A 288,358-nucleotide genomic window follows, 5' to 3' on the forward strand; every position below is an offset into this window, starting at 1 on the left:
GAAAATGCAGGTAGGTTGTTGATGGATAGTGTGAGTTTTTTATTTGTAAATTTGCCACCCTATCTTCTGCTATATCAGACTCAGAGGGTGGAAAAACTAGAATGCTTAACCATAGAAAGCTTACATGTAAATGTGTAGGGTACTAGTCCATGAAAACCTATGGCATGTGTGTCTTGCTCTAATTTTACAACTATCCCAAGAAAAAAGTAAGCCTAAGAGTATTTGAGCCTATCAACTTAGAACATGGTGTTTCCACTAGTACTTAAAAAATAAAACAGCATTTTTCTTTTATTAACTGATATAAAATTAGTTATATTCAAGTTTTTTCAAAGCATACATTACAGCAAACCACTAATATAAGTGGAAACGTGCACATATATTTCTCATGTGATATTTATGGTTATCTGGATTTGAATACTTAAATACATTTTTGAGGAAATTTGCTAATATTTTATTCCAAAACCATTTTTGAATGCATAAAAATTTCCACACCAAGTAAAAATTTTACATTACTATTATTACGTTTACATGGAATCAAAAGTCTAGAACCAATCAGATGAGAATTTATAGCTTACTATCTATTGTATGTTGCATGACATGTGTAATCTACCCAAGAATGAGTACCGATATATTATTTTCTGTGAAAGAAAGAATTTCTATGGTTGACTCTCAAACTTCGATATACATAAGAAACACGTGCGCCTTGCTTCTGGGGGTGTGGCCCTGGAACTACCATTTATATCAATCACCTGGGTATTCAGACAATACTTAGAAAACTATGACTTTCTTAACACCTGAATTCATTCTAAAATCGTGTTGAAGAACGTAGTCTTTGTGCAATTTTTTCTTTGGTCACATATGCAGTTTCATTCTGTCTGTTTAGAGAAAGTTAGAGAATTCCTGAAACAGGAAACAGAGAATAACAACCCAATAACTTTTGGGGTACAATGTGGAATTGCAATTTTTTTTGAGTGTGCCCAGATAAACAGAGGTCACTATAAAATGTGCGGAAGGGGCAGCTCTTGACCGCTTGGTGGCAAGAACGCATCAGAAATGTAGTAAGTGGAGGGAGCAAAAATACATTTTGGTTTTTCCTTTGTGTTGAATGAGAGATTTTATCTCCAGTCGATTAATCATTCCCACCTACATATGAAACATTCTGATCTTAGGGAAGCATCATCTATTTCCTATTTTCTAGTTGGTATCCAAACATTTACTTAATTGCAACTTGCTTCAGTTTTCCAATGGAAAAAAAGTTAATAATTTATTTTTAGAGGATTTGTAGTTAGACTACAAGAAGCATAACGTAAGATAATAATAGACACCTTTTCTCCTTTTGCATCGTGCCTTCTTACCTGTTGTCTTTAGCATTCGACATCTCTCTGTGACCTATGCATTTAGATTTCATTGAGTACTTTGCTGGGAACAGTGCTTGCTACTTCTCAGCAAATTGGAATGAAATCAGGAGGAAGAAAACTCAAAGCTCATGGGAGGTGGCCTCTTCCTTCTTAGTATTAGTGTCACCTTCTATTTTTGGGGCAGGCCGGAAATGGATAACACTGGGATATTGATATATTTTTTAATATCTAAAGACAATTCAGAAAATTTTAACTCCAAACATTTATTCAGATGTAGATCCTTTTCCAAAATGCTAACTCTTTTATCAAGGTCATGGCATTTTGACCAAGAAAAAAGAAACCTGCATAAAAATCTCCTTTTCTTCTTTTGAGATCAGGTTTTGAAATTCAGAATAAGTGAAGAGTCATATCTCAGGTTTGAAATAATATTTAAACTTATAAATGATGTCTCTTTTCCCTCTAAGAACTGCAAAAGCCCATGAATCCTTGGAATATTTTTGTCTAATAAGAAGCAAATATTACTAATCTTCATTTTCTATGGTTGTAGAAACAGAGGTTAAGGATACTTGTCTGAGGTCATTTCACAGCTGAAGAGAACTGGGAATAAAATTTATGACTTCTGCTAAACTCATTTGGCATTAGATTTGTGCTTTTCAAATTATCTACAAGCCTAATACTAACTAAAGAAATAGTTCAAAACTTTATGAAATTTTAGATTCATTGTCTTATTGATTATTTATATAAATTTCCCTGCTACTTATATAGATTTAGGGATACATTTTTAAAAACATTTCAGAGATAACAAATAACTATTATACATTCTCAGTATTCTTGAATAGATTAATTGGCACTAAGGACACAAAACTTGATTTCTTTATCTTGGATTAATGATTTTCTATTTTTGTTTCAGTTTTCAGCATCACCTTACTTTTGCACATAAAGTAGATAAAAAAGTTAAATATACTTTTATCTCTTGCTAATGAGATATAATCATGTTTATCATTATAAGTAAAAATAAGTAAAAAATGCATATTGAACATTTTCTCACCCACTAATAGCATGTTAATTAGTGAGTAAAATTCATTTTTATTACTATTTTCTTTTGAATTGAACTTTTAAACAGAATTTTGTCTAATTTTCATACCTTTGAGGAAATGGCTAGATACTGTTTTGGTTTGCTAATGCTGCTGGAAAACCAACTCACAAATGGGTTGGCTTTCATAAGGGGAATTTATTAAGTTACAAGTCTACAGTTCTAAGGCCATAAAAATGTCCAAACAAAGGCATCCAGGGAAAGATACATTGACTCAAGAGAGGCTGATGTCTGTCGCATGGAAAAGCACGTGGCTGGTGTCTGCTGATCTTTCTTCCAGATCCCGCTGCTTCCAGTTTCGGATGCCAGTGGTTTCCTCTCTCTTCATCTGTGAGGCTTCACTTCGCTCCTCTAGGACAGAACTCTGGGTTCTGGCTTGCTTAGCACCTCATGGGAAGGCACATGGTGATGCCTGCTGGGCTCCCACATGTTCATGTCTAAGGGTCTACTCTCTCTGTGGGCATTCCAAGCATCTACAAATATGTGCATCTGTTGGCTCTGAAGTTTCTCAAAAATGTTTCCCCTTTTAAAGAACTCCAGTAGCCTATTCAAGCCCCACCTTGAATGGGCAGAGTCACATCTCCTCCTAATCAAAAGGTCACAACTGGATGGGCCAACCTCCATGGCAGCAATCCAATCAAAATGTCCCACCTTAAACAACAGGTCTGCCCCCACAAGACTGGATTAGGAAAGAAAACATGGTTTTTCTGGGTATATAACAATTTCAAACCAGCACAGATACCTATAAAGAAACTTGTGTTTCATTTTAACTTCCAGCGATACATGTGTATTATATTTGTGTGTGAATTTAATTACTTAAGAATACTTATATTCTCTCTCTCAAATGACTGTCTTTAAACATGTATAACCTATGATATAGAAGTTCCTATTTTACAATTAAGAAATCTGCATGAATTTTAGACTAATGCCAGAGAGTTTTCTGTCTCCAACTGAGATATTTATATAACATTAATTTATATCATGTTAATAAAATGAGCTCACCATAAAGTAAGTTTAATCATAATACACCACTGATTTAGAGTGAGATGGGGGGGTCAGTAATATTTTAGTTGTCAATGACCACTTAAATTATTTTATTTAATTATCTTATATGCTAAAGGTATTAAAACATGAAAGCATTTTTATTTTAAAAGTATATCATATTTCTATTATTCATATTTGTGTTACTGTTATGTACTCATTACAAAGATACTACAGCCTTCTCATTTTAAGGTTCAAAGGGCATCAAAGGGCAGTCAGTTGCACTCTTGAATTTACCATTGCTATTTTTATAATGCCAAAAGTACCTATGTCAAATTCTGTAACCTTGATATTACAATCAGTGTCATATCATCTTGCATTAAAGTACCAGATGTCGTCGATTTGCAGTTTACATATTTAAATAATATACTAATCTAAAATACCTCCTCATTAGAATTATAAAGAAAATATGTTTCCCTAGCTTATCTCAGTGGAATGATAAAAAGGAACTGGCAAGTTATTACAAAGATTATGAAAGCATTTTAACTAAAATTGGCCATTATTAAAATATTCCTAGATTTTATAGTTAAAATATTGGAAAGCCAACATTAATATTTTGTACTAATTGCACAAACTTGGAAAAAAAATATGCCTTGTAAATTTGCTCTCCAAATTCCAAAAGGACATGCTGTAAGAGAAGCATGCTATAAGCAAAAATAAAATGTTTTCAGTTGCCAAACTAAAATCAAGGTGACAAACACCCTTGCAACTTGTTCACATTGTTTCACTCTTTTATCGTTTGCCCATTTGGATTCCCTTGGTTGATGGATCTCTCTGTGTTTATTAAGACCATAATGAAGAACAAGCTATTATGCAAGGTATTCTGCAAATAAAGAGTTGAGAAAGATGCATTTGGGGAAAGGATTGGGTATATGCTATCTTCAGCCAGGATGTGTCACCTCCTAATTTAGACATGGATTTCCCTTTTGTAGTATCAATAGTCCTTGTTAATTTTAGATTGAATTACTGCTGAAAAGTAAATTATGGAAAGCTGACATATATTTTTGTTGCACTCTTTCCCAACTATAACACATAATGTGCACGCACACATTCAAAACTATGGACCGCCCCACTACGAAATATGGCCACACATATTCATATATATATATATATATATATATATATATATATATATATATATATATATATATATGCACGTACATGCCCACACACAGACCACCGCTGAGCTATGCAAATCTCAAAAGGTTAACCTTTTGTTAACCTGCTTTCTTTTAGCTTGTCAGAGCTACTGAACAGACTCAACACTGTGGAGCCAGCTGCTTTCCAGAATGGACGACGTTGTCCATCGCTTAGTGACAGAACTGGTTTGCTGAGGAGGCTTGGGGCCAGGTGATTGTCCTAGTCTCTGTGGGATGGGTGATCCGACCGGAGGGCGTTACCTCTGAGAACAGCTTCTTAGTTGGCTGCACTGCAGAACTGCCTCAGCTAGCCTGTCATTTTCTGCAGATTGCCTGAGCAATTTAGAGGGGCCTGAAAGTTTTTTATTGGCCATCCCCGAAAGCCTGGTAAATGTGAGGTCTGGAGTAGCAGCATGTCATCACTAACAAAGAGTAAACTTTCCAGTGATAGTGGAATGATTTTCAGTGCCTTCTTATCACTCCTTTCCATTTCATTGTCAAGAAATTGCGGACTGTAAAGCGCCAATAGAATGTTATAGTCTGACAGTGTTCCATTTCCCCCAGGAATTTAGAGCCATAAATTTAAGTGGGTGACAGGCTGTGGTGGTTTGGAACTATGTACCTCAGAAAAATATGTTCTTAAACTTAGTCCATCCCTGTAGGGGTGAAATCTCATAAATAGGACCTTTGGATATGGTTACTTCAGTCAAGGGTCACCCAACTGAATCAGGATGAGTCAATCTCATCTTTGGCATTCTTTATAAGCATAATGAAATTCACACTGAGGAAGAAAGCCAGAAGCTGTACATTAGCAGAACCAAGAAGAGAAGGGAAAAGCCAGGAGATGCTGCCATGTGCCATGCGATAGAAAACCTGGGGACCAGGGATCCCCCACATCCAGCCTCAGAAATGCCATGGTTGGCTGGGAGAGAGCCTCACCTGGAGCTGTCTTAATTTCAGACTTCTCTTAGTCCCCAAATCATGAGCCAATAAGTTCCCATTGCTTAAGCCCAGCCACTACAGGGTAGTTGCTTTAGCAACAAGAAAACTAAAATGCAGAGCAGCTCAGTTTGCTAAACAGTAACCTCACAAGATATAACTGATACCTTTCTCTTTGTAAAGATCTAAGATTCAAGTCCTGCTCTATTTTTTCCTTCCCAAAATGATGCGTGAGATTCTAAAGTGCCAACCCCTTTATGGATGCTGGGCTTGCTAAATTGTTGGAGCTAGTAACTAATGTGCTGCTTAGTTGTCTATAGCGTTTCTTTCTCAATATTTGGTACTACAAGTAATTGCCTTGGGGAGATTCAGGCATACTGGATTTATTACTATATGGAAAAGAGCAAAATACTAACTGGCTATGATGTTGAAGAGATATGTTGCTGGAAAGCTGGAGCTGTAGGCAGATCCCTGTGTCCATAACCATTTTAAAAGGAGTCCATCAGTATGAGGAAAATAATTGTATGGGGTAAAGAGATATATTTTTTATTTTTAATGAAATTTTGAATTCATATGAAGAATTACTTTTAAGTTTGCACAACTACAATATTTTTCTTTAGTAGCTCTCTAAAGTACTCTAATACTACTGTGTCATTTCTCTACCCTTATTTTTACCTAGTTATGAACTCTGGCGCACTTATTAGTTGGTGACAAAATCTGTTCCTTTGAGCTAAATGATGGTATCTTCATTTTAGAGGTATACAATAATTTGTACACAGCCACTGAAGAGAAAATTTAAAAATGGTACTGTGCATAAGGAGATGTTTTCCTAAAGAAGAAAAATGGAGTAAAGGAATTTAATACAAAAATTTAAAAAATATTATGAAATGCCGAATAGTTTCCTTGATCATGGTCCAAAAAGAGCATTCTTGAAAGTAATAGAGCAGGGTACACACAAATTAAATCTGTGACAAATTTCAACTAAAATTACTAATTAAACTATGTCTCAGCTCATAAAAATAGTTTCGAAAGTTTGGGTCAAAAATAAAGAAATTAAGGAAGATTAAAGTAATAAATCAAAATTAAAGAGCTGCCCTCAAAAAAGAAGTTACATAGTAATTATCTTTGTTCATTTGGTAATTATCATTCTATTCTATGCCTTCTCCTTCTACATTGTTAGGATGGAGATTCATTTCTCTTGAATCTACATTCATGGCTGTATTTATAGCCAACTGTTAAGGCTCCATGCTTCTGAGGTTTTATATTTTTATTGATGCCTAATTAATCCATATCCATTGGCACGAACACGGTTTTGCAATGCAGTTGTTTTATTACTTGTTTTATTAAGAGAACCAGAGAGAATTCAGAGTTCATAAGCCTTCCTTCTATTCTCCATTATGGGGAAAATATATTTGTATCCCTTGATTGTAATAATCTAGTATTTTTAATTCTGGATTTTTTTCCTTTTTTATTAGCTCTCAAAATGTGTTACCCCTATACAGTGCATGCGTGTCTTTTTGTTGCACAGATAGAAGGGTTTTGAAGCAAATTAACTCCTTTCTCCATTAGAAGAACTAAACCCAGTAGAACAGTTTTTGGTGAGCAGGCAGAAAAATTATGTTTTAAGGAGTAACTCTTTGACATATGTTAATACTGGCATCGCAGATGACTGACACCTTCCATAATTTGGTACAGTTAATTAAAATTAAAAATTGATGATTGCATTGGTCAGCAAGTATATGTCTTTACACCTAAAGAACAATAAATACTTGAGGTGTGAGTCACACCTCCTCATACCCCAAAACACGCACTACAAAAATTCATATTTAACTTTGCCTTAAGTGTATTAGCAATTCATAGGATTTGTAGACTTCATTAACTTCTCATAGCACTTTAGGCAAATCAGGAAGCTCCTTTTAGGATATAAAATAAATTTTTATAAGTGAAACACAAAAAACTCTGCATCATGCTTATAATCCACCTCCTTCTCTGCTTCATTTTGCTTCAATGGCTCTACCACCAGCTCATGTACTACTTATTTTCTATTACATTTTGTTTATCATCTCTCTTTTTGAACTGGAATATGTACTCATTGAGGGTTTTGTCTGTTTTATTCACTACTCTAACTTCAGTACATAAGACAGTACCTGGCACACAGTAGAATCTTAGTAAAATTTAAATGAGAATGAGTAAATGAATGGTTCTGTTCCTCTTTTCCTTCTACTTGGATATTGTAGCAAGTGTTATGACTACTTTCAATTAGTGCTCTGGTAAATGATTCAATTAGTATTTAATTGCATTAATTCTGCAAAACTAACAGATGTTTTATGTGATTAAAAGTTTCGTAAAAGTAGAGTCCCTTTCTCAAGGGACTATGACATATTTTATCAAGGTACCTCAGATACACGACAGGAAATGACATGGGCCACATGTGATTGTAGAAAATAATTTAAAAAAAAAGAATTGAGAAGATACCAAAAGGCACCTAAGGCACAGAATACCAATCCCTACTAATATTTTTGCTTTTAAGTAAATAGTAATTTATATAGGGCCTTACATTGACCAAGGGGAAATATTCAATACCCCTATTTCCTATTTCTCCTGTTTTTCCTCGGCTGATTATGCAGTGAGTCGCTCACTAATCCTCTCACATTGTTAAACATAAATTTTTCTCTCAGTGGTCTGTTACTTTCTCACCAATATGTAAGAGTGGACTTGTGTACAATCCCTACATTGTTTTTTGGAAACACAGTCTCCATGCTCAAATTGCTGGAAAAGCTCCTTTTTCTTTTGGGGATGTTGTTTATAAGTTGATATCCTTTAATTCTATGTAGCTGCTGGAGGGTGCAGCAGTGAAATTACACAGAGAGTCATAGAGTATCGTCATAACTGAAAATAGGACACATGAGGTTCCGGTTTGGGGCCTGAAAGTGAGTCATTGTAGTGTGTTGGCAACACTATGAAGGGATATTGTACTAGCGTTAGAGTTGCACTGGGTACCAGAGCTCAGTGGGCTAATATTCAACCCCATCCTGTCAGCATTTTTCTTTTTTTTTCTATTTATTTGTCATTGATTTGTAAGGGTTATATACAAATGGGTGATATTATCTATTTTTTGTTTTTATAAGTGTTTAGCATTTATATAAAGTTGAAAAATGCCAAGTTTTAAGTTTTATTTAAATGTTACTTTTTCTTCTCTTTACCAACTAAATTAACTTAGAGAATTTGCTGAGCAACAACAATATGCCAGGCACCGGGTACTGCATTCCACCTGGATGGTCTCAGATAGAAAAGATAAAACTGAAACTAGTAATGCAAATGCTGATGTGAAGTTTAAACTGAGTATGTGAGTTGGAATGACTGGAGAACTAGTCTCGATATGCGTATTCTGTCAGAAAATGCCTTTTGGTGGGTGACTTATTTATGGCAAGACCTGAATCCAAGGACCAGTCAGCCTTGTGAGGATGTAGGAATGGCTTTCTGGCCAGGAAAAATGCTATGAGCATGGAGCTATCGAGTGGAAGTGGTCGGAGATTATTTAGGGAGAGAGACAAAGTCTACGTCATCTAGAGCATTGTGGTTTCGGATTTTTTTCCAAGTGTGAGACTAGAGAATTTTACAGTCTCTTCTTGCTATAGGTCTATGATATTGTGGCCACAGTTGGAGTTTATCAATTAATCTAATCTCAAAGTCTTCTTTATTTGGGGCAAGGAGTTGGTTCTGAATAAAGTCTTGTATGTCAATATACCTTGAGATGTCAACCTAGAAGAGAACTTTAATTTACAAGTTATCCATGCCCTTAAGATCGCAGAATGAAAAACCTAAAAAAAAATTAACTCCTGAATAGAGAATGAGTTCAAATATCACAAGGTCAGGTAGGCTTCACTGGTCTTATCTGATATTACTCCAAAAGATGTTACAGTGAGAAGGGTAGTTTAGTTTACATACTATCTGGTGACACATTCGTGGAGCTGGGCATTTAGGCATCACTTAATCATCTTCTGAGACTCCTAAGAAGATTCATGCTAGACCAGCCTCTCGTGAATACATTACCTTGGGAAGTCTTGGGCAGCAATCCCTATTATTACTGTCCATAAAATTACTGGCGGGACTGTAGCAGCTTGAGCTCAGTAGGAACACTCATCTAATTTCTAAAATGCCTAATTTAGAATTAAAAAATAAAAACGACAACAGATAATGAAAAACCCACCTCTACTACACGCAGAATGCAGTAATTTTCCAATGACTGAATCACAGATCAGAGTTTTCGTAATTTGGAGGTGATGGTTTCTGTGAATTTTATTCATAATCACAACATTTATTTCTCATTTCACATATCAGTCTGACAAAAAGTGTTTCACTGTGAACTTGTAACATATCAATTTCTTTTGTTTTCTTTTCACAAATTTTTATAAAATTTTCAGATATTATAATAGCAATCTAAGTCCCATCTATCTTTTTGTAACAAAGGAAGATGTTACAGAAAATGAAACTGACAAGTTTTAAGAAAACTTCATATTGGCAAGGTAAACGAACCAGAGAGGTAAATAAGGAAAGATGGAGGGGATAGCAGTAACCACTAACCAGGGTGAATGAATGATATATGAAGGCTGACGTGTTGGTCCACATATACTTTACTTTAGACTCCACCAAATTTTAGGCTGGAGTGAAATGAAATGACGCCTGTAAAAAATATTAATGTGGTAGCTATCATAATAGTAAAGTATCAAAAACTGATGTTTATTAGGCTTTTCAGCATTCAGACCTCTATCATGCCTGAAGTGTAACGTGTTTGCACATTGTAATGTGAACTTCAATTAATAAATTATGGAAAAGGAGATTACAAAGCATTAATGCGTAGCCATCTCCACATTGTTCACTGTTATTTAAAATGCGTTGCTCTAAGGATCTAAAGTCCCACTTCAAGTACTTTGTTTTTATTTGAGATATGGATTTCTCCTTCATAATCTTGTTCTTGAAGTCCATATCAAATTTTTTTTTGTTTTTTTAAATGTATATTACTTTAGGTATAGATTTGCATATAAATGGAAAGAAAAACAGAACTTCTCTGAAAGAGAAATCTCCAGCCATAATTTAATGTTTATCTTCCTGTATTCTTTTTAAGCCCAGACAAATTGAAACAACAATTCTTTCTTAATAGTACATTATAAAACCTCTTAAAGGGATTCATGACAAGAGCTTAGCTAATCTAAATTCATTTGTATTTGAGCAAATGAAACATAATCAGATGGTCTGCTCTGCTCTTTGTAAATTATGGGAATCAAACGTGTGTTTTCAGATATAAAGTATATTTTTGACCTAAATATGACTATTCTAGTTCTCCTTTAAATACAGGTCCTTAGGTGAAAAGTAATAAATTTAGATGTGTTTTCTGTCCTTTTAATTAGTAAATTCTTATATTCCAAGGTAGGGAATCTAATTTTTTCTAATCATTTTGATTTACAAGTGAAGACACTTAACTCTAAAATACAATTATCTTTCAAATTGAAGTATATGCAACCCCTGACTCCTCTTTTGCTCTAGAAAAATGCATTTGAATAACTATATTTGCATGATTGACAGAAACTGGTAAAGGAAAAGAGAATTCGTTTGAGAGACATGATTAAGCCTCCCTGAGAGATTGCCATATGATTTCAAAGCAAATCTGTAAATCACATCTGCCTGCCTAGTTTAGATGCGTTCCAGCCACAATTAACAATGCTTCAAGTCCTGCCTCCTGTTATAGTCGAAAGAAAAAAATGTTTTGCTGCCAGAATTAACTGGGGATGATTCCTGTTTTTTTTTTTTTTTTTTTAACTTTCTGCTTGTGTAATTGGGTTAGATTAGTTCTCCTGTTACAATTCAGTTTTACTTACAAGTGAAAATGGAGATGATAACTTAAGGTTGCAGCATCCTTAAAAGACTCAGGACAATCTAGCATGTATCCATGTACAATAAAAGTTTTTCTCATTTTGATTCCTTTATTTCCTGACTTTTTCCCATGCTTAAGTCTACTTTCTGTACTTTTGTCTCAATACTGGGATAATACTGCACCTACACATTAAGTATTTTTCCTTCTCAATCCTGAACCTATTTTCATATTCTTGACTTCGGAATATAAAGCTTTCTTCAACCCCATTGCCTAAGTAAGAGCTAAGAGTTCTCTCTGATGCCATTTTGGCTCCCTAATGCTACCCTCCCACCCCAATATCTGTCACTCAGGGGTTCCAAAAATTGTGTCAGTTCAACAATTTTAATACCTTTCAAATCTTTTTCTTCTTGCCATCTTGTCTGCTCCCTTTCCTTTCTAGCATCATTCTCTTCCTTCCACCCTTCCTTCCTTTCTTCCTTCCTCCTTCCTTCCCTTCCTATTTCTTCCTCTTTTTCTTTCTTTCTCTCTTTCATTTGGCCTCTATATATCCAATCTTGGCAACTTCACTTTGAATTCCTCCCCTGTCACAAAAGTAATTTTTGAAGTACAGTATTGATTATCAAATTAAAATCAAGTTCACAGTGAAAAACTTTTTGTCATGTTGATTCACAAAATGAGAAATAATCTTTTAATTATGATTTAAATTCACAGAAACCATCACCTCCAAATTATGAAAACTCTGATCTCTGATTTAGTCATAGGAAAATAACTGCATTCTGCTATGTAGTAGTGTTTGTGTTTATTGTTGTTTATTTTTAAAATTCTGCTAAGCATTTTAGATATTGATGAGTCTTCCTATTGAGCTCAAGGATTTCCAATCTCCGAGTAGTTTTAGGAATAGTAGTAGAATCGCTGTCCAAAATTCCCTAGAAAATATATTCAAGAGAGAGACTACATGGTGAAATGGTTGTATCAGTGTTGGAGGTTTAATATATACACTGACATTTTCTTTCAAACTGTAATATTAATTTACTTTAAATGACAAGAGATTAAAGAAGCATGTTTGCTATAGAAATAGCATGCACTATAACTGTGGCCCTACTTTTGTTGAATTATAATAGCATTGCCCATTCTGATTTAATTTGCAAGTAACTTGTTGTGCTATCCCTCTCTAGAGAGTGGGCTTAAAAAGGGGAGGGGGGAATTGGGTGCAATTTATGAGATAAGATAATTAAGGAAAATTTCCAGTGAGTATGATGTGTTAAACATAAGAAACGTGAGTAAGGTAAGAGAACATATTTTGACAGTTGGAATAGATTTTACAGAGTATCCATTTCATTCCCCCAACATTATGAATCTGGACCTTAAAGTTCAAAGGAGACAAGGTTTCTGTCTCAAGGGACATCAAGTTTTAGCCACAAGCTTATGTTACGATTCCCCAGTTTTTGAAATCCTTGTCATCTGCTTAAAAATGTTGTTCTCTCATTGACAGCATTTCACATAAGAGATGAAGATGAATACTTTCAGAATATTTATTTTAAAGCATTTTCTCAACTGACATATTTTCAGCATGTAGAACATAAAATGTTAGAACTTTTTAAAAACTCTGTTATGGATAAAACTGTGCCCCTCCTCTCCCCACCCAGAAAAAAAACAAAAGATAGGTTCTAATTCCAAATACCTATGAAAGTGATCATATTTGGAAAGATGATCTTTCCAGAGCTATTCAAATTAGGATGAGGTCTCATTGAATTGGAGTGGGTCATAATCCAACACAACTGGTGTCCTTATGAGAAGAGGAGGAGGCTACCCCATGACACTGGAGCTTGAGACTGAAGGGTTATAGTCATAAGTCAAAGAATTCCAAAGATTACTAGAGACCACCAGAATCTAGGAAGAGAAAAGTAAGGTTCTTCCTCAGAGCCTTCCACGGGAGCATGTCCTGCCAACATCTTGATGTTGGACCTGTAGCCTCCATAAATGTGAGGTAATAAATTTCTGTTTGCAAGCAATCATGTTTTTGATGCTTTGTTATGGCAGCCCTATATAGTCCCATGGGCACTTCTACTATCAAAGATTATATGAAGAGAAAGAGAAAAGTAGGTAGATGCATTGGAAATGGATTTCTTCTTCTTAAAAAGGCTAAACACACTAAAAAATGTGTTCCTTCTCCTATGTTCTAAGTACAAATTAATTATGATTTTCATTACTATTCAACTAAAAGTAAATATGTAATACATTTTATATTAGTTTTATCATTGTTTTAGATCATCATGGATTTATTTAGTTTTATTTTATTGTGTGTTTAGCTATAAACTAGGGGAAAAATACATAGTTAGGCCATACAATGTTGGCTGTTTATATCATTAGCTTTGTATTAGCTTTTTTATTGTGGTTGTTATTTCAATTGAACTGTAATGTTTCCTGAAAGTTCCCCGATAACCCCATAAAAAAATAATCACTGAAATTCATAATTATTCATTCTAAAAAAATAAATCAGGAAGAAGAAAAGCTACTGAAGTTGCTGTATATTCAATCAATTTCAGAACTTCTGTGCATGAGCACAATTACAACGAAACGACACTCATTTGTTTAACTCTCTCATTATCTCCTTTTCCTTGTCTTAGATGTAGATGAGAAAAGAAATGTGCTACTTAATTAATAAAGACTTCATAAATGATTTTATTAATTTCTTTTAATAATTAAAAATTTTAAATGTTATCTAATATTTATTCATATGCACATAAAATGTTATAAAACTCATAACAAATTTGAAATTTGTAAAAGAAATAACATAAAATTTGTTTAATCTGATCCATCTTGATCATGACATTTTATTAAGGCATTGAATTGGGGGAACTTCCACTCAGTTGGGACAAAGCAAAAGGTATATGCTTGTTCCTGGGAGAATATAGTATGAAATTTAAGGACGATAGCAACTTTCTAAGTCCTGGAATATCGGGGAAACCCTTTTGGGCTGCAATGCGTGAACAGTGAAGAGCCATCAAAATGTTTAGGTAGGAATAGCAAAAGTAACATTTGTGGTGCAAGAAGATACATCCGGCTCTTCTGTTGACTATGGATTGGCAGAGGTGAATCTGGGAGTAGGAATTCTAGTAGGAGAAGACTGTCGTATTCCTGGATGGAAGAAACATGGACTCAGATGAGAATCGTACCATTTGGATTGACACTTATAATAATGTGAAGGGAGATTGGGATGGCAATCATTTACATTTTTGATATGTTCTCATTAATAATTTTAGTAATTTATCAAGCACATGCATTTAGGGAACTTATTTAATCTTGTTATACGTTAGTTCCCTTATCTGTAAAACAATGACAATAAAAGCATCTATTTCATAGGTTTGTTATGAATATCAAATGAACTAAGGCATATATAGTAATTTTAAGTGTTTCTTAGCATACATTAAGTGCAAATGCATACTGGAGATGATATAATTGATGGCAGTGATGATGACAGTGATAAGAAATCATAGGCAAGATTTGCAAACACTAACTAGAAATGGAAAATTGATGAAAAAGAAGATTCAAATATGACTTTAAGGTTTAAAATGATATATGTCTTTTGTGTATATATGCAGAGAGAGAGAAGGAAGAAAAATGATTAAGGGAAATGACTGTTTTTTATGAATTGCATGATGCAGGTACTTGAAATTCTCCAATGTAAAATAGAAAGTAATATTTAAAAATTAGTAGGTAGAAAATGAAAAACGAAAAAAAAATTAGTGGGTCGAGTTAGTATCAATGGTAATAAGTGTTATTTGAATATGACTGAGTGGGTATCAGATCAGTAGTTTAGGGTTGTAGACACAGATTTAAGAGACATGTAGCTGTTCATATGAATGAAATAGTGAAATTGCGAGGAGAAATATAATCATGAAGTTTAACATATATATGGGGATAGGTGAACAGTAATACAATGTCAGGACATTGCAGTGGAGGAAATGAGTGAAAGAAGAAAGTCTTCCAAAGGAGATGGCGATGCAGCAATCAGAAGACTAAAAACTCCTAGGATAGCAAAGGGATATGAAGGCCAAAAGAATAAGTCTTTTAAGGCTTTAATCAATATTTTACAGCATACTAAAGGATGTGCATTATTCAGTGGAAATTACCACAAAACTATTGACATCAAAATATCTCTAAATGAGTAATTTACTTCTATATACTTACAAACAATGGAAACCAGAAGCTCAGCAGCTAGACTAGCATTGGTATTTGCTACTCAAGAACTGTGGTAGTTTGAAGCATGTACCCCAGAAAAAAACCCATTGTATTAGTTAGGGTTCTCTAGAGAAACAGAATCAACAGGGAACACTTGCAAATATAAAATTTATAAAAGTGTCTCACGTGACCGCAGGAACACAGAGTCCAAAATCCAAGGGCAGGCTGTGAAGCCGACGACTCCGATGGATGGCCTGGATGAACTCCACAGGAGAGGCTCACCAGCCAAAGCAGGAATGAAACCTGTCTCCTCTGAGTCCTCCTTAAAAGGCTTCCCATGATTAGATTTAGCATCACTAATTGCAGAAGACACTCCCCTTTGGCTGATTACAAATGGAATCAGCTGTGGATGCAGCTGACGTGATCATGACCTAATCCCATGAAATGTCCTCATTGCAACAGGCCAGCGCTTGCCCAATCAGATAAACAAGTACCACAAATTGGCCAAGTTGACATGTGTCCCTAACCATAACACCCATGTTCTGAATTTTAATTCCATTCCTACGAGCATGAACCCAAGGTAAATAGGACCCTGTGAAAATGTTACTTTTAGTTTTGGTGTGGCCAACTGAATCAGGATGGGTCTTCATCCTACTACTGATGAATATTCATTTTATTCATCCGAATAAAATGAAACCCACAAGAAGGAGCCAGAACTGTGGGGAAAGTCATTAATTCACCCAGAAGCCATCTCCCAACCCTTAGCTACCTGTCTCCTTTTCCATGCCATGCAGCTGTTTTAATATGTTTCCATTCTGCAGCCCAGTGTAGATGGTGGGTCTAATGGAAAGACCTGATCACAGCTTCAACATGAAATCCAGGAACAAGATGCCACAGCTGCTTATCAGAGCAGGAACTCTCAGGGGCAGTGCACCATCACCCCCCTGGGTTGTATAGATACCCCATCCTCAGGCAGATTTTTCTCTCATCTCCATTGCAAAGAGGGGTATGTTGAGCTGCCACTCACTAACCTTATCCAGAACAACTGGGTTCCCTGGGACACCAGTCCCGATTGGTCCTCTTTCCCTGCTCCTTTGGACTCTCCGTGCTCTGTAAGTAATAAAGCAGTCATTTGCTGAAAGTTTCTATTGTGTCTGAGCCTATGTTGCCATGATGTGCCATACAGACCATAGAGTAACTCACTCCGCACAAGCTGGAAATCAAGGCAAGCTAAAAGAAGAAGGAGAGACTATGCGATGGGAAAGCCAAGGAACGCAAGGATTTCCCGCCAGCCAGATCACTACCAACATCATTAAGAAGCAAACCTTCCAGTCTCCAAAAATGTGAAATTATAAATTCCCACCTTTAAGCCAACTAAATGCATAGTATTCGATTTAACAGCCTGGAAACTAAGAAAAGTTTTATTAGTGAATTTGAAATTTTAACTTATTATCAAGACCATATGCAAACCATTTTAACTAAAATTGCAAGTACCAGAAGTCAAAATCAAACCATCTTATATTGCAGTTACTAAAACCCCAATTAAATCATTGAGTCAAATCATACTTAAGTAAATGGCCTGGGTATCCCTTCAGGACAGCTAAGATTCTATATGTTCACTTAATCTCCATTTAACAACTCCAGCAGAAAGACATCATCTTACTTCAAATATCCATATTTCATACCTAATATGACAACTGCCATAAAACATTGTGGCTTAAAACAACAGGGAATTTATTCTATTTTACAATTTTGTAGGTTGTAAATTTGGACAGAGATTGCCTGGACAATTCTACTAACCCAAGTGGTTTTAGTGGGGATTAGTTGGTAATATTCAATTAACTTTTGGGTTGGTCTGGATAACTAAAGATCTGCTGCTTTTATTTAAGTAGCTAGACAACTCAGTTCAGATGAAACTGGAGGGCTTATACATGACATATCTATATAGTTTCGACTGCCTCAAAGAATGGCAGTCCCATCCTTACTTGTATGGGGAACAGGTGATTCGGCAACAGAGCCGAAAGAAAGGGGAAAGAAAAGATGTGCAGAATAAGAAAAAATAAATACATTTATGTTTTATAAGCATTTAAAAAATAAAAATAAATATAAATCTGTGCAGCCTGAGGATGGGGGTATCTATACAAGCCAGGAGGAGGGGGCAGCGCCACTGAAAGTTCCTTCTCTGATAAGCAGCTGTGGCAACTAGTTCCTGGATTTCAGGTTTGAGCTGTGATCAAATGTATCATCTATAAATAGATTTTCTAAAAATCAATCTTCTCCTTAAATTATTTGGCAAGTATATACCACAGTCTTTGCTTACCAACCTTGTCAAAGAAATATGCTATTTTTTTTTACTTCTGATAGTCCATGTAATAATGTTACCTAAAATTGGAAAAAAAAAGAAATAAAGTTTCCCCTCTACTTTAAAAGATAATGGGATTACATTTAGCTATGTGACAATAACAACCAAAAAAACCCACAACAGTTCTAGCAACTTTTTGTAAAAATGCTTTTAAAGTAAAGGCAATACTAACCTATTTGATTACAAGTTTCACTGTTGCACATGACTGACCATCCAATGAAAACTATTTCACAAGAACTAAGAATTAATGAGAATGAAATGGAAATACAGTAGTTATGAAGAAAGTGGCACTGTGGAATTGACATTTATAACGGATTAGCAGCTAATTTTTCCGCTTCTATATGTTACTCTAATAAGATTTGTCAGACTACTGTTCAATTTATCTTTCTGCACATTTTTCTTACAGAGGATGGATCGCTGCATATTTGAGAATCAAATTCTCAAATAACATGAAGAAGAGACTTGCTGCCTGCAATAGATGCATATAACATAATGGCATCTGTGTGATTATTACTGTGGTATCTATACCCTACTTTTCTTTTATTAAAAGTTTTTTTTACAATCAGGTCTAGACTACCAGTTAAATTGCCATAGTCTTTTTGTTGGTAGTTCATGTGTAAAGCACAAAGTGTTTCCTCTGCTTTCTCTTCTTTTCTCACCGTTTTCCTTCTTTCTCTTCTTTTTTCATCTTTATTTGTCACCGCTACACTTCTCCCTCTTCCTCTCGCATAAGACTTTGTGCCACCCCTCCTTCTATTTCTGTATCACTTGCTTTGTTTTCATCCATTTTGTATCTCTTGTTTATACTGCTCCATTTATTCCAAAACAGAAAAGAGCCTAACACTTTATTTAATAGAAAATAATAGCTGTTTATCGATTCAATGTCCATATAAGAGGCAGGCCAAGTAAGTCAAGTTTACTGGGTCTGCACCTAAAGCCTAGATGATTCAGAAACATTTCAGGCATTCAGGTTTCAGACTTCAAGAGCAATAAGTCTTCCGCCCTGGGCCAATTGATTATTGTTGGTCAATTTTCACCAAGGTTTATGATTTGACGTGCCACTGTATCTAGGTTTTGGTTTAAATATCTAGTCCTCTCAATTTCTGTACCCCCCCAAATAAACAGGCCACGCTGACCATCTATCAGGAAACACCACACTCTCTCTGCTAGTGAAATAATCCCTGCCTATCATTCTGCAACAAACAGATATGGGCACAAGATGTCAAATTTTCAGCTAGTGCAAACACATTAATTCTAGGTTCCTATAAATAGTACTTGAATGTATAATGTTAACTGAAACTTGCTCTCTGGACTTAGCCTTTGTGCCCTGGGATAGAAATTCATCAGGCAAAACCCCACAATGATAGGAACAAATGGAGAAAAACTTGTGTTATCAATTTCATGTTTTCACTAATTTTATTTATAATTTTAGTGCACATATATTGAATAAAAATTGTATGGGTCTATGTAAATTAAAATAAAATAAAATTTATATTTATAAATAAATACACATATATAAATATAGTCCTACTGTAAACTAAAATCATGTTTCTATTTTATAAAATAGAAACCAATCATTGTTCATGATTTATGAAATTTATTTGGCACTGATAAGTAGGCTTTCATATTAAGCAATTCACTTAGCAAAATTATTTATTTTAAAATGCTCATTCTCACTAGATGTGTAACATTTTTTAAAAAGCTAAATTTATTATACGTTTAGCATATTTATACTGCATCTTATTCCAGGCAAGTTTTAAGTTGTATTACATTTACTAAAATGAGATAAAATAAAGTGGACAGTATGTGGATGACATAGTTAAGAAAAAAGACAAATGACTCTAGGAATAAGTAAAGTCTTTCCAACATATTTGCTAGCTGTGAGTTGTATTAAAGGAAATGTAAAAGAGAGAGAGAGAGAGACAGAGAGATGGAGAGAGATTGAGAGAAGAGAGGGTATTTTACAGTGCTTTAATAGAAAACAAGCCTAGTATATCAAATAACTCATCTATTTTTGATACTAAGTCCAAATGTTATTATAGTGAGGTGTTTTTTAAAAATATGCCTGTAACTTATTAAAGAAATGAAGGTAATGGGTTTTGTTTGTAACCATATCCCTCTATGCAGACCAACATCTCACAGTTTAGTATACAGTTCATACAGAAGATCAAATTCAAACCTCCCAAATTTGTCACTCTCTCTTTCAAGGTGTGGAGTCAGTGAGTTTAGAATATCATCTTAACATTTTTGATGACAAAACTGGATAAGCCCTTTCCCCAGGAAAACGCACAAATTCCAACCACGCAGAATTTTGCAAACACTTTTTCTTAGTTCCCCTGAATCCCAGGCTGAATACTCATGATTAAGAGCAATGGGTTCCGATGATTGCAATTATCATAATCAACTGGGAACACTTTTTAAAAAATACAAATTTTCCATCTGTTGTCCAAGACATCCTGAATCAGAGTAATCTTGAATATGTAGAGTGATGGGGGAATGACAAGAGAGACTGGGAATTTCTATTTTTAACAGTGCTAGGTGAATATCATGCTTAACCAGAATTGGAAATTACTAGGAGAGAAGGGGCTGTTATTCTTCAGACCGTACTTCCTATAAAAGTAATTAGGTCTAGAACAAAAGATAAAAACAAGAAAACCAAATATAATTTGTGAAACAAGAAAGAAAACAATAGGTCAATTTTATTCAGCTTTTAATATATGCTACATAATGTCCTATGTCTAGATGTAGGTTATTTCATTCATTTCTCAATCAAAAATACACAACTAAACATATTACCACATCCTTTAACTGTTACATATAAGAAAACTAATGTTTAGAGAGGCCACGTGTTCACAGTCTCATAGAAAGTAACTTGGAGACATAATTCAACTTCAGAAGGTCTAACTCTAGAGCTTCTACTCTTTACCACTGAGCTGGATGAAGCTGTAAGTAAAAGTTATCACCGTGATGCAGAAGATAATTAAACATTTGTGGTGAATCACATTTCTCTGGAATGGAAATCCCTACCGGAACAAGGCAGTCCCTTGAAGACTTGGAGGATTGTTTTTCACTGGTAATGCCAATTACCTTTAAAGACAAGTTTCAGACAACCTTCTGGAAAACAGACATCTGAGTGTCTTTGGATCTGCATAAGCTTTTATTTTCCTGACTCTGAGAATCTTTCCTGACAAAGCCTTACAATGTGGCCAGTGCTTTTCAATAGCTCAAATAGCATGAAAGATTTTCTTTTTTTTTTTTGGCATGGGCAGGCACCAAGATTCAAACTCAGGTCTCTGGCATGGCAGACATGAACTCTGCCTGCTGAGCCACCGTGGACCTCCTGTAATACTTTTATTAGAGAATAAAAACTATGATTATATTTCATAGCCAACTGTGTTGTCAGATTCTTTACCTTGATTCTCTGTTGGATAAAGGAATTTAAGTCTACATTTATTGTGTTCTTAAGGTCACTAGACAGAAGGAGATAAGTAGAAAAAAAATCACAAAGATGTCTTTATGTAAGTTTTTATAAAGGTCACCTGAAATAGAAATTTGTCAATTAATTTTCTGCCACTACTCTTCTTTTCTTTTCATTCCTGAGAAATACTTAATATAGGATTACATCCCCAATCATAGTAGGTAAAATCGTCATAAGGCAGCTTTACGTTACTGAGTAGAACGCTCTGATTGTCAGGGTAATGGAGAAGGTCTATACATGAATTATTCAAAAGCTTGTATAATCAGTACAGCATTCAAATTAAGCCCCAGAATGTGCAAATTAGGTAATTATTCATAAAAATTACTAACATTTTAATTTTTCAGAGCTCAATGTGACATTTTGCATAGCTTAGCTTAAATATAGCATAGAACACTGCAATTAGAGTCACAGTTCCATACATAAGTATTGGAAGTTTGGATGAGTGCTTGTAAGTCTATAAGTAATATAGTACAAATTTTTATAAGGTATTAATACAATTACTGTCAATTCTATAAATGTAATCATGTGTCTGATCACTCAAACTTGTCAATCATAATGAAAAGATATCTTGAATCCTGAACTTAAAACATTTGAGATTCTCAGTCACGGGAAATTTACTCCTTTGAAGAATACAGCGGGTTTCCAACAAGATACCATCTCATCTACCACACCGATAAAAGACTCACACACAAACATCCTTGTATACAGCGTATGCTAAGTAGTCAATTTTTTTAAATGACCGGTTTTATTCACCTTAAAAATATCATTATATACTGTTTTCAGGGGTTTAGTAAATAAGTAATGAGGGGTTAAATGAGTTCAGTAATAATAAAAATGGTAAGGAGGAGTCATAGTTGGATGATAAAAATAACTACCTGGGTGTGATTTTATGGGAGAGGGATATATTAACAGTAATAACAGAATTGGCCTAGGCTGATTATAATGCAACTGAATAGCTTAAGGAAGTCAAAAAATTGACCAAATTGTGGGTAGAAGTGTAGTCCTTGCAAAAGAAAACATGTTCAATTTTGCACAAAGCTCGAGATATATGTGGGAATTTCCCATGGAGGTGATCCCCTGCAAGCTTTTGGTATGCTATATCATGATTAGGCATAGATAACCAAAAGTTGTAGCAGATGATGTGTGGCACTGGATGGGAGATCCCATAGAGAAGTAGGGTATAAGAAAACAATCACAACAAAAATCCTCTAAGGTAATCACCATGCAAGGGTGAACAAAGAAGAGACTGTGATATAGAGGGAAACAAGTATTTGAAACAGGAGAAAAAGAAAGAAGTTATTATACTGATAAAAAAGAGGGAAGGATGAAAATTCTGGTTTTCTTTTGTTGCTATTACAAATTATCAGAAACATGGTAGCTTAAAACAACAGAAATTGATCATCTTACACTTCCATAGGTCAAAAGCCCAAAAGGTCTCACTGGGTTAAAATTAAGCTGTTGGCAGGGTGGTGTCCCTTTCTGCCGTAAATATGTTTGCTTGCATTTTCCAGCTTCTAGAATCTACCCACATCCTTTGGTTCATGGCTCCTTTCCTCCATCTTAAAAGCCAACAAATATGGTGTCTTTTCTAACATTCTCCCATAACCATATCTCCCTTTGTCCACAACTGGAAAAGATTCTCAATTTTAGGAATCAAGTGATTAGATTGGACCCACCAGGATAGTTTAGGATAATCTCCCAATCTCAGTGACCTTAGCTTAATCACACATACAAAGACCCTTTTGCCATTTAAGTCACCACATTCCAAGATTCAGGGATTAGGATGTCTTTGGAGTGGTCATTTTTCTGCCTACCACAGTGAGATTCAAGAAGTATGTTCAAAAATGCAAATTTACAACAGGCAGGTTTCATGGGCAATATTATCAAATGTTACACAGAAGTCAGATATTGAAATGTCTGCGATTTTTTAAAATTTTTCAAAAATGCCATATTTGGTGGTTTGAAGCTACATGTACCCCAGAAAAACATGTTTTTAAAGCTTATCCTTTTGTGTGTGTGTGGGTGTAGGTAGGATCTTTTGATGAGAACACTTCAGTTAAGGTGTGTCCCACCTAAATCAAGATGGGTCATATTTCTATTAATAGAGTTCTTTATGAGGGACTGAAAAGGCAGAGAAAAGGAAAACATAGGAAGAAAGAAACTGAAAGACAACCTGAAAGAGAAGAAAGTGACCAGGACACGTCACTATGTGGTTTGCTATCTGAGAAAGGAACCAAAGGTCCCCGGCAGCCAGACCCAAAAAGGGGAGAAAGCACATGCTGATACTGCCTTGATTTGGCCCTCTTCTTGGTCTCAAAGCCGTGAGTAAATATATTCCCATTGTTTATCCTGACCCATTTTATGATATTTGCTTATACAGTCTAAGAAATTAAAACACTGTATTAGTCAATTCCCCATGTCCTCCAATCATGAGGGAGATTGAATTAAGTACGGAGTTCAGGATATCTAAGTAAATCAGGGGTCATTAGCATAGTAAAGAGATTATTTTCCAAACATAGAACTTGCTCTCTTGGTTAAGGATAGTTAAAAAAAAAATCCCAAAGCCAATCAGTAAGGGGAAAAGAAGCAAAACAAAAAATATATAAATATTGAAAGTAAAATTTAAATTATGCAATATTTAAAATTATTCCTGAAATTCCAGAATCCTACCAGCTGCTGCCACCCTGACATTAAATTTCAGTGGGGACTCAAGCCCAGTACTGCTTCACATCGGAGCTCTAGCTGCAGAAAGGGGCACAGATTTCACAGATGAAATGGACTAGACATTCTTGTGGATTTGTGGTCTCAAGCACCAAGAAATAGCTCAGAATGCAAACTCTGATACTGACCAACAATAGGCAAATCACTGGGCATGAGAAGAGACTAATTACCCTTTCAAGAACTAACATGACACATAGGTAGTTAAATGCTGAGAAACCAAATCTTCAAAATTATCTTCTTCAACGATCCTTAGGAACCCAAACAATGTATTAACCATTCGTTGTTCTCTCAAAGTTTTATTTTTCGTTTTCCTTTTTCTTTACTTACTTTTAAAATAAATATGACTGGGAGAAGTAAGGCAATAGGCTATTTAAGCTGAAAGACAATGGACATTTCATTCTTGGGTCCAGTTCAGGCATGGTCATCCAAAGGGACCATGAAAAACACACCAAGTAGAAAATTATTACAAGGTGGAGGATCACATTCGATTATGGCAATTTCACAATTTGTTCTGGAACCACACTATAGAGGAAAAGGATTAAATTTTGATACAAATAAGCCCAGAAATGAATCTCCAATCATACAGTATTGTTCTGTGTAATCTTAGCCAAGATTAAATTTCAGTCTCTATTGGTCATCTATAAATGGATATAATAGTACCAATCTTGAAACAGTGATGAGAAATTAGAGAAAATGAATGAGCATGCATGTGGCAGTGCCTGTTGCGTAGCAGATATTCTAAGACAGCATGTGGTGTTAACAGTGGTAGAAGTATTAGAATATTTTGACTTATTCTTAATTGTTGGCTGAAGAAATATGCTCATTATAAGTATGTCTATTGCTTATTCACCTAAACAATGAAATTCAATTTATTTTATGGGATATGAGAAAATTGAAACAGTGTAGGTATAAAATAAGATTCTTTTAGTTTATGAATCTTGTATATTAATTCACAGTATGTTTTCTTTGGGACTATTCATGCCATATAAGTATATAGTAGATGGAAAGTCTCCTGTAATTCTAATTAGGTACTCTCAGACAAATACTTCAATTTCTTTTATTTAAAATTAAGATACTGCAATGGGTTAAATTCTTGAAAGAACTTACATAATAAATGTTGATGATTTCATTAATGCTCGTGTAATATAAAAATATAATTATATTTCGTTTTCTTCTGAAGATTTAACTTGGCAGTGGAAAAGATTTCCCAGCTAAAATGTGAGATTAAAATAATTAAAACAGCCCATAAAATCTAATGATTTTTTTAAAGTCTATTTTTAAAGTATATGACTTAAACTATAATTTTCCTTTAAAAGTCATTGCCATCATAGCTAATTTGAATTTTCTGACAACATCTAACAGTTGGCAAGACGTTTTTTCAGAAAAGTTAAAGATGTGAGTAAACCATGATTACATTCCAGATGCAACTAAAATAGGCAGTGTTCATAAATGCCTGTACATTTTAAAATTTGTTGATGTATAAATGACTAAGCCTACTTTCCCAATCCCACTTAAGCAAAATGTTAATATACCAATCTAAGAAAAGCTTAACACACGAAAGATGATATTTGGTGCCAAGGCCAGGCTGAATGTTTAATAATTAAAAGAGCTGTAAATGAAATATTTGTGCAGCGTGATGAAGAAGAAATGTCTGGATGTAGAATGGCGTGCAATGCGGCAGTCATCGGCAGACCCTGACTTACTGAGAGACCTGGAGCAAGGTAAACTTGCCTTTCTCAATTTCCTTAGCAGCAAAATAAATGCTAAAAAATCTGCTTGCCATGATTTCTGAACTAACTTTTGTGAAAGTAGTTTTTAGATCTGGTTATCGGGCAAATGCAAAATATAACATTTTTAAAATTCTTTCTTGTTCAGGAAATAAGGGAAGGAACTTTTACATAAAAAGAAACTTTTAAAATATGACTTACATTCAGATAGACTTGATATTATTCTATGCTGTACCACTTATTAGATGAGTGACCTTGGGCAAGTCTCTTACACTCTTAGAATCTCATTCATATGATTTGTACAATGAATATAATCCTATCTGTTTCATAAGTTTTTGGGAGCACTTGAAATATTTGTTTATGAGGCAAGAATCATAACACATTGTAAAGGGTAGGTATCTCATGAACCTTAATCTTCATTCCCTTGCTATGTCCAATTTGTGAACGAAATGCATTCTCTTTTATGCATATTAACAATCTTCATTATCAAAATTCAAATAACAGTTTGAAACTGTAAGAAAAAATATTGCTCTGAGAAAAGCAGGACAAGACTAATGAAACTTTACTCTCTCATGGTGTGTTTGAAAATTCTTCCTCACACTTTTTTTTCTTCCTTGATTTCGTCTTTTATGAGAGAAAGATAACCATAAATACAGCAATAAGAAGTGACCATTTTATCTGAGGACAAAGGGAAAGATTCCTTCCTTCTTTGATTTTTTCTAGATGTTCTCCAATATAAAGCGAAGGAGAAAAGAAAATCTATATTGAATTTCAAAGGCAGTTTTGATTCGTTTAATTACTTATTTAAGTCCTGGGTGGTACACATACAAATTACCCATTGGATAATTTCAAAGTCAGATACAAGGCAGATATATACACAAACATAAGGTATGTATTATACAACTCATTTCATGCACAATAGTCCTAATAATTCCTAATAAGATCATGCCTCGTAATCAGCTCTGCATAGCTCTCTTACCAGCTTAAAGTCCCTTGTATCTTGTTAAAAATAATTCTATCAAATTCTCTTTATTTTCACATTGTGAGTGCTGCTAATGCCAGCCTACTTCTGTGATATCATGGAATCTTTTCTTATCAATAGACATGTTAAAAATCTTAACATACAATAGTAAATAACTCTCCTAGGCTTTACAAAATTCTGTACTCATAATGAAACATGACCCAGATATGACTGTATAAAAAAAGAACTCCTAATGGGCGATTTATGAAACCTCAATGAAACAAATTTCATGAAATAACTCAGTATTTCCTATTAATCACAAGTTAACCTATGACAGAAATGTCTCTACAAAACCTTCTCAATCAGTGCACCTGGGCACTCTAAGAATAGCTTGTCTTCTTAGAAGGTGGGATAAACTAGGTCAGTTGGGAGGGGCACTTTAGAGGCAGGTAATACCATTACTGGGCTAGGTTTGCTATCATGCATTGACATCTGTGACTGTCTGGGAAGCACTAGGAGAGGCAGTGCAATTTTCTGTGAAAAAAGTAAAATGAGAAGTCACTGAAACTCTAGGGCACTGTCTTATTTTATATGGACAAAAGCTTATATTCCCTTAACATTTATATTACTTCTGAAGTTTGAGGCATTTCATATTTGCCTTGAGAAAATATCAAAATAAGTCTGTGACTGATACAATAATAGATAAAATCCGACTCTACTAATCTGACTCTATGAAATAAAAATATTTGGAGAATAAATTAACATGGTCATTATGAAATACTTCTTAGGTACTATCTTCAGTTAGTGCATGCATAGTTTTAGAGCCACTGCTGCAGAATTAGAAATCACAGTACTAAAATGTCACTCCCCTGGACTTTATACAATCTATTATTGGAAGGATCATGCCACAAGTATAAGCAGAATATTTAAAATACCCATGGTCTTAATAGACTGATGGAAGAAGACATGACATAGAAAAGTTAAGGACATTTTGAGGGGAAGGAGTGCCAAAATGAGAAATGGGAGTGAAATAATATATGGGAAAGCCATTCATTCATTAACCCAACAAACATTTATAGTTTATTAGGTACAGAAGATACTATGAATTTCAATTTAAATATAGTTCTCTCTGTGTAATTTAGAGAAAAAAAGACAAATAATAAATCTCAAGAATGTATGATGGTGATGAATGCTAAGATAATGAAATAGAGGGCATCATAGGAACAAGGTCAGGAGAACCTGCATTTGGTAAGGAAGGGCTTCTCAGAAGCAGTGACAACTAGTAACTAAATGGATAAATGAATAGTAGTCATATATGGAGAGTGTGAATGTAGAGGACGTTTCCAGGAACAGTGAGAAAATGCAATATTGAAAGAAATGATTTCCAAAGACTTTCAGCACGGCAAAGACAGGAATGCAAATGGAGTGTGGTGAAAGAAGCCAGAGAGGAAGGTAGGGCCTAGATCGTGAAAGATCCCATATGCCAAGTCAGGGAAAGTTTATGAGCTCATTATACCCGTAGTAAACCATTGTCCAGTTTCAAGTATGGATACGTCATTTCCTCATTTGTGTTTTGAAGAACTACACTAATGGCAGCTTTCAGAATGCATTGAAAGGTGCCAAGACAGGTTAAAAAAGAAACCAGTTAGTGGGGGATGATTGTTTATTAGATGAGAAAGAGGAAATAGTAAGGGAGATAATTTTTCAAAAAATAATACTACAGAGGTGGATGCAGCAGGACTGGTGGTGAATTGGGTGGGGATGGAGCCATTGCTGAATCCTTCTGTCTGCCCTGGACACCTGAGAGCAAGATGTCTCTTACATAACTGGGGAATTAATAATGGAACAACTAGTTTCAGGGAAAAGCTAATGAGCTCACTTGTGGACAGGATGAGTTGAACCATATGTGAGATACCCAAGTGTGGGCATAGGTAGTTAGCTATGTAAGGAAAGAGTATAGAGCTGGAAGTCATCAGCTTATGAATCTACTTAATTACTTGGGAATGAATTCAATCCACAAGAGTAATTGTGTAATTGTGAAGAGAATGGTGTCTAAGAAATAATCTTAAAGTAAACTAAGGTTTACTGGAAAGGAATAAAAATGCAAAGGTGGAATGAAAACCAAAAGCATGTGATGTCATGTCTGCCATTGTGCATTTTAATAAGAGGAAGGACTTAGCTGTTCTGTCTGCTTGCAAACGATCTAGATAATGCCTGAAAGTCATTGGTATTGATAACTAATGATGCTGATAACTTTCCTGAAAGGAAGTTTTAATAGGGTGATAAAAGTTGAGGCCACTGCAGAGGGTAACAGTTTGTGTTGAATTAACTAAAGCTAAAAAGTTTGGTTGTGAGATATGGGTTATGGGCATAATTCCCTGGGAGACAGACTTGGAGGAAGCATTTAACAGGATGTTTATTAGGGAATGCTCTCGTATCAACACCTGTGGAATGAAGGAGGGACACAGAATTGAGCAAAAACAGAAGTGAAGCTTTGATGCAGTATTGATTATATCTTTGGCAAACCACATGAGAAACTCTGGAGCATAAATGATCCATTATCATGACAAAATACTGGACCTTCATGCCCCTGCTAAATAACTCATTGGTTGTCACTTGTGTCAGGAAGAGAGCGCCCTTTCCCAATCTTTGAATGGTGGCCAGCAGCTACTCCAGCAACTGTGTGGTCTTTCTTTGAAGGGGGCTCTGTGTAGCAAATCATTGTATCATCAGAACCCAGCCATCTGGGCTATTTCGATCCACTTCTAAGGGGTCAACTCATTCAGGATTCTGGTGGGCCTCTTGACCTTGGAGAAACGTCAAAATCGAGGTTTAGTGAGACAAACTACAATCTCTACTGCATCAGCTGATATTTCAAACACAGCTAAATTTCATCTTCATTTCTATTACTCATTCCAGATTCTTCCAGTCTTTGACTGATATCTCTACCAGTCTTCATGACTTATGGTGGTAGTATGACCCAGAACCTTATATATCTAGGCACTGATCCCCATGCTCTTCCTCGGACAAGGCTTCTGCACCTATCAATTTGCAATGAAAGTGGACAGGAATACCAGGAGCTGTCCAAATGAATCACGTATTCTTTCCCCCTCTAATTGTGAATTAGTGGTCCTATCCCCACAAAGATGATGAATTATTTTCTTGCCTACTGGTAACTGGTCACAAGGGCCCAAGTGGCAGTCATGGCTTATAACTTAATGGGTCATTTGCTATGTTCCCTGGAGGAAGTGTTCACCCTTTTAGGACCAAAACATCTTACCCTGCAGAGCTCAGCATTGCAGATATGGTAAACATAAATTAAATTTTCCCAGAAGCTGATTGAGGATGAAAGTTAATAAAAACATTCCCATTTCCCCCATTTGTTCCTTGGGACGGAATCATACGAAGTTCAGGGATTCAATGTACATATTGAATTATGTGTATAAAGCCTCATCTTCATAAAATATTTCTTCAAAGATCATCATTTAACTGTACTTCAGAAGCCATGTCCAGACCTCTATCAGCCTGGAAATTTGGGGACCATGTTCCTATTTTCACAGATCTTTTGCAATAAGGTGGTTTTTTGCTCTGATGCAATGCTGTCTGAGAACCTATGCCAGTAGGCTAAATATTGGGGAAATTTTCAGATGGTGGTGTTAACTACACCTGGAGAGGAAAGACAAACCACTTCCCAGAATATGTATTTACTCCTAGCAGAAGGAATTACTGGCCCTTCCAGGGTAGAAGGAGTACAATGTAGTCAACAAGCCACCAAATGGTGGAATGGTCTTCTAGGAGGATTAAGCCAAATGACGGGCTCAGCCTTGTTCTCTGTTTCTGGTAGGTTGGACATTCAGATTTTTGAAAGAAAGTCTCACAAGAAATAAAATTCTTAGTTGGTAGTTATTTTTCTCTCAGTAATTTAAATATTTCAACCCACTGCCTTCTGGCACCCATGGTTTCTGATGAGAAGTCACCACTTACTTTTATTGGGACTCCCTGGTACATAACACATTGATTTTCCCTTGTATCTTTCAGAATTTTCTCCTTATCCTTGGCATTCAACAGTTTGACTACTGTGTGCCCAGGTGTGGTTTTCTTTCAGCTTATCCTGTTTGGGGTTTGTTGGACTTCTTGAATGTGCATATTAATGGCTTTCATTAGATTTGGGAAATTGTATGTCATTATTTTTATGATTATTCCATCTTTCTCTATCTCTTTCTTGTCTTGGGGCACCCGTAATCTGTATATTAGCATGCTTGATGGTATTCCATGGGTCGTGTACAGTATGCTCACTTTTTAAAATTCTTTTTCCTTTCTGATTCCCAACCCGAGTAATTCTAATGGTCTTCTTTCTTTGAGTTTACTCATTTTTTTCTTCTTCCAACTACAATTTGCTGTTGAAATCCTCTAGATAATTTTTATTTCAGTTATTGTGGTCTTCAATCTGAATATTTCCTTTTAATTCCTTTTTAAAATTTCTATCACTTCATTGAGTTCTTGTACTTAGTGTCCCTTCATTGTTTTCCTGATATGTTTTATTTCCCTCTCCATGTTTTCCTTTATCTCCTTGAGTATATTGAAGATCATTCTAAAAAATATTTTTCTGGCATGTCCAAGTCTGATTCATCATTTATGATTTCTGGATTTTTATCTTCTTCCTTTACATGACCATCATTCCTTGTATCTTTGTCTTGTAATCTTTTGTTGAAAGCTGCATATTTTAATATTTTAAATACTATCTCTGGTATTTGTCCCTAAGCCATTTGTTCCTTAAGTTTGTATGCAACTTGTGATTTGAGAGAAATTTCTTAGAGTGCCAGGTGCTCACAAAAACAAATAAACCAATGCCAAAAAAAAAAAAAAAAAAAAAAAACTCCTTCATGGTCTTTGCAAATTGGCTTTTAGTTGGCTTGCTTCTTCATACTATCAAAACAATTAGCCTTATGTGAAGTTGAAGTTCTGGGTCTTCTCCATCTTCCTTGAGCCTGTGTCTTCTCCTGGGATTTGGTCACACTCGGTCTTTGGGACTCTTCTATTTAAAGGAATCTGAATGTCCCCTCTACTCACGAAGAAAAAGAGTCCCCTTATCTCAAATTCTCTATTATATGTCTTAAAGCTAGTAACCCTTTGCTGCAGGCTGCTTTGACTTTCTTACACTGCTTTGACTCTTCTCAAGCTGCTTCTACCTGTAGCCTAAGTACTTGAGAGGGTGAGCCAGTGATGAGTTTCCTAGTTCAGTCTTTCAAGATACCATCCAGTTGATTGATAACAAATACAGGAACCCCAGTATACAGGTAGGGGTTACTCTGCTTGCTCTGGGATAGGTAAGGACCCAAAATGAAAGTGCAGTCTGGCTCCACATTGTGCCAAGCAAGAGTAAGACAAGGCCTGTCATGGTCAGGGACACGTGTCAACTCGGCCAAGTTGTGGTACCTGTTTATCTGGTTGGGCAAGTGCTGGCCTGTCTGTTGCAATGAGGACATTTCATAGAATTAGATCATGATCACGTCAGCTGCATTCACAGCTGATTCCATTTGTAATCAGCCAAAGGGAGTGTCTTCTATAATGAGTGATGCTTAATCTAATCACGGAATGCCTTTTAAGGAGGATTCAGAGGAGACAGGGTCCATTCCTGCTTCAGCTGGTGAGCCTCTCCTGTGGAGTTCATTCAGACACCCTCCATAGAAGTCGTCAGCTTCACAGCCTGCCCTGCAGATTTTGGACTCTGCATTTCCACGGTCACGTGAGACAATTTTATGAATTTTATATTTGCAAGTGTTCCCTGTTGATTCTGTTTCTCTAGAGAACCCTAATACAGGGCTCAATGTCAATAAGTGTCTACCATTCTTAAAGCTGTGTTTTCTTGATTTGGCCCTCACCCAGTTACTGCAACCCTTTAAATATTTTCCAGAGTTTTGAGAAAGATGTCTCTGCCATTTTTTGATACTTATTAAAAAATTCTGTGGGGAAGCATTTCCCTGGAGCATCTTACTCTGCCATCTTGGTTAACCAGAAGCCACTTCTCATCAAAGTTTATTTTTTAAATGAAGAAACATGTATAGAGTACTCATACTTTTGTAAATGCAAGGCGTTCTTATCCAATGACTCATTTTCTTTCAGAAGAAAAGGCAAGATTGTAAACAGAGTGAAAGGATTCAAAGTATTGATGGAAGGGAAGATGTTTTGAAACAGAACCTGTAGAGACTAGGAAATATAAAACTAAGGAAACAGCAACAAGGATTCTGTTAAGACTGGCAAAAATGAACTCACTTTGGCACCAATTATCTGACTGTGTGATTATATTCAACAGTACTCAACATCTGGAAACAAGTATGGAGAGTTTGGATAACTGACTGTACATTGAAGTAAGGAAGTTTAGGGCACTACTAAGAGAGCAATTAATTCATTTATTAGTAAAAAAGTGTATGTAGTAATTATCTGAATTTTTGGGATTTAAAATAATTAGATTTTCTTTGTGTGTAGTTAATATAATCTCAAACCATCTAAGGAATGAAAATCATATCACTCAGTTAGTAATTTTGGTTTATGTATTCAAAAGCAAAATAGGTATATTATTAGTTCTGAAGCAAAACTGATCTTCTGTTTTTATTCTCAAGAAATGGCCCAATAGACTGAAAATCCTGTTTGCCACGGCAAGCTAGAATTTGAATATTGAAAGGAAAATCAATGAACATTAACTAAGTATCTTCAATATGTGAAGTGTATGTGAATTTTTTTCATATATATATATATATATGAAATATATATATATACATACATGATGAAACAGTAGTCTAAGGACATAGGATATAGAATAAATAAAAATTTTATTGCATTTTTTGCAACATGGATTTTAGTTTGTTTTCTTTTTGGATACTTTCAGATTTACCAATAGAGATAAAACAGTCATTTTAAACACCTGATTTCTTCCTAAAACTTAAAATATTCCTCTTCAAAGAAAAATCCCCTTCCTTTTTTAGATATATATTGTATATACACTGTGTTGGCAAGACCAGCATATTTTAGGATGTGTTGTTCATAAAAAGAGATAGGCTCTAATATATATTGGAAAATTAAATGCAGTAAGTTGCTGGCTAATAGTAAAGATCAATCCACTGATTATTTTATTCATTAAAAATTATAACCGCTAATAATATCTGAGATTTAAAATAAAAGTATTATGAATAAATAACAGACAGAAAATGAAAAAAATATTGCAAGTGTTTTCACTAATTTCAAAGCATATTGTGCAATAGAAATTAAATTTGAAATGACAGCTAGCTATGAATTGTAACAGATCTGTTGATGATGTGATTAGGCAATGATTTGCAAAAAAAACCATTAGGACATAAAATACTGTTGAAAAAATCACTTTTTCTAAATATTTGATATATTTTAAATACATACAAATAGGTGCACTCCATGTTCATTTTCAGGTTTTAGTTTACACTATCTTAAATGGGCTTGTTTTTGTTGCTTTTTTAATATTTTAAAATTTTGCTTATTTACTTCTAATTCTATAACCTGCAAAAGAATATTATGCCAGCCACCAACTAAAAAATTATATAATACTAAACTCCGTTATTCTGCAAAGCAATTATTATATGGCTGAAAATTGGAACATTTTATACTTTGTGTCATCTCTTTATTTTGGCCATTAGAAAATTTTAGTAGTTCTATACAGGAGAAAATTGCTTCATTTAAAAGAATATAAATTAGACTGCTGAATAAAGAAATCAAGGCAGGTATTCTGAACTTACTAACTTGTCTTCTAAAAGCTACCAGTGGTTCTTTGGATACAGTGGAACATACTTTAACTTCTTTTAACTTTTTTTCCTGGCTATAAATTAGTCAAGAAAATTATGAATTCTGTGAAAGCAGGATAAGTATTTGGTTATTTTTCTAAAGTATCTCCCACATCTACTAGTGCATATGACAGATAGTGGGTGGCAAATAGTTTTTAAATGAAATAATAAATGGATAGAAAGTTACACTATTGATGGTAATTAAAGGGAAGGACATTTAAGCAAGGCTTACAGCAGGAAAATATGCAAGGAAGTGGAGTGCTTGGGATGTGTATTGAGATGATAAAGTGACTCTTGATAAGAAACTAATGGATTCTATTAAAGGAAAAATGGGAAATTAACTTCATTCATTCATTTAGCCTTGAAGGACTTTGAGTCTTAGAGAAATTAAACATTGTGCCCAAGGGCATAGAATGATTAAGTGGTAAAATAAGGATTGTCACATTCTGAGCTCTTGATATAACCGGCCAGTGGGGAGAAATGGTAATCAGGAAAACTAGTTGCTCTCTCTGATTCTCTCACTAGTTATTTATGGCTTCAGGCAGGTTAGTCATTTCCTCTTGCCTTTCTTTCTTCCTATCACCAACGGGGTAAAAGGGATCTGACTTGTCTCCTGCCCAGGATTGAGTGAAACCTAAGAATCACAGCAGTTTATAAGGACTATATTATACCTGTTGATATCATTGCTATTACTGTCATTGCTGAAATCCACTCCCAAATAATAGTTTAGTGGTATTTTAAATACTGTAAGGGTTATATGACTCCCCCTGGCTCTTGGGGATTGAATCATTCCCCCCCAGAAAAGGAATGTTCAGCTTACAATCCCTGTTCCTGGGTCTGCAACCATTTGTCAATAGGTCTTTTGAAGATGTTATTAGTAAAATAGTGCCATAATTGAGTCTTCAAATAGTCCGTTCTATTTTTCTAGAAGGCCAATTTTTCAAGGATGTGTTGGTTACAATGCAATGTTTGTTAATATTTGATATGCATGATGCTATTGCTTCAGTTTTTCTATGTCATATGAGATCTTTACTCACAGACAATATTGTTTGGGATTATTGTAGAGGTAAATTGGAATTTCTTAGTCTTCAGATCACATGTTTCTGGGAGAAGAACATAAACAGTGAAGGCAAATATGCATCAGGAATAAGTGATTATTTTAGTGAGGACAAATTGCTCTCTCCTACATAGGGAAAATGTGTCAATGAAATCAGATCTGTCGTTAGATTATTGATGAATATCCCTGGTAAAATGGTGTTATGTTGGAAGTCAGCTTACTTCTGTTATTGGCTTATGAGGTAAAGCATTAAGGGAAAGTATATTAGCTCTGGATTGAAGAGTCCACATTTTTATCCCGTATTTAACTTTCATTCTTGTCAAAGCAGCTCCTTAGTATATGAATTCTTTAATAAGCACTGGCGTGATTGGAGAAGGAGGATAACTGGCAATAACAGGAGGGTTTGCTTTTTACTACTTAATTATTTAGACCCCTCTATAAAGCGTGCTGCTTGGTAAGAATTTACATGTAACATAATTATTCTGAGTCTGGCCTTTTATGAAATGTTAGTCCACACATAGCTTGCTTATGACTCCTTTTCACCAGACTTCTAACTTCATCCTTTAAAATTTCTGATCATTTAGTCAAACTGTTAGTTACCGACAAAGAGTCAACTCACTTCTATATCTCAGAATTTCTATCCCAACTTAAAGTGGACCACCAGATATTCTGTCTATTGGAAGTGCTTTTCTTCTAGACAGAACCTCTCTTATATGAGATTATAATTTTAAGCCATCGTGTTTCCCCTAGCACATGTATATTTTTGGAACCATTTGTAAAGCAGTTTCAAGCTGTACCTTCCTTATTCAACTAGGTTTGAGGAACCACCCAGGAGCTTATTTCTATGAGCTTAAGGAGAAGAGTCAGTGTAGCAGGAGGAGATGTTGGATAGTATCAGACAAATGCTTATGTAACTTACTTGTTCCTTCACGGATATCCCAAGATCAGTCTCTTCATTTCTACAGTTATGCTTTGTACCCACTTGATTGGAGAATACTGATATCTAACCTTCTTCTTATTGATACAGTATGAAAGGCACATCACTTTGTTTTTCATTGGGGAGGAGAAATCATAGCGATCACTTTACTCCTACTATTTCATCAGTGTTGCAGGACCCTGGAATTTTATAGGTATATGTCCCACCTTCTAGGATACATTTGCTTAAAAAGCATGTAGTATCCTTCTTTTCCCTGACTGTAGTATCCCATTCATGGTTGCAATGCCCATTAGCATGTTGGCATCTCAAGAAATAGCCCAACAGAAGGTGAGTGTTCCTACTGGGAAATAAAAATGAAAATCCAAGAAGTTGATGTAAATCTGGCATAAGATCCTGAACCTGCCCTGCTGTCCCTGCCAGGTGAAAGCTGTTACTAGTATTTTCTGTTTTCTCTGTTTTGATTTTTTAATTTGGTGAAGTAGATTTAAAAAAAAAACAAAACACTTTTTTTTTATCTCTCCAAAGTAATTGCTTCATATTAAGTGCCAGGATCTATGTTAATTTGCTCGAACATCTGGAAATACAATTGCATTTGGAGTTATATTTTAAAGTGTTTTATCAAATTTGCCAGGATGTGGCATCATATGCTATATCCTAAATGACTTTTTCACTGTTCGATCAATTATGTAAATAGGAATGTGATCATTATTGCCACTCCTGTACCTTTCAATTATTTTATAGCATTTTCCTCTAAGATTGGGAATAAGGCAAGGAAGACTTCTCTCACCACATTTCATTGGAAGTCCTAAGTTAGACCTCTACTCCCCCACCCCACATAAAAAGAAGGAAAAATCAAACATACAGAATGTGAGGTAAGACATCAGCATGTATTTTTCCTCAGATTACTTGATTGTTTCTGTGAAAAATCCAGTGACTCAAAGGGAAAAGATAATTTTAGAACTTGTAAGTGAGCATAGCAAATTTGCAGCATAAATCAATTTCTTTTTCTTTGGATAGACAGTGAAAAATTGAAATTAATAGACTATTTGTAAATATCACCAAACACACTAAAGAAATACTAAGGTATATATAAAACAAAATATGTACAGAAATTTTATGCTGAAAATTACAAAGCTCTAATGAAAGAACTCAAAGAAGATTCAAGCAACGATGGATATTCCATGATTAAGGATTGAAAGACTCAGTGTTTTAGACAGAATAATGATCCCCAAACTTAATAGATCTTAATTTCTAGAATCTATGAAATTTATCTCTTGTGGAAAAAGGGCCTTTAAAGATATGATTAAGGGCGGGCCGCGGTGGCTCAGCGGGCAAAGTGCTTGCCTGCTATGCCGGAGGACCTCGGTTCGATTCCCGGCCCCAGCCCATGTAACAAAAACGGAGAAACAGAATACAATAAAACAAGAAAATGTTTAAAAATGTTTCCCTTCCTTCCTTCCTTCCTTCCTTCTATCCTTCCTTCCTTCTCTCTGTCTTTCCTTTAAAAAAAAAAAAAAAAAAAAAAGATATGATTAAGTTAAGACTCTTGAAATGAGATCTGGGTGGGTTGGAATGCAATCACGAGTATCTTTACACGGGGGACATAAAGGGAGATTTGACTACGAAGAGAAGAGATGAAGACTATGTGACAGAGCAGATGGAAGCAGTCAGAAGATGCTACTCTTCTGGTTTTGAAGATGGATGAAGGGTTTCTGAGGCAATAAACGAAAAGAATACAGTTAAAGAGCTGGGAAAAAACCAAAGAGATTCCTCCCTAGAGCATCCATAGTGCTCATGACCCTTACAAAATATTGATTTGGGCCCCATAAGACTCATTCTTTCCTTCTCTCCTGTAGAACTGTAAGGGAATAAATTTCTGTTTTCAGCTACTAAATTTGTGGTAATTTATTAGAGTAGCCAAAAGAAATTCATATGTTCAACACGGTTATGATTGCAATTTTTCCCAAATTGACCCATATTTTTAATGCAATTCAAACCAAAATCCCCCATAATTCTTTCTTGTGTATCAACAAACTGACTGCAAAGCTTTTATGGAAAGGAAAAAGACCCAAAATAGCTTAATTAATGCTGAAGAAAAAGAATAATGTTGAAGAACTTTTGTACAATTTTAAGGATTAGTATAAAGCTACCGTCATCAAGAAAGTGTGGTATTGGTTAAATAATAGGTACAAAGATCCACGGAAAAGATTCACGAACCCAGAAATACACCCACCCACACATATAGTCAAGTAATCTTAGACAAAGAATAGACAATTAAGTGGAGCAAAGAGACTCTTCCTACAAATTGTGCCGGAACAGTTGGACTTCCATACTGAAAAAAAAAAATAATAACCTGGACACACACTTTATACCTTTCACAAAAATTAAAGCATAAAGTAAAACTGTAAAAATTGTAGAAGAAAATCTGAGTATCTTGAGTTTGGCAGATAGTTTTTATATACAATACGAAAACACAGTTCATGAAATAAACAATAATAATAAGTGAAATATTATTAAAATTAAAAACCTCTGCCCAGTAAAAATCATTATTAAGAGAATAGAAAGACAATTCATAAAGTGGGAGAAATGTAAAACACATATATCCAAAACATACAAAGCTGTTCTTAAATACAACATAAGGAAACAACCATCACAATTAATAAATGGGGCAAAATATATGATCAGAGATGTCACCAAAGAAAATATACAGATGACAAGCACATGGAAAAAAGTTTCAATGTCATTCATCACTAAATTGATTTAACATTAATTATATTATCATTAAATTAATTAAAATAAGAATTTGATACCATACATATTAGAATGGCTAAAATAAAAAAAATTGAAAAATTAGCTAGCAAGAGCTTGGAGCAGTAGGAACTGTCCTTCACTGCTCTTGGGAATGCAAAATGATGGTATGTGGAATACAGTTGGACATTTTCTTACAGAGCCAAACTTAGGTTTGCCATATGACCCAGCCATCATATTCTTATACATTTACCCAAAGATATTGAAAACCTGTGTCCTTGCAGAAATCTACAAACCAATGTTTACACTTTATTCATGATTCCCAAATTAAGAAGCTATCAAGATGTACTTCAATAGGTGAATGGATAAACAAAAAGTGTACATACATATGATGGAATATTTTTCAGCCATTAAAGAAAGGTTTTCAAGTTACAAAAAGATATGCATGAATGCACATGCTAAGGAGTCAGTTTGAAAATGACAAATACTGTTTGAATCCAATTACATGATATTCTGGAAAAAGTGAAATGATGGAGACAGTAAAAATATCAGCCGTTACTGAGGATTTGGGGGGAAAGTGGAGAGAGGTTGAACTAGGCAAACATCAAGGAATTCTTAGGGCAGTAGGACTATTCTGAATGATTCTATAATTTTGGATAGTGACACTAGGTATTTGTCAAACACATTAAATTTTATAGAATAAACACTGAAGCTTAATTTATATTAGTTAGGAAAAAAGCCCCCTTAAGAGGTACAGGGAGATTGAAACAATCTCACTGAAAAGAGTAAGGGAAAAAACTACTGACTTAAGGAACTTCAAAGATGAGCATAAATTTTACATTTATACACCAAAAAAACTGTGCACAGACATCGTACTCTAGCTGAGAAAACTGTATATCATGGATATGTGGACTGACAATTTTGATAATACTATACATATAGACTGGAATTGAACAATTAAGTAAGTGGAGAACAGATGTTGGAAGCCAAGTGTCTCGCTGTTGGAGTGGGAAATACAGATAAGCAAAGGGAAGAGACAAGAATGAGCCCTGTGTTAATGGATTAAAGTTGAAGGCATCAGTATTAACTCATGATTAGCTTAATACATGAACAGATGGTTATTTAGAAATATTTATGGATATGTGTATATATAGGGCAAACATCCAGGTATAAACATCTTTGCTCTGTCAGCTGACAGCCTAAAAGCATCAACCCCTAGTAACAACAAATATATCTAGTACTCAGATACTCATTTCTAATGTTGTTTTCCATTATGAGAAAGAGGGTTTCTTGATGAAATGTATGGTTCTAAAATGAATATGAATGAACCTGGAGCATCTGCAATTTAAGATATTAAGGAAGTAATTAAGGGAAAATATAAACAAAAAGTCATATTGATGGGGGCATGCCATAGGGGCACACGAGCCAAATGAAAAAGTTCCAATGGCCAATGTTAGAACATTTTGAGTAACAAAATAAATAAAATAGGTTCGTATTATAGCTCAAAGTGTAAAATATATATCTATGAAGTAATACCGATATAAATAAATAAATAAATAATTGGGGGAGAGAGGCAGATCTCCTATGTGAAAGAAATCCAAATAATTTATGTATATATTCTTCCCTAATGTCTCAAATATTTTATTCAAAAAATTGTTTTTCTTAGAACGTGCTGATGCAGGGGTATATGCCTGTGCAGTCCCTAACAAAATTATGCCTGGTGTATGAAGTAATTTCTGGTAGTCAGAAATTATTCCATTGATATATTTGACAGAATAGTATGGACCTCGTGGTACTTATTCTGACTGAGGAGTAATTGTCATTTTATAAACAATTTATTCTCATTTATGATTGCAAGGTAATATGTAATATATAAAATAGAAATATCTGGGAGATTTAGACATTATTATAGAACTATAGTAGCTAATTATTTCCTATGGAGAACATTCTTTTCAGAACAATTCAGTTAATAGCAGTAGTGGAACCAAAATAGAATACGCTTATAAGCTTGCCTTCCAAAATTTTGACACCACTATTAAAAGGGCTTCAGTAGATTGCAGTAAAACTTAATGATCTGAAGTGCTTGCATTTAATAACAATGAAAGTGATTGAAATATGGAGAAATAAGCTCCAATTTTATTTGGGACTGGGACCTACTATGTTCTTCTGAAAATAAGTAGAATAAAAGAATCTGTGAATAAATAAAATGGCAAACTTCAAATATCAGTTATTTCTTTACTTTTAGAAACAGTTATGTACGTAACTACATTAGGAATGCAAATATGAGAGGGTGGGATTCTTTCCAAGCATTTGATAACCGTGAAAAGATTAGCTAAAGAGCAATAAAAATAATAATTACTATTAATGAATAATTTAGTTAGGATAAATGAAGCCTATTTTACCATATTTTATAGAACATGGCAATCATGAAATAACTATTTGATAGAGAAAAAAAATTAAAAAGTATACAAAGTGACACGAACTAATCAAAATAATTTGTCTGCCATTAGTCTCATCAGATTTCTCTTCATCCTACTTAAATAACCTAAAAATATTTAGGATCATGGTGAATCCATTCTATTGAATAATATAAACCCCTCATTCCAAAAGAGATCACAAACATATTTCAAATGTATAAGGAAATATAAATAGTGTGTAGTTATCAAAATATGATGTTTTCTCTCTGTTCACAAAACTGTTGTATTCAATTTTTAAATTTCATACCAGCTTCTTTTATAGCTTCCTTGGCACTCAAAGCCAAAGATATTATTTGATGGAGAACTATAATAATTCTCCCATTTGTTATGCGCATAGAAGGGGGTTTCCACGGCCTCAGTGTGACACCTAAAGTGCTGATTACGGCTGTGAGATCCCACAGAGGAGGAACCAGATGACCTATCTGAAGTAACCTCTGCAATTAGGAAATCTACAGAGATCAATTAAGGTCTGATTATAAATGAGAAAAGAGATACTCGCATAGCTCTTCTCTCTTGGCTGCCCAGAATTGAACTTGAGAAAGATTACTTTAGATAGGAACCAATGACCTGCAAAAATGTACTTGAGGCTAAAACTGCCTTGACTGGTCATGATAATCTTTTAAGCAATAACCTCTTTAATTTAGCCCCCTATCGAGAATCGCATTGGCTCACATATCTGAAACACTGCTAGGAAAATGATTCAGTATATTAAAAATCAATTCCTTCTGAAAAGAAAAGAGGAGCAAAGAAAAAGTGACATGTAAAAGAGGTGGACATAATGGTGTTTTGATTTTGTTAATAAACGAAAAATGAGCTGGATACTTCTAAAATTGTTATAATGATTTATCATAGCTACAGAACAACATTTTTTTGCTTGTTATTTTCTTTATTTAAGAAAATAAGATGCATTCAAAACAGTCTATCTGTGAACAATTTTAGACACTAGTTAGTGCCTTTACAGATTAGAACATAGTTCTGTAGTGGCTCATGATTTAATGCTATATTCATAAGTGAATTATTTACATCTTCAAAGTATCTTGATTACTGGGAGAATTTAATTCATGACTAGAGAAAGTTTACCTGCACAAAGCCTGCTGTGCTATTGCATTGTTTTCTTTCTCATTCCAATTTATATTTTCATGACTTCAGAAATATGATATGTATCCTGGCACATGGGAAAGAAGGAGAATATTTTCATCAGCTACAATTGGCAAACTCATTTCATACTGAATAGAAAGGAATGGGGTGCTCCACCTTTCAAACCTGTGGTGAAAATTTCATGGGTAGATTGTATTGAACTACTACATCAGCATATACCTAGGGGTGATCCAAGCAATGCAGAGACAAGGGCATTAACCCATTCCTGACAAATCTCTCACTTGACAAATCCTTTCTTGACAGATCACAAAACCTTGTCTTGATTGACTTTACTCGGTTGTATGCATTTGTCACATTCATTGTGTCTATATGGTAATTTAGCTTTGTGGAAGAAAAAAAAACTGCCCACATTTTTTCCTAGTATATCTATCATCTATCTATCTATCTATCTATCTATCTATCTATCTATCTATCTATCTATCTATCCATCTATCTATCCATCTATCTATCCATCTATCTATCTATCTATCTATCTCCTTAGGATTATATATATGTATGTATGTATAAGGATACATTTATATATTTAGGATTTTAGCTAAAAAAAATCATCTGGCTGATATGGGAGTTAGGTAGATAAAGGGCAGTGGACTTTATCAATTGAATGTGAACAACTTACCTTTTAGGAATAAACCAAAATAGATGCTACCACCTTCTGGAAGTTAATAGAACATCTTTTCTTCCTTAGAATGGCTGAAATTGTTGATAAATATGTTGGAACATTTCATGATCACACCCTAATGCTACCATACATTCATTCCTTAACTCCCTCCCTCTTCAACAGTATTTTCCAGTACTAACAGAAATGGATCACTTTTATCACAGAATACACATTTAAATAAATCTAAATTTTTAAATGTATGAGTTTCTACCTCTGATATTTATATGTCATGGGTAAAGATAAATGCTAACCAATGTCTGACTTAGGGAAGAAAAGAGAATAAAATTATTAGCTATATATACTTTGTATGTCCCTTCCAAATTTTTCAAAATTTTAATTGATCAGCTCTGACTTTAAGTGTACAATGATCATATTAATTCCATATTAAGAATAAGGTGAAACAAAGTTTAATAGTATAACTTGTATCGGAGATATCAGAAAACAATTACAGAATTGAAAGCAAAGTTTAAACCAAATTAAAAATAAATTAAATATTTATCAGTCTAAAATGTAACCCACTTAGGTGCCTTGTTATCTAATTATTTTTATCAAAACTAGTGATAGCTATCTTCATTATTTTTTATTATATAAACATTATGAAGAGTTGGGTTCCATGAATACTGAATGTGATTAAAAAGAAGTTTCTCTCTCTGTGCTATTCATTATAAATCACTTAGCACATATGAAAGTGAAACATATCACTTTCACTATATTGTTAATCATCCTTGCCATAACTTTGGAAAATTTACAAGTACCCATAATTAATTAACCCCACCTTCTCAGTTAATACATGGCTATAAAATTGCAGAAAATATAAGGAAAGGACAATACAAAAAAATAAAACACCTTGCATATAATACTAGTAGTGTGGCTATATCTATTCATTCATCTAATGAACTACATAAGAAAAAGTCACTGGCATCCATTAATACGTAGGTTTTCAAGTGCATGGAATATGAAAATTGAGGAACCAGTATTGTACACTAGATTGCGTTTTGAAATTATATTTTACAATATTGTAAAATTTCATCACTATCAAAGTTGTGATAAAAATCTGCCAATTAAGATAGCTCTATCAAGAATTTTGAAATTAATAGTAAAAGCATATTATATTTAAGCTGATTCTTAAGAAAATAAAATACTCCACTGTGTGTGCTTTATATGGTTAATGATCATGAAGAACACATTCCAGAGAGATGGAGATGCCAGATGGAGTAAGCATAGTAGGCAAAAGATGAACGAGCACTTTATAACTATGGTAGTGGTCTCTAAAAGCCCTCCTCTCTTAAAACTAGAAGCACTATGCTTACCTTTGTACCTATCTCTGTCGATCACATTTTTTTTAAATTAATTGGATTAATATCTTTGGCACACAGATATTTTGTCAGTTTATTTAAAAAAAATAAATTTGAAGAACTTGTGTCACCTTGGGGAAAGGAGTAGTCATTTATTGAGTGCCTCCTTGTATCAACACTGCATTAGTTGTTTTATATATGATATTTCATGTGATTTTACCAAGTTGTCATTTAGTAAAATTGCCTTGGAGATTGACTCATGTCCCCCACAAAAGGCTTGTTCAAGTCCCAGTACCTGGTCTTGTGGGTTTGAACCCATTGGTGAACAGGAACTTTGAAGATATTACTAGAGTTAAGGTGTGCTCAAACTGAATGACGATGACCTTTAATCCAGTGCAGCTGAAGTCCTGATAGGGAAAGGAAATTGGACAAGTAGAAGCCGTGGGCAGCAGCCAGAAGTAGGAAGTCAACAAAATCCAAAAGCCAGAAGGAAAAGGGGGAGATATGGTAGAAAAGTCACAAAGCCACAAAGATTGCCAGTCAGCCAGAAGATAAGGAAACAAACCTTCTAGACTTTGAAGCCCTGAGCCAGTAAGTTCATGTTTTAAAGCGAACCCACTGTGTAGTATTTAACAGCTGGAAACTAAATCAAATTGCATCAGTTTACTATGTTTTAAGAAAGAAAACAGTTACAGAAATTCCATAATTTACTAAAATAAGCATAGCTAGTTAGTGCGAACTCAAATATATCTGACACCAAAATATTCTCTTTAATTTTATATAATTACTAATATATAATAGTAATATAGAACAATAACATCGTATTTCTTCAGTTCACTTTAGGTTGTGAGCACTGAATCTATATATGATCTTGCTTGCTTCATACTTGCAAAATATTCTGGCAAGAAATTAACATTTTTAGAGTTGATTCTAGCCAGTAGTATTTATTGAATGCTTATTGTGGTCAGGCACTGTTTGTATGACTTTACAAGCACCAGTTTATTTGATTGGCATAAAACCCTTATGAAATAAATAATTGAATTTGGATTTGGACCTAAGCAACATGAAGTCTTCAGAGCAGAACTCCTGGCCAACGAAATGTGCTACAAAGCTTCTGGCATGAGAGCGTGCGCCACTATTGCAGAGTTCTTGTGGGAGGTGCTAATGGTGTATGTAGCTGCCCTCACCCACCCCTTTCCAGCCATATGACAGCTGATATCGAAACCTTGTGTGAAAGCAGGTGATTAGGCAGTGGCAGTAGAGGCAGAAATTTCTTTGAACAAAGGACAAGGCCTGGAGAACCAGTGAATTAGGGTATGGATGCATTACAGAGTTAATTCAGTAATCTTATAGGAAGTATGATTTTTATAAGCAAAAATAAATGTTGGGTACAAAAAGAAAAGTGTATTTTATATACACACGCACATGAACATAAAGGTTTTCAAGAAATACAGAGCAACATTTTCATGCTGAGGGACTCAATTTAATCAGAGTAAGAATTCAGTAAAGAAACAGGTTTAGTGACATATTTTACTGAAGAAAGAATTAGGGATCTGGAAGAAATGACATTCAAGTAAAACCAAAAGACAATAAAATAGTATTGTCACAATGGTGAGAGCTGAGTAGAGGGTAAACAAAATTTAAATGCTTTAAGACTTCTGCATTATTTGGAAAGTCCTAATTTATTTTAGACTTTAATAAGTTAAGAATCATGTCATCACCTCTAGAGTCACAAATAAGTTATACTATAAAATGCATCTAGCAAGCTATAAAGGGAAATAATTAGATAATTATTTAATTAATGAGAAAATAAAGAGAAAGGACATTATAACAAGTGGAACATAAAGGAAGCAAATAGTAAAGATGGTAAATTACAAACCAAATATATCAATAGTTTAATTACATGCGGTGGAATAAAATCTTCAATTACAAGGCAAAAATGATCAGAATGAATATTAAACAAAAATCATAAACTACATACAAGAAAGATACCTAAAATACAAAGCTATAGAAAGGTTGAAAGCATAGAATAGGCACATTCATCCTATAACTTTGCATGCCATTAGCATGTTAAATGTTTCACAATCTCTTATCTGAAATTCAGATATCCAAAATTATTAGGGTACCAGAAGTTCAATCGTCAGTTTTCTTTACACCCCTAGAAGTGAGTATTCATATTGCACTATGGAGACATAAATGTATTTGTTTATTCAATGCTGACTCCCTCCCTAAAGGAAAGGTTACATAATATACAAGATGAAACAAATTGCATTTTCATTCACAAGTAGTTACTCTGTCTTCCCCCTCTTAAAGTGGTGCAAATTTCTGCAGGATTGTTGTAGAGCCTGGCCATGTGAGCAGAGGACACATAACCAATCTCTGAACAGTTGTGTTAAATACAACTATCGGTTTGGGTCAGTCTCAATCTCCTTTGTACTTCCACTCCAGAAAAGAGAACCAGATGGGCTAGATACGCTGTTCTTTCAGCCTGGATCCTGAAATAAAAAGACCTGTAAGCTCTTTCAGCTGACACCTACCACCTTCCTGTGATGTGAGGGAGAAATAAATGCTTATTGCTGATAAATTCTGTGTTCTTTGGGTTGTTCGTTAATGCAAACGTGGGCTAACAAAAAGTATACATACTGCGGTTTATTCTAAAACCTGTAATATTCTCAGTTTGTCAAACACTAGCTCCAAATGTTTTAGGTAAGACACTATGTTTCGTCATGTCAATCAACTTAGCCTTGATACTTAAAGAGCCCCTACAACTAGGTCTCAGGGTTCCCATCTTTGATGACAGGAACACTGTGCTAATGTTTGTAAAAGTCCCTATAATTAAGTTCCCTAGACCCAGCTGAGGTAATATCGGTACCGTTATTTTTAACCACTCAGAGCTGTGCAGATCTTTCTGCAAAAGGGAGGATTGGTCAACTTGAACAGTAAACAGATTTCCAGGCCTTGATCAAAGGCTCCCTGACCAAATGTCTACCCCTATGTATCTTAGTTGCATTTACCAAACCAAATAGGAAACTAGATTGCACCCCTACATTTTTTATTGCCACTGCTAAAATTGAATTGCACTCCTTAACTTTTCTCATTTCCTGAAGAATCCATAAATGCCATCTCCCTGATTTTCCTTAGTTCCTCCCCAATTCTCTTCAGAGAGAGAAACCTCCATTTTAATGCCATCATAGTAAATAATATATAGAAACCTAGTTCTAGTCCTTGGAGTTGTTCAGGGAAGCAAGTCTTAGAACTCGAGGTCCCTGTCTCCACTGGTTATGACATTACTTTCTTTCGTGGATAAATCAGTGGGCCAAGTCATTTTCACTGCATCAGGCAAGAACCCAAAGACATGTAGGGACGTCTTCAGTACAAGTATCTAAGCTGTGTGATGAAACATTGGGGAAGGTCTTGGGTTTCAATATATAGGCTTAGATACATCCATTTTGGAAGTTTACATAAGAGATGTGAAAAAATATGGGAAGGAATTACATTTTCCATATACAGAAGAAATTTCTTTCCTACTTTTCATTTATAAACAGCTTCCTTTGCTTGCCTTTCTGCCCAGACTTTCCCCAGCTATCTGTCCCAATACTCCCAGGCAAAAGGAATAACTTATCTAATTTGCCATAATCAGACATCAATTTTGCTGTTAGCTGGTAAGAGGAATTATTGTTTTAAAAGACATGAGCTCATGGTTTATGCTCGCTTCCTTTTCTTCCTCTTCTATTAAATTTTTAAATACATTGACTTACAGTCAATTTCAAATAAATCGACTTACTGTTCTTAGAACAGGTCCAATCCTGCATCTCTCCATCTGTTTCTTATTCATGCCTGAAAACTGCTTATTGTAATAGGTTTCTGAGCAGAGAAGAAGGTGGTAAGATTCCAGCTTTAACACCTGGGAGTAGAAGGAAGCCCATTTAGGCCATAAGTATCCATTTTCCCACTGAGTTTATCATTACCGTTTCAATTGGGATACTTAATACTCATATAGCTAAATAATAAATTGTTATTTATTCCACAATTGATGAACCCTGCAAAGAGAAAGACAATGGCCAGGCATCATTCAGGCACTTCTCGATATATATGCAAAATATCACCAAATATATTAAATCTCCATTTCAATACCATCCAAGCAAGACAGACATTAATAAGATGCACCACACAACATGAGGAACAATGAAGGAAATATTAGGTCCTGTAGAGCTAGAAAACAGGAAGGAATCAACAGTTTATAAATTAACTTGATGTTGTCAATAATAAATTATGTGAGTAAGTTCATAAGATATTTGGAAGGATAGGATGTTATGGTCAGGAAATGGGTTTTTTTATTAGATATTTTGCACTGTTAGCTTTTGATGGTGTACACAGTATGGCAAACGGCATGAATGGTTGAATCACAGAACTATCAAAGACACTATCAAAGACAGTAGAATATAGAAGTTCCTCAGTTTAAAAGCAAAAACTGGGATGGAGTGAAAAAGATTCAAATGTGCTTGCTGAATACGAAAAGAGAAAACAAACTTTTTTGTTACCAGATATAGGGATTTAGAAGAAAGCAACCACAGATAGTTTTGGAACATGATAGAATCAGAGTCCTTCATTTGAGATTCTTAGGGAGATCTAGGTTTTAATAAAGGCAAATGTTTGGATTGCAGGTTTAGAAAAGGGGTTAATAGCATATGATAATTTGCTTATAAAGGATAATTAGCCCTAAAGGCTTTTGTGCAATAATTTCAGAGGTAATTTGACAGTAGAAGAGTAAGTTAAGGGAGAATTTAGCTTGAATGATATTCTGTGTATATATACATCATTTTATACTATATAAACTTCAAAAATGTCTTCTTAAACATATACTTATAGAAGTTTTATTTTAAAGTGTATGTTTAAAGATGTCATTAAACATGCACTTAAGCTACTTTTCTAATAATGTATTTGAAATCCTGACATATTAGAATATTACCCAACATTACCCAACATTACCCTACAAGCACCTAGACTTAGGTTTTGCATTAATTTTTTGCTTATTTTTTAGGAAGGCAAACTATATTTGTTTTTGTCGAACCAATTCTGTTCTCCAATATTCTTCAATGTTCTCTGATTGAACTCATCAATAACATTTGCAAGATCCTATATTATCCCTTTCTCTCATAATGCCTCTGTTTATCTTGGGCATCATTTATATCATACACATATTTGCTCTAATTTTTCTCTTTCACTGATCAGTTTCATTAAAGATGGACAGCAGACCTAGGTTGGATTCCTGGAGCCTGTCCATGCCAAAAAAAAAGATGGAAAGCAAAGTAAGTGCTGGTTGCCCAATTCTCTGTATATTGTGCATTATACTCCAAACGGCTTTAAAAATACTTTTTAAAAATTATTTTTATTGAAATATTTCATAGTTTTTACTTTGTTTTGGCTTCTGTCATTCTTTCAGACTATTATTAAGATTTTACATGCTCTCTTGTCTTCATTCTTTATTATGCATTGATTCTTTCACCTTTCAGGCTGGAAAGTGGAACGCAAGGAAGGGAATGCCAGTGGCGAGTCCCTGCTCGAAGCCCTGGACACCATACTTTCCTGTGATTTTACAGAGCCTTTAAAATAGTGAAGTGGTCAAGGTTTCCTATACTATTAAAACCAGTGCCTTGCTGACAACAGTGCCAGCTGAGTCAGGTTCCAGGTTTGGGGATCTTACTGCTAAAAGAATTTAGGGAAACAAAAGGGCTGGTAGGAATAAGTAGTAAAGTTTATCAAAGAGAAAGAGACAGAGTACACATTAAATAAGTTAATGTGGACATGCCAAATAGAGGGACACACATTGAGTGGAGTGGGTTAGCTTGTTTTATAGGAAAGTTTTACTGGTGGCAGGTTTCCATAGTAAACTTTGAGTACCAGGTGTCTTCTCTGAGCAGATTTCCATACTGACCTTTGGACATTAGGGACTTACATGGTTTGTATTAACTATGTGCTTCCAGGGCTAGATTTGTTTTAGGAACAGATAACTTTTGATGCTTCTGGCATTCCCATCATGTATCCAAAGTTTGTCTTTGGGTGATGCTTAACAATCTTGACAACCCCAGGCTTTTTGTATCAACTAAGAGTTTACTTTGGGTCCATGATTTTACCAGCTTTTATGGTTTGGAAGAGTTTCAATGGCTTTCGGAGGTTTAGAGGCTTTAGGGGACATTTTTGCCCCATGAAGTTTGCAGCTGAAGTTTGCAGTTTGCATGAATTTCTTTGGAGCAAGATAAGAAACAAGGGACTTGGAGTTGTCCATTAACTCTTAAGAGGTCCATAGAAAACCAGGCACCTGCAATTGTCCTATTCTATTCTGTTTTACATTTTTCCCCTTTTTTGGAGGATATCTCATCACGATCATATATGAAAAGGGTAAAATTATTTCTCATTTAAAAAAAATTAAGACAACAGGTCCATGCCTCCCTGCATTCTAAAATCTGACAACATCCTTTCTAAAAGACTGTACTTGGCTGGTATAATGTCTTACAATAGTAAGTATTTTAGTGTGGTATTTCAGAATGAAGACTCTGGAGCCTGAATTTGATCTCTTCTATTGATTGCTGGGGTTTTCATTTAGTGTGAAAGCAGTTAATTTTTATTAAGTTCCAGAAACTATTTTATCCTTGATAAAATGGGGATAACAATGTATACCTCACTGACTGTTGGAAACGAGTTTCTGAAAAAAAGATTAACCATAATATGCCTGGCTTATCACAAGTGTGTAATTAATCTCTGATGTTATTTTAATATAAATAAATGTTTTCTCTTTTAAAAACACATATGTAGGGGTGGTGCAATGGTGGCTCAGTGGCAGAATTCTTGTCTATGATGCTGGTGATCTGGGTTCAATTCCCAGTGCCTGCACATGCAAAAAAATAAAAATAAAAAAATAACCACGTGCAGGTGCAAGGGTAGTTCATTGGTAGAATTCTTACCTGCCATGTGGGAGACCCAGCTTCAATTCCTGGCCCATGCACTACCCAAAAACAAGAAAACAAAGGAACAAAAATTCAACAAACGGTGCTGCAATAATGGGATACTTATATGGAAAAAAAATGAAATGTGATCCCCCTCATACAGCATACAAAAAAGAAAAAGTGCAAGTATAATTTTTCTTCATGTAATTATAGAGTGCTTTAGTTTAATGATTTTTATTTTATTTGTTAATAATCTCTCAGCACTTAGTAGTTTAGATAAAATTGTTTTATTTTTAACATCCTCATATTAGAATTTGTCGATGGTTGCTTTTTATTTCTATTTCTGTTTCTTAGTGCATTCCCTACTCCTTCATTCCTTCCTTCTTTCTTTCCTTCCTTTTCCCCTTATCTTTATGTCGATGCTTAATGTTCTTAGTTTTCTTAACCCTCCAGCCTTATTTTGTTGAGCTACAGATATTTTCTTTTCTCCTTTTCACATCATTCACATAATTCCAGAGGCACTTCCACTATTTTTGTCCTAATAGCGTCTTTATTCATTTTAAGAGTTTACTGTATATGGGACAAATCTCTTAAAATATTATGCCTGGAAGGCAAATTTCAGTTGAATGGGGCTAGCAATGTTTTAGTGGAATGACACATAACCGGAGGTCACAATCACAGGCTGTGCTGATTAATCCACAGACAACCTCAAAGATTCATCTGTGAACATGATTCTATACAGTTAGGACAGAAAGTTGTCACTATGAAGCTAATATCTTCATTGTCCTATTTTTCCAACTTTCTATTCTTTGTAAATATTTCTGGAATTTTCTTCATTTTTGTTGAGTAATAAAACAATTCTATTTTTGTCTTTTCTTTATGCAATAGAAATGTTTATTTGAAGTAAATTTTTAAAATGTAAATAAACAAAATGCAACCCTTATTAAAATCAGAAATCAGAGTGGATGAGAAAATATGAATTATTCTAGGTTATATTATTCTACTAAACATTTATAAATGTTTAGTAGATCAGCAGGAGCCTTGTCCATTTTAGAATTTTTGTATCATACTATAAATTTGGTGGGTTTGCCATTGTGAGGAACAGAAGACTGGAGAATAATGGGCAGCTTATAAATGCTTCTCTCACAGGCTTTTGGCCAGAAATCATTGCCTGGCTCACCCACATGACCATAAGAAGCTGGGAATTTATGAAAACCCTTTGATATTTGATGACCGGGAAATATCTGGGCCAGGAACATCTTTATCAGAGTGAGAAGACTTCCTATTAATGTTTGCTAAAAGATATTTTTCAAGGTAAGTGCTGAATGGTATTATAAGGTGTTCATCCACCCTTGAATTCTATTTAGATGATCATATTAGTATTTATCCATTTTTTTTCTGTTAATGTGGTGAACTGAATTAACTGATTTAACAGTGATAAGCCCTCCTTTCATCCCTTGGTTATAACAGATTATTTATTTATTTTTTATTTTTGTATGCTCTATGGTGGGGTTCCATTTCATTCTTTTTCCATGTGATTATCCCATTGTTGCAGCATCATTTGTTCAACCATTTGTTGAACTTTTGGTTTGCTTGTTTTTGTTGGTTTCTTTGTTTGTTTGTTTGAGAAGTGCATGGGCCGGGAATTGAACCTGGGTCTCCCGTATGGCAGGTGAGAATTCTACCACTGAACTAACCCCATTATTTTTTAATATATCAATGGATACGATTTTATAATATTTTGTTCAGGATGTTTGCATTGATCTGGATGAGAGATAAATCTGTAATTTCAAATCTTTTTTACACCCTTGTTAAATTTTAAAATCAAATTTATGTTGACTCACTATAAGATGTGCAATATTTCTTCTTTTTTCTAGTCTCTGGAAGAGTTTATATAACATCAGTGTTACTCCTTCTTTAAATATGAAGGAACTAACTGATTAAGTTACATGGGCTTGGATTTCTTTGTTCAATGTCAAATGTATTTTTAAAAATAAATAGAAGATCATTATTTCTATTTTTTGTTTTAAAAATGTGACTTAATAAAAGTAGTTACCAATTTCTTCTAAATGTAAGCTTGTTGCAGTAAAGTTGTACTCAATATGCTTTTTACCATTTTTGAAATGTCTGTAGAGCTTAGTGCTCCATTTGTTGTTCTTGATTTTGGTATCATGTATATTTTCACTCATTTTGTTATTGATTAATCCTTTTATGTGTTTTCCCCATATATTTTATTAATCTTTTTCATCAGTGATTTCCCTTATTGTACATTAATTTTCTAGCTAATTAATTTTTGTCTTGTACTTATTTGCTTTCTTCTCATTCATTAGGTTTATCTACTTTTCCCTAGTAGATCATTGTTTCTTAGCCATTGTTTTGAACTAATATTAGCATTTAACTCAATATTTATTAATTTAGAAATTTCCCCTGTAACCTACAAGGATTCAAACAGCGTAAATCCATTTTCAAACAGTTCAAAATTCTGTCCAATTACTCTTTTGATTATTTTCTGTCATTTCTTGGATTAAATATGAATGGTAAAATTTTGAAGTAATAAATATTTAACAACAAATTTAAAAATCAAATGAAACTAATCATCCACAATTATGTCTAACAATAATTTTAAAATATATTTATAATTTTGCATCTAAGAATACCTAATATTGCTTAATCTTTCTTATAAAATTTTGCATAAAGATAGCTGACATTTTATATGCCTATTTTTTTGTGATTATTATACAAATGCAAAGCAAGTTTGAAAGATAATTTCTTTATGAGGAAATTAAAATCCAAACTTATTCTTGGATTATTTTGCATTCAGTTATAAGAATTCATTAAAGAATAAAATTTGAAATAAACATAATGAAAAATAGAATTAAAAAATTATAATAAGCAAAGCTAACAGTTAAGTAAGTCACACCCCTCCCTGTTGTATATAAGATCCCTTCTGCTTTAGGTAAATTAACACTTTAATGTATAATTATTTATTCTGTTTTTGTCTATTTCTCTAGCAAACTATGTACTTAGACACAAAATTTACATTATAATTGAGAGAATAAAGATTATTTGTGATTCAAATCACTTGGTGATTCACATGATTCTTTAGGTGAAACATTGAAAAATCAATAACTTTACCAAAGTCATGACCCAGAGACTTAGGAAAGAATGCTTCTCTCATCCCAGGACTTTCTAGACTTTCAAACTTATCTAATGGAACTCAAGGGAGCTATTTATGAAAAAAAAACTATTGTAAAGTTCACCAGAGACATTGGCAACCCAAAATGACTGAGGGTGGGCCACAGTGGCTAAGCCGGCAAAGTTCTCACCTACCATGATGGAGACCTGGGTTCAATTCCTGATGCCTCCCCATGTAAAAAAAAAACAAAACAAAAAAAATCCATAATTTAGAATTATTACAAGATTATAGAACATTCACTTTTCCATAAACCCTAACAACACACCAGCAGGGCTACAGTTTAATAATCATGGAGCTATAAGACACAGACTCTCTCTAAGAAGGATTATTTGGGGAAGACCAAAGTCAATAGAGCAGATAAAAACAAGGACACTAGGAGAATTTGAGCTCCTGATTCCCATAAAAACAGCAAATATTAAGTAAAGTCCAATTCCTAGCCAGATTAACATGTCACACACTAGAGTCCTATAATTCAGTAGCTATCACAACATAACATACCCCCTTCAAGATATAACAAAAATCAAATAAAAATATTTGATGAGACAAAGGTTAAGACAAGAAACAGACTTTGATTTGATAGAGTTTTGGTGTTATCAGACATGGAATTTAAATAAACTATCATTAGTATGTTAAAGACTCCAGCACAAAAACAGATGGTTAATCTAAGCCATAAAATGGAAATTCTAAGAAAAATCAATAAGAAATACTAGAAATAAAAACACTGTAAAATACATGAAAAATGGCTGGGATGATTTCAGAGGTAGATATGACACTGCTGAGAAAAGAGTGAGCTTGAATATAGATCAACAAAAACTTTCCAAACTGAAATGACTAGAGGAAAAAAAGAATAAAAAATCCAGAGCATTGCATCCAAGACCTGTAGAACAATTTCTAAACATGTGAAATATGTGTAATTAGAACACCAGAAGGAGATGAGAATACAGCAGCAAATATTTGAAATATAAATGCTTGAGAATTTTTTAAAACTAGAAACAAAACCACAGATCCAGGAAGCTCAGAGAACACTGAGTAAGATAAATATCAAATAATCTACACCTATGCATCTTGTATTCAAAATGCAGAAAAACAAATACAAGGAGAAAATCTTGGTGATGAACTTTAAAATAAAACATCAAAAGCATAATTCATGAAAGAAAAAGAAGTGACATTTCATTTGTTAAAATTAAATGCTGGGGAAAGGAGGGGCAAAATGCCAGTGTAGGGAGGAATGAAATGTATTTTGTCATCTAGAGCAACCAGTAAGTAGCCAGAAATTTTCTGGAACACCTAGTTGAGGGACATCTGTGACTAAATACATATGTCCACTGGTCTGGAACAGGTGGAAGGGCCGAGAACACACCACAGAACTAAGAACCCCCCCCCCCAAATCTGAAGGCTGGCAATTCTCCCCCACTGGCACATCAGGCTCAGTCAGGAGCACTTTCCAGTGGGAAAAAGGAAAGGTCTCTGCTGGAAGTAAAGGAAGGCAGCACAGTCAAGCTCCAGTTGTGCTTTTAATTAAAAATTTGGTCAGCTGAATACAGCTCCAAGCAAAGATAAACAGAGGAAGGAGGGAAGAAATCCTGAGGTTTCTTTTGATAAAACATGAGGTAGGGCTGGTGGGAAAAAAAAAAACAAAAAAAACCACAAAGACTTTTGGAGTTGACTCAGCTCAGAGTACTGGAAAAGATGGTGCCCAAAGCCTATAGTGTGAGGTACTAACTATAGCTCTTGGCAGGGAAACTTGTGGGCGACTGGCTTTGGAAAGGGATTTTTTTTATAAACTATTCTATGTAGCTCATTAGAGAAAGCCTCAGCATTTTCATTTGCCAGTGCTGTTCTAGGGGAAGGAAGATTTATGATAGCTCTGAGAGTCAAATTAACAAATTAAGTGAAGGAGATAATTTCCTAAATGGCTTGTTTTTCCCAGGAAAAGTGGATGGAGATCTCAGACCTCAGAGGCTAATTATTAAGTCTATCTTCTATCTTAGCCTCTGATTCCACCCATGACCATAGCAGCTAAAGGGTAAACTCAGAATTAAAGGCAGCATTTCAGTTTATACCAGTGGAGAGCTACCAACTGACAAGTACCACCTGGGAAGGAAAGAAAATGCACAGAGTCTAGAGGCTTCACAAGAATCTCTAAGAACTTGTTGGATCACATCCCCAGAGAAATTTGATATGGCTTACACCCCTCTCCTGAGACCTGATCCCATCTTGTCCAGAAAAATATGAATGGGGTTGATAAAATCTGAGAATAGAATCCTAAAAAAAAAAAAAAAAACAAGCGTAGCATCTAGGCAGGGCAAGTACCAGGAAAACAAGATTTGAAAAACTCTGAACAGTTAACAAGAAGTTATGCTAGAGGTCTAGAATAAGTTGAACACCAAATAAATAAATAAATAAATAAATACAGCACAAAGCCAACCAATAAGAAAACCCTAGGTAAAAGTGTGAAAATGACCTCCAGAATAAACTAATCAAGAAAATCAGATGCTGAGACAGCAGAAAACAAAACAAAGCAAACAAAAAACAAACCATGAATCATACTAGGAAAAATGAAGATATGGTCCTGTCAAAGGAGCAACAATTCAAATGAGATATAAGAGTTTAAACAACTATTGAATTTTCATCAAACATGCTAAATCAAGTCAAAAATCAAATCAACTTGTTGAGGGAAGAGATGGCAAAAGAGAAGACAATATAAAGGAGACACTGGGTAACCATAAAGAAGAGCTCAAAAGCTTGTAAAAAAAAAAAACAATTGCAGAACTTATGGGAATGAAAGGTATAATAGAAGAGATGAAAAACACAATGAAGACCTACAGCAGCTAATTTGAATAGGCAGAAGAAAGGATTGGTGAGCTAGAGGGCAGGACATCTAACATCCTTCACCCAAAAGAACAAATAGAGAGGAGAATTGAAAAATATGAGCAAAGTCTCAGGGATTTAAATGACATCATAAAGCACTTGAACAGTCATGTTCTGGCTGTCTCAGAAGGAGCAGAGAAGGAAAAAGAGAAGAAAGAATCATGGAGGAAATAATCACTGAAAATTTCCCAACTCTATTGAAGGACATAAAGGTATAGGTCCAAGAGTTGCAGGGTACACCAAACAGAAAAGATACACCTAGATCTACTCCAAGATACTTACTAATCATATTGTTAAATGCCAAAGATGAAGAGAGAATTTTGCTATCACCTACAGATATATTATATTTACCTACCAGATAATCATCCAAATTGTACATTCGGGTTCAGAGAATCATCATATACCTTTGTATTCATCATCACAGTCAGGTTTTGAACATTTTAACTACTCCCCCCAAAATAAGAATAGAGTATATAAAATAACCTCTCTGAAGAGGCACACAGAAAATGGTGTAAGCTTAACAAACTTTGGATATGAGTGGAGTCTGTAGGCCTAAATGCAAAAGACACTGTACATAAGCACTATACTGTAGTTGATGAAATTGCTACACATGATATTATTGGTTAACCTCTCCCAAACTATTGAAATTGAAGATATAAAATATGATTAAATATGGGACTCATGTTTCCCATTGTTGAAGTGAAACATTACATGCTTGCAAGGGAAGGAGGTTAGAATGAGCCATGTGGTACTTTATTAGAGTTGGAGATTTCAGTATGCTTTGCTTTTATAGGTACAGATGTTTACCTATGGACAAATTTATAGATTATTTTATGTGTAAAGGTTGATATACATGCATATATTTCTTTGCTCCATCAGTTTAGAATGCTTAGCAACATTGTAACTCCAGTATAGTGAGTATTTCTAATATCACTCTCCAAAAAAGGAATCAGAAAGGAGATTTTTGGAGAAATTGCTGATTCTAGTTCAGAGCAGGAGATATGCAGGATGAGTCTGGAACAACTAAGGAAAGTGGTAAAATAATTGATGAGGGTAATTAAAGGGATACAAGGGCCAAATGAAGGAGTTTCCAATGGTCAGAGCTGGAAGTATTTGAGCAAAAAGAAAAAAATTTTTTTAAAAATTGTATTTTAACACAAAGTTTAAAATAAGTACCCATGAACCCATACTGACATAAATAATTATTACGTAAATAAATTGGGGACTCACTTCTTAATACAGAAGAATTCCAAATATATATGTAGATGCATTGTATGGAAGGATGTGGGGCATAGCTCCTCACTCTTAGATTGTACTATGTGCATAGCGATTTCCTTCCAAAAAATACAATACGGAAATGGAGGAAAATAAATAGGAAACTTTCAGTGGATAAACCTGACTGCACTCTCTAAAATAAGTGATAAAGGTTAATATCAATATCCATGAGCACATGCCCCTGATGTGTTGAGAATGGCACTGTATATCTATGGCTTTCCTCCCCAAAACACATACCCCACTCTAATCATTAAAAAAATCACCAGACAATTGGGCGGGCCGCGGTGGCTCAGCGGGCAAGAGTGCTTGCCTGCCGTGCCGGAGGACCCCGGTTCGATTCCCGGCCCCAGGCCATGTAAAAAACAAACAAACAAACAAAATATAATAAAAACAAGAAAATGTTTCCCTTCCTTCCTTCCATCTTTCCTTCCTTTCCTCCCTCTCTCTTTAAAAAAAAAAAAAAAAAAAAAAATCACCAGACAAATTCCAATTGAGGGGCATTTAACAAAAACTTGCCATGTAATTGCTAAAACTGTCAAGATCATCTAAATCAGGGAAAGTCTGAGAAACTAAGAAGAACCAAAAGAAACAAGGTGATTAAAAGCAATGCTTTATTTTGTATGGGATCCTGGAACAGAAAAAGGATATTAGAGGAAAATGAAAAAATCTGTATAAAGTATAGGCTTTTATTAATAATAATGTGTCAACATTGGTTCATTATTTGCGGCAATATACCATACTACTATAAGAAATTAATAATACGGGAAACTGGATGTGGGTATACGGGAACTTTTTTTTACTTTCTTTGCAATAATTCTGTAAATTTAAAACCAATCTAAAGTAAAAGGTCTACTATAACACTTTTTAAATATACTGATGGAAAAAGTGATGTTTAAGTGACATTACTAGCAATAAGTACGCTTTTTTCAAAACTGTTAATTTTTTATCGTAACATAGTATAACCTTTTCAGTGAAAAATTTAAGAAATAGAAAAAATAGTTTATATATATATGTAAAACCATATTTCTATGAACAGCAGTAAGACTACTTTTTCTAATAAATGTTTATAACTCAGATTTTAGTATCTTCGTGTTCCTCAATTTCTGAGGTATGCTGCACTACACTTTCCTGCTACATTTTAAGTCCATTTTTTTCCAAAATTGCACTAGAATTATTCTGGGAACTGCAGCTTCGATTTCATTTTCCCCAAGGATTCATGGGGAGGAGGTATTCTGGTTGCAATTTTTTTTTTTAATGGATACTTCTCTAAGTCCTGTTTTGCCTTGCACATATACTTTTCCCATATTGTTTCAGTGTTAGGAACACTATCCCAATTTTTCCTTTTCCCAAAATACAACTCATGTATGAACCCACAGGTAGAAGTACATCACTATAAATCATAACTACCAACTTAAAATTAAATACTTTATATTCCTATTTATATAAGTTCACTGTTTTCTCATTAATACAATTTGGACTCTCTTAATTTCTCTCCTCTGGGTCTTCCTTTCTCTGCCTTATTACATTTACTCTAACCTCTTTAATTCATGCTACATTCTCATGCAGAACAATTTAGCTATAGTTAATCAAACCACAGTCATTACATCCAAACACAGAGGTCTTTGCCTTCATAATTGAACCCACTCTGGAGAAGGTGATATCCTAACTGAAAACCAATGTAAAAGTGGGTTGTCAGGGACGAGAAAGAGGGTCCCAGGAAGAGAGATTTCCACTATTTTTATGATGATTTATCTAAAATAGAATGAGAAAAAAATGGTTCTGTTTAAGTGTAGAATAGAAGGAAACTGGATTAGAGTGTTGAGAAATAACTAGATCTGGAATGGCCTTGGAAGACTAGTTAAGAATTGTGAACTTGATCCTTGTGTCAATAAGAAGACACTGGGGGTATTCACTCAAGAGTGTGATGTGACAGTATTTGCTCTTTAAAAATACTCTTTGGCTCTGATGAAGAGAATATTTTAGAGTGCGTTAAGATTAGCTATCCAGGAAACAGAAGGTAATTCAAACAATTCAAACTAGAAATGATGATGGCCTCAATAAAGAGAGTGATAGAGGGACTGAGAGAAGTGGACATTTAAAGAACGTCTAAGAAGATAATCCACAGATAACATCCTGATTAGTTGACTATGTGCTATAAAGTAGTTCAGAATTGATCCTTATTGAGTTTTTACTAGAGAGAACAATTTTGTGCTCAGAGACAGACAAATTTGTTTGTCTTCTGTTTTGTTAAATGAACTTCACAATGTAATGAGCAAAGGTAAAGAATCAGTTTAAAGATAGAAAAGAAATCCCATTTAGGACACGTTGAATTTGAAGTTGTATATATACGGGCCTGGAGTTTATGAGAGATATGTAGATTAGAGATGCATATTTTGGATTCTTTAGTAAACACAAACAAACTCACAACAATAGATCACTTACAAGTATAGACAAAAGAGAGTGTAAGGCAATACACTAAGGTACCAAAGCAGGTAGAGATAGAAATCAAGAAAGCTTATATACTGAAAAAAAATAAGCCCTAGATTGTTACTTCACCGAAGATAATGGCATTTTTTCTTGTTAAGAAATATTTGTGGGAATTTGAGTCAAAGAGACTTTATTAAGAATTGATAATGATGTGAACAATGGATGTAATTTAAACATGTATTAGGTGCTAATGGGAGAAGTGTAATAGAGATAATGGTAATTAACAAAAATACCTTGTTGTGGTGGCGTCGTGATTTTGATCTAGTAGTTTGCTCTAAGATTTTTTTTTCTATTTTCTTTAATTTTATAAGGACAGAAGATGAGATCATATTCAATGTTGAACAGTGGAGTCAGTAGAGTGGAAAAAGGCAGAAAGAATGAAGCAAGTGAAGTCCCTGGAGGATTAGGAGGTGGTGAAATGCAGAGCACATGGGCAGGTGTAGCCTTAGATGAATAACAAAAGATAAAATGAGAGAAAAATTGCAGATTCAAGTATCTTGAACATTTTTTTCAGAAGACATTGAGGATATTTATATGTTAGCTTTTAATTTTAATATGAACTAGGAGGTATGATACCTCAGATAAGAACGAAAACGGAGGCTGTGAAGTAGTCAGTTTGAGAAGAAATAAAATTTGAAATTGTTTCTATAGAGAATATGAGGATTACTAGCAAAACAGTGTCCTAGTTTGAAAATGTTGAACACCAAAGAAATGCCATGTCTTTAATCCTGATTCAATATTGAAGGGTGGAAACCTTTGATTAGATTTTTCCATGGAGATTGACCCACTTGATTATGAGTGTGACCTTTAGGTTACGCCACAGAGATGTGACTCACCCAACTGTGGGTGTGGACTTTTGATTAGATGGAGGTATGACTGCCCTCAAGATGGGTCTTGATTAGTTTATCAGAGTCCTTTAAAGGGGGAGATATTTTGGAGAAGACACAGTTACTTCAGAGCCAACAGAGAGAGATGCACACATTTGGAGATGCTTGGAGTGCTGACAGACAGAGCAGATGCTTAGACTTGGACATTTGGAGATGCAGAGCCCAGCAGACATCACCATGTGCCTTTCCATGAGATGCTAAGCAAGCCAGAAGCCAGAGTTGTGTCCTGGAGGAAGTAAGTGAAGGCCCACAGACACTTAGAGAGGAAACCACTGGCATCAGAAGCTGGTAGCAGTGGAACTTGCAACAAAGACCAGCAGATGCCAGCCATGTGCCTTCCCATGTGACAGACATTGGCTGTCTTGAGTCAAGGTATCTTTTCCTGGAAGCCTTAGTTTGAATATCTTTATGGAGTTAGAACTGTGAACTTACAGCATGAATTCCCTTTATAAAAGCCAGCCCATTTCTGATATGTTGCATTCTGTAGCATTTAACAAACTAATGCAAAGAGCATAGAGTTTTTATTTTGAAATTTGTGTCTGAATGCAAAAACCAACATCTTTGAGCCTGATGTCATTCTGAAAATACTAGGGTTAATATTTTCTATTTTCTAACCCTATTATTCTAAGGAAGAAAGGTGAATGATATTAGATAGGCAGCAAACAGAACTTCTCACAGTTCTTTTATCATATATTAAATTACTCTATTTAAATTTCTATATCTAGGATTTTATATTGATTGCCTTAAGTTTAATTCTGCATTTTGTATGATGTCCAGTTTTATAGTAAATTAATTGATATAGGTTTACCTTGTTACAGAAATAATAATAGTAGCTTACTTAAATATAATAATGATACTAAAATCAAATATAGTTAAAAACAAGGGAATGAGGAAAAGAGAATTTTAAATGAGCATAAAAAAGACACCATGAAACAAGAAGCGTATTTAATCACTAGTTTGTATGTCAATTTCCTGTAAGCCAGTGTTCTGTGGTGCCCTGTCTCCAGGGACAAGTGGAAATGGAGCTCATCCCTAGTCTTGTGGGCCAGGAGGACAGTGAGAAGGTGGATCTTGAGTAGGCACAGTACGCATGCTCCCTGCCACCTGCACTGTTTGTCCTCCCCAAAACTCAAGAACAGAAAAAGTACTACCCATTTCAGTGCCTTCTCAAATCCTCGATGGTTCTTACTAAATTTCCTCAGGGTCCAGAAAGCACTGTGTTCTAAGTTCTTCCTTCATGGCCCCTAAACTTTCTCTCTTCTCATTTATTTACATTTTAATAAATTGCACCATTTTCTACTCCATTAACAATGCTGGAATCCTGATTGTTTTCATAGACTCCAGGTTCTTTTTTTTCTCAATTTCTTAACCACACTTTCTCATGGTCCAAGTGGCTACTATTCTTGTTGATTTTTCTATTAAGAAAAATGTAAAAACTCTCCCTTAACATCAATCTGTACATTTATTACCACAGTTCTGCCATTCTTTTCTTCTCCAGTCTTGCACATATAGTTTCCTTCTCTCTAGTCTTTTGTCATCGCTGATCAATTCTTTGTAAAGGGAAATATTACTAGTACACGAAATCACAAATAGAGAAACCTAAAACAAAAAAGAGTGGCAACCAAAATCCCTCCAGTAAAAGACCCCTCTTAAGATGCACACATTTACTGTTTTTGCATTAATACACCTCTCATCCCAAACATCTATATAGCCACTATAGATACAAATATTGCATTATTTCTGTTTTAGTTGAATTGAAAATAAATGTTATTTAAATAATGTAATACCTCATCAGATCATGTATTTGGGTACCCATTATTTTTATGCAAAACTCTATTTTGGTCCCACAATACCAGGAACTCTCACATTTCTGTAAAACAAACAAACAAAACTCTATTTTAGTAAGCAGTCTCCTAATTAATTATCATCATATTTATTTCATCCACTTCATATATGCCTTACATTAAAATGCTTTATATAATGAAATTTCAGTGGACATTCAAACTTTTATCAATATCACACTTTTTTTTAATAAGAGGGATTTAGAGTGATGAAAATCTCCATGATGTGAGCTGGAATGACCTATGACTTCTACTCAAGTCATTACTTCTCTTAGCTAAGTATTTCCTTTATTCCTATCAGTGTAGCACTGGTTCATTTTTCTATCCAGGTTATTTTTATTTAGTGCTTAAATTGGGAAGAAAAATACATTTGGTCCTCTTCCACAATAGAATGAAAAATAATGTGAAAAACATTTATAAAATGAGTCATACAAATAAATTTAAGACAACTTATGTTTCTACTTACACTGGTTTAAAATGTATAATTTTAAATGTTAATGTTTCTACAATCATCCTTTTTGCCAGAAGATATAAAATGGTAGATAGATGATAGTATAATATTTTAGGATATGATATTTTTATCTTTAAACATTGTGTGATTTTTCCCCATTTTCAATAATGAGTTTATCATTATCATCTGATAATGATTATCATCTGATACCATTTATCATCTGAAATTAATGATTAAATTGCTCCAAAAACAAAAAAAATAACTGTTCATGGATAACTACAGACCATCTTTTTCTTCTTTTTAACGGAGAGGTACCATAAAATCTACTACAATCCACCATTATCTACCAATTGCTTTACATATTAAAATTTGCGTAAAATAAATAAATGAAATAAATTGTATTGAGCATATTTTATATAATTGCCAATGAGGAATGTCATGGGCAATAGAAAGCATGCAGTTGTAGTAGTTACTTCTTTGTGTGTATATGTATGTCTGATTATAAATGCCTATCTCTTTGAAGCATTAAGATCTTTCAGTTTTTGGTGCTTCATTATAACAGATTTTCTTTTCTGTAGAGTTGTTTGTTAAACTTTCAATTAATTGTTTTACTCTCCAAAATGGATCGTATGTTACTTCTACAATTTGAGTTCATAGAAGGCTTTTATAGACAACACAGATTATACACTTAAAGTAAAAAACAGTGGTAGCAACATTGACAACATCAATTCTCTATTCTAAATTGTTCATTTATACTGACAACACTGGTTTACTTTTGAATGTAAATCATGTCTTATAGAGTACATAGTAAAACGAGCACAGGAATATGTACATTAGACCATGTTTATAAAAGACAATTTTATATTTGAAATTGCTAATACAAACATGCATGAGGTTTTTATATTCCTCACATTCTAATATGGTTGATATTTACAGTGACTCATGTATGTTGATACCGATCAGATCAGTAATTGATAAAGATCCTTTTTATAGAAATAGAGACTTTATTCAATTGGTTGAATAGAATATCATGATTGTGGATTTTGTTTGTTTTTACATTATTTTAAAATAAACTTAGCAAAAGTGGAATAATAACTTCTGGAAAATGATCACTTACTGTCAATTTATTTTGTGGTGTGTAGCAAGTTTATTTCTATTTTGCCATGCTCTCTAGGTATTAAATAGCACATCTGCTACCTAAATATTTTCGTTGAAGTGCTTCAGAAATTGAAATTGTTTCTACTTGTGGACATTAAAATATCACCTGCTTTTGGTTAGTTAATTGAACTAGTAATTATTCTTGAACATGTGGGTTGGTTGTTTTCTGCCTGAAATAATTATCCAATGACGTTTACACTAGGGCTATCAGTAGGAAGCTAACAATTGGGGTGTTGGTAAAAAGAATGCACACAGCACTTCTATCTCTGCTGCCAGATGGAGAAGCAGATGGGTGTGTAATACATGCAAAACTAACTACATGAACTCAAATCTTCTTAGAACCCATTATCAACAAGGTCAAGTTTTTGAAAATCAAATCTTTCCAACCAACAGATTACTAAAAAACAGCTGCGGACAAATTTCTGTTTAAAATTCTATATTGTTTTCTGCAAATCATCTTTTGAACCAAATAGTACATGTTGCCTGTTAAAAAAATGTGTGGTAATGGTAACCTTTATAAATGTATATGAATAAACAGTTTGTTATGGGAAAACAGGCTACTTCTTGATGTTTCATCTCTACATCTTTCCCAGAAGTAAAGACCTAATTTAATTTTGGTAACATTTTCTCTCTATAGTGTGGTTGAAAGAGATTTTAATTTGATGCCAGGCTTACATTTATTCTGTGTCTATGTGTTTGTGTATGTACATATTTATCTGTCTGTTTATCTAGTATCTGTTTATATAAATGTATATTTTGTTGTAATTTTTGTGCAATGTTGCCCTACACATAGAGCTTCTAATTCTCCAATACATTTAATGTATGCATAGAGACTTAATCTTCATTATATAAAGGAAATACTATTTTTATAAAAAAGATTTAATGCTAACATTACTCAAACCACAGCATACTTATTTTGCATAAAACCTAATTATCTTCAGATTTTCCACAGCTGTTATATAGTTTCTAAGGAAAATAAAATTAAGAAATTACTATAGAAGAACATGTTCACTAACCTAAGAAGAAAATAATCATGCGACTCTGAAAATAGTTATTTATATTTATAGTAATACCTGCTAACATATTTTCTATAGTTGTTACATTATTGCTTTATTTAAGTGTTACTATTATGCAGTTTTTTGTCTTTTAAGCATATAAAGGATTTAGTTGTTTAAAACTTAATTTACTAAATTGTAAAGGGGTTAGGGAAATAATGGAAAGCAATTGAAGTTGCTACAATAAATTCATATAACGAACATAAAACAATAAATCAAATAGTAAGTGAATACGTGCTTGCTAGAAAAAGTTATGTGAAAAAGTGATTTTACACACTTGCGCATAATGAAATTATCAAATAAATCAATAAAGCTTATGAAATATCTTGGCTTTATTTTTGCATCTGTGACCCATTGACTCTACTGCCAAATAGAAGCCACTTTACTGTAAAGAGCCTTAATGAATACCTTCAAAATCATTGAGAGTTATACTCAAGGAAAATTTACAACAGATTTGTGGAATTATTTGTTAATCAAATCACACTATTTCAAAATGACACTAAATGTATAAGCAGTACATTATAACTTGGGCATGCAAGCAGAAATCTTATTTTATATTTAGACAAAATCTTAATGTTAAAAAATTAATGAGCTCTGGCATGTGTTGTACACATACAAGTGAAAAATGCTTAATAAATTTTTATTCTGTTTATCATTAAAAATTCAAAGCTCAGGGTTTCTGTTTCTGTTCTAATATATGAAGAGTTTGGAAGTCATCACACACATCCTATAGGACAAATTGTCATTCAGCGACTTTACTTCGACCCACCAAAGAAATACGTTTACAAGGCCAGGCTCTTCTTACAATCTTGAAGGCCACTGGAGCTATAATCTGGTAGGAACACCATAAGGGTAATTTTGATTAATTGCTGGATGATGTGTGTGATCTAGCATGAATGTGGGAAATTCTTGGACACTGCAGTCTTGGGGAAGTCCCCCACATTTCATGGGTTTTACACCCTCCATGAGTTTCTCAAAATGAAGATCTGGGAAGCAGCACTCATTGCTTTAGCAATAGGAGGGGGAGAATTATGCTGGTGAAATATGCCCAGAATCTTTGACAAGAAAGACAGACTCTTTATGGGAAAATATTTTACCACAAGCTTATTCCAGCTGCCAAAGTGTATTCCTCCCACAACAGGCTTCTACAGCCATCTTTTCTCACCAACTGGGGTTGAGAAGGGAAGCGACATGAGAAAAATATTTGTGAAGGTCACAGTTTATAGAAAGAGGCCCACTAAAGACAATAAGATTGAACCATAAGAGTATATATTCCTCAGGCCATACTTACACATCACATGAGTAAAGAACCAGCATGATAACAGGGGTAAGACCTGGAAGAACCAGACCCCATCTGAAGAAAGAGTATGGAGGGCAAGTCCAAAATCAAGAGTAGAAAGCAAACCAGACATTAGAGGAATCTGAGATCCAAGGCACCTATAAGGTACGGCAATCAAAGAACTAAGCCCAGCCCTTAGCCAGATTCACAGAAATCACACTAGAGATCTAGTTACCTGAATTCCTACTAACCAATACAATAAGCCTGGCTGACAGCAAAAAAAAATAAATAAATAAAAAAATAATAATAATAATGCAATGCATGCCAAAAGGCAAGGAAAAATACAGTCTGAAGAGACAAGGTATGCATCAGAACCAGACTTGGATGACATAGACATTAGAATTATCATACTGGGAACTAAAAGCAAATATTATTTTATCAAGGACTCTAATAATAAAAAGTGGATAACAGGCAAAGACAGGTCAAGAATAGTCAAAGAAAGGTGGAAATTCTAAGATACAAAAGGAACATTAGAAATAAAACACATTGCAACAAAAATGAAGGATGCCTTTGATGAACTCACAAGCAAATGTGACACTGCAGAGGTGATAATATTGAGTTTGATGATTGGTTAATAGAAATTTTCCAATCTGGAATACAAATACTAAAACAAAAACAGAAAGTGATTAGTAGTAATTAAGATAGTGTGGTAATGGAAAAAGCATAGGCAAATAAATTAATGGGACAAAATAGAAAGCATGTTTGCACAAATATGGGTCTTTCACAAAGGAGCACAGGTAATTCAATCAAGAAAGGATAGACTTTTCAACATATGATGCTGGAAAAATTGTGTATCCAGATGCAAAAACTTTAAAAAGTGGGTTTAGAAACAGACTTCACATAAGGATAAGCCAAAAATATACTATAAACATAATGTAAAGTGCAAAGCTGCAAAATATTATAAAGAAAATATAGGCAGAAACTATATGATATTGGATTTATAAATCCATTTTCAAATATAACAACAACCTGATCCATGAATAAAAAAATAGAAATGTTAAACATTATTAAAATTTAAAATAATAATTTTGAAAAAACACTGATGAGAGAATGAAAAGTTCAGTCATAGATTGGGATAAAATATTTTCAAACATATATCTGATAAAATATTTAAAGCTAAAATAGGCCAACATGCCAACATGCTTAAACTGAACAATAAGAAAACAAACAGCCTAATTAAGAAAAAAAAAAAAAACAGGAAAAGTTTTAACCAGATATCACAAGGAAGATATACCAACAGCAAATAAGTATTTGAAAATACGCTCAATATCATTTGTCATTAGGAAATTTTTAATTAAAACTTCATTGTCATATGGCAATATATGTATTTGAATGGCTAATATCTCCATACTCATACCAACTTTTCAAGAGTTGTGGAGCAACTGGTGTAAATGCAAAATTATACAGTCACTTTAGAACACAGTTTCTTCAGATTCTTACAAATCTGAACATTGTCTAAATCATACAATCCAGCAATGATAGCCCTAGATATTTATTCTACTAATACGAAACTTATGTCTCTGCAAAAACCTCTTATAAATGTTTAAAGCAGCTTTATTCATAACACCCAAAACTGAAAGCAACCAACATAGTCTTCGATATGTAATTGAATAAACAAACTGTGTTAAACCTATTCATGGAATAGTATTCTGAGTTAAAAAGAAAAGAGCATCAAACCAGGAAAATCCATAGATGAATTTAAATTTATATTGCCAAATGAAAGAAACCAGTATGAAAGAAGTATATTACTGCACGTCTCCAATCATACAACAATTAACAAAATTATAGAGATGGTAAACAGATAAGTGGTGGCCAGAATTTCAGTGAAGATGGGCAGGTTGAATAGATACAGAACAAGGAAATTTTGGGGGGCTGGGGGATTGAAAATAGGTCTGTGATACTGAATGATTAATAAAATACATTAAACATTTTTCAAAACCTATAGAATTTTACTTCACAAATAGCAAACTTTAGAATGTGCAAATCATTTAAAACTAATTTAAAAGGTCAAGGATCATGGGATGAAATGCATAAAATTACAAAATAATCTAATTATATCAAAAATGGATTAAAACAAATCTCACCTAAAGGGATCAGGCCATAAAGTGCAGTAAGAGGCAGATCAAAGTAACTTTGGCTGTGAAAGGACCCTCAATGAAAAAGGACCTGCAAATGAACACTATAATCTAGCTTAGACTGTTAACTCCCATGAAGGTGTACAGTAACAATTCTGAAGCCACATTCTGGATTTTAACATTAATTAAATGGATGACAGATGTTGGGAGAGAGATTTCTCATTGTTGGAACTGGAGGTAACAGAGAAGGCAGGTGAAAATTTTAAATGACGCATGTGGTGTTTGGATTAGAGCTGGAGACATTGGGATGAACTCATGCTTTATTTCTTATAGATGTTATTTTATTGAGGTATATTCACACACCATATATTCTATCTAAAGTACACAATCAATGGCCCACAGTATCATCATATAGTTGTACATTTATAATGACAATGAATTTTGGAATATTGTAATTTACTCCGAATAAAAAGAAACAAAAATACAAAAGAAAGCCAAAATATCATACACCTTATCCGTCCCTCCATTTTTTAATAGTTTTATTCACACACTAAGCAATCCATCCTAAGTGTACAATGTCTCTTGGTATGAGCATATAGTTATGCATTCACCATAGTCAGTATGAGAACATTCTCATTTCTTCCAAAGAAAAACTCCCATAACCCTTATATCCCTTTATTATTGACATTTAGCTTTGGTATAGGGATTTTGTTACCATTAATGCAAGAATATTGCAATGTTGCTGTTAACTATAGACCTTAGTTTACATTAATAGAGATGTACATTTGTTCTAGTTTTCTAATATTTTTACAATTAACCACCTTTGTTGTCCATTCTAGATTTCACTAAGCTATACAATCCCAGGTTTTATCCTCTAGCTTTCCTTCTGGTGACATATATGACTCTAGCCTTCTTCTTTCTACATACTCATACATGGTTTTGTTAATTACACTTAACAGTGATGTGCTACCAACACACAGTATTGTGCTATCCATTTCAGAACCTTTACAATCAACCTGATTGAACATTCTGTACTCCTTTAGCATTGATTGCTCTATCTCTGTCTCTTTCTATCTCCTTATAACATATGCTTACAATTATCTCAGAGTTTTCTCATTAAAATTTGTTCATATAAATGTGTTATACTAATATTTATCCTTTCATTTCTGGCTTATTTTGTTCAACGTAATGTCTTCAAGTTTCTTCCACATCATTGCATGCCTCATGATTTCATTCCATTCTGCAGCCATGCAATATTCCATCCTATGTACACAGCACAGCTCATCCTTCCACTCTTCAGTGAGGACCCTTGAGCCCATCCATCCATCAGCAATTTGTGAATAATGTCACCATATATAGTGGTGTCTATTTGTCTCTCTGTCTTTGATTCTTCTGAGTACATACTTAGTAATGGGATTGCTAGATAATATGGCAATTGTATACTTAGCTTCCTGAGGAACTGCCATGTTGCCCACCAGAAGAACTGCCCAATTTTTCTTCCTTAGCATCAGGGAATAGTCATAGCTCTTTCCCCACATCTCCTCCAGTTGTAGGTTTCTATTTATTTTTAACAGTTTTATTAACATGCCATACAATGCATCCTAAGGGTGCAATCAATGGCCCTTGGTATAATCACATAGTTATGCATTCACCACTACATTCTTATTTCTTCCAAAAAGAAAGAAGAAAAAAACCCATTTCTCTCCATTATATCCCCCTCTTATTTGTATTTAGCTTTGGTATATTGGCCGTGTTACAATTAATGAAGACTATTACACTATTACTGTTAACTATAGACCTTATTTTGCTTTAATTGTACTTTCCTGGACACCATCCCTTTTATAAACACCTTGTGAAAGTGACACACATTTGTTCTCACTCATATAAAAACTTTTTTATATTTGTACAATTAACCACCATCATTGCCCACTCTTGGTCTCACTAAGCTATACTGTCCCAGTTTTTACCTTCTAAGCATGATTTCTTAATATAGATGCAAATAGTTACTTATAGAAATACTTAGAGATACATCCAAATATGTGATGTAATAGGTATGCATATGATTCCTTGCTTTGTTAGCTGAGAGGGCATAGAAGGAAAGCCTTACCAACTAGCAATGATCATGCCCAGCACTCAGATCTTGGTTTCTAATACCACTCAACAATAGAATGAACCAAGACTCCTTGGAAAAAAGACTGATTCTAGGGCTGAGCAATATGTAAACCTGATAAGCCTGGAGCATCTAATAGAGTCAGGAATTAAAATATGCTATTAATAAAAAATGCAGACACCTGTTTGACCAAGATGACAGGAAAAGATGCTCCACAGTGCTGACCCTCAAAAAAGAAAAACTTTGAACAACAAGCAACAAGTGGCAGAGTTATCTTGCTCAAAACTCTGTAAAGAGTTAAAGAGTTTCAGGACTTAGCCAAGGCCAAATCAAGAAAAAGCAGCTTGAAAAATGGTAGGTAAACCTCCTGGTACATTTGCAAGTCCCACCACCTTTCTTTGGTGCAGTTGGAGCCAGTCTGAGCTCCCGTTTTGGATCTCTTTCCCTGTTTTGGAGAGAATAGAGTAATCCATATACGCATATGTTGGTGCCTGTATACCAGTATAAATCCATGGGGAAGAGGCTTTAGAGACTAAACCAGGAAACACGTCTCTGGCTTGCCCTCCCAGTATTTTTCCTGAAAGTAGAGAAGTGGCCTGCAGACAGTTAAATCGGTGTAATAAATTATTAAGTCAAACTGGCCTGATGCATACACTAACTGTATTAAGTCAAAGAGAAGAGCACAGAAGAACTCATAGATGGAGGTGACACTCAATTTCAAAGGGAGAAGAGGAGGCATTTAAATTCTTGTAAACAAGGAAATTCTTAAGACACGAGCCCAGAGAAATTAGCTGACTCCATGCAGGCTCAAATAAGACAGCGATGACACTGCACTTCAGATTTATCTCAAGCTGATCTTCTCTATTAAGCTATAAGAGATATCACCAGCCTAAGCACAGCCTATTTGCAAAGACTGTAAAAAGTGATTTTTTTTTTTTTTTGCTTTGGTGTGTTTGTTCTTGTTAACTACTGGCAGTCAAATTTCTGTAATATTTCTATCTGGATACAAACTTAAGGAATAGACTTCTCAGGGACTAAATTGCAGAGGTAATATTTAACAATATTAAAATGAACAGTGTGCAACAAAAAAATACACGACAAGCAAAGAAACAGGAAATGATGATCCACCCAAAGAAACAAGAAAAACATCCAGAAACCATCAATGAAGGGGACCAGATTTTGGACTTATAAAAAAATAACCTAAAAACTGACCCTTAATATGCTTAAAAAGACACAGAAAAATGCAGAAAAATAACTAAAGAATATGAGTAAAAGGATGAATGTGCAATATGGAAATCTCAATAAAAAGATAGAAAATTAAAAAAGAAACCAAAGAGAAATGATGGAATTGAAGGCCACAGTAACTGTAATAAAAAAAACAAAAAAACAAGAAGCAACTTATGTAAAGGGAGCCTTATGATGATTTAAGTGCTAAATTCTCAAAAGAATCCATGGAGGGAGTGGGATGAAATAGTTAAAGAGCTGAAGGGAAAAAAAAATTGTCAATGATGACTTACAACTGATGAAACTATCTCAAAGCCGAGGGAGAGATTAAGGTATTCTCAGATAGAACATAGCTGACAGAGTTCATTAACACTATATCAGCCCTACAAGCAATGCTTGTAGGTTCTTCAGATTGAAAGAAAAGGGGACCTGACAGTGCATCAAAGCAGCATTAATAGTTAAGGACGAGTTCTCCTAGTAAGTAAGTAGCCAGGAATGATACAGAAGAACTGCGGGGGTATTTCAGTGACCAAAAGACACAGTGCACACCAGTTTGGGCCAGGTGGAACGGCTGAGATGCTACACAGAATTGTAAGTTCCCAAGCTTTAGAGGCTGGCACCACTGCACCATGGGCATGGTAGGCTGGTTCCCTGAGGGGAGAGGAAAAGACTTTACTAGCAGCAAGAGTTTAGCTCAACCAAGTTCCAATTGTGGAATTAATTAGGTAATTAATTCATCGAGCACAGATAAACCAGGAGTAAGCACTAAAGGAACTAAGAGCTTTTTCTCCAGCAGAGTTGGGGGGGGGGCGGGCGGGGACTGCTGGAGCCTTTCTAATGAGACAGCACAAAATACTGGAAAAGGGCTGGCCCCCAAGAAAAGGGAGCAGCAATACAGCCTGGAAATACGTAGAGCCACATACCAACTCAAGCTTTTGATTGACAAACCCAAGAAGCTGGGGTCTGGTTCTGGTTTTTGCTTTTTATTTACTCCTTAAACAGTTTGCTAGATAGAATTGGAAGCACTCTCAGATTTCAGCACTGCCCTAGGCAAAGGCGGAATTAAGCTTGTCTAAGAGACAAAGTAACTAGTCAGATGAAAGAGGTTAAACACCGAAAGGGTGTAAATTGGGCAGTGTCAGTATCCTGTATTCTGTTTTTCAGTACTGTGTTAGTTATTCTGGATCTTTTGCCATTTCATATAAACCATAGAATTATTTTGTCAACAGCCACAAAAACATATGCTGAAATTTTATTTGGGATTGCATTAAATCTATAGATCATATTTGAATAATCGACATCTTAAAATATTGATTTTTCCTATCCATGAATGTGGACTATCTCTCCATTTATTTTGACCCTCTTTTATCAGTCTTATAGTTTTCCTCATATAGATACTGCACAATTTTTTTTCAGATTTATATATATATTTCTCTTTTTTTGGTGCTAATGTAAATGGTGTATTTTAAATTTCAAATTCCAATTGTTCATTGCTGATAAATAGATAAGTAACTGATTTTTGTATATGAACCTTATATTTTGCAACCTGGCTATAACAGTCTGTACATCCAGAGTATTTGTTGACATATTTTAAAAACATTGTTGAGATATATTTCACATATATCAAAATTCATTATTTTAAAATATGCAGTTAAGTGGTATACATAGCATACAGAATTGTGAAAGCATCACCTCTATTAATTGTAGAATGCTCTCTTTACCCCACGATAAACCCCATAGCAATTATCCATCCCTCTCCATTTCACCCCAGCTTTCCTCACTCATGGAAACTATAGTCTTCCTTAGGTCTCTATGAATATATCTGTACTGAACATGTCATGTAAATAGACTCATACAATATGTGAAATTGCTGGGTATTAGGGTAAGTCTATGTTTAACATTTTGAGGAACTGACAAAATGTTTTCCAATGCGGCTTTACCGTTTTATAATCCCACTTATAACATAGGGTGATTCCAATTCCGCTGTTATCTCCACCCCTGTTTTTGTTGGTCTTTTCTCATTATAATCCTTCTGTTGTGCATGCAGTGGTACCACACTGTGATTTTGATTTGCACTTTCTTAACGACTAATTAAGTTGCACGTCTTTTCATGTACTTATTGCCAATTTGGATATCTTTTCTGAAGAAAAGGCTATTCAACTATTTTTGTCTGTTTTAACTGTGCTATTTGTCTTTTAAATGTTGAGTTGTGATTTTTGTATTTCTAGATACATGCTCCTTAGATTTGCTACTTTAGTCTCCTGTGTGTATTGTTTGTTCACTTTCTTAATGGTGTTCTTTGAAAGCACAAAAGTTTTTAATTTTTAATGCATTAATTTTAATCCATTTTAACTGATGAAATCCAATTAATCCATTTCTCCTTTTGTCATTCAAGCTTCTGGTGATTTATCTGGAAACTAATGCCTAATCCAAAGTTACAAATATTTATTCATATGTTTTCTTTTAAGAGTATTGTAGTTTTAGCTCTTGCAGTTATGTTACAGTCTATTTTGATTTAATTTTTGTATTTAGTGTTAGGGAAGAATTAAACTCAGCTTTGCATGTGAGTCCCTAGTTTTCTGATCACCATTTGTTGAAGACTATTCTTTCCTCAGTTGAAGTGTTTTTGCATCTGTCTTAGTTTTTCAGGCTGCCATGAAAAGTACCACAAAATAGATTGGTTTAAAAGATGGGATTTATTTTCTCATGCTTTCAAAAGGTAGAAGGCTTGCTTCGTCCTGAGGTCAGCATTATTCTGATGTTAGCGTGCCATAATCTTTGAGATTCCTTGGCTTCCTTACAACAAATTGATGTCCTATCCTTTTTCTTTCTAATTTCCATTGATGTCTTGGTTCTCCCCATAGCTTTCTCCAAGTATATTTGAATGTCTTCTGTTTATAAAGGACTTAAGCAATCTGGACTAACTTATTCAGTTGGGTCACACCTTAACTAAAAATATCATCTTCAGAAGCTCTTATTTATAAGATGGTCACACCCACAGGATCATAGATTTAGATTAAGAACATACCTAAATTGGAGTATGTAATTCTATCTACCACAGAAACCTTGCCAAAAATCAATTAACCAAAAATGTAAGTGACTATTTCTACACTCTCAGCTTTATTCCATTGATCTATATGTCTTTTTTTTAGGCCAGTGCTATATTGTTGTGATTGTGGTTACTTTGCAATAAGTTATGAGGTCAAGAATTGTGATTCTTCCAAATTTGTTGTTCTCTTCCCAGATTGTTTCTGCTATTCTGGGCACCCTGCCTTTTCTTATGAATTTTAGAATGATGTCAATTTCTTTAAAAAGTGAACTAAATTTTTATAGGGATTGCTTTGAATCTACGGATTAATATGGGGAGTACCACATGTTAATATCAATTTTTCCAATCTATGAAAAAAATTGATTTTTTTTACTTATTTGTCTTCTTTAATTTCTTTTCATGAAATTTTATAATTTTCAGAGTACATTTCTTGAGCATTTCTGTTAAATTTATTCCTCAGTATTTTATTCTTTCTGATGCTATTATATGTGGAATTATTTTCTTACTTTTATTTTGTGTCTGTTCTTTCTACTGTGTGGAAATTCAATTGATTTTTGTATATTGATCTTGTACCCTGCAGAATTGCTAAACTTGTTTATTGTCTCTAAAATTGTGTGTGTGTGTGTGTGTGTGTGTGTGTGTGTGTATGTATATTCCTTAGAATTATCTATATACAAGATCATGTCATCTGTCCTAGTTTGCTAGCTGCTGGAATGCAATATACCAGAAACTGAATGGCTTTTTAAAAAGGGGAATTTAATAAGTTGCTAATTTATAGTTCTAAGGCCAAGAAAATGTCCCAATTAAAACAAGTCTATAGAAGTGTCCAATTTAAGGCATCCGGGGAAAGATACCTTAGTTCAGGAAGGCCGATGAAGTTCAGGGTTTCTCTCTCAGCTGCAAGGACACATGGCAAACATGGCGGCATCTGCCGACTTTCTCGTGGCTCTACCAAAAGGGACTCTCTCCAAAATGTTTCCTCTTTTAAAGGATTCCAGCAAGCAACTCCACCTTCAGTGGGTGGAGACACACCTCCATGGAAATGATATAATCAAAAGTTACCACCCACAATTGGGTGGGTCACATCTTCATGGAAATAATCAAAATGCTCCCACCCAGCAATACTGAATGATGATTAAAGGGCATGGCTTTTCTGGGGTCCACCACTGATTCAAACTGGCACATCATCCATTATTAGAGATAGTTTTACTTGTTCCTTTCTAATTCAGATGTTTTAAATATCTTTTTCTTCCTCAAATGTCCCAGCTAGAGCCTCCAGTACATTATCAAGTAGAAGAGAACAGTGTATTTTAGCAAATGGATTACATTTTACTTGTATATATGACAAAACCTACATTTTATTAACTGGGAAGGAGAAATGCCCATTAATCCTAATTTAGTTTGAGAAATTCATAAAAACCACCACTGAGTTTTCATCCTTTGATTATTCTATGAGACACAACAGAAAGCAATACAATACTGGCTTTGCACAGTGAAGTGTATGATAAAAAGGAAATATCATGTTAAAACAAGTTTTTAAATTAAGTTGAGGATAAAATAAAAATATTTATGATAATGCTCATGTAAGTAATGAGTGTATGCATTACTTCAAGTAGCCTTGCTCATGTACCTTATAAGTGAATTAAGTACCTTCTATAGCTTTAAATTTACTTCATTATGGCCAATATATCACAACTTTAAATACCAAGAATAATATATCAGGATTTTGTAGAAAGGCTGACAGGTATTAGATGGAGGTAAATTCCCAAAAGTTTGATACTTTCTCTATAATGGATGATTTTCTTAAGTAATGGATAAAGTTGTTATTTTTCCTCCACTTGCCCATCCATATTCCACTTGTTATGATAACCAAACCTGGATTTATCCACTTACTCTAAATCAATGCATGTGTTTGGAATGGAGTTGATTCAGCCTGGAAATGCGCATATGATCCGGGCCCAGCTACAGTAGTATATCCCCTTACTCTCAAATTGCAATGATTTTGGAGTTTTTGGTAGTCACCATAAAACAAATTCTTTTTATTTCTATACTTAGAGGCAGGAATACACAAATCAGTAAACAATAACAGATTTCTGGCAACTCTGGGAAAGAGTTGACCTGAGAATGCAATCAAATATTTATTAAGAATTGAATACCTGGTCATTCTCAAGTGAAATCTTGCTATGGACCCAAAACTGTAAGTTTTAGCTTCTTTTTTTTACAAAAAATGAAGTATGAGTTAACATTTTTCATAAATGAAGATATCAAATATAAAACTGAAATGTGCTGATGAAAGATTATTTTATTCATTTTTTAAATTTATTGAACTCCTATTTTATGTCAGCTAGTCTTTTAAACGCTGTAGATATAAGAACAAATAAGATAAAGGCCTTAATATCATGGAATTTCTTTCTCATAGGGAAGTTAGACAAAAAAATCACATATAAATATGTCAGACTTTTAAGTGGTAAATGCAGCAGAGAATAAATAGAGTAAGGGGCTAGAAGATGAAGGAGGATGCTATTTAGAATAAAATTGTTTGGAATATTTTCTCTGAAAAGGTAACACTTGAGTAGTGATTTGAAAGAGTAAGGAAAAGCCATGCAAATACCATGGGGAAGCAAATCACAGGCAGAGAAAAGAGCAAATGTAACAAACTAATTATAAATACCAGTGTCCATCTCATTAATAAGAAACAATAAAGCATTTGGAATATTATTTAACAATTTTAAATGTATTTTTGTTAAAATTGTAATGAATATTTTAAAGTACCTAGAAGAATGGCTCATATGTGTGACAGAAAAACACTAACTCAGAAAGTACAAGTTGAAATTTTAGACCCTGCGATATCTTCTGCACCACTGGTATTCATCTCCTATTCAGAAGAAAACGGAAGTTACATCGCTCCTGGAAGTGTGGGGGGGTTTGGTTGAGGGAGGGTGAGTTGGAACATCACCTATTAGCTAGTTTACATTTTCTTGTAATTGTATCATTATTATATATTTGATTTAGAATCTGATGTATATGTTTTCTTTACTCAATACTTTATTATTTAATGCATTTCATACTATTATAATCAATATAGTTACACAAATATACAAGCTTTATATATTTTTCCAATTTAAAATATAACTTTGCATTTCACTGACATAATTTACTAAAAATGCTTCATAATAAATCTTGAGTGAAATAAAAAATACATATTTATGCTTGAATTAATACATAGACAGATATCTTCTATAGATGCACCATTAAACCTAAGGTTCAATCTTACTCTTCTTCCCAGATGTAGCTGCTGTACTGCTATAGAGGGTAAGTATACATACAGACTACTTTCTATGCATTTAAAAGCAGATAGCATATTATGCATATTTTTGCATTAATGTTTACTTAAATATCCTTGATGTCTTTCTATGTCAATATATTTTTCCACATCACTCATTTTAAAAATTGCATGTTTCCAATACTTCAAATTTTTTTTATCGAAATTTATGGGCAGAAACACCCCTTTTATCATATAATTGCATATCTTTGCATTCTTTATTTAAGAAAGATATTTTCTATTTTTTTTTCCAGTATGGCCTAAGTGATTCTTTAACATTTAATCAGACCTTACACTCATCTGCTCAAAATAATTCATTGCTTCTTACTTCACACAGAGTAAAATCCAATACACTGAATGTAGCTTCCAGAATCCTGTGTGGTCTGCTGCCACTTTGCTTTCTCTCCTCTTTCTCTACCTTTCTGCAACACTGAGCTCTTCCCAGTTCAAGCTCAGTCTGCTCTACATGTTCTGATGTTCTTGGAGCTCCTTCATCACACCAGGCACCCTGGGGTGTGCCCCTTGGGGAATATGTTCTGGCTGAACTTCTGTCTGGAGATATCTTCCTTTTAGAAAATATTCTCCCAGATAGCACATAACACATTCTGCTAATTCCTTCCCTGACGGTCTGCTGTGTGATATTACTGTAGCGTTTCTTGCCATCTTCTTTATCTGCCTCATTTTTCTAGATGGAACTTATCTTCACGTGGCATATTATAAATTTCCTTGTAAATGCTTTTATTTTCTTCTTGACACTCAGGGGAGAATGTAAGCTCCTTGAGAGCAGGCTGCTTGTGTGTTTTCTCCTCGCTGTATCTCTAGCAATGATAAACTATTAGGATCAGAAGACATTTTTCTTGAATGAATAACATTATAGCAATTTTTCACTTGCTGATTTCCCTTTGCACATTTTATTGTGGCATTTCATAAGTATGGCATCGCTCTATATTTCAAAATGTCCTGAGTAAGGCCAAGTTTTCACTATTTACTTAATTTATTTACTCAAAGGAAAAAATGTAATCATTAAAGTTAGAAATCCTTATGAATGACATTGATGCTGGTTCAGATCTAGTATGTATTTCTAAGCTGTTGTATATTGGAAACAACTACAGGAGATAATAAAGCAAATCCTTGGGACAAATGGAAGAGGAACGATTAACATAAATTACAATTCCCGACTCTAAAGGTCCTTAACCTTTCATCTCCAGTGTATAGAGAAAAGGAAGCACTAAGATATAAGGCCAGAAATGCCTCCTGGAATTAGAGAAGCTGAGGAGACATTTAACAGCTCTTTCTATATTTGGCCAAAATGTTATTGGTTTAGAGGTCTCATGAGTGCACGTTTGATATAAATTCAATTACTGTTTAACTTAATTTATGATGGTGACTTTCTGTAACATTGTCTACATTGAAAAAAATTCTAAATTAAGGAATGGAAGCTTAAAATTTATAAAGTATCATGTCATTTGGAAACATTGAGTGCCCTTATTTCTCAATACCTCATATATCAAATGATAGATTTAAGAAGATATATGTTTGTTTGCTTGCCAAGATTTAAAATATATTTTGACTACTCTGACACTCTAAATTTTCTATTAAGACAACTCATGAAGTTTATTTCAGAACTGCCACTGGTCACTAATTTTTAGACAATACAACATTTTATCAATTTTGGCATACACATATTTTTTTTACATCTTTAACCTCTGTGAAATTAAGATAAGTCTAAAAATGGATGGCATGTCATTATTTAATAGGCAATGTGTTTTTCTTTCTCATGGTATACGTAAAATGATACATATTAAAAATCCAGGAAATGCATTTGTGGCTTATTAGACTTTGCTTTATATTTTATATGAAATATGCTCATTTTCCCAATATAATTAAAGAAATAATAGAAGAGGATATAAAAATTAAAATATAGTGATTAATATAACTTCATATTTATTGTTTTAAATATATTTAAGGAGATTATTAATTTTATAATGCATTTTATGATAATCCTAGGGAAAACAACTTAGAACAATGCTTGAAATTAGATGTAAATTTTGAGAACGTATATACTGAGTAGTCTGAAAATACATGAAAGTTATGCACATATTGTATATTTTCATATTAAAATGGTATTAATTGACATTAGGGATACATATATCATTATCATCACCTAATGCACCTGAATGCATAATAGGAAGTCCAAGATTGCCCAAATTCTGCTTGCATTAATCATACTGTTGGGTAAGCTCTATAAAGGAAATGTATGTAACAAAGAATGTAGAGTAAAGGCAACTGTACTGGTTTGAAACTTTTATGTATCCCAGATAAGCAATGTTCTGCTAATCCAGTTTTGTGGGTGCAGACCTATTGTGGGCAAGGCATTCTGATTAGGTTGTTTCTATGGAGACATGACTCAGCCTGTTTAAGATGGATTTTAATTAGCTTACTGCAGTCCTTTAAGAGGGGAACATTTTGGAGAAGGCTTAGACACAGACATGTGGAAATGCTTGGAGAGCCAAAATAGTAACCCACTTGAATCAGAAACTGAAAGCAACCCGACACAGGAGCAAAGGCCCAGGAGATGCCTTCCCTGCTCACAGAGAAACCCTAGACATAATTGGCTTTCTTGAGTGAAGGATCCCTCTTATTGATGCCTTAATTTGGACATTTTTATGACCTTTGAACTGTAAACTTGTAACTTAATAAAACCTCTTTGAAAAAGTCGATATATTTCTGGTATTCTGCATTCTGGCAGCATTAGCAAATGTAACACCAAGTACACTTCATTGTTTCTAGTGTGGTTTGAGCATCCACTTTAGGAAACAATTTAAATAATTAGGCTGTATTTCTTAAATGCTTAGGGCCAAGGAGCTTCAAATGAAGAGTCAATGTGGCTTTTATAATACATGAAACCTCTGAAAGTCCAAAAGTGAGTACCAGAATTTATCAGTCTTAAATAGAAGCGCCATCCAGATGGTGCCACCCGAAGCATCATACCAGGCGGGGATGCATCCTGGGAGGCAGGGACACTTTTGGCCAGAAATGAGAGAGTGTAGAAACACATAAGAGCTGTTTTAGAATCTAAAATAAATGAATAAGCAATTAATTTTTAAAAAATCACACCCATTTTAGGTTTGCTAATCTCTTTAAGTTCATCCCATGAATAGGCCTAATTGAATCAATTTTAGTAGTAGCTTTTCTTTGAAAACGAACCAAGAAAGAGTAAATCTTTAATCTTAAACCCACTGAGAGGCAGTGAGTAAAGAGATGTTTTTGGAAAGTATCATGTATAGGCCAACATAAGGAAAAGTTTTTAACTCCAGTTTTTACATTATATTTTCCTTTAAAAGTCAATGCACATAGACTGTAGGGAATTTAGAATATAGATAAAAAGTAATGTATAATTATCCTTAAATTAACCAGTCATAAAACAGTTTTATTAAGATTTTAAAATATGCTCTGCTCAATTTAAAGTATTAAATTGGAGGCTTTCACTGAGGCACTGATGTGAAACAGATAAAAAATTCCAAAAGCCCATACCAAAATGCATATTTTCAAAGGACATTTCTGCAAATCACTGACAGAACTCTTAAAAATCTCTCATTTACGCTGAGAATAAGAAAACCTTTTCAACATAGTATATGCAAGCAAATGTTCCCAGTATATAAAAAAAAAATAAATGCCACTATATTACCAGCCAAATTAATTCATTCTTGCATCATGTAACTTGCTTCTATCCCCTCTTAAAAAGAGCAAGGAGGAGGACAAAGAAAAAAAAAAAAAGGAAGATCGTTTTACTTCCTTTCTCTACTGAAAGTTCTTGTAGGCAGGAGGCTCCATTTAGAGAAAGAAAAGCGTTTGCAATTTTTAAGGGAGTTGGATTTTGGCAACATATTATTAAATGGTACTGAAAATCCAAATTCTGAATTAAAACTACTTTGTCACTTAAAATAACCTAAGATAATTTTTAGTATTATCTTATATTCTCCACAGACAATTGATTTCTATTATCATCACTTTTAATGTTTTCTTATTTTATAGTTTTAAATATATTTTTAAAAGTAAATTGTACTATATATTTAAATATATTTTCTCAAATTATTAAATAAACATTGCTTTTGTATGGTTTTGACATAGGTATCTTTTGATCTTGAATTTATTCTGAGATGAGGAATAAATGGGTCCTGACTCTGCTTTCTCTACAGGTATAGTAAGCGATATTTCTAATATTAAGTTTAGCTTCAACTACCATGATAGCTTTATTTTTTTAAACTGCCCCATAAGTGGAAGGAGATTAAATATTAGTATGTTTTGCAGAATGTTTGTGCCAACACCAAGTGTATTAGTCATGGTTATCTGGGAAACAGAATGGACAGAAGATTTCTGTAATTATGAGAATTTTATAAGGAGTGTCTCATGTGACTGTGAGGAGGCAAAAGACCAAATTCCTTAGGGCAGGCCAAAAGCTGAAAACTCTCATAAAGGATTTTGATTAATTCTCCAGGAAAAGCTGACTGGCTGAAATAGAGATGGAAATTCTGTCTTCTGATTGCTGAAATCATCACTCTTTTAAAGCTTTCAACTGATTGGATGAGACTTCTCTCATTGTTGAAGGCAATTTCTTCAGTTGATTGTAGATGTAATCAGCCATGGTTGTAATCAACTTACTGATTATTTAAGTCCACAAAATATCCTCACAGTAACAATCAGGGCAGTGCTTCCTTGAACAAACACTTGATACCAAAACCTGGCCAAGTTGACACATGAAATTAATCATCACACCAAATATTTCTCACCTCTTCAGGACTGTACTTGTGTCCAGAGCAACAAGAAGTTGCTTGCTTTGTAGGGCAATATGTTTTTAGGAATTGTCTTAGATTTCCAAGCTGCTGTAACAAAGCACCACAGAGTTTTTGAGTTAAAGCAACCTGAATTTATTATCCCACCATTTTGGATGCCACAAGTCTGAAATCAAGGTTTCAGCAAAGTCTTGCATACTCCTCTGAATTTTGCATCATTCTGGTGATAGCTTCCTGGCAGTCAATCTCTACCTCTGTCACATTCGGCATGTCTCTTTCTCTGAATCAACTGTGTCTTTTATTTATTGTGTCCAAATTTTATCTGCTTCTGAAGACTGCAGTTATATTGGATTAGATCACACCATAATCCAGTCTGGCCTTATCTTAATTGTAACATCTTCAAAGATCCTATTAACCAATGAGTTCACATTCACAGGGCTGGGGGTTATGATTTAAACATGTGTTTTATGGGAAATAATTCCATCTCTGACAGGGACTATATATGCTGTGCAAAAGAGCTAACCTGATCACAAGCTTTTTAGGTCCAAGCATGGTTCTAATCACTTAAAAATACTACTTGTTTCATCTAAAGCAAACTTCTTGTTGACCAATATGATAGTATAATATGCTTCAGGGTTCTATACTCCCACAAAATCTTTGAAGAACCAGCAACTACTGGCAAAAGCATCTTGCTCAGGTCTGGGAAACAATTAAAGGGTTGCAATAACTGGAAAAGTTACAAATTAAAAAAATAGTGCTTGGGGGTTACACAGGTGATTCGGTGGTAGAATGTTTGCCTTCCATGTGGGAGACCAGTGTTCAATTCCTGAAACATGCAACAACAACAACAAAAATACTGCTTAAAAATGGAAAGAGAAGCTCATGCCACCATTACTGGCCCCTCATTTACCACTGGCACATGTGGTGGAAACCTGTGCACTCACTGTGGCTACCAGGCCCTGCGCCCCAGAGCAAGAAGAGTACACAACACACATCCTATGGTGCCTGCTTGTCAGTGCCAGTCTTTGGGTGGCATATTGAAGAACTGAACAAGGACACTCCTCTTTATTTCACCCATCCAGAACTTGCCCTGCAGGCAGCAGGAATGTGCAGACAGCTAAAGCAGTGTAAGAAACAATCATATCAAAGTGGCTTTGGGCAAAAGGTCACTGAAGTGAAGATATAAGAGAGCACCCAGTAAGGGAATCTCTATTTAGTGTGGAATAGAGGAAGCATCTGTACTGCTGTCAATAATGGGCTCTTAAACAAAGAGACCATGAAGATAGCAAAAGGAAAACTTAGATAATATCTTGAGGCAAAAAAATACACAACATACCTATACATCTAATACAGAAAAAGAATGAGAAGGAAATTTGTAGTTTTACATACTTACATTATAAAAAATAGAAGAAAGATCAAATGAGACCTAACCTCACAAAAAAGAAGAAAGATAAAACAAGAAACTTGACTTCACACATGGAAAAACTAGAAAAAGATTATAAAACTAATCCCAGTGTGAACAGAGGAAGGAAACAATAAAGATTAGAACAGAAATAAGTGAAATAGAGAACAAAAAGCAATAGAGAGGGTCAATGAAATCAAAAGCAGATTCTTTGAGAAGCTAAAAAAAATCAGCAGACATTTAGCTAGACCGACAAAGAAGGAAAAAAGAATACAAAAAATAACTAAAATCAGAAATAGAAGGTGGGGACGGGGGCATTGCTACAAAACCCACAGAAATAAAAAGGACTGTGAGAGGATACCAAGAACAATTGCATGCCAATAAAATTAGATAACTAGGCAGTAATTACCTAATAAATATCTAATTTATCTAATAAAATTTAATAACAGTGTACCGCAGGAACACTGGGTCCTCGACAGAACAGAAACATTCAACAAATGACTTTTTTACTACTTAAGTAGCATGTCCTGAAGGGCTAATGAGCTCTCTGTAACTTACACAACACAAAGAGTCTAAAAGAGCAGGAGAAGTGGTTTCATCGTGGCCAGTCTCCTGTGGTGGCTGAAAACTGCTTCGGGTCGGGGTCAGCGCTTGGCAGGTCTGCACGCCCCAGTTCATGCCAGAGAAGAGAGATAAATCTATACTGTTGAATGCGGCTTCTGTAGCAGGAGGGTCCCTTGGAAGGAGACCTACCATCTTCTCTCAGTTGTGGAATGGAAACAGCACAACAGGAGAGGAGACAGGTGGCGGGCAAAGACTGGGGAAGGGGGGGCATTTAGCATGTTTCCATGTCGACAGCAAATGACCTAGATATAATGAACGAATTCTTAGAAATAAACAAACCATCTACACTGACTCAAGAAGAAATACAAGATTTCAACAGACCAAAAGCAATTAAGAGATTGAATCAGTATTCAAAAACCGCTTTAAAAAGAAAAGTCTAGGGTGGGCCATGGTGGCTCAGCAGGCACAGTTCTCGCCTGCCATGCCAGAGACTCAGGTTTGATTCCCAGTGTCTGCACATGAAAATAAATAAATAAATAAAAGTCAAGCTTTTCCATAAAATTGAAGAGGAAGAACGCATCCTAAATCATTCTATGAGGCCAGAATCACCCTGGAACCAAAGACTCATAAAGATGTCACAAGAAAAGGAAATTACTATCAAATATCTCTTATGAATATATATGCAAAACTCCTCAAGAAAACCAGTAAACTGAATCCAAAAGTACAATTAAAAATTATACACCCTGATAAAGTGAAATTTATCCTAAATGTTCAGAGGTGATTCAACATAAGAAAATAAATTAATGTAACACACCCCATTAGTAGAAGGAATAAGAAATTGACACAACGATCTCAATTGACATAGAAAACCATTTTAAATTTTTGAAATTTTTTTTCTTTATTAGAGAAGTTGTGGGTTTACAGAACAATCACGCATAAAATGTAGGACTCCCCTATAACGCACCCTTGTTAACAACCTGCATTGAGTGAAACATTTGTTATAATCAATGAAAGCACACTTTTACAATTGTATGATTAGCTACAGTCCATGATTTAACTTAAGGTTCACTGTTTGTGAAAAGCAGTTCAATGGATTAATTCAAGGAGATATTTGATAAATATAGAAACCCTTCTTGATAAAGATACTCTGAATACTCAAAAATAGAAGGAAATGTCTTCATTATCATAGAGTTTTTTAAAAAAAGCCCACAGCTAATATCATACCCAATGGGGAAAGGCCGGGCGCTTTCCCCCTAAGATCAGGAACAAGAACATGATACCCCATCACCAACCTTATTTACTAGTGTACTCAAGGTTTTAGCCTGAGTAATTACACAAGAAAAAGAAATAAAGAGCATCCAAATTGGCAAGGAAATAGTAAAACGTTCCTTATTTCTTGATGATATGATCTATATATAGGAAGAAAATCCTGCAAAATCCACGAGCAAGCTATTAGAGTTAATAAACAAACTCAGCAAAGTGATGGAGCACAAACTAGCATGCAAAAACAAGAACTGTTTCTATATCCCAGAATCTGAAGTGGAAATCAAGAGAAAAATTGATTTGGAAAAGATGTGAAAAAACAGGAACACTCACTGTTGGTGGGAATGTAAAATGGTTCGACCAATGTTAAAAAATAAAAAAAAAAAACAGTTTTGTGATTATTCAGGAGATTGAATACAGACTTTTTGACCCAGCATCCTACTTCTGGGTATATATCCAAAAGAACTGGAAGTTGGGGCTCAAACAAATATTTATGCATCAATGATCTTAGCAGCATCAGTTAAAATTGACAAAATATGAAGGCAATCCAAGTATCCACCAACAGATGAATGGATAAACAAAATGTAGTATATACACAAATGAAATATTATTTAGTCTTTAGAACGAGTGAGGTCTGATACATGCCATAACATGGATAGACCTTTAAGACATCAAGTCGAATGGAATAAGCCAGACACAAAAAGATAATCGCTGTATGAACTCACTGATAAGACATAGCAATACATGCGAAGTTATAGTCAAGAATTAGAATACAGGTTACCAGGGGCCGGAGTTGGGATAAAGAATGGGGAGTTAATGCTTAATTGGTTCGCAGTTTCTGTTTGGGGTGATGGAAAGGTTTTAGTAATGGGTGGAGGCAATGGTAACAGGACATTGTGAATGCAATTAACAACACTGAATTGTTTATTCGAAACTGGTTAAAATGGGAAATTTTAGATTGTATGTATGTTTCACAAATGAAGATTTTTTAAAAAAACAAACTGAAAGTGTACAATACAGTGGACCCAACTATAAACTATGGACTGCAGTTAATAGTATAATTGTAATAATATTGTTTCATCCGTTATAGCAAAGTTACCATGTATTTTTGCGATAGTTTCCATCATCCTATCTACTGCCCTGTCTTATAGCAGAATGTTTTGAAAGATCAGAAGCATGAAAAATTTTTGCTTTCATAAAGCTCAGTTGGCAACTTTCAAAGGATGTAGGTGGGTTTGTGCCAATAGGAAGGAAAGCTGATAAATGGACAAGTGTAAACATGAAGAAACAAAGAGTTCAGTGAAGACAGAAAAGACGGTGGCTTTGCAATCAAGAAAAAGTGATGGAGATGAAACATCATGAAGGAACAGAACAGAGAGTGAATGGAGCCTGAGGAAGGGGTCTGTGATAATTTTGATGTTCTGGCTTTCAAAAAATCACTTTATCTCTAACTTTGTTTAATTGACAAAAATAATTGTAGATGGAATAAATTAGGAAAATTATATATATATTCCCCAATATGTCAGTATATCAACTCAGAAGGTAAAGGCAGGCCCCGGGCGCGCGCATGTGCCCTCGCGTGAGTCGCCCGCGTGAGCCGCCCGCGTGTTTTCCCTTGGGGTTCGGATGGCCATGAAAATTCAGGATCCGTTTCTCGGAAAACACAAAAATGAAAAAAAGTACAAAACAAACAAACAAGAAACATAAAATCACCTGATTCTGGGTGTGAGATACTGGGACAAGAAACTTATTATTTTATAGTCAAGCACCAGCGACTTTGTTCAACCAGGGGAATCCTGAAAAGCCAGTTGTCTCATGGGTCTTAAAGAGCCGACAAATAACCCTCACAGCTATCAACTCTCATTTTCCAAACTGCCACGGAATTTTGTAGGTTCAACATTCTGTCATTTCTGAGAACGGATCACCTTCCAAAACATTCCACTTGCCCTTTGAATAGTAGCAGCAAGGCAAACCATTTCTCCAGAACAAGTTTCCTCAGCGCCTAGTGCAAGGTATCTGGCAGAAAGAGAGGAGTCCAAGTCCAGGAATTAGAACAAGACCATTTCAGAGCTTTAAACTGGACTCCTCCTCTGCTGGTAGCAGCCGGCAGCTTTACCCGATTCTCTTGAACCTTAAGAGACACCAAGGAGTTTCTACCAGACCCTGGGTTCCCAGTGCCGATTCCGACACTGTGAAGAGGCCCTTGGCAGTGACACTGTGTGCTCATTATGGAGAGAGGGGAAATGTTTAGATCCACTTTGCAGATTTAGACACATGGAAATGCAGGTAGAATTACTCAGCATCATCATTTTTCTTAAAAGTACCACCCTTCAATAATATTGAACTATGCTTTTACAGCACTATAGAGAAATGATTATTTCCCCGTATTTAATTTCTGGTTGAACTTAAATTCTTAGAAGAATGGCAAATATTTGATTTCTGGCTAAACTTGAATTCTTAGAATTTGGGGAAATGTGTTTCAGGAACATACATTGCATCTTTCAAAGAACTGTGCCAAGAAACACGGTGAGCCAGGATGCAGACATTATCTTAAGTCAGTAATTACAATTGTTTTGTCATAGTATTTTCTTCTGTTGAGGCACATTGTGTTTATTGTAAACATGATATCTCATCATTACATTTCTCCCACCCCCTTTGTCTAGCAAAACTGCAGCATTTCATGTTTCTGGGAAACTCAACCTCTTGGTTGTGTGAAGATCAGTTGTATCTTTTATCACAGCAAACCTCGAAATATCAATGGACTATTTTTGCCACCAAGTAGCAGTGAGTATATTTTTTGAATAACATGGATATAGCATATTATAATCTGGTTCCAGAGTAGCAGCACAGACTGACATAATAAATAAAATAAAGCAAGGCGAGTATTGCAGTTTTGTAGCCGGTAGATTATTGGGGATGATTCCATAATCATGAGAATGGACCATTAAAGAGTGAATATTGATGTAAACAAGAGGAAGTTAAAAAAAAAAAGAGGGTAAAGGCAGCTCCAAAGCTAGAATTTGGTAAGAAACAAACAACTTCATATGTGTCACAAAGCCTGTACCAAACAGTTACTTTGCTCCAAAAGTCACTATTCATATCCGAGCATCTGAGAATTTCCTCTGTGGATGGGCTCAAAGAGATCTGAGGCTCTTGAAAATGAAAAAGAATTGTACCTATCTTTGCATCTATGTACTTCTCTGGGAAGAGGTTCCATAGTTTGTGTTAGAGTTTCAAAGGGAGCTCAGGCACAATAAAGATTGTAAACCTCAGAACTAGTGTTGGAGACTCATGGACAAGATGAGCAGCCACCTCTCAGCCCTGGCCTACCACTCTCTTTCTCCCTTCTTGCATGATTGCTTGCAGATGTCTCAATATATGTCTATTTCACATTCCAAAGGAGATGTTGGGTTTAATGGAATGGCTTGGCTGTACCTTAAACACAAACCTGTGAACAAGCTGCTCCAGCTGCTTCCCAGGGTAGAAACTCTACACAAAGTTCACTTGACCATGTGGTTTTGGTTTGTAAGAATGTCCTACACTCTGCAGCACATTCGTCCCTTTTCTTCAATGTGAAGTGGGGCATGTGGAGCACTCAAACACCAGCTGACCCAACCATGGCCTGGGCAGTTGATCTCCTCAGTGGGCCAGCCATGATGGTAGCGCTTCCTCAGCACTTTTGGACACTTTGTGCTGTGTGAGTAATAAAGAATTGATTTGTCCCAAGTGTTTGTTGTGCCTGAACCTGTGCTTCTACAATAAAACTCACACTACACCTAGACTCTCAATGTAAGTGTGTTACTCTTATAAACCATGACACAGCAGTCAGACTGCAGATTCTATGGAGAGACCCCCACAGTTGAATGCACAACTGTGCCACCTGCTTTCTTTTCAACCTGGAGCTAGTTCTTTATTGTCTGTGTCCCCTGAATAGAAAGAGGCAACACTGATCACCAAACTTCACACACACACAAACAAACAAACAAATAAAACCACACTAGAATCACAAGAGTGCATATTGATAGGTCTCATCCTAAAATAATTTTGATTCTTTACAACTGTGCTTGGGTCACAGAATTGTTTACCTAATTAGGGGCTCTAGGTATGAACCATGCGGGTGGCCTATGGATCACTATAAGAAGCACTGCCCTCAATTGCTCTACTTTTCCCCTCTGGTTCATACAGGCTTCCTGGTTATCTCTGTTATGTGTGCTTGGATTTTTTTTTCCTGTGTGGAAAGTTTTCCTAATTTTAATGAGTTCTCAGATTTTTCGTGACCGGAGATTATTCTCTGGCTGCGATTATGATTTATTCTTATTTTTATTTTTAAAATATTTTTATTGAGAAATATCCATATGTACATTCCGTATGGTAAGCAATCAGTGGCTCCCAATATAATCACATATTTGTGTATTCATCACCATGGTCATTTTAAGAACATTTTCATCATCCCAGAAAAAGAAATAAAAAGGAAAAAAACCTCATGCATCTCATACCTCTTACCCCTCCCTCTCATTGACCACTAGTATTTCAATCTACCATTTTGTTACCCTTTACCTCCCAATTATTTATTTATTTTTATCCTTATTTTTTACTCATCCGCCCATACCTTGGATAAAAAGAGCATCATCAGACACAAGGTTTTCACAATCACACATTGTAAAAGCTGTACAGCTATATTATTATGTTTAACATCAAGGCTACTGGGACACAGCTCAACAATTTCAGATCCTTCCCCCCAACGATTCAAATACACCATAAATTAAAAAGGGATATTTATATGTTATATTTAAGAATAACCTCCAGGATAACTTCTCAATTCTGTTTGAAATCTCTCAACCTCAGAAACTTTATTTTGCCTCATTTCTCTCTTCTCCCCTTTATTAAGAAGCCTTTCTCAATCTCATGATGCCTGGTCCCAGCTCATCCCATGAGTCCTGACTCACATTGCCAGGAAGATTTATACCCCTGGGAGTCATGTCCTATGTAGGGGAGAGGGCAGTGAGTTCACCTGCTGAGTCATCTTAGAGAGAGAGGCCACATCTGAGCAACAAAAGAGGTTCTCTGGGGGTGATTCTTAGGCATAATTATAAGTAGAGTCAACCCCCAAGATTGAGGATTCAGCTTATTTAATTGGTTGTCCCCACTGCAAGAATATCAGGAATTCCCCAAATAGGAAGGTTTAATATTACCTCCTTTCTCCCCAATCCCCCAAGGGGACTTTGCAAATACCTTTATTCTCTGCCCAAATTACTCTGGGGCATATTTAGGCATCACACTAAACTGTACAAACCATCAAGATCTCGTGCTCTATTCAAGATTGCATGTAATTATGGGTTCAAGTAAACTGACAACACAATTAAATTAGATAATGTGTTATGCAAAATATAAATTTTGCACCAAATAAAGATCTTTCCCTTTAGTCTCACACAGAAGTCGAAGTTTTAAAATATGGGCCATATCACCCTTACCTCGTATTCTGATTCATCTTAGCTGTATCCAGATCAGCTTCATATTTCTAGTCAAAATCTGGTCATTTTTTCAACTTTTTAAATAGTAGATGTATGGGGCTCTAACTCTGAATTGCAGGTGTCACATAAATACCCAAAGTTTCAAGGACCAACAGGGTTATATACAAATAGCTCAGTATCTCAGAATTTAGAAATAACAGTTACAACTCCTGCATATATATGTGACTGCTACGACCTAGGACCCTTTACAATAGACCCTTATCTGATAACTGATGTTCTCACCTTCAGTTCTCCGAGTTGGTATATTACAGTTAATTAATATGAGTGAGGCATAATAGTTGTCTTTTTGCTTCTGACATATTATGCAACACACTCTCCTTAAAGTTCATTCACCTCATTGTATGCCTCATATCTTCATCCCTTCTTGCAGTTGCCCAATAGTCCATTGCATGTAAACACCACAGCTCCCCCTTGCTTTCCTCAGTCTTTGTACACTTAGACCACCTCCACCCATTGTGAATCATGAACACTACCACCAGCAACACCAGTGTGCAAATGTCTATGCATGTCTACACTCTCAGCACCTCCAGGAATATACTTGTAATGGGGTTGCAGGATCATATGGCTACTCCTAGCCTCCTGTGGAACCACCACACTGCTCTCCGGAGTAACTGCACCTCAGTTTCCCAACCAACAGTGAATAGGTACATCTCTTTGTCCACATTCTCTCTAGCACTTGTTTCTCTCTGTTCATTTTACAACTGTTTTATTTGTTGTGCTTGGATTTATGAATCCAACAGATCATGCACAAATTACCTGTAGGCTGTACAATAGAGAAGTAGAGAAAATGATTCCTTTCTTTCAAGAGGGCTAGTTTGTCAACCCTGCCCTGAAAGGAAAAAAAAGTTCATCTTTCTATCAATAACTGACCAATAAAACCAGTCTAAATAAAATCACTTCTGCTATAATTTGGAGGTCCTCATTTTCCCACTTGGCTTTATCTTCAACCCACATCATAGGACATTTGCCCCACGGTATCCAAGAGAAGACCGTGTCATACAAAGTCACATGGTACAACATTTCCTGCTTCCCAAGGACATATCTCAGAAGGTACCAAAAACTATAGATAAATAAGGAACAACTCTAGTAAGGGCCAAGAAACAACTTTGTAAAGATACTGCATCACCCTAAAATAGTAAATTTTATTTGTCATCTTGAAGCTACAGCATTGGAGAAATGTATAAACACTTAAGAAAAGCATTATAAAATATTTTTGTGTGTTTGTTGTACATTTTATTGATTTATAACATCAATTCATGAAGAAAACTTCCCATATGTTGTGATTATAATATTATTAGTACATTCAAATTCACCAAAAGTGTTGTTCCATCATAGGAAAAAGTGAAAACTCCAATATTACTTTAACTATTTCAGTGTCATAATAAACATATTTGCATATTTAATGGATTATGAATAAAAAGATATCTAAGATGCTTTGATGTTTCAATATAATGTGGATTCTTTAAAAATTAAATTCCCATCTTCTGTGTAGGTAAATATTTTGACGCTGTGTAATTTTTCCATCATAAAGAAAGGAATTCAGAAACATATTGCTTGGCATCTCATTCCAATGAGAAATTCATGCAAAAGTAATATTTTAACAGCAGGCTGGAAGGAAGACTCATTGCCTTGTCAAGTGCCAGTTACAAAATTAGACACAGCCTTAAAGGGAATAAATGGGGGATTAAAATGTTTTTGAAGCTGCTCATTTGTCTAAACTTTATTAAAATTTCCACAAAAGGGTAATGATGTTGATATATATATTGTCATATAAATAGAACAAAAACAAATTGAACTGAAGAATGACACATTACTTCTGCTTAAAAATTAACAATACTGATGACCAGTGCTAACTGAACAGTATTTAGATAAATGCAGCAAATAATGTACCCCTATTTGGTTTACTTCAAACCAAAACGTAGGGTGGTAAGTCTTAGAAAAACACATGAAAATTTAAAACTCTACCAATGTGAGTTGTCATGAGCAAATTACTACTTCATCTTAAATCAAATTTAAAATATTGCTTTACTTATTTTCAACATGCATTTTAATGTATCTTTACCTCAGTGATTAAATTAGACTATGCTTTATGAATGATTGCATCATTTTGTTTCTAGTTATTTTGATGTCACAATCCATTCTTCTTACAGAAATATGCATTCATAGGGTCTTATATAGTCCGTGGGCTGTTAATTATCTACAGACACATGGATATAGCTAGCTAAACTTGCTTTAGTCAACTTTGTAAATTGAATAATGCTCACTTTTCATTTCTCTTTATAATTCATGTTTTCTAGTCTGAATATGTTTTCTTCTATAAGTATATCCTTTTAGTCATGAACAAATGACCAGACAGTGCATACAGACTGCTAGACTGGCTAGGGCACCACCTGTTTGACAGGCTTCTGGACAGAGGAGTGGTAAGTGGCTCTGCAGGCCTCCAGGTGCCCATTGCCTTCCTAGCCCACAAAGAATCATCTGAGGGACATTTAAGCATCATCTTTATGGAAGCACAATCCTCTTCTTGGATGATCAGGAGTTGCGCCATCCCAATATCACACGGCAATGCCTTGGCACAAGCATTAATTTACAAACCAAAGGTTCATTGTTGGAATAAAGCCATCACCTATCCTGCTCCTGTCTGGGTTTGAGGACCAAGTCTAACAATTGCATCTGCACTATATGAGTTGGCTGCTTGGTTTGCTACTTCAGCACTCACAGTAGAGGATCCAGCTTCACCGCTGACATGCCCAATCTTGTGTCTGAGGTTAAAACACTGGGAGTAATTTTTTGACGTTGGTCAGTTTTCAGGGAACTTGGTGGGTGACCAAATCCATTTTGGGGGGATTCAACCTATGAGGATCAGATTTAGACTAATTAAATTTTACCTCCATGATTGAAAAATTATTTGCATTAAAAGGATGAAAAATAAATTAACTAAAGAGCAAAGAAAATATGACCATCTTCAAATTTTAAAGTTTTTAAAAATTATAACAACTATAATTTAATATGTCTGATTTTAAATTAAATTAGGGTGTAAACTATATATAAATATTCATCATATATTTGAGAGGGAAAAAACTCGGAAATTATTATAACTATGGAAATGGAGTACTATTATAAAAATTACAGGTTGAACAAATAAACTTTCCAAAACACCCACAATCAAATACCACCCTCAGAGTTTCAGTTTTGCTTTGTTTAAATAAAGAGAAAAAATTAATTGTACAAAAATAAATACATGGATTGTAATATTCTTCAACCACAGTCTCCAAACGATACCCCTAAGTTAGAAACCATCAAGCCATCACTCCTTAAGATTTCTAGTTTTGTTTAATTTGAATATTGCCTCTATAATTCTGTTTTTGTTTCTTTGGGTGCATGGTCCGGGAATCAAACCTGTGTCTTCCACATGAAAGGCAGGCATTCTAACCATTGAACTACCTGTGAACCCACTACCTCTATAATTCTATCAAATAGAATTAAAATGCAATATATCAATTTTAGAGTACACATCCCATTTTTCTATTCAAGAGTAAATCCAGAGACACAGGCTCTGAAGGTCTACACTCTCTGTGCGTACACATCTTATTTTTTTTCACCCCTTAATTTTTAAGTAAAATAACAATAGTTCATACCTTATAAGTTTGCTGTGAGGGTTAGTTAAATTAATATGCATAAAGTATTCAGAATTGTGTATAATATATAATAGTCATATAATGTTGCCATTGTGTGAATTGAAAAATATAAATCACTTACTCAATTCCTATCTCTCTTATCTCCCTCCTAGTCTAAATTTTTGTTAATTTGTGGTTATTCTTTGAATTATCTTTAGCCTTTAAAATAGAAAAAATCAATTTTTGTTCCATCAGATCTAGATTGATTTGATTATCTTTGTTGCTTCTTCAATCCCAAATATAAGGATATTAGCGTAGCTCTATTTCCTACCACCCTTGATTTATTTATGCTCTATCATTATCAAGGTTTATAACATTTGTAATCTATATTGCATGTATAATAATGTATAATGCTTTGTCTAAAGGTTGATTTGACTCTATATATTGAAAAACATTAAATTATATTTAAGAGAAGGTAAAAATTATTGAATGTTTACTTTGCATGAGATAAATTATCTCGATTTATGGTCAACCAACTCTGTAAGGAAAGTTTTATGCTTAAAACCTTAGATTATAACTGAAGTTTTTCTTTAAAATCTTACTGCATAAATAAGAAAACAGGTATTAAACAATTTTAGAAACTTCCTATGGTTTAACCACAAATAAATAGAGGAAATTCATATTTAGCAAATTGTTGCCAGAGCCTGTGTTTTAACAGTCTGTTACGATGTCTATAAAATATAGTTATAAATCAATATTATGACAATGTAATTATCATTTAGGGTATTATGATGGACTCTTAAATAAGAAACGATAAACCTTTATCTTTAAACCACCTGAAGGTGAACATACAATCAGATTCAATGCATTCTTTTTCTTACAATTCATCAATTGCTCAAAACCATATCATATATGAGATTTCCGTATAATAACACATTAACATACTTGTACATTATTGTGCTCTTCCTGGAGTCCCTAGTTAATAGTTTTTGTACATAGAAGAGTCCTATGAAAATATTACAGTTGCTTTATTGTGTTTTGTTCATTGGAAACTACTTTCTATTTGATCAAAGGGATAAATTGAACTTTCAGTCTTCGAAATGGTATAAATTGAATTATATTAACTTTGTTAATGAGACATTCTCTCATGGACCTCTTTTGCCTTCCTTTTACTTAGAATATTTTTTTACATTATGTAAATTTGGATATTGTTATTGTCTAAATTAAAGTGACCTCAAATAAGAGTGACTTGAAAAATATAGGAGTTTATTTCTCACCTAAATGTAGGGCGGTCCTTGGTTGAAAAGGCAACCTCTGTCATCCTTCTCAACTCATGACTTCTCTCTCATGGTTCAATAAAGCCACTCCAACTCTCTCTATCACATCTATACTTCTGCAGCAAGAAGGAAGAAATGGGAAAGGCAGGAGATTGGGAAAGAAGTGGGGAAGAATGGGGTTCCCTTTATTTTAATAAAAGAACCTAGACAACTCTTACATTTATGTTGTTATGGTCAGAACCTTGATACAAAACCATACCTAAGTCAAGAGAGACAGGGAAATCTTGTCTTTAGTTGGGCGACCAATGATCAACTAAGCACTCTTTTTTCATTGTAAAATGAGAGATTAGGGCACAGCTAGTTTTCTCTGGTACAGTTTCTTCTCTTATAAAGCCAAAAATAGCATTCATATCTTTCTATTCAGATGAAGTATCCACAAAGTCCTAACACATTGCATCATCTGCCTCAAGGTCCAGGGTTTCTGACTGATGTGTGTCCTTCTCTTTCAGCATTGCTGTAGTTCCCTGTAGTCTGGCCACATATAAAATAAGATTGAAAAAAAGAAAGAAGCAGCAGCAGATTATTGCATACCCACTTTCCACCTACGCAAGTTTGGTTTGGTTGGAATGGGATAATTACAAATACAACTTATTTGAAGATGGGAAAAATGAGAGAAAACAAAAAAGCAAATGAATGCTGAAACAGCTGGTCTACAGCTATTATCATGTCTTACTTGGTTAGAATTATGAAGACTGCCCAGGCAATGAGGTAAATTCCCTGGTGAACGCATTTGTCAGCCCTATTTGTTCTGTGGGAGGAATTCCTTTTTCTATTATTTTCTGTTGACCTTGCTTTGTTCCCTAAGAGATCCTTCCTTTTCTCTTACCCTCTCTACCCTTTCTGTGATACACAGAGAATTTGTGGCTAAACTTTAGCTGGTACGGTTTGGGGTAGAACAGTCACAGGTTTCTTCAGGCGAACGTTGGTCTCTAACAATATATTTCTGGAAAAAAAAAAGCATAGGTTTACAATCTATTTACTTTTTGTCAATTTCCCTTGTAAAGGACTGGTCAAAGAGTCCATCTGGGATAGAGATTAAACCTAAGTATTGTTTCCTGCTATTTACTTTTTATTACGTCCATCAATATCTTTCTCACAGGAAACAAAAAATACAATCAACAAGTGGCAAGTTAGGTAGTTGTTTTGGTCTCATTCCTTGTAGATGATCTATTTTTATTGGAATTTTGAAAATTTTTGTCTATTTGCCTAGATCAGAAGAATCGGTATATATTTTCATTAAAAGATGATTCCTTCTGCAATAATAGTAAATTATTCTAAATGGACAATGTGTAATGGATGGAGCTTATTGGTTTTGTTCTCAGTCTTTTAGTTTTCATAGGTTATTTACACCTTCCTAGTCTTTGTCAATATATTTATATTCAAAAAACAAATGATATCACAGATGTATTATGTATTTTTACATTTTTATTGTACTATATTGGGATTTTGAGGAGAAAAATATGTTCTCAATCCATCCCCATTAATTCCTCAACACATACACAAATATAATGAAAAATTAGAGCTTTTCAAATGAGAACATTTACCAGGATTATTTCCCAACTCCCAAATTATTTAGGGAGACATACATATTTTGATAATATAAATATCGCTTTCTTTTCAGATATAATAAATAAAAATATAATTGAGTTATAAACCACTTTTTAATTTTCTGCCCCTTCTCAAATATTTAATACTGCAATAACATATTTCCTATCCCAAAGTTATCCAGTATTAGTGCTCTGTGTCAAAATTGTTGTGTACCACAGAAAAGCCATGTTCATTAATCCTGATTCAATATTGTTGGGTGGGATTTTTTGATTAAGTTATTTCCATGGAGGTGTGAATCACCCAATTGTCGGTGGGAACTTATGGGTTTTCATGAAGACAGGTCTCCACTCATTCAAGGTGGGTTGGTTACTGGAGGTCTTTAAGAAGGAATCATTTTGGAAAAAGCTTCAGAGCTGACACAGACACAGACATTTGGAGGTACAGAAAGAAAATGCCCTGGAGAAGCTGTTTGAAATGAGAAACCAGGAGAGAAAGCTAGCAGATGTCACCATGTGCCTTTGTAGTTGACAAACCCTGAACCTCATCTGCCTTTTCTTGAGTCAAGTTATCTCTCTCTGGATGCCCTAGTTTGGACATTTTTTAAGGCCTTAAAACTGCAAACTTGTAACTTAATAAATTCTATTTATAAAAACCAACCCAGGACTTCCGGAGAAGATGGCGGCTTAGTAAGACGCGCGGGTCTTAGTTCCTCCTCCAGAAAAGCAACTAAAGAAACAGAAACAATACAAAACAGCTCCCGGAGTCACGACAGAGACCAAAAAAGACAGCGTACCCCATTCTGGAACGGCTGAACGGGTAGGGAGAATCCACTGCTGTGAGATACCCGAGGGGTGCACGTTTTCCCGGCTGGGGTGGCTGGCGTCTGGGGTCCCCTCCACGCACATGGCTCCCCGGTCTGACTGGGAACATTGGATAGCGGGGCCCTCCCGTCACGCTTGGCGTCTCGGGCCAGCTGGGCAATTTGGACCGGCACTCCCCCAAGCCACGGCCAGCGACCCCCGCCTCCACGCGCGCGGTTTCCTGGGCCGACTGCCCCGCAGACAAACGACCGCCACGAGCGCCACCTACTGGGCAGGAAAAGAAAAACAGAGCCCAGAGATTCCACAGAAAAACCTTTCAACCAGCTGGGTCCCACACCCAGGGAGATCTGATCAAATGCCCAGACACCAGCAGAAAATAATGGATGACGCTCGGAAAATTGAAGATATGGCCCAATCAAAGGAACAAACCAATAGTTCAAATGAGATACAGGAGCTGAGACAACTAATGCTGAATATACGAACAGAAATGGAAAAACTCTTCAAAAACCAAATCAATAAATTGAGGGAGGACATGAAGAAGATATGGGCTGAACAAAAAGAAGAAATAGAAAATCTGAAAAAACAAATCACAGAACTTGTGGGAGTGAAGGACAAAGAAGAAAAAATGGAAAAAACAGTGGATACCTACAATGGTAGATCTAAAGAGACAGAAGCTACAATTAGTGAACTGGAGGATGGAACAACTGAATTCCAAAAAGAAACAGAAACTATAGGGAAAAGAATGGAAAAACTTGAGCAGGGAATCAGGGAACTGAATGACAATATGAAGCGCACAAATATACGTGTTGTGGGTGTCCCAGAAGGAGAAGAGAAGGGAAAAGGAGGAGAAAAACTAATGGAAGAAATTATCACTGAAAATTTCCCAACTCTTATGAAAGACCTAAATATACAGATCCAAGAAGTGCAGCGCACCCCAAAGAGAATAGACCCAAATAGGCGTTCTCCAAGACATTTACTAGTTAGAATGTCAGAGGTCAAAGAGAAAGAGAGGATCTTGAAAGCAGCAAGAGAAAAACAATCTGTCACATACAAGGGAAACCCAATAAGACTATGTGTAGATTTCTCAGCAGAAACCATGGAAGCTAGAAGACAGTGGGATGATATATTTAAATCACTAAAAGAGAAAAACTGCCAACCAAGACTCCTATATCCAGCAAAATTGTCCTTCAAAAATGAAGGAGAAATTAAAACATTTATAGACAAAAAGTCACTGAGAGAATTTGTGACCAAGAGACCAGCTCTGCAAGAAATACTAAAGGGAGCACTAGAGTCAGATACGAAAAGACAGAAGAGAGAGGTATGGAGTAAAGTGTAGAAAGAAGGAAAATCAGATATGATATATATAATACAAAAGCCAAAATGGTAGAGGAAAATATTATCCAAACAGTAATAACACTAAAAGTTAATGGACTGAATTTCCCAATCAAAAGACATAGAATGGCAGAATGGATTCAGCTTTAAGACAAGATAAACTTATGAACCATGTAATAACATGGATGGACCTAGAGAATATTATGCTGAGTGAATCCAGCCAAAAACTAAAGGACAAATACTGTATGGTCCCACTGATGTGAACGGACATTCGAGAATAAACTTGAAATATGTCATTGGTAACAGAGTTCAGCAGGAGTTAGAAACAGGGTAAGACAATGGGTAATTGAAGCTGAAGGGATACAGACTGTGCAACAGGACTAGATACAAAAACTCAAAAATGGACAGCACAATAATACCTAATTGTAAAGTAATCATGTTAAAACACTGAATGAAGCTGCATCTGAGCTATAGGTTTTTGTTTTGTTTTGTGTTGTTTTGTTTTGATTTTACTATTATTACTTTTATTTTTTTCTCTATATTAACATTCTATATCTTTTTCGGTTATGTTGCTAGTTCTTCTAAACCAATGCAAATGTACTAAGAAATGATGATCATGCATCTGTGTGATGATGTTAAGAATTAATGATTGCATGTGTAGAATGGTATGATCTCTAAATGTTGGGTTAATTTCTTTTTTTCCGTTAATTAAAAAAAAAAAAAAAAAGAGAAGGGATAATTGGAGATGAAGGGATACAGACTGTACAACGGGACTGGATATAAAAACTCAGAAATGGACAGCACAATACTACCCAATTGTAATGCAATTATATTAAAACACTGAATGAAGCTGCATGTGAGGTATAGGTTTTTTGTTTTTGTTTTTTTTGTTTTTTTTTCTTTCTATTATTGTTTTAATTCTTATTCTGTTGTCTTTTTATTTCTTTTTCTAAATTGATGCAAATGTACTAAGAAATGATGAATATGCAACTATGTGATGTTATTAAGAATTACTGATTGTACATGTAGATTGGAATGATTTCTAATTGTTTTGTTAATTCTTTTTTTTAATTAATAAAAAAAAAAAAAAAAAAAAAACCAACCCATTTCTGGTGTATTGCATTTCCAGCAGCATTAACAAACTAAAACAGATCCTCTCTGAGAATTTTTTAAAATGCAGCAAAGTTACGTGATTGGCTAGATATATCAGAGTGCCTTTCATGAGTATAAAAGTATGAGAAGCAGGGTGTGCTTTATATTTAAGTAACCATTGTTTGGAGCCATGTTTTTCAGTTTTAACAGATACTAGAATCTTCTAGCTGATGGATTTATGTTAATAAACTGCTGGACTTTGGGATTGCTGCTTTGGCTGTTTAAAACTACAGAACAACTAAGCTGTGGAGCAGTGGAGAAGACAATATGTGTGCCTTGAAAATGTGATTAACTGTTTATATTAAAATATCACTTGCCACATTTTTAATAATCAATCTATTATATAATTTTATTGATGAATGCTTAAAATATCTTTTGTGTATTTCCTTATAACACACACATATATACTATGTGTGTGTTATAATGTAATTAGATAAAATCATGTAATTTTTAGTTTATCTTGATGATGTACTCATAGTTTTCTTCAAAGATCTTTAAGAATGGTGGAAAATATAGGAGAAACTCAAATGATATTCTTCTTTGGTTTGATATTTGACATAAATCAAATCATGTATTTCCCTAAAATACTAGACATGGCTGATGAATGGGACAGATTGATTTAAATGCTGAAGCTTCTTCCAAGTATATATTACCCCATTAAACTTTTAATTTATTGTGCAATTATCAGTTCAGAATTTATCTGAAAATTTTATCATTTTATACTTTATATAATCCATTTGGGATAAAAATTCTATATCTTTCTTACAAGTTTGTATAATTATATAGTAGTATCTCATTAACATTTTATTTCAATAAAAAATGCTGAACAATATAAATGAACATATGAGATAACCTAAGAGTTTTCTAAAATATATCTCATCTTTATCTCTTTAGCAAACAAATATTATTATAGGATACATTTTACAATGACTCAAAGTTCTGATTATAAATGTCAATTATTCATATTTTATATATTTAAAGTCTTAGTAAGATATGTAGAATTATTTGCCAAAGTGTTCACTTCTATACATTCAGAAAGATTCTATTGAAGAAGAATTTTAAAGGTCACTAATTGTTTTCCAGGGTCATTATGTGTTTTCCACTTTTCCTTTCCAGGGTTAGTCACAATCTATGAATAAGACTGCTCCATTAGGAAATAATCATCATTCCTGTCATATACTATGCCTGTCTACCCCAAGCCTGCCTGTTTTTAAATGCAATGGTCCATCTAACCAATTTGGACTTACAAATATCACCTTTTTTATTGGGCCTATTTTTTTTGTTTGTTTTTTATGCACTTTTAAGTTAAACTTTTTGTATGTGGCCTTTTTTTTTCTCTGGCTTGGCATATTTAGGCATAGGAGCTTCAAAGAAATTAATAAGACTTCCAACTTCAAAGAAATTAATAAGACTTCAGATGTAGAAATCTGAACAGGTACAATACCCTCTCTAACAACAATAAAATCACAAATTTTATCAACTATGGAATCATAAATTTGAACTTATAATTATATCAACTATGAAATCAATTATAAGAGCATGGGAGAAAAAATTGCCAGCTACCGTACAAGTGAATAGGAAAATATCATTATTTTTTCCAATAATTATTAAAGGCTAAGTGACAACTAACAGAGGCATCTAGTATCACTGACAGCTGCAGACAGAAGATGAGTTTTTTGCACGCACTGTCTGTACTCCAGTGGGTCCTCATGAGAAAGACGTTGAGCATGGCAGGGAGCTGGAGAAAGGCTCACTTGGTTATGCAGGCTTGGAAGAGGGCAAAGCCTGATACAGAGAAAAAGCACAAAACCCTATCCGCGATATCTTCCTGATAGAAAAAAAAGTATTACTCTAGGGAGGAAAGCTGCAAAACATACTCTTTTCATGTAATAAAAACAAATAACTGAAAGTGGATTGAACAGCTATATGTAAAAGTTATAATGATAAAACTTCTAAAGAAGACATTAGAAAAGAGCTTTGTGACCTTAGAGGATGCAGAGATTTCTTAGATGTGATACTAAAAGCATTCACACACACACACACAAAATAAATATCAGATTTTATCAAAATTAAAACCTCTGGCTTCTCAATAAATCATCATTAAGGGAAAGAAAGGATACACCACAAAAAGGGAGAAAATATCAGCAAATCACATGCGTGATAAAAGATATGTTTGGAATGTATACAGAACTTTTACAAATAAATAAAAGAAGACAAGTCAACTTAAAATACGCAAACTATTTGAAAAGAAAATTCACTAAAGAAGATATATGGATGGCAAATACTCATGCAAATATGTTTAACATCATTAGTCCTTAGCAAAATGCAAATAAAACCCACAATCAGCACTACATAGCTATTCGAGTGGCTTAAGAGCAGCGAGGATGAGAAGTAAATGGCACTGAAACAGTGCAAACAGTTACTTAATGCAAACAGGCTGTTACTTAAAAATTCAAAGACATACTTAACTTTGCCCCACCAATTTGACTCCTGGGTACTTACCTAAGAGAATTTAAAATCATGTTGACACCAAAATTTACAAACGAGTTTTTGTGGCTCTGCTAACGATTGTCAAAATCTAGAAACTACTCAAATACTCTTGAGCTGATGAATGGATAAGCGCTGCGGAACTTCCATGCAATGAAATACTACTTAGTGGCGTAAAGAACAAACTACTAATATATGCAACAACATGAATGAAACTCAAGTGCTTCAGTCTATTTGAAATTACATATTGAATCCATATAGAAATAAGTATAGGTACTTTTTTTATTGTCAGAAAACTGACCTGTTTTAACAGGTACTGGTGGCAGGTGAGAGTGGTTGATATGAAGGGATACAAACGAATTTTGATGGAATTATGATTGTGGTTTTGATTATAGAACTCAGAGACAAGACAAGGTGAGGCAAGAAATTTTAAGGAGACATTCATTTTTTGAGAATAGCAAGAAAAAAAAACAGATAAAAAATGAAATTGTAACTTGCCTTAATTCAGTGATATAAGTGAAGTAAAGGATAATCCAGTAAACTGAAATCTAAAGGAACACCTACTCAAACTTTGCTCCTTATGTGCCTCCCTTGCCTCATCCTACTCCTGGTCCTTAGAAGACCCATGTTTTTGTTAAAATTCATAGAAACATAAACTAAAAAGCATAAATCCTACTATCAATTACGCCACTATAAAAAATAGAAAAAAAAACATTTGAGGCAAGCATACTCCTCCCTGAATGGCAATTTATCATCATGGGTCTATGCAATTCCTCTTTTTGTAATATTTAAAAAATAATTATGGGGTGCACGGGTAGTTCAGTGGTAGAATTCTCACCTGGCACACAGGAGACCTGGGTTCAATTCCTGGTCCATGGACTTCCCCTAAAACAAATCAAACAAGCAAAACAATCAGAAAACAAGAAAAATTAGACAAATGCTGCAATAATGGAGTAGTCACATGAAAAAATAATTTAAATTGACCCTGTCATACAGCATAAAAATAAAAAATTAATTAAGAAATTATTATCAGTAAAATTGACTATATTTTCCATTTACAATTTTATGGATTTTAGGACACATATATCTCACGGAACTACCACAACAGTGGAGCAGAACAAAAAAGTCTCTCGTGGAACCAATTATTTATTCTCAATTCTATAGTTGATTTTTCAGGAATACTACGTAAATGGAACTATAAAAAATGTAACTTTTTAGGACTGGCTTATTTCCAAATGCTTTTGATATTCATCCTAAATTGTTATTTACTGCTTAGTGGTATTCCATTGTTTAACAGTACCATAGTGTATTGATTCACCAATTGAAGGAAACTGCCACTCCCAATATTTATTTAGCAATTATGAATAAAATTGCTATAAACATTGCATACAATTTTTTGTGGGAACATAACTTTTCATTTCTTTGGGGTAAATTCCCACGACTGGAATTTCTGGACCTTATGGTAAATATATGTTTACATTTCTAAGAAACAGCTCAACACTTCTCTACAGTGCTTGTAAAAATTTGCATTCCTTTTAAATGTTTTCAGGCTCCAGTTTTCTAGATTTCTTTCTAGCACTTGGTATTATCAATTCTTTTTATTTTAGCTGTTTAATAAGTGTGTAATGGTATCACATTGTGGTTTAAATTTGCATTCCTTGAATACAAATTTATTCAATGATGTGGAACACTTTTCATATGCTTATTTGCCCTCATTTGGTGAAGGGCATGTTCAAGTCTTTTTGCATTTTGACTCTTTATATTCTTATTTATGAATTGTAACAATTCTTTTGATTCACTGCATGCAAGCTGTTTATCAGATATATGATTTTCAGATACTTTTTCTTATTCTGCAGTTTATCTTTTCATGCTGTTAACAATGCTTTTCGCAGATCAAACACTTCTAAATTCACCTTATCAATTTCTTCTCTTATGAGTCATACAATTGATGTCATGCCTAAATACTCTTCACCTACTCCATGTCATGAAGATTTTTCTTCTAAAACTTTTAGAATTTTACATTTGAAATTTAGATCAATAATCCATTTTAATGTTGAGTTTCATTTTCATTTTGCATATACCTTTAATGTTCCATTAACATTTTCTGAGTGGGCAATAATTTTTACCTTGACTTGCCTATGCACATTTCTAAAAATTAATTGAACTTGTTTGTGTGGTTCTATTTCTGGCTTGCTATGTTGTCCCATTGATCTATGTGCCTATTCTGTTCTTAATTAAGGTAAGTTTATAGTAATTCTTAAAATCTGGAATTGTGATTCCTTAATTTTTTCTCCTTTCCCCTAACTTTGTTTTCTTTTTCAAAATTGGTTTGACTATACTAGTTCCTGTGCATTTACATATAACTACTGGAATTTCTTTGTCTATGTCTGTTTAAAAATCCTGCTAGGAACTTGAATGTAACTGGATTAGAATATAGACACTTTGAAAAATAAAGATATGCAGACCAAGCAGGGATTGTACAGAACCAAACTAGGAATATCAGAAATGAAGAAAGAAAGCAAATGAATGAATAGATGGGTAAATGTAATAGATATTTTTGTCCTTTTGAGTTTTTAAAAATAGATTTGATATTTGAAGCAAAAAAATGTTCTATTGTTTGATGAGGGTCTCAATATATGTAGCTGTAATAATGTCTATGGTAGATCAAGTATGAAGAAGGTTGTAGCACAAAAGGATATTCAATGTAAGAAATTTTCTGAATATCAACACAGTGCTAAATATTTATTTTAAATAGATAATGAAAAGTTAACTAAATATATTTTATTTCATAAAGAATCACTAAAAATAAACAAAACTCTTTGGTATAAATAGATAAGATAGAACTGAATACTAAGAAAAATAGTGCAAACACAAAGGAAGACAGGAAAGAGGAAAGAGAAATTTTATGCAAGGTGGAAAGTTTTATGTATATCAGTAAAAGTGATACAATATTTTAAGTTGATTACAAAAAAGTTGAGTATTTTTATTTCATAGATAAATCACTGAAAAATATAGTAAAGATACATAAAACTGAATGCTAAAAAGTAGTACAAATACAAAAGAGGAAAAAGAAATTATAAACAGAGGAAATAAAGAAAATAAATTAAAAACATGACAAATCAAAATTCAAATATATCAATATTTACATTAAATATTTATGCTCTATCTACAACATTTACAAAATGTAGATTACATAATGGATTAAAAAGAAACATGACCAACTCCACGATGTCTACAAGAATTTCACTTCATGTATGTCATACATATTGGTCAAAATTAAAGGACAGAAAAGGTAAACATGCAAGCATTAATCAAAAGAAAATGAGTATCTACATTACCCCCTTTTAGTTCTCTCATTTTTGTTTTGTTTTGTTTTGCTTCATGTATTTTCAAGCCTCTTTTTCAATGCTGCACATTTAGGATTGTTACATCTTCTTAGGAGTTGACTTTTTTATGATTATGTGTATTGATTCTGACCGCTACATAGTGTGTATTTGATTTACTTAATCTTAAGTGATAGGCACAGTGGTTGTCCTGAGACCTGTTACCACAAACAGTATTGTAATGAAATCAATAGTGTATACTGAACCAGAAAATACTAAATACACAATGCATGGCTTAAGCATATATCCATACTGCATTTAATATTAACTGTGCTCTTAGGAACAGCCATATAGTTCATATTTCTATTAGCAGAGCATCAGAGTTCCTTTTTTCCTATGCCTTCACTAACATTTAGATCATTATGCATAGTTGCTGTGATTTGCATGTTTATGGTAATTACTGAGTTTCATCATCTATTCATGCTCTCATAAGATATTAGGGTTTATCCTCTGGGAACTATCTATTCATGCCTTTTTTTGTCTATCGCATTTCCTGTTTTTCTTTGATTGCAAAATATCTTTTTGCTCTATGAAACTGTTGGTTTTTGCATTGCAAATATTCATATTCTCTAACTTACATATTAATTTCTAGAGTGTCCTTCTTTGAACGGAATTCTATCATTTGAAGCCACAGGTATCATTTTGTAAGCTTATAATTTGTATTTTTAAAATTGTATTTAAAGGTTTGATTCCCAGGGCCTGCCCAGGCAAAAAAAAAAAAAAAAAAATCATATTTAAGAATCCTTTCTTCTACCTAGCAAAATGGAAAAGAGCTGGAATTCAGTATGGTTACTCACAAAGCCAGAATGCTTTTGGTAACTGGGATAGGTAGAAATATTGCATTCAGGGGTAGTGTTAGACTGAATTTATAATAATATGCAAAACAATATGTGGCATAACAATATGTTTTTCATCCAGATGATGATCAACAAGGTTATTGCAAGAGGGTTTTTATGAGCATGATTTTAGAACAAGTCTTCAATTTAACCAAAGAAATTGATTTGGGAACTTGTGGTTATTCTGCTTTGCCCAACTTTGACTGCTATGAGTCACTAAAACCACAGGAATAAAAAAAAAGTAGAAGGGAATAAAACAAAAATAGTGGCATGGAGAATGGAAGCAATGACTAAAACCAATGCAAATATTCTGGCAGCTAGAAGAGAAAAACAAGTAAATAGCTTTACATATTTTGGGTGGATCAATATTAATTAAGACTTAAAGTTAATAAATCAAAGTAACTAATAGTCCACATGAACTTGACTATTTTCATAGATGTTGTCTAATGCTGATGAATTCAGGGAGGAGGTAGAGGATATATCTTGGAACTATTTCCTAAGGAAGGAAAGGCATTTTGAGTTCATCCAGCATTAATTTATTTATTAGTAATTGCTGGAGGTTGGAATGAAGAATTATATCGATATGCAGGGAAGGATTTCTTTAGCATGTAAGGGGACCTTAAGTTGAGATCAAGTCACAAATTCTTGGAATTCTAACTTCTGGAGAACAATTCACATTAATTCTGGATATGGGACAAGGGATTCATGGAAACAGTGAAGTGTTGAGAAATATGTTGTCAAAAGGCAATAGCTGAAGGTCAATATAAAAATTTCCCACATCGGTTCTATTTTCAGGCATTTTGTATTTTTATTCTACCAGCTAAACGTGTGGTTGGTGTATTAGGAGTAAATTGGTAGTCAGGTATGTAAAACTCCATAAAAGCTAGAGTTGTATCCACTTGATATCCTCTTGATTTAGATATGTATTGATTGAAAATCATAAAGAATATCTAAAAAATAAGGACTTCAATTTTTTAAAAAATATGCAAAAGATGTACTGATTCTCTTTGGCTTTTTGCTTAGTACTCCTAAATGTTTCTATAGTGCCTAACATTGTAACTGGGGTTAAGGAAGTTAGTCACCTGGGGGAGCAGGTTGTAATGAACTTGATCTTCATTTCCATCCCCTTGGAGAAGAAAGTCAGGGCATTCGTGGTTATATTGCAAGAAACATAGTGTAATTTCATGAGCCACCACACAGCTGTGTGGATTTTCCTTTTATATAACTTAATAAAGAGGTCTGGCTATCATAACAGACACCTGTACTGGCACTCATTATATTAACAATTTAATGTTAGTAGGTCTAGAAGGAGATGTTACAGAGGGAGCACATTCTCCTTTGAGAATATAGTGCAACAAATGACATGCCAAGTTTGACTGATCACCTCAGACAAAAGATAGGGAATAGTTCAACAAGTGAAATCCCAGGAATATTTTAGATTAGAACTAAGTAGAATATGACACTTATGGTAAAATATTGGCTGCTTTTCCTAAAATTACCCAGGGTGAATAGAAAGAAAACATAGACACTAAAGTAATTGTTTGGCTTTCAGTAGGACTTTATTTAATATTTTAGTGCACTTTTGGGGTCCTATTATGTACACAACATTGTGCCTTAAAAGGCAGATTTGCAACAGCAGTTGATGACCAAGATGCAAAAGATCAATGAAAATTTACGAAATATGATTTTGGGAACTCTCATTACACACTACAATCCGTTTGCTGATATATGTAATCCAACCCAGCTGAGCATATCTCGCAATAGTCTATGTTTCAGGTTATTCTGTATAAATGAACTCCATGCTGTCAGTGCATGGTGATCTAAAAATGCATAGTATTATAATAGCACTGGTTTATAAATTCTAAGCATGAACTTGGGCCAAGTTTACTGATTTAGCAATTTGTACTCGGAAGACATGGCTTTGTATTAATCAGAGAGGTAATTAAAAATTAACAGCTGAGTGAAACAGTAGCCTTTGAAGTATTTTTTTTCTTCAGGGCTCTGGTATAATGTTGGGAAATTGTATTACATGATGCAGAGGCTTTGTAAATTGGACAGACAACAGAAGCTGTTTAGCCAATGGGCTTGTATACAATGTCATAATTGATTTTTGAATAGTCAAGGGAAAATTGTGGTGATGAATCCACAACTCTGTGATTATACTGAGAGCCATTGCTTGTATACTTTGGATGGATTGTATGGTATGAGAATATATCTCAATAAAATTACTTTAAAAAATAGTTACTGTCCCCAGAGCATTGACCACTTTGGAAAAGTATTTATTTCTTTTTTTCTAGTTGGACTCAAAGCAACTGGACACAGCTGCAGTAATGCCTCCTGGGAGGTAGATCCTCCTGCAGGGCTGTTATGCCTCTCTAAGAAATTAGAAAGGAAACTTGACTCATTTCTGCCTGAACAAATGATCTTATCCAAATTCTCCTTAATTTGTTGTTGACACTCTAAGAAAGACATGGTATCACCCCAGGCAATATATTCTAAGGCAACTTTCCAGAATATTCAGGTATTCCAAGTACATCAGCCTGGGTTGCCAGTGAAGACAGCATTCTTTCAAAAATTTGGGAATGATAAGAGCTCACAAGTGCAGACACCACAGATATTTTTGAGCAAGGATTTGCCGGCCCCATCTTTCTCATCAGTTGAAATACTGAAACAGGAAATGGTTCAAGTTCCAAATTGATATCTGTTCCCATCAGCTGGTCTTGTCCTACGAACACTTAATTAACCTTTGAATTCAGTAAAAGAAAATGTTTCCCAAACTATAAATTCATTTAAAACATAAATGCACATGAATAAGCATGGCCAAATAATAAGCCTGTCACTGCCAATTGGGCTCATTAGCCCAAAGCACACAGAAGTCAGTGCTATGACACCAGGATTTTGAGAAGAGAAAGTGTGTGTGTGTGGTCCATCAGTGAGGAGACTGGAAGTAAAGCCTCAGATCAGTCTCCCCAAACAGAAAGGAGCCTGGGGTTTTACACTGCCTGGGGAAGGTGGGCTAAAAGGCATAGCTAAGTATGGGGTGAGAAAATGTGAGGGCTGAGATATTATTTTTGAAAAGGTATGGTTCTCCAGTTTGATTCATCTTGGGTCAACTTATTGTTCCACTGTTGAGGAATAGTTTTCTGTTGAAAATCACTGGGAACATATTTCAGTGAGTCGAGTATGCCGTTATCATTAATTACCATGTTTATTTCTGGGTGGTGATGGTTATACCTCAGTCAGGATTCACAGAACATAATATGGCAACAAACTAAACCATATTTCTTTGACATTAAATATTTTTGAATACAAGTTTAAAACATGTTTGGCAAGTTTGGAAATTCTATTGGCAATCTCAATAAAATGTCCTTAAGGTCTTCTCCTAAATTGTAGGCTTTATGAGTTAGGTTTGCTGCTTAACAAATCATGCCAGAACATAACTGCCTAAAACAACCAACCAAAACAAAAACATTTTTTCTTCCATGAATCTAAAATTTTCACAAGGCTTGAGGTGCACAATTTGTTTTTACACAAAGCGATGTGCTATGATGCTGCAGTTGAGGGTACGAGGATTCACTATCACGAGAACTCAATCACAAAACTGCCAAGTTAATGTTTAATGTCAGCTGGAAACTTAGCTGGGTCTTTGAGCTGATGGACTTAGTTCTTCATGGTTTCTCTCTATGGATGCTTGGGCTTCCTTCCGTCTTGGAGTTGGGCTCCAAGAGCAAACATCCCAAAAGAAGAAAGAGGAAGTTGCATCCTCTAGCCTAGGAAGTCACATAGTGTCACATTTTTTGTTATCACAAACCCACCAAGAGTCAAGAAGAGGGAGCACAGACCACATCCCTAAATAAGAAAACTGTGAAGGTAGCTTTCTTCAACAGCATGTGGGATAGGAGTGTCACTGTGGTCATTTTAGTAGAATACAATGTATCACATTAGCTCTCTCTTTTTTTCCACCTGAGTCAGATGGACTGTGGTGCCAGCAGACATCTGGGTACAATTGAAAATGTGGGCTCTGGTCACTGCTGAGAGAACTGGTGAGTGGCTCTCTCCCCAGGGCTTAGTGTGCATGTATAAATCAGAATTAGTAATGCCCAGAGAGAGTATTAGAAGATGACTTGGGGAAAGCGACTGATCACAGGTCTGTAAATCCCCTGGAGCAAGGTCCACAAAGTTATTTCATGAATGTGATTCTCATAATTTTAGCCACATACAAGATGAAAAAACAAAACAAAACTGGATGAGTGGGCTCAGGTTTACTTGTCCCTGAGGTTGAGAAAATAAAAGAAGACCTGAAAATCAGGAGTCTTCTTTAGTTGCCTGAACAGAGAACTTTTAGCTATTTCTGTACCACCAACCCATGGAGAGTATGAGTGTCTACTTTGCTTTCTGCTGCATGAAAGATGTTCTTATAGCTATGCCTGAGACCCCAATAAGCTGACAAAGAAAAAAAATCATATAAATCTCAGCAGGCAGAGAGAGATCACTCACGCTCCATGAATAGAGCTTCCAGAAAAGCTAGAAGACAAGCTACATGAAATAAACTAGAATACACAGACACACGTACATAAACATACACTGCATAAACATATGCACATGTATGTATATAAATGTATATACACATACACACACATATATATTTATCTATCAATGCATATGTTTATATGAACATGGAAAAATATGTTATGAAAGACAACTGTTCGAGAAGTCACCACTTCCTAGTGACCATCTCCCAGCCCAGCACAGCCTACCTGCCTCCTTTCCTTTGAGTACAGATATTTAGATAAGTTTCCATTTCACAGCCCTGGGAGAGACATTAAGTTTAATGGAATGCCCTGGCCTTATTTTGAACCCCAAATGCAGACCAAGGAGCCAGAGATGCTTCTCAGGGTGGGAAATCTGCACAAAGGGTGCTTGACACATGGGATTTGCAATGGCAGGACCCCTCCCCCTGTGGTGCACATAACGGCTCTCAGGCTTTACAGGTGTCCTATCCTCTCTGGCCTGAAGTGGGGCATGGGGAGATTCCACACCCCCACTGACCAGAGGAGTTGACATCCCCAAGGGTCTGGCCACAATGGAATTTCTTCCTCTGCTTTTTTTGGTCCTTGTGTGTTAATATAAATAATAAGGTGGCCATTTTCTAAAAAGTATCTGCTGTGCCTGAGCCTGTGTTCCCATTATGCTTCCTATAGCACCTTGTTCCGCAGAGGCTTGGGGTGGGAAAAAAGGTTGAAGTAAGTTGACAGAAGAGCTAAAGAAAGAAGAAAAAATATTGCACTTAAATGCAATATGATATCTCTATGGATAAGGCCAATTTTAAGAAATTAAAACAAACATATTAAAATTATTTAAGGAAACAAATATTAGACTCCAAGATAATATTACAAAGATAGACCTAAATCTGGCATTACTTGACAGTATCTTTAATAGATAGGCTACTACAATAAGTATTGAAAAAGGAAGTGCACAAATTGTTAAAGGTTCTCAACGATATGGCTAATCTTGGAACAAGTAAGAAAGCATTAAGCTCTACATTAGATAACAATGAGATGTAAAGTGAACACAATTGCAAAAAAAGTATTCCTGGTCATCCTTTGGCAGGTATGGTGTATGTTTAAATTTAAAGATGAATTACACATAATTTACTATACTGCAAAAAAATCTTCCTATTTTGTTGAACTTTTCTGTGATGAGTAGTGACTATCAATAATATACTACCTAGGGGATGAAAAATGATACATACACTAAATCTATCCCTTTAACGTAAAGGGGTATATTGAGAAAGGGAACAAGGTCAGCTTCTCAAAATTAAATCATGCTATGGAACAAATTTGAAAGACATGGAATATTTCTATTATTGATTAATGTGTAGCTGAAAACTATGTTTTAGAGGATTAGTGGAAACAAGAAACAAATGTGAATGAATTTAAGAGAAAATGAGAAGAGAGGTTTTTTGCAAAGGGGAGAAAAATAGGGTGGTAGCTGTTGGAAGAAATGGTGCCAAGTAGATTTTTGTTATTTTTTTGTTTTGTTTGTTGATTTTGCAAAAGGAAACTAAGTTTGCTTATGATAAGCAAGCAATACAAAATGTAAAATCAGTAACAGAGAGTGGAAAACGTATAGAACAATATACTTTAACAGAAAGAGGATGGGATCTAGACCATAAGTAATGGTTGGCTTAGTGTAAGAACTTTGGGATTTCATTAAAATTACAGTTAGGAAGGCAAAGAATGTGGATGCAGATTTTGGTAGGTGGGTAGAAATGGTGGTGGGAGTGTAGAGAGGTTCTTCCCTAATGTTTCCATCACTTCAGCAAACAGGCAATCAAGGACATCCCTTGTGACCAGGGAGACAGAAGGAGATTTAGAGGTTGGGAGAGAGAAGAAGTAAAAGAGTAATCTACAGAAGAGGAGAGTGAATGGGCAAGAAAAATATGCTGGACAGCCAAAAAAACCACTTGAGATTTGTCAACATGAGAGAGGCCAAGCCGATGTACCCATGCAGGTGGAATGGTAGACAGTTGGGTTTAATAAAGACAAACAAACAAACAAAATGATGTCGTATGCAGGTGAATTTAAACAATAAGAGAAAAGCAGAAGAGCCAAAAGGATGCATAAAATAAGGACAAGAGAGAGGATTTAAAATAAGTGAGGAGCAGTGAAAACATAGGAATCTTTGACGCTTCTATGGAGAAGAAGGATTGTTGGAGCCTGAGTTCTAGAGGAGGTGATTTCAAATGATAGGAGGTAGTGGTCAGACAACAGGACGCACAAAATTGAGACAATGAAGAATTTGCAAGTATTGCAAAGACAAGGTCTGTGTGGCTTGTTTAGGGTGGATGAAGAATAAGAAAATAAGAAGAGGACTCAAGGAAGTGAGAAGCTCAGGTATTGGAAGGATCATATATATGCATACCAAAACCACAAGGAACTAAGACAAGGTTACTTATAAAGATAGAGACAATGAACTAGGAATTGAAGTCCTCCAAAAATAAGGTGAAAGACACAAGTATTGGGAAATAACAGCAATAAAGTTTCATAGTTGATAATATAAAGAGTTGATAAGAATTTTAAGGCTGGGAATTGGGGGGAAGTGGGAGAGAGAATGATCTCAAATTCATAAAGAGGAGCAAGAAAGAACACTGTCCTATATCTAGAGCTGTGGTTCAAGTTCATTGTAGGAGGAGAGTGGGAGGACGTCACCACCTGGGAAGACTGTGAAGAAACATTAACCTTCCCGGGAGCGCCCAGGTTATCTGAATGATGGAGATGAGGTAATATTGAGAGAAAAAGATAGATTTCACAGATGGTGGGCCACACGTTTTAGAAGACATCGTAGAAAGAATGGAGGAATGGGGAAGAAAGGCCAAAGTGATGAGCATAAGAAAGGAAAGATTAGATCTTTTTTTTTTTTTTTAGATTAGAATACAGGAATGGGGTGTAATGAAAGTCTTAGCATCCTGTGCTGATCTAGATACTCAGGATGAGAGGGTATAATGTAATCAGTCCCAGTGTATTTGAAGCAAATAATAATGACAAACCTGAGAATATTGGAAGGCAGGAAGTGTGTATGTCTGGGACTCATATGCAACTCATGCTGGTGGAAGCCAAGAAGCAAGTAAAGTGGATTTGGGGCAGAAAGAAAACAGCAAGTACTGCAAGGTCTAGGACCCTTGATGTTTTAGTTTGCTAGCTGCTGGAATGCAAGATACCAGAAACAGAATGGCTTTTAAGAGGGAAATTCATTAAGTTGCAAGTCCACAGTTCTAAGGCCGTGAAAATATCCCAACTAACACAAGGCTATAGAAATGTCCAATCTAAGGCAGCCTGGGAAAGACACCTTGGTTTAAGAAGGCCAGTGATGTTCAGGGTTTCTATCTCAACTGGAAAGGCACATGGCTTCTTGTTTCATAAAGCTCCCCTAGGGTGTTTTCCTTCTTCATCTCCAAAAGCCTCTGGCTGCATGAACTCTGTTGCTGTTTCCAAAATGGTTCTCTCTTAAAGGGCTCCAGTAAGCAACCCCACCTTGAATGGATGGAGACACACATCCATGGAAATGATTTAATTAAAAGTTACCTCCCTAATTGGGTGGGGCACATCTCCCTGGGAACAATAAAATAACTCCCAGGAAACAATATTGAAGGAGGATTAAAGGACGTGGCTTTTCTGGGGTCCACCAGAGATTCAAACCAGAACACTTGACATGTTCAAGATAAAACAAGAATGCTAGGAAGGATGGATATAAGTAAGAAAAGCTCAAAAAAGTGACTGAAGTCTAAATGATGTGGAAACCAGGATGCCCTAGAATGACTTGGATTTAATTCAGAATGAGATGAAGTACCTTTGGGGAGTTGAGCAGAGGAAAAATTTTATCTTACTTCTACTTCGAAAGACTAATGTAAGATTTGTATACAGAGATCAGTTAGATAAATATCCAAGTATGCAAAGAGAATAGCTTAGGAAAGGGTATAAGTGGTGAAGGTATTGAGAATTATAAGATTTAACATATATTTTGAAATGAGAGTCAAATAGATTTACTGTTGGAATGGATATGCACTTGAGGGACCAAAAGAGTCAGAAAATTTAAGATCTTTGGGCTTAGCAACCGGTAACTGAATTTCTATTTATTGAGATGGGAAAAAACAGGTGGAGAAGTTTTTTTCTCTGTGGGGAGCAGTCAGGTTTCTGTATTCATATTGTAATTTAGATGTCTGTTAGATAAGCAGAGGTAGGATTGAATGGGAAGGTGAGTTTTCATGAGTCTGGAGTTCAAGGAATAGTCAGAATTTGTGATTTAAATTAAATTAATATTTTATTTCTTCCTTTAACATTTTTCTTTAAAATAACAAAGCTATATGACCAGTGTAACTTAATTAAATTCCCAACTTTTTTCTTTTTATTAAAGATATGAATAACACATTTTTCAACTGTCTCCCAGTTGCTTTCAACTTCATATTTGATAGAAATTTTACCTTTTCGTTTATATCTATTAATTTTTCTTTCATAGTTTCTCTATCTCTGAACATCTGCAGTTTTCCCTTGGGAAAACTGTCCCATTTCATTTTCCCACATCAAACTTCTGAATTTTAAACCTTTACTGTGCTATCTTATTGTACTGCCCTCTCATATCACTCTGAAGTTAAAATTTATATCCATGTTAATTACTTGATCTGTTGTTTTCTACACTAAGCTTCTTTTTATTTTTTATTTTGTTTGTTGAGTTGGATCTCTCACTTCTATTGGATTGCCTTTTTTAAAAGTTTTGCTGATTCTCGGTTTGCTCTCATATTTTTAGTTAAAAGTTTCCATTGGCCTGCTTTATGAATACAATTGCAACTTACTATACCATGCCTAGGGTGATGGTGAGGAGAGATGGAATATAGTACCGAAAATGTATGCCTGTGACTGGCCTTCTGAGTGATACTTTTCTTTGAGCCTAGTGTCTCCTGCACGGGGTTCTTTGTCTTCTGTCCAGTGGGCTCACACTCTGCTCATTTCTTCTGCAAATGCTTCTATTGCTTATTGTTTGGTATAAAGAGGTGAGGGGTTAGCGAGCTGATTTAGCTTGGCTGTTCCTCCAAACAGTCATTCCAGGGCTTTTTCCTTGTCTCCAAATTTGTGAGATATTAGCTCAGAGCAGCTTTCACAGCAAATAGGGCTACTCCAAAAGAAGGGAACTCATCCAGAGTTTAGCACCAATCTTCTTAATATGTGCTGGCTATTCTTCCGAGCATTTTTTTATGGAATAAACATTTCCTACCCACATGAGCTCTATGAAATACATCATATTATTATCCTCAGTTTGCAGATGAGGATAATATTAAAGGGAGTTAAGTAATTTTACCAAGGTCATGGTATAAAGGAGTTGAGCAGGGCTCAAATCCCAAACATCCTAGCTTTAGGGCCCATACAATAATCTACCATGTTTTATTGCTGAGGCTCAATAAGCGAATGTTTTCTTTTTCTTTTCTAATCTGAATGTTATTCATTTGCCGCTTTGGGTCTTCCATCTGAGAATGAATCCTCTTTTCCCCAACTATCTTATCCTAATGACGTTCTAGGTTGTTTGGGCTCTTGGGAATTTTTAGAGAAGAATCATGGTTAAAATATATCTACGATTACCATCTGCTTTCATCATTTAAAGTCTAGATGCAACACTGAAGCATTTAAAACCTTCAACACTGCTCATTATAGCTGTTTTCATTGTTATTTTTTGTTTGAATATGAAAATATTCCAGAGCAAATCCGAATTCCCTTAAATTATATAGAATGTTGTATTTGTGTCGACATTGTGTGTTTTTCCTGTGGAACTAGTCCATAGATTTCACTAGATTTTAAAAATGACTGTACACTCAAAAAAAGTTGTGTGGGATAAAACATGCCCCTACATATACATATCTCATTACACTTTTATTTCCTAAACAAAATTATGAGAATAAACAATGCATATAGGCCTACCTAAGTAAATGAAAAGTAAATATTTCCGATTGAGTTAACACTTAAGAAATACACCATTGGAAATGGTGACAAAAAGAGATCAGAGAAGGCACAAAAATACTAAAGCATAAATCTTTTTTTATGCAAATACATAGGAGTACGAAAAAAAATTCTCATTTCTCATGAAATAGAGCATTATTTACAAACTACATAAAACACACACAACAGCTCTAACAGTAGTAAATATGCATTATTAGTCTAAATCAAACCATAACTAATGAAACTCTGGGAAGGATTTCGTTTATACTGAGGCTAGGTGTCTTGCAAATGAAAAGCTATTTAAGTGCTAAAATCAATCGACTATATAATAGCATGTTTTCTGATGGGAATAATGCACAAAAGATGCCTGGAAGTTGTTTTTTACAATGGCTAAATGAGATTCCACCTCTGGTTATTATCAACCCATACACTTATTATTATAAACCACTTCAGTTTTATTTTATTATATTGATTTGCCTTAGCACCCAAGACAGTTTATACTCCTACAAAATTCAGAAAACATTGATTTACTTAAATTATTCAATGCTTTACTGTATGGCTATTATGTCATTTAACATTTTAGTTAAATCAATACAACTTTTTTTAATTGCATGTAACATACCTAATGTATTTAGCTGGAATCATTAATTTGCACTATGTTGATGACATTTTCATATATCAAGTAGTTTAAAACAATAAAGTAGCATATGTGGGGAAAAAGTACTAGGATATGAAGTAAGTAATTTAAACTGGTTGGAATATACAACATTGAAGAATATTAACTTTATAGTAATTCTATTTCTCAAACAGCTGAAAAGTATTCTGCTCTCTTCTTTGGGCATTATAAATGTATTTTTCTCTTTTGTACACTAGACAATTATAATACATGGGATGTTAAATAAGCTCAGTGTAGTGTTTTCTAATTTGAGAAATCTGTTGTAGAAAATTTTGACTAAAAGGTAAAGGAACCATTGTAAATGTGAGGAAATACATCTTTCAGAAGATAATTTACTATGATTGCATATGAGAAGAGATTGGGAAATTTACTTCTTGAAAAGATGTAAATGAAGTTATACAGCAACAACATGATTAAAAATGCTACATCAATTTGCTAATATTGTCTTCTTTTTGATCATTCTGAAAAGAGTTATTGTGAATATGGGGTTCATTCTCCCACCTAGAAAATAGGCCTCAGCTGGGCAGCGATTTATGCTTGTTTTAATAATTTTTCTATATATATGACATGCAAAATATTTATGATATAAAATGGGTGCTCAGTATATATTTGTTGAATGGCTAAGCAATAAAAATAATCATTTTTCTTCTCTCTTTGATATAATTAGGCTACCGGAACAAGCTATTTCATGTCTCTATATTTTTGTTTCCTGCTACATTACATAATACTGAATGAACAAAACAGATGCAACGTAAATAAAAAAAGTCAAGTTTAGCTGGACACAGTGACTGAATTATATTGAAGCTGAATTTGGATCCAGAATAACTACTGTCAACGTATTGCCTATACATTATGGAATAAAAGGAAATATAGTAGAACTCTATGAAGAGAATAACAGTCACACAAAGCTATGACAACCAGAAGGCAGCAAGGGAACACCATCACTATTTTGGAGAATTACTTTGCATAAACATATGAATTATTGTGTTCCATTCGACTTTTTTTTTTATCAATTCTGTCTGATGCTATCAAGAATTAGAAAATTTTACGCGCGGCCCCCCGGACCAATTGAGAGAATTGGATTGGAAATCCCCAGGCTGCGGAGAACGGTGACGGGTGGGGGAGGCCCCTTCCAAACCTGTGACTCCCCGGGAACGTGCACTCTCCCGGGCGGGCCGCTTACGCTGGCGCCCTCCCGCCACGCTTGTCGCCCCGGGCCAACTAGGAAATTCGGATGGGCGCTTTCCCGGGCTGCTGTGGCCAGCAACCCTCCCTGCGTTCGGACCCCGGGCCGGCTCGCACTCTTCCAAGCCGCTTCGGCTAGCGAACCTCCCGGAAGGAGAGAGTTTTCCAAAGTTAAAGGTCCCACAGCACCTTTTACTGGTGGGACCCGCAGACAAACGTGTGCCACAAGCGCCACCTACTGGGCAGGTTAAGAAAAACAGAACCCAGAGATTTCACAGAAAAATCTTCCAAACTTTTGGATCCAATACCCAGGGAAATCTGTCCAAATGCGCAGACACCAACAGAAGATAACGGATCACACTCAAATAATTGAAAACATGGCCCAGTCAAAGGAACAAACCAATAGTTCAAATGAGATACAGGAGCTGAGACAACTAATGCTGAATATACGAACAGAAATGGAAAACCTCTTCAAAATCGAAATCGATAAATTGAGGGAGGACATGAAGAAGGCATGGGCTGAACATAAAGAAGAAATAGAAAAACTGAAAAAACAAATCACAGAACTTATGGAAGTGAAGGACAAAGTAGAAAAGATAGAAAAAACAATGGATACCTACAATGATAGATTCAAAGAGACAGAAGATAGAATTAGTGATTTGGAGGATGGAACATCTGAATTCCAAAAACAAACAGAAACTATCGGGAAAAGAATGGAAAAATTTGAACAGGGTATCAGGGAACTCAAGGACAATATGAACCGCACAAATATACGTGTTGTGGGTGTCCCAGAAGGAGAAGAGAAGGGAAAAGGAGGAGAAAAACTAATGGAAGAAATTTTCACTGAAAATTTCCCAACTCTTATGAAAGACCTAAAACTACAGATCCAAGAAGTTCAGCGCACCCCAAGAGATTAGACCCAAATAGGCGTTCTCCAAGACACTTACTAGTTAGAACGTCAGAGGTCAAAGAGAAAGAGAGGATCTTGAAAGCAGCAAGAGAAAAACAATCCATCACATACAAGGGAAACCCAATAAGACTATGTGTAGATTTCTCAGCAGAAACCATGGAGGCTAGAAGACAGTGGGATGATATATTTAAATTACTAAAAGAGAAAAACTGCCAACCAATACTCCTATATCCAGCAAAATTGTCCTTCAAAAATGAGGGAGAAATTAAAACATTCTCAGACAAAAAGTCACTGAGAGAATTTGTGACCAAGAGACCAGCTCTGCAAGAAATACTAAAGGGAGCACTAGAGTCAGAACCGAAAAGACAGAAGAGAGAGGTATGGAGAAGAGTGTAGAAAGAGGGAAAGTCAGATATGATATATATAATACAAAATGCAAAATGGTAGAGGAAAATATTATCCAAACAGTAATAACACTAAATGTTAGTGGAATGAATTCCCTAATCAAAAAACATAGAATGGCAGAATGGATTAAAAAACAGGATCCTTCTATATGCTGTCTACAGGAAACACACCTTAGACCCAAAGATAAACATAGGTTGAAAGTGAAAGGTTGGGAAAAGATATTTCATGCAAACAACAACCAGAAAAGAGCAGGAGTGGCTATACTAATATCCAACAAGTTAGACTTCAAATGTAAAACAGTTAAAAGAGACAAAGAAGGACACTATATACTAATAAAAGGAACAATTAAACAAGAAGACATAACAATCATAAATATTTACGCACCGAACCAGAATGCCCCAAAATACGTGAGGAATACACTGCAAACACTGAAAAGGGAAATAGACACAAATACCATAATAGTTGGAGACTTCAATTTCCCACTCTCATCAATGGACAGAACATCTAGACAGAGGATCAATAAAGAAATAGAGAATCTGAATATTACTATAAAGGAGCTAGACTTAACAGACATTTATAGGACATTACATCCCACAACAGCAGGATACACCTTTTTCTCAAGTGCTCATGGATCATTCTCAAAGATAGACCATATGCTGGGTCACAAAGCAAGTCTTAACAAATTTAAAAAGATTGAAATCATACACAACACTTTCTCAGATCATAAAGGAATGAAGTTGGAAATCAATAATAGGCGGAATGCCAGAAAATTCACAAATACGTGGAGGCTCAACAACACACTCTTAAACAACGAGTGGGTCAAAGAAGAAATTGCAAGAGAAATTAGTAAATACCTCGAGGCAAATGAAAATGAAAACACAACATATCAAAACTGATGGGATGCAGCAAAGGCAGTGCTAAGAGGGAAATTTATTGCCCTAAATGCCTATATCAGAAAAGAAGAAAAGGCAAAAATGCAGGAATTAACTGTTCACTTGGAAGAACTGGAGAAAGAACAGCAAACTAATCCCAAAGCAAGCAAAAGGAAAGAAATAACAAAGATTAGAGCACAAATAAATGAAATTGAAAACATGAAAACAATAGAGAAAATCAATAAGACCAGAAGTTGGTTCTATGAGAAAATCAATAAGATTGATGGGCCCTTGTCAAGATTGAGAAAAAGAAGAAGAGAGAGGATGCAAATAAATAAGATCAGAAATGAAAGAGGAGACATAACTACTGACCTCACAGAAATAAAGGAGGTAATAACAGGATACTATGAACAACTTTACGCTAATAAATACAACAATTTAGATGAAATGGACGGGTTCCTGGAAAGACATGAACAACCAACTTTGACGCAAGAAGACATAGATGACCTCAACAAACCAATCACAAGTAAAGAAATTGAATTAGTCATTCAAAAGCTTCCTAAAAAGAAAAGTCCAGGACCAGATGGCTTCACATGTGAATTCTACCAAACTTTCCAGAAAGAATTAGTACCAATTCTCCTAAAACTCTTCAAAAAAATCGAATTGGAGGGAAAACTACCTAATTCATTCTATGAAGCCAACATCACCCTCATACCAAAACCAGGCAAAGATATTACAAAAAAAGAAAACTACAGACCAATCTCTCTAATGAATATAGATGCAAAAATCCTTAATAAAATTCTAGCAAATCGTATCCAACAACACATTAAAAGAATTATACATCATGACCAAGTAGGATTCATCCCAGGTATGCAAGGATGGTTCAACATAAGAAAATCAATTAATGTAATACACCATATCAACAAATCAAAGCAGAAAAATCACATGATCATCTCAATTGATGCAGAGAAGGCATTTGACAAGATTCAACATCCTTTCCTGTTGAAAACACTTCAAAAGATAGGAATACAAGGGAACTTCCTTAAAATGATAGAGGGAATATATGAAAAACCCACAGCTAATATCATCCTCAATGGGGAAAAATTGAAAACTTTCCCCCTAAGATCAGGAACAAGACAAGGATGTCCACTATCACCACTATTATTCAACATTGTGTTGGAGGTTCTAGCCAGAGCAATTAGACAAGAAAAAGAAATACAAGGCATCAAAATTGGAAAGGAAGAAGTAAAACTATCACTGTTTGCAGACGATATGATACTATACGTCGAAAACCCGGAAAAATCCACAACAAAACTACTAGAGTAATAAATGAGTACAGCAAAGTAGCAGGTTACAAGATCAACATTCAAAAATCTGTAGCATTTCTATACACTAGTAATGAACAAGCTGAGGGGGAAATCAAGAAATGAATCCCATTTACAATTGCAACTAAAAGAATAAAATACCTAGGAATAAATTTAACTAAAGAGACAAAAAACCTATACAAAGAAAACTACAAAAAACTGTTAAAAGAAATCACAGAAGACCTAAATAGATGGAAGGGCATACCGTGTTCATGGATTGGAAGACTAAATATAGTTAAGATGTCAATCCTACCTAAATTGATTTACAGATTCAATGCAATACCAATTAAAATCCCAACAACTTATTTTTCAGAAATAGAAAAACCAATAAGCAAATTTATCTGGAAGGGCAGGGTGCCCCGAATTGCTAAAAACATCTTGAGGAAAAAAAACGAAGCTGGAGGTCTCGCGCTGCCTGACTTTAAGGCATATTATGAAGCCACAGTGGTCAAAACAGCATGGTATTGGCATAAAGATAGATATATCGACCAATGGAATCAAATAGAGTGCTCAGATATAGACCCTCTCATCTATGGACATTTGATCTTTGATAAGGCAGTCAAGCCAACTCACCTGGGACAGAGCAGTCTCTTCAATAAATGGTGCCTAGAGAACTGGATATCCATATGCAAAAGAATGAAAGAAGACCCATCTCTCACACCCTATACAAAAGTTAACTAAAATGGATCAAAGATCTAAACATTAGGTCTAAGACCATAAAACAGTTAGAGGAAAATGTTGGGAGATATCTTATGGATCTTACAACTGGAGGCGGTTTTATGGACCTTAAACCTAAAGCAGGAACACTGAAGAAGGAAATAAATAAATGGGAGCTCCTCAAAATTAAACACTTTTGTGCATCAAAGAACTTCATCAAGAAAGTAGAAAGACAGCCTACACAATGGGAGACAATATTTGGAAATGATATATCAGATAAAGGTCTAGTATCCAGAATTTATAAAGAGATTGTTCATCTCAACAACAAAAAGACAGCCAACCCAATTACAAAATGGGAAAAAGACTTGAACAGACACCTATCAGAAGAGGAAATACAAATGGCTAAAAAGCACATGAAGAGATGCTCAATGTCCCTGGCCATTAGAGAAATGCAAATCAAAACCACAATGAGATATCATTTCACACCCACCAGAATGGCCATTATCAACAAAACAGAAAATGACAAGTGCTGGAGAGGATGCGGAGAAAGAGGCACACTTATCCACTGTTGGTGGGAATGTCAAATGGTGCAACCACTGTGGAAGGCAGTTTGGCGGTTCCTCAAAAAGCTGAATATAGAATTGCCATACGACCCAGCAATACCATTGCTGGGTATCTACTCAAAGGACTTAAGGGCAAAGACACAAACGGACATTTGCACACCAATGTTTATAGCAGCATTATTTGCAATTGCAAAGAGATGGAAACAGCCGAAATCTCCATCAACAGAAGAGTGGCTAAACAAACTGTGGTATATACATACGATGGAATACTATGCAGCTTTAAGACAGGATAAACTTATGAAGCATGTAATAACATGGATGGATCTAGAGAACATTATGCTGAGTGAGTCTAGCCAAAAACTAAAGGACAAATACTGTATGGTCCCACTGATGTGAACAGACATTCGAGAATAAATTTGGAATATGTCCTTGGTAACAGAGTCCAGCAGGAGGTAGAAACAGGGTAAGATAATAGGCAATTGGAGTTGAAGGGATACAGACGGTGTAACAGGACTAGATACAAAAACTCAAAAATGGACAGCACAATAATACCTAATTGTAAAGTAATCATGTTAAAACACTGAATGAAGCTGCATCTGAGCTATAGGTTTTTGTTTTGTTTTGTTTTGTTTTGTTTTGATTTTACTATTATTATTTTTATTTTTTTCTCTATATTAACATTCTATATCTTTTTTGGTTATGTTGCTAGTTCTTCTAAACCGATGCAAATGTACTAAGAAATGATGATCATGCATCTATGTGACGATGTTAAGAATTACTGATTGCATATGTAGAATGGTATGATTTCTAAATGTTGGGTTAATTTCTTTTTTTCCGTTAATTAAAAAAAAAAAGAGAAGGGGTAATTGGAGCTGAAGGGATACAGACTGTACAACGGGACTGGATATAAAAACTCAGAAATGAACAGCACAATACTACCCAATTGTAATGCAATTATGTTAAAACACTGAATGAAGCTGCATGTGAGGTATAGGGTTTTTTTTCTTTCTATTATTGTTTTAATTCTTCTTCTGTTGTCTTTTTATTTCTTTTTCTAAATAGATGCAAATGTACTAAGAAATGATGAATATGCAACTATGTGATGTTATTAAGAATTACTGATTGTACATGTAGAATGGAATGATTTCTAATTGTTTTGTTAATTCTTTTTTTAATTAATAAAAAAAAAAGAATTAGAAAATTTTTACTATTACCTAGTTTAGATACAGAAATATTGTACCTGCAATGGATTTAAGTTTGATGTATGAGTGTGTTGTTTTAAATAACATAATTATTCTTCACTGATATATAAACCACTATATATGAGGTATCTATGATGAACCAGAAACAGTTTCAGGAAATTTTTTGCAGCTGAAGATCTTTAAATCTGGTAGGGAAACTAAACAATTCAGTAAGAACCTCTTTTCACAAAACCATGTGAAAGGGATAGGTCACAGAAAAAATGTGGTATGGGAGTAAGGCTGCACCAGTTTTCAAAATCTTATGTTAATGAAGAAACACTTTTCTCTCAATCTGTTGTGAAGCAATATTTTTGAAAAATCTAACAGATAAAGGTGAAATTCCAGAAAAAATAAATAAATTTAAAACATATGAAATGTAACAATGTAGCAAATTGTAAAATTCATAAAATTTTACACAAAAGTGCACTAAAATAAAACAAACAGAAAAGTTTACATGTCAAGAGAATTACTATTGCACGTTTTACATTGTGTCATCACACATCATAAGTAAATGAAAATTAATGAATTAAATAAAAATTCCCACAGAACATCTTAAGTATGTTTTAAACACATCTACCCATATTTGAAATTTTTTTATTTGGTAAATGTGCTTTCTAACTGCTTAATTTATCAAATCTAGCCTGGATCATGATGTCATCAATTCCAGGAGCTAATGTGGGTGTTTTGGTTTGCAAGTTGCTGGAATGAGATACACCAGAACTGAAATGGCTTTTAAAAAAGGGAATTTAATATGTTACAAGTTTACAGCTCTTAGCCTATAAAAATGTCCAAGCTAAGGAATCCAAGGAAAGATACCTTAAGTCAGGGAAGGTCAACGATCAGGACCACTTCTGTCAGCTGGGTAGTCACGTCACCAGCATCTGCTGGTATCTTAAATCCTGAGCTCCATTGCTTTCAGCCTCTGTTCCGGTGGCCTCTGGGGCTGGTTTTCATCTCTTGGGCTGGTTTTCAACTCTTGGCTTCCCGTGGCTCTCTCCAGGTTCTGGCTTGCTTAACATCTCATAGCAACATCTGCTGGGCCCCAAGCATTTCCAAACATCCGTGTCTCTGTTCTCCACTGTCTGCATTTATGTCAGCTCTGCTCTGAAGTTTCTGTCAGCTCTGAGGCTCTGCTGTTTCTGACTCTCTGCAAAATGTTTCCTCTTTTCAAGGATTCCAGTAAACTAATCAAAACCCACCTAGAAGGATGGAGTCACATCTCCATCTAATCAAAGTGTCACATCCACGATTGATCATGTCACACCTCCATGGAGATATTTGAATCAAATTTTCTGACCCACAGTATTGCATTAGAGTTAAAAGGAACAACTGCCCCTACAAGATTGAGACAGGAGTAAAACATTGCTCTCTGGGTGTGGGGCCTGAGAAATTGTTTATTATAAACAGCCTGCTAACATGGCTGTCATGAGTACATCCGGGTCTGAAGTTCCAGGGAAATATGCTGCAGCATAAATTACGTACCAATGATGAAACATATGTGTATCCAATCATAGATCCCATGAATGATGTTACCTGTTGGTAAAGTGCCACTTTTGTGTAATTTAGCCTATGAAGGGACTATTGCCCTGTAAGCATCAGAGCAGAACAGAGGGAATGATTAAAGATGACCACTCTACCAGCAGCTCCTCATGTTTTCTAGCACTTTGCCACAGGACCAGAGCAACCGCTGCATGAAAGGAGACCTGACAATCGGCCTTGTTAGCAGGATGAACGGTGAGTGGCCCCTCTGCCCTGGAGGAAGCTGGGCCAGATGGGATGTGGTCCTCCACAAGTTTGTGGCATCTCATAGTGGCTGGTTGCTACTGGGGTCTCCTCCTGAGTCTTGGGATCATGTGAATTCCACCTCACAGGAGACTGCCAAGGCTTTCAGGGACTTTGACGCTGGTATCCAGGTTTCCCAGCATGGTGTAGTTCGGAAAGTGTCTTGGTTTTTCTCGACTGTTTTGTGAGAGCAACGTAGGGAGGATTTAGCAGCACAAGCACAGCTCCAGAGACTGCAAGAGAAGCAAGATGAACTGAAAGGAAGAGGAAGTGGCAGTTTGGGGGACACCTGAAGCAGAGGGAGTTGGGAGTGAGTTGGCATCTTCATAAGGCAGCTGCTCTCCCGTTGTTTCATGCCCTCCCCACTGTAAAACAGTAGGTTCAGTGTGACCAGCCCTTGGCTCCATGGGGTGGCCTAGTAGGCCCCCCTCAGGTCTGCGGACAGATGGCATACATGGTATATACCCCAGAGGAACTCCGAAATCTTACCCAACCGGTAGAGTAGAAGCCTGGTGAAATACTCCCGGCATGGCTGTGGTGCCTGTGAGGTGATGGGACTGACAGCCTGGAACTCTGAGAAAACGAAATGGCACAGTTAGGGAAAGTAAAGGTGTGCAAACAGGAGAAGGAAATGCACCAGTCAAGCAAGGGGTAGAGCTGCCATCTGAATAAAAGCTGCCCTGTGAGTGGAAAAGGGCTGGCAAAGCTGGGGGTCCACCAAGGTATCGAGGTTGCAAATGTAGGTGATTTAATAACCACAGGGGTGAATCCAGAGACAATTGATCAACAGCCTGATGAAGTGTTACTGGCTTTGTGGAGACATTTGTCCCAGGAATGATGATTCACTAAGCTAAAAGGGAAAAAGCAGACTGAACCCTCATGTGGCATTTTCCACTCACGTGGCTGGGATGATGTGGACTTGATTGACTGATGCACTGTCCGAAAAGCCTGGTGGGTGCGAGAACAGAGGAACTGAAAGCTTGTGGCCAGGACCAGTTTGCAAATGGACATTTGTGGTACTGCCACAGAGCAACTGCAAGTGATAGAGGCAACCCCACCTCCACAAGATGGCAGGGGGTTTGGGGTCCAGAATTGGGCCAAAGACCTGGCCAGGATTGGACAAAGGTCTACCCAAGATTGGGCCAAAGGTGTGGCCAGGATTGAGTCAAAGTTGTAGATATGCAATGCACACAGCATGCCCCATGTAGACTGCAAGCTGCAGAAATGATTCAAAAGTAAATGGCCTCCTAAAAGAGAAGCTCTGGCTTTTAGCCCTGGGGGAGCCAACATTGAAGGAGTAGGCTACCTTGATTGGATACTGATGTTCACTTATTAAATGACCAGCTTCAGTGTACAAGCTACTTCCCTATAGGCTTGGTAAAAAGGGGATAAGACTTGCCCTTGCACATACAAATGGAAGGAAATGATGTGTTGAAAAAACCCAGTGGTGGGAAAGAGAGTTACTATAGCCAGCCCTCCGCATGTTGTACAACCAGGAATCTCAGATGAATGGATATAGCCGTGGAAAATACCAACAAAAGTCCCTTCCTGAGCAGTATGGTTTTTGCCCTGGGGAGATGGTGTCATCAAAGGTTTGCAGGTGCAAACTTGGGTTAAGGGGTGGAGAGCTCCTGTACATGTGTCCCTTCCTGAGAACAGAGAAGGTTCTTTTCTTTGAGGAACTTATGCCTTGCATCCTGATTATGCTGGCATGGGCCAAAGGGCTCCCATGGCAGCTCACTTCATTCTTATTGTGGCTTATGAGCCCAAGACTGTCTGTGGGATAAAACATCCCCCTAAAATGCAGGTCATTTAAAGGATGGAGTTTGGGGCCTAAAAAATTGCTTATTATAAAAGGCTTGCTAAGATGGCCACCATAAGTGCATCCAGGACTGAAGTTCTAGGGGAGCATGATGGAGCATAACTTTTGCAAACAATGATGTAACATAGATGTATCCCATCGATGATGTCACCTATTGGTAAAGTTCCACCTTTATGTTATTTAGCATATAAGGGACTACTGCTCTGTAAGCATCAGAGCAGAGCTGAGCAGAGGGAATGATTGAAGATGATCACTCTACTAGCAGCTCCTTGTGCTTTCTTTCAACTTGCTACCAGACCAGAGTGACTGTTCCTTGAACCAGGACCTGACACTGGGGTACATAATATCTTCAAATCAGCACAGCATGTCTAAATCAATTCTTTTAGTGTTTTAAAATCACTCAAGATGGAGTCTCAGAGATGCGTGTTGACAAGAGTGGAAAAGAGATTATAAAGCAAGTTCAACAAGTTCAATATATTAATTTTTAATTTGTTTCCAAATGAACAAATTATTGCTATAGTTTTGAAATACGTACATCCAAAACATTATACTCTGAAGATGCTGTATTTCAATGATCTCTTTTGATAAAATAAATTAATTCAGATCTATGAATCTTCTATGCATGAATATATTTTAATGGGAAATAAAAATTAAAATATAATATCAAATTTATAGGGGATTGGTGATAATTTTCAACTATGTGCATTATCATGACCTAGTTTACTAATTGTTGGAACATAAGTCACTGTAAATTATGGGTCATGTCATAACAATCCTTAGAAATTATTTTTCCAAACCTCTAAATTTCTTTTTGTTCCCTTCAATCTCATTTGACACGGAGACGTGTTTTATTCTCTCTCTTAATTTTCATGATTAAGATAATTAAAAATACCATATGTATGAGGCATATCATCAAATTTATCCAATTCACATCTTTAAAGATGTTGGATCAAACTGGTTTCTCATCTTGTAGGAAAGGAGTTTGTTCTATAGTTCAGCCATTATCAAGTAAACTTTTATCCTTGAAAAACATCATACTTTATCATGATAGAGCTTCTGTTTGCAATCAGTTATATTATTGCTTAATAGAGCATGTCATGGTTAGGTTCATGTGTGAACTTGGCCAAGTGGTGGTACCTGTTTTTCTGGTTGGGCAAATGTTGACCTGTCTGTTGCTATGAGGACATTTCATAGAATTAAACCATGATCACATCAGCTGCATCCACAGCTGATTCGATTTGTAATCAGCCAAGGGGCGTGTCTTCTGTAATGAGTGATGCTTAATCTAATCACTGGAATCCTTTTAAGGATTCAGAAGAGACAGGCTGTCTCCCTGCTTCGACCAGCCAGCCAGTCCTGTGGAGTTTGTCCAGATCCACCATAGGAATAGTCGGCTTCACAGACTGCCCTGCGGATTTTGGACTCTGCATTCCCAAATTCATGTGAGATACTTTTATAAATTTTGTATTTGTGAGTGTTTCTTGTTGATTCTGTTTCTCTAGAGAACCCTAACTGATACAGAGCATAATTCAAATTTGGTATGTGAGATGTAATATATTTATAATTTTAATATATCACTAAACAGTTCTTTAGCTTATATGGCTTTTGTTTTATAGCAAACTTCTCAATAAGAAAGTGGTTTGTTGATTTACATTCTGATCCAACAGGCTTAATTTGGTGGAAGCTTCTGCCTTAAAACACATTCCTAAAAATGCCTTAAATTCCAATTCACATCTAATCCCTTAAAGTTTTATATACTTTAGAGCTAGTTATGTTTTTTTGGCAATGACTCTAAAAAATATTCCTTATTTCTTATTGCCATTGATGAAATAATATCTATACTGGATGATCCCATAACAATATCTTGCATTTGTCAAGTTATAATAAAATTAATCTGATCATTTTGTCTTTTCAATGTGTTGGTCTTTTACGACATTAACCAATTCCTGTCAAAATTGAGTGTGGTGTCATTGGAAAGTGTAATGTGAGCTTCTTTCTTAACAACAGATTTACCTCACATTTCTATGAACATCTTTGATGCTGTTTTTCATTAATATCATGGCAAATGTATATGCTCTATATTGGTTTGTCTTGGGGAAGCAAAATGCTACTTAATAGAAGACCCAAAAGCACAAATGTTTATATGTAAATTATTATACATTAGCTTCTGTCAACTTTTTCATTCAGTAGTCTTTCAAATAATTATTTTGCCTTGAATTTATGTTTTTAATATTTTGCTGTAAATGCTGCTTGGGCTCTAATTGTTTCATTGCTTCATTAGACAGTAAATCTCTACAAATAGCACACTGGAATTCATACTTCAACAGCAGCTTTGAATTCAAATTGAACTCAATACTCAAAGGGAATATGGACAATTTTTTTACCCTTCTTCTTCAGAATTCTTTCCATCATTATTATTTGATGTAGTACTACCGTCATATTGAGAAAAGTTATGTCTTCTCTTCAGAAAAACAAATTCTAGTGAAATTCCACCATCTCTTAATTGGGGTTAAAATATATATTTAATTGTCCTAATTTAGTTAATAATATTAACTGATTAATTTTTAAAGATTTGATTAAAAATAAACAATTTAAAAATAGTATTTATTGAAAAGCAAAATGATTTAAGAGAATAACACCCATTCTTTTAATTCTATCCTAGCATTATATCAGAAAGTGTGAAACTCCAGCTTAGTAGTTTGCTAAACCTGCTAGAATGCAACACACCAGAGATGGAAATGGCTTTCAATAAGAGTATTTATTTAGTTAAAAATTTATAATTCTTCAGAAGAAAGGCAGCTTTCATCTGACGTTCTGTTACATGGGAAGGCACGGGGCGATGTCTGCTCACCTTCTCTCCTATCTTTTGAGTTCCAACAGTTTTCTCTGAGGTGATTCCTTTCTGTATCTCCAAATGTCTTGGCACAAGTGCTGAGATGAGGTATGTTGAGCTGCTTGGGCTGTGCTCTGTTGTGCTCTCTTCTAACCACTCTCTTTTAAGCCTCCAGGTAATTAAAGTAAAGATCACTCGTTGCGGAAGGCACTCCCCTTAGCTGACTGTAGATGCAATCTGCCATAGATGAATTTCATGTACTAATAATTCAAGTCCTCAGCGACAGAACTAGGCACCTCATCTGGCCAAGTTGACATCTGAACCTAACTACCATGCCAGCGAAATTTGTTTATTTTGATGGATTTGAATAGGGCTATGGTTCTCATTCTGAGGGGGAAAATACAAACATAAAGTTTTCAAAGATATCTATTCAAAATGTTGTCTTCACGACTTAAGATGGGTGTCCTAGCTAGAGACATATTCTACAGGCAATATTTGAACATTAAGCTCAATCTAAGTTGTTGAAATATATGAACACTAGAATTATCATTGTAACTTTTTGCAATATTAGCTCCTTACAATTTATGCAACATTAGCTCCTTACAATTTATGCAACATAAAAGCAATTTCATTCCTCCATTCATTCAGTCAAGTTATTCCCACTTCACATCTTTCGTTTATGCCTGTACCCAGGTTTCACACAATCTACCCCTATTCCTACTCCTTCCCAGGGTAATAGCCACTTATATTTTATATATTAGTTTGCACAATTTGTAAGTGAGGCATAATCAAAATTTAGTAAACCCCATTTTCTCTCAAAGCACCAGATCACATATTTACTGCAATTTTTCCAATGTCAAATTATGTACCCATTGTGTGATTTTTTTTTTTTTTCCGCACGGGCAGGCACCGGGAATTGAACCTGGGTCTCCGGCATGGTGGGCGAGAACTCTGCCTGAGGAGCCACCATGGCCCGCCCCATTGTGTGTTATTTATAGTCTCCAATACAGTCAGGGACTATGTCTCATTCAACATTATATATCCAGTTTTTAACAAGCGCAGTGGGCGCATAAGAGGTCTTTAAAGATTACTTGTTGAATGAATAGCTTGATAGCATTATCTATGTTTTCATGGATTAAAATATAACTAAATGTTTTTTGTACTCTCCATTGATTCCATTCTACTCAGTCTCTCACTTGGATTATTTAAATAGCTTAATTACTGGTATTTGCTTGTAGTTGACCCATTAGAATCAATTTCATTTACAAGAATCAAAGTGGTCCTTTTAAAAAGGAAGTCCAATTAAATCACTCCTCTGAAAACTTTCCATTGCGTGTAATCAAAATGAAATGATTAACAAGATTTACAAGGCCATCCATAAATAGACCAGCGCCTCATTCTCAGAAATCAGTGGCTGTCACGTTCTTACTAGCTCACTATATGGCATGCACATAGGTTTTCTACAGCAAGTCAAGGTTATTTCTGCAATAGGGCCAGCACTGGTTAATGTGAAGGCTGAACTTCCAGAATTCAGAGTATAAAATAACTCAGTGGCTTATACCAGACAGAAATTCATTTCTCTCCCATGTAACAGATTGAAGAAGGCCAAAGCTCCTCCCATCTTGCTGCTTTGACAGCTTCTAGGGTTTGGTCCTGGTTTGCATAGCTTAAGATGAGCACCATATGTGCATTCTTACCCTCTGGAAGAAGAAAACAGAAAATCAGTGAAAAATAACTCTCTTTTTAAGGGATAAACAATAAATTATACTTATCCCATCGGTTGCTCAATTCACAGGAACATGCCTAGTGGTCTAGGAATGTAGTCTGTGGCAGGGTAGACATGAGTCCAGCCTAATCTTAGAGTAGGAGGTTTAGTTTTTATGAAAAGAAAAAAAAGGACAAAAAAATGGAAAGTAGGAGAAAATAGCTGGCTCTGTTACAGGGATTTCCATTCGCTGTTTTCTTTGTCCGCAATGCTTGGTCCCTAGATCTTAAACACTGGTTCCTACTTGTCATTCAGGTTTTAAGTCAAATTTCATCCCCTCAGACATGCTTACTCTAATGACTGAATGCATGTGGCTTCCACCATTACCCTCTATCCCATTATCTCATCTTTGTTTCATAGCATTAATCTTTACATGAAGATACCTTGTCGATTAGTTTCCTTTTTCCTATACTATGTCTGGAGGTCCGGCTCTCTTTTGCATCCCACCAAAATGAATGCAAGGAACACTCATAAAAGCAGGACTTGTGCCTATGCAATGCTTCTTAGAGCTATAAAAATGGTATATAGAATTTTTTTTTAAGTATGGAATGAGTAGATACTGTGATTCTGAAACAATTTTGTATCCTGATATGAAGAAAATAGTCTATTTTATCTTTCTCTTCCATTGTTCTGTTGGCATGAGTCATAGAAGAACATCATGGTAACTAAATGCATAAAATAATATACTGATGCAACACTTTGAATCAGAAATAATCAAGTCTTTTGCTTTAAAGACATTTTCACTTTTGTACACATATATGACCGAACCAACTCTTTAGTAAAGAACTATGATTCATGGCAATACATTATCCTAGTTTTCTCAACACATTTCTGTACAGTAAGACTAATTATCTAAGGAAATGCTACTTAAAAGAAATCTCCCAAAATGAACTCGGGATTTTTGTGAGATTCACGCTGCTTTTAGCAATAGAACAGCCATTGTGATAAACATATGCAATGATATCTGTAATAGTACAGCTATATTTGGAGATTGATGGCTGCAGTAAGAACTGAAGCTTAGACCAATAGAAAATTAGAAGAGCACTTCAGATAACAGAGTAGTCCATGAAATTTCTAGAAGTAGAATTGCCTTGCCTAATGTAGCCTCAGATGATCAAGGAGAATCAGTCGTTGACATGTTTGAGATCATTTTTCTTTCAAATGTCTTTTTCAAACATACAGCTGCTTATGTTCTGTCAACTTCCCAATTTGCAAATTTTAGATTTAATCTTAAAATATAGTATCTCAACAGCACTATCTTCCTTGTTTCTGGTTAGCTTTTTATACTTCTATTTGTGAAGGTCAAAATGAACATTAATTAATTTAATTTGTGTTACCATTATCTCTAAATAATTGGATTTGTTATGATCCTATTACAAGATCTCCTTACATAAGATAATCTCATTAACAGGGCCTTGAGATGTCACTTTAGATCCATTCGGAAACAGAGACAGACATAAACTCATTATGTAATGCACTCTTCATTCCTAAACTGATGAGGTTTTGCATAAAGCTAATGTTTGAAAGCACTATGCCTTTTATGTAATATTTTTAGAAAGGATAAACAAAAGTCTTTTCTAAGAGAAAAAGTATGAAAAGAGAGAAGGAAGGAAGAGATAAGGAAGAAACGAAGGGGAAAGCAAAGAAAGACTGGAAAAGTGAAAAGGTGTGAATTTATTCCTTAGTCACATTATATAATTAAAGCAGTATGTTTCAAAAGTTATAGAAACATTTGTACATGCTTTCCTTAACCTCATACAGTTAGTGATGATGACACAATGCTTTTAAATATTTCAAGACAGAGAAATATAAATGCATACTTTTATTTCTTTCAAGCCTAGTTACATACCTTCAAGGGACATTATGTGAAATTTGCATTTGTTATTTGGACGTCAGATAGAAATTATCAATGGGTTACATCTATTGAACATATTGGGTGGGGAAATGTAAGGTCCTGTCTCACTTTCATGACCTCTTCTAACTAAACTTTTGGAATAAATTTATTATTTGAGTGTATCTGAGAGTGAGCAGGGCTCAGAGAACCAGAAAGCAAAGCTTCCTTAATTTCTTAATATCAGACTAATGTTGACCCAAACTGAGATGCTAGAAGTTATACTATAATGATATGAAAGGAAAATTTCTTGAAATCAATATCCGGCTTCTCCTTCCAAATGGATGAAGAAACTGTTTAAATTGACTTGTCTTGGGAAATTCGTGAAACTGAAAACAGGAACTGAAAGGATATGGGCACTTTATATTTTATTTTCATTTAATATATAAGGTGGTTTTTAAATAAAAATGACAGTTCTATAAGGCATAATTTAAGAATAGCAGTTTCTGCCCTACTTATCCACATCTCTGATTTCCACTTCTCAGAGGCAAACAAATGCAACTCAAGCTGCTTCTTCTGGCATAAACCAGCATATTCCTAAATATTTGTATAGCCTTCACTACCATGTCTATGAGTTTCCATTTTAAGAAGCAATTGACTGCCTGTGATGGAAGATGAGAATGTCGTCTTCTTAATGAATATCTTATCACAGACTCAACTCAATACCACTGCATCTCTGTTCCCAATTCAATATTCAATGGTTACCTTATTATGATTATAAATATTATTTAGAGCTGACTTCCATTGTTTATTATGATTGTATTCCCTATTTGTAATGACATTTTCTTTTTTCTGGAGTCAATAATTATTTAATTTGCGTGTATATATTTTCCTTCTCCTTGTCTTCAGTTTGCCAGAGTTGTTGTGTCAAATACCAAACAATGAGTTGCCTTAAACAAAAAATTTAATAGCTTCACAGTTTTAGAAGTCCGGACTCCTAAATCAGGCTTCAGGAAAGATCAAACTTTCTCTAGGAATGTGTAGCATTTAATTGCGGGTTCATAGCCTTCTTTGGGGTTCCTTGACCTGCATCTTTGCCTCCATCACATGACATTATCCTTAATCTCTTGTGGCAAATTTCCTCTCTTTATAAAGCCTCCATAATATGGATTAAGACCCACCCTGATTCAATTTGGCCTTGCTTTAACTAACAAAAACATCCCCAAAAGGCCTTGTCCACAGCTAGGTTCACACTCACAGTGACGCAGATTATGATCATGTCTCTTTCTGGGGTTCATGTTATCATGTACCACATTGCCTATCAGGGATTAACCCCAAACTTTCTGAGAAAGCTGTGGAATTCCTCTCAATATGCCCAAATACTTTATTGGGTAAGCTATCAATTCTATTAATAAATTTGACTTGTTTTTCCTGAAACACTGTGTCTTCATCTTTTAAGTTGGATTGGTTTCATTCTAGACCTACTATATAGCTGTTGTCATGGAATTTGTTTTCATTGTGGTGCTGAAAAGTTTTGGTGTCCCTTTCCCACATCAAATGCTGTTTCCTGACTCCTATGTATCTTTTTTTTTCATAATTAATCGTTACCATTTTTTGAAATACCTTCTCCAGTAGCATTCTAAAAAACAATGAATGAGAGGTGAACATCTTGAGACTTTGTTATTCTTAAGTGGTCTTCCCTATAACTTTAAAATTGATTGATAGTTTAGATAGCCATGAGACTCTAGGTTGTAATTTATTCCTTTCCAAAATCAACTCATTTATTTGCCATTAGTTCTGCAACAGTGACTACTATTTGCTTCTAATATATATCTGCATCATTTCCCTTTTTTTCCATTGCCGTGGTAGTGTGTTTATCAAAAAGACACCAACAATGTGTCATTATTAGATTAGGATGCTATAGTGATACCCTAAATAACTGTGGGTTTTATTAGATAGCAATATTTCCCAAAGGTATCTGTCTAAATATAACAGTCTATGTCTGACATGATAGCTCTATAGTAGAAGAATTGCAGGTAGTCCTGTCTTATATATCTGCCATTTTCAACATATAGCTTCCATGCTGTTATCCATGATAGGATGCTTCAGCCACTTGTGTGCATGTCAACCAGCAGGAAAAACAGAAGAGAAAGTGGGGGTTGGGTTTCCTTCCCTTTAGCATTGGTTACACATATGAGGAGGTTACACATGACCGTTTAGCAATGGTTATACATATGAGGGACTACATATATCTATGTAATAAAATCCTTCCTATCTCATTGTCCAAAATACCTTCATTTGGCTCTGCTGCTTTCTGAATGCCCCTTTTGCATAGTGTCCTATTATTATCTTTCAAAAATTAATTTACATTTTATGCTTCTTGATTTTATAGATTTACTTCATTTTTTTTATTGGTTGCCTTTTTCTTCTAGGTTCTTTTTGCTGTTGTTGGTTTTGGCAGATGTTTGGTGATCTTTGGCTAGCCATTTACAAGTAATCTCTAGGCACTAAAGTGGCAAATGGAAGCACTTTGTGACTGGGTCTCACAGACTAAAGAACATCATCAATAGGTGACGAGTGAGGGACCCTCTAAGGCATTGGGGAACTCCTGAAACCTCATCTGTAAGTCTATTTTTTGTCTGCCCAGAAAAAATAAATCCCAGAAAATTTGTCTAAGGAAGAGAACACCAAGTTGTTATCACGCCTTTTGCAGACTTACATTAATCCTTAGTTTCTCTCCTGTGTTTAGTTCTTTGAATCTAAAGTCTTATTGATTCAGCCTTCTTAGAGAGCATATCACCTCTCTTCTCTTGGAGAGGGAGAGAGACGTATTTCTCGGACCAAAAGCTAGGGGAAGAAATCAGAAGACTTCAATCCCATGTTCTCATTCTTGTCATTCCTACTGAGCCTTCGTAAGTACTTGTCGCCTCCAAGACTCAGCTAATTATTATTGGTTTTCTGTGGAGTGAATTAGCAAGCTTATTATTGACTTTATATCATTGAAGATTATCTTTCTCTGCTGTGCTCAGCGAGTTGCGACTTTCGATCCACTTTCCATATTTCAAATTTGTTGAAATGCTGTATCTGGACTTGTCACTTTTTTCAATTTTTTCTGTCTTTGTTGATGTACAATTAAGATTTTTTATTTCCTTGAATGTTTTATTAGTGGATTTAGACACAGGATAAAAGACGTGGTCAATGCTGTATCTGCAAGGGATAGTTCTTTAAGCTACTTCTCGAGAGCCCTAGAGGGTAAACAAAAGGAATATTTTCCCCATTAAGTAGCAACAGAAAGGAATAGAGATGCATGATTTCCAAAGAGGACCCTTGCCTGTGGTCTACTTTCCAGTGAGCTGACAAAACTGCTGAGATGAGATCTGAGTAGGTGCGTGGTGAAGCTGAATGCTGGGTACTCGAACTCTCATCCTCAGCAAGAATCCTTCAGGCAGGGAACAAAACAAAGGAGGCTGAGGACTTAGACAATGAAGGCATTTGCAGTGAAGGTGATAGCAAAACAAAGGAGGCCAACCTCTGATTTAAAGACTCCTAGGTGGAGGGAGGAGCCACCTGAAACAGTGATCATGTTCTATGTCTTTGCTGAGAAAGTTAAACTGGACATTACTTAGACAAACAAATATTTCATAAAGGACTAGCTATTGTCAAAGCTGCCAAAGATCTTACCTTTAATAAGTGACAAGACTAATAACACTTCCCATTTTTTTAAGTTACCAAGTTTGTCCTAAAAATGCTTTACTTGTCACTTTACTTGAAACAGCATTAATCTGAAATTAATATGGTGACAAAGACTCATGAGAATTTGTTTACTCTTTCTAAATTGTCTTAATCTATTTTTAAGAAATAGTCTCTTTTTAAAATTATGTTAATGGGAAAATTGTAATTATTATTAAAATTTATAATTATATTAATAGGAAAAAAGCATTACGCTAAATATACTGCCCTAAATGGCAGGTTACATAAGAATATATTTGATATGTTATTTTCGTATCACTGCTGTGACAAATTACCAAAGACTTGGTGATTTAAAATGATGCAAATTTATAAATCTTACAATTCTGGAGATCAGATATCAAAAATGAGTCAGCAGGCCTGCGTATTTCTGAATGAGAATCCGTTCCTTTGATCTTTCCAGCTTTTAGAGGCCACCCCTTCCTTGCCTTACTCTGACCTCTCCTTACTCTGACCTCTCCTTACCCTGACCTCCCCTTACTCTGAACTCTCCTTACTCTGACTTCTCCTTCAGAACTCACATATCCTTCTTTGACCCTTACCCTTCCTTCATATTTTAAAACCCTTGTGATTATATATTGGGCCTACCTAAATAATCCAGAATAATCTTCTCATTTTGAGATTCTCGATATAATCTGCAAAATCCCTTCTGTCACGGAAGGTAAGATATTCAAATTCCCTTTTGCCACAGAAGGTTCCAGAGGTTAAAATATGATCATCTTTAGGGCTGTTTTCTGTCTACCACACTTGGAATCAAGAAATTACCTCTAATGTTTAGGACGACTTCATAAGATAATGTAATTACTTGATAGATTCCAATATTTAGCATGTTCTAATATACACATGTGTAGCTATCTGTACTTCACTCTAAATAGTAAAAATATAATTTACATCACACATTTCTGCTTTAATGACAATTGATTGAAATGCATTATTCCTCAGAATATATGGTTTAATACTACTATAGAAAAACAGTATTCAGAAAGGTCTTTTAAGATTTTTAAAATCTATGTGTTAGTAGAAATGACACTGCTTGGAGAAGATTTGCACTTCCTTTAAGATAAAATACCAAACATGCTCTTTTTATATGTTTTGTCTTAAAGTAGTTTATAGATTGAGAATGAATTCTAATGTTAGCTGTATTCTTACAACAAGAAATACATTTGGATTTATTCAGCTGATTTTCTGCATCTTTTATCAATCAGTTACAAATAACTGGAACACAGTTATTTGAGGAAAGCAACCATTGAAATATTAGATATTTGTGGAATTTGAGCAGTCAAGATAGCAGAAAAGATTTAACATTGAACGTGTGTCGATTAATTGCTCAAGGTTTGATAGTTCAATCCTATACTCAATGAGACTTCTAAATCAACTGAATATGCCAACCACGTATCTAACTATTTTTTGAGTGTGGAATTTCAAATATTTGGTCACCTTTTTAGACCGTTTTGTTTAGGAAAATATGCTCAGAATGCAATTAAGACACACTTTGAGGTACTGCAAGGCGCATACCAGGAGCAATGTTAAAACAGAAAATGCCAGAGTTGCTTACTTTTGTGTTGTTAAACAAGTACTTTGTGTAAGTAAAAAAAAAAAAAAAAAAACTCATGTTAGTCTTGCAACATCTCACTCCTGTGGTTCGTTAACTTCTCAAACTTTTATATACAGGGTTCCTCTCAAAACTAAAACACAGGCATCTTCCTCATCCTTGAGCTTCTGAGTTTCTGCTCTTTCCTACTTATCTCTGCCAAGCTGCCCAAAAGAGCAATCTGCTGTTTCAGTCCCCAATCAGACTACAATAACTACCTTCAAATTCTAACTTCGTTATTCCCCTGAAGTTTGTCACTAAAGTGAACTCTATTCTTTTCAGAACAAATGGATACTTTAAGTCTATGTTGATTATAAACAGTTTTGTTAAAATATCTCTTCAAGCTATCCTCCATTTTCCTTTTTCTCCTTTGCCTTTCTGTTTCCTTCATTTTAGGCTTTTAGGGTCCCTTGTAGATAGCAGAATTTCAAGATGTCCTCCCAAAGATGTGTAAGCCTAAACCTGTGAATAGGATGAGATACCAGTCTCGCGATTATATCCTGTTAGATGCCAAATTGACCTAAATATAGGTAGAGAATTTGGAAAGTCTGAACTAATCATATGAGCTCTTTGAAAACCAAAGTTTTTCCTCTGGCTTTGGCAGAGGGAAAGTCAGAGGATTTGACTTGTTGGTTGCACGAAGCTGGAGGCGGCCTTGGGATGCAGAATGCAGGTGGCCTCTAGAGAAAGGGACGGTAGCTCCCAGTTAAGCCAGTGAAGAAATGGGACTTCAGTCCTATAACCTCAAGGAACTGAGTTTTTGCAAGAACTGGATTGAGCTTGAAAGAGGATCCCAAATTCCAGAAGAGAACATAGTCAATGACACCTTCATTTCAACCTAAAAAAAGAGAATCCAGTGGTACCATGTTGGACCATGCTGAACTTTTGACCTATAGCTATGAGCTAAAAATGTGTGCTGTTTTAAGCCACTAAATTTGTGGTAACTTATCATGCAGCAATTGAAAACTAATGTACACCCTTTAAATGTAGATATTCTTGTCTACTTATATTTTTTTAATATATTCAGTTCATAGATAATCTTATATGTTTCATTCCTTAAAAAAATCCTGAATATTCATAGCATCAAATCTATACCTCTAGGTTTTGAACACCAGGTTTTATACTGATTTCCCATTATATGTCTACATTTGGCTATCCCAGAGATGACACATTCTCAACTTAAACTCAATTGTCTTAAACTATTCACAGGATGAGATAAACCAAAGTATAAAATAATATCCTGGAGTCCATATGATATCAAAGAATGATTGGATTAATAAACAGGAGAGACGAGACAACTCTGTGCAGAAGTCCAAATATTTTATGCAGTTTCTCCGACCTCAGGGAGGTGGTGCATAATTCCTCCACTCTCTAGAAACATTCTTTTTTTCACTGTTATCAGTGTTCTTTGTCAACATCGGTTTAAGCAGACCTCCAGGAGATGATAGAATAGGGATACTGTATATTGAAACTTATGCTGGCTGAAATTTTCCAAAGTTTATAAAAGCCATGAAATTTCATATTCAAGCATTCCAAACTTATATTATCTAATGACACTGTAGAACAATCAAGTCAACAAAAACCTTAAAAGTGTCTGGAAAGAAAAGACATATCTACAGAAGAATGGTAGGCACTTTCATAAGCATAGGGCACTCTTGAGAACAGAAACAAAAAAGATAGGAATTTACAAAAAATGCTAACTTCTAGAATTGTTAGCTACTTATAGAAATGTCATGGAAATTTTCTAAGACAGAGGAAAATATTTTTTTTAGATCTCATTCTTGTAGTAATAGATTTGAATATTGGTAAACCTCAATGATGAAAGCTTAAAAGTTTACACTGTTCCTTAGATTTTTCTCCTGCATCCTGGCGAAGACATTATGTCAAAACAGACATACCAAAGCATGCATGCATGCATACTCCACATATTTGAGTTTTTGATGCTTATCTCTGTGAAGGTATGTATTTGAATCTTTTTACATGTGAATGCGTTTGTACATATCTAAGAAATTGAAATGACTAACACCGTGAAAAGTCAAGCAATTTGCCAAGTTGCTTGATTTATTCCCAGAGTACCTTAATGCCCTGGAAGAAGACATCCTAACTGGGTAATTACAAAATCTGTGATGCTCTAGGAGATACTATTAAATTACCTTATCTATGTTTAATATTAGCAATCATCTAATCTCTCATATACATATATTGATATATTTTATTTAATGTATGTGAATTAAATCATATTCACTCTGATTTAAATAAAATATCTGATAGGATTTTATATTTCTAGGAAATAATTCATGATATATCAATTAAAAAAATCTCTTAGTACCAATTGAAGTTGAATTTTGTTCTATTTGCATCTGCACCAATTTCTGATTATTTAGAAAATCATATTAATTTTATCATTTTTTAAAACATGTAAAATACAATTGTTTATAAAAGCTTATTTTTACAAATTTCAGACATTTTGAATATCACTAAATTGAAATTTGATATGCAGACATATATACACCTGTCACCTACATTATTAACAATATATTTGTTTTTATTACAGAGATTCATTGTCAACAGCCAAAAAAAAAATAGATCCTGATACTCGCAACATTATGATTTACATAAAGAAAATATAAAAATACTCAAATTTATGTGTACATTGCCTTTAGTTCTTTTCACCCGATGGGGTGGTTAGCAATACAAAAAAATGTTCTCTCAGACACATTATGTTTGTAATTTCAGGATTTTATGTACTCAGAACTTTCCAAATAATATAATCTTGTTCAAAACATCTCTTAGAAACCCATTTGCTCTCATGAGAGACTTTTAAATTAACAGTCACATCTGTGCTATTACACTAAATTTTTGCTAAGCTAGCAACAATTTAAAACACATTATTGCATTACGGAAAATAATTAATAAATCTCAGTGAACTTTTTTGGTGTTTCCAGTCCTGTACCTCTAGGATTGAGGCTTAAAATACTTAATTTTTTTGGTAATGATGTTGTTACACATTTAATAGTATAATATTGTGAGCACCTTTCAATTGTAAATGACCTCTTTAAATTATTGAAGGTTACCTGAGTAAATTTAATTAGAAGTCTGTTTCAAATCTATGTAAAGTAATAGTGATACTAGAGGAAGCAATTTCCCAAATAACCAATCAATCAATAGCTTAATATTAAAATAAAACATTAAATTAAACGAGGAAAGCCTAAAATAACTTGGGAGGGATGGGGGTTACTTGTAAATTGAGATATATTATTTGTTATCACTATATTAACCTTATCTCACTTCTCTATGCAACATCTGTGCTGATTTGAAATGCCATGTACCCTAGAAAAGCCATATCATTTTTCCTAATCCAATCTCATTGAGGCAACCCTATTGCTTAGGGTTGGACCTTTTGATTAGGTGATTTTCACGATGATTCCTCTCTGCCCATTCAAGGTAGGTCTTATTCTCTTACTGAAGTCTTTTAAGAGGGAACCATTCAGAAAAAGCTCAGAGCTGATACAGACAAAGACATTTGGAGATACAGAAAGAAAACGCCCCAAGGAAGCTGTTTGAAATTGGAAGCCAGGAGAGAAAAGTAACAGATGTCACCATGTGCCTTCCCAGCTGACAGAGAAACCCTGAATGTCATCATCCTTTCCTTGAGTTAGGGTAACTTTCTCAGATGCCTTAGTTTGGACATTTTAATGACCATAGAACTGTAAATTTGTATCTTAATAAATTCATTTTATAAAAGTCAAACTAAAACAGATTTTGGTACCAGAAAAATGGGGTGTGGCAATGTGCAAATACCAAAAATGCCAGGACAGCTTTTTAAATGGATAAAGGGAAGATTATGAAAATATAGTGTGGAGCATTAAAGAAAAGGCCTATAAGGCTTTGAAGAGACTGTTAGTAAAAATATGGATGCTAAAGGTGCTTAGAAATGATAAAATAGTGTTATTGCAAACTGGAAGGAAGGCTATCTTGTTTTAAAATGGCAGAGAATTTTGCAAAATCAAATGCTGATATTGAATGGAACACAGAATTCGAGAGTGATGAACTTGGATATTTAGCAGAAGAGATATACAAACTGAATGTGGAAAATGTAGCATAGTTTATCTTTGCATACTATAGTAAAATGTGACAGGAAAGAGATAAGCTCAGAACTGAACTATTGGTTCCACAGAAAACAGAAATTGATGGTTTGGAACATCCTGGGCTTCCAGAAAGAGACACCCAGAGAATAGTGTCACACATGACGATTTAATCAAACATGGAATCAGTGAGTCATTTCAGAAAAAGCCATTATTGGAAAAAAAGTGTGCTGGTTTGGAACTGCTGTGTACCTCAGAAAATTTAAGCTCTTTAATCCTCATTCAGTATTATTGGATGGGTTCTGTTTGATTGCTTTTTTGCAGACATGACCCTCTCAAGTATGGGTGATAAGTTTTGATTAGATGGTTTCCATGGAGGTGTGTTTCCAGCCATTCAAGGTGGGGTTGTTTACTGCAGGCCTTTAAGAGGGAACGATTTTGAAAAAAAAAAAAAAGGTTGGTGCTGACAGATCCCACACAGCCAAAGAGCTTTGAAGATACAAAAGGAAAATGTCCGCAGGGCAACCTTATGAAATGAGGAGAGAAAGCTAACAGAAGTCGCCTGTGACTTCTTAGCTGAGTTAGGTGTTCAGAAGCCAGAGACCCCAACAGACACTATCCACATGCCTTCGCAGCTGACAAAAATGTTCTGGACAGCATCAACTTTTCTTGTTGGTGCCTTAATTTGGACATTTTCACAGCCTTAGAAATGTAAACTTGCAACTTAATCAATTCCCTTTTTAAAGGCCATTCTATTTAGTGTATATGGCATTCTGGTAGTTTTACCAAACTAAAATGTGGAGTTATCCAGAAAGAATTTATGGAAGGACCTATTGTCTCATGTGAATGACCCATGTACACTGCATGGAAAACCGACAAGTTTCTTGAGAGACTTATATGAATGGAACCACTGCTTGTCTTGACTAAAAAGGACAGAAAAGGGACAAATTGAAGAAAAAAAATGTTTCAAAAGCAGAACCATGAGGTTAATGTCTGAAGCCCAGAAATCTTGGACCGGGAGAGTGGACTCACCTATCTATAAGGAAAACGTGAGTTCACCTTGAAGACAGAGAGCAGGGAGAACAGTGCTGCCACCTGGGACCTCAGAGAAGGTGGAGCACATTGCCTGGTGATTGGGAAGAGACTTAGTGCCAACCAGTTGTTCTGAGGGGGTTGTGCCTCAGAGATGGCTGAGAGCCCAGGTGCTGTTCTGATACCTGTAAAGGGTGGAGACAATAAAAAGGTGGTCTCATCCAAGCCCCTCAATGTTCTAATCCTCATCTCAGTGTTTGGAGAGAACAGAGACACCATGTAAGTCCTTAGAATGTAACTACCATTCTATCAAGTCCCAAGAAAAAGCGACTCTCAGATTTTTAAATTAATGGAGTTTGCCCTGTTGGTTTTAGGAACTGTTTGGGTTCAGTAACTCTGGTGTTCCTTCTAGTTTTGCCCTGTGGAAATGGGAATATTTATCCTATGACTGTCTCTCCTTTGTATAGTGGCAGCAGATAAACTTATTATGAGTTTTAAAGGTCCAAAGCCAGAGGAGAATTTTTCCCTTGGACAGACCATGCCTGCAATTGACTTTGGTGAGATTTTGTACTTTTTCTAACTTTGTATTGCATGTGATTTATCACTGAATGGTTTAACTTTTAAGATATTGTAACGAAATGAATGTATTTCATATACAGAAAGAACATGTCTTCTTGGGTGCCAGGGGGTGGAATTTGATGGTTTAAAACTGTTATGTAGCACAGAGAAGCCAGCTTCTTTTTCCTAATCCAATCTTATGGAGGCAGACCTATTGTTTAGGGTGGGAATTTTTGATTAGGTGGTTTTCTTGAAGATTTTTCTCCATCTGTTCAAGATGAGTCTTTTTTATTTCTTTTCTTTTTTTTTTTTTTAATGTTTTTAGCATGGGCAGACACTGAGAAACGAACCTGGTTCTCCAGCATGGCAGGCAAGAACTCTGCCTGCTGAGCCACCATGGCCCTCAGGGTGATTCTTATTCCATTTACTAATGTCCTTTAAAAGGGAAACCTTTTGCAAAAAAAAACAGCGATGTCAAAGATAGTGATGTTTGGAGGTGCAGAAAGAAATAACCCTCCGGAAAACATCTGAAACAAGAACTGGAAGAGAAAGCTAGCAGAGGTCACAATGTGCATTCCCAGCTGACAGAGAAACTCCAAATATCATTTGACCTATCTTGAGTCAAGGTGGCTTTCTCTGGATGTCTTAGTTTGGACATTTTTATGGTCTTAGAATTAGAAACTTGTAATTTAGTAAATTTCCTTTATAAAAGCTAATCCATTTCTGGTATATTGTATTTCCAGCAATATTAACAAACTAAAACACATCTTTCTTTAAAAAAAATCATCACTAGCCTAAATATGTGCAGCTTTAACTGGTAACATAAGATCAAATGTCTGCTGTACCTTCTTCATTCTCCAGTTTTCCCTATTCTTAATTTTGCTTCCATCTTAATAAATGATTTTCTAACCATCAATGGTTAGAAATAATGACTGAAATTTTTGCATATTGTTATTTCATCTTTAAATTGGAGTTCAAAAGCAAACTCATGGATTAATACCTAATATCTATAATAAAATATTTTTGAAATAAGGCAAATATGGACTCAGTATTTATCCATTAATTTTTTTATTTATACTTTTTATAAATAGGTATATTTTGTAGTTATCAAATATGATACATCAGAAATATAATGTGCTTCCTAAGGAACAAATTAATATTAGCTCATAGAAGAAGAAATGGAATCATTTGTACAAAGTAGAAAACAGTTTAATGTAATGTTAAATATTTAAAAAAACATTTCATGGCAAAATGTTGAAGCTAATTCTGACACTGAACTTTAAATTACATGCAAATCCAAGAATTAATTACAATTGATTTTATGGAACAGTAAAGCAAAACTTTTTAAACTGTTTTTTTCAGTATATTTTGAATAATACAATTTAATTTTCTTTGATAACAATGGAGGCCAGGAAAAGCTGATTTAACTCTGTAATTAAGCCACTTAACCTCTTTTGTATTAAATATTTAAAATGTCAGCCATCTCTGACAGCTTAATGATTTACATGAAAATTTGATGCATGATCTGAAGATGTTATATCTACCCAAGAAAGAAAAGGGATCCTTGATGGTGGTTGTACCATTTAAAAGGAAGAATATTTGAACATTTGTTGTTTTTAATGAAAGATATGATTTTTTTTTGTTTTTGCTTGGGCAGGGATATGTAATAGAACCAGGGTTTCTGGCATGGCAGGTGAGAACTCTGCCTGCTGAGCCACCATGGCCCGCCGGTTTGATATTTCTAGCTGATACCATTTAATTCATTCTATAGAAAGAAAATTAACATTTTACCAAAGAGCATGAGTTCATTGATTTAGGCTTGTGACTTCCTTTTTTATTTGTGGAATAACTCCTTTTAAATTACCCTTTCTCTTTATGCATTCATTCAATGAACCTAAACAATGTTTTATTGTGTCTAGACATACATTACAAATTTTCATTGGGATGAATTATGCAAAATCATGTCTCTCCTCTTACAGAATTGCAAATATTCATATGGATCATATAATTGAGGTTGGAACTATGAATGCATCTTATTTTTAAAATGAAACAGATAAGAGTGACCCAAGCCAGAAAAGATGGGATTAGCCTTAAATTTAAAAGGCAAAAGTAAAAAACCAAAAACAGGAAAATAGGAACAGCACATCTCCCCAAGTTAGCAAAGAAATAAGAAAGTTCTTTTCAAAGCAGATAATGACTTGAGCAAGTGTGAAAGGCATAGAAAACTGAAGCTATCAATACACTTTTTACAAAGCTGACGAAGGAACTGGAAAATTGCAGAATGATTACTGATGATGGAGTCCCTGAATCTTCAGTGACACCCATTGGCAAAGCTGTGTGTTATATCAGAATAGAACTCAGCAATATGGGTAAGAGAGAAGTGAACGAGTATATAGGACTAAGGATATAAGGGATTGGGGTATAAGGCATTGTACACTGTAGTTTTATAATCAAGAATGAGACTGGAATGATAAACTCTATCGTCCAGATTGGGCAAAGAAAAAAAAAACATCAAACAATAAATGGTGTTGTCAAATGAGAAGAAAATAATTATTTTACATTTTTTTTTCCTTTTTTTTTTCACATGGGCAGGCATTGGGAATCAAACCCGTGTCTCCAGCATGGCAGTTGAGAATGCTGCCACTGAGCCACTGTAGACTGCCCAGAAAACAATTATTTTAAAGTCATGGGTATAACAATATGGCTCAGAAGTACAACTGGTGAAAATAAAGGCTTTAATGAAATGGGGTGATAAAAATTAGAGAACAGGACTATGACATTTAAAAATCTAAAGAACACTTTTAGGTACAACTGTGAGAGTGGTTAGATGTGAAGGTCATTATAGTTTAACTCAGATGGAGACAAACTATAAACCTCCCTCAGTTTCCCTATCTAACAGACAATTAAATAATATGACTGGTGGAAGTATCATCGGGAGTAAATGATAACAAATAAGCAATAGATACTGTGCACATTTGTATAAAATATTTTCCAAAACAACAGTCCCTTTCCAATACCTACTGTGCATTGAATTTCTACATATGTTTGCTGAGTTAGCTTTGTTCTCCTTTTACAAATGCAAATCAATAACAATCCTGCCTCACATTTTGTATTCGTGGCCAAACAAGATATCATAAAGCTTAAAAGATTTTCTGAAAGCTGTCTTTTGGTCTCTGGGGACCCGACCCATAGTCGTATTTTTAAATGATTTTACTTATGCAGTACACCTTCTCTAGGCACGTCAGATTGCCTCTTTACATTAGGCTCACATTCCTTGTTTCATTTCTTTAGTTTCTAGCAAGCATGTAAGAAGGGGCTTCTTCCCAGCGTTCTTTGCGAAGACTGCCTGCATTGCAAACAATCTATCAAGAAAAGAAAAAGTAACGTTTAAGAGTTTCCCTTTATCTGCATCAGTAATTTCACATCTAGAAGCGAAGTTTTTATTTTCTTTTAGCTTGCTCAAGTGTTCCTTTTTTTCCGATTACATTTTTCATTAAAACGACCTCTGTTTCTCCACGTGGAGTCAAACTAGAACTAATTATTGACTGATTTCTCCATCATTAACTTTGAGTCTCTTGTTTGTTGCTCAGCCATTTGTAGATATATTAATTACAGAATCTTTTATTTCACATACTTTTTCTGGTCGTTGTTTTAGCAGCCCTTACGTCTTCCTGAAAAACACAGGACCTGCGTATGGGAAAGTTACCAACCAGATGCATAAAACTGCTTCTGTAAAAATAAGACGGAAAGGCAAATGCATGCTTAAATTATAATAGAACCTTGATCTGCTGTTGTTTAACCCTTCTACAATAGGTGTTTCGGTGTCAAATCAAGCCTCTCTCCATTCTGAAACAGCATGAGAGTTTCAAAACATTATGAGGCTCTTTAACTCTTTCAGCTCACTGGGGTTCAGTTAAAGTTTGTGCTTTAATGTATAAGAACTAAGGAATAAGAAATAATATGAACTTCTGATGGCTCTTTGATATTAATTACATTTGCATTCCTGCAGTGTGCTCTGTGTTGTAATTAAGTTGCAACTAAGCGTACTGAACAGTACCCCGGGGATATAAAAGTGTTACCTTTGGAAGACACCTCATTGGTGGTCAGAAAGCAACTATGACCCTGTGAAAATTGGATCATTATATTGACCCCTGCTTTGCCAATTCTTTCTCTCACTGATTTTCTATTAGATAACTACATTTACTGCTAAGTACTATGGGTATATAAATATATACTAGCTTTTTAATTCTGTTGGATAGTATTAGACATATCAGATGTTCCTGTGGTAATTTCTTTGACTCACCAGGCACCCAATTAGCTCTGTAGGACGCAGGACTATAATATTACAAACAAGGCATTTGTGTATTTCAGTATTAAGTTATTTTTCTCATAATTCAATGAAAGGGATGTTGATGATAAGTTATAATAAGGGAACTTTCCTTCTGCAGCATTTCCTTTTCAACTCTAATTCGTTTTATTTTTCTTCCTTTGATTTAACATTGAAGGTGACTCATTAGGGAAAGCACAAAGATATTAATGTCAAGTTTTAAGTGATGTAAAGAACACTGTCAAAGATACATATCAAATAACTCTAATTAAAATCATGGACCTAGGGAGGCATTTTAGAAGATGGTAATCTTTAAGCTTGAAATACTAGAAGGGATCCATAAGTAGAGCCAAATATTATTTCTTCTCAGCATACATGTCATGAAGCAAATGGAAAATACTTTATATTGTATTAAAATATTTATGTTCAAAAATTTTTATTTTAACACTGAGGTTGCCTTAATTTATGTTCTTTAATAATTATTTCTAAAGAAACAAAATCTTCATTTAAGTACTATGGGATTTTGATAGCATTTATTTGTTGACTCCAGCATGAAGGGAAAACCATTCATTAAAGTATATGCACTAATTTTGATTTCTAGGGGAAATTCCTGAAATTTTAGGTCCATTTTGAGTTATTTTTGTATTTAAAAGTATATTTTGAGTTAAGGTTCACTCTTTATACTTATGAATATTCTGAATTTTCCAGAGTCATTTATTGAAAAGAATATCCTCTCTACACTGAAATGCTTTCACAACTTTGTCAAAAGTCAGTTGGCCAAACTTATGTGTATCTATTTCTGTATTCTCTATTGTGTTTTATTGATTTAGATGCCTGCCCCTTCACACCGGCTTGACGATTATTTTTATGTAATTCTTAAAATCAAATTGTGTGACTCTTACAAACATATTATTCTTGTACATAATCATTTTTAGTATGAAAATTACTTCATCTTTCCAAATAAGTTTTTGAAGCAGTTTGACTAAACTACAAAAATACTTGGCCAAAAATTTTTAAAGGAGTCTCATCTTGGAAAAATTGATATTTTGTCTATGTTATGACTTTCAATCCATAGCATAGTTTTGTTTTCCAGAATTATTATTATTATTTTTTCTCGGGTAGGCACCAGGAATCGAACCTGGGTCTCCGGCATGGCTGGCAGGCGAGAACTCTGCCTGCTAAGCCACCGCGGCCAGCTCGTCAGACTTGTTTTTAATTAACAATTTTTAATATTCACCATGCAGTTTATGTAAATGTTTCATTAGATTTACACATGCTCATTTAATTTGTTGTACTAACTGTAAGTGGTGTTCTGCTTTTAATTTTTGTTGTAATTGTTCCTTGTTAGTACACAGAAATAAACTTGGCTTTATTCTCCTCATATCCTTGGACAAACTTGCTAAATTCACTTATTTGTTCTAGAAGTGTTTTCATTTTAGGTTTCTTTTTTTAGTTCAAGAGTCCTTGAGGCTTTCTACATAGAAAATCATGTCACCTGCTACTAAAAACAATGTTGTTTCTTCCTTTCTAATTGCATGACTTTTATTTCATTTTTTGCTGTTGCTAGGTCTTCCAGTACTACATTAAATAGCAGTGCTGAGAGCATTGACTTTGTTTCCAACTTGGGGGAAAGCACTCATTGTTTCAAATTAAATACGATGTTCAATCTTTCCTTTTCCTTTAATTTTCTGTCTATTTTGTTATAAACCACTTGGAAAGAATCATCATGGGTTTGTCTGTTTGTCTTTTAGTTCTATAAGTGTTTCCTTCATGTATTTTGAAGCAAAGTTATTAGGTTCATAAACATTTAGCTTTGCTCTGTTCTGATGAATTGAATCTTCATCAATATTAAATAATCCTCTTAATTTCTGAAATATATTTTCTCTAACATTTTCATCATCTTACATCAAGATAGACACTCCACCTTCTTTTTGATTAGTGTTAGCATGGCGTATTTTTCATTCTTTTTAAACTTACTTCTGCTTTATATATTTGCATGTGTGCTTTACATTTTAAGTGAGTTTATGTTAGATAGCATATAGTTGAGTCCTACTTTTTATCCAGTCTGACAATCTCTGCCTCGTAACAGGGATGTGAGAGGGTTTAAAGCTATGTGTAACCCAGAAAAAAATATCTTCTCAAATTGAATCCATTCTTGTGGGTGTAAGCCCATTGAAAGCATTTGATGAGGCTATTTCAATTAAGATGTGAACCACCTCAGTCAGGATGTGTTTTAAATATATTACTGAAATCCTTATAAGAAAACGGTGTTCAGACAAAGAGTGAGAAATCCATAGAAGGAAATAGCTGAACTGAAGGAAACCCAGATGAGAAGCGAGAAACCAGGAAATTCACAGAGGAGCCAAGGATCACTGGCAGCCAGTCTTTGGAAGAAAGAATTCCCTTGATAAGTCTTTGATTTGGACATTTGCCTGACCTCAAAACCATGAGCCAATAAATTCCCATTATTTAACCTGATGTATTTTATGGTATTTTCTTTGAGCAGCCTAATAGGCTAAACAGGGGATTTGTTCCTTTCCATTTAATTTGATTATTGGTATGGTTGGGTTTACATCTGTATTTTTTGCTGTATTTGTCTTTTTTTTTCCTTTCTCCCATCTTGACTTGCCCTTTCTACATTTTCTTCCTACTTTTGGATTAATTCAGGAGCTTTATTGTTTTTCTATTTTCTTTGGTTGGTTTATTGGTGTAATTGTATACGTGTGATTGCTTTGGAATGTCTAACATGTACTTTTACTTTATCATAGTATACCTACAGGTAATACTATATACCTTTCATATAGACCTTTAGCTTATGGTAACATACCTTCAAATAATATTATATTACTTCATTTATAGTATAAGGATTTTAAAATGAATATTTCCATTTCCACCCTCCTGGATTTTTGTGCTTTTATTTATATGCCTTTTATTTCCATATTATAACCCCCCAAATATATTATTCTTAATTTGTCATAAGCAGTCAATTATCTTCTAAGGACATGTAAACAATAAAAATAATATTTGCCTACATTTTACAATTTCCAGTGTTCTTCATTTCTTGGTTATGATCCAGCTTTCCATCTGTTCAAAGTATTTCTGTTAACATTGCTGGAATGTAAGTCTGTAACTGATGAGGACTTGCAGCTTTTGCATTCCTGAGATAGCCTTTTTTTTTTTTCTTGCCTTTGTTTTTGAAAGCTCTTTTCACTGAGCATGGAATTCTGGGTTGAAAATGTTCTTTGTCATCCCACCAAATATGCTGCTTTCTTGTATTTTGGTTACCTAGTTTTCAAGGAAGTAATTGTTGCCAACCTTATACCTGTCCTTGCATACATAATGTGTCTTTGCTTCTCTAACTACTTTTAAGTTGTTCGCTGAATTCCTAAATTTGAGCAAATTAAAGATGCTGAGACTTTTTGTAATTTTCTTTGTTTCTTCTGCTTGAATTTTTTGATGTTCTTGGAAATTTGAATTTATAATTTTCATCTAATTTGGAAAATGTTGCCATTATTTCTTCATTTTATCTGTGCTCCATCCCTTCAACTTTTTTTTTTTTCTGTGCTTCACCACTGTCCCCAAGCAATAAGCCTAGGCAATCATAAATCTCATTCTTTATTTCCTCTCTCTGAGAGTTCACTGCCCTGCACAGCTAGATAAACTGTCTGAAAGCGATCAATTTATATATCATGTCCAGATTTTGACTTGTTTTTGGCAGGAGCTAAATGTGGCCTCTTTTATTCCAAAATGGCCAGAAATAGAAGGGTCTTCTGGTCCCCATTTATTCTTTTTTTTTTTTGAAAGTTTTCTTTGCATTTTATGATGTTTTTTAGCAAACATTTTACTTTGAAACTTTGAGGTTATGTTATATCTACTTATGAAACAATGGTTTTATAAGCATTTAATTGACTTTTAATAACTTTAATTGCGGTAAAATATACATAAATAAAAACCATTTTAACCATTTTAAGTGGACAATTCTTGGACACTAAGTATATTGACAATACTGTGTAACTTTCTCCATTACCTATTTCCAAACTATTTCCATCATCCCAAACCAAAACTCATAATCATTGAACAATATCACTCCATTCCCTTATTCCTCCAGTCTGGTAAACACAATTTTTTCTCTCTGTCTTTATGAACTTGCTTATTCTAAGTATGAAAAAGGAATCTTACAATAATTGTCATTTTTGTGCTTGGCTTATTTCACTCCAAATAGTGTCCTCAAGGCCCTTCCGTGTTGCAGCGTTTAGCAGCACTTTACTTCTTTTTATGACTGAATAATAGTCCGTAGGATGGATGCAACACTTTGTTATCCATTCATCCGTTGATGGACATCCGGGTTGCTTCCACCCTCTGGCTATTGTGAATAACGCTGGTATGCACACTGGTGTACAAATATATGTCAGAGTGCCTGTTTCCCTTTCTTTTGGGTTGTACCTAGGAGTGGCATGGCAGGGGTATCTTGTAAATCTATGTTTAACTTTCTGAAGAAACACCAAATTATTTACCACAATGGTGCCCCATTTTACATTCCCATCAACAATGTAGGTGGACTCCTATTTCTCCACATCCTTTCCAACACTTACATTTAGTTTGTTCTTTTCTTTTTTTTTAGTAATGCCATCCTAGTGGGTATAAAGAAGTACATCATTGTAGTTTTAATTCGCATTTGATTAATGGCTAATGATGTTGAAAATGTTTTCATATAATTATTGGCCACTTGAATATTTTCTTTAGAGAAATGTCTAGTAAATGATTGACCCATTTTTTTAATTGGGTTGTTTTTCTTTTCCTTGATGAGTTGTAGTTCTTCATATATTCTGGGTATTGCATGTTTATCAGAGAGATGGATTAGAAGTCTTTTCTCTGATTTTGACTTTTCCACTTTCTTGATAATGTATTTTAATGCACACAAGTTTTTAATTTTGATGAAGTTCAAATTATCTATTTTTTTGTTTTGTTGCTTGTGCTTTGGGTATAAAATCTAGAATCCCTGCTTTTATTCTTAGAGATTTATTTTGAAAGTTTTCTTTCAAGATTTATATGATGCCTATTGTTTCATTCATTTTTATCATTCTTATTTGCTGACCATCTAGTACAAAAAATAATTGATCCTAAAGCTTCTGCTAATGATATGAAAACACAGTCAACTTTAAATTTTTGTCTTGTTTCCTCACCAACATCTAAATGGTAAAGTATTCCAAACTTTGTCATTGACCCTTTTCTCTGCTCCATATACACTCTCTAGAGGATGTTTAGAGGATCTAGTTTTTGTAACTTTAAAATGGCACCTGACAATATCATCAAATTTACAGTTCCAGGATATTCTTTCTCATGAGCTCTTCAGACGCATATGTACATCTGTCTTCATAACATCTTCAATTGAATATTAAGTACAGACTTCAAACTTCATTTTAAAAAAAGAATAAATAACTATAGATTCTATATTCCATTTCCCCACAACTTTTCCCCTCTAGATTCTCCATCTTGATAAGTAGTAATAGTATTCATGCAGCTATTTGCATGGGAGCAGGTGGGGAAAGGGGTCATAATTTTCTTACCCACTTTTTCCTCCAACCTGAAGACATTTCTGTTCTACCTCTGAGTTATATTATGTATCTGGCCACTTTTTATTCCATATACCACTACAGTGGTCTTCTAATGGACTATATCAAAAATTTTTATGTTAGTTTGCATTGTTTTGCCTACTTTCACCTTTCCTTCCTGATTTGCTTTTTCTTACTAGCAACTAAACATGCCACGCTTTTTTCTTCAACAAGCCCCCTCACATTTGGTGATTACTTACAATGAATTACATTATACTCCTGAAAACTTGTTCAACCCCTTTTCCTTAAGCCTTCTCAATTTCAGTACAACTGAATTCATTTCACTTCTTCAAATATTTTGAGCCATCTGAATTAGACCCTTCATGCCAGTGCTCTCTTAACTGCCTGAGGGTGCTTTCCTGCTGTTTTCATGTGAATGTTTTGGTTGAAATCTTCTCCTCATCAGTATCCACTGGATTGATAAATTCACACTGATCTCAGTTTGAAAATATAACACATTTCATTTTTAAGGAGGAGAGAGACTATCATTTTGGATATAGAAATTTAAGATAAGAAGGCAAAGGAATAAATTATTCTTGGTTCTCCATTTATCTTCTTTCTTTATCATGTTAATATCTTTAAGTCCTTTAATCAGAAAAATGAAAGTTGTTTTAGTAGATAATAAAATGCAATCATTTGCAACCAATTCAGTAAATCCAACAAGTAAAAATTCCTAATCACACATTCTACAGAGAATGAAAATTTTACATTTTACCTATGAAATGAAATAACCCACATTAATCTACTTTGAATAATAAATAAGCAATCAAACTACTTAATAAAATATAGAAACTTCTCCATAGTGGTTTGTCTATAAATAAGTACTGTGAAATGATTTTAATTTTTTATTATGAAAATTTCACTTATGTAAATTAATATCAAGTAAAATGACACATTATGTGTCCATCACACAGTAATTATCAACTCATGTCTAAATTTGTTTTATCTATATCTTAGCTACTATTATATCTTTTTCATTTGTATTAATATGTATCCCTAAAAGATAATAATTCTTTAAAAAAATATATCCACAATGTCATTATCATACCTGCATTTTAAATATGTTATACCATAGAGTAATATAGTCACTGTTCAGCTCTCCCAATTGTCTCAAAAATTCCATTTCTTTTTTCATTTTGTTTTCTTGAATTAAAATCCAAAGGAATTAAACCTACCATAAGTGGTTGATATGTAATTATCCACATGCACTCATACACACACACACAGAATACGTTTTTTTTTTCAAGGTTCTCCTCCATCTCTATTTTTATTCACAATCAATTAGTTGAAAAACCATGTTATTTTTCTTGTATACATTCATTTAATCTGGATTTTGTTGGTTATAGCATCATACTACTGGCTAATCATTTTCTCTGACATTAATATTTTTGAAATAGGTAGTTTGGATCTAGTAGTTTCATCAGATTCAAGTTTCACAATTTGGACATACTTACTTCATAAGTGTCATTATATTTTCTATCTGTTGTCTCTTCTACAGTGATAGCAGTTGTGATGATTAATGCCTATATCCCTTTTTCCAAGATAGGGTTACTAAAATAAATTTAATATTGCTTGAGAATAGTGGATGATGTTTCATTGAAAATCTTGGAGAATTCTTTCAAAAGCATCAGTAATTCAAAAAATATTTTAATTCAGCTCCGGTAGAATTATTATTAATTTTGAATAAAAATGAATGGCAATTTATCTAACATTCACTTTAAATCAATAATATTACATACATATCCTATTTCAACAACTGCTTCCAATAAATGTATTTCATTTGGAAACATGCTATTCTATATGAATATGTATTATAAAACTGGGTTGATTTAGAAAACCCAACTGAGGCAATATTTTGGAGATTATCAGTGTTGTAGATCTTTTATGTCTATGAATTTAATATGCTATTAAAATAAATTTAAAATATTTGCCTATTATATAAACAGAAATTGTCCTCAAATTATTTGGGGTCATTTTAATAAATCCAACACTATTATGATTCACTTAATGTCATGGAAAATGTTACACGTTTTTTTTCATGCTATACCTTTTAAAACTGAAGAAATCCTTTGAGAAAACGTAGATCAAACCCCACAATCTTCTGAAGGGAATGCTTTAAATTGCTATTTTTCCACATTTTTGTTTCAGTTAATTATTGAGCTAACACAAAGGCTTCTATATTTCTGCACTAAGCAAAATTGTGAGCAATATATATCTGCCACACATCTTAATGTTTTTGATGCAGAGCAGCTCTTCCTTCTTCTTTTCCAGGCCCTTGTTCTACTTTAATATACAGTATACTCTCTCTCTTGGTTTCCTAAGCTGTGAAGACAAAAAATATAAATAAGTTGACTTAATAAGAGGAACTTATTGGCTCATGGTTTCAGGGACTTGAAGCTTGCTACTTGCCATGTGTTCTAGTTTGCTAGCTGCTGGAATGCAATGCACCAGAAATGGAAGGCCTTTTAAAAAAGGGGAATTTAGTAAGTTCTAGTTTACAGTTGTAAGGCCAAGAAAATGTCCCAATTAAAACAAGTCTATAGAAATCTCCAGTCAAAGGCATCCATCCAGGGAAAGAGACATTGGTTTAAGAAGGCCGATGAAGTTCAGGGTTTCTCGCTCAAATGAGAAGGCACATGGTAAGCACCACCATGGCTTCTCTCTTGTCTGGAAGGGCACGTGGCAAGGGAGACGTCATCTGCTGACTTTCTCTCCTGGCTTCCTGTTTCATGAAGCTCCCAGGAGGCATTTTCCTTCTTCATCTCCAAAGGTCATTAACTTGTGGGCTCTCTGCTTCTCGTGGCTATGTTATTCTTCTCTGCTCTCTCTGAATCTCCCATTCTCCAAAATGTTTCCTTTTTCATAGGACTTCAGAAACTAATCAAGACCCACCCATATGGGTGGAGACATGCTACCTGATCCAGTTTAACAACCACTCTTAATTAAATCATATCTTCGGGAGATGATCTAATTACAGTTTCAAACATCCCATACTGAATAGGGATTAGAAGAAACAGCTGCCTTTACAAAATGGGATTAGGATTAAAACATGGCTTTTCTAGGGGACACACATCCTTTCGAACCAGCATACCATGGTCAGCAGCGTTCTGTCTGGCCATTCACCTTGGGTTCCTTGGCCTTTCCTTCACATGGAAATGTCCTCTCCTTTCCATTCTGGGTTGAATTCCAGTTTCTGGCCTCTTCCACATGGCTTTCTCTTCAGTAATAGGTTTAAGACTCATCCTGATTCATTTCTCTCCACCTCAAATAAAAATAACCTCTCCAAAAAGTTCTATTTACAATTAATTCACCACAAAATGTGGGTTAAGATTGAGAGCATATATATTTTTTGAGCTACATAACTCAACCTGTCACATTCATTCTACACTAATACATCTTGTATTTTTTCTTTCTATTTTCATCCATGTTGATATTATTCACTCATAATTCAATATATCTGCCAAAATATGTTCAAGTTTACATTCTTTAATACCTAGTGTATATAGTCTAATCAAAATAAGGCAACTACTACTATATTTGTCTTTATACTTCATTTATCTTACTATGTGAATGAACAAATTTTATTATGCAAGTTTCTGTAAAAATGAAATTTATTACAAATCTCCATGAAATAATGCATACATTTATTTTATTTTAAATTGAAATCTATAACTTAAAACTTTTAAACACATAATAGCCTTTTACCTTAATTTTTACATTTAGCAGATGTAAGGTTTCATGCAAATAGTAAGGCAGTGGAATTTTCAACAGGAATATGTATTTGTTTAACTATGTAATTTCCCAGTTACTGACAACAATTTAAGCAGCAGTCATTAATCCTGACTCATATATAGGGATATATTATAGTCAGCCTTATGGGCAGTAAATGATACAGGTTAATAATGTGTGTTTTACTAAAGAATCTGATTTGTCTCTTCTAGAAAGTATCCCTGGTTGTGCAAATAGGAGAAGTTTCTAGGAAAGTCCCTCAATCATAACAACTCTCTCTGCATCTTGAGAACCTACTGATGTGTATTATAACACACTATATATTGTAATGGACACCCCCAGATACAGAGATCTCCCAGGCTACCCATGAGCCTGAGACACTGATGGCTCCTCCCAGACTTCTCCTTATTTGTTTTTTTTGCATGGACAGGCACCGGGAATCAAACCCGGGTCTCCAGTATGACAGGCAAGAACTCTGCCTGCTGAGCCACCATGGCCTGCCCTCCTCCCTGACTTTTAAAAGGGCTGGAATGGCAATCATCCAGCCTTAGAGAGACCTGTCCCTTACGGACACATTAAGGAACACTGAGCACCACGTGCAGAGTTGCATCCAGTGGTATGGATTTCTGGCTTGGCCCACTGGCAAGTCTCAGGTTTTTATATAAAACAAACCTGTCTGTGCTGATACATTTGGATAAAAATAAGCTCTTTACCCAACCATGTGGTTAAGCATGTGGGTGCTCATGAGAAAGGCCTCTGAGCTGACAAAGGGAGCATTGCCAATTAGCAGACTGTACTTGTCAGCTAAACAAGGAGACTAAATGTTTCTCCACCCCAGAGCAAGGAGATATCTGATGACCTACTGCTAGATCCAAGAGAGAATGGCCCTTGGAAGTTCAAACACAATCCTCAATCAGGCCTAAACAGGCTCTGCCACTGCCATCAGCAGTCACTGAAACAGGATGGAAAATCCGCCCTTCCCATCAGACCCTGGCCAAGGCAATAGCACTGCCAGGAACAGCTCCCTCAAACCGCGGGCCAGGGTATGCTTGGCAGATAGATCACATTTGGCTTCTCATTCCAACCAGAGTGTTCTGCTGGATCCGAACTACAATGGACGCTTTCTCTGGTTTTGGCCTAGGCATTGCTCTGCAGTCCATTGGCTCTGTCACTCCATCCAGGCTCTACAGAGCTACATCAGTTTCCTATATGGGTTCTCTGAACATGTTGTATCTGAAAGCAGCCTCAGATTTGCAGACTCAACAATGGGGCATTCAATAGGCTCCTTTGTTCCTTATCACTGCCAAGCCACAGATGTGGTTGCGTATTTTAAAAGACAATTAAAGACAGGCTTAACTGGGTAGTGGGGGGGGACAAGATGACCCCAACCTGGAATCTGCATCTCAATCTAGCACCTGGCCTTCAACATAGCAATTCTTAAAGAGTTAATTTTCATGTGTGCCTCAATTTAACCAAGCTCCCTGTCCCTTCCATCAGTTACACATCCTTCTCGTAAACCCTGCAAGTTCCCTGTATCTTCTTGTAGCTTTTCCTAAAGATACAAATCGAGAAAAGATCAGGATGGTTATTAAACAGAAAGGAGCATAACAGAAAGAAAATAATTAAGCAGAAGGAAAATAACTTCCTTCTCCATTTATCCCTCATAGAACTTGTCTACAAGGACCAATAAAATCATAACCATCAATGTGAAGGTTCTAGTTGATAGCATGTTAGAAATAATAAGCAACATGTTAGAAATCATTCAAGATTCAGCAAACTCCAAATTAAATTAATATAAATGTATTTATAAAAAGTAATTATTTTTCAAGAGGCTTGGACATGACAAAATTTGTCTTCTTTTATTTTAAAAATACAATAAAATACAAATAAATAGTTAAAACAGTTCATTTTCCACCATTAAAAATAAATAAATAAATAAATAAATATATATATATATATATATATATATACAATCTTGAAGAATTACTCTAAGTTATCTCTTGTTATCAATACAGTGTCTATAATTCTAGCATATTTTCTAGGCCATTACATGTATATTTATAGAGATATAATGTGTTTGATTGAATTATGTGCCTAATTTCAACCTAAAATTTTATTTTACTGTTTTTTTTTTATGGACGTGCACCAGGAATCATGCCGAAAACTCTGCCTGCTGAGTCACCATGGCCCACCCTATTTTAAATTTTTCGAGAAAGTTATAGGTTTATGGAAACATAATGCCAAAAATTAGAGTTCCCATATACCCACCCCCATTTTACATTAGTGTTGTACTTTTGTTACAATTGATGAGAAAATATATTATAACTGCATGGCTAACTATAGTCCAAAGTTTACATTAGGGTTCATTGTTTCTTAATCTTAATCTGTATTCTTGTGTGAACCTACTATAAATCAGACCTCACAAAGATTTTGTTAAATTGTGGCCAACTGAAGCAGGGTGAGCCTTATCTTGAGTGATTGGTGACCGTATAAAGAGAAGAAACCATCAGCCAAGGTCAAAGGAGGCCACAGGGAGAAGTCAGACATCAACAGGAACCCAGAAGAGAAAGGAAGGTACATAACCTTGTGTTTTGGTTTGGCAATACTGCCAGAAGGCAGTATTGCAGTATTGCAATATACCAGAAATGCAGAAGACAGAAATTTTAAGTGCTGAATTTGGATATTCAGCTGAGAAGATTTTCAAGCTAAGTGTGGCCTGTTTTTTATATGCCTATATATGTTTATATATGCCTATAGTCAAATGACAGGAATGAGATAAACTATGGATTGAACTGTTAAACACCCAAACACCTCTGATTGATGATTTGGAAAATTTTAGGAAATCCCAATCTATGCAGACACCATACTCTGAGATGAGGGCCAGAAGTGACTCTAAGAGGACTTCCCTGAGCTGTCAAGAAAGAAGCCTCAAGAGAACTTGGCTCTATGCAAGGGTTTGGGTGAGCAGCCCTTTGCTAAACACAATTAATGTAGGACTCACTGATCCAGTCAGATATCCCAGAGAAAGCTTGGAATGGAAATGTCATTATCCATCAAGAATCTATAGAAAATCCCTAGTCTGATGGTCTGGACCCCCTTGAGCTACATTCATAGCTACAAGATTGTTGTTGTTTTGATAATTCCATGTGGACTGAGGCAAAGTTAGCCTGGAAAAAAGAGAAAGAGAGAGGATCAATAGAAGGAAAACTGATTTCAATGTAGAATCATGGAAGCTAAGGTCTGGACCAAAGAGAACTCCTTGGGACAAGAGTGCCCAAACATGTGTGGAAAGGTAAGTTATCTTCTCCAATGGGTTAGAAGGTACAAGGCTCACAGCCTGATGACTAGGAAGAGTTTGACCACTGCCCTGATATTAGGAGAAGATGAGTCATGCACTCCAGTTTTGGAGTTGAGAAAGGCTACCACTCCGGTGCTCAGAGAGGGTGGGACCTACCCCAGTATTCAAACAGAGCATCTGGCCACTGAACAAGGTGGGCTTTAATCTGCATTTCTAGATGCCTTATAAAGAGGAGAAACCAGTAGCCATGGTTAGAGAAGGCCACAGGAAGAAGGGAGAAAGCCATGGGGTCCTGTAAAAGGAAGGCGAGGACATAGCCACATGATAAGAAAGCCAATGAAACTCAAGTAATGCCAGCATCCAGCCCCAGAATGCTACAGTCTTCAGGGAAAAGCAAGCATTGCTGGTACTGTCAAAACTGTGAGGCAGTATATTCCCATTGTTTAAGTCAACTTATTGTGGTGTCTTTGTTTTAGCAGCCTGACATACTAAGACAGTGCTTAACAGAAAATCATAGAGTAACTTAGGTGTTGTTTATGCATCTTGCTATTTACCCCTTAAGATCAAAACTTGGAAATACTTCCACAACAGATCATATAAATATACTCAATTATTTTAACTGTGATATAAAATCTATAATGTTGATATACCATAATTGATTTAAATATTCACCTACTAATAAATATTTGACTGTTTCTAATCCTTATCATAATTATGCCATAAATCTCTTGGTTATATTTTCCAAGAAAATATTGCTGGGTTAAAATGTTTACAGAATAAGCTCCGGGTTAATATGTTGGCATAATAAATAGTGCAACCATTTGGTATTTTGACAAATCTGAATGGTAAAAAAGAATAATTAATCTTACTTTACATTATCTGTATTAGTGAGATGATATTTTTATGTGTTCATTTGACACTGGTATCTTTGTGAAATGTGCCTTCACACATTTCCTTGAATTTTGTTTTTTGTTGTTGTTGTTGTTGTTGTTATTATTATTATTATTATTATTATAGGTCTTTCAAAATTTCTATTTTGGAAATAAGATTTTTGTCATATTTGTGGCAAACATTTTCACTGATACAATTGTTTTATAGTGTCTTAAAAGTTTTTATTTATTTAAATTTACTTATTTTCTTTTTATTGATCCTCATTTACTGTTTACTAAAAATTCAGTGAAATTTTAAAACACACTCTATAGTTTCTATAATTGTATTACTTTTATTGCTACTATTGACATTTTTATCATTATTACTATTATATATTTTTAACACCATGCATAATTTGTTTTGAGTGAGTTACAATTCACATTATATGACATCTAATGGGTATGGTGTCTAAAATCTCCATTCTGTTTTATGAACTATTACTATGTTCTTGGAAAACAACATAGCATATTTTTTAGTAAATCTGGTTTTAGCTTTTATCTTTATTTCTTGTCCTTGTATGCTTTGTTTTTCAATTAAAACAAAAGTTGTAGCTGTCTACTCTTTCAAATGAATTATAGAATGAATTTGCTAACTTCTATAAAATCTTTTTGGTTGTGTTAATTATTTTTGATTTCTTGGGGATTAATTTGCATACTTTTTCTAGCAAATGTTTTCATTTGGAAACATATCTTACTATTTTCAAAATATTTTATTTCTGTGATTTATTTCAAATTTTTATGCATAGGCAATAAATGCTTTATCTAAAGACAATGAATTGCATGACTGTTGCACCTTTTACTTTAAGTATATTTCTAGGTAGTATATAGTTGCCATGCAATTGGGAAACATCTTTTACAAGTCTTTCTAATTCTTGGTTTCTTATGGTAGGAAAAATATATACTTTTAAATGTTTGTATTTTATGCCATTTCCTTGCTGAATTATTTTATTAACACTAATTTCTTTTGGAACTTCTGGATAAACAGCTATGCCACTTATTATTGACGGTATTTTCTTTCCTTATTCAAAATTAATATCAAATATTTATTTCTCATTTTACTACATTTTCTCAGTTTAATTAAACTATAGTTTAATGTTAAACAATAGCATTAACATAGTAATAAGTGGTTTCCTAACGATGTATGCATGCATTCATGAGTTAAAGTATGTACTTGATTCAATTTGCTAATTTTCCTTTGGGCTTTTATTTACATTTATATAGCTTGAGTTTGTGAGTATGTGTGTGTTGTAGACGTGTGTGTGTGTGTGACTGCATATGCTACTCTTTGTCTATTTGGTTTGGGGGTTTTCTTAGTTTGCCAGGGAGGCTACAGAACAGACCACAGATTGGTTTGTTTAGATGATAGGATTTATTGTCTCACAGTTTTGGAGGCTAGAAATTGAAAATCAAGATGTCAGCAGGATCACGTTTTCTCTAAAGTCTATGGTATTATGGTGGTGAATTGCGAGCAACCCACAACTCAACACTACCTCCATCATATGATCATCTGTCACTTTTTGTCTCCTACTATGTTCAAATTTCCTCTGCACCCAAGGATACTAGTTATACTGGATTAAGACCAAATGTGATTCAGTTTGATCTTACATTAGTTGATAATTTAAGATCCTATTTAAAAATGGGTTCACATCCTAATCAGGCTTAGGACTTGAATAGAACTTTGTGGGAGGGAACTTACAACAGGGTTTTTAATAGACTTATGGCTTGAGTTGGAAAAATATTAATACTTTTACACCCTGAAAAGGCTTTATATAATATGGATATCAGAAGTGACTTGTGGTTTGATGGAACTGCACCTTCAATCTTTTCTAACTTCTTCAGTTACTAGTCAATTCAGGTTTTACCTCTTCTTTTTCTCCCCCATCTCTGAATTCTTTTATTAGAAAAGAAATTAATCATATTAAGAATACAAAGGAAATTAGTAGAATCTTGCAATTCTAGTACACAATATTAAATTATATGAGAGGAGATTATTAAATTTTCAGAGTGGAGAAAGTAAAAAGAAAATAATAATTGAGAATCTTTTAGGACAGTGTTTCTCAAATGTAGCTGCTTCCACAGACATATTCTTGGGGGAGAGAACCTCAAAATTTCCATGATAACCTTTTAATTTTGCATTTAATTTTGATGATAATCCAAATCAAAGTAACACACACTCATTCAGGATTTTTCGACAAACATCTTACGTAAGAATATTGCCCCATGTTCTAGTTTGCTAGCTGCCAGAATGTAATATACCAGAATGGAATGGCTTTTAAAAAGGGGAATTTAATAAGTTGCTAGTTTATAGTTCTAAGGCTGAGAAAATGCCCCAATTACAACAAATCTATAGAAATGTCCAATTTAAGGCATCCAGGGAAAGATACCTTGGTTCAAGAAGGCTGATGAAGTTCACGGTTTTTCTCTCAAGTGGAAGGGCACATGGCAAACAGAGTTTCTCTCTCATCTGGAAAGGCACATGGTGAACACGGTCAGGATTCCTCTCTCCTCTGGAAGGACAGAGCGAACACAGCATCTTCTGCTAGCTTCTCCTGGCTTCCTGTTTCATGAAACTCCCTGGGAGGCATTTTCCTTCTTTCTCTCCAAAGGTTGCTGGCTGGTGGACTCTGCTTCTCATGGCTATGTTGTTCTGCTCCGCTCTCTATGAATCTTTTTATTTTTCCAAAATGTTTCCTCTTTTATAGGACTTGAGAAACTTATCAAGACCCTACCAAATGGATGGAAAGACACCTCCAGCTAATCCAGTTTAAGAACCACTCTTGATTAAATCACACCTCCAGAGAGATGATCTGATTACAGTTTCAAACATACAGTATTGAATAGGGATTATTCTGCCTTTATAAAATGGGATTTTGATTAAAACATGGCTTTTCTAGGACCTATACCTACTTTCAAACCAGCACACCCCATGACTGCAGCATCTGCCCTGGTGCTTCCGATCTTATGGCTACAAGTGAGAACAGTATTTAACTTTTCATACAGTTTCTCAACTTGAGTCCTCAGATGTTTCATGGAATTGTTTAACATCTCCCATGAGAATTCTAAATAACATGGAATAAGCTGGGGTAAAGATGGCTAAGAGGGATATGCATGTACTATGAAAAAATCACATTTAAGAAGCTATTGATTTCCTAATGCAAATTCTAGAAAGTTAAGCTCAGCAAGATAATTTTGTCTGATGGGCAGTATCAAAGACAAAATACAGATTCAGCCTGGAGGGTCTGGAATAAACATGTGGTTGAGAAATACAGATTTAAAAGTAGAAGAATGCTGGCACATAGAGAACAGTAAGAAAAACATGTCAAAGAGAAAGAACTTCTTTTGGGTCAGTGGATGAATCCTACACCAGAACTTGTCAGTCTTTTTGAACCCAAAAGGCCAATCCAGAAGAAACCCAAGATGTTCCATCAACTTTTTGGTCCCTGTGGCCTGGGAAATCTTTACCTACTTTTTAACACTAAATCAAAAGAAGAACAAAGTCTCCCCCCACCCCTACCTCCAATACCAATATTATTATTTTTATTATTAATTTTGATTAATGCATTTGAAGATTTAAGTAAATAGCTGCTGTAGTTGGGTTTGAATGGCCCGGATCCATCCACCAAGTGCTGTCATCGTTGGTGAAGCCATCCAGTTCTCAGCGAGGACATCACTGGGGTCCGCGCTATAATTATTTTATAGCTTCAGTTTGCTCTAGCTGGGTCCCCAGTTCCCCACCTTTTTGCATCAGATCATCCACCTATGCAATCTTTTCCAGTAAAGACGTTAGGTACCGTTCTTGCCCCTGTGAGCTGTTGGAAATAATCTTGAGTCTCATTTCTGTCACTGGTGGATGTGATGTCCACAAATTCCAGAAGTCTTTGTTTGGAGGCATTTGAAAGAGGATCTCCTGAGTCCTTTTGCAGTAGGGGCAGGTGGGTTGATGAACACAACCACCTTTCCAGGTTGGATTTGGCTATTTACAAATACCTAACTCATGCTGACAAACAGATGCCTTCACAGGAGGAGTCCTCAATTGTAGATATTGCTCCAGGACTAAAACCTCTTCTTGTATCATTTTCGATAATTCATATTTTATTAGAAAGCTTCCCAATTGATTCAGTTAAAAATTCACTGCTATGAAACTTTAAACTATATTATTTAATAATATCTTTATATGACAATATATGCTATACAATTATATCCCATATCTTTTCGTCATGCTCATTTCATTCATCATATTTTTTCTTTGTCTGCTTCTTTTTTATGTTCATTTATGTGGTTTCTTTATTTTACTTTATTTCAGTTAACTTTGTATGCATTTTCATTTTCTTTTTATTTAAATGCATGGTTTATTGTTTTGTTGTGTTTTATGAATTCCAATAAATTTATTTGAGAAGAATTTCCCTTTGGTCACCACCTATGCCATTCATAGTGTTTGATATGTAATGTTTTACATATCACAGGTGTTTGATATGTAATGTTTTCTAGGAATGTCATTTAAAAATTGATTAATTTTCTATTTGCCTACTTAACACACATATCAGAAATTTAAAAACAATAATTTTAAGTAATATATATGTTTTGTTTCTATTTTGTTATCAATTTTAATTCCTTTATTGTGTCAAAAGATATTATGCATATTACTTCTGAATTTATGAACTTGTTGACATTTTTTATGGCTAAAAAACTTGTCTGATTTTTATCAAAAATTTTTTGTGGATTTGAAAAGTGTGTGTATTCTCAATCTGTATATGCAGAGTTCAACTATATTTATCAGACCATGCTTATTTCAAATCTTTTAGTGTGAGTAATCACCTTTTGGTTGATTATTTTTTATTGTCATGCTATTTCCTGCTGTAGATAAGGGAATAAACCCTTGGCCAAATATAAACCAACTAAGCAGAGAAGAAATTTTCAGACTAAGCACCTGTGTGTGGTTCTAAAGGGAAAGTATGCATCACCCAGCATTTAAGGCTCATGGCTGAAAGTCTCTACACTCCTCTCATCTTATTGTTTCTGTTTTTCCACTGAAATACCCATCTATTTATGCATGTGGTTCACCTTTTCCACTAGAGCCTTTTGTGTATGTTTTACAATTTTTAAATTTTGTGCTTGATAGTTCCAATATCTGGGTCATACCTGTCTAGTTTTGTGATTTCTTTCTTTTGAGAGGATGTTGAATTTCAAGTTTCTTTGCATGTTTTGTAACTTTTAGTGAAAAACCTTACAAAACATCAGAGATTGAGAGAGATGACATTTATGCCTGGAAATAGGCACACCGCAGTTTTTTTTTTTTTTTTTTTTTTTTGCTAGACCTTTATTGTGGAACAGTGAGTCAGTCTACTCAGAAACTGACTGACCTTGGGTTTAGTTGTTGCTATGTTTACTTAAACTGTAGCACAGGTTTCAGATTCCTCTCCCCTTATCTTGTGCTTAGGGTGGGGGCTGGTTTGCAGGGATTTACTCAATGCTTGTCCCACCATGAATTTTAGGTAATCTTCTTGGGCTTCTGGCTCAGAAGTGTCTCTCATGATCTTGAACCTTTCTAAGAGTAGATTGATCTTGTTACTCAGTGCTTCCTAGCCTGAGGATGAGGGTAAGGATGAGCGTGAGATAAATTTTCTGTTGCCTTGATTCAGCTTCAGACATAGACAGGCTCTGAGTACCTGGGTCTTGGGGGTGGGGCTTTCTCAGCGACCCAATTTTCCTGGTGAATAAACAGTAGAGCAGAATGCCTAGAAGCCTGAAATTCTGTCTGTTTTACTTGACATTATTTTTCTTAATAGATTTCTGAGGTTATTATAGGCAGGGGAAAGTGTGTAAATAAGAGATAAAATGCCAACTATGTGATCATCCAATTCACTAATGCAGAGCTATAAGAAAACTGGGTTGGAACTTTGATTATGAGCCATAATAAGCCTCAGAGGTCACAACTTACTCATACAACTGCAGTGAAGAATGACTTCATCGTGGATTTTTGCCTTAATCATATTGCTCCAGTTGTTTTGGAATAAACGAGTTGATTACTACTCTGATTATCAATTTTTTCAGTTGTGAAGACTCTTAGAAAAAGGTAAAAGAAATTACTAAGATATACATTACAGTTATTTTCCCCATTACTTCATATGCTTTTCTAAACATATTTCCTCATGCTTTCAAACTCATCCTTATCCCTCTCAACACTAGAGGATAACATTGCTTCCTATCACACAGAGGGTTTTTGGCATGTAGCCCATTGATTTATCAGCTCATATATCATTTATCTGAATGCATATCCAACCTGACTTTGTTTTGCCTTAGCAAGAGGGGCACTTTTTTCTATGCAAAGCAAATTCATGCTTCTGTGCTGTGGAGCTCGACCCTTCCTGTCATTTTAGGAAAGTAGATACATCAATCTTCTAGTATCTCTTCTGTGTATCTTCTTCTTTGCAATTGGTTTCTTTTCCTGAGCATATAAGTGTTTTTAAGGTTTTAACACCTTAAAATAATAATTCTGCCATGACCCCTAACTTTTTTCTTTTTATAATAAGGCTTTAAAAAGAGAAAACTCTACTCTCAGTCCACATTTTTACTTCCCATTCATTGCTTAACCCATTTTAGTCTGGTTGCTATTTGCAACTTTCCATTGAAACTTCTCTCGCTAAGTTTATCAATGATTTTACTGTCAAATCCATAGAGTACTCTTTAGTCCCTATCTTTTTAAACTCTTAAGTGGCATTTGACACAAATGATCTTGATCTCTCTTTTTTCCTTAAAATCCTCTGTGTGGAAAAAAAAAAATCCTCTGTGTGTTTTACGAAGATTTTATGTTGGCTCGAACAGGCATCAGGCTATACCTGCATTCAAAAATGCTCAAGGTAAAATCCAATTCAGCCATGATATATGAAATAGAACTTTGTGAGCTCAATTCTCAAGTTAACCGTGCAGTGAAGTAAATTCAAAATCATTATCTGAAGTTAATTTTGACTGCCCTGCCTGAGGGAGTTCCGAAAGCCTGAATCTGAACATTGGTGGAATATTCTTCAATTCAGATGCTTTCACAAAGGGATATTAGTCCTTCCTCTACTCAATATGTGTGCCATGAGTGTCAAATAATAGTTCTCAAGCAAATCTTTGCAAAGAAGTATAATATTGTATTCAACCTGTCTGGAGATTTATCAAACTCTCACACTGGAAAAATACTGAGAGAATATTGGTTAAAAGATGTGAAAACTATCCTCTAGTATAGATATGCTATTGTACCACACACTGGCCCTCCCAAATAAGAGATCTATGCATGTATATCACATTGCCTTAATACTGTATAAACTTGTTTCATGTGGATGAGACAATGTATTAGTACGATTGAAAACATTTACTTTCTGGTGAGATATCTCTGGGTCTGAATCCAGTTAAACCAATTCTGAATTATGCAGAAAGTCATTTCATCTTACTCAGCCTGAAAGATAAGATAACACTAGCTTGTATAATGCAAACTTCAACTTCAGGAAACAACCACTGTAGTTATATTCATTACAGTAGCACATCCTGCTCTGGTTAATCTAATAGGATTCTTAATATTACCACTAAAATTTAGATTCTGAATCCTGGAAGTCTGAGCATTTTATCACAGTGTTACACATGAAGATTTATCATAATACCAAAGGCCCAGTCTGCTATTAGTCAGCAAACTATGTGCAATAATTTTTTCACTGTCTCAGGAATACATAATATCTTTTTCTCCTATGCAACTACTGTATTCTATACATTATATATAGTTTGTTTTAATATTAGCCACTCAATATTTTATAAAAAATGTGTGTGTGTGCATCTCTCATGCTCACTGGCTCCAGATGTGAAATTTGGGGGGACGATATTTTTTGTTCTGTGGGATTTTTGAATTTTAGGGCCATTAACTAATACAACACAGGCAACTAGAAATCATTGCAAAAATGAGTTTTGTATGTATATATAAATAAATGATAAAATACAGTACCTAATGGCATTTTTTTGGAGCTCTGTCTTATTTATAAGAAAGATATCCGATACAAATTTATCCTAAAATCCTGAACTCCTTTGAAATATGAGTTGATTTTGAAAAGATCAATTTCAGTAAGGATGTATATGGATTTCTCAAATATGATTTTAAACCTACCGGTAAAAGAACTGAATAGATGAAGTATAGTGTAATAGCAACACAAGTAAAAACGATTTCAGATACTTTATGCTTAAAAATATTTTACAGAATCTCTATGTCCAGGAAAATAAAGTAGACATATTTTCCCTATACCTTCCACTAAGTACGAAGAAAACCCCTTGACGCTATGTCTAAAACACATATAAGAAGATCCTGAAAGGTGGAGAGAAGAAATAGACCAGACAGGGAACTCGGGGCCAAAACAACTGCATGATGGTGAGTTCCCTGGGTTTTCTTTATGTCTCACATAACACAGAGTTAGAGCTGATGAAGAGGGCAATAGGCCTTGCTAAATACAGACCAAAAAATGTCCTATCCAAAGCATTCAGTCTTGCACCAAAGACCACGAAAAGCAAAGGCCAGTAAGAAAGACAAATTTTAGACAATAACCAATCTATTCCAGACAAACACACAGAAATCCTGTGACCTTAGGCTCACCCATGCCAGCAAAGGCCCCATGGGTAGATTACAATCCTATGCTAGTCAGAGTATAAGGAGGTGCTCCAACCACAAGCCAATGTGTTGGAGAAGGCTGAATAGAGACACAGAACTTCCATCTCCAGAAGGGGCAGGAAGGCCTCCCCAAGGAAAATGTCTTGACCAGAGTGAGGAGCTCAGACGTCCCCCCTAGCTAACAGCAATGCTCTATATCCCACCCTTATCCCAGATGTGGTGCTTATAGGGGAAACAATTTGAGTAACACAGATTTCTTATCAGAGACTATGGAAGCCAGAATTAAGTATGTCAAAATTTTTGAAGACTTGAAAAAAAATAGATCCTGTCCATTCAGAATCCTTATTCAGAAAAAAAAATATCCTTTAGAAACGAAAGCAAAGCAAAGACATTCTCAGAAAATGTACATAATAAAATAATTTGTTGGGAAGAGAACTACTTTTAGCATGGCTGAAGGAAGTTCTCCAAATGGAAAGGACCCAATAAAAGAAGGACTCTGGGAATGTCTAGAAGAAAAAACATATTAAGCAAAACTATAGGTAAATACAATAGATTTCCCTTATTCTCTTGAAAGGAAAATTATGTTTGACATTATAACACTGATATTGATATAAACAGAGATAGAGGAAATAATCAAGCCAATTATTGGAAACAGTAAAGGGACATAAAACATATAAAGCCACTAAACTACTCATGAACTGGTAAAAAGTTGATGTCAACAGACTGATAGAGCAATAGCTAAAAAACGTTTAAAAGACATACACTCAACAATACTATAGATAAATCAAAATGGATTTTTAAAAATATTCAAGTAATTTTCAAGAAGCAAGAAAAAGAGAACAAAGAAATAAAACACAGAGCCAGAGACAACAAATAGAAAACGTAGTTCAAATGACAAACCAGAGTCTTCAAACATCAATAATGCCATAAAAATAAATGTTCTAAATTAAATCTATTAAAAGGCACAAATGGGCACAGTGGTTTTAAATCATATGACACAAATTTATGCTATCTGAAAAAATTCACTTTAAAGATATATCAGGGAAATATGAATCAAAAGAAAGTTTGAGTAGCTATATTAATATCAGATAATGTAGACTTTAGTATAAAGAAATTTACCTTTGCCAGAGAAGGACGTATGATAATGATAATGTGTTAATCACAATGCTAAGTATGTATACATTCTTTAAAAAGAGCTGCAAAATATATGAAGCAAAGACTGATAGAATATTAAGGAGAAATAGAAATTATAGTTGGAAACTTGAATACTACTCTCCTAACTGCTAAAATCAGCAAAGATAGAGAAGATCTCAACAAACTTTTAATTACCAGGACATAGATGATATTTATAGAGAATATGTTCTCTAATATGTATCTCAGAATATATATTGTTTTCAAATGCCTGTGAATTGTATGGAAAAACTATATCCAGGCCACGGCAAAAAAAAAAAGGAAAATCCCTAGGAATCTATGAATAAACTCCTGAAATGATATGAGTTCAGCAAAGTCACAGGCTGCAAAATAAACTTATGAGATCAATTATATATCTATATGTTGGCAAGGAACATAATGTCACAGCAATTAAAAATACAGTATCATTTACAATCACTCAAAATAAAAATCTTAGGTATAAGTTTAATAAAACATGTATAAGTCTTTTACAATGAAATGTGAGAAAAAGCTGATGATAGTAAGAAGGCAGATTTGAATAAGTGGAGAGACACATCTTTCTCATGGTTTGGAACACTCAACTTAGTAATAATTAGTAAAGATGTTAATTCTCCTGAAACTGAATAAAGGTTAATTCTCCCGAAACTGAATAAAGGTTTAAATCAGTTCTTATAAAATTCCCAGCAAGATTTTTGTGAGATATAAACACGGTAATTCTAAGATTAATATGGAAGTCAAAGGAAATAGAATAACTAAAAACATTTTCGAAAAAGTAGAATAGGGTGAGTGGAATCATGCTACTTGATTTTATTATTTATCATATAGCTACAGTAATCAAGATTGTGTGATGTCGACATAAAGCTAGATACACAGATTAATTGAATATAATTGAGAGTCATAGAAAGTCCAGTTAAACATGCCCAAATGATTTTATACAAAGATACAAAAGAATTCAGTATATAAAGTTAACCTTTGCAGCAAAGGGTTCTTGGGCAATGGCACATCCAAAGACAAAGGAGAAGGGGCAGGAGGAGGGGTGGATGAGAATGAGATAAAGATGAATGGAGAGGAGAAAGAAGAGGAGGAGGAGGAGAATAAGAATAAGGAGAGTTTTAACCTAAGTGTTACATCTTACATAAAATTAACTCAAAATGGACTTGAACTTAAATGTAAAATAGAAAACTATAAAACGTCCTATTGAAAAATAGAAAGAAATATTTAGAATCTGGGGCTAAGCAGAAAGCTCTTTGCCTTGGTACCAAAAGCACGGCATATAAAAGGAAAAAATAATAAATAAGAATGCAACAAAATTAAAAACTTGTGCTTCATGAAAGAACCGTAAGGAGTGCAAATTGAAGCTATGAAGTGGGAAAAATATTTTTAAGGACATATCAAATGAAGAAATATTATTTTGAACATATTAAGAACCCCCAAAACTCCTTAGTGAAAAAACACAATTCAAATATGAATTGGGGAAAAGGTATGAATAGACATTTTACCCATAAACATGTAAATATATAGCCAATATATTAGCCGTTAGAGAGCTGAACATTAAAACTACACTAAGATAATTCTACATATCTATCACAATGATTATAATAAAATAAAATAATAGTGGCAGTAAATGCCAGCACAGATACTTTGCAGATGGGAATGTAAAGTGGTATCCATTCTGCAAAACATTTAGCAGTTTCTTTTTTATACAATTTGATAAAGTATATACTTACATTTCATATCACCATTCAAAGTATACAATGGCTCACAGTATCATCATATAGGCATGCATTCATCATCACAATCGATCTTTGAACATTTTCATTGCCCCCAAAATAAAAATAAGAATAAAAATTTTAAAAGTACACCCAAAACATTCCATACCCCTATAGCCCTTATTATTTATATATATTTTTGTCTGTATTTTCTTACTCATGTGAGGTTTTCACAATCATATAATCAACTTTAAAAAGCTATATAGTTATACAATCATCTTCAAGAATGAAGACTTTTGGATACAGTTCAACAGTATCAGAGTTTTCCCTTTAGCCACTCCGATATACCATAAACTGAAAAAGGGATATGTATATACTTCATAAGAGTACCCTCCAGAATGACCTCTATACTCTATTTGAAATCTCTCAGCTACAAAAACATTTTATTTCATTTTCCTTCCTCCTTTGGTCAAGAAGTCTCCCTCAATCCCTTGATGCCAGGGCCATGCTCATCCCTGGGAGCCATGTCCCACGTTGCCAGGAACATTTACCGGCACTAGGAATCACGTCCTATGTAGGGGCACAGAGCAGTGAGTTTAAGTGCAGATTTTGCTTAGAAAGAGAGATCACATCTGAGCCACAAAAGAGATTCTCTGGGGGTGATTTTTAGGTATAGATATAAGTTGGCTTAACTTCTCCTTTGCAGGAATGAGTTTCATAGGGGCAAGTCCCAAGATCAAGGACTTGCCCCATCAATTTGGCAGTCCCCAGTGCTTGTGAGAATGTCAGGTAATTCATTATGGCCACAGAGACTTCAGTGGCCGCACATGACAAAGAATATAAAATTTACAAATTCATTTCAGAAAAACCACTAAATAAGCAAACAAAAACAACATATAAAAACAATAGCAAGGTGGGCCATGGTGGCTCAGCAGGCAGAGTTCTCACCTGCTATGCCGAAGACCCAGGTTCGATTCCCAGTGCCTGCTCATGCAAATAAATAAATAAATAACCCTGGGTGAAGAGCGAGAGTCTGATTTCCAGAATTGCCAATTATATTATAAAAATGCCAAGTGTCAAATAAAAATTACAAGGCATGCAAGAAAACAAGAAAATATGACCCATACACAGTGCAAAAAAAAGTTGTTCAGGTTTGAAAGTATTCCTGCACCCTAGAAAAGCCATATTTTAATCCTGATCAATCTTGTGGGAGCAGCCATTTCTTCTAATCCTTATTCAGTACTATAGGTTGGAAACTTGGTTAGGTTGTCTCCATGGAGATGTGACTCACCCACTTGTGGGTATTAACCTATCACTAGTGGGAGATGTGACTCCACCTATTCCAGGTGGGTCTTGATTAGTTTACTGGAATCCTTTAAAAGAGGAGAAGCTTGAGAACAAGGGGAGAGCAAAGAGCAGGGTCACATAAATGGTGAGAGCCAGAGCTCATGAAACCAGAGGTCTTTGGAGATGAGGAAAGACCCCTGGGAGAGCTTCATGAAACAAGAAGCCTGGAGAGAAAGCTAACAGACATCACCAGGTTCACCATATGCCTTTCCAGTTAAGAGAGAAACCCTGAATGCCATTGGTCTTTTTGAACCAAGGCATCTTTCCCTGGATGCCTTAGATTGAGCATTTCTATAGAATGGCTTTAATTTGGACATTTCCATCACCTTAGAATTGTTAACTAGTAACTCATTAAATTCCCCTTTTTAAAAGTTGTTCCAAAAAATAAATTAAAAATTTTAAAAAGCTGTTCTGTTTCTGTTATACTGCATTCCAGCAGCTAGCAAACTAGAATAAAGCATTACATAAAAATTGTCCCTGAGGGAGACAAGATATTGGGCTTACTAGGCAAAGAATTTAAACCTCCTCTTTTAAATATGCCTAAAGAACAAAGGAACAGTGCCTAAAGAACTAAAATAATATATGAGAACAGTTTCTCACCAAATATAGATATTAATGAAAATGAACAAATACTTTTTTAAAAGTTGCAAACATTAAATCTGAGAAGAAAGGCATGATTGCTGAAATTAAAAATTCACTATAATAGCTCAATCAAAGTCAATAAAGTTGAAGACATGCTAATTGTGAAACATAAAGAATGAAGAAAATGTGAAAAGTCTGATAGATTTACAGGATGCCATCATACATATAAGCACACACATAATGGGAACCCCAGAAAGAGAGTAAAATGAGACAGGTGCAGAGAGTATAGTTGAATAATTAATGGCACAGCAAATTTGAGGAAAAACATTAATCTGCACATCCAAGAAACTCAATAAGCTCTAGGTAGAATAAGCTTAATAGGACCCAAACTTACACACCTCTGAATCAGACTGTTAAAACACAAAAAAAGAAAATCATGAAGACAGCAAGAAAGAAATCACTCACCAGTTACAAAGTGACCTCAATAATGTTAATACTTCATTTCGTATCAGTAACAACAGGGACCAGATTCAGTGGGTTGACATATTCAAAGCTCTGAAAGAAAAAAGAATGTCAACCAAGATTTCATAGCCAGTAAAACCATCTTTATAAAGGATGAAAAATTAAGACGTTCCAAGATAAAAAATGAAAGACTAAGAAAACCTATCACTAGCATACCTGTCCTAAAGTAAATACTAAACCTTCAGAATAAAATGAAAAGACATTAGTCAGTAACCAGGGTCCATATGAAGAAATAAATAGCACTGGTAAAGCTATTATATAGATAAATATAAAAGCAAATATAACTATTTTGTTTATGAATATTTTTGTCTTATTGGCTTAAAAACAACTGCATAAACCGTGCAATGTGAAAATAGTTTATGTGACAATAAAAGCACAAAGGAGAGGAAGTGAAGGAGTCATATTAAAGCAAAGTTTTGTATGCTATTGAAATTCAATTAGTATGAATCCTAATTAAAAGAGTATTAATTAAGAATAATTAAATGATCAATTCTTCTTTTAAAGCCTTCAACTGGTAGGAAAAGGATTCTGTCATTGTTAGAGGCAATCTTTTAGTTGATTGCAGATATAATCAGCCATTGATGCAATCAACTTAAAATGCTTTAAATCAACAAAATAGCATCACAGTACACATCAGGACAGTGGCATGACCAAATAACTGGATGCCATAACCTAGCCACGTTGAGTAGGTTCATCATCATACTCCAGAACAGACCATAAGTAAAGTCACAAAATGCATCTCAATAAGTTTAAAAAGATTGCAATCATACAGAGTATCTTCCCCAACCAAAAGGAATGAAATAGGAAATTAGAAATGGTAGGAAAACTGGAAAATTCACAAACACATGGAAATTAAACTATACATATTAAATAGCCAATTGGCCAAAAAGAAATAACAAGGTAAATTAAAACATACATGGAGAATGAATGAAAATAAAAATACAAAATACCAAAACTTATGGGATATAATGAACAGAGCACTCACAAGAGAAATTTAAGTCGGTAAATATTTACATTAAAAAATTATCTCATATACACCCAACAAATTTAGAACAGGGGCTCAGAGAGGGATGTTCATAGCAGCATTATTTACAATTTTCAAAACATAAAAGTAACCCAGTTGTCTATCCACCAATAAGTGGGTAAGTGAAATGTTGTGTAGACATACAATGGACTATCAGTCAGCCATCAAAAGGGATGAGATTCTTGTACATGCAGCAACATAGACGAACCTTGAAGGCATCATGATGAGTGAAACAAATCAAACCCAAAAGGACAAGTATGATCTCACTGATATGAAACAATTAGAATAAGCGAACTCATTGAGCCAGAATCTAGAATATAGGTTGCCAGGAGACAGAATGTAGATAAGGCATAGGAAGTTGAGGCTTTAAGTACACAGAGTTCCAGTATGAAATGATGGAAGGGTTTTGGTATTGCAGGGTGATGATGGCAGCCCAACAATGTGAACGTAATTAAGAGAACGAAAATATATTTCTGAGTGTTTATAAAAGGAGACAGGTTATGTTCTATAATGTAAATTTAAAAATGCATGAAACTGCACTACATAAACAGTAACCTTAAGTTACAACATGGACAAAAGTTAATAGTTCAACTATAAAAATAATCTTTTATTAATTATAATAAATGTACCACACCAATGCAAGTCAATATTAGCGGGGTATACGAAATCCTGTATTTTATTCATGATTTTTCTATAAACACAACTTCTCCAATAAAAAAGTTATTAAAAAATCTCAAATCAACAACCTAATTTTATAACCTAAGGAAATAAGAGATGTAATGCAGACGAGCAGAAGAAAGGAAATTTTATAGACGGAGATAAATTAAATAGAAAATGGAAAACCGATACAAAAAATCCATGAAAGCAGAAACTGATTCTTTGAATGGATCAACAATATTGAAAAAACTTTTAATGAGAGAACCTAAAAATAAATGAGAGGATTCAAATTTCTAAAACCACAAATTGAAGTGGACACTTCACTACTGAATTTATGACAATAAAAATGAATATAAGAGAATAATATGAACAATCGTATGAGAACTAGTTAGAAGACCTAGATGGCATAGACATACGTGCAGAAACACAGAAACTGCAAGGCTGACTGAGGAAGACATACAAAATCGAAATTCACTAACAACATGTAAAGAAATGTAATCAGCGATCAAAACCTTTTGAAGAAAAGTACAAGAATTGTTGGCTTCTCTAGTATATTCTATCAAACTGAAGTAAGGAATTAAAACTAACACTTATCGGGGGGCATGGGTAGTTCAGCGGTAGAATGCTCGCCTGCTATGCAGGAGACCCGGGTTCAATTCACGGCCCACGAGAAAACTATGAGTTCCCAGATTCTTCAAAAATAGAAGAGGAGGGCATGCACTTCCCTCATTCATTTTATAGGAACAGTGTTACCCTGATACCTAAGCCAGATTAAGACATCACAGGAAAAGGAAACTAAAGACCAATATCCCTTAAAAGTATATGTGCAGTAAAGCCACAACAAAATGCTAGCAAGCTGAATCCAGGCACATATTTGAAGGATTATACACCATGACTGTTCTAGTTTGCTAGCTGCTGGAATGCAATATACCAGAAATGGAATTTTAAAAGGGGAATTTAATAAATTGCTAGTTTACAGTTCTAAGGCTGTGAAATTGTTCAAATTAAAACAAGTCTGTAGAAATTTCCAATCTAAAACATCGAGGGAAAGATACCTTGGTTCAAGAAGACTGATGGTGTTCAATGTTTCTCTCTCAGCTGGAAGGGTTCATGGCAAACATGGCGATGTCTGCTAACTTTCTCTCCAGGCCTCTTGCTTCATGAAGCTCCCTGGGAGGTGTTTTCCTTCTTCATCTCCAAAGGACCTTGGTGGTTGGACTCTAAGGTTCTTTCATCCTTCTGTCATGGCTCTGTGCTCTCTTCTCATTCTCAGAAGTGACTCTCTCCAAAATGTCTCCTCTTTTATAGGATTCCAGAAAACTAATCAAGACCCATGTAGACTAGGTGGAGATAACCTAATCAAGTTTCCAACCTATAGTACTGAATAGGGAATGGAAGAAACTGTTGCTCCCACAAGATTAAAGTATGGCTTTTCTAGGGTACATAAATTCTTTCACATGGACGCAATGACCAATTTGGATTTAACCCAGATGTATGTAAGAGATAGGCAACATTTAAAAAATAATCTATTTAATATATCACAGTAATAGAATGGAGGCAACAATTAATACATGATCACAGTATTGATGCAAATGTAACAGGTGACAAAATCCAATACTTTTTTGTGATAAGAAGGAAAACATATAAGCTAGGCATTATAAGGGAAAATTCTTAATATCGTAGAGGCCATTTATGAAACCCACGGGTAATTTCATAGTCAATGGTGAAAGACCAGAAGCATCCCCAAGATCCGGAACAAGAAAACAGATGTCCACTCTCACAACCGCCAGTTCACATACCAATGTAAGTCCCAGCAGAACTGTTAGTCAAGAAATATAAAACGTTTCCAACTGGAAAAGGAAGAAATATGAATATCTATTCACAGGTGACATGATCTTACATAGAAAACATTCTAAAGAGTCCACCAAAATACTGTCAGATTAATAATATTAAACAGTATTAATTGTATTCACTAACAAATACGTGAGCTTGGCCAAGTTGCAGGATACAATATCCACACACAAGAATCCATTGTATTAGATAAACTAGCAAAGAAAAATTAAAAAAAGGAAATTAGGAAATCTATTCAGTTTATATGAATAACAAAAAGAATAAATTTCTTAGGAATAAATTTAAAGAAAGGCATATAAATTTGGATACTCAAAACTAGAAAATATAATTAAATGAAATTAAAGAAATTCTAAATAAATGAAAAGATATTATATGCCATGGATTGGAAAAACATACTTTTAAGATGGTAATATTCATAAAGTTTTGAAAATTTTGAATAATGCTGCTATGAACATCAGTGCACCAATTTCTGCTCAAGTCCCTGCTTTCAATTCTTTAGGTACGTATGAGGCAATTTTCTTTAATGTACATATTTAGAGACTTAAATTTCCCTTGTGAGTGCTGTGGTCACTATATCCCATAAATTTGGGTATTTTATACTTTCATTTTCACTCATCTCAAGGTATATTTTAATTTGCCTTACTATTTCTTGTAGACCAATTGGCTATATATTATGTTCAGTTTAATTTCCACATATTTGTGAATTTTCCAATTTTCTACCATTTCTGATTTCTGGTTTATTCCTTTACGGTTGGAGAAGATACTCTGCATGATTTCAATCTTTTTAAATGTATTGAGATGTATTTTGTGGCTTTACCGACGGACTGTCCTGGCGTGTGATGATTAACCTCCACAGCTTGGCTAGGCTATGGAGTCCAGCAGTTTAGTACTGAGACATGTTCCAACATGGCTGTTCCTCAAAAACATGAGTCAAAGAAGCCAATCACATGAGATTCCATTTCTTTGAAACTTTAAGGAGAAGTAAATCCATAGACAAGGAAAGAAGATTGGTGGTTGCCAGCAGCCAGAGGGGGAGGACAGGATGTGGAGAACGGGGGCGGATGCATAATTAACAGGGGCTGGACTTTGGAGGTGATAAAAAATGTTTTGGAACTTGATAGAGGTAACGGTTACACAACATTGTGAAGATACTAAATGATGCTCAATTGTGGCCTTTACAATGGTTAATTTTATTTTAGGTAACTTCCATTTCAATAAGAAGAAAAAGAATAAATTGAAAACTTGGACTGCACCAAAATTAAATTAAATATGCCTGCTCTTTGAAAGATGCTACTACCAATATTTAAAGAAAAGCCATATATTAAAGAAGAAAATATTTATAAATCATAAAATCCTATCTCTGAAAGGACATATTCCTAGAATATATAAAGAACTCTCAGACCTCAATAATAAAAACTCTACCATATTTAATAAATAGGCTGTCAATTTGACTAGACAATTTAGCATAGACTTTACATCTGTAAATTAAGGTGGCCATTTAATAATTGTTTTAAAATTCTGTTTTCTAAATGAATGAAATGCTTCAAAGTAAATGAATAAAGGAAAATATCAGGGTAGATATTTTCTTAGAATATAATTGGGTCCTGCAGGTATCTGTTACTTGAGGTGAACTAAGTAGTCTAACAATCAAAGGAACATGTAGAAAAGGCAACAATTTTATCTACATAACACCAATTTATATTCTATAATAAAATTAAAATAATACATAATAGAAATGGGTATAGATAGATCAATTGAAAGATCTAGAGGTTATTAAATAAGGGATATTCCCCTGTTCACCTAATAATGGAGGAGAGAGAGATGTGTCCCAATTCACTGTATCTACCTGCAAATGAGCAAGAAGCATCCCTTATAGTCAGGTCTCCATGTGATACAGAAACTCTGCTACTCAGAGAAACCAGGCGAGTTGTAGTTGGTAATGGCAAAGGAAGTGTGTTCAGGAGGCAGTCTTCATAAAATCCCTACTATGTTTATACTATTAATTTCTAATGTAACCTTATCAGCATGATAAAAAATTTTGGAATTTTTTTGGAGACATCTTCATAGACTAGTCCATGGGCAATTTTTGTAAATTTCTATGTGTTGCTAAAATAAATGTATACCATCAATTTATTGGATATAGAGATTTACTTATTATGTCAAGGTTGTTAAATGTATTTTCCAAATTTTCTATATATTTTTTATTATTAAAATATTTGTTATTGGCTAAAGCCAATCGGTTCTCGTAGAAGGGAAAGAGAGGCACATGGTATACACTTTTAAAAAATTAAATCATTTTACAAGTTAAAACTAAAGTGTTCTAATCTTTAGTGATTTTTAAAAATGCATGTAAAACTTTATCTTCTAACAAGCTTTCATTTGCACAAGTAGATGGGAAAACTACAGACGCAGACCAGATGAGGCTGCATTCAACTTTTAATTAAGGCCTCAATTGTCAGTCACCAAGGAGATATTTTCCAGTTAAAAGTTAAAAGCATAACATATCATGTATACTTTTGCAAATTATTTTTCCATTTGATCTATGAGTAGTTATAAGAGTGATGAAATCTATTATGATTGTGGAAGTGTCAGTTTCTTCTTTTAATAATTTTGGGTTTTGCTTCATATATATTCATACGATATTATGACTGCCACATTTACGTGTATATTGTTCATTTTATCACTAACCCCTTGGGGAAATTTCTTTCCTCTGTTAATGTTGTCAAACTTAATATCTATTAAAACTAACATTAATATGGCAGTACCAACTTTATTTTGGTTGATATTTACTAGATATATCTGTTTCCATTCCTTTATTTGCAACATTTCTGTTTAATATTTGTTTCTTTTAAACTTCGAAGAACAAGAATGATTTTTACTGCTTCTCAGTTTTGTTAATTCTCATTTTAGCAGGGGAGGTTAAACATTCATTATGATTAGTAAGGTAGTTGGAATTATCTTGGTGTAACATTTGTTTTTTACTCAATATACTCTTTCTTTCTCATCTTCTCCTGGTTGAAGCTAACTACTTTACTAGTCTTTGTCATATTCTCTTATTGAAGTTAACTCCTTCACTAATTCTTTCAGTGAGGTCTCATGTGATGAAATTTCTAATTCTTTGAAAATATGTTTATATATCATCTAAATTACTTAGTCTGCTAATATCAGAAATCCATAATAAGAAATGTAAGCTCATAAAATACATATTTTTAATGAGATATTTACTTACCACAAAATTGAGTTTTTAAAGTGTTATTTGTGGTTTCAATGTTTCTCTGGCTTTAAGTGTATTCACACATTTGTGCAATAATCACCATCAAATCCAGAAAATTTTCTTCAACCTCCGAATAATAACATATCTATTAACAGTCACTATTCATTCCCTCTATCTGTGGTAATCATTAATCTAACTTCTGTCCATATGGATTTCCCTACTCTGGAGATTTTATAGAAATGAAATAATAAAAAATGTGGCCTTTTGTCTCTTTCACTTAATATGACATTTTCAAGTTTCATCCATATTATGGCATGTATCAGTGCTTCATTCCTCTTTCTGGTAAGGTGAAACTTCATTGCATGAATACATATTTTACTTTTTTTTTAACATGGGCAGGCACCAGGAATCGAACCCGGGTCCTCTGGCATGGCAGGCAAGCACTCTTGCGTGCTGAGCCACTGTGGCCCAATACGTATTTTATTTAACCATTTCGTTGAGAGTTTTTCCACTTTTTTAGCTATTATGAGTAATGCTACGATGGCATTCACTTACATATATTCTTTTTTTTTTGTAGCCTATATGGTGGGGTCACATTTCATTATCTCTCCATGTGAGTATCCTGTTATTGCAGCACCATTTGTTGAGTTTTGTTTGTTTGTTTTGCTTGTTTATCGTTTTCTGGAAAGTGCATTGACCAGGAATCAAACCTGGGTTTCCCACATGGCAGGTAAGAATTCTACCACTGAATTGCCCTTACAGCCCACCCCCCCGCATGCACATTTTTGTAGATATATTTTTAAAATTAGTTTTGGTACATTACTAGTTGTGGAATTGCTTGGTCATATGATAACTTTGCATTTAGCTTTTTGATGAGCTGACTATTTTTTCGAGGAATTCACAAGTTATTATATAAAGTGGTCACATCATTAAAAAATGCCATCTGCAGTGTATGAAAGTTTTTTCTCCATATCATTATAGATACAGAATATCTATCTCTTCAATTACATCAAGTGATAGAGGGTATCTATCTCTTCAATTACAGCCATCCTAATGGGAGTAGAGTGGTATCTCATTCTGGATTTGATTTGCATTACTCTAAGAACTGATGATGTTGAGTACCTTTTCATGGGCTTATTGATCATTTATAAATCTTCTTTGGATAAATGCCCATTTAAATCATTTGTTCATTCTAAAACTTTTTATCTGTCTACTTATTTTAGGATTGTAAGGGTGCTTTATATATTCTAGCCACTAGACCTATATCACATATAAAAGTAGCAATTTTTTTTCCAAATCTGCATGGTATCTTTTCACTTTCTTGATAGTGCTTTTAAGCACAAATGTTGGTGTTTTATTTTGATGAAGTCCAATTAATCAATTTTTTCTCTTTTGGTGAATATGCTTTTGCTGTCTTATCTAAACAATGACTGCATAATTGGAAGTCCAAACATTTGTGCCTACATTTCCTTCTGAGATTTTATTTACATTTATTTTTTTAAGTTACTTGTATGTTCATTTTGAGTTAATTTTGTTATATGATGTGAAGTAGGGGTTGAAAGTCATTTTTCTGTATGGGAATATCCAGAAATAATAGCATTAATTGTTGAAAATATTTTTCATTACCCATTAAATTTCTTGCCACCATTTAAAAAAATAAGTTTATTATAAATGCATGTTTAGTTCTTGGTTCTCAATTCTATTCCATTGATCTATATGTTTATTTAATGTCAATGCCAGACTATCTTATTTGCTATAGCTTTGTAGCAATTTTGAAATCAGAAAGTATGGGCCTAAAACTTTGATTTTCTTCTAAAATCTAAAGATTAGAATCTAAAGATTGCTTTGGCCCTTTTGGATGCCTTGCATTTCATATGAATTTTGGGATCATCTTGTCAATTTCTTTGAAATCATAGCTGGGATTTGGGGAGACATTGCACTGAATTAGTAGATCAATTTGGAGAGTATTGCCAATATTAAGTCTTCCTATTAACCAACTCAGAATATCTGTTTATCAGGTCTACTTTTAACTTCTTTCAGTAACAGGTTGCAATTTTGAACACACAAGTCTTACTTCTTTTGTTAACTTTGTTCCTAAGTGTTTTGCCCTTTTAATATCATTGGAAACGGAATTCTTGCAAATGTAATTTTATTTTTGTTTAGTTCATTGTTAGTGGATAGAAACACAATTGATTTTTGTATATTAATTGTGTATGTCGGAACTATTTGTTAGCTATTACTTATGTTTATGATTTTCTATGTAAGACATTATGTCATTGCTGAATAAAAATAGCTTAACTTCTCTTTCAATATGGGGGTATTTTGTTTTGTTCATTCCTATTTACCTTGACTAGCAGCTGCACTACAAACTATGATAAGAAGGAACATACTTGTTTTTTTTACCAGGACTATTTTTTGAAAAGACCATCATTTCTCCACTGAACTGGGTTTGCTGATTCAAAGATCACTTGTGTATAAATTTGTGGGTCTACTTATGGACCCTTTATTCTGTCCCTCTTGTCTATTTATCCATCCTGATACCAATATCAATCTGTGATGATTACTGTTGATTTATAATACATATTGAAATCAGATTGCACAAGTCCTTCCATTTGATTTTTCTTCAAAGCCCTTTTGGAAATTCTATGTGTTTTGCATTTCCATATAAATTTTAAAATCTGATTGTCAAATTTAACACAAAAAAGCCTGCTGATATTTTAATTAGGATTGTGTTGAATATACAAATCAGTTTGGGGAGAACTGACATCTTAACAATATTGAGTCTGCCAACCCATGAACGCTATAAAGCTTCTCATGTGATTATGTCCTTTAATTTCACTCATTATTGTTTGTAGTTTTCATCGTGTGGATCTTTCACATCTTCAGTTAAGAGAAATTTTAAATTGCATTGATTATTTTTATTTCAATTTCTGATTGTTCCCTGTTAGTATAAACAAATAAATTTTTTACATTGATTTTTGTACTCTATAACATTTTATACTTACATATTTTAGCTCTCATAGATTTTCTTTAATGATTTAGAAAGAAACAAAATAAGGCAGATAAGAAGAAAATGTGTTCTCTGTATATTTAAGTCTTGTATCCATAAATCTGCAAACCCACATAAAGTATGCATGCAATGATAATAGTGTTTAAGAGGTAGGAAGCTATGCTGAGAAAAGATTATAAATTCTCTCTATGGAAATGTCGGGGAAATTTTCACAAAGAAATTACTGCTTGTATAAGATTCTCGAATGAACAGAAGTTCACCAGATGCCACAGTCTGGGGAGAACATTTTAGAGTGTGTGACCAGCTCAACATATTCAATACCTTGGTTTGTTTGGAAATTGTAAGCAGGTTTGGAATAATTGAAGTTTGCAGTACAAAATAGAGAAGGGATGAAATACTAAATTAGAGAAGCAGAAGTAATTAGTCATAGACTGATTAATTAATTATTGCTGCGGGGTGTGCATGGTCGGAGAATCGAACCCAGGTCCCCCGCCTGAAAGACGAGCATTCTACCACTGAACTACCCCAGGTTAGCTTACTTATAAAAGGAGGAATTATGATTGGATTTGTGTTTTGGTTTGATCCCACTTTCAGTAGCATGAAGAATTGATGTGATAAAGTAAAATACATTGAGCAGAAAGATTATTTATGAAATATTTGTAACATTGTTTGAGTTCTAGAGATTAAGATGAGAACCAGCCTAAATTAAATGTTGACAGGGAGATTGAATAGGTGTGAAGACATTTGAGAGATTTTAAAGAGCTAAATTAATTGGACTTAGAACTAGTTGACTAGGGACGTTGAAGGGGAAAAGTGGAGACCTACAACATTGATTAACTATGTGTTTTCATGATAGGATGCAAGTGGATAGGGTTATGGAAGTTAGAGAAACAAAAGTTAAGAAAGGTTTGAATCAGGGAGGGGAATTGAGACCAAGAAATTGGAAATGATGAGTTCAGTTTTTGTTATATTGAATTTGTGTTATAATAGAAGCATCCAAAAAAACAGTCTTGCAAATATTCTCTGAGGTTCAGAACTAGAGATCTGAATGTGCTGATTAATTTCATATCTATCATCCCTATGCGTTTCTAAGCTTTCTGAGGAAAAGGAATCTTTGAAATCCAAAGTGAGTAAAATATAGTAAGTTCGCATCACTTCTTCCTCAATCAATGAAGTAACTTAAAATGAACTGAAGATCCCTGAACTTTTGTAACATTCCTATATATTCCATGTTGTACGATATGGAAAGGTTAAAGTTTTCCATTACAAAGAATGCTTAGGTTTATGTTAACGTATTTGAGTGAGGTATTCAGAATTTTCCAGTTGTACTCATAAATGCAGATCCAAGGGAAAATTTTAAACCCTGTTATTTTGAATCATTCACAGTAGATTGACATGTAACCTCTCACTTGAAAAAAAAAAGACTCATCCAACCTTTTAACAAATTAAAACTGATGTAGTTTTTTATACAAGAAGAAGGAAACTAAACTTCCAAGATTTTCATTCAAATTCAACTGGCACAAGACCTGAAATCAATATATTGCAATTATTGGAGCACCCATCTTTTCTATTTGGGTTACATTCTTAGAAAGTTCATTTTTTTTTCATTTCTTTTGATATTAACTAATAGTATTGCCAGAAATCGACCATCATGGTTAATGCATTAGTACACTGAAATCTCCAATATTACTCTTAATACAAATAGTTTGTATTATCTTATACAATCACTTTTTTGACATGAACTAAATTACTTAATATAGTGGTGACAAAAACTGCTAAATGAAAGCCATCATTACATTCAGCTAGAAAGAAATTTATTTAACTGGTCACGATTCTGACTGAAATAACTGCACTAAATTTGTTAATAGGTCCGTGAATTTTTATGGGAAACAATTTTTAACTGTTCCACTGACAGTTCAACATTTGTAAGACTAGCTCTAGTTCTACCATCATTTCACTGCATGAATTTCAAATATACATTTGGCAAGCAACAGGAAATTACTTTATCTACAGTGTCTACTCTGAAATATAATTTAGGACATGCTGTTTATTCTTCTGTTTTTAATAGCATCTACTGAGCAATCACTTTTATTGAGAATCCAAACAACAGGAATTTATTTCATGCTCTATAATTTTATGAGAAACAAGTGATAAGATTTGTTTCAAGGCTAACACAAAGACTGAATTCATAAGAATAACTTGAAGACTATGGTCCGTATAAATGCTATATTAATAATGATGCATTCCTTACAAAGACACTGTATGTAAATAGAAAAAAGGTGATTATTATTGACTGAGCCATCAGAAGAAGTTAGCTCTGGAGCTTAACTCCCTGGATTTAAATCATTATTTAATGTTGCAGATCATTGTAGTTTATCCATGGAAAAATTGGAATGTATCCGTATGCATGTTAATTCTCAGTTCATTAGAAATATTTATTTATTTATATAAAATAAACTTATGAAGAGCTGACTATTATTATCACCATTATACAGATGAAGAAACTGACATGCTCAGTGGTTGCAAAACATGCCCAATTCCAACAGCTGGTAAGTGTTGAAACTGTGTTATCAGACTGAGTCCCCACAAGTACCTAGGCTCTTTAGTTCATTGTATAGATGTTCAAAATGTATTGTTTTAGAAGCATAAAGTGGTTGATCTAGCACTCCCACAGGATTCACTGAATGGAAAGTAATATCTGTATTTTAAGATAATATAATCTTTTTTTTTTTTTTACAGGAATCGAACCCGGGTCCTCTGGCATGGTAGGCAAGCATTCTTGCTTGCTGAGCCACCGTGGCCCACCCTAAGGTAATATAATCTTAATTGAAAGTTGCAACTATCATTTATTTTCCCGGAAGATATCAGCAAAATAAGGTTTGGACTCTTGAATTGATTATAAATTGAATGCTGAATTACATTAGAAAGCATGCTATAGAAAATACTGTACAGTTCTATATGGCCATTATTGTTATTATTCTTTGGGTAAAACAGTGATGTTAAAAAAACAGTAATTTCGCACTTTTTTTTTTAATCTTCTTTTATTAGAATGTCAGTTTTAGATTCATTGCATCCATGCGGTATATCTGCTCTTCACTATTTGCCAAAAATGTCATTTATTATTTCTACTTATCATTTTCCATTAGGTTCCTTCAAAACTTTAAGTCTCCTAGATATGCAAAGAATGGGTTGTACTAGAATTATACTGGATGGCATCCTTGGTTGTACAAAGAGTCATTTTCAGTGGCCAGCAGAAGCATTGATTATGTTAATTCGGTCTGCACTCTGTGGTCATCCAGTGAGTCTTAACACATCTATTTTTATTTATTTGCTTGTTTTACTGCTTTACAGACGTTTTGAATAATGAAATTGCTCATGTTTCATCCTCCAATAGGTAAACGGAAGTTCTGTAGCAAAATACTTCCCTATAGCAAGTTGAAAGTTGTATTCAAAAGCAAGAATGCATTTTGTGTGCTTTTCTCACACCTGGATTAAATGCATTTCTTTTCATTTCTTTTGGCTTTTATTATATATCGTTGATATCTATCTATCAATTGTATCTATCTATGTAGCTACCATCTATCCCTCTCTATCTATCATAGTAATAATTTATATAATTTGTACGTAGTGAAGAGTGATATCTACATTAATACATATAACAAATAAAAGCAGACAGAAAGCATGGAATACTTTTCAGGCCTTCTAAAAAGTTGCAGTTTCAGAGACAGAGCCCATGAAAGCCTAATCAAAAATAGATATTATAAGAATTGGCCTTCCATAGGCCCATCAATCATGATACATTCAGTCTTACTTACTAAATGCTTTTAAGAGTTTTATTATAGATATTTATGGTCAAGGATGAAAGAGATCTGCGAATTTGGAACACAGAATTTAGAGCAGTATTTATAATTCTGTTAAAGAAGGGTTTGCATGATCGAAATGTTGTTCTCATGGAGTGACAAGAATGAAAGCTGCCAATCAACTCTTAAAAGAAGATAAACAAGTGAGTCTTATAAATATAAGCTACTACATTTGAGGATCCTAGCAGGTAGTAACTCATTAAATGAGAGATATAGATCTGTTGTGATGTAAAAGGCACAGGGCAGCCTCCCTCAAAAAGGGACTCAAAGCTTAGGTTTTGCTGTTATTATTATTGCTTGTTCATTTGTTTGTCTTGCATGATAGGATACTTCCGTATCCTATTGCTTTGGCTCTGTAAATAGTAATCCTTGATAGGGACAAAAGCATTTATCTTCTATTTGTAAACACTAGATTGGAATCTAACATACCATAAAGAAAAGCACACAATTCATAAGTGGACTGGGGAATGAATTTTCACCAAGTGAAGTATGCATGTGACCAGCACTTTAGATAAAGAAACAAATCATCAACAGAACTACAGAAGCTTCTTTGCCATTTTCTGTCACTAAACTCTGCAAGAATAACAATTATTCTGACTTCTAGCACCAAAGATGAATTTTGCCAGTTTTTGAGTTTTACATAAATGAAATAATGCAGCATGCGCTCTTTACCTTTTGTTTCTTTAATTCAACATTTAGAAACTGTGACGTATCCATATTAGTTTGAATGTAGTTATAGATCATTCATTCTCAACATCTGCGATAGAACTTCCTGCAGCATTATCAATATTTACACTGTCATATTTTCACTGTAAAATACAGTACTCATGAGTCACAAATGGATGCTGAGCACTTGGGATATACCTAAGTGTAAACGAGAGACAAAAATATTTAATTTAATTTTTATTTAAACTAATTTAAATTTAAAATCAAACAATCATATGTGTGGCTACTGGTTACTTCACTGACATCATAATATAGAACATAATCTTGTGAGAATATGCCGCAATGTGACAGCACATTCTTCTGTGGAAATACATTTGAGTGGTTGTATATTTACACTGTAATAAATGGTGTTTTTATGCAATATCTTTTAAATATCTTTGTGAGCATACCTATATATTTCTACTGGGCAATTATGTAGGAGAAAACTTTTGCAAGTTTCAAATTTAACAGATACAATGCAAAATGTCTCTTCAGACTGGCCACACCAAATTACCCTCTTAACACCAGCATGCAAGTGTCTTAGTGTCTCATACTCTCATTAATGGTATTGCCTGTTTCTTTCATATTGGTAGATATATAATACAGAATTATAATTTTAATTTCCATTTTTCTGCTTATTAAAGAAAGAGAGAATATTTTCATGTTTTTACTGGCCATCTGTGTTTTCAGTCTTGTAAAACAACCATTAGCCTTTTGGTCATTTTTCTATTTAGTTGTCTGCTATTTTCTTATTGATTTGTTGGGAAATTCCATATTCTGTATATAGCACCTTTGCTAAATATATGTATTGCAATACATTTTTCTATTCTGCAGCTTTCCTTTTAAATATTTTAAGGGAGACATGATAAAAAGATTTCTTATTTTGAATGTACTCATTTATTTTTTCCTTTTTCACTAGAAATTTGGATTTCCCCTAATAAGCAATGACTACCCCAAGCTCATGAAGATAATCTCATATATATATATATATATATTCCAACACCTTTATTGTTTTGCTGTTTGCATTTAGGGTGATTATGCATCTGGGATTGATGTTTGTGTGTGGTATTTTTTCCATATAGAAAGCTAATTGCCCCAATGATATTGTTCAATTCTTGCATATCTTAAAATCAGAATTTATCCTTCCAACTTTCTTTTCATTCTTATAAATTTATTTGTTCTTCTTCAACTCATTCTCTTTTATAACAAGCTCTGAGGGGAAAACAAGAAAAAGACTTAGTCAATTACTCAAATGGGAAAACCCCAAACTGATCGATGGTGGAAGTCTTCATTATTTAAGGGAAATCTCAGATTAAAAATATGAGGCCATGCCAAATCTTGTAATACTATTAACTACTGGAATATATATAAAGGTTTATAGTCTTAGAGTATCTATGAGATTAGAATTTGGGGGTGGGCAGAAGTTCCAATATATTTCTACTAGAAATACTAGCATTATAGAGTACATTTTAATTTCAATTTTATTAAAATTCAAAAGGAAAATTTAAAGCTGTTATACCCATGATTAGTAACATAAAATAACTGAATGGGATCAACTGAAAAATCTTAGAATTCATAAGTTATTTCAATGACTTATTGGATATAAAATACATATATACAAATCAGTAACTTTCCCATACTATCAGTAAAATCAGTTATGATGTTTCACAATTAAAATATTTTTCTAGTGGTTCAAAGCAAAGAAAATGTTTGATAACTATTTCAAAGAAACTAAAGAAAGATATTCAAGCTTTACAAGCATATATTAATAAAAATTTACTAAAAATGCTAAAAGACACACTGATATTTTATGAACATATTTCATTTTAAATAGTTTTCAATTCTGTCCTAATTGATGGATAAACTTAATAAAAAATACCAACATATTTACTTGTAATAGAATAAATGTAATTGGCACATTTGAATTCATTAATAGAAGTAAATTAAAGAAAATATAGATCTATTTTCATTTGTATGGTCTCTGAAACACTATAGCATTGAAAACAACTTAAAATCATAGATAAATATAGTACTAGTCTTTCTAAAGCCATCATTAGCTGGGTTTGGCTTTAAAACAAGGATATTACAAGAAAGAAAAAATATAGGAGAATCTTACTCATAAATTTAGATGTAAAAACCCCAAATGATATATTAATGACTTAAATAGACTACATTCTGTCCCCTCCTCTCCTCCTTTTCTTTTCCCTCCCCTCTCTTCCCTTCCCCCTCCTCTCATCTTCTGGTCTCTCCTCTCCTCTCTTTTCTCTCTCTACCCCTTCCTCACACCTATATAATAAGACATAAGTTTTTTTATTCTAGTACTGAAAAGATACTTTAACGTTTAAAAATCAAATGGCAAAAATTATCAAGGAAATATTAGCAAGTCAAGTAGAACAATTTACATACACACACACAATTGGAATTTATTAATATATACCACACACAATTGGAATTGATTACAGGTATGCAAAGCAGATTAAGAATTCAAAACTAAGTAAATGTAATCCACTATATCAACAGGCTAAAGGAGTGTGTTCATCTGAATTGAAAAATCATTTGAAAGAATCCATTTATGATAAAAGTCTCAGCAAGTTAAGAATAGAAGGGAATTGACTACTTACTTGACTGATAAAGGACACATGCAAAATACACACCTAATAAAAATAATGGTGAAATACTGAATTATTTTACCTTAATATCAGATAAAAGGCAAGTATCCCCATTATTACCCCTCTTAGTCAATGAAGTACTGGAAGTCCTAACTAGCTTAATTAGCAAAAGAAATAATAACAATTCAATATGAGGCTTTTTGTGTCTAGGTACTTTCACTTACCATAATACTTTCAAGGTTCATCAATGCTGTAGTATGTACTAGTACCATATTCCCTCAATAGATAAAAAATATTCCTCCCTGTGAATACAGTATATCTGCCTAATCACTCATCAGTATGGGTACCTAGGTTCCCTCAACTCTCTAGACATTAGGAAGAATGCTTCATGAAAATGTATGTACAAGACCCTCATGTACATATATGCCCCAACTCTCCAGGGTTTGTACTCAAGAGTGGAACTAATAAGTCATATGATAACATCACATGCAATGTTTTGAGAAACTGTGAAAATTCTCTCCAAAAACCACTGCTGCATTCCAAATTAAAATCCGAAAAGCATGAGGGCACCGATCTTTACATCTCCCTGCCAACATCAATCACTGTCGATCCTGTTTACTATAGACATCTTAATTTGTGGCATAGTATTTTGGCTTTGATTTGGATTTCCTTAATGAATAATGATGTTGAGTATCTTTTCATGGGTTTCTTCATCATTTGTATAGCTTCTTAGGAAAAATGTCTTTCCCATCTTTCAATTGATTTTTTTTTCTTTTAGAGAAGTTGCGATTTATATAACTATCATGTATAAATTATAGGATTCCCATAAACTATGCTATTATTAACACCTTGCATTGGGGTGGAGCATTTATTACCATTAATGAAAGCATATTTTTAGACTTGCACTGTTAACTATAGCCCAAGGTTTAATTCATGGCTAATTCTTTGTGTTATGCAGGTCTATGGATTTCAATGATTTTTTTATTCTTTTAATAAATATGCAATTTATATTATATAACAATAATAAAAATGAGTGAATTGTGCATTCATTTGAAGAAACTAGATAAACAAACTAAACCTAAAGAATGTAGAAGAAATATTAAATATACAAAATGTTAAATATGCAAAATGTTAAATAGAGAATGATATAACAAAGGCATTTGTCTTTGAAAGTCTTAAAACACTAATTAAAGGAAAAATCCCTGGCAGGTATGATTATAAAATAAAACAAAGACAAGATAAAAGAAAATAAAATAATAATTAGAAAAGCTTTCCCTTCTAATCAAAAAAATTAGTGTGTTCGTGTGTGAGAGAGAGGAAAAAAAAACATTTGAATGAAAAATAAAGCAATTTGATACTGCTAAACAAAATGATACTGAGGGACTCTTATGAACAATTTTATTTCAATAATTTGAAAAGTTAGGTTACGTTTATAAATTCCCCCCAAATGTTTAACTTAATAAATTTGACTCACTAGGAAGTAGCAGTCCCTAGTAATTTAACAAACAAAAAATTAAATTAGAAATTCAAATTGTAGTAACATCCACCTGCACACCCCTTCCCCCAAAAAAAGAATACCTCAAGGCTTAAACAATTTCCCTAATGAGTTATGTTTTCAAGGATAAATAAATCCAAATTTACAAAATATACTCCTGAGAATGCACAAAAAGGAAACAGTTCCAGCCTATTTTATCTCAGGGTTAAACAGAGACAGAGAGGTGTGTGTGCACAGACAGAATTTGCCCCCCCCCCCCGCCCCCATACCATGGTTCTCTGCTTTCTGTAACATCTACTTTTTTCATACGTCTGACCAGAAAAATAAGGTTTCTCTCAGCGATTTACTCACCTATGTTGCCAGCACCTAGTCTATCCGCAAACATGGCCCAATCTTGAACTAAACACACGAGAGGAACATAAAATGGAAAACCGATTCCATGCTGGTCTCTTCATGTTTCATATCCTCTCCCTAATCAGACTCTTGTTTATTTTTCTAAGTTCACGGATACTATTTGGCCTCCTTCTTCCTTCCCTCCCTTCATCTCCTTATTTCTTTCCTTCTTCCTTCCTTTTGGAAATTTGCCCAGAGTTTTAGTAGGACAGATGCTAAACAGGCATGCTATACTGGGTATTGTTTCATTAAAAAAAATGGGTGAGCCATTTTGTTTTATTTGGTGTTACTTGAAAGCATGCCTAGAATATCCCTATTCAGTCTTAAGATTCAAGAAAATCTCAGTCAAAAATCACAGCAAACTAATTTGTATATATTGGCAAACTGATTCTAAAGTTTTTAAGGAGAGGCAAAAAATCTCTGTTAGGCAGTAGAATAGTGGAGAAGAAACACAAGGTTGAGGATTGTGCTTTCCGACTTCAAGACTTTTATAGAGCTACAGTAACCAAGACAATGCGATATTGGCAACAAGAAAGCACGCAGACCAATTGAATGAAAAAAAAAAAGCCTAGAAATAGATCCATAGAGCTACGGTCATCTCTGCCTGATAAAGGAACAAAGGTAATTCAATAGAGAAAGGATAGTCTTTTCAGCAAGTGGCGATTAAACAAATGGAATTCTATATATAAAAGAATGAACCTAGGTAAATCTTTACGTCTTTCAAAAATTAACTCTAAACCAATCGTAGACCTAACCTGAAGTACAAAACTTTAAAACTTCTTAAAGTAAACACAGGAAAAACTGCATGATCTTGGTTTTGTGATGTGTTTTTGAGTAGAATACCAATAGGGCTACCTCTGAAAAAAAAAATGAAATTTTCAACCTTAGAAAAGATTAAAAATTCTGCTCCATGAAAAATACTATTAAGAGAATGAGTATTCAGGCCACAGATGACAAAAGTATTTGTGAAACACATAACTTATAAAAGGCATTAAAAAATAACTTAAGAACTTTTCAAACTGAGCAATAAGAAAACAAATAACTCAATTAAAATAGGCAAAGAATATGAACAGACCCTTTACATAGAGATGGCAAATAATGATATGAAAAGTTCCTTAATATTATTTGTAATAAGATAATTGCAAAATGTTCAACAGCGAGAAACCACTACATATCTATTAAAATGGCTAAAATTATAAAAATAAAAACTGAAAATACCAGTTGCTGGTGAGGAAGTTTAGCAAAAGGAATCCTAATTGATAGCTCTTGAGAATGCAGAATGGTACAGGTACTTGGAAATTTCTTAGGAAACTAAACATAGTTGTATCATACAATTCAGTTATCAGACTCTGAGGTATTTGTCCAGTATATTCGAAAACTAACCTACACAAAACCAGCATGTGAATATTTATAGCAGCTGAATTCATACTCGCCTAAACAGGGAGCAACCAAGACATCCTTCAATAGGCAAATTGATAAATGTATTGTAGAATATCCGGGCAATAGGACATTATTTAGGGATACATAGAATTGAACTATCAAACCACAAAAATATGTACATGAATGTAAATGCAAGTTACCAGCTGAAATGAGCCAGTCTTGAAAGATTATATGCCGAATGATTCCAATTACATAGTACCCTGAGAAAGGCAAACTAAAGAGATCTTAAAAAATCAATGATTGCCAGGTGTGTTAGTCAGGGTTCTCTAGAGAAACAGAACCAACAGGAGAGATCTGTACATAGGACATTTATAAAAGTGTCTCACACAACCTTGGAAATGGAAGAATCTAAAATCCAATGAAGTGTCTGGACAGATTCCAAAAGACCAGGGGATTGAAGAAATATGGGAGTGTTGGATAAGGGAAGGACTGTGGTTATTTTAGGGCACTAAAATTATTCTATATGATACTGTCATGGTGGACACATGTCAGTATGTATTTGTCAAAACTCAAAGAACTTTACAGCACAAGTAGAAGAGTTTACGGATGCGCAGATATTCATGTGCTAATGCACTTACCTATATCTTCTTGCTTTATTGGCTGAGAGAACCTAGACATTCTAATAGTCAGAAGCACCCCTAAGCACCCAGATCTTGATTTCCAATAACATTCTCCAATAAAAGGAACCAGGGCTCGTTGGAGAAATGGCTTATTCTAGGACCATAGCAGGAGATATCCAAGATTAAGCCTGAAATTTATAGTACCAACAAGTAAGGAGGTTCTCAAAAAATCTTGTCGAAAATATGTCAAAGGGTCACAGGGATCAATTGAACGAACTCCCAATGGTTAAAGACGGAAAAATTTGAACAAGAAAATAAATCGGGTAGTACTGGATTATGGCCTAAAGTATAGAATAAATAAAGATATATATACATATATGTGTGTGTGTGTATATATATGTGTGTGTGTATATATATATATATATATATATATATATATATATATATATATGAGCCCATCCTCATATAAACAAGCTAATAAAGTTATTTAGTTAATAGGGGAAATGAATCTCCCAAGCAGAAAAATTTCAAATAATCTATATAGATACTCCAGCCTCAAGGAGCATAGTGATATTCTTTCAAAGGGTAAAGTACATAAAGAAGAAAAAGTCTTGACTTTAATTGAAGAAACCTGACAGTCCTTACCTCAACCAGGAGACTAAGATTAACATCAACAGACATTAGTCATGTTGATTTAAGTCCTTTGATATGTGATGAAAATACCACTTACCTCTGAGGCCTTCCTTCCCACCTAATACATAACCCTAGGGTAATTACGAGAAAAAAAAATCAGAGAAATCAGATCAAATTAAAGGATAGTTTACAAAATACCTGACTAGTACTCCTTAAAACTGTTATGGTCATGAAAAACAAGGCAAGTCTGAGAAACGATTAGAGCTAACAGGAGCCTACTGAGACAAAACATATAAATATAATGTGATATCTGGATGGGATCCTGAAGCATTAAAAGAATATTAGGCAAAAACTAAGGAATTCTGAGGAAAATATATAACTTAGTTAACAATAATGTATCATTGTTTGTTAATTGTAACAAATACACCATGCTAATGTAAGATATTAATAATAGAGGAATATGGGTGTAGGGTATTTACAAATAGTCTCTACTATTGTGATTTTTTCTTGATCTAACTCTGCTTTAAAATAAAAAAAGTTTACTATAAAAAATGATTTAAGGTGCACTTTTTGCTTTTCTATTTTTTTCATTTTTGAGGCCTCTGCTTTGAAATTTTAATAAACAACATTAAAATACTCTGTTATGTATTGCTCAATCTTAGGTAACATGAAAATTGAAGTTTTCATATTTAAACATGTGTTTCCCTCAAAATGCAATATAAAGAGATCACTAAATAGGGTGGGCCATGGTGGCTCAGCAAGCAGAGTTCTCGCCTGCCATGCCAGAAGACCTGGGTTCGATTCCTGGCGCCTGCCCATGTGGGGAAAAAAAAAAAGATCACTAAATACTCAAAAGTGCTTTTAGTAAGTAGATTGTGAAAAAGATTAAAAGGAATGTAGATTGCTAAAGTGCCTCACTGCACTGATATCCATGACTGACTTACTGTGACGAACAATAAATAAGAATTTTTTAAAGACTTCAATGTGACAGCAACTAGTTTTCTTGCCCCATTCATCCACAGGCAAAGTATAAAGAAAAAAAAATCGCTTTCTAAATTCGATACAATAGTTTGATTTCAACATCATCAAGGTCAATGGAATCTTGACCCATCTGATGCATTTGTACTGGTTGCATAGCTTTTCTAGAGTAAATATAACTTACCATCTATCAAGTTTGCTTTTTAAAGTTCAAGTTGAATGTTTATATTTCTAGTTCAACCTTTATATGTTCTGCTGGTTCTTCTCTTTGCCATATCCCTTGCAGTCTTTCTATGTACCTAAATCTAAGATTACCCTGGTTAAGATTTCTTAGTGAAATGAGAGAGAAAGAGGAAGGAAGGAAGGAAGGAAGGAAAGAAGGAAGGAAGGAAGGAAGGAAGGAAGGAAGGAAGGAAGGAAGGAAGGAAGGAAGGAAGGAAGGAAGGAAGGAAGGAAGGAAGGAAGGAAAAGAAAATAGAAAGAAAGAAGGAAAGTAAGAAAAAAATTAAGGATAGTAGCTATACATGTGCACTGGACTTTCACGTATAAATTAGAGCAGATGTTTATTTTAATTAGAATTCTACTTGATAACAAATTTAATGATAGGTTTCCATATGTGTAAGAATGGGCAATTTGATGTTTTTGTAGAGCAATGATTTCAAGGGAATTATGTGATTTTTTTTCTATATGAATTTTTAAATGGATTGCTTCACAGTGCAAAAGTAGAATAATGAAAATAACAATTTGCACAGATGAAAAATAAAAATGAACGATTACAGCAAAGAGATTTTAGCTTTAAAAAAATTTGGGCGCTCTAGATATCTGTTTTTAAATATTCAATCCATTTGATAAGCCCTTTAAATATTACTTATTCACAATTTCTTTCAATAAAGTGTTCTATTGAACTTGTTCCTTCAATGTTTCTGATTCTCGTACTTCTAGTTAAACCAAACGATCCTGCAATTTGACATACCAAAGTCTTCTTCTATATTTTTAAGTGCAAAATAAGATAGAGTTCATCTGTACTTGCACATTAATGAATGGATATTACCATATTTGAGATGAAAAACTTCCCTCTTCTTCAATAAATTGACTTTTTTCTTTGTCAATATCAATATAAGTTCTTCACAAAGTTCATTTGAAGATAACGTATGTTGACATAATTACTGGAATTTAAAAGTGGGAATTTCAGACATATTAAAGGAGAATAGAAAATGATAGAGGCTAACAGGAGAGAGAATTTGGTTATCCCATGGCATCCTTCAGCACATTAATAGAACCCGTCATTTATTTGGATATTGCTCCTCTGGTACTTGGTATGTCCAAAGAATGAAATGCTGGGATTAAAGAAGCATTGTGGTAGAATTCTGCACCAAGTCAGCCAAAATATCCTATTCCCTTAGATCTGAATTTTGGTTCAGGAAAGGGCATATGATCTTCAGATTTATTTTAATATACTGATAAAAAGGATGGAGTTTTCCTTTAATTATTATTGACAATTAAATATATTTATCCTAGATAATATAATTTTTCCCTGCCGTTGTGTAGACACATCCCACATAAGAATGGAGTCCACATCCAAATTTTTGTAAGCACACTCAATTCATATGCCTAAATACATATTTCAATGTATCTATCAGGCTTTGCCTAAACCTATTATAGCTTGACCTTCCCAGTTAGATTTTGACCATGTGTCCCTTGGATTTCTATTTCTTTAATTGAAAGACAACTGCTTCATATATAAAAGCACGCAAGCAATGACTTTCTTGAACAATGCTTCCTTTTTTGTTTTCTGGCTAACATTGTATCTAGCAGTCTGTGAAAATTAGCCTACATAAATTTGGGCAAAGGGGACTAAAATGCTTCTGATTAAAATGGCATTATAAAGCAACCCGCTAAATACTAAACCAGCTTAAGATTTCTAGGAAACCACAATTACTAGAGCTGTTTCTTCCAAGCGTGTTTCAGTAAGGTGATTCTGTATTGGGGAAATGAAAACATTGAAAAACCTGAAGTATTAAAAAAACTTTCCTCTCAAAGTATATAAATATTCTCCTTTGAGTCCTTTTATATTGGAAAAATACTAATTGGTCTTTGTGGGAATACAATTAAGGAATTAAAATGTGCACTTGCCAAATCAGTAAAATCTAAATAGGCAGAGTTGAAGAATTTTGCCATTAATCTGTATTTAGCCCCATTTGTCATCCAATAGAGTTATGACCCAATTATTTCAATGTCAGGTTTTAATGTTATACTTTTTTGGCAGAGAATTTTTACTTTCTTTCACCTGGTGCACTTCTAAATTTCACAATTGGAAAACAGCACTTACTAAGTTATAATTATGTTCAATTGATATGTATGAATGCTTTTCTTCCTATCAAAGGAAAAAACATTGAAATTAATTTTAGTAGATGACATGCAAATCTAATACAAAAATAAGACTTTTAGTCTTGAAATTTTGGTATATTTAGCTTTGTGAATATTCCAGTGAATTAAATAATTAATGTGATATATAAATTGGAAAATGTAGTGTCCTGGCTTGTTTCTAATCAGAAATAGAGATGTGCCAACTTGTCACAACTCCTCTGTACAAAGTATACTATAGTTCTTCACACCCTTTTGAGTTCATATCAATCATTTGAAAATAGCATTTTTTTCCTCAGAGTGAGCTGTCACTATCAATTTGAATAGTGGCTGTTAAACTGGAATTCATCCAAATTCTAAGCAAGCCGTTTGCTTTGTTATATCACAAAGCAATGACTTACAAATCCATATTTTTCCCACAGTTCTAAAGCAAATATGATAATATATTTAAAGACAATAGTAATAATTTGAGACTTTTTAATTCAAAAGTCTATTTAAGTTTTTGTCATTTTTGTGGGGTTTTTGTTTCAATTTCCAATTATCTCCTACAAGCTTTCCTCCTTGGTACACAAGAATTTTGATTTAAAGTTACTTTTGCTCTGATTTTATGTGATCACTAAACTGCAAACAGATCTTTCTGTTGCCTAATTTCTGTTTCTATTATAAGCTGTAAAACAAACTAGATGCTTGTTAGGTTTCCTTGGCTGCTGAAGCAAATACCATGCAAAGAGTTGGCTTAAATAATGGGAATTTACTGGCTCTTAATTTTGAGGCTAGGAAAATTCCAAATCAAAGAATCATCAAGGTGGTTTTCCTCCTGGAAGATGTGGTATCCTGAGGCTGGCTGCTGGGGATCCTTTGTCTTTCGGTTTGGCAGCGCCTGTGGTCTCTCTCTTCTCTTCCAGATTCCATTGATTTCAACTTCTGACTGCTCCCACTGTGGCTTTCTATCTGTCTGAATTTCATTTTGTTCATAAAGGATTCCAGTAATAGGATTAAGACCATCCTGATTGAATTGGACCACATGGCAACTGAAGTAACCTCATCAAAAAGCTCTCCTTGCAATGGGTTTATACCCACAGGAATGAATCACATTGAAGAACATTTTTGTGTATGTGTGTGTGAGATACATACAGTCCCAAACTTTCACAATGCTATACAGTAAAGATGATATTCAAAGTTAAATAATATTTTTCAAGTGTGTTTTTCTCTTTTGTAGCATATTTGTCATACCTGGCATCTCATAAAGCCCCACAATTAGGAGATGTTATTTCTATGGTTATTTGTCCCTAAGTGTCACACAGTTTGCTGCACTGGATTGAAAATACAAAATAGGCTGTGCTTTTCCCCTAAAGGAAAAACATCTGTTGTCCCCTTCCTCATAGGATTTTGCTTCCACTTAATCCCACATTAATAATTTTTAGAAGAAAAATACAGAGTTTATTTTATCACTCACAGACATTTCAATATGTATAACATATTCGTATTAGTTAATATTTATAGTTAGTTCAAATGAATATTATGAACTTCTATAAAAGATATGTTCATAGAAGATTATTATGTTATATGCAAAGAAAATGCACAGAAGACATGTTTAACAATTCATGGAAAAGTTGATACTCAATACCAGAGAGTCATTATTGATATAGTATAAATTCTAGAGTGGGGTAATTCATTTTGAGTCTTGAATCAGCCTAACTAACCATGCTATCTTGGACTCATCATGTTATTTATCTCTGCACACATCACCTGACAATATCTCTGAAGACATTTTCATTAGACAATGGGGATAAAACATTAAGCTGCCTATAACTCAGGGAAGCAGTAGAGGTAAAACAGTGCAATGAACACAAAATAAATCATCACGGTATTTAATGTAGCATTGCTCTTGACCAAGGAACCCACTTCATGGCAAATGAGGTATGGGAATGGGCACATACTCATGGAATTCACTGGTCTTACCATGTCCCCCATCATCCTGAAGAAGCTGGATGTAAAAAGAGTGGAATGTCCTTTTGAAGACTCAGTTACAATGTTAACTGGTATATTAGTGAGGGTTCTCTGGGAAAACAGAACCAACAGGAGATATCTATAAATATGAGGTTTGATAAAGGTGTCCAGAATCAAGGGGTGAAATGGAAATGGTGTTATTCACTATTACCCCTACTGATACACTAGGACAATTTTTACTTCCTGTCTCTACAACTTTAACTCTCATGGCCCACAGGTCTCAGTTTCAAAAGGTAGAAGAGATGCAAGAATTATTCCACTGAGCTGGACATTAATACTGCCATCAGCAACTTTGGGCTTTTCATGCCTCTGAATCAACAGGCAAGGAAGGGGATTACTGTACTGGCTGGGGTGACTGACCCTGATTATCAAGGGGAAATTAGACTGGTATTACACAGTGGAGCTCAAGAAGAGTTTGCCTGGAATACAAGACATGTCTTAGGGCATCTCCTAATATGTACGTGCCCTGTCATTAACAGCAATGGAAAACTGCAAAAACTCAAAGAACTGCTAATGGCCAAGAAACTTCTGGAATGAAGGTTTGGGTCACCCTGCCAGACAAAGAGGTGCTTGCTGTGGGTAAAGGGAATATTGAATGGGTACTGGAAGAAGTTACTTATAAATTTGAGCTACAGTCATGTGACCAGTTACAGAAATGATGACTGTAAATGTTATGCATATTTCTTCCTTGTTTTGTAATGAATATCTTTGCTTTACTACCTATCTTATCCTGTATCATATAATATAATTTGTATTAACTTTATTTCATAGTATTTAAATGTATAGGATATCAAGTTTAAACATGAATTACCCAAGCACTTGAACCATCTTCTTTGAAAGAGTGTTTCCAGATGTATGCAAGGGGGTTGAATTATCTTAGGTGAAAATATGACTTTTATTTGTTTGTTTTTAAAGTTTAATTATGGTTTTAGGAGATGTGTATGAGTTCCACTTTGACAAGGGGTGAACTGTGATGGTTAAGTTGATGTGTCAACTTGGCTAGGTTATGCTGTCCAGTTGTTTGACCAAGGAAGCCGTGGGCGGATTGCTATTAGGAAAATATTTTATAGATTTAAATCATTAGTACGTTGATTGCATCTATGGCTGATTACATCTACAATCAACTAAGGAGAGTGACTTCAACAATGAGAAAAGTCCTATCCAATCATTTGCAAGCCTTAAAGGGAGACCTGATGATTTCTGAAGTCAGATGAAAGATTTTCCATTGTTACTTCAACCAGCCAGCTTCTCCTGAAGATTTCATCAAAAAGCTTCATCAGTCTGTGGTCTGTCCTATGTAATTTGGATTTGCCTATCTGCACAATCATATGAGCCAATTCCTATACTAGGTATCTCCTGTCAGTTTTGTTTCCCTAGAGGACCCTGACTAATACACTGCTTTAGCCAGAAAACTGAGCTGAGATGTAGCCTACAGCTATACCAACTTCCTGAAATGCTAGGAGACAAGCCTTCTCATTGCACCAGCATTCATTTGTCTAGTCACCTTCAGCATCCAAACTGCTGCTATTGAAATAATTCAAATGGAAACAAAAGCACACTGTCCCTGCCATGTCTTACTCAAATTTCAGCTTCATTATCAAATTAAAGACTTGCAGTTTTAGGTTACTAAGTCAGCTCAGCTTTATGCAACCTTAGATGTTAGAAATATGATGATACATGTGCAGCAGGCCTAGAGATCAATCTGACCACATTGCAATAGAATGTTGGAGACTTCAGAAAAGATTTCAACAAGAAAACTGCAAAACCAGTATATTACTTGATGATTATTTGATGTATTGTGCTATTTGGAACAATATTTTGTTTACCATTCGATATAATGTATAAAGTTTTTAGAATAAAAATTAACAGTATATTCACAAAAACATGCAGATGTGAAAAAGAAAGAATCAGTTATTGACCTCATGTTATAAAACTTTTAAAAAAGGGATCATGCTTTCTGGAATAATGAAAATGTCCTAAATTTGATCGATGGGCTGTATGTAAAACCATGCGATGATACTGTGTACCAGTGGCTGTATGCTTAGGAAGATTTCTATGCTGTGTGAATATTTTTCAATAGAATCACATTTAAAAAAGAATTGTGGTCACAATATATGCTTTATTTATGATTAAACAAATAAAATTTGTATATAAACCAAAATATTATGTATCACTTTTTCATTTATTTTTCGTTTTTTGACATGTGCAGGCTCCAGAAATGCAACCTGGTTCTCCCCAATGGCAGGCAAGAATTCTGCCACTGCTGAGTGACCCCTGCATTGCCCTTGTATCATTTATTTTTAAAGTCATACATTGATGGAGGATGAGAACTAATGGAATTTAAAAAATCCTTTGGCACTATAGCAGTAATTATTTAGGTAATCTTTATAACTGATCAGTCTGTATAGAGGGCAGAAAGAAGTATGAAAAATGCTCTGGGCATTCCATGAGAGTGTGATATCTGTTTTTATGCTATATCGAATTTCTATCAGCTCACTCAGTAATTGGTTGAAAAGATCTGCAGTTTGGGACATTGAAGACACTATACAGCATAACAGAAAGCATTTTTATAAAAGGCTTTATTAAAGGCAAAGGATATAGTATTGAGGAAGAAAGAAAACACAAGTAGGCATTGGGGCTCAGGAGACTTACAAGGACGGTCTCCCAAGTTATTTTCTTAGTCAAACAGGGCTGTGATTAATTTCTGGAGTATGACATGTGCAAGAAATATTGGTATTAGGAAAGTTCCAGTGAAATTTTTCAGTAGTCACTTCCTTTCTCTCAGGTCAAGCCAGGATGTCCAATGGATAGCACCAGGTAAATAACAATCTAGTCCTGAGTGTCATTATGGAAGGTTTGAACTCTAAACTACACATTAAAAATCATCAGTTAGCACATTCATATTTATCTCATCAAGAGTCAGTCCCACACTTCCAGCCACCCCTGGAGTTTAACACAAAGCTTTGACAATTCAGCTAAAATAACTGTCTCACACAATGACACATAGTAGGAACCTAGTAAATATTTGTTAAATGCCTGCAGTAGTGTAGAGCCTAAGCAATCAGAAAATATAAGCCCAGAAAGATAAAGCACATACTTTGAAGCAAATACTTGATTTAAAAGCAGATGAATTGAAATGAGGAAGAACAAACTCCATTGAAATAATCTAGGAGTCTGTGGTCATAATTACCATAAATGGGAGGGAAGCCAGTCTACTAATGCGGTAATTCGTTCCCGATACCAACAGTTGTTTGTTGAGAGGTTACTTTGTGCCACACACAGTACTTCCCCTGCTCTTTCATTGTTTTCATAGAATATTCATCTAGAGGGTTTAGCCTGATCTAAATCTCTTAAATAGAGCGAGCTTTCTGAAGCCCAAGTTTCTTGAAACAACTTTGTATTGACACATCCAAATAACTCATTACTTCAAGAGTGTTTTATTTGGATCCCAGTGAGACCCATCTTAGGAGAAGAATTTCAATCACTGGGACATAAACTGTGAGGAATCAAATTGTTCATACAAATATAGCCAATGGTACGATGGTGTTATTTTAGAACTGTGATTACCACTTGGGTGGCTCAACCCAAATGAAGCTAGCCAAGATTGCCTAGATTCACAGATAATCTCTAGTCAGTGCATAGAAAATGTCAAATTTTGCCTTAAGATAAATTCCCAGAACTAATAAACATTTTCTGGAGCAGAACTTACAGGTCAGTCAGCAGGGCCCACCTGCCAGAGTGTTACTGATATACTTAATAAAGAATGGCCTAGAACGCACATTATCTATGAATATTTTACTTCCTTCTTTAGTCACAAGATAAGTCTTATTATGAAAATATTTAATATATTAAAGTGGGTTTGTTACCTAAGCATAGCATATTTCCAAAATTTAACACTATGGTGCATCCCAAATGTTTTGTGGATGCAATACTTTAACGATATTGCTGTTTCAACTCTGACATTCTAGAGGTCACGTTTCATCTTATTAAAATGTTCTAATAGTTGAAATCTGAAGATTTTGTATGATTTTTCTGATGTTTCAGTTTGCTGGTTCTTTTTTATAATCATAATATCCCACCCAAACACAAGAAACAAAGCCCAAACTAATAACTTGTTGATAAACAGGTCAAGTAAAATGTGGAGCCGGATTATAGTTAGGAAAATGAAAAATAAGATTTTTCAGCTAGTCTAAATTATCCCAAAGAGCACAAAATTAAAACTAGAGAAACATATTACATGAACAATTGACCACACATTAAACTAAGAAAGCACCACGTTATCACATTGTTATTTAACAGCTTCTTTCAATTTTCTCCACCCCACCTCCAAACAGAAAATAGAAACTTAAGTTGAAAAACAGGATTCAGTTATCAGTTTACATTATATCCAAAATTCTATCTTAATGAGATAGTGTTATCATGGAGTTTACTGCATTTTTTGTTTGTTTGTTTGTTTGTTTGTTTGTTTTTACATGGACAGGCACCAGGAGTCTAACCCAGGTCTCTGGTACGGCAGGCAAGAATTCTGCCACTGAGCCACCATCATACCACCCATTTTACTGCATTTTTAAGTTGTTTTCTACTAATAATTAATAAAGAGAAGACTGGTGTAACCGTAAATGTCATAACAGAAAAATATTTCACTTTAGTGTTTCTATGTTTTTTTTATTTACCATCTAATGCACATATTCTCGAACACTTTTTGTCATAAGATGACTTTTGATTCATGATAATGAATTTGAGCATTGCCTATTTTATTTTAATTGAAGATTTAAAATTTATCAATACACTCGGGTCCTATATTGACTTAATATCTCTCCTTTCTAATTCAACTTTATAATTTATCAGTTGTTATAACCATAAAAATTAGCATAAAGAAACCCATTCAATTGTTCTCACAGGTTTTGTCTTCTGGGAGAATTAAAATCCAAACCTCAAAATGTTCTTGTGGAACAGTGCAATTCTGTGCAATTTTACGAGTTCTGCAACTGTATCATTGATGGCAGTTGAATGAAATTTTCTGAAGTGATGCAGATTTACATTAAATAGTTTCAATTATATACTCAGGTAAAAAAGAAATATCCCTTTTTATTTCTACCCTCCATAGAGTGTATGCATTGTTTTCAGAATGGATATTTTGTCTTCTTATTTATAGTTACATTTCCAAATATGTGTTATTTAATATAGGAAGAATAGAAAAATAAGAACTTAAACTACCCTACGTTTTTCTGAAAACTATTTTTTATGGCCATTTAAAGCTCTTTAATGACTAGTTTTCTTCTCTCCCTGCCAATTATTCCCCCAAGCCACAGATGTCAGTTTCTACTCATCTGCTGCTCTATTTCTTACTGACACCCTGCAGATCGCATGGTTAGAATTCCAGCTTGAATTGCATCATTTGACCAAGAAAGGAGTTTTAAAATCTGCTGCCTCTTCCTTTGGTTTCTCTTTACCTCACTCCCACGAGTTTTTATGCTTTTGAATATTTTTATTTCAATTTTTTTTTAAGTTGGGCACTTACAGTATATGTAGGCCTTTATTTTGGTTTTGACAATTCTCAAATTATAAAATGGTTCCCTTTGAGCAATAATTTATATTAAGGAATTGTATATGACAAAGTTTTTCAATGCAAGTCAACTATATAGTTGTTTAACATCTATAGTTAACAACTATATAGTTGTTAAGCATCTATATAGATGTTTAAAGCAATGGACACAATGCTTTTGTAAAAACATTAAAAGGGGTCATTTATTTAAATATATTTCAGTGGCATTTGGCTTATAATAATCAAGTTAATATTAATTTTCAAATATTATTTTAATGGTTTAACTACTGCTTTTTTGATTAATCAAAATCTAAGAAAAAATATTCTCAACATTCTGAAATACTTTAATCAGTTGATGATTTTTTTACAATATTGCAGAAATATTTAATTCTTACAAAAAAGTTAATGGCATGAAATTGTCCTCATTTACACAAGGGTTTGACTTTGTATAGTATGCAATTTTAAACCTATTTCCACATCTTCCTTATGTACTATCTTCCATCTTTGCTAACATCATATTTCAACAACTTGAGGAAATCAATACTATCATCTTCATCTCAAGTCTATTTCCAAGAAAATACTTATAATTCATTCATATTAGAGTCAGGATTTTAGTATGTGTGTTTTTATATCACCTGTGATTTTGTTTAATACCCACTCTACGTCTCCACCCAAAGGAACATCGAATCAGAAATTCTGGGATAGGTCCAAAAATGTTTAAGTACTGAAGACACATTGTAATTCTGATTTGAGTTCTTTGAGCTAATTTTAAAAACTTTATATAAAGAAATAGATAACTAACTGCAGCATGAGATATCTCCCCACCCACAACATTTTTTCCTTAATGATAGTATTTGTTATTTGTTATTATTTTCATTTACTAACGAATGGAGGGGAAAAAAACTGAGGAAGAAAGGAAACCGTTTTTCTAGTAAATCCTTAAATTTTATCACATAATTACATTTGCATCATCTCTATATCCTGTGCCAGTAATGTCCACAAATCATTTTATATAAAAATGGTCATGAACTATGAATTAAAACAATTCCCAAGAAAGTTTGCAAAATACTATGCTCTTTATAGGCACAAGTTTTGCAGTCTGTTTACCTGGGACCACATTCCGGTTCTTCAATGTACTCAATAACTTAAGCTCTCTGAGTCTGAGCTTCCCAATCTATAAAATTATTTAAAAAGCAGTCAGTGTTTCATAAAGCAATTGTGAAGATGAAATGCATTAAAGCATCTAATGCATTTAAAATAGTGCCTCATATCTCATATCTGACTTAGTAAAGGCTAGTTCTGCATACCGATTATTTTTGGTGATGCCAATTATTATTTAATAAATTTGTTTTATTTGAAGTAAGATAACACTGAAATATGTTGATATCTTTGTGCTGTTTTCATAATAAAGGTTTATGCAAAACTTTCCTTTGATTTTAAAATATACTAACGAAGTTTTTTTGATGCTTACAAGCAAATCTATCTTTGTTATTTTTGTGAGTCCCAGGTAGTACATAGAGATAGAATAATAGCATGCTTTGGGGACATAAACAATCTGAAAGATCCCTTACCCATACTTTGACTCACAAAAACTCTAGGAAATGAATCATATACTAGATATACGCAAAATTAGATATTCCATTAAATTCCTGCTATGCTTTAATGGCTTCAAAAGTTTAAAGATGTTGTATGTGATTAGGGAACTATAATGTATTATGATTTAATTCCATGCAATTATTTCACCTTTAAGCTTTGTCAAATCACATTTTTTCCATTGTGTATTTACATAAAATAGTGTCTTCTTAACTTGATCCATACCAAGATTCAATATATAATTTAAATCATTTTGGCATTTGTCTTTAGTGATATCATTTAAATCTTGTTATACCATATAGTCTTTGGTACAGATGGCTGAAAGAATGAATGGTCCATGTGGAGCATTTTAGTTTTCTGGTCACTGCTCTGTCATGTACAATCCCTGGGGCACATGTGCCTCCTTTATTTTGTTTCTGGCAGCCTTGTGTAAATTGGAGTGTTCCTATTCTCATCTGCTCATTCCTTTACTGTCATAACAATCCCATTTTGTATTGGGAATTGGTCTTCTCTGAGGCTTAAATATTGTTTTATGTTCTTTATGGTTTATATATTCTAAATGAAAACTAAGATTTATGATGCCCTAGAGAGACCACTTGGTTTCAGTCCTTCAAAGAAAAATGTTACATTAAAGACAGTGCTGGTAACCCTGCAGTGTATTAGAACATTTCATGAAATATTAACTATGCTTGAAAGAGAGACAACAGCATGCTTAGTTATGGAGCTGACAATTATTGTATGTATTATTGTGATATTATGAATATTCACAACATTTCTTAAATTACTTTATGGTTTTCTAAGACAGTGTTCAATGTGAGACCTTCCCTAGAACTAAACACACCCTTTTTCACAGAAGTTCCTAAAGTATTCTCTTTGTATCACTACACAGAAAGTGCTTGAATAACCTTAAGGGAATTCATCTGTTTCTTGTAGAAGAATCTGTCTTTTATTTCAACTTAGCTTTTTGGTTTAAATTGGAAACATTAATAAATTTCACTGGATGCCATATAAATTATATTTCCATCCAAACAAAAGCAACCACTATTTCCAAGCTTTGTTTACAAAAGATTATTTTTAAATTATTTTCCCCAAACTAAAAATAGCATAGCTCATGAAACAGCTTATACGAAGACCATGTATTTAAGGTAGCAAATACAATGCTGCTATTTTAATCATTAGTTGTGATTCAGTCTCTATTTTCTTTCTCCTTTTCTTTTCTAAGACTAAAGTCAGATGATATTAGGATCAAATACCCTAACCTTGGACTATGACATTTCACGAGATTTCTTTTTGAGACAATATAAGTACTCCTTCCTGGTTTGCACACTTCCTTTACTCACAAAAATTCTTTGGCGAAAGTCATTTATGATCTTCAATTTGCTATCACAATAATTTTCCCATATCTACTTTTATATGAGAACCATTTGATTTAGTTGATTGGATTTCTCCTCAAGAGACTGTTGCTTCCTTAAATTCTGTGACTCAGCATTCCTGTTGTCAGTTGCCAACAAGGAACCATACCTTTTCTTTTTTTGCTAACCGAATTTCAATTTTATACTGATATTATGCAAATTTTTTTAACTTAGAGTTTCTACAACCCTTAGTCAATATGAGGGGTCCTGGATTGCCTAAAATAATCTAACTGATGAAGAGGAAAGGAAGAATGGAAATTGGGGACAGCTACAGCTGCTAACCCTAACAACAGATGCATGATGTTTTTTGTGTGTGTTCTTTTTGGGAGAGGGGGTGATGCAGTCAGTGTAACATGCCCAGGGTGCCATAGATCCACAGAATACTTTTCAATTTTTAATTAATGTTTTTAGTAGTTTTATTAAGATATATTCACACATCACACAACCTTACAAAGTATAAAATAAATGGCACACAGTATCATCACATAGTTGTGCATTCATCACCACAATCAAATTTGGAATATTTTAATTATTCAAAAAAATCCTATACCCTATATCCCCCACTATTATTAGCCCTGCACATAGATGTAGTACATTGGTTATTGTTGATAAAAGACTATACAATATTATTGTTAGCTGTAGTACATAATTTTCAATAAGTGCAATTTTTCCCATGTGCCATTCTATTACTAACTCCTTGTAATAGTGACATACATTTTGTTCTATTTCATAAAAGATCATTTTTATATTTGTACTATTAATCACTGTCATCATCCACCACAAGGTTCATTGTGTTGTGTATCCCATCTTTTATCCTCTAGCTTTCTTTCCAAACATACTTGACTCTAAACCTTCCCTTTTGACCACAATCATATACATAATTCTGTGTTGTTAATTACACCAATCATATTGTGATACCATCACCTCTAGCCATTTCAAACATTTAAACTCAATTTAAAAATTCTGTACTCAAGCATTCTGTACACATGGATGAACCTTGAAAATACTATATTGAGTGAAATAAGTCAGACACAAAAGGACAAATATTGCATGATCTCTCTTATATGAACTAATTATGGTATGGGAACTGATAGTGATGAAATATAGAATACAGGTTATCAGGAGATAGAATGAGGCTCTAGAATGGACAGTGGCTGCTTTGCACGTGCAGAATTTTTAACTAGATTGAATTTAAATGTTTGGAAATGGATAGAGGTGTTGGTAGCTCAATATGGTGAGTGTAATTAACAGCACTGAATTACATATGCGATTATGGTTGAGAGAGGGAAGTTTAGAGTGCATCATATTGATTTATAACTGTAAAATGATTTGACATGTGGAAAATACCAACAGTTATCTTAATATACATCTAAAAGGATAATGTCTTGTCCTTCATTTAGTGGGGCATTTAAGTACAGGTCCACAGGAATGACAAAATACTATGTATCCACAGTTATCTCACAATTATAGTTGGGGATATCAACACTTTTCTCTTAGCAACTGATAAAAGTACTAGGCAGAAAATCAGCAAAGATATAGAAGATTTGAATAACCTAATAGAAGGCAGGTTCCAATTGAACTTTATAGAACACTCCTCCCAAAGAGGGCAGGATACACATTTTTAAGGGTTGTGGAACATTCTCCAAGATAGACTACATCCTGGGATGAAAAAACAAATGTCAAGTTATTGAAACAATACAGAAAATCTTCTTTTACCATAATGGACTCAAACTTGAAACAATTAGAGAAAGGCAACAAAAAAATATCTAAACGTGGGAATTAAAACAACACATTTTAAATATCCCATAGATAAAAGAAGAAATCCAAAAGTAAATTTAAGTACACATCCACACACAACTGAATGAAAATGAAAATACAACATTTAAAAATATGTAGGATGACTCTACAGCTCTACTGAGAGGGAAATTCATAGCAGTCACTTATCCTCTTTCTCTCTTCTCCTTTGGCTACAAACTATGGATTACATTTCAAAAGACTTTCCTTTACCTTTTTCTACATATAGAAGCTGAAGTCTCTTTTGCCAGCCTCTCAGTCTCCCTTCCATCTAGGACCTGTCATGTGACCTAGCTCTGTTAATGACAGGTAAGTACAAGTCCTTGGTGAAGCTCTCAGCCAAGATGATGATAAAGACAATCTGAATTGGCCCATGGAATTGTGTTATTTGTACTTTTGTACTGTTGTCTTTCTCCATTCTTGCTAACTGTAATGCAGATTTGATGTGGTAAGGAGCTATAGGTATGTTACAGTCATGATAATAAGAGCCATACACTAACCAGAGTAGACGGGAAAAGAAAGGAACCCAGAGTAAGATTGCTTGGGCCTCATTTTAAGTCATAAAAAAGTACCACAGGGTGGGCCACAGTGGCTCAGCAGCCAGAATTATTGCCTGCCATGCTGAAGACCCAGGTTGGCTTCCCAGTGCCTGTCCATGCCAAAAAACAAAAACAAAAACAAAAGCAAACGAACAAACAAAGAATATATACAGAGAACATCTTGTTGGATCATCATGGTTGGATTTCGATTTGTGGTTGCTTCACACATAAATCGCGGAAAATATCTGTTTATCTAGAGAGTGTAAAAATAATTTTTCTGTACATCAGTTGTATAATTTTAGTGATTCCTTGTTGTTTTCACCAAAAATAACAAACCAATCAAAGCAAACAAACAGAACCACAATGCACCGTCAATAAAAATCAACAACAAAACCGAGCCAGCCATTAGAGACTTTCCTAAACGTGGTGATGATGGTGATAATTGTGATAACAACAAAGGAGGTGAGAAAATCAAAGCAAGTTATTGACTGCTTACTTTGCATCAAGCACTGTTCTAAGCACTAATAGGTATTATTATATTTAAACTTCCAAATAAGCAAATGATTTAAAGTTGTCATTTCCCTATTTTCTAGATGACACAGTTGAGCTTTGAGTTAAATTATTTTTTCAACATATGACAGCAGAGGAGCATCAGTTATGGAATTCCAACTTGGGTCTGTTTGCCTCTAGAGCTGTGTCTTAACATCAGTTATTCTATCTGCATTATAGTTACTCAGAAGTATGAAATGATACTTGTTACGGTTTCGTTAGAATTTCTCTGAGGTATCCAGAGTTGTAGTATGTCATTACATATATTCAGCCTTGCACAAAATATGGAAAACATCATAGCATTAATATTTCATGGAAGGTAGCATACTTATCCAGCTGTGTAAATATGAATGCAGGTCAAAGATCATACGCATTTTGAACTCATAAACATTATTTCTTTACAATGTTTGTAATGGTCACTAGACAATTTTTAAATTTACACGATTTTTTTTTCTCTCTTAATTCATATTATTGATCAAAGAGGAACAACACTAAAAAGGATACTAAAGAAACTCAGGTGGCTAAGTAGAGATCTCATAGCTTAGGAATGTGTTCCATCTTAAAAGACTGAACAAAAGATTATGTGAGTTTCACACTCTATTTTATTCCAAACTCTCACTTTTTATTAGTTTAGCTTTATTTAATCAATTCTCTTTAGGCATGATTATTTGAATTATTTATCATTAAAAGCTCTATAATTAAAATTATTTTAGTGTGTGATTTTTGCTCTCTTTTTATTCTTCCTACCTACACACGGAAAGGATAGCAGTCAAATTATGTAATTCATTTACTTTTTAATTTAGCTATTATAACATATATTCCTTTGAATTAACATATTGCAAAAGCGTCAGATGCAGGTAAGTCTTTATCTGGTTTTAGTAGAAAACATTTTAATGGTTTAATACTCCTTATGATTCAATTTATATTATAAAGCAATTATAGGCATTTTCATTTGGTAGGCAACAGAGAGTAATTCTTTCATTTGACTAAGTTGTTTCCTATTACTTTTTGTACTCTCTTGATAGTAATCAATTCTTTAATGCTTTCTAGATTTCTAGTGAACTATTGCTACATTTAGATGCAATACAAAATCAATAACAGATAATATACCAATTAGATACAGCAGCTTGAAAGCTGTTTTGCCTACAGGTGTCATGTACAAATATTACGTGGATATGTGTTGGAAAGATCAGGAAATTATGGTAATTTCAGCAATAAATTTGCATGTATATTTGAAAGCATATTCATAAATATGAAAAAAAAACCTGGAAGAGCAGATAAGGTAAGATTTTTATGCACATGAAGGGCTTTTGTTCTTTGAAAAACTGCCTAATTAAGATACTGCAATATATTCTGTATGCTCACTTTCTCCATGAGACTTTCTTTCATGAATCACATTCAAATGGCTTATTGAACTGAAACAAAGCTAAGCAACACACTGTCTGATTCTGTTACCATAACCACAGTTGTGTCTGCTCGGCCTGGTTCTCATTCTGTGTTCCTGTTCATCTTTCCTTCTTTATTCATTTTTAAAGATATTGGTAGAGGACACATAATCAATGGGTATCAACAGCGTTACAATTCTTAGTAAATATACTGAGGTCAGTTCATAAATCCAGGAAATTCACATGAGAGCAATATAAAACACAACTCTGGTATATTATATCATGGGATATAACACTTTACTTTATCATGGAGTATCAAGTAACCAGCTTGAAAAGTTTGAAACTTTAAAAAATATTTCTTTTTCTTTTTATTTTTTTTCAAATTTTTGTATGCTGTATAGTGGGGGGGGGTCACATTTCATTCTTTTTCCATGTGAATATCCTGTTATTGTAGAACCATTTATTGATATTGTGGGGGGAGGGGTGACGCAGTGCATGGACTGGGAATTGAACCCAGGTCTCCCGCATGGAAGGCAAGAATTCTACCACTGAACTACCCTTGCACGCCTTCTGTTTATTTTTTAATTCTTCTATTCAAAGTCGTGTTACAGCTTTATCAATATTAGACACACTTCAAAATTCAAATGTCTAGAAAATGATTGTAGGTTTAATGAATTCACAAAAGCAGGCTCTTTGTGATTATGTGACCAGGCATGGTGTATTAGTTAAGGTCCTCTAGAGAAACAGAATCAACAGGGAACACTCGCTAATATAAAATTTATAAAATTATCTCACATGACAGTGGGAACTCAGAGTCCAAAATCCACAGAGCAAGCTGGGAAGCTGACGATTCTGATGGAGGGTCTGGACAAACTCCACACGAGAGCCTGTCTTTTCAGAATCCTCCTTAAAAGGCTTCCAGTGACTAGATTGAGCATCACTCATTGCAGAAGACACTCCCTTTGGCTGATTACAAATGGAATCAGCTGAGGATGCAGCTGACGTGATCATGATTTAATTCTATGAAATGTCCTCATTGCAACAGACAGGTCAGCACTTGCCCAACCAGACAAACAGGTATCACCACTTGGCCAAGTTGACACATGAAGCTGACCATGACAGTCCACCCCTTGTCAACCTGGCAGTTATACATATCACCTTAAACCACAAAAAAAATTAAAACACACATTTTTTTTTCACCTAACAATATTCAACTGCCCTGCACATTACTGGAAACACATTAACTCTCTCCTGAATAGTGTGCAAGTCCCTGGGTAATACTCATTCTTAAACTTGATATCTTACAACTTAAATAGTATAACAGGAACAAAACAGCATCACAGTCCTCATTTCTGTAACTGATCACGTGGTCGAAGTTCATATTTATCACTAGCTTCTTCCGTTACCCATTCCATGTTCTCTTTACTCTCAGCAAGCACTTCAGCTGGCCGTGGTTCTTTACCTGGTGGGGTGACCCAGACCTTCATTCCTGAAATTTCAGACCCACTGTTAGCCCTGCCTGGATTGGGCTGTTGCAGTTTTCCATTGATTTTAATCACAGGGCATGGTAATATTAAAAGATGCCCTAGTGATCCCCTATATTCCAAGAAAACTCTTCTTTACCTCCATTGTGTACTTGCAGTCTTATTTCTCCCTGATAATCAGGGTCAATCACCCTAGACAATAATGCAATTCCTTTCTTTGCTTGCTGATCCAGGGACATGAGTAGCCCAAAGTGACCAGGTGGCGATCTTAGATTCCAGTTCAGTGGAATCATTGTTGTTTCTCCTAGTGGAAGCACTCCCAATTTTGGAACTAAAATCTGTAGACCAGCAGAGATCAGGATCACAGGGATAGCAAACAAAAATTTTCCTAGTGGTAAAAGTGAATGGTAGCACTCCCATTTCATCCCTTGGTTCCTGGGCCTATGGATCCTGGCTATGGGAGAAAGAGCACCATGCAGCGGACAATTATTCAGAGCATATACAGCTTCCTGGAGAACATTAACCCAGTCTTTCAAGGTATTGCTACCTAGTTGGCACCATAATTGAGTTTTCGAAAAGCCTTCCACCTTTCTAACAATGCAGTTGCTTCTGGGTGATGGGGAACATGGTAAGAGCAGAGAATTCCATGAGCATTTGCCCATTCCCACACTTCATTTGCTGTGAAGTGTGTTCCTTGATCTGAAGCAATATTGTGTGGAATACCATGATGATGGATAAGGCATTCTGTAAGCCCACAGATGGTAGTTTTGGCGGAAGCATTGCATGCATGGAAACCAAACCCATATCCAGAGTTTGTGTCTATTCCAGTTAGAACAAATTGCTGCCCCTTCCATGAAGGGAGTGGTCCAATGTAATCAACCTGCCACCATGTAGCTGGCTGGTCACATCGGGGAATGGTGCCATATTGGGGGCTGAGTGTGGGTCTCTGCTGCTGGCAGATTGGGCATTCAGCAGTGACTGTAGCCAGGTCAGTCTTGGTGAGTGGTAGTCCATGTTGCTGAGCCCATGCATAACCTCCATCCCTACCACCATGACCATTTTGTTCATGAGCCCATTGGGCAATGACAAGAGTTGCTGGGGAAAGAGGCTGACTGGTATCCACAGAACAGGTCATCTTATCCACTTGATTATTAAAACCTTCATCTGCTGAAATCACCTTCTGGTGTGTATTCACATGGAACACAAATATCTTCATGTTTTTAGTCCACTCAGAAAGGTCTATTCACATACTTCTTCCCCAGACTTCTTTGTCACCAACTTCCCAAATATGGACTTTCCAAGTCCCTGACCATCCAGCCAAACCATTAGCAACAGCCCATGAGTCAATATACAAATGCACCTCTGGCCAGTTTTCCTTCCAAGCAAAATGAACAACCAGGTGCCCTGATCAAAGTTATGCCCACTGGGAGGATTTCCACTCACCACTGTCCTTCAAGGACACCCCACAAAGGGCTTGTAGTGCTGCAGCTGTCTACTTCCAGGTGGTATCTGCATATCATCCTGAACCATCTGTAAAGCAGGCCTGAGTTTTCTCTTTCTCAGTCAATTCAGTGTAAGGAACTCCCCATGAGGTCATAGGTCTCGTCTGGGGAAGAGAAGGTAATGTGGGAGGAGTGGAGATGATGGGCATTTAGGCCACTTCTTCATGTAACTTATATGTGCCTTCAGGACCTGCTCTGGCCCTCTCTCATATATACCATTTCCATTTTACAATAGAGTGCCGCTGTGCAAGCCCAACTTTATGACTTGGTGGGTCAGACAACAGCCAGCTCATGATAGGCAACTCAGGTCTCATGGTAACTTGGTGGCCTGTGGTTAAGTGTTTGTCTATACTAAAGCCCAGTAGCAGGCCAAAAGCTGTTTCTCAAAAAAGAGTAGTTATCTGCAGCAGATGCTAAGGCTTTGCTCCAAAATCCTAAGGGTCTGTGCTGTGATTCTCCCATAAGGGCCTGCCAAAGGCTCCAGACAGCGTCTCTATTTGCCACTGACACTTCCATCACCATTGGATCTGCTGGATCATATGGTCCAAGTGACAGAGCAGCTTGTACAGCAGCCTGGACCTGTCACAGAGCCTCCTCTTTTCAGGTCCCCACTCAAAATTAGCAGTTTTTTCTAATAACTCGATAAATGGGCCAGAGTAGCACACCCAAATGAGGAATATGTTATCGCCAAAATCCAAAGAGGCCAACTAGGCATTGTGCCTCTTATTTGGTCATAGGAGGGGCCAGATGCAGTAACTTATCCTTCACCTTAGAAGGGACATCTCCACATGCCCCACACCACTGGACACCTAGAAATTTCACTGAGGTAGAAGGCCCCTGTATTTTTGATGGATTTATCTCCCATCCCCTGTCATGCAAATGCCTTACCAGTAAGTCTAGAGTAGTTGCTACTTCTTGCTCACTAGGTTCAATCAACGTGATATCATCAATATACTGTATCAGTGTGGTGTCTTGTAGGAGGGAGAAATGGTCAAGTTCCCTGCAGACAAGTTTATGACATAGGGCTGGAGAGTTGATATACCCCTGAGGTAGGACAGTGAAAGTATACTGCTGACCTTGCCAGCTGAAAGCAAACTGTTTCTGGTGGTCCTTACCAACAGCTACTGAGAAAAAAACATTTGCCAGATCAATAGCTGCATACCAGGTACCAGGGAATGTATTGATTTGCTCAAGCAATGATACCACAACTGGAACAGCAGCTGCAATTGGAGTTACCACCTGGTTGAGCTTATGATAATCCACTGTCATCTTCTAAGACCCATCTGTTTTCTGCATAGGCCAAATAGGAGAGTTAAATGGGGATGCAGTGGGAATCAGCACTCCTGCATCCTTCAAGTCCTTAAGAGTGGCAGTAATCTCTGCAATCCCTCCAGGAATCTGGTATTGCTTCTGATTTACTATTTTGCTTGGTAGAGGCAGTTCTGGTGGCTCCCACTTGGCCTTTCCCACCATAATAGCCCTCACTGCATGAGTTAGAGACCCAATATGGGGACTCTACCAGTTGCTCAGTATGTCTATACCAATTATACATTCTGGAACTGGGGAAATAACTATAGAATGAGTCTGGGGACTGACTGGACACACTGTGAGACAGATCTGAACTAAAACTCCATTGATCACCTGGCCTCCATAAACCCCCACTCTGAATGGTGAACCAGAGTGATATTTTTGGTTCCCTTAGAATTAATGTCACTTCTGAGCCAGTGTCTAATAATACACGAAATATCTGATCATTTCTTTTTCTCCAGTGCACAGTTATCCTTGTAAAAGGCCATTAGTCTTCTTGGGGAAGACTTGGGGGAAGATTAACAGTATAAATTTGTGACAGTGTAACAGGGTTCCCCCCAAAGGGACCTGGCCTCCCCTTCATTCAATAGACTCTGGGTCTCTAAACTGTCTCAAGTCTGGAAATTTATTAAGGGGCTGTGACTCTGTGTTTTTGTAATTCAGGTTAGACTTCTGTTCCCTTGACCTAGAACTCTTTCATTTATACAGCTCGAACAGGAATTTAGTAGACTGACCTTCAATTGTATTTCTTGATACTCCATGATTTACTAGCCAATGCTAAAAATCTCTTCTAGCCATATTATTTTGACTCCTGCTTTAAGTTTGTTGTCTATTATAATAGCCACCTCCACCCTGTCTTTGGCAATTAAGTGCTGCCACCTGGATTGTGCTAACTCGGGATCCAATCATCTCCATTGTGTTTCAGGATGCCAGCTCTGTGACAGCAGTTCCTACAGTAATATCTGGCCTATAGAGAAGTGCAACTACAGAGCTCTTCAGGGATGATGGCACTAGTCTCACAAATTTATTTCTCACTGTGCTATTAAAAGGTGCATCCTCCGGACATTCCTGGGATGTAAGAGCAGGCTTTGCATGATAAATCCACTCTAACATACCAATGTCTCTAAACCTCTGGATCCCCACATCTACATTATACCAGGGCAGTTCTGGCATTTCAACCTCAGATAATGTCAGCCACCTTTTAATCCATGTGTCAACCAACCATCCAAACAAACTGTTAATACCTTTTCTAACCCCTCGTGCTACAACATTGAAAGCAGAATCTCTGCTTAGTGGCCCCATATCAATAAATTCAACCTGATCCAGCCTTATAGTCCTCCCATCATTATCCCACACCCTTAAAATCCATTGCCACACATATTCCCCTGATTTCTGTCTGTACAAATTGGAAAGCTCACACAGTTCTTGTGGAGTGTAACTCACCTCCTCATGTGTGATACTTTTCACCTCATGTTTAGGGGCCTTTTGGGACTTTAGTCTAGTTGTATGTCTGGAAGAAATGAGGGTTGGTGGGGGTGGGTCATGAAAAGAATTAGAAATATCTTCCAAGCCATTTGTTTCAGGGTCTTCGTTTGCAGTTTCATCTGGTGAAACAGGATTAATCACTCTATGGCTAATCCCTTCATGAGGAGGTTGGGTGGCCAATTCCTAAATTGGCCGAACTGGAAGTGGGGTGGCCATATCCTCAGGGCAAACTATTACAGGGTTATCTAGAGAAGACTTAGCATGACCTAGGGTTTCAATCTCACCCCTGACATCATTATCAATCCACATGTCACCATCCCATTTTTCAAGGTCCCACTCCTTTCCAATCAATGCCCTTATTTTAATGGAAGACACCATGCAAGATTGAGATTTCAGTTTATGTTTTAAAGTTGCTACTCTAACAATAAGATTCTGAGTCTGATTTTCAGAGATCTCAAGTCTACGGCTACAGGAAATAAGATTTTCCTTCAGGATACTCATAGAAACTTCTATATCTGTCAGATGGCACTTAAGTTTCTCATTTAAAGCCTTAAGCTCATCCCTTTCACTCCTTAATGTAGCCAGTGTATCTAACAACAACCAGCCAACATATCTATACCTCTTATTTCCACAAAACTCTGTAAAGGTGTCAAAACATTATCCCCCAGAGCTGGCTTCCTACAAGCGAAGCATTAGGAGAATCAGAGTGTGATATTTTGACTATCTCTTTTGCCAACTTACTCCATGGATTGGGAGTGTCATTCTGATTATGGGAATCAGAGTCCTTAGAGCCTTTGAGTCCAGTCAGAGTAGAAAATAATTCAGAAAAACCCATTTTTAAGATTCTGTTTCTTAAGAACCAGTCCTGGTGCAAGCGTTCTCTAGAGGACCAGAATCAACAAGGATCACTCGCATACATAAAATTTGTAAAAGTGTATCACGTGACCGTGGGAACTCAGAGTCCAAAATCTGAAGGGCAGGCTGTGAAGCTGATGATTCCAATGGAGGGTATGGACGAACTCCACAGAAGAGGCTCACCAGCCAAAACAGGAAGAGCCTGTCTCTTCTGAATCCTCCTTAAAAGGCTTCCAATGATTAGACTGAGCATCACTCATTAAAGAAGACACCCCCTTTGGCTGATTACAAATGGAATCAGCTGCATCTGCTGATCATGATTTAATTCTATGAAATGTCCTCATTGCACCAGACAGGCCAGCATTTGTCCAACCAGACAAACGGGTACCATCACTTGGCCAAGTTGACCCATGAATCTGATCATGACACTTGGTGATATTTCTTAAAGGTATGTTGTTATGTTGTTATATCTACCACATGATATATATATATATATATATATATATATATATATATATTTCAGATATACATTTATTTATTCGCTTTTTTATTATTACCAAATATATTAAATCTGAAATGAATGCTCACTGAAAATTTAACTCCTTTAAGTTTATTTTCACTTTATTTCATGTCTCAAGATCATTTTATTTTTTCTTCTTTGAATTATGAAATCTATAGACAGAAACAATTGAAAAAAATGAAAAAGCAAGCTGATGTGAGTTCATATTATTTATAAAGTGTTTTGCTTTTAAATCTAGATTGATCAGATAGATTTATTGTCTTTATTTCTGTTTTATGAAAGTTCACAAATCTACAGGTCACAGTTTTATACAGATGAATATATTATAGTGTCAATTTAACATTCAGAGAAGAATATGCATTAGTTAAAATAACATTATTAACCTACTCTTATTAAATTTAAGTTGGAAATTTGGTTGCTAAGATTTGATGATGAGATTATTAGGAGTTCCATGTGATGAAAGGGTAATATATAAATAAAATGATATGTATATATGAAAAATGTTAAGAGTGAGAAATGCTATTAAGAGGTACAAGGAAATCAAAATAGAAGGAAAAGAGAGTATTTAGAAAAAGCAAATAAAAAGAAAAAATAGTGGCAGTTAGAGAGACCTGGTGTAGTCTTTCTAACAGGAACTTTAATTTAGTATTGAATGACCCTGAACTTTAGATAAAGAATGAATTTGGATACAGTAGAATTTGAAAAAATGGTCAAAACTTTGAGGACCATGTAAAGGAAGTGGTGAGAATATCAACATCTTTATCAGCAGCAGGAGCAACAGCATCAAAGATGGAAAAAAGTGGCAGCATGGATGAAGGAACGTCTTAAAAGAATTTTTTTTTTACTGTGTAATATGTGAAATAAACACCCTCTTCTTCAACTATGAAATTTTTAGTAAAGTATACATAGTTCACCAATGTTCTTCATTTAAGGAGGATTTTAAGGTAGGTAGAACTCAAAGACATGAGGTGTTGGTTTCTGTGTCATGTAAGATGCAACACAATGTTAGGTGAAAAAAATGGAAGAAAAAAAAATTAAGCTGGCATTAGAGTTCACCAAGAATATATTGTTTTAGAAGTTACTGACCTATTTATTTTTATTGAGACTTAGTTTGGAAAATAAAACCCTAGTCTAAGGAGATGATTCACAAATAAGATTAATAATTCTGCATGTAATTCTTCCCTTAGAAATCATTTTTCTAATACACTGTAGACTTAGTGCTTCATGGAAATTGCTTTGGGAAGAGTGGCTTCATCACCAAAAATGAAGACCTGTGAAAAGGAAACCAGTTATGTAAAAATGAAATCTATAATTAATTAATTAAAATATTTTATTTCCTAACCAGGTAAAAATGGCTAGGTCATAGGGAAGTATATTATCTGCAATGTTCTCATTCCTGAGAATAAACACCCAGTAAAAGCTTTGCTTTTAGTTTTTGAGTTCATTTATTTAGTATTATTAGTCAAGTCAGGGCAGGGTGATTATAAATAAACCCTAAAAACTTAGGGTTCTGACACAAGAAAAACATTCATACATACATTTACTAATTTGATTATATGAGCTGTTTATATGCATTGCATATATACTATTGTGGTAAATTGAATTATGTACTGAAAGAAAAGACATGCTCTTAATCTTAATTTTTATTCATGTGGGTGTCAAACCTTTTGTAAATAAGATCTTTTGAAGATGCTATGACTAGTTAAGTTGCAGCCAAATTGAATAAGAGTAGGTCTAAATCTCTATTACTGGAGAGTTTACAAGAGAGGAAATTCAGATGCAGTTAGTCCGTAAAAAATAGAAACCAGAAGAAGCAAGAGATAGAAAATCAAGAAGTCAGAGAAAGCAAGACAGCATGGTGGAAGCAGAGATGCAAACCCAGGAATCCAAGGACAATGGCAAATCAGCACCAGGTGCTACAGACTTTGAGGAGAAAAGGTGGTCTGTGAGAACTTGATGCTGAATTTCTTGAATACAATTGATTGTATGGGATTTGTCATAATAGCTCTAGCAAAGTGAAAGTTTATATATGAATGCTCTTGTGCTCTCTCTTGCTCCCTCTTTCTCTCTCTCTGTGTGTGTATGTATGTAAACATGTACATTTAATAGTTTGGTGAAGGTTGATTGACTCTCCTGCATGTCATGGCATGTCATGGTATTCCTGTAATTCAGGCTACTTGTGTTTTCTAACTTCATTTCCTACCCCCGCAGTCGAGAGAATGTAGAAAACATATTTATACATTACCGTCTTGGATCACAAAAAGCAAATATGCTGTCTAATTTCCATAGGCAAGAATTGGCGAGAATTATTTATGTGACTCCACCTAAACATACAAGGACAGGGAAATGCACATTACTGGAGATTTAACCATGTCCTCAATGAAACATGTCCAAGTCTTAACATTGTGGCTTGCGGGTCTGAACTCGTTTGTAAATAGGATCTTCAAAATCCTAATAAAATGAGGTTAGAGACAAGGAGGTTGGGCCTTCATTCAATATGATGGTACATCTGGGGAGGAAGGTAGGAGCTACTGAGGAGACAGGAGGATGATGATTACAAGGTGACAGAGGCAGAGATTGATTACCGGTAAACTACCACTAGGACACGATGGAATTTGAAGAAAGCATTGCCTGCTGCCACCTTCATTTTGTACTTCTAGTCTCCAAAAATGTGAGACAATACATTCTGGAATTTAAAGTCAACTAGTCCGTAGAATTTCTTGTAGTAGCACTGGCAAACTAAGACACACATGCATTTTTCAGTAAGCCTGACGCTACTGCAAAATGTTGTTCTTATCCCATAGATTTTTGCAATACTGCTAGGGCAAGAAATCTACTTTTGATGATAGTTTAGGTGGTTATGAAACAAATTCATCATTTCATCACTATTTTGAAGGTTGAAAAATCCTTTTTTTAACCATACTTTAATGTTCATTTTTTTAACCAAATTTTCACGTTTCTGAACAATTCACTACAATATGTAAAATAAATTGTGAAGAGACAGTCAAGTGAATGAAATCAATACCTTCAAGGTAGAAATGGGAAATGAAGCATGTTGAAATTCTGTAATTATAGATAGGGCAAATCTCATTACTTCTGGAGGATTTTTTAGGCTGTGAACACAGAATCATTTAATGTTATGCAATAATGTAAAGAAAGTTTCAAACTTGTTAGAGGTTGATAATTGTTATGTACTAATATTTATTGTTTAAACTTTAATCAGCAAACATTGTTTTGAGCTGCGACTACAGCCAAAGCATAAATTATAAATGGGAATCAAAAGACCAAACTGACATATTCCTCAAATATGGGAATTTACTTTCTACTCAGGAAGACAGACACATATTTGAACTCTGCTGTATATATAACTTGCTGTTATAATTAATGTATGGATTCAAAAGGGAAAATAGAGGTCAAGATTATTTCTGATCAAAGGAGCTGAGAAAATTTCCTGGAAGGAAGTTCTCATTAAGTTTTGATTAGAATATGGTTAAGCAGACAATTAAATGAAGATGATGCCTAGAGAAAACAACCATGGGCAAATACACAAGGAGGGGAATTTTCAGATGGTATTAACTTTGTTTAACTGGAACATGTAGGGGGTATAATGAAAATTGATAATAATAGTAGGTGGCTCATTGAATGTTTATTCTGTGTCAGGCATCCTTAACAATTCAGATATGTTAATTTTATAAAACCTGTGAAATATCATATATTACTATTCTTATTTTATAAATGACTAAATTGAGAGATTTGGTAATTTTACCAAGTTTATGTAGCTGGTGCTGATTTTCAAATCCAGGCTACATAGGTGGTAGAACAGAAAAATATGAAAGAACCTGATTTATGTAAACAAATTTGAAGGCCAGGATAAAAATGGTACTTTTTACTTTGTTCAGCACATGTTGGCCTCATTTTAGGTTCAAATGATCAGAACTACTTTCTACAAAAAACAAACAAACCAAAAAAGAAGTTAACCCCAATATATAGAACACACCGGAGAAGGTAAAGGTCAAAGTTGGGTCAACGTTACTCAGGTCTGAATCAATGACAGTATGAATTAGGAGAGTGCTAGTGAAATCAATGGGGTAGTGAAAAACAAGACTGCATGTAGTAGACTCAAACACAACTTAGAAATATAGCGCCAACAGCTATCTAAAGACAATGAAAGTAACTTTGAAATATCAAGCACAGGTCACAGTGGAAATTGTGGTAAAATTTAAATTTCAAGTTAAGTTATGGGATTTATGTAGGTGAAAATAACATTTAAGAAAGGAAGAGAGAAACTGCCAAACTGCCTTCCACAGTGGTTGCACCATTTGACATTCCCACCAACAGTGGATAAGTGTGCCTGTTTCTCCGCATCCTCTCCAGCACTTGTCATTTTCTGTTTTGTTGATAATGGCCATTCTGGTGGGTGTGAGATGATATCTCATTGTGGTTTTGATTTGCATTTCTCTAATGGCCAGGGACATTGAGCATCTCTTCATGTGCCTTTTGGCCATTTGTATTTCCTCTTCTGAGAGGTGTCTGTTCAAGTCTTTTCCCCATTTTGTAATTGGGTTGGCTGGCTTTTTGTTGTTGAGTTGGACAATCTCTTTATAAATTCTGGATACTAGACCTTTATCTGATATGTCGTTTCCAAATATTGTCTCCCATTGTGTAGGCTGTCTTTCTACTTCGCCATATGACCCAGCAATACCATTGCTAGGTATCTACTCAAAGGACTTAAGGGCAAAGACACAAATGGACATTTGCACACCAATGTTTATAGCAGCGTTATTTACAATTGCAAAGAGATGGAAACAGCCAAAATGTCCATCAACAGACGAGTGGCTAAACAAACTGCGGTATATACATACGATGGAATATTATGCAGCTTTAAGACAGAATAACTTATAAAGCATGTAATAACATGGATGGACCTAGAGAACATTATGCTGAGTGAGTCTAGCCAAAAACTAAAGGACAAATACTGTATGGTCCCACTGATGTGAACCGACATTCGAGAATAAACTTGGAATATGTCATTGGTAACAGAGACCAATAGGACTTAGAAACAGGGTAAGATAATGGGTAATTGGAGCTGAAGGGATACAGACTGTGCAATAGGACTAGATACAAAAACTCAAAAATGGACAGCACAATAATACCTAATTGAAAAGTAATCATGTTAAAACACTGAATGAAGCTGCATCTGAGCTATAGGTTTTTTTTTTGTCTGTTTGTTTGTTTGTTTGTGTCTTTTTTTTACTATTATTATTATTTTTATTTTTTTCTCTATATTAACATTCTATATCTTTTTCTGTTGTTTTGCCAGTTCTTTTCCTAAATCGATGCAAATGTACTAAGAAATGATGATCATGCATCTATGTGATGATAAGAATTACTGATTGCATATGTAGAATTGAATGATTTCTAAATGTTGTGTCAATTTCTTTTTTTTCTTTAATTAATAAAAAAAATTAAAAAAAAGAAAAAAGAAAGGAAGAGAGAGCAGAATGAAGGGAAAGAATAAATGAAAATTTGAGTAAAATAATTTAAATGGGGTATTTAGCAGAACATCTAAATATAAATTACTAGAAGCCATTTAGAATCACAGAAAAGTAACTTTTAAGATACATTCATCCAGATTGACTTTAATTTCCTGGAATATGTTTGGCTCGATTATTTGAATGACTTACCCAGCTTTAAAAAAAAATTAAAACTCCAGATAAGCTTTTTTTTTCCATGTTTAGATGTTAAAAAGTCAGTAAGGGATTATCACAACCAAATGCAGAGGCAGAAAGACCTGAGCAGGATAAGCAGAGAAATAAAAGCACTTTTTCCCTTTGGGCATTTTCAAATTGAGACAAACCTGTTGATTCTGAGACCCTTTCTTTTAAGGAGTACAAGAATCAAAGCCCATCTCCGTGTCCACCCAGGATGAGAAGTTTGCAAGGACATCTGCCCACAGGTGACAGCCTCAGGGTGAAGGTTATGCCAGAGGTCTATGATCTCATCTTTCAAAGGGTGTGGAAATCTTTAGCAGTTTTTTCACATTAGCCATGTACTCATATACCAGCCTATGCATTAGGTTAACTCCAATAAAGCAATTGTGATTGGAGAATTTGTGGTGTGTATGAAGAAGAGAAAGTAGTCTAAAATTTAAGATACATAAATGAAAAGAAGTAAAATACCTTGCATTTGTATAATGACTGAGATTCATTTAAAATGTGTTCATCAAAATTTCATTTGATTTTCACACTATTTTCCATAGTAGGGTATTTTACAAAGTTGATTACTAAGTTACAGTGCCGTTCATTCATACACCCAAGGGTTTAACATTAGAAAGCATATGTCCTGTGAGACGAAGCAATATATTTTGACTCCAAATTGATCAGTCCTTCAATTAAACATGTAATCCTGGAGGAAAAGAATTGGAAATTTGGGATAGGAAGAAGAATGTTTATCAAGTGAGTAAAATGTTTGCTGAGATATAAAATACTCAGTATATTGGATTAGAATGGAAAACAGACCTTAACCAAGATGCATTATTCTCTCCAAACAAGTCAGGTCCTATGTAGAAATATCAATGGCTCTAACTCCTGGTAAGTAACAAATTTTTCAAGTCCTGTTGCTAGAAGCTAAAGCAGCTATCACACGTCTGCCAAGGGTACCATCCTTGTTGTTAAACATAAGGAAAATCTAAAGGTGCATTTGTTAAAGCAAAATATTTAACTTTAGAAAGACAGCAAGAACAAAGGAAAAAAGAATGACATAGGAAACTGTAATTTCAGAATAATGTATTTCAAAAAAAGAGAGTTCTGAATCTGATTTGTCAAATTTTAGACAGAGTTTTATTTTTTAAATCCTGCCATTAAAAAAAAATTGTATTAGACAAGTTATGGTATTACAGAACAATCATGCATAAAATACAGGATTCCCTACACCTCCCCACACCAACGCTTACATTGATGAGGAAAATTTGTCACATTTGATGATAGCACTATTTTTTTATAATTCTACTACTGGTTTACAGCAGTTGTATTTGTTATGAGTGATGAAAGATTATTATAGTACCACTACTAACTATTGTCCATCATTTACATAAAAGTTTTTCCCAATATTCCCAACTTATTATGACTACTATTTCATGCTTGTCTTTATTACCCATCTACCCATACACTGGATAAAGCGGGTGTCAGCCACAAGGTTTCTATAATCACTGATCACTGGATAAAGTGGGTGTCAGCCACAAGGTTTCTATAATCACTGATCACAAGGTGAAAACCACCTAAGTGAGCAATCATTAACAAAGATGGAGGCTACTGGATTACAGTTCAACAATTGCAGGTATTTCCTTTTGGCTTTGCTAATACTCTGGAACCTAAAAAGAAATGTCTATGCAATGAGTCAGGACTCATAGTCATTTGTCAAATCCTAATTTCTCAATTATATCTCCCCCAACTCCTTGGATCATTCTCTAAATCCTGGGGAATATCTGGGCAAAGACAGTGCTAACTATTTGTGCTGAAAAAGAGGTGTTGACAATTTGAAGTAGAAGGCTGGAACTTGATGCTGTTGGAGAAACTGGTACTTCTGGACTTCAGGACTTATCTGGCAAACCTGGAGGTTTAAGTTTCTATTAAAAATAAATTTAATAGATAAAACTTCTATAGAGCCTTAGATAGACTCCCGCATTTTCTTTAGTGATTTCATGAAAACTGTTGGTTGGGGCTTGGTATACAGTGGTAGTTTCCAGTATCTAGCTGAAGATTGCATAAGACTAACCTTCAGAATGACCTCTCAACTCTCTTTGAAGTATCTTAGCCACTGAAACCTTATTTCATTTTATTTCTTTTTTCCCTTTTGGCCTAGAAAGCATTGTCGATCCCATGATGCCAGGTCCAGTATTATCCCTGGAATCCATGTCCCACATTGCCAGGGAGATCAAATCCACTGGAAGTCATGTCTTATGTAGAGGGGAGAGTAGTGAGTTTACTTGCAGAGTTTGCTTAGAGAGAGAGGCCTCATCTGAGCAACAAATGAGGTTCTCAGAGGGTGACTTTCAGGTATAATTTTAAGAAGATGTAGCTTTACACTTACAGAAATAAGTTTCATCAGGGCAAGTCTCAGATTGAGGGCTTCACTTATTAAATCTAGAGTCCCTAACACTTGAAAGACTATGAGGAATTCCCTAGGTAGGATGTTTAATAGTTTCACATTTTTTATCCAGACCTAAAGCGATTTTGCAAATACTTTTTAAATTTTCAGCCCCCAAAACTCAGGAATCTATCAGGGTATTATAATAATCTGTACTGAATAACAAGCTCTCCTTCCCTATTCTAGGTTCTATGTAATTACATTAAAACAAAACTGAGCAGACAGGTTAAGTTAGATAGAGTGTGACAGAAAAATTAAATTTTGGACAAAATAAACATCTCTTCCTTTGATCTTATCCAGAAGTTGAAGTTTTAATTCTCTATTCTGATTTACCTTAGTCCTAACAAGATCAGCTTCATTTTGAAGCCTGCTCTCTTTTTCATCAGTGTCCAAGTGTCTGTTTGTGTCCCTGCTTCCTATTCTTCAGAGTATATACTTAGTAATGGGGATGCTGAATCATTTAACAATTCTACACTTTGCTTCACGAGGAACCATCAAACTGCCTTCCAAAGTGGCTGCACTATTTAACGTTCCCACCAACAGTGAATAATAAATGTACATATTTATTATTCACATCCTCTCCAGAAATTGTAGATTTCTGACTTTTTTTTATAATGGCCATTTTGTTAATTGTGAGATAATATCTCATCCTGGTTTTGATTTACAGTTCCCGAGTAGCTAGTAAAGTTGAGCATCTATTCATATGCTTTTGAGCCATTTGTATTTCCTCTTTGGAAAAGTGTCTAACCATGCTTTTTGCACATTTTTAAGTTGGATTGTTTGTCTTTTTGTTGTTGAGCTGTAGGATCACTTTATATATTCCAGATATTAAATCCTTATCTGATATATGGATTCCAAATATTGTCACCCATTGAATAGGCTGACTGTTTTCTTTCCTGACGAAGTCCTTTGATGCATAAAGTATTCCATTTTTATCTATTTCTGCTTTCATTTCTTGTGCATTTGGTGTAAGGTGAAGAAATCCAACTCCTACCACAAGACCTTCAAGATATTTGGCTACATCTTCTTCTAAACATTGTATGGCCTTAGCTCTAATGTTTAAACTTTGTTTATTTTGAGTTAATTTATGTGTAAGGTGTAGATAGGGGATGTCTTTCATTATTTTGGATATGGATATCTGGTTATCCAAGCACCAGATTTTGAAGAGACTTCTTTGTCTCAGTTTAGTGGACTTGGCAGCCTTATCCAAAATAAATTGTCTGTCGATGTGATGATGTATTTCTGAACTCTCAATTCAATTCTATTGTTGGGTATATTTAGCTTTATGTCAGTACCACACTGTTTTGACCACTGTAACTTAATAATAAGCCTTAAAATAAGGTAGTGTGAGACCTCCCACTTCCTTTTTCTTTCCCAAGATATTTTTAGCTATTTGAGCAGTTCTATACTTAACTTCCTAAGGACCACCAAACTGTCTTCAAGTACCCTTCCAAATAAATTTGGTTATTGGTTTTCTATTTCTGCAAAGTAAGTTACTGGGATTTTAATTTGTATCACATTGAATCTATAAATCAACTTTGGTAGAATTGAAATCTTAACTACATTTACTCTTCCAATCCATGAACACAGTATGCCCTTCCATTTAGGTCTTACATGATTTCTTTCAGCAATTTCTTGTAGGGTTCTGTGTCGATGTCTTTCATGTCCTTGGCTAAAATTTTTCTTAAATATTTTATTCTTTTGGTTGCTATTGTAAATGAATTTTTTTCTTGATTTCCTCAATCTTGATTCTCAGATTGTTCCATACTAGTGTACAGAAACACTCTCATTTTTTTTATCTTATATCAGGCCCATTTGCTATATGGATTTATCAGATTTAATATCTTTATTGTAAATTTTTGGGGATTTTTTACATGTGCAATCATGTCATCTGCAAACAGCAAAAGTTTTCATTTTTCATATCCGGTTTGAATGCCCTTTATTTCTTTTTCTTGCCTAATTGCTCTAGGTGTAACTTCCAGCAAAATGTTGAACAACAATGTTGACAGTGGACATCATTGCTTTTTCCCAGATCTTAGAGGGAAAGCTTTCAGTCTTTGCCCAGTGAGTAGGATGTTAGCTGTGGGCTTTTCCCTTTATCATCTTGAGGAAGTTTCCTTCTATTCCTGTCCTTTGAAGGATTTTCAACAAGAAAGAATGCTGAATTTGTCGAATACCTTTTGCACATCTATTGCAAAGATCAAGTGATTTTCCACTTTTGGTTTACTGATTTGGTGTATTACATTCATTGATTTTCTTATGCTGAACCATCCTTGCATACCTGAGATAAAACCCACTTGGTCTTGGTATGTAATTATTTTCATGGGCTATGGTATTTGATTTGCACATTTATTTTTGAAGATTCATGTATCTATATTTATTAACAAATTGGTCAATAACTTTCTTTTCATGTAGTATCCTTGTCTGACTGTGGTATTAAAGTGATATTGGCTTCATAGAATCAGTACATAGCTTTCCCTACTCTTCACTTTTCATGAAGAGTTTGAGCATGATTGGTTCTATTTCTTCCTTGAATGCTTGGTAGAATTCACATGTGAAATTATCTGGTCCTGGAGTTTTTCTAAAGAGCATTTTTGATAACCAATTCAATCTCTTTACTTGTGATTGCTTTGTTGAGGCTTTCTATTTCTTCGTGAGTCAATGGTTGCTCATACTTTTCTGAGAAATTGTCTATGTCATCTAAGCTGTCTAGTTTGCTAGAATATGGTTGTTCATAGTATCCTCTCCTTAGCTCCTCTGTTTCTGCAAGTTCGATAGTTAAGTCTCACTTCCCATTTCTGATTTTATTTATCTGCATCCTCTCTGCTTTTATCTTTGTCAGCTCATCAATGTTATTGATTTTCTCAAATATCAACTTCTACTTTTGTTGATTCTCCTTATTGCTTTCACTTATTTTTCTTCTAATCTTTGTTATTTCTTTCCTTCTGTTTGCTTTGGAGCTAGATTGCTGTTCTTTCTCTAGTACCTTCAGGTGTGCAGTTATGTTCTTGATTTTTGCACTTCGCTCTTTTTAAATAGAGGCATTTAGGGCAATATATTTCCCTCTCAGTACTGTCTTCACTACATCCCACAAGTTTTTATATGTTGAGTTCTCACTTTCCTTTGCCTTGAGATATATACTGATTTATCTTGTACTTTCTTCCTTGACTCACTGATTGTTGAAGAGTGTGATGTTTAGCCTCCATATTTTGTGAATTTTCCAGCCCTCTGCTTGTTATTGACCCCCATCTTCATTCTACTATAAGCTGAGAAAATGGTATGTATAATTTCAGTGTTTTAAAAATTTATGGAGACCTTCTTTATGACCCAACATGTGATCTACGCTAGAAAATGATGCATGAGCATTTGAGCAAAGTGTATTTCCTGCTGTTGTGGGTGGCAAGGTTCTGTAAATGTCTATTAAGTTTAATATATTTATTATTCAAGATGTCTGTTTCTTTACTGCTCTTCTGACTGGATGTGCTATCCATTGATAAGAGTAGTCAATTGAAGTCTCCAATGATTATTGTAGATGTGTCTATTTCTTCCTTCAGTGTATACCCCATGTATTGTCAGTGTATACCCCATGTATTTTTGGACACTCTGGCTCGGTGCATAATTATTTATGATGATTATTTCTTCTTGATTAATTGTTGCTTTTATTAATGCATAGTAATCTGCTTTGTCTCTTTTTATTGCTTTACATTTGAAATCTAATTTTTCTGATATTAGTATGCATTCCCCCCACTCTTTTCTGGTTGGTGTTTGTGTGAAATATCTTTTTCTAATCTTTCACTTCCAAGATATTTTTTTATTTTTGTCCTTGGATGAATCTCTTGTATTCAGCATATTATTAGATTCTGTTTTTTTTTTTTAACATCTGTTCTGCTAGTCTATGTCTTTTGATTGAAGAGTTTAATCCATTAATATTTAATGATATTACTGTAAAGGCAGTATTTCTTCCACCATTTCACCATTGGATTTTATATGTCATATTTTTTCTCTCTCTTTTTACCCATTAGTTATTCTTTCTGATATTCTTCATTTCTACACTCTTCTCTAAAGCTCTCTCTCTCCCTGTCTTTTTCTATCTGCATGTAGCACTCCCTTTATATTTCCTGTAGTGCAAGTCTCTTCTTCATGAAATATTTCAGTGTGTGTTTATCTGTAAATATTTTACCGCCCCCCCCCCCTTTTTTTTGCATGGGCAGGCACTGGGAATCAAATCTGGGTCTCCGGATCCCCCTCATTTTTGAAGGATAGTTGTGCTGGATGCAGAACGCTTGGTTGGCAGCTTTTCTTTTTCTTTATCTTAAATATATCATACTCTTGCCTTCTGACCCCCATAGTTTCTGCTGAAAAAGCTAAACATAGTCTTATCAAATTTTCCTTGCATTTGATGGGTTGCTTTTTTTCTTGCTGCTTTCAGAATTCTCTCTTTATTTTTGGCATTTGATGATCTGATTATTAAGTGTCTTTGAATATATATTCTGTTTGGGGTATGTGCTGGTTTGAAAGGATGTATGTATCCTAGAAAAGCCATGTTTTAATCCTAATCCTATTTTGTAAAGGTAGCCATTTCTTCTAATAAACTGTAATCAGATCTTCTCAATGAAGATGTCATTTAATCAAGATTGGTTATTAAACTGGATTAGGTAGAGGCATGTCTCCACTCATTTCAGTGGGTGTTGATTAGTTTACTGGAATCCTATAAAAGAGAAGACATTTTGTGGAAAGTGAGAGTTTCTGAGAGAGCAGAATGATGCAGTCACAAGAAGCAGAGTCTACCAGCAAATGACCTTTGGAGATGAAAAAAGAAAATGCCTCCCGGGGAGCTTCATGAAACAGGAAGCTAGGAGAGAAAGCTAGTAGATGATACCATGTTCACCATATGCCTTTCCAGATGAGAGATTAACCCTAACATGTTTTCCACATGCCTTCTCACTTGAGAGAGAAACCCTGAACTTCAATCGGCCTCTTTGAACCAAGATATCTTTCCCTGGATGCCTTAGATTGGACATTTCTATAGCGTTGTTTTAATTGAGACATTTTCTTGGCCTTAGAACTTTAAACTAGTAACTTATTAAATCCCCCCTTTTAAAAACCATTCTGTTTCTAGTATATTGCATTCCAGCAGCTAGCAAACCAGAACAGGGTACATGTATTTGTTGGAGCTGTGATTTTATGTATTTTGCAAGCATTGGGAAATTTCAACTGATTTCTTCCTCCATTATTCTTTCTGCCCCTTTTCCCTTCTCTTCTTCTTCTGGGACACCCATGGCACATATTTTCACATGCTTCATGATGTCATTCAATTACCTGAGACCTTGCTTTTATTTTTCCATTATTTTCTCTCTTCTTTTTTGCGTGGGATTTTAGATGTCATCTTCTCTACCTCACTAATTCTTCTGCTTCTTCAAATCTGCTTGTATGTCTCCATTGTGTTTTCATCTGTGCTATTGTGACTTTCATTACAACAAGTTCTGCTTTTTTTTGCAAGCTTCCAAATTCTACTTTATTGTCAACCTGTGTCTCTATTTTATCCTTCATCTCTTTTGCCACATTATCCTTCAACTCAATTTGATTTAGAAGATTTTAAAAGTTTTAGTTTTTTGTTCCTTAAACTGGACCATATTTTTGTGCTTCATAGTGAGTTTTTGCTGGTGTCTAGGTATCTGATTTTCTTGATTAGCTTATTCTGGAGGTTGTTTTCTCTCTTTTACCTAAAGTTGTTTTGTTGGTTGGCTTTGTTCTCTATTTGTTCTTAGACATTCAGTTCAACTTATTCTAGACATCTAGAATAGTTTCTTTTTAATTGATTAAAACTTTCAGCTCTTTTTTTTTCTGATCATTGCCCTGCCTATATGGAAGCTTTTTGAGAAAAAAAGTTTTTTTTTATGTAGCTGTTTTACCACAGGTAAAATATTCTTCTTCTCTCTTCCTCCTCACAGCATGTTAATCTGCTATTTGTTTTCTGTTGTTTTGATTGTTTGTTTGTTTTTTGCCTCTATATATTGTTGTTTGCCTCTATTTGTTTTTAACACCCTTTTCATTACCTCTAGCAACTTTTACCTAGTGGTCTGGCTCTAAGAGGAGAGGCCCACAGATAAGATCAACTCTAGCCAGGTTTTCACAGAGAGGACATGTCCAGAACTCATGATTGAGGTGTAATCAGCATCAAGCTTCCCTGGGAATGAGATCCAGCAGTGTGTCAATCTTTATGGTGAAGTGTCTCAATCCTGTGCTTTTCCTGTCTTGCCCAGAAAATGGTGCCTGTCAGTTCTCTGCTTCCCCGGGGATAATGTGGCACTGGGCCTTTAATTCTCAGCAGACACTGATTCAGCCAGGAAAATAGTTGAGACAGAGGCAGAAGCTGAATTTGGGCATAGCCTGCTTCTGTTTTCCAGATTCTGGGGTCTAAATTATCTAAAAGACAATCACCTTCTGTGCTGAAACTTACCCTTTGTTCTGGTTTGAAATGGTATATGTACCCTGGAAAAGCCTTCTTTCAATCGTAATCCCATTTTGTAAAAGCAGCCATTTCTTCTAATCCCTATTCAGCATTGTATATTTGAAACTGTAATTAGATCATCTCCTTAGAGATGTGATGTAATCGAGAGTGGTTGTTAAACTGGATTAAGTGATGACATGTCTCCACCCATTCAGGTGGGTCTTGATTAGTTTCTGAAGCCCCATGAAAGAGGAAATATTTTGGAGAATAAGAGATTCAGAAAGAGCAATACAGAACGACATAGCCACGAGAAGCAGAGTAAACCAGCCAGCGACTTTGGGAGATGAAGAAGGAAAATGTCTCCCAGGGAGCTTCATGAAACAGGAAGCCAGGAGAAGAAACTAGCAGATGATGCCGTGTTCACCATGTGCCCTTCCATATGAGAGAGAAACCCTGACCATGTTCACCATGTGCCTTTCCAGATAAGGAAGAAACTCTGACTGTATTCTCCATGTGCCTTCTCACTTGAGAGAGAAACCCCAAACTTCATCAGCCTTCTTGAACCAAGGTATCTTTCTCTGGATACCTTAGATTGGACATTTCTATAGACTTGTTTTAATTGGGACATTTTCTCAGCCTTGTAACTGCAAACTAACAACTGATTAAATTCCCCTTTTTGAAAGTCATTCCGTTTCTGGTATATTGCATTCCAGCAACTAGAAAACTAGAACACCCCTCTTCTTTTATTCATGAGTGGGGTGGGATGCAGCTGATCTTCAGCTACCCTATTCCCTATAGGGCTGGAAATGTTACAGGACTCTCAAGCAGTCCACCTCCTTTCCCTCCCCTCCCCCCATTCCCTGCCAGGGGTGTGTTTGAGAAAGTCTGGATTCTGTTATTTTTGGGTTGAAACAGTTGCTTCTTTTAGACAGGCTGTACTGTACTTTTTGTAGGTTGAAACTGCTGTGATATTTTAGCAGGAAGAAGGCAGGTTGATGAAAATAATAATAACAAAATAATAGTGGGACAGAAATCCTGGAATGAGCAAAGACTCAGCATCAAGGGATTGAGAAAGCCCCTAGAATGAGCTGAGACTCAGCATCAGGGGATTAAGAAAACTTTTTCGGCCAACAGGGGAAAGAGTGAAATGAGACAAAATAAAGTGTTAATGGTGGATAGATTCCAAACAGAGTCGAGAGGTTACCCTGGAGGTTATTCTTATGCCTTAAACAGATACCACCTTGTTAGTCAAGATGTAGTGGAGAGGATGGAAGGAACTGCTTGAAAATGTGGAGTTGTGTTCCAGTAGCCATGTTTCTTGAAGATGATTGTATAATGCTACAGCTTTCACACTGTGACTATGTGATTCTGAAAACTTTGTGTCTGATGCTCTTTTTATCTATCTTATCAACAGATGAGTAAAACATATGGAATAAAGATGAAGAATAAGAGGGAAAAAAAATAATAGTAATGAAAGACCCTTCTTGGACCTAAATTCTCTGAGTGAGAGCCATCACTTGAGTTGTGCCCTGGTCCCTACCCATTCTTGGGGAAGATATGCTCTTTAAGGAACCATCTCCTCCACCTGATTAGTTATTTTTTTCTTCAGCCCTACTTCCATTCTTGCCTAGGGTAAAGCTGAAAACAGAGTATGTCTGCTGCTTTCTTTAGTAGGCTGCTTAAAAACAAAAACAAAAACAAAAAAAGAACAAAGGAAGAAAAATCTCTTCCCAGAGTTGGTCCCCAGCTCCTCTTTTTTGCCATTCAAGAACCAGACTTTGATACCTGTCTCAAGTGTCCCTTCTCTTAAGGTGTAACCTTTTTCCAGTTTTCTGAGCTCAACCAACTCCAGGAGACTCTGTTTCTTTTATTATTATTATTTTTATCATCAGCTTTGCCTTCTCCCTTTTGGAAGTTGGGCTGATAAAGATAGCCCAGTTTATTTCTTGTTTGCAGTTGTATCATTATTGGTGCTTGGAGCTGGGTTCAGCAATCCTAATTTGTTAATCAAAGACACAATTGTACCATGATTGAACTCCCCTTTCCTTGCTCCTAGTAGGAAGGGCTCCTGTTTTCCACTGGAGAGAGATTGAGTCAGCCTGTTCTGCCACTGGGAGAGGGGCACCAGCTCCACCGTGTGAAAGAATTTACTCACAGTAATGTGCTCTGATTTTTTACTCTTAGCCCTTCAAATTGTTCCTGCATGGTGTATGACATGCATCTGGTCTCTGTAGTCCTTCAAACAGAGATTCCAGACAGTTCCTGGCTATTGACTAGCTTCCTTGGAGGATGAACTAAATCCTACACCTCCCTAAGCCACTGTTTTGATCTTTGAGATTTTTTTCTTTTTTATGAAATTACTTGGTTCCATACTCAAAACTTTATCTCATTATTTCCTCTCCTCCCTCCAAATGACCATTGCTTTAGTTTGCTGAAACTGATAAAATGTAATGGTTTGGCTTTCAACAATGGGCATATATTAGCTTATAAATTTGCAATATTGAGGCCATGAAAATGTGCAAATTAAGGCATCATCTTTCCTGAAGACTGGCTACCTGTGATCCTCCGCTCCTGCATCAGACGGCCAAGCAATAGTAATATCTCCTGGTCTGTCCCTTTTCTCTGAGTTTCACTACTTCCAGCCCTGGTTTCAATGGCTTCCTCCCAGTTTTCTGGGTGTCCTCTCTTTTAGCTTCTCTCTCTCTACAGTTTCTTTGAGTCCTTTGTTCTGTGTCTTCTCTCTGTCTTTTATCATCTTTTAAATGATTCCAATAAGAAGATTAAGACCCACCTTGAATGAGGCAGGTCACATCTCAATATAAGTAATCTAATCAAAAGGTCCCACCTGCAATAGTTCTACATGCCTAGAAATGGATTAAATTTAAGAATGTGATTTTTTTATGGGGTATATAACAGATTCAGTCCATCACTATATATATATATATATATATATATATATATATATATATATATATATATATATATAGTAATCCATTTTATGTGAGTAATGGAAATATCTAAGCAATTAATTTGGACTTTAAGAGTATATGTAATCTAATGCCCAACTTCTCTAATAAAGAAAAAAAAAATTGCCAAAATGTGAATATGTGTAATAAAGCTATTTGATAACAATAAAGATTAAAGCAGAGATAAATTAATGTGAAAACAAATGAACAATAGAAGGAATCAATAAAACCAAAAGTTGGTTCATTGAGAAAATGAATGAAATTGGTGGGCCACTAGTAAGACTGACAAAGAAAAGAAGAGAGGATGCAAATAAACAAAATAAGAAATGAGGAGGGGTACATTACCACCGACCCTGAGGAAATAAAAGAAATCATAAGAGGATACTATGAACAAGTATATGCCAACAAACTAGACAACTTAGATGAAATGGATAAATTCCTGGAGACACGCAAACAAACTACACTGATTCAGGAAGAAATAGAGGATCTCAACACACCAATCACAAGTAAAGAGATTCAATCGCAAACAAACTACACTGATTCAGGAAGAAATAGAGGATCTCAACACACCAATCACAAGTAAAGAGATTCAATCGGTCATCAAAAATTTTCCTACAAAGAAAAGCCCAGAACCAGATCGCTTCACAGTGAAATTTGATCCAACATTCCATAAAGAACTATCACCAATCCTACTCAAACTTTTCCAAAACACTGAGGAAAAAGTAACTCTACCTAACTCATTTTATGAAGCTAATATCATTTTAATACCAAAACCAGGTAAAGATGCTATAAGAAAGGAAAACTACAGACCGATCTCCCTAATGAACAAAGATTCGAAACTTCTCACTAAAATATTAGCAAATTGAATTTAACAGCACATTAAAAGGATAATACACCATGACCAAGTGGGGTTTATACCAGGAATGCAAGGAAGGTTCAAAACAAGAAATCAATTAATGTAATACAGCTCATCAGCAAATCGAAAGGGAAAAATCAAGTGATCATCCTGCTTGATGCTGATAAAGCATTCGACAAAATTCAGCATCCTTTTCTGATAAAAACACTCCAAAACATAGAAATCAAAGGTAACTACTTCAATAAGATAAAGGTTATGTATGAAAAGCCAATAGCATAGTACTCAATGGAGAGAGACTGAAAGCCTTCCCCCTAAGATCAGGTACAAGACAAGGATGCCCACACTCTCCACTTTTATTTAACATTGTGCTAGAAGTTCTAGCTAGAGCAATCAGGCAGGACAAAGAAATAAAAGGCATCCAAATTGGAAAGGAAGGATTAAAACTCTCATTATTTTCAGATGATATGATACTATATTTGGAAGATACTGAGAAATCTACTGCAAAATTACTTGAGCTAATAAATTCAGCAAGGTGGTGGGGTATAAAATGAATGTACAAAAATCAGTAACATTTCCATACACAAGCAATGACCTAGCTGAAGAGTCAGTTAAGGAAATATCCCATTCAAAATAGCAACTAAAAGAATCAAGTACTTAGAAATGAACTTAACTAGGGATGTAAAGGAATTGTACATGGAAAGCTACATAACATTGCTAAAAGAAATCAAAGGAGATCTAAATAAGTGGAAAGATACTCCCTACTCATGGATAAGAAGGCTAACTACAGTTAATATGTCAATTCTTCACAAACTGATAGACATTATCAACACAGAACCAATCAAAATTCCAACAACCTACTTTGAAGACTTGGAAAAACTGACTATCAATTTCATCTGGAAGGTAAAGAGACCCCAAAATAGCTAAAAGCATCCTATAAAAGGAGAATGAAGTGGGAGGGTTAATATTCCCTGACTTTAAAACCTATTATAAAGCCACAGTGGTCAAAAGTGCATGGTACTTGCACAAAGACAGAAGCATTGACCATTGGAATCAAATCAAGAGTACAGAAATAGACCAGAAAATCTATGGTCAATCGATCTATGACAAGGCCCCCAAATCCTCTGAACTGGGACAAAATAGTCTTTTCAATAACTGGGCATGGAAAAACTGGATATCAATAACCAAGAGAATGAAAGAGGACCCCTATCTTACACCCTAAACAAAAATTAACCCAGAGTGGATCAAACATCTAAATATAAGAACTAGCACCATAAAGCTTCTAGAAGAAAATGTAGGGAAACATCTTCAAGACCTAGTAATAGGAGGTAGCTTCCTAAATTTACACCCAAAGCAAAAGCAACAAAATAAAAAATAGAAAATGGGAACTCCTCAAAATCAAATGCTTCTGCACCTGAAAAGACTTTGTCAAAAAGGTGAAGAGGCAGCCAACTCAATGGGAGAAAATATGTGGAAATCACATATCGGACAAATATTGATTTCCTCTATGTACAAATAAATCATACAACTCAATGACAAAAGAAAAAACAACCTAATTATAAAATGGGCTAAAAATATGAATAGGCATTTTTCTGAAGAGCAAATACATATGCTTCAAAAGCACATGAGGAGATACTCATTTTCACTGCCTATAAGGGAAATGCAGATCAAGACTATAATGGAATACCACTTCACAGCTATAAGAATGGCTGCTACTAAGCAAACAGGGAACTATAAATGTTGGAGAGGATGTGGAGAAACTGGTTCACTTAGGCACTGCTGGTGGGCATGTATAATGGTGCAGCTACTATGGAAAACTGTTTGGCGCTTCCTTATGAACATAATAACGAATTGCCCTATGACCCAGCAACAGCACTACTTAGTATATACCCAGAAGAGCTGAAAGCAGTGACACAAACAGACCTCTGCACACCAATGTTCACAGCAGCATTATTCACAATCATCCAAAGATGGAAATAAACCAAATGCCCGTCAAAAGATGACTGAATCAACAAAACATGGAATATACATACGACAGAATATTATGCAGCAGTAAGACAAAATAACGTCCTAAATCACATCACAAGATGGATGAGCCTTGAGGGCATAATACTGAGTGAAATTGTCTAGACACAAAAGGATAGATACTGTATGATTCCACTTTTATGACCAGTATAAAGGTATAATCAGAGACTTATAATACAGAATATAGGGGACTTCGAGATACATAGAAGCTAAAGATGGGTGAACTGTTAGCTAATGAGGTGGAACTCTAATATAAGGGAATAGAGAAGAGTGAAGATGGTTCTCCAGTGGGTCTAAAAGTAATATTACCACAATGAAGAAGAACAAGATTGAAAGGGGTTGTATTGGCCTATGTGTCCCACTGATTAACACTAGAAATATGAATTAGTTCTCGCAAGAATTACCTCAAAGATAAGATTCTTGTACAAAGAGTGTGTAAGTCCAGGGTACAGGGGAAAAACTATTATTGCATGCTATGAGCTATCTTCAAAAGGAAACCATCACCACTACCATAGTAACAGCAGAAGTAAACAATGAGGAGAGGGGCAAGAGTTAAGAGGAGGTTTAGATTTCCTATTTGGCAAGGGTGTGTTTACTGGTTTTCTTTCTCTTGGGCACAATGAAATTATCTAAAATTGACAATGTTGATGGACTGTGGACTTTGGGCCTTCTACATGATGCCCAATGAATGCAGGTGGCTGAATGATGCACTGATAGAGAAGTAGGTTGATGAACGTTGGTGCATACTGATGAACGAAGTTTGTGCTGCTACAAAAAGAAACAAAGTAATGAGGCATGCAATGATGTGAATGAACACATGGAACATTTGGTGAGACAAAATAAACCAGAAACAAAAGAACAAGAATGGTATGGTGACCTTTAGAAAATGCTTATAAGAAAACAGAGGTCTTGATAATAAGCTTTTAGAGCAGACACTGGAGTGGTGATTATTATTTCTGGATTTTGAGGGGCCGTTTTACATATATACCCTGATACGTAGAGCTAAGAACGAAGCTGAACAGGTTGGGGTTAAAGTAATTCAGAACATAGAGATAAGTAAGATAATGTCTGTATTTTAGAACCACACATACTCTTTGAGATCAATGGAAGAAAGGTTTATTTGTTCTGGAACTGAAACTTTCTATATTATATAATCTAATTCAACCTATCTGTATGGCTCATTTGAACAACTGAAACGCAGGTAGCCCAGAATAAAAGAGGTCCTTTGATCCTGTGTAGATTATTGTTAATGTCTGGATACATCCAATGTATATTAAGCAGATAATCAAAAAGTATTGATAAAGTCCCCTGAGGGAGGGGCGAAAGAATATGGAACTATTAACCTTACTATCAGGAAATCCCTTGATACTGACTGTGTCAAACTTAAGAGACACCCAAATCAACAGGCCATACCCCCAATCAGTAGGGTTACTCTTGTGAAGCTTATATAGGTAGTGGAGAAGCTTAGACTCCTTATAGGCATGCCTAAGATTCACCTCCAGAGGACCTCTTTTGTTGCTCAAATGTGGCCTCACAGTCTCTCTAAGCCCAACTCTGCAAGAGAAATCTCAGCCCTCCCCCTATGTGGGACATGACATCCAGGGATGTAAATCTCCCTGAGATGTGGGAGAAGATTTCCAGGGATCAACCCAGACCTGGCATCATGGGGTCAACAATTCATTCCTGACCAAAAGCATGAAAAGTAGTGTAACTAATAAAGTATCAGTGGCAGAGAGAGTTAAAATAGAGTCAAGAGGCTAATTGGGTGGTTGTTACTACACAAGCTTCAGCTAAACCTTGCTACCAATAATAATCTGCCAACCCCCAATCAGGCTTATCGCAGCCCATCCTAAAGAACATCTAGGGCCATATATAAGATTCCTTAAAAGTTCCATGCACTAGAGTAACTAACCAGAAACCTACAACCTCCAGATGGGTCCCTGATCCAGATAAGTCCTGAAACCTAGCCCAGCCTCTCCAGAGCATCGGATAGTCCATCTCCCTACCCCATATTAGTGATATATCTTTCCAATATGAAAAATTTAGAATCGGCATAGACTAAACACCCTTAAAGAGAGGAGTGGAAAGCTCAAAGGTGCTGGTGGAGTTATGCAGAGAAGATAAGATTTAACAAATGAATATGAATGCTGAATCATTAAATTCAGCTAATCACTAAATCATTAAATCTTTTAGTCTCCAGTATTTTAGGATAGCTAGAACTAAAGGCCTAAAATTGTGGAATTGTAACCCATGCCAAATTTTGCAATATGTTTTACAACTAATTGTGGTGCTGAGCTTTGAAATTTATTGCTTTTTTGTATATATGTTATTTTTTACAAAAAAGAAGGAAAAAAGTTGATTATGATGATAAAAAATATCTAGGCCCTCTAGCCTCCTATATTATGGAGTGACTTGAAGGAAAAATCTGAGAGGATCGTATGGCAGCCCATGACAAACACTGGGATCTGTCCTGTAACCACTTGTTGAAGAGTACTTTGAAAACTATTGCTTTTTCATTTATTTGCTTTGTATATATGTTACACTATACAATAAAAATTGTTAAAAATCAAAAAAAGATTTAATGTGCTATATGACACAGGAAAAGAAAATTTAACAACTAGATATATTTTACTTTATATTTCTACTTAATTTTTAAATCAATATCTAAAGCTGATGATTATCAGTTTTATTCAGGTACAAAAATAGCATTAACTTTTGCAATAATACCTTCAATTATGAAGGACAATGATGCATTTTACATAAAAGCTTGCCCTGTATATAGCATTTTAAAATGCAGAACGAAAACCATTATGAGATGGATTACTTTCCCAAATAGCCCAATGAATGGAATCTAAAAGTTATTAAGAATGACATTGGTAAAATAATGTATGGGGGACTTTATTATACAATTTTTATTTTTAAAGTGCGATCAAATTTTGTCTGATTTTGTATATGAGACAATTCAACCATGAAAATAAATGCTAGTACTGTGTGCAGAAACTAATTAGGGTGTGGCTAATGGAAATAAGTCAGCAGTACTAATGATAATCATCCAGAGGAAAATTTCAATGTGTTTTACTCATTCTTTCTGTTCTTTTTTCACATAAGTGAAATCAATGGCAATCAATGCGAGTGCAGGAAAGCAGAACAAATTTCAGATAGTCCCATGTTCCTATTACACACCACTGCTACTTGTAGCACATTAACACATCACATCATGAATTGCATTATTTCAGACTTTGAAAAACTTTCCTCATTACACTCCTTATGACCTTCACTCTAGTTTCAAACCTGTCTACCATCTTCTATGCCTACCTGTTTTCTTCCTTTAATTTAGTTTCTCTTATATGATGTATCTTCCCTAATCTTCTCTTTGTTTTCTACAGAACACCCAAAGGACCGGAGCTTAACTGGCTCCGTTCCTTTCCTCCAGCTAACTACCTGTTCATGACATATCAAGAAAGTGCAAGAGAAGGGAGATGCAATAGAAAAGTATAAAGGAAGCTTGTTTTGAATCTTTCATGGGAAAGATGAACTGTAGGCATCTGCACATAGAAGGAACAATTAGATTAAAAAAAAAAAAAAGTCTCCATAAAGAAAAAGAAGATTTGGCACAAAAAGAGTTGGCACAAAAAAGAGATTTCAAATTCTTTAAAAAAAATGATAAATGAGAAAACTGAAGAGGAGGAGGAAATGTATGAAAAAGTTTAATGAAAGTCAGCAAAGTGATTTGCCACCTGTGAAATGAACAATGATGGCTAAATCAGGTTCAGAGCAAAGCAGCTGCCTGTGGCTGATTGGCAAATGGTGAAGTCAGGGTTCAGGGCGGAAAGAGAAGGGAGACAATCAGAGAAGGATTAGCATCTCAAATAGAAGCCCAGAAGAAAAGGAAAAGCAAAGTCTGAAAGAGCAAGTAGCTTAGAGAAAGATAATGGAAGGAAAACAGAAAAAAAATCTAGAAAGGGGGAAAGGAAAAAGTAGTATAAATGCAACTCAATTAGATTGGTACAGATTGAATCCAGAAAAATGAACAAGGGAAAAACAAAAAAAGTTTTGTAAAATTAATGCATATCAAAATACGAAGATAAAGTCTAAGAAAGGGAAAATTAAGCCATTATGAATAATCATAAATTAAAAATGAGATATTTGATTATGTAATAGGTTTAGAGGCACTGCCTTCATGAAAGAAAAGAATTCTGATAGCTACAAAAGAATGGCAGAAAAAAAATCTTTAAACATCAGTTCCTTGGGGAAAAAGTCAAAACAGATTACTGGTTGATAGTTGAATTTCTGCCTGCTAATAAGAGAAGTAGGTTATATCTGAATGATGGTATGCTTATGTACTAGAGAAAGTTAAGACAATTGACATTAAAATAATGTCCAAACAAAAATTTTGAAAATGCAATTGGCTTGTTCATAATGTAAAACTAATACTGCCTCATGGTAAAAATCAAAGGCAAGTAAAGTGAAAATGTCTTGATGGACTAAATATTATGAAGTCAAACTAAAGTAAGCAATTTAGAGTTTTAGAAGCTTTTATGCCTCTTTTTTGAACAAGTTAAAGAATGTTTGGCAGGCGACAATATTAACTGGAGCCAGTGTAAAAGTTTATGTCTGTATTTGTGAGTGAGTATTTTAATTAGAAATAATGCTGATAAAAATCTCCTATCAGAATAGTACAGAAAGTGTACTCTTACACCCAAAAATAGTCCTGAAACAGCTATACTCATCAATGAAATTTTGAGAACTGGTAGATAAATGCAGGGAAAGAATTGTGATTGAGAGTATAGACATAATGCACAGAGTCTACATGACAACAAGGTTTGTAATATGAGCATTTGCCTTTTTCTAACATAAGGAGGATTATATCAGAAATACACCATATTCTAACAGTATTGATTTTATACCATAAAATGACTATTGTTTTATTGCAAAGATTGATCAAAATATATTCAAATTTGTTTGGTGAGTTTAACTATGTAATACACTTAGGCAGGAACCAACCTAGTAAATAAAACATTTTGTAAAGGTCATTTTCTCAACCTGACCCTTCTGGGAAGAGAATCTTTAAATATAATATTAAGATAGTATAGACTCAGTACAAAAAAACAATCTATAATAATTGACTTAACCTTAAGACAACATGAACATAACAAAAGAAATCTATTTATTTTGTAAATATGTTTAAGAATTTGCTATCTGCTAGCATTTGCCATTGAAAATAAGGAACAAATTGAGGATATATTAAAAAAAAAGTTAGATCCATGTTATTGAATGAAAAGCTCAAGTGTGATGAGAGTGACCTTGAGCATAATTATTATGGAAGCACTATACATTACTTCCAGGGAGGTTCTGAAAGTAATTTTCATTTTCTTCAACAGTAAAAATCAAATGAATCTGTAAATCCAGTGTGATCCAAACAATTCTGTTGTTTGTATCTGGTGAGCAAGATTCTCCTGCCACTATGTTGTGTGTACTGAGATGTTTTTAAATTATTTTTCAATTTATCTACAGTAAGTTTCATTCTATGTGGTGTACAGATTTATGAATTTTGATGATTGTGTAATGTCATTTGTCCACCATCACAATTATTGACCATTTGGAATTTAAGCCCCTACTCAACACATGGAATCTACTGTTTTGTTCTTTGTTCTTATATTAACACCATGTTTAGAACGTCATATAAATGGAAACATATTGTATATAGCTGTTTCAATTTACTAAAGCTGTTGGAGTGCAATATACTGGTATTAGGTTGGCTTTAACAATGGGAGTTTATTTGTTTACGAATTTACATTTCCAAGACCATGAAAATGTCCAAATTAAAGGCACCGAAAGGAGAATACTTTCTCCTCACAAAGGCTGCTGGCATCTCGGGCACCTCTGTCACTTGGAAAGGCACATGGCTTCTATCTGCCAGTCTTTCTTTCTGGGCTTCATTGCCTTCAGCTCCTGGTTCCTGCTGTCTTCTCACTGAACTTCTGTGGTTCCCTCTTAGCATCTCCAGGGTGTTTCTCTCCGTGTGAGCTTTCTTTCTCCGGTTGTTTCTCTCTGACCTCTCTGGGTATTTTTCTGTCTTCTATTCTCATAAAAGATTGAGACCCATCTTCCATTGGTGGGTCACATCTTAGTTGAAACAACCTAATCAAAAGGTCCCACCCACAGTAGGTCTGTACCCACAGGAATGGATTAAAAGAACATGGCCTTTTCTGGGGTATATAACAGCTTCAAACTAGCACAATACCCATCTGGAACTAACATCTTTTACTCAGCAAAATGCATTTGAGATATATCTGCAATAAAAAGAGCACCAATAGCTTTTTCTTCTTTTTACTGCTGAGTAGTATTCCATTGTATGGAATAACGCAGTTCGTTTATCCATCAACCAGTTGAAGTACAGTGCAGTTATTTTCGGTTTGGTGCTATTATGAATAAAACTACTATAAATATTCACATGAAGGTTTTTGAAAGAACATTATTTTTCTTGTGTAAATATTAGGAAAATAATTTCTTGGTCACATGGTAAATGCTTATTTAACTTTTCCAAAACTGCTGAACTGCTTTTCAAGTTGGCAAATTTGCATTCCCATCAATAATATGTGAAAGTTCTAGTTATTCCATTTTCTATAACAGGTTATTGTTACATTTTTGTTTAACATTTGTCATTGTAATAGGGTGCATTGTTGCATCTCATTTTAGTTTTAATTTGCATTCCCAAGTATTATATAGTGTTGCATGTATTTTCATGATCCTGTTCACCATCTGTATATTTTCTTGTTAATATTTTGCCCATTTTTAAATTGTAGTCTTTCTTTTCTTATTGTTATGTTTTGAGATTTCTTACATACTCCAGATACACATCTTTTACAATATATTTGTTCTCCAAATATTTTATCTCAGTACATGGCTTGCTGTTTCATTCTCTTAGCAGCGTCTTTTTAAGAGCCAAAGATTTCAATTTTGAAGAAGTCCAATTTGCTACCATTGCTTCTTTTCATGGATCATGTTTATTGGTGTCATATGTAAGAAATTTTTGGTTGACACAAGGTCATAAATGATTTCCCTATGTTTTCTTCAAGAAATTTTTTAGTTTTAGTTTTTTTCTATTACATCTATATCTATGTTGAGTTAATGTTTATGTAAGGTGTGAAGGATGGGCCAAGGTTGTTTATGTTTTGCTTTGTTTGGTAAATGAGTGCCCAATTTTCCAGTATCACTTATTGAAATAATTTCTGTTCTTCATCAAGTTGCTTTTGCACATGCGTCAAACATCAGTTGACTAGAAACTTCTGGTTTTATCTTTGAGACTTAAAAAGTGGGGAAAAATATCACTCCCACATCTACAACAAGAAAAAATAGTGAAATAGAAGCATCAAATTAATGACCTCTCTTAAATTCACAAAGGAATTGCCATTGTGGGGTGACACATAAATATGAACTATTGAGGGTGGGCCATGGTGGCTCAGTGGCAGAATTCTTGCCTGCCATGCTGGAGACCCAGGTTCAATTCCAGGTGCCTGCCCAGGTTAAATATATATATATATATATATATATATATATATATATATTTTATTATGGTGTGATTATGGTGTGGCAACAACTTACTTAGATATATTGAAAGAAGGAAGCTAAAGAAGTTGTAATGATGCGGTTATTCTATGCTATATTATGTTCGCATTTTCAATGCTAATTGATAAATATGTTTTCACAGAAATATAAGAGATGCCCAGAAGAATCAATCTAAATTTCAAGCTAGAAATAAAAATGAGGGTGGGCCACAGTGGCTCAGCGGACAGAGTTCTTGCTTGCCATGCCAGAGATCAGGGTTCCATTCCCGGTGTCTGCCCATGCCAAAAAAAAAAAAAAAAGAAAGAAAACATTAGTTATCAAAATATGGTTGAGGAAAAAGTGAAAATGTGTTGGTCACACATTTAAAGAGACAGAAATAGAAATGATTTGCATTTCTTACCAATCCAATGAGAAACTGTATATACAAATGTGTAACACTAGACCATATATAAAAACAGAACTCTGTGTGTATATATATATGAACTGTAGAGAGGTAGGCTTTTTCAAGGCAAAAGTGTACCCAAATATTTGTGTGGCTGGGACAGTTTCTATAAACTATTAAATAAAATGGTTTGAAGATTATCTATAATTTTTTTTATGAAATACTAAATAATGAGTGTGGATTAGTGTGAGAGTGTGAAGACCTTGGGAGATGAAGATATATTGGATTTCAACTCTCTAACAGGCTTTTCTTCCAGGAAACTCCTCAGGGAAGCTGTAGTGGTAGTTAGGGCAGGTGGAGCTGCCCCTGTGTGCTGGCTGGGTAAAGAGAAAAGCAACCACTTTACAAACTCCATCAAGACGCATCTACCCCCTCTCCCTGATGGAACAAAGACTTCACCTGCAAGGAGTAAGACAACAAAACTTCAGCCTGGCAAGATGATTCATTTTAATTCAATCAGTTCAATCACCACTTTAATTGGGAATTTTTTTAACACATCAGTTAAAAGACAGAGCTAGGGAGAACTGGGGAAGTGGTGGTGTGGGATGCTGCACTGCTCACTCCACCTTCAACAATGGCAGAAACTGAAATAACTGTTCTGAGATGCCAGGAGGCTGGGGGAGAGCTGGGCAGAAACTAGGGAAGAGAAGGACCAAGAGGCTGAGATATTGGTAAAAACCAGTGAATAGATCACTCAACAGCCACTGCCGTGCCCATCCCCCACTGTGTAGGCTCTCCACCTGGGTTAGGTTCCCAGCCTGCTCCTGGGCTGGAGAAGGACTTGGGAGCACTCTTTCCCAAGAACGGGAGTGGTGTGTGTGTGTGTGTGTGTGTGTGTGTGTATGTGAGTGTGTGTGTGTGTGTATGTGTGATCTCTGAAGTATCTCTGTCCAAGTTCTGAGAACTCTCCCATAAGTATTCTATTGTTCCTTCTTAACCGGTGCTTCTTAGCGTGGTGCGGTGGGAGGGATGCATCCTCTGTTGCTTTTATGGGATTCAGGCAAGTACTGTATCTTTGGATGTCAGATGTGTGTCCTTCTCAGTGGCGCTGTCTTGCCCACATCCTGATCTTTGAAGAAAGGATATTTCTGCCTTAGATAAGGATAGAAGGTTGTTGTTTGCTTGTTTTTCCATTCCTTTCTCCCAAATTCCATGGATTTGTTCCAGTGCTCTCAGGGTAACTGTGATCGCTGCTATTTTAAATGTTGTGTTCTTTAGAGGAAATTATGGAGAAACTTCTGGACAGAGTGTCATCTTTTTCCATCTGTGGCTGTCTGTATATCTTTTGTTAGTTCCCACTGAGGTCCATGACCTGTATAGGGCAGAAATTGCTCGGTTATCACCAGTCTCCAAATACTGTTTATTCTTTTGCTAAATCACACTTGCCCTTTGCCATTTCATTAATACCAGGTTAGTTAGATGCACCACAATTCAGCTCCCTGAAAAGATTAAAAAAAGATGTGGTTTTGCTGTTACATGGCATGTTGTCGTTGTTGTCCTAAGTTTCAGAGCAAGGTTTTCTCCAGTTTTCCATATCCCAAATAAAAGCCAGAAGTCTTCCTCATAGCATTTTGGACTGAATCAGTGCTTTTATTACTTATCTATTTTATCTAGCAAGTTTTTAAAATTCACATTTGAAATGCAAACTCTATATCTACTTGACTACTAAGGAACAATGTGACATTTTTCACTAGTTAAAGTCTACCAGCAGTGGTATTTCACTCTGTGAGATAAATTACCTCTGTTATTTTGCTATTTTTCTCTTTTTTTAAAATTTTTCTCCCCTCACAAATTTCTGTGTGTGCTGAGGTCTTCCTACGTTACAGTATTAAAGTAGATATAAGTCCCCATTCCTTTTGATAAAAAGAGTTACTGCCAATTTTATCTCAATTTAAAAGTGGTTCTCATTTCACAGGGATGCTCTCTATGTGACCCCTTACACGCACCCTTTGTTTGGCTATCTTAAAAATAGCAGAATGGTCATTTCCAAACCTAGTTTCATGGAGTTTTGAATTCTGCTGAGGTAGCCAGGCTCTAGCAGTAGTAGTAGGGACTAGAGAGGTGAATACAGCAGTGTATCATAAGTACTGGCATTAAGCAATTAAGCATGTTGTTCCTAGACTTCCATCCCTGTATTTCTTCTTGGTTCCAAGCTATGGTTTGATTATGGTGTGGCAACAACCTACTTAGATACATTGAAAGAAGGAAGCTAAAGAAGTTGTAATGATGTGGTTATTCTATGCTATATTATGTTTGCACTTTCAATGCTAATTGATAAATATGTTTTCACAGAAATATAAGAGATGCCCAAATGAATCAATCTAAATTCCAAGTTAGAAATAAAAGTGATGGTGGGTCACAGTGGCTCAGCGGGCAGAGTTCTTGCTTGCCATGCCAGGGACCAGGGTTCCATTCCCGGTGTCTGCCCATGCCAAAAAAAAAAGAAAGAAAAAAATATATTAGTTATCAAAATATGGTTGAGGAAAAAGTGGAAATGTGTTGGTCACACATTTAGAGAGATAGAAATAGAAATGCTTTGCATTTGTTACCAGTCCAGTAAGAAACTGTATATACAAATGTGTAACACTAGACCATATATAAAAACAGAACTCTGTCCCACAGCCTACAGCATCTGGTCCTCTAATCCAAGCCACAAATCCATAGTAATCAACCCTAAACAGTCAAGGCTTGATCAATACCTGCCTCCTTCCCTGAATTTTGCCCTATTTCCAACTTATGACCAACCAGAGAAAGTCAAATATGCTTCCTTAATCAATCAGCTAGAACAGCCCCCTTCTAGTTAGCCCACCTCCTGCTTTCTTATACCAAAAATTACATTCAGGGCATACATGAAGGCTTCCCATTTCTTTACCATGCAATTTTTCTTTTGTTTGTTTGTTTGTTTGTGTTTTTTTTTAACATGCAGCTTTGTTTGCTTGTTTGCTTTATTGTTCGTATGGGCAGGCTCCGAGAATCCAACCCGGGTCTCCATCGTGGAGAAGGTGAGAATTCTGCTACACCATCATTGCACCACCCACTGTACAGTTTTTGTACTCTCTTCTCTGCCTTTCAGTCCCTGGCATACACACGTGGTGACTGACATTCTTACTCTAGAAAGTGCTGAATAAATAGCCTTTAACTTTCCTCTTTTGAGCAGTCTTTTCATATAGTACTGAACATTTTCCAGTTACATATTTATCTTTTTATTAAATATTTAGGTCTTTAAATCTAATATCAAATATATGTATGGTAATGTAATACATGCTAGGATTAAGTCTGTCACTGCCTATATAGAGTTTAGCATGAGAAAGGTTATGACCCAAAATATGAAGAGTCCATTACAAGTGTCAGAGTAGATTTTGTGTAAGGAAGAATATTTGAAGTGAGAACTAAATGAATAGCATGAGCTAAATAAGTGAATGAGGAGACACAGAAAGTATGTTTCAGGATGAGTGAATGCCATGTGCTTGGCAGTTTTTGCAAACGGATCACGTTCATTTACTTTCAATATGTATACTCTACCAGAAATAACTTGTGATAATATAAAAGATAATACAATAACAAAGAAAATTAGATAACCATGGAGCTCCAGAGCCTAGGACCCTGATATAATGACAATAAAACTTCTGACAAAAATGCCTTAAGCCAGGGCATGGTGACCCATCAGAGTTACGTCCCTTTGTGAAGATCTGGGAGCCTCAACTAGGTGCACAGAGGTTATATCAAGAGTAATATATTGAGTATTTGAAAGAATAGTTATATATATAAATATATATATATATATATATTAAATAATTCACTTCCTCCTAGAATTTACTAGTCTAAGGCACATTCATGTATCTAGTTGTCTAGTAAATATTTTCAACCACTGTGAAGAGTTTGTAATAAGGTAAGAAAGGACATGAATAGATCTAAAATCCTGAACATCTGTGGGAAAAAATGCAATGCTTTCAAAATATATATTATTAAACAAAAGCCCGCAAAGAAATAATTATTCTTCAGATGCCCCTTCTATATTGAAATTGCTAGGAAATTTCAGATTCATTACCAAGAAAAGTATTCAGAACATGGAGAGGGAGTGAGAGGAAAAAAAGAAAAGATAGAACTAAGCTTTGATACAGGTCTGAGGAGTATACTGTAATAGCACTGTAATAGTAAGACACATATTAGAATATTCTGGAGGAAGTACACTGAAAGTTAGAAGAGAGAAGAATGAAGCAGGGCAAAAAAATGGGCATATTTAGGGCTGATGGAGGAAAGACACATTGCATTTTAGGTACAATTGATAAGTTTCTGACATGGCATGTGTTTATATGCAAAACTATTGATCAAAAGGTGCTCAATTTGTCCAACAAATTTTACCATTCTAAAGAAAATTTATAGAAAAGATCCAAAACCTTTTCAATAAAAATGTTGTGAGGATAGATGAAATGACACCCCAGTAATTATTTAATAAAAATCTGTGAGGATAAGTGAGATGATACACTGAAAATACTATGGGCATCTTATACAAATCCCCCAAAATATGTAAATACATTAAATTCCGATTGTTATTCTAGGGTTTCCCTTGCCTATTAGTTATTGAACCTTTAGTGAGCATAATCTTGAAAAGGAAAAGGAAGCATTTACAGAAGATGGTTGAAATTTCCTTATACAAGATATGAAATAATTTAATATTAACATTTTTGAGTTACAAAACATGTTGTGTATGTGTATATATTTATATACACATATAAAATATCTAATTGATTAAATCTTCATCTGTGAATATTATTAGTTTTCTATAATAATATATTATTATATTATATTAAACTATATTGATATATAATATATTAAACTGTATTATTATAGTTTCCTATAATAATTCCCAAATTGTTATATATAACTTCCCTAAAAGTACTAGGATGTAATAATTTTATTTATTTCTAAATTCAGCAATCTATTATTCATTAATCATTTGAATACTTCAACACAAATTTTAAGTATAACATCTTTTAATGTTGATCAGAAGTGACACATGCTTTATTGACTTAGTGATCACGTATTTTACAAAGCATATGCTACATATTCACAATGACAAAAGTAAAAGCTCTTGTTAAATATTCGTATTTATTCCATGGGAAGGCAGATTACCATATAGAGATAAATAAAGATCAAAATTGGACATAAAACTTAGGTCATTTTTACCTTTTGAGAATGTAGACAAAATAAAATGTGATCAATAAATCTTTTTTTCAATGCTATTTTAAGTTGAGACCAGTGATGTTATCCTTGTCCAACAACCACATGCAAAAAAAAAAAAAAGAATAGAAACAAATCATATAAAGATATTATTGGATGGCAGTGACAGTCTATTGCTAGTATTTGCTGCATTTAAATCAAGGTCACTTAAATCTTTTAAAATTTTTAAATTGTAGAACTGTAGACAAAATGTTATTTTTCATCAGTGATTGTGATGAAAGATAATTATCTTTATTCACATAACTGTGACAGATTTATAGTATTGCTTCCCCTAACTGCAATTTAGTTCCTGTTTTGTGTTTCATTTTTATCCATCTAAAAGAGTGATTCATCATTATAGGGTTAAAAAACAAACTAATAAATAAGAAGAATTCTCAGCTTTTCAACTTTGACTTCAGTTTCTCATGGAATTAAGCTAGAATCTCTTTGGAGTAGATCCCTATTGTAATAATTTGAACAAAAACCCCTTGGTAATTGAGAAACATAAGTAAAGCTTTTAGCATTGCATTAAACCAAAATTCAGATAGTTTTTATTCAGAAGGCCAATGGTTACTAACAATTGTCTCCTGATAGACAGTACAATTTCGTAACAAGTATACTGCATGCAATCACTGTAAGCACCCCTTCTCCTCCCCATTTCCCAAGCTAAAACTTGATAACCAGGGTTTGTTGTGGGAGATACCGTTAGGCAGAACCCCGTCCTGTTGAAGTAACCGACCCTTAGCAAGCATGCCAGGAAATTTCGCTCACTCTGGCAGCTGCATTCCTGCTCTAACTCCCCTCATCCAACACCTGCCCCAGGCAGTTCCAGCCCCCAGCAGCTACAATCTTGTGATAAACTCCCCTTATACAACATCTGCCCTCTGGCAGTCACAACCCTGCATGACTACAGCAGAGTTTAACTTTTACACCCTGCCAATGAAGAGTTGCCAACTCCCAATTTAGCCACACGCAATCCCGCGCCGGCCTCTAAACCTCCCAATAAACACCTGCCAACTCTCTGCTCCCAAGCTAGACAAAGAAAACACACTGCCTTCCTTTCCCTATTTCCCAACAACCATCCCATATAACCTGCACCCCTTCCTTTGTTTGCTCCTCTCGCTGTCTTAAGCATCAGCCCACCTGGGCGTGGCCTCCCAATGAAGCTTCTTTAATCCAATTTCGGTTTCCTCTCCTCCTTCGGGGTTGAGAAACCTAACGGATACTTGTAACCATGTAATGTGTGACAGTAAAAGAAATCTCATTTCACTTGTAGCTGTCTAGAAAGGCACTGCCAGAGGGTTGTGGGTTCAGAATTTGACAGCTGCAAACCACATGGCCCCAAGTCTGCTGCTTAACCTCTTTGTGCTCTGACTTCCTGCTTCTAAAGGGGTTTAATTATACCGCACACTTAAGTGGGGTTGGCACAGTGCCCAGCAGCAGCGGTTGGTTCCAGCATTCCAGCTTTCTTCTGCATTCCTATAACCAACTTCTATAGACCGTCTGAGAGGTGTCAGCAGCAGCTGAGCCATGCTCCTTCTTCAGAAATCTGCATACTTTCAATACAGAAGCAAAAAGCAGCACCCAGAAGCAAGAAACAAATGTGGGTGAAACTTGGTGAGCTAGTGGGAAAGGGGTAGGAGTAAGAGGCAAGGTAGAGGAAACAGTCCTTCAATTCAATTCAAAACAACCTTGAAAGATCTGCCTTGTTCATTGTCTGTCTTTTTTCATATTGTTACGGCTCTCTTCCTTACTCTCCACAAATCCAAGTTCATAACTACATTCAAGGTTTTTCTACTTAAACAAATCTGCTTGACTAGTCCATTATCCTTCATTTATTGTCTATATAATTACAATGCTCTTATGTGCTAACTGATTCTCAGCGGCGGTCACATTCATTCTTGTCTCAAAGTTGAAGCTGGCTTCTCTGACAGGATTGTAAATCCTCTCAGGACAACATGTTTGCTTTTTCCTTTGCTTTGTCCTCAATCGCAGGCTAGTGTTTTGCCCACAATGTGAAAAAAGTCAATGGTTTGCTAAATGAATCCGTATAACTTTTATCATGAAGCCCAAAATAAAAGACGTATTATATGTCATTCTTTTCACTCTACTCCTTATACTTGCATATCTTTCCAGGTTGTGTAACGATGTATAGTTTCCCTAAAAGAATTTAGCCTGTACATTCTGAAGCCAATGAACACCATTTTGCCTCAATAGTTACTTTTTCCTCAGAGTAATATCATTGGGACTGATATTTTATTTCCTTTTGGCATAGAAAAGCGCTGTTCTGAACAGGGGCACTTCAGTTGACAATATTTGGCTTGGCATCTACATGATTCTATGAAAAAAATTAAATATTATTCATCAAATTTTTTATCAAAGGGATTTCACATAAATACTTTCATTATAACACCTAGTAATAGATGGATTTCAGTTGGGTTTAATATAGATTACTAGAAAACTATTGTCCATCTACTCAAATGTCAATTCATGAAACTTTATTTAAATGAAAATTTGCACTTGGAGGGAGACTTAGCATCAACCAGATCTATTGTCTTACAGCTGTTATGAATCCTCAGCTGTTTGCCCTTTCCGGTTTCTTCCTATCCAGGGAGAGAGAATGAGATGCTGGAATGGGTATGAGGAACAGTGATTCTATTTTACATTTAATTACGCAGGCTATTTTTTGCAGAGGAATTAAATGCTGGCTGCCTGACTTTGCTGCACTGGAACTGACCAACATAATCATTGGCATGCTGCAGCTGTTTGAAGAGCATTTTTGTTTTGTAAGCAGAGTATGAAAAGCTATAGATTTCTGTTATTTTGTCAACAGTCCACGATCAGATAAGATCATGTGCATGAGAATTTAACACAAAAGGAATAGAATTGCAGGATTTTGTTTCCTAGCATTATTGAAATATTAATAAGAACCAAAAAACAAAGTTCATTATTCAGTGAGCACAGTATAAATCCCTGAGCTATTGTGCTGCCAACATAAAATTATAAAAGAGACATAACCTCTTCTTCATCTGGATTAATCAGATCTTCCAACTAACATAACACATAACACAATAAATACCTATGATAATTTTGCTTCATTAATAGACCTATTTTTTAAAAAAAAGCCTAGAATATTTTTTGCAAATAAAAATTTTGATTTGAAAATAATAATAGTTTTGAAATGTTCAAAGGTTGTCATGTATGCTTTCATAAGTATGTAAGCTCTTCTATTGCATCTATTATATTGATGGGGAGTACTAGAATCTAAAGTTAGGCAACAGTTTGGGGCCAGATTTTGGAGGCCTTCAAATGCAAACTAAGAATATGTGGGTTTACCATCTCAACTATAGGGATGCTTTGAAAGGCTTTTTAAACAGAAAAGTGAAAGGAGAGAAACAAAGGCAAGATGTTAAGGAAATTCTAATGCTGAAAATGTCCCAAAGAATTAGAGGAATGGGAAAGAAATACTCAGGGCTAAAAATATATTGGGAAATAAATACAATAATTAAAAGGTCTAAATATGTCCCTTCAGATATAGATCTCCTTTCTTGGCTTCCCTGACACCGAATTTCTGGTTTTGACTGGGGACCAGAAGAACTCTAATGTGTCTGTTTTCTTTGCTGTGTTTTTCCTTTTCTCCCTCTATGGGAGTCCCACATTAGCCACCCACTTTCCATCTCTTTCTTCTCTTCTCTTCTTTTCTCTTCTCTTTTCTTCTTTGCATTTCTCTTCTCCTCTCTTCAATTCTCTTCTTCCAATCCTCTAGCCTTCCATCTTCCTTGCTCTTCCCTTCCCTCCCCTTCTCTTCATTTCTTCCCCCTCCATCACTCACTTCCCCTTCCCTCTCTCTTCACATACCTATTTCTATATTTATATTTATACCTATATATATTTATTCAGAAATATCTACCTGACAAGTATCACCTCTTTGTGAAAGATTGCTCAATATATAACTCTAGTCCCTTAGAAATGCACTTTGAGGTCTATCAAATAAGTTGTAATTCCTGAGTTACAGTAAATAATAAACTTTCTTGGAAAAGTAAAATTTCCTTCTGTAGCTGCTTCCCTGCTTATAGTATAATCTTAGGTAACTTAATAGGCCTCTCTAGATATTAGATTTCTAATGTATAAAATGAGGGAGATATTAATACCTATTTTCTAGGCTCTGTCATGAGAATTAAATTGGATTATTACTATAAAGCACTTGGGCCTGTCTCTTGCATCAACTAAACTCTCAATAAAAGTTTTCTTTCCATTGTTTTACATTTCTACAGATAAAATGGAAAATGATCTACTGACTCTTTGGTCTCCGTTTTTTGCCTCAAGGATTGTAGCTTGTAGTTAATAACCAGTTTTAATTGCAATTTGTCCCTATACTGTTTCCTCCTGATTAGAAATAGTGTAGAAGGAAGACATAACTGACTGAGTACCAGGAAAGCCATTTACATAATTTGAACTGCGTGACAGTTTTCTTCCACAAAACAGGAACAAGAGTTACTAATTTCATTAAAGGTTTATTTTGATATCAGACTGTTAGATTTGAAAACATACTTAATTTCAATAAACTATAAAGCATTACTTGGATTAATAATGCATAAAGGGATTGAAATTCACTACATTGTTACTTAAATAAGTGTCCCAATGGCAAATACTTATTCGTAGCAATCAACTTTGTCAGATATATAGAGATACAATATTGCATTCTACTTTTCAACAGAAATGTGATTATTTAAAACACTCATAACCCCCTTGGTTACTTATAAAGTAAGTTTTGCCAGGTATTGAACCCCCTCCCTCACCAAGTTAGAAAGTGATATGGAATTTTGAAAAACTACAAATTTTACTTCATCACCACATATTTAAAGAAAACTCATACAAAATTTAGGATGTGACCATGATGAAGACGTGATGCTTTGTCTCACAGTCTCACTGAATGCTTGAGCCATGTTGGGTCAGAGGTGAATTAGCTCAACACATTGACATTTTCCTCAACCTGGAAATAAAAAAAGGAGCCCCTGAAATATTTAGTGGCAAGACTAGAATTAGAATTCAGGTGTCTTGCTCAGTTCAGGATGCTTTTTGTAATAATATTCCATGATACTATTCATACATTTCAAACAGTAACTGAGTAATTTTAAAGTTCTGACTATGATCACAGGAGTAAGATACACTATTCTTGAGAAACACTAGGTTAACTTAAATAATTCTACAGAAGTGGATAATCAGGTTCATCATATAGGATTAGGAAGGGGCACAATTATGCAGTGTCCAAACAGAGCCTTATTTTAGATTCACTTATGGAGACTCTGAACCAAGTTAAATGATGTTATAAAAATTCTTTACTGATACTTTTTGTTTATGAAATGAAAATATTAATCCACTTTAATAGCCCTTTAAAACCACAATTTTATTATTTTTAAAATATTGTAAAATATCATAGCCTAAAGTACTTAACTATATTTAATTGTGAGATAATACAGAACAATTTGCATAGTTACATTTACATATGTAATCTCTATAATACAGTAGCTTTGGAATATGGGGTGTTAATAGTTTTACAGATAATTATTGAAAATATTTATCTAATGAATTTAATTATATTGCTTAGATAAGAACTTTGCTTTGCTTTAAAATAGTGAATGCTTCATTTTCATTGTATGAAAGCTAAATAAACTAACGAGAATCAAATAAAAGCTTACTTTTTTTTATTTAACATACCTTACGGAGAGATAAAAATAACTACTACCCTACTCTTCTTAAGATCATCTGTGATAAATTTCTTAACTTATATTGTGGTCATAATCCACGTCATTTATTTGGATGCATCAGAGAACAGTTGTTACCCAGTGAATTATAGTTTTGTCCTTTACATTTACACATTAAATTATATGAGATTGTAATATTTAGTTGAGAGTTTTTTCCTTTTCCTTTTCCTAATATTCTAAGTATCAGGGAAACTTGAAGATAATATTACTTAGAATTATAATCCAGAACATCAAACATCACATTTGGTTTTCATACACTGATGGTTTGAAAGCGGGTGTAGCATAAAGCATTGTTTATCCTTGGTGGAGACTGATGATGTCCCTCATAAGAACAGGCTCAAGTCCTAACTCCCAGCCCTGTGAGTACAAATCTAGTTGTAAAAAGGAACTATGAAGAAGTTATCAGCTAAGTTGTGACCAAACTGAATGAGCGGGCCATAATCCAGTCTGACTGAAGTCCCTATAAACAAAAATAATTGGAGAAAGAAGTAAAAGTCAGAGGAGGTCCAAGAGACCACCGTGTGATGGTGGCGGAGATTGAGCCACCAACATCACTGCAGACTCCAGAGAAAACATGGCGTGCCAACATCTTAACGTTGGTTTTCTAGCCTGCAAAACTGTGAGACAATAAATCCCTCTTGTTTAAGCCAGCCCCTTCCATGGTACTTAGCATGGCAGTCCTGACGAATATTTGTTTCCCTGACAAACTAAGACAAATCCTATGCCAAATGACCACTGGCTGTGTTATTTCTGAGTTATATTTTGTCTTTGTTTGTTAAATTTGATTCAATATTACTTTGGATAGCTAAAGGTTTGCCTTACTCCGTCCTATCTCATTTTTTGCATTGTTTCTTCTTAAGTTCCAATTTTTAAGAAATTGTCTCACCAAATGTTAGAGTAATGTGAGTAAATTAAGAATTAATACATTTATATTGATGGCTTAAGAGAGTCTCCACTAAACAAAGATTTAAAACTTATTACCTGAGGGGTATAAAACCTGTTTTCCTATTCAGAATTATTTTTCTTAATAAGAACAATCCCCATGAGTTATGACAGGTAGAGTCAGCTGTTTTTATAAAAGTTATCCCATCCCCTTCCTCTTGTTGGTATAACTTGCTTTTGTTTGATTGTTTGCCATGTGTGGATCCATGTGCTCAGAACTTTTCCACCCCAGGGGATGGGTCTACAATGCTTAAGGTCACACACACACGTACCCAAACCTAGCCAATGGGATCAGAGCACATCTGCGAGGAGGCATTTTGGAATGGTTTTCTTATCCATCAAAGAAGCACAAATTGATTGGAAATGTGCTTCTTTGCTGGCTGTTTTTTTTTTTTTTTTTTTTCTGCATGTGACAACTAGAACTGCATTAGCTACCATGTCATCAAGAGAGAAAAAAGATGACCAGTACACTGAAAATGCTAGAGCAGACAGCTGCTAATAAATTGGATCCATGATAGCAGGACTGGCCTGAGGATCACTTAGATGGTTGACATTTATCTATAGCATAAAGCATTCTCTCCAACACAGAAGTCAAGTTTGTAACCAAGATAGTCAAGATTACTAGGAAAGAAACCTCTTGATAGAGTATATTCTGCTGCATTTGATACTACAATATCCAAGGGGGAAAAGAGAGGACACGTCCTTCAAATATATTTCTTAATTCCCCACGAACCCTTTTTCTCTGGCTACAGCTGTAGGAATTGAGTAATGAGGGGCAATATACACAACATGCATCAGACTCACAGACTGAAGGCCTGGTATGGAATGTTCTTATCCTTTACTTTTGTGACTCCTTTAGGAATGCTGTGTCATTAGTATTTAAATCACTTCATAAATATTTCACTTTAAATACCATTGTAATGTCTTGTGTATGCCTTAATTTGTGACTAACATAATGGTTTTGTATAGTGAGACAATTTCATCAGGGCACTTATACGATTAAAAAGAGATTTAATGGAGCACTTTATCTTTACTTTCAGTTGACCATGAAACAAAAAGCAAAAGGCCATTTCACAGGGCAGAAATAGCTTCTTATATTTAAAACCTTTGTATTTTTAAAGAAAAATAAACATATGTCTTTCAATACATACTCAAGAAAATTGTAGACATTGCTGTTTATACAGGATAACGGAATAGGAAAACAGACAAGAAAAAAAAGAAAGCAAAACTTCAAAGCCCTAGAATAACCTTGTGTAGAAAGGTTGAAGGAAGGGGTGGTAATAGAATAGAGGGCACAAGTGATTTGCAGAATTTCTGAGGCTTATCTAAAGCTTTATTTTCCTTGATTTTTTTATTGTTCCTTTAAGTGCCATTCCAGGGTGTTCAAGAATTTGGAGGCCATATGGACATTGCTGCAGGAAAAATCTTACAAGGATAATTTCTTCAGTATTCCCCAAAACACATAGAAATATTGAATTTTGCTTTTAACATTGCCTTTTGCTTTGGGTGTATTTGGTAACTCAAGAGACATATTTCTTTCCCAGAGCATTCTATTCCTGTTATATTTTCCTTGTATGTCCTCAACAACTATTTCTTTAATCATGAAACAAAGATTTTGGAATATTTTAAAATTCCATCAAAATCTAGAAAAAGTAGGAAGAAATATGACACCAAATAATGGTGAGAACAAAATGGAAATTTTACCCTGCGAAAATGTTTTAATAAAATTAAAACTTTTAAAGCTATATGACTAATTTCTTCAACTATAGAGTGTATCATTTTGACCCTGGAAATAAACAGACACTATACAGAGTTGAGTTTTTGTCTTTGGAGAAAATTACACTGCTCTCTTGTGAGGAAAGCTAAAAAGTACAGAAGTTATGAAGAGAATCATGAATCACTTCAATTTTGAAAGGAAGTGTCAGTATGTTTATAATTAAATCAAGACTCACTTGACCTTCAGAAAGGAGTGAGTTCTAGGTATTGAATGTGGTTTATTGTCCATACATACTGATACCCCACGGGACATACTTTGGAAGAAAAAAATTCTAAGCCTTTATTTTTTCAGAAGCTTGGTCTAAAAGGAATGATAAAGAGATGGGAAATTTGGAAGAAAATTAAGAAGACATAGAGATGGAATGAGAATGTTCAAAGGCTGTTTTGGAAAAAATGCCAGAAGGATAGACTGAAGATAATTATGATAGACTATATTTAAAAACTTAGAATGGCTGAGAATATTCAAAACCTGATGAGACACATAATTATCCTCTTCTAGAAGGTTATTAAGTCCTGAGGCGTTTGTTTTGAAACTACTTCTAGATATATTTTAGAGAAATTACAGGTAAGGTAAAATAGAGAAGATATCAAATCAGTTTTTTTTTAATGAATGATCAGACTTAGATTATCAATAGATTTCTCAAAAGTAAAAATAGATATTGGAAAGCAAAGGGACACAATATGTTTTTATTAGTGTATAGATTTCAATGAGATTAGAACAGCCACGTTCATATGCATATATAGAACCTTTATGTAGCGTGTACTCTAATCTTCAAAGGCCTTTCATTGTAAGCCAAGTTGACTCACTTCTTTCAATACTGGAATCAAATCACGAAAGTGGTTGTTGCTTTTACAGAATAACCATTTAAAATCTGGAAGATCTTATGAATTGTGACTACAATCACAGCGCAAGGTATATGTCTCCTCTGCCTCTATGCTGAAAGCTGTCACCAAACACTTTTTTCAATTGGCCTGGGTTGAGATAGAAAAAGGATGTTAATGAATGATCACATCCAGACTGTACTTAGTGTGTCAAAGTAAAGGTGTGGTAAGTAGCAAAGTAGCAGCTGTGTCATAGTTTGAGGCAATTGGATATAATTCAGAAATCAGGTAGTATTGGAGTGGATTTCATTCAAATTGAAACTTGCTCTATACCACATGTGAAATACAGAGGAATAGTAGGACGAACACATATTATTGCATGTGCTTGTATTTAATTTGCTGATGGTAAAATTGATCTAATATCTTCAAATTTCTGAGAGGAGATAAAAATATTTATGTGTGATGATACCATGATTTAATGAAGAGGGGTGAGTGAAATAAAGCCCCTTTAACAAAAGACTAAGAAAATTTATTTCTAATAGAATAAAACGAGACAATTCTACTAAAAGATCTGGGAAGAATTGGATTGCTCTTACTAGAAAAGTTTGAGAAGAAATACTGTTGAGCAAATGAATTGATACTGAAAATAATAATAGTGACTAATTTGTTGGGTGTACAATGTAGTGGAATTGTAACACTGAAAAATGCAGCAATGAACACAAGAGATGGTAATCACAATTGTGAGTCTAAAACACTTAGATTTTTTTCCAAGGAGATCATGGTAAAGATTAAGTTTTAAAGTCAAGTTTACATGATGACAGCTTAAAAGTAGTCACTGAGGGATAGAAATAGAATGCAAAATTTGAGAAGACTAAAAACTAATCAATTCAAAGGAAGACTATATTGAGGAAAAATGAATCAGAGAAAAAACTGGACCAAAGTAAAGCACTTAAAGTGGACTAAAGCAATGCATCCAGATATATCAATAGCTATGGCAAGCCATTGGTTGAAACAGAACTTGTGAGTTTCCATTTTTTCCCTTAATCCACCTATATGCCCCTTATAAGAATACAGAAAGACTGGAATTTGAAAGTTGGGATATAACAATGCATTTTGATGTATTCAAACAAAATAAAATAACTTTAAGTAAAAAATAGTAGAAATAATGGTGCTTACTAAAAATAATAAAAACATCACCAGAAAGATTCTACAATTTTAAATTTGAGAGCACCTAATAACATATCTATTTGGCAAAATTTAAAGGAGATAGTAACAATTCCTATCATAAAGGAAAATACTGCGGTTGAACTATTTTCTTGGATCATAAATATAACAAAGCTTTGTGAAGTAGAAAAGGCTACATTAGGCTTAAAGTACTATGGGACCCTGAAAAGCTGTTTCTCTGCCCCTGAGAACCTTTCACCAATTCACTTAACATTTCTGATCTCCAGTTTCTCAACTATAAAATGATTGCCTTGTACTGCAACATACTCTAAGCGCCAACATTTTGGTACAAATAATATTACATGTGATAATGCATTTAACTATATATGCACAACTTCTGCTTCTAGGAAGATGGAATAAAGACACTTTTCTTTCTTTCTCTCATGAAGTACCACTAAAAACCCTGGTCATTTTGTCTGAACATTATATATAAGAAAACTCTGATGGTGGAGAGAAGCAGGCAGGTTACCTTGGGACCTGATGTACCAAGGAGCAATGTGGTCATAATTACTCTTTCATATTGCCTTGTGTCATGGTTAGGGACAGGTGTCAATGTGGCCAAGTTGTGGTACCTGTTTATCTGATTGGGCAAGCGCTGGCCTGTCTGTTGCAATGAGGACATTTCATAGGATTAGGTCACGATCACGTCAGCTACATCCACAGCGGATTCCATTTGTAATCAGCCAAAGGGGAGTGTCTTCTGCAATTAGTGATGCTAAATGCAATCATGGGAAGCCTTTTGAGGAGGACTCAGAGGAGACAGGTTGCATTCCTGCTTTGGCTGGTGAGCCTCTCCTGTGGAGTTCATCCAGGCCATCCATTGGCGTCATCGGCTTCGCAGCCTGCCCTGTGGATTTTGGACTCTGTGTTCCTACGGTCACGTGAGACACTTTCATAAATTTTATATTTGCAAGTGTTCCCTGTTGATTCTGTTTCTCTAGAGAACCCTAACTAACACACCTTGCATACTCCAAATTCTTTGCTGGAGAACCTGGCAACCTGGAAACACCAATGGGTAAAGACAATAAACATCCCAAGAAAAACCTGCTCTCTCTAGCCAAAACACCATAGAAGGGGGAGCTGAGCAAGACAGAAAACTTTGTCAGTGAGCACTGTACTCCATCTGTTCACCATAGTGAAAACCATGGCCCTACCTCTACTCATATATCATCAAAGACCTAATGGGTACCTGGATTTACATGCTTATCAGATTATAATGAGGAACTGCCCATCGCTTTTTCCTTTTGAGGTCGTGTCACAGAAGACTGAATAAGAAACTGAGAGCTTCATCACTACCCAGTGATAACCAGGGATCCCTTTCCCCCATGTGAGTGGAAACCACATAGAGGGACTGGATTTCCATCCCCATCTAACAGAAATAAGTTGTGCCTTAACTTCATTGATGAGGGGTCTGAGAGGAGGCCTCGTATAGAGCCAGGATTTTCCCCACTGACAGCGGTGAAAAGTCAAATCTCTCAGATTGTTTTTGGAGGTTACGTGGGAAATAATAAGAAGAAACTACTCCTTACAATAGGCTGATACCAGCAGAAGCTTAGAAGGCAACCAGAATTCTTACCCCTCTCCAGCAATAACAAAGAGCTTCTCCCACCTTTGATGTCAATGGATATCCACAAACACTTAGCAATGACAAGTCTTTCCCTTGCTGAAGAAATGGCTGAAGAAGCCAACTAAATCAAAAGTTTTAAATAAAACAGAGTCTCATAACAGGATAATCCCCAAAGTCCAGATTTTAATGGAAAATAAGTCATCATTCCAAGAACCAAGAAAATCACAACTTGGATAAAGAAAGAAAATCTGTAGATGCCAATACCAAACTGAAAGATGTTAAAAAATATCTAACATATTATGTAAAGCAACATCTCAAACTGTTGTAATTAGCAAATATAGGCATGCTTTAGTAAAATTAAAAAAAAAAAGGACAGCTCAGTAAAGAAATAAAAATATATAAATGAGAACCAAATTGATACTTTAGACCTTAAACATACAGTAATGAAAATAAAAGCTCAATGAATGTGCTCAACATTAGAATGGCGAGGAAGAGGAATGAGTGAGAAAACTTTATGTTGGAACAATGAAAATCATTCAATACAAATAAAAGTGATTGTAAAAACCATTGGCAGAGTCTCAGTATTTGTGGGTCTGTAAAAACAGATCTAATAGTCAATCATCAGATTTCCAGGAGAGGAGAGAGATGGAATGTTTGAAAAATTTCTCTATTAGTCAGAAGACATAAGCCTGCTGATAATAGAAGCTGAGTGAACCCCTAGCAGGATAAACCAAAGAAATTCACATCAACTCACATAATAGCCAAACTTCTAAAAATGGAAGAGAGGGAAACGTCTTCAAAGCAGCAAGAGAGAACATAATCTTATCTAGGAAATATAAATTCTTCTAATTGCAACAAATTTATCAAAAGATAGCATGGAATCCAAAAGAAAGTTGTAAAACATTTTTCAAGTGATGGAAGAAAGCAAATGTTTACTAATACTTTTATATCCAGCAAAAAAAAAAAAAAAAAAAAAAACTTTCAAAAATGAAGGGAATCAAGGTATTTTTAGATGAATGAGAACAAAGAGAATTTGCAACATACCCTAAAAGACCTACCCTAAAAGAATGACTAAGGAATATTCTTTACAAGAAAGGAAATGTTTAAAATAAGGAATCTTAGAGGATTAGAAAGGATAAAAAAAAAAGCAACTGAAAGAGTAAAGTATAGGCAAATCCAAAGCATTTTCATTCCTTTTAAAAATTTTCTAAATTATGCTTGATGCTTGAATCAAAAATTTTAACAAGTATATCTAAATGTGCAGAGAGGAAATATTTAAGATGATTATATCCTAAATGGGGGAGGGTAAAGGGAAGCAAAGTGAAGTAATATTTCTACACTTGACTCAAACTGATGAAATTTTGACACCAGTAGTAGAATTTAATAAGGTGTGGATATATAATGCAACACCGAGATGAACTACTAAAAGGAATTTATAAAACATTAAAAAAATACCATAGATATATCAAAAGGGAATTCTAAAGAATGTTAAATTACCTTACAGTAAGTGAGGAAAATTAAAGCAGATTTTTAAAAGGAGAGGATAAACAGGTAAAAAATAGTATGGCAGAACAAAACACTAAAATATCAATGAATGTATTAAAATAAAATGTCTAAACAAAGAAGGTTAAAGCTAGAGATTGGTGGTGTGAATTAAAAACCATCTACCTCGCTGGCTCAGCAGGCAGAGTTCTCACCTGCCATGATGAAGACCCTAGTTGGTTTCCTGGTGCCTGCCCATGCAAAAATATAAAAAAGATAAAAAATAAAAATCATCAGCCAACTATATACTGTCAACAAGAAACTCACCTCAAATATGGTGAAAGTAAAAGGATGGAAGCAGTATATCATATAAATGTTAATCCAAAGAAAATTTGAATGCTCATATTAATATCAAATAATATAGACTTCAGCAAAGAGAAATACCAGAGACAGACAGGGACATTACATAATGACAATAAGTTCAATCCACCAAGAAGATAAACCAATCGTAAATTTGCATTTAAAAATAGCAGAAGGGCAAACTATATGCAAATGGAAAGGAAAAATGGACAAATCCACGATTATACTTGGACACTTCAAACCCTGTTCTCAATACTATTGCACCATTATATCAGAAAACAAACCAGGATATAGAAGAACTCAACACTGTAATAACGTGCAGTTATGGAGCACCACACTGTCAGTGGCAGAATAAACTTTCCTTTCAAGTGGCGGTTTAAAGTATATCAAGATAGACCATTGCAAATGCCTCAACAAATTTAAATGACTTGAGGTAAATGACTTGAAATCATGTACAGTGTACATGTAGAGTGTTACTCTGGCCACAAAAGTACCAAAATAGGAATCAACAACACAGAGATAAGAGGAAGGTCTCCAAAAAGAATTTAAAGAATTTACTTCTAAAGAATCCATAGTTGAAGGATGAAATCTCAAGGGAAATTTAAAAAAAGCTTTAAACAAAATGGAAATTAAAATACAACATATCAGAATTTGTTGGGCAAACTTACAGCAGAAAGTTTAGGTTCACTAATCCTTATAGATAAATTTGCATTCCTGAATGTTTACATTGGAACAGAAGAAATGCCTCAAATCAGTGATATAAGAATTTTTCTCAAGAATGTAGAAAAAAGAAGAGTGAGATAAACCTAAATAAGCTGAAGAACAGAAATAATATGATAGAGCACAAATAAAGGAAATTCTAGCCATCAAAATAATAGACAAAATTAATGAAAAAAGAATTGACACTTTGAAAAGATCAGTAGAATGCATGAACATCTAGCAAAATTGACAAAGAATAAAAAAGAGTAGTAAAAATTTACCAATTCTAGAAATATAACAGGAGCTATCACTGCAGAGTCAGAGGGCATCAAATGAATGAAAAGGAAATACCACAGAAAACTTATACAGACTAATTTGTCAACATACATGAAATGGACCCAATGACAAAATTATAGAAATGAAGAAAGATTAGTGATTATCAGGGGTTAAGAAGAGGGGTAGGAGGCAGAAAGAAGTATGTGTGTGTCTATAAAAGGAGAGCATGAAGGAGCTGTGGTAATGGATGGATTTGTTCTGAAATTGACCATATCAGTGTCAGTATCCTGGTTGTGATATTAAACGCTTTTGTAAGATGTTCCCTCTTAGAGAAATCGGGCATAAGGCATATGTTTTTCTTTGTATTATTTCTTACAACTGCATGTGAACATAAAATTATCTCAAGATAGAGTATTTAATTAAAAAACACCAAAAAAAAAAAACCTCACTTTCTCACATATCATCTCATTTGATCCTTAGTCCAAGATTTCTTTAATACTTTTCTCCCATCCAAGCAATGCATCCAGCAGAGAAGATTTGTGCTAGTTAGCTTTAACAGAAACTCTGTAACAAATGACCAAAAGATGTAACAGTGTGATCTAAGACAACCACATATCATTCTTTGAACTGGCTTAGGTGGAAGGTACCAGGGAAGTTGGAGGCAGGTGGCATTGGGCTGAGAAGAAGGTACTGCTTTATGTAAACATGGAGAAAGACACATCAACTGCAATTTCCTTTCTCTATCATGGGTCTACTCAAGGATGCTAATATCACAATGCTAGCTTAGTGGGAGACATTGTAGAACAGGGCATGCAAGGTTTTATAGATCAGGATATGATAGAGTAGATCATTTCTGCTCACATTCCGTTGACAAGAACTTAGGGGCATGTGCATCTAGGTGCAAAAAGTCATGGTGGGCTAAGCCATATTGCAGCAATAAATAAATCCCCAGAGCTCAGTCATTTCACATTAAAGTTTCATTTCTTATTGATCCAAAATTCAGCAACCATGTTTAAGGTAGACTTCTTTTTCTCTAAGTGGTGATTTAGAGATGCAGGTGCTCACCTTTTGGATTTCACAGGCCCCACCCCCACCCTCGCCAGTGTTCATAAATTTGGATGAGTAAAAATCTTGCATCTTTAAATATTTATTTTCTGTAACCTCTGAAGGAGATAGCATTTCTTTAATTATTAACGAAAAGCAAAAAGCAGTTTTAGCAGTAACAGATTTTGCCATAAAAGAAATCACAGATATTGCCTTATAGTTGTTGCAGATATCTTGAAATATTACTGACTCATTGCTATTTGTAAATTATGATAATCATTGCACCCACAATTATATATTTTATTTACTGCATTTTATTTACTGTATTTTAAAAGAGCATATATAATATCTTTAATAAATAGTTCATATATCATAACTCTTGTTCCATGTAATTGGTTCTGTTTAAAGCACAAATATGCCATGTTAGGCATTCAAACTCATTCTGAGTAGGGACCATAGAATTCACCCGACATCCCAATGAATCTATGTAAATTAACGCTGTCTTTCGACTTTGGAATCCTCTCTATTATTAGAATAATTTTCTGGGTCCTGTGCTTCAGGCTCCTGAGGACGAAAGAAGGAATATGAGGATGAAGTTGCAGAGTGTTCTAAAGGTAAAACCTGGACGTGGCACATTTCGCTTCTATCCGTGTTTCATCCAACCTAGCAGCAAAGGGACCTGGAAATGTTGTGGAGTTATGCTCTGGCCAAAGCGAACACCAGCTATTGGAAGTTTTATCACAATGTAGCCTCCTTTTCATAAAATATGATTAGATCTTTTAAGATGTAGAGCACACTGAGGTTCTTTGCGAGGGAGAATCATATGTCAAGTAGGTGCTGGTTACTCTGCCCTCCTTTGATCCTATTTATTCTCAGACCCTACTACACCACTGTTTAAAGGGTCACCCTGATGACTCTAATAAGTCTCATAATCATTATTTTTTCTTGGTCTTGTTTTTTAAGCTATGCAATTTCCTCAGGATTTAGTAAGTTCTAATCACTTTAGTGTTAGAACTAAACACTAATTGACTTATGTCCATGAAATAACATTGCCAAAGTTATTTCATGGACATAAGCCAATTATTTCAATGCCAGTCTCTCCCAGGGCAGTACTGTAGGCGTGGCACGGCCTTGATCACCTTATTCAATGAGGTTTAGCAGCTCTATGTTCAAAGCCTTTTGAAAGTTCATTTTCAACTGTTTATGTGTGCTGAAGCAGTTTGCTTCCAATCTAAAAGTTTATACATTTAGGAAATCCTTATTTGTTCTTAGTTTTCTACTTATAAATCCAACAATTCCTTCCTAAATATTTCTCTTCTTGATGAATCTTTCCAAAAATAGCCAATAATCACAGAGAATACAACTAAAAATGATCTTTTCTCTTATGTTTCTAGAACATATGCCTTATATGTTGTAGAAAGGCATAGAGTCAGCCCTTCATGCTACAATAGTTAACAATGTACCAAATATATTGCTGATAAACAGCATAACATTTTCCAGATTTCAATGTCAAGTTTCTTATCACCTGCAAGCTGATCACTAAGCCAATTACACACACACACACACACACACACACACACACACACACGTGCCCATGCATTATGATTTCAATATCCCATTTCTAAGATGAGATAAAACAGATAAGAATTTATGTTTTAGTTATGGAAAGCTCAACCATTCTGTGGTAGCAAAATTTTATTTCCTGCTTAAAAAAAGATGTGAATGTTCTTGTTTGTGTCAGACTTCTTGGTGCTTCTCCTCCAAGCAGTGACTCAAAAACACAGGTTCTTTCCATCTGTTCACACTTTTTCTCAGAGTCTTGGGGTCCCACCATGGATTGCCTGTATCTATTTGAGCAAATAGGAGTATATGGCCATTTGCATGGAACATTTCTTTAACTAAGCCAGAAAGTGGCATTCATCAAATTCAAAGTACCTGGACTTGTCAAATGATTACATAGAGATGAAACAGGGTGTTGACAATATAGTTTACGTGTACCTTTGAGGAACAGTGATATCAGTGAACATTATCAAGGTTTATTAACATGGAGGTTGGGAAATTTGGTAGGTCGATGGGTGACCCATGTAAAACTCTGTCAATACAAGACAATGGAAAAATCTCTTTTGATAGCCAAATAGCATTCTCCATTCCAAGTGTGAATGTAAATCTCTTAAGAAGTATCACGATGTAGAGAAACGAATCACTATAAGTGAAAAATATCTTTAAAAGTTCCTATTTTATCTAAAATTTCATATAAATTGCAATTTGCTATAGAGTATGTCTGTTACTTATTTTTATTTTTATATTTTTTGCATGGACAAGCATTGGGAAATAAACCTGGGTCTCCAGCATGTCATCCTAGAAGTCTGTCTGCTGAGCCACGGTGCCCTGCCCTGTATGTTACTTTAATATGAAAGAATGTCATTTCACAACTTCCTATACAATTAAGAATTTTTTATGCATCTTTGGGTTAAAAATGGTTCTTCTGTTCACTAACTGTATACTGAGTACCTACTCTATGGCTAACATAAAGTGGGAGTCTGGGGAGACATGAATGAACAAGATGACGTGACTTCCAACTTGATGAAGTTTAGGGTTTAGTTGATGCGGTATTGCTCCAGTCACACCTGAAAATGCCCTATAGGACCGTTTGAGAAACTCTGTAATGTTACTGAGAGGAATGTAAGTTTAATTATTTAAAAGAATCTAAATTTTAAGCTGCTTAAGTGGTCATTCTAGGTTTTACAACAAACGGATCAAATGTCAATCCTCTCCAGTAGCGTATCCCACATTTTACCTCCCCATCAGTGTTTATACGTCAATATACTAAAAGAAATAGAGAATTCAGGGGGGTGCAAGGGTAGTTCGGTGGTTGAATTCTCAACTGCCATACAAGGGACCCGGATTAGATTCTCGGTCCATGTACTTCTCAAAAAACAAAGAAGAAAAAAGAAAAACAGACTTAAAATTCAAAAAATGGTGCTGTAATAATGGGATACTCCCATGGAAAAATAACCAAATGTGATCCCACCATACAGCATACAAAGAATAAAAAGTAATTGAGAGAATTCAATGATATTAAAGAGCAACAGAAGTGAGCAAAGATACAGACAGAAGTATTATCTGAAATTCTGACAGTGTTTGAAATATTTGGAAAAGATCAAGGGTAGAGAGAATAGATTAGATCCCTTGACTTTGTTTGTTTGTTTTCTGTTGGGTTAACATATGAACCAAAGAGTTTTGACCTTTGCATTTTAAGACTTCTTTCATTTTATGATGAAATAAGTATAAATTAAATCCAAGCTACATTTTTTAGCCTTTAATAAACAACTAAATACTTAAAATAAATGAATTCTTAAATGGGTTAGGCATGAGAGTACAATCTCCTAAAAACATGAAAAGGTATATTTAACAACATATGAGAAATAATAGCATTTGACACTGTGTTAATTCAGAGAAGACAGGCTCACTTGAGTACACTTGTTCCAGTTGATGTCCCAGAATGCAGTCAATCCCATCTAAAATATGCCTTTTGGGGATAATGACAGGCTGAAAATTATTGTCTACTGGATATCGAGATGGTACTTTAAGGGAAAATTTACACTGGTTCTACAACTTCAAGGAGACAAAAGGCCCAATAATCATGATGCCTATATCTATAATTGCCTTTTATTTTCATCAGAGACATGTCATATTGGTATTCTTATTCATATGTGCCAGATGTCAAAAGAAAAATTGATTACCTAAAAATCATGTGCCTTTGTGATATCAATGTTAGGATTCTGCAAACATCAAAAATATACCGAAAGAGTATTTTCTTATAAGGTATGAATCTTAAATACTAATTGTTTCATCATTTGTCAAAAAAGTACATGCTCTTTGTAATTATTCTCTAAAGTCTGTTCCATAAATAGCATTGGTTTTTACCCAGTTCTGTATCATTTTATGTATATAGCAACATGGGATTTGTTAGCTTGACTTACATTTCAAAAGTAGGGATCTTTTCTGTTTTACCTCAATGCCAGTTGTGTGCTGACTGCCTGCTGCTTCCGAAGTACGTATCTAGAATTTTGTAGTTTAATTGCCACTTGCACAGTGGTATTGTACATAAACACAGCAGCTGCTACTGTATGTTGGAAGTGGCTCAGAGAAATCTATGGACACTGTTCAGCTTTGACTAAAAAGCCCCCAATTTTAGGCCCAGCTGCATTACTCTAACAGCTTGGCAATATAATACCTTAACAAAAAGAATTCAACTCATTGCAAGTCTTCTTACAATAGTTTGAGACCACACTAGAGGAAATTTCATGGAGCCATGTGATCTAGTGGAAAAACTTTCCAAAAATGAAGACTGCCTTTCCCATTTTCTGGTCACAGAAGTCTTTATATTTTGTTCGTTAGTATTCTGTATTGCTAGAGATCGCCACTAGAGATAAGAAAGCTAATATGAAATTTGGATATCTTCCTGTTACCAGGTAGAGATTATGTTCTTTTTTGGTTAAACCAATTAAATATGTGAAACCAAAGGGGAAATGCACAGAACTTTTACAGGATACTTTTGTGGTAGCAGCTTGCAGACTCTAATGAATGCTGTTAAATGAAAGAGGTGGCCTGATGTCACATTTAAAATGTAGTCACAACAAAACCTTTTCTACTCACTTTCTACTTACGTGTTTCTATATAAAAGAGTTTTTGAGAGGAAAAATAATAGAAAACTTTTTCCAGAGTTATATGAACACACTTGACACGATGGATATATTTGAAAACTGAGCACAATGTAGATAAGCCTGAAACAAAGGAATATCTAACAAGAATGGGAAAGAAAAGATCTAGAACTAACCTCCTGGTTTCTGTAAATTACATACATCAATGTCTGGAAGGAGGAGAGAGGCACATTGAATAACAGTATCTAATGATACTGGCTATAAGAACAAGCTCTTATCAATGTCCCCTTAATCCTTTATCTGCAAAGGTTCTTTATATTATTATAAGTATAATTTATGTAATTTTTTTGAGCCCTTGGATCAATCAATTTTTGTTTGGTAACAAACAAAGCAACAGACTATAGTTTCCCAATGCATACAGTAATATGCATTTATTTCTTTTTCATGTTACATGAAGTCTGCAGTTTAATAATGGTTTTACTTTATCTGGATCACTTGTCTGGCTCAGTCACTCTTGACTTCATATACCATGTCAGTCTAGAGTGCTGGGTGAGGAAATGCCTAGTATTTAAATGATTTTATTCTCATAGTGGAGAGAATTGAAGAGGGCCTCAGTGAAACTATATAAACACGTTTAAAATCTCTTTGTAGGCATGGCCCATGTCTGGTCTTCTCAAAATCCATCAAACAAAGTGAGTCACATGGACAACTCAAAAGTCAAGGGGTGAATAAGAACATTCCATTTATAGTAAAGCATAGTGGAATGGAGAATGAATAAATAATTCTAAACAAATAGCAAAAGTTTATCACAGTCCCCCAGCCTAACTGGTCTGTGTGGCAGATGTATTTATATCCAACATTTAACAGTATCTTATTTTAAACAACTGGTTTTTGTAAATGTTCACCATTCTTATTAGGAGCAGTCAATGGCCCATCTTTATTGATGGCCTATAACTTTCTAAAAAATCTAATTCTACATTTTTTCTTTCTGTGGTTTCATAGCTTCTTGACCTCATCATGTTTACTCACATCATTTCTACTACATTTTATTCATCCACAAACACAACCTCAGTCTATATGTCATCATCATTTAAAATTGTTCTACCTGGAATATTTCAAAATCAGCATTTCCTTCTCTGACTATAGATTCTTGGCTCCTCAACTTTTCTCATTTTCTCCTTTCACTTTGATCTTCTCATCTTCATTATGACTCCTAGTTCTTGGAAACACCAGATTTCTCATCCATTACTATTATTATAATTTCAGTGGATCTCCTAAATCATTTTGATTTCATGATCACAGTCTAATAAAGTAATGATGTAAAATCCCAAGGAAATGTTTAATAAAAAAATATCTTTAAAAGTAGAAGTAGGGTGGGCCATGGTGGCTCAAAAGGCAGAGCTCTTGCCCACAATGCTGGAGACCCGGGTTCGATTCCCCGTGCCTGCCCAAGCAAAAAATAAGTAAAGGTAAGCCATATAAATTTCCACAGTACTCTATTAAAATATTTTCATAAAATCTTAAGTGCTGTATCTAAAGCTGTTCATAGTTTAGAAGATAGAAAATCAACACTATTTCTGCAACATCAGCAATAAATTCAGAGTTTATTATTTCAGAAAACTTAAATTTCAGATTGTGGAGTTTGAGGCCATGGAGCTCACATTTATTAGACCTCTCTTGCTAAATGCAGCATATAATTTCTGAGATTAAATTAAATGAATTTGCAAATGACATAATATGTTTCTGAAGGACAATGGCCAAAAATGATATTACTTTACATTTAATAAATGTAAATGAAATATGAAAGAAATAGAAAATGCTATGATTAGTGATTCGATGACAAAAATGTTATAAAATTATACATAAAGAGTGGGACACATTATTGGAAGATTGTTCTTAAAAAGATAAGGGTAGATAAGATCTCATGCTGAAATGGTTAAGGTAATCTTAGCTAAGAACAAGGTTAATTTATCTGTGGTAGCCAAAAGGAAGGCAAATATGGCATATGCTGAACTTTATTGAAAATGTACCACAGTTAGTATAATTATAAAAAAATGTTCTTTCATGGATTGTAACAAATGTACCACATTACTGGAACGTGTTAAAATTGTTCTTTCATGAGTTCTAACAAATATATCACACCACTGGAAGGTGTTAATAATAGGGTAGTATATGGAAACTTTGTATTTTATGCATGGTTTTTCAGTAAATTTGCAACTTCTTTAATAGAAAAAAATATGTTATATGGGCAAAGACACAGGAATGTGGGTAGAAGTGTTAGTTGGTTATAGCAGAAATTCTCTCTTGAATATGTTTCTTAGTGAAATAGGAAGCAAGACATCAACTGGAAGTGAAACAGGCGAAAGATATTTTGGAGATATATATATAGAGAGAGAGAGAAAAGAAGATAGGAAAAGACTTCTAGGGTAATCAAAGCAGGGTGAACTCTGAACATATACTTTTATAAACCTACACTGAGAAGTATTTAAAAATTGATCTTACAATGAGAAATGTTAACCGTTAGGTGACTATTTTGGTGCTACTCAGATGTCTTCCCATATACCCATGGTCTTTTGGGGTTCAAGGTTGATTTTAAGATATATATTTGGTTTGCAATTTTTAAGCAATGTCATTTTTTCATCACAAACTATGGGGGACAGTGATGCTTTGGCCAGTTTCCAGCAAAGATTTCATAGACCATCGTTTATAGCAATTATCTATTGCAATATAACAGCTACCTCAAAGTTTTGTTATGTTTGAATGATTCAACATTCACTTACTTAGCTTACACCCTGAATTGACAATGGAGGCTGTGCTCAGGAGGCCAGTCATCTTGCTCGTTATCTAGGTGTTCTGTATCTGGAGATCAGATATCAATCGAGAGGGTGAAAGCTATTGTCCATGTGTCTCTTTTCATCCAGAGGGTTTCCCAGCTTCTCCCCTGGTGGGATGCAGAGATCCCAAAGGCAGCGAGAGAGAAAGCTTCAAGGTTTCTTGAGGCCCAGGCCTGAAGTTTTCACAGTATCATTTTTGCCACATTCTGTTGTGGACATTTTTGCAAACTCTCAGACCTTCTGCTTAATATTATTTCAACTTAATTCTCATTTGCTCATATTCAACATGTTGGGAAAATGCTATCAGCTCTACCTTCAAAAAAGACATCCTGTATCCAGCCACTCTCCCCCATTTTCATTGCTCTAACCTCACCCCAAGCATCAAGCTCTCCTCCTTGGGCTATTGCAGTGATTTTTTTCCTGGCACCCTGCTGCAGGGCCCCCATCACCACCGCCCAACCCTCCGCTCCCTCCCTTAATCTGTTCTGAAACCAAGCAGGGAGTGAATAAGATCACAACGCTTCTCAGCATAAAACTCTCCAAAACCTTTGTTCTCACCCAGAGTAGCTAAATAGTTAAATTTCTTACAATAACTTTAATCCTAAACATGGCACACACACTCTCCCCACATACGCAATTCTCTCTTTCAGAATTTAACTCCTGGTACTATCCATCTCACTCTACTCTAGCCAAACTGATTTTCTTGTACTTTATCAAATTCAGCAGGTTCCATCAATCTCTGTTTGTACCTGCTTTTTCTTCTATAGAAACTGTACTTTCTCCAGATATAAACATATTTATTTCTCTCAGGTCTCATCAAATGTCATCTTCTAGGCATGTTCTTCCCTGATAATGCTATTTTAATTTGCATCAATCAGCTTTGCCTCCTTCCTATTAACTCCTAATATATAAATATGTCAACCTTCTAATAGATAGACTGATCGATGTACACATATACTCTCTCTATATATAATATACTTACATACATATATATACACACAGAATTTAAATATGAAAATATTGAACAGTTATATGCTATACGATTTTATGAGCACTTTCAGCATATGAAATCGTTCTACAGAAGACCAGCATAATTTGTATTATTATTTGTGCTGGTTTCAATCTGTTATATATCTCAAAAAAAAGCTGTGTCCTTTTAATCCAATCCTGTGGAGCAACCCTATTGTTGGATGGGGTCTTTGGATTAAGTTGTTTCCATGGAGGTGTGACCCTGCCCAATCTTAATCCACTTGCTGGGAGAGACATTTTGGAGAAAGCTCAGAGCTGGAGAAGCTAAGAGAGAAAGAAAACGCCTCAGGAGAAGCCAACAGGACCCACATTTGCTGAGATGGCCATTTTGACACCAACCCAGGAGAGAAGAGCAGCAGATGTGCCGTGTGCCTTCCATGAGGCCAGCAGCCTTTCTTCAGAGTGAAGGTATCTTCTTGTTGATGCCTTGGTTTGGACATTTTTATGGCCTGAGAACTGTAAATCTGTAACCAAACAAATTCTATTTGAAAAAGCCAACCGATTTCTGGTATATTGTGTTCCAGCAACTTTAGCAAAGTGAAACATTATTCCCCTCATTTTACAAATAAATCAGTTGAGAGAGAGTATAGTCAAGTGTCTTATCTGAGGTCACAAGGTCACATGAGGTCATACAACGCATGAGACCATGCTGTTAGGAACTGGCAAAGCTGTGATTCCAATTTGAGTCTGGATTTTTTAACCAGTTTTTATATTTCATTGAGTTATATCACACTTTTCCTGGTACGTGCTTTGGAACTGTCCTACTTTAGGAGGGATGTATGACTGTTAAGATGTCACCAAGGAAGAAGTGGGTAGTAGACATTTAAAGAATGTTCTCACGGTTACACCATGGATGCTGGACTCGAACTCATGTTAAATCCCATACTCGAACTCTTTCTGCCATAATTACTCACTCCATGATCTTCTCCCACTTACCCGTACATCCATTCAGAACTACCTTTGGTTCTAAAATATGCATACTTCAAATTCTTGTTCCATACCCTTTTTCTGCTTGAAAAATTTTTTCCAATTATGCTTTTATCTTGTACTTCATATTTCTGCATTATAGCATTCCTTGAACACTTCAGATCAGATTTAGTGGCCCTCCTGTGTATCCAACACTAATTTTAAAGTTCACCTCATACTAAATTTCAATTCTCTGATTATCCCTATGTTTTCCTGAAGGACATTGAGATCAGAAACTATGTCCTGCTTATGGCTACCTCCAGCATTTTTCACAGTGATTGTCACATATTAGATACTCAAAAGGATTTTTTGAAAGAATAAAAATAGTTAAATTTATTAAAAATAATTGTGTCTGAATTAAACAAAATGATTTATCTAATTTTGAGCAAATATAATACAAGGCCTTATTTTATAAAAAGGTTTCATTTTTCCATTTTTAAAAACATACTTCTACCAAAGATGATTTCTTAAACCCTAATAAAACAGAAAGCCATAAAGCTACTCAGGTCACAGCTGAGAGGAAGGGCTGGCAGTCTGCCTACTTGGTCTCTTAAGGCAGATGCTAAAGCACTGTACAACAACAACAGAGAATTTTTGCTAAATCTCATTGCTGTGGAAGAAAGAACACTAATTGTCAAGAGACTTGAGAGAACCTGGATTTACCATTAATTAGTTGTGTGTTCTTGACTAAACCAGGTTACTTTGTTCAGCCCTCTTCTTCATCTGTTAGATTAGGTGACAGATGATAACAATTTAAGACTTATAATTCTTTGCATAATGAATAATGAGTAAGTGCAGCTTACTTCTGCTTCCAAAAAAAATCATTTTCCCCAAGGTATATTTAA

At 34.8% G+C, this 288,358-nt stretch overlaps 1 long non-coding RNA gene and 1 pseudogene across 13 annotated transcripts; both read right to left on the reverse strand.

Moving 5' to 3' along the window:
• Positions 1 to 47,317: 47,317 nt before the first annotated feature.
• On the reverse strand, positions 47,318 to 182,947 carry LOC143669743 (uncharacterized). 13 transcript variants are annotated; one of them, XR_013169030.1, is made up of 7 exons: positions 182,787 to 182,905; positions 181,562 to 181,651; positions 175,018 to 175,097; positions 173,598 to 173,721; positions 106,981 to 107,027; positions 48,796 to 48,915; positions 47,318 to 47,506 (listed from the first exon to the last, which is right to left on the reverse strand). It is a non-coding gene; the product is annotated as an uncharacterized LOC143669743 (long non-coding RNA). The 13 variants fall into 13 exon arrangements; XR_013169031.1 differs by lacking the exon at positions 175,018 to 175,097 and having other exon boundaries at positions 182,851 to 182,947; XR_013169029.1 differs by lacking the exon at positions 175,018 to 175,097.
• LOC143669853 (glutaredoxin-1 pseudogene) lies at positions 171,348 to 171,655 on the reverse strand (annotated as a pseudogene).
• Positions 182,948 to 288,358: the final 105,411 nt, after the last annotated feature.

This window comes from Tamandua tetradactyla, chromosome 26 (genome assembly GCF_023851605.1).
Source record: "Tamandua tetradactyla isolate mTamTet1 chromosome 26, mTamTet1.pri, whole genome shotgun sequence".
NCBI lineage: Eukaryota > Metazoa > Chordata > Mammalia > Pilosa > Myrmecophagidae > Tamandua > Tamandua tetradactyla.